Here is a 286,230-nt window from a genome sequence, read left to right as displayed (position 1 = left end):
AACTTAGTATTCACTCAGCTCAGCCCTGAAGGGGAAGTTGTTTGTCTGACCAACTGAGGCAAGTGTTTTTCAAGACAGGCCCTAACAGTTTGATGTAGTGGTTGAATGGTAGCTTCCACTCTGGTGAACCGGGTTTGATCCCTCACTCTTCCACATGCAGCCAATTGGGTCACCTTCTAGTTGGCACAGCCCTGATAGTGCTATTCTCACAAAGCAGTCACATCAAGGCTCTCTCAGCCCCACCTTCCTCACAAAGGAAGGGAAAATGATTGCAAGCTGTTTTGAGACTCCTTCTGGTAGAGAAAAATGGGGTATAAAACCAACTCTTCTCTTTAAGCAATATTTTGTTTGGATGCAGCCTCCAATCAGGACGTGGATGGGATCCTTGGATTTTAAGGTTTATCACTTGCTTGTACAACTTCTGCCTTTCCTGGTTACTTAAATATTCCGGGGGAGGGAGCTGGCTGACTGGGTTCCAATGTAGCTAGTGCTTCCTTAAGAGAGTGGCAAAAAGAGGTAAAAAGAAACAACTTTGTTTATAGAGAGAAGAGTGACCTAACTAACTGTTCCGTTGTTCTTTCAGTCTGTCTGTTGGTTCTGGAGGCAAGCAGGGAGGAAATATGCTCAAAGGAACAGGAAGTCTCCCCTAGATCCAACCAGAATGTTGGAGATTTGAAAAATTTCAGGAAGTTCCTGATCTAACTATGCTAAACAGATACCTCCAACACTCCCTGCAGGACACTATATTTTGCTGAATCATGCACGTTGCCATGCAGGTCTTCCATATTCCAACAAGTAGGGATCTAGGCTGACAAGGAATTGGGTGGGGTAGGAAAAAACTGTGATAAAATAAAAAATAAAAAATGTGGTCCAGGATGACCTTTTGAAATTGCATTTTCAACCTTCATGAGTAATGGGAAGGTGTCAGTGGTCAGTTTTGTAACCATCTGTAAGTTGCCATGTCTGTATCAACCGTGGTCTCTCTTTTTATTTTAGTGTAGCTTCTGACCGTTCTGAATAATCATGAAGATAAATAAACCCAGCTGCGATGTCATATTGCAGTTCTGTTGCCAAAATATCCGTCAAGGTCACGACTACCCTTGGGTATGATGACACTTTCTGTACTTTGCAGTGATTTACTCTGACGTCCTTTCTGTCTGAAACTTGATGAAGAACACTATTCCAAATGAAAGACAGCTAGTTCTTGAATAGTTCAGAAAAGGGGCTTGAATAAGGATTAAGTGTTTCTCTCACTTTTATAACATTATCTTAAGTTCTGCAGAGAAACCTCACTATAGCTTTTCACAGCCCTCTAAATATGCCATTCACAATCCCCCTCCTTCCTCTGCGTCTGTATTGTTGAATTGAAAATTCATAGCCCACAGAAGTTTATGCGGTGATAAATGTGGTAAGATATTCTCTTTTGTTTTCCTGGTTGCTTGTGTATTCTCACCATGCTAGTTGGATTAACCCTCCAGTATACATCAACTCCGAGTTTTATGTCTTTACCCACAACTTTCTCCTTACAATTCATACAAGCAGTGACTTGGGGTGCTGTGCTAAAATAGTCTGAATGGTCCCGCGTAGCAGCTTCTCGTGTTTCCCCCCTCTACCACTGAATTGCAGGAAACAGTACTGACATAGTGTTTCAGTAAGGCAGATGCCTTTTCTCAGGCCCTGAAAGCATTAAATCTGGTCATGTACCTGGCTGCATGACTTCCACAGCCTTCTCTGACTGCCCTGTTGCAGGCAGAGATGGAAAAGGACTGTCACAGGATGAGTTCTTGTCTGCTGATAATTTAGCTCGTAAGGCTGCTTGAGCTACTTGTCCTTTTGCCTTCTTGTTGCTGCAGAGTATTATTAGGGAGTCCTTAACATGACATTTTCCCTAGACAGATGTGGTCTCTCACTCTGATCCAGCCTGGGATTTTATGGGTCCCCTGTGTCTTTAGTAGGAAGAGAAATCACACTCACAAAGTGGTATTGCACACATGGCTTCTTTCCCAATCCTGCTGTTGGGCAAACAAAACTCAGCTTCAAAAATCAGCAGTAGAGCCACCAGCTGAGGAACGATCTATGTGAAATAGCCCTAACAAGGTTACTTGTCTGGAGCCTGTTGATTCATCGCTGCAACACTTTAAATTAGGAAAAGTTTTAAACTGTATTCAACTGTATTTTAACTGTTTAACCATGATGGATTTTGACACACAAGGATATATTAAAGCAAGAATGCAGAATGCAAAAAAAAGGAATTTAAAAAAAAAATTCAATTTATCTAGATTCTGTGCCATTGGCTACTACACCTAGATATTGCTTACAATTTGCATAGCATTCAAAAACCATAATGTAGATAATGTTGCTGTGATTCTTACAGCAGCCTTGTGAGGCAGGGGATAATCAATCCCCGCTTTGTCGATGCAGGGTCTGAAAAAGAGTGATCTTAAAGCCCCCAAGTGAGTCTGTTGTGGAGACAAGACTTGAACTGAAGACTTCCTGATTTGAAACTTTAGTTTCTTAGCTACTATGCTGCTTAACTCCAGCTCTTGTTTTAGTGCCAAGAGCCTCACATTGTCGAAAATAATTTACTAGAGCTGTTTAAAAGATATCTTCTGGAACCAGCCCACCTACAGGGAATAAGCTCAGTTGCCTTGAATTCCACATCTTGCAGCATAGTTATTTGTTGACCTTCTAACAGCAATATCTGGCACCAGCGCAACCGAGACGTAAGACAGCAGGACTGGGCTGCTATGTTCAACTGCATGTTTAAACTCCTCAGCAGTTCCTCTCTCTTAAAAAATTATTCTGGTAAAGAACTTTTCTTGTTCTCTTATCGAACCTGCATGAGTCGTGTGGGTTCTTTGGCAACTGAGAACTGCAGCACTAATCACAATCTTGTTCAAGGCATCCATTGTGCTGAAAACATACAGGGAGAAAATCAACTTAAAGCCATATGGAGTTTTGCCATTAATCTCATTTTATGATCAGGTGCCAGTTACTGTTGTATAGGTTTAGCTGCCACCCTTCCCCAAAACAACCTAAGTTCCGAAGCACAAACTCATGTGTCAGTCACTGGTGGAAACAATCATTAACCAAATGTGAGAAAGAGCACTGGAACTTCACCTGCACAATACCCACTGCTCTGTGCCACTTTCTCTGTTCAGTGATGACATCATGAGCTCCATTAGGGAATATGCTCTTTAACCTGTGAGTATTATATGATAAAATGTACCATTATCTACACCTTGATACCATTGGGCCTACAAGATGGAGCTCTTTCACCAGGTCCTTGGTTGAAGCCAGGGAGTGGAAGATCCAGGGGTCCCTATACAACTACATCTGAGAATATATGTAAGAACAGCTATACTCTGGAAGTTTGACCCTGAGGCATTGGAGGGGGGGGGGATGTTGAATTTTTATATATCAACTTATTATTGCTGTCAGAGTGTGTTGTAGTTTTAATGTTTTATCTAGGGGTCTATTTTATGTTGTAACCACCATGAGACGACTTGTTTGATAGCGGCAAATAATAAATCGAACAAATAAATAAATACATTATAGCTCTCTGGAAGTACTAGGGGCAAAGCCCGTTGTATCCAAGATTTCATCTGCAGAAGAACGCTGTGCAGTGGCCTCAAATCTGCAGAGAGTTGCAAAGAAGAAAGACACATGGCTTGGCTGTGTCTAATCCCTGGCCAGAGCAGTATTTTAAGTGAGAAGGGGCTTTTCTGTGGCCTCCCTGTCAGCCAACTGTTTGGCAGAAGGGGAAAGTCCCCCCCCCCCAAAAGGAAGGCCCTCAATCTCCCCTGCGTTGCTCTTGGAAAGGCCTCCTCCCCTCAGTCAGGGCCTGTCAGAGGCTCCTTCGCAGGAGGCCTGAAGGGAGGGGGGGAGCACTCTGCAGCCTCCTGGCAGCTCTGTCAGGGTTCTGAGGCCATTTGCAGTTGCACATGGCAGTTAGGACAGCCTTGGGGCGAAAAGGGCTGGCACAGCCTGTGTTCTCATTCCCCTTGGCAGCCCTACTGACCTCCTCTCCCTTTGGTGGTCAGGAGCAGACTGGCAGCCATTTCTCCAGATTGCCCCTGGCTGGATGGAATTTTGGTCTGTCCTGGTAAGGGGCCAATTGGAAGGCGCTTTGCGCCTTCCGATTGGCCCCTCCACTTATCAGTCCAGGGCCATGGGACCAATTGTTGCCCCTCCACATCACGGACTGAGCCCACCCCAACACCCCTTACTGTTTTATTAAGAGGGAAAAGATGGAAGCAGTTTAATTTCTTGGTGTGCAGTCCCTGTCCACCGTTTTGAAGAATAAGTGCAAAACCCTATTCTCAGACTTCTCTACTGATCTGGGCATCTTGGATTATATGGATACCATATTTCAGCTTTCTATGGTTATATATTAGATACATATGTGTGTGTGTGTGTTTCCTGTGTGTAACTCTGCCATACGATAAATAATAATAATTCAGCTTTCTAACTAGCATGGAACTGACTTATCTGTGGTATATGTTATGCACCCCCACAAATATCCATGAAGCAAGGAGGTACAAATCTACATTTAGAAGTCTTTATGAGTACCAAAATTCAGCTGAGTAAATCAGGTGGAAGTATTTAAGGTTCATCTTCTGAGAGGTTCATCTTGATGTCTTCTGTTTCAAGGAAAGGCCTACAGATGTTCCATTTTCAGATTTTTCTAGTAATCAGGGTACCTTATACAGCAGTGGTCCTCAACCTTTTTATCACCGGGGACCGGTCAATGCTTGACAATTTTACTGAGGCCCAGGGGAGGGGGTAGTCTTTTGCTGAGGGATGTCACTGCCATCTGAGCCCCTGCTCCACTTGCTTTCCCACCGGAACCCCTGACTTTCTGCCACCCGTTGGGGGGCTTTGCCAGCAGCAGCTATGCAGTGCCACATTGAGGGGGAGCCCCAGCCATAGTGGCCACTGGAGAGCACCAAAGGTAAGCCGGCGGCAGAGTGACAGGGCAGTTCCCGAGGCAGCAGCTGGGGAGGAGGACGAGGAGGAGCCGCGGCTTGGTACCAACTGATTCCGGACCAGGGGTTGGGGATCACTTTTATACAGCACATGTGGACATATGCTAACATATCAATATCCTCATGAAGACTTTCTGTATTAAGTTCCATAGAACTAACATTAAACCAAATGTCCTTGAAACTAAATTTCAGGAGATGCTTCTCAAGAAATAAGACCTTTAGGAAGTGTCCTTTATTAATTTTGTTTAGGTTAGGGTGGCCTGTTTTTGCACAACTTCAGTTTCAACAATAGTCTAAAAATATATTTGAAAGAAAACAAAACATTTGTGCATTTTTTAAAAGAAGAAATTGATGCAGCTTCTTAGCAGGTGCAACACCAGCAAGTTTTCTTCAGGCAGAGTCTCCCCCTAAAAGGTTACTGTGCAATCTGTGACAAAGTGACAGGCTGTCATGAAAATGTCAAGAGCACAGCAGGTTTTCCCCCCCTCCTATATAGCTGCATGTACAAGATCTTTTCTATTTAACTTCATAGACACAAACCATGCAAATTCTGCAATTACACTTGTTATACTTACATATATATATATATGTACAGATTTCTTTGGAAGTAATAAATGTAGCTTTTGATAGTTTATTCTCTTCAATTATTGCTTCAATACACAAAAACAGGGAAAGAAAAATATCTCCTATAACAACAAGGGAACAGGCTGTTCGGGAAAAAACCTTTATGATCCTCAAAAACACACTTCCTGGCATGACAGGCTTGCCCCCTGGATGTGGGGCTGGTCTTGCTCACTGGTAGGATTCATCTATCTTCCTCCGACAGTATGGACAGCAGTTATGCTGGAGCACCACAACCTCATAATCTTCTGAATGAAACATCTGTCAAAGGAAATGAAAAAGTATGCCTCAAGAGAAGTCACAGTACAAAGGGGAAACTATGTGGGCAGGATTAAGCCTAAACTATTTGTGATGCTTCTTCACTTTGACCATTTCCACACGAGGAATCTGCCCCTGGACAGCCTTTGAATGTTAGCAGCTTTTAGAGCCCCTCCACATGACGTTGCCCACGTCCCAAGGCAGTCAAGGAGCTGGGTCGAGTTTGGGCCATTTTTAAATTGCAATGAGGGAAATCGCCCAAACTGGATTTACCACGCCCAGTCATGCATCCCATCAGTGAGCAATGAATAAGTAACTAGAGGCAAGCCCATAGGGAGGGGGAAAGTCTCTGCAGGCTTTTCCTGCCCTCACAACTGCCCTCTCCTCTCCATTTCTTGCCCCGAGTATATTTTTTTAACGGCTTGGTCCACGTTACAGTGCGACCGCAAAGGTAAAATAAAATCCTTTCTGTTTTCTGGAGGTGGGGAATGAGCTGGAAAAGAGGGGGCGGGTGATCAAGCAGCCTTCTCCCGATCATACAGGAGTCTCAGCATGTTGATTTTAAGCCAACTATTTACACAAAATGACTTTTTGGGCTCTAGGGACCATGTTCAGCGTTTCAGAAATCCCAGACAGAAATAAAGTCCAAAAGAACACGAATCCCCAAAAGGCAGGGGGGGGGGATGCTGTATCATTCTGATGTGTCTCCATAGCAACGTGGCAGTGTTGATTTTTATTTAAAATGCATCTTTGTTGTGGCATTACCGCATAGCAGTGCAAAAGTGCATTTAAAAAAAATTAATTTTGGGGCTGGGGGAGGGAGAAAAATTCAGTCCATGAGAGAACTGCTGTGCTGTGATTGGTGGCCTGCTGTGATTGACAAATCAAGGAGCGGAGGGAGACGTTTGTGTTGCTTTCCCTTGCAGCCTTGTCAGGAGGCAAAAAGCCGCGATGGGGCAGAGGGAAAATGCAGGACGGGTCTCCCATGAGGAGGGCGGCAAACATGAAGTTTACCATCCTACGTTTGAAAGCAGGAGGCCACTCGCGTATTACCCTCCATGCGGAAATGGCCTTTGTATTACAGGACCTCCATAACCTCAGCCATGCTATGAGGGGCCTATCCACGCCCATCCGATTGCCAGCAGATTTGCATGTTAGGAAAATCTGGTTATAAATGACTGCTGTTCTATGAACTGATTGCTCTGTCCCTCCCTCGTCTACATTTGGGCTCCACACAGAAATGTAACAGAATGAATGCTAGACTGTTACCTTCTGGGCCTCCACTGCCTATGTATTTTCTCCTGTGTGCATCATACATTTCACACACATAACAGGCAGCTGAGGTTACCATTCATACACCCAATGAAGTGGGCTTCAGTCCATGAAAGGTTATTACTGTAATGTAATGTGACAAACTCTATATTTTGAGTGGAAATGTTGGGGGGTCGTCTTATACGCCCAGTCGTCTTATACGCCGGCAAATAGCTCTTCTCTCTCTTCTTCTTTTCCTTGCTTAAAATTAGACAGCAGTAAACACACACAAAATCCCATTTGCTTTCAGGGATCCAGAGCCTCCCTTTCTCCCAAAGCAAAGACTGCTCAAACCTGAAAGCAGGAAGGGCACATGGTAATGGAGGCCTCGGGTAACAAGGACCGGAAGTACTGCCACCGCAGCGGCTTCGGCCAGCGTTTAATCAGCACGTCTCTTCTGCTCATTGACCTGAGAACGGCACGGTTCACTACCACAGGAACAAATTCTGAGCCGCCTTGCTGCAGGGAGAGAGGGATCGAAAAAGAAACACGGTTTGAACTTTGGCAAACGGTTGGGACAACAAGATCTTTTCGAAGACTACACATAGGTTACCTTTTCAAAAATCAATTTTGCATCGAGTTAGGGAGCATTTCCACTGAGCTATCAGTTTGTTTTCCAGCCTATATTTAGCTCTGGAAATACTCCTAGTCTTGAAGAGCTTGCACATGTCTGCTGCGATGGAGTGATGGAAAGGACTCCACCTGTTACTGAAGATGGAGCATTAGTTAGCTTCTCTCTTCCCCCTTCCTTGGAAAGGCATCAACTGTAGGAAAATCAGTGTGGTTTGGGGATCTTCCATAGGAAGTGCCAGTTCTGTGCCACCAAAATCCAGTGCAGGGGCAGATCAGGGCATTAAAATGACTTGTGAGTAAGCAAAATCAAGCAGCACCTGTAGTACTGGTAGCAGACAGGGACTGCTTGGCTTAGACCTGGCCAACACTAGCACAGGGAGTGAGATGAGGACAAGGCTGTGCCCACTGTCACTGCAGCTAGTGGCCAGAGCAGCAGCTCACTGAGACCTTTTCTGGTGAGTTAAAAGATCAATATGCCCACCATTAAGCAGTCAAAGTACTCTGTCCCCTTATTTGTATGGGATAATAGGGTAGTTATTGTTATTTTAATTAATGATAAGATGTGCATGCGCCCCCCTCCGCCTCCCCCCCCCCCCGGATTTTGCCCAGTGGCCTTAATGGCTAATCTGCCCCTGATTTCTGACTAACATATTTCACAGGGTTGTTACAGAGAAAAAAATTGTTCAAAACTCAGCAGCATTTTGTATTAGTGGCATGCAAGCTCCCCTCGGCTCAGTCCGGAAATGAGCCAGCAAGTATTACAAGCTATGCAAATTCATGCTTTGAACCAAGTAATTACAAATGTGAGCAACGGCGCTACTTTTCATGCTGGAAAGCGCTACAGACCTCAATTTAAGAACTACATGCTGATCAAAAGCCAAGCATCAGGCTTCTGCTTTTCCTGACCCCGTGGATAGGCTCATCTGCCCCTTTCCGGATAACCAGAGAGATATGGTCTCTACGATGGGCAATTTGTTTGATGCAATCTAGCCATTAAACAGATTTAAAAGAAGACTGAACCCAAACCAGATTGCCATTTTTATTGGTATGTTACTGTGTTCTCCATGCCTTACTCCCCCTGTCTTCCTATGGAACAGCCTTGACCGCTTTCCCCCTCTATATGACTTTGATCCCATGGAGCATTTGGATTGGCAAAAGCATTTCCACATGCAGAGTGTGACACCCCCCCACCCCCCCACACACACAGTTGCAACTTCAAATTTTGTTTCTGGGGAAGCCTCCCTCCCACAGCAACAGCATTGGGGGGGGGGGAGGAATTATCTGACACTGGTAGTAAGTAAGAAAGTCCTCCTGCCTGTGGAATACGGCCTTGGATCCAAGACTACAAATGATCTTCTGTCTCCAAGTTACCCAAGCTTCCCTGCAGAACCTGTACAGCAATTTAAGTTCCATTGTGGAGACAGGCTTCATTTCCCCCTCAGATGAGACCTCAATCCCACCTCTCTGTCAGGAACAACAATTAGCTGAAGGCTGTTCAAACGGCCCTTCCACAGCCCTCCACTGATCCTCAGATTCAAAACTGCCTTGAATCTAAGCAGAAGAGGTGTTCTCAAATAAATATTAAGCAATATATATATATATATATATATATATATATATATATATATATATATATATATATATATATATATATATATATATATATATATATATATATATATATATATATATATATATATATATATATATAAAGAACATACTAATTAAAAAGAACAGGCATATATGGGAGTTTAACAATTCTCCTTTTAGTAACGTCTAGGGAGCCTTCTTGGAACTTTACCAATGTAACTTGTTTCCACTTGCTTGGGTAATGTACCACCACTCAGCCAATGACTGAGTAGCACATCTTAAAACCAGCCTCATGCTCCACAGATGGTATGAAGCAACATGATGGCCAGGCCGGTCATTACAAGGCTCGGAGGTAGATCTGAAACATGTATTGATGGGACGCCTCTCTGGCATGAAAAGGACCCTTGCTGGTAGCAGCTCCCTAATCTGTCTTCTCTTTATCACATCTGTGGCACACAGAAATGAGGCTGGGGAAAAGATCGCAGGAAGGATAAGACAGTTTCTAACCTCAAAACTCAGTTTTGCTGTAAATGGATCATCTTCTTCCATCTCATCCACTTCGTAAGCAAGCCTCATTGTCTGGACATCTAGGTCTATTTGTCAGGGAGGAAACGTGTGCCAATGAAAACGTTATACAAGGACATGAGTGCAAAACCGAAATAACAAGAACCAGTCGGTAATACAATAAGAGTAATCACTGTTTCCCATTCTTCCTACGTCCAACTGTAAAAACCTCTAGGGCTCACTTATTGTAATTCTGAGCTTATAAGAAACAGTGCAAAACTGTTTAGACAGTGTAAAATAGATAGTATCAACTTGCAAGCAGACTATAGAAATTAGATCCATATCCAGAAATTAATAACTATCCAGAGAACAGAATGCTGCCATTTTCACTCTTTCACCCAAGGCTACTTTTTGCTGTTACTTGGGTTCCTTCTGCCCCCCCTATCTTCTTCTTGAATGCCGATGAACATGGCACGGGGTCTCTAAAAAGGTTTCAGCCCCTCTGGCTTCATGCCATTGTGTTGTAGCCAGGAGTATGAAACTCCAAGAGAGACTGGAGCGCTTGGCCTGCAAAAATGATGGCACCTGGCAACTCAGTCAACAATGATGGACCGATCTGGTCTTCCTTGGCAGAAGCATGGAAGCTGAAGCTGAGAAAAGAAATCCAGCTCCTTTAAAATAAAGCAAACATTTATTTTTAAATCTTTGCAACCTGTTGATTTACAAAGAAAACTTTCCACTATATTAGGATTGTGTGCTGCTGCTGCTGCTGCACAGTTGTCACAGTAACCAGTTTTCCTAGGTAACTGGCGGGAATGGAAGGATACCGTCACTTGTCTTCTCTTGCCATTTGTCATCGCTTTTGTTTAGCCTTGGTACTTCCAGGTCAATCAGGGCAACGGCTTCTTCATCAGTGATCCCTTCCTCCAAAAAGAACTCAACCAGGTGCAAGACTTCTGAAAGGATCCAGGTAAAAACAAACAGCACAGAACAGCGGCATGTCCAAATGCATGTAATGCAGGTATAAGGTAAATGTCCCGCTTACGCATTTCTCTACATTCTGTATCCACCAAATAAGAACACTTTGCCAGTGTTTTTAGTTATCAAACAAGTTCCAGTACTTTCTTAGCATGCCCACAAGAAGCAGTGGACTGGACCTTAGCAATCATAGCCGCTAATGATGGAGCTTTCCTTCAGTGCAAGAAGCATGGTCTGCTGCAGCTGGAGGAAAGATCTATTTTTTGAAAGAGCATATTTATAGCATTAATTCCAAAAAATGAAGCATTCCCCCTCCCACCAAGGCAACAAAAGGGAACAAAATGAATAGTATAGGTCCCAGGCTGATCCTTGTGGGACCCCACTGCTTGATTATCTCCATTGCAAGGACTGTCCATTTAGAAGAAGAAGAAGAGTTGGTTCTTATATGCCGCTTTTCTTTACCTGAAGGAGGCTCAAAGCGGCTTACAGTCGCCTTCCCTTTCCTCTCCCCACAACAGACACCCTGTGAGGAGGGTGAGGCTGAGAGAGCCCTGATATCACTGCTTGGTCAGAACAGTTTTATCAGTGCCGTGGGGAGCCCAAGATCACCCAGCTGGCAGCATGTGGGGGAGTGCGGAATTAAACCTGGCATGCCAGATTAGAAGTCTGCACTCCTAACCATGACACCAAACTGGCTCTCTTACTCTTTGCTCCCTGCTGCTTAACACGTTTTTAATCCCTAAAAGGACCTACCTTTTACCCCATGACTGTTAAACCTACTCAGGAGTCTTTGTCAAAAGCCTTTCAGAAGTCCAAAAATAAAATGTCTGCCGGGTTCACACTGATCCACGTGCTTCTTAACATTCTCAAAGAACTCCTAAAGGTCAGTGTGGCAGGGACTTCACCTGCAGAAACCAAGCTGTTTTCCCCTCCCCTGAATATTTAGCAGCAGCCCATAAGATGCGCTCATTGGTTTCTCCAAGAGTAATAACCAGGATAGCTGGAACAGCTGGATCCTGTGGCGCATCAGGCTGCTAACAAAAACAGCAACAGGAATTTCAGACACTGCCCTCCACCCATTTTATCCATGCGAGCTGTAATACTGCGATGTACCGTAAGAGGATGCCGAGAAGACAAAAGGTTGCCGGCAATTGATGCACACATTCCCCAGGTTGTTCAGCAAAGGGTTGTTGGTGGAGCAGCGATAACACAAAGGGACAAGCTCCTGCAAAGACACGCACAAGGGAGGCGAGGTCACTGAAGAACAACTGGCTCAACCTGCACAAGGTGGGGCAAGGACCTCCTTCCCTCTGCAGACCTTTCTCAAAGGCAACCGCCAATGCAACACAGGAAACTCACATTAGAAGGAGACATCCAAACACTGATGCATTCTTTGACTGCGGAAGGCACTATTAAGAGAACATCCTCAGCAAAAAATGCCATGCAAAGGAAGAAGAAGTGCGTGTGTGGGGGGCGGGAGGGGGGGATTGTGCTCCACTAGAATCAGCAGCTTCGCTCTGACGGGGCTTTTCATTTGGGAAAAGGGGACGGACGGTGATTAACATTTTCCTGTTTTTTACTTTTAATTCTTTTCATAGCAGTCCTAGGTTTAGAAACCCATGACTGGTGGGTAGAGACTAAAACAGGAAAAGCAGATAGGCTCTCCCCCAAATGTGTAAGGCGATAAGAAGTACACAGAGGATTTAACTTACGGAAACTTTTAATCACTCAGTGCAACAGCCAGTGGAGCATATTGTCACGCAATGTGACAGCTATCATGAAAGACTGAATATGGGGGAAATAGATCCATCACTGGCTAGCATGATACCAGGGGAGAAAGCACAACCTATGTCTCTGGTTCTGCACACACATGGCAGCTGGAGGACAGCCCAGATTGGGTATCCCATATGTCCCTTGACTGGGAAACTCTTTGAAGGAGCTACTGGCTCACTACTGGCAACTGAAACCCCAAGCTTAAATGGACCCCCAGGTTGATTTAGTTGCATAGGAGAACTTCTATATTCTCTTGTTCTTTTATACTGAATAAAAATTTATATCAGCACAGAACTCGGGCCCTTTTAACATCCACAAATATTCTCCCATTAGCAAGACAGCTTGAGTCATTACATATTCTGTTTTCAATTGCTGTGGCATCGGATGAGCACCGCGAAGCATAACTCATTGCCAGAAAGATGTGAACAAAGGTTACCGAAACAGGTTTTTTTGGCTCAGAGGCTTGATGAAACATAGGACTTTTGATTCATTCACTTAAATGTTCTTTTAAATTGCACAATCGCTTCAGGCAGCTATATGGATCTCTAGGGCCTTGTTGTGTTTATATTATTTCAGGTGGCCAGATGGAGTGCATTTCCCCCCCTGTTCGTTGGAGGTTAAGAGTTTGCACAATGCAATTTATTTTGACTTGCACACCCCTTTAGTTGCAGCGGCACAGAGCAGGGTTTCCCAACCCGTGGGCTGGGACTGAAAAGCAGGCCACGGAGCCTCTGAAAGCGGGTCACAGGCCACCCTTCTCTAATGCTGGCTGCTGCCCTATGCATCCTTCTCTCTCTTTTCATCAACTTCTCATATTCTCATCTTCCCCTTCTTCTTCGGGACAATAACGTCGGAGGGGGAGCCATCTGGCAACTAGTAACTTCACAGGAGAAGCTAAGGAAGAAGGGAAAGAGAGTGGAAGAGTAGGTGGGAGCTGTTGGTATGCCATAAAAAAACAAAACAAAATCCGGAGAACCTCCCAAGTGAGATGATCAGGGCCCTGCAGGACATAAAATAGTTCAGCAGAGCCTGTAAGACAGAGCTGTTCCACCAACAGAGTTGTTGAGGCCCATACACAGCTAGTGGAACTGGCCTCCCTACAGAGATATGCACAAAGAACAAGAGCAAACAGACACCTCCAATAAGACTTAATAAATAAAGAGGCTCCTGTGTCTTGTGTGTGGACTCTGTCGATGTTGCTCCCTCAAGCAGCCCAACCTCTTACCCAGCCCCCAGAGTGCCTCACTGCCCTATGCCTGCCATGGGAGATCTACTGAACCAAGCCCCTTGCTGCCAACCTCTTGAACAACATCTGTCATCTTCTCATATGTCTTCAACCCAGCAATCCCCAAGTACGCCATCTCAAATGTCAGATCTGGCCTAGCTGGCAGGAAGAGAAGTTGAACTCCCATTTGCTAGGGATTCATATAGAGAGGGCAATTGCACCCTTTGGTGTGGCGTCTGTCGTTTTCTCAATGGCTGAGCACTATAGAAAACAGAATTCTGGAAGAAGTGGATGCCAAGGTCATAGTTTGCCTACAGCACCAAATGCCTCCACATGATTACTTGCTAATGTGCACTGAATTAGGCTAGAATGTAAAGATTTAATCTGCTTGCCCTTTCACCTGCAGGCACAATTCAAGGTGCTGGCTCTCCCCTATGAAGTCCTAAGCTGTGTGGGCTGAAAGTGTATAAAGGACCACCTTCTCTTGCATTAAGATCTGCTGCTGAGGAACAGCTGAATTAGCCTTCATCTTCTGAAGTAAAGCAAGTAAACATCAATGACAAAGTCTCACCTGCTTTGGCAACCTAATTGTGGAGCTCTATACCTCATGCTGAAGCACCTGGCCTTTGGGCTCCAAGTACCAGAAAAAAACATTGCTATTTTCCCAGGCTGTTTCTCTCTCTTTGCCCCTTTAGATTTTGTTGATTATGCAGCTGATCCTTCCTCCACACTCCCTGCTCAATCGATTCTCTTGTCCCTCCGTTGTTATTGTACCCTGCTCCTTTGGCTTGCTTTTGATCTTTGATGGGGTTTAAAACAAAATGCTTTTAAAAGGCCTTTTCAGCAGCTGGATTTGATGGTTTACATGTAAGCTCTTATGCAATTATTTTTCTTGCTCTAAAAAGTTGTGTGCAGAACCCACCTCGAGAGAGTTGTGCTGGGAGCACAGAAGATAAATGTTTCACTTTACCTAAACAAAACACACACAAAAAGGGGCATGTCCAAATAAAGCCCCTGAGAGGACAGATGCACAAGCACACCTTTATTGGAGTAGACAGTGCTTGGAAAGGGGAAGGTGGAGCAACCTGTCGAAACACTGGTAATGGACACTGACATATAGCAATTAGTGGGAGAGGCAGTTTCTTGAAAGACAAGCATCTGAAAATGCAAGGCACTCATTTCCATTTGAATAGGGAGACGGAAAGGGGGCAGAGCGTTTTTCTGCCGAGAGGCAGCATTTGCTCCTGATGGTGCCTCTCCGGTTCTGAAAATGTATCAGCAAAGGCGCCTTTGCATCGGAGGCCAGCTATTGAGAGATGAGGCAGGCACTTACTTCGCTGTCATGGAAAGGCTTGGATCGGATGGTCAGGCTCCCCAATTCAATCGATTTCTGAAATCTAGTCGGGATCTGCAGCCCCTGCAACTTGTCGTAGGCGTGACGAGCCAATTTATAGGCGCCCAGAGCTTTGCTCTGCTTTGCCAGGGCAAATAATGTATTGCTGTAATCAAATCAAGGAACAAAACGTACATATGGCAGGCAGGAAAAACCACATCATTGCCTTCCATCAGAGGAACTATGCACTGCCGCACAACTAAAGCCAGGGCTTGGAAGAGGCCTCCGCTAGAGATGTCTGTTTACATAAGCATGTTTACATAAACACAATATGAAACAACTGTTATAAATGCTGAAGGGGATGGCACTGAGAGAGAGAGAGAGAGAGAGAGAGAGAGAGGGAGATACCATCAATATGGAAAGTCCTTATTTTAAACCAGGAAATCCATCAAGAGCTATTGTTAAAGCACTCCTTTGTTTGTCCTTGACTGGATGTCTGCACCTTTCCTTCCAGCAGAAGATATTAAGTGAACACGATGGGGGTGGGAGAGATGCTTTTAATTCATTGGTCCCAAAGCACTTTGCAGAACTGCCTTCCTCTTCAGAGACAGGTGATCAGCCCGCCACTGAGAGACAGAATCTCCTGTCTAGAGAAGCCAAACTTCTGTGATGCAACTGAAGAGACTTAAATCAAAACTGCCTTCCCCAAAACTGAGTGAGCTCCACGGGATCCAGGCAAAAGAATTCATGGAAAGAGTTGGTGGAATGGATCTTTCCCTCCCTTCCCTTTCCTCAAAACAGACAGAAGTTTGTCCTGAAAATTCTTCTCTTGATGCTTGGGGGGGAGCCTTGCAGGCAGAGCACATCATGGAACAGGGAGCTGCAAAGAAAAGGAAGCCAAGCAAAATCTCCTCCCTCCCCCTCCCCCGTCAGCAGAAAAGAGAGAAAGAAGCAACTTTATCCAATTGATGTAGCCTTTACCCAATTGATTTACCCTTGTTGATGTAGCCCCTTACCCTGTGGTGCCTTTTGTTCATGAGGCACTCCCAGTTCTCAGGAGTTTTAAAACAAACAGCAGGTTGCTCGGGGGTGGCAGTGAAAAATCCACTCCATCAACTCCTTGCATGAACTCTTCTCCTTCCAGTGTCAGAGATTAAGACAAAAGGACTGAAATCTCTGCATCCACAGGAAGCTAAGCTACTCTGAAATCTTCGTATGGTTCATCTTCGCTGCAGGGGTTTGTCTTTCAGCAGCAGTTATAAATTGGGTCTGTTTTGGCATCCTTGGTGGGAGTTACTCATCTCTGAACAATGAAACCTCCCCTGATGTTGCTCCGGTAGGCCACCCTGGGTTCAAATGGAGCACGAGTGTGGTCTGACAAGGCCAAAGCCTAGATAACATGGAGACAGTTCTGAGTAGAAATCCAGGTGGTTTTGGCCACCGGCTAAAGGAGGTGTTGTGCCACATACTTATACACAGCCTGCTGACCTGTAGGGCCCAGGCATTCTACTTGACTGTTCTTTGTCCTCACCCATTTCACTTGTGGAGTGGATCATGAGAACTATCAGCAAGATTAACACCAACAGTCATCTACCAAATGAACCAGGAGTTTTCTTGCACTATGCCTACCTATTGGTAGGGATCTCCAGTGCTGAGCAGAAACTGCTGTATGATTCAAAGTACAAAAAAGTCCTGAGGCATTTAGCATTCTGGACCCTGAGCCCGTCTATAACAATCTTCTGTGTAAAGTGTTTCTGATAACAAGAACTGAGTCTAATCTTGCAACGAGCATTCAGACTGAACCAACGCCCCTTTGGGTTCCCTACTAGAGAGCTCTTGCAGGCGGCCTTTGCCTAACGAAAGGATACACTTTAGAGATCCCTGGTGGAGTTTCCTTTGTGAGGCTATGAAGTAAAAACCTAGAGATGTTGAAGAGCGTTTCGGGCAAATGGAAACTGAAGGGTTCTTCCTGCAACACGTTTAAAAAGAGAGGGGAAAGTAGGTTAAGCCAAATCGGAACGTACAGAATTAAAATGTTTGCTCACTTCCATCTAGCCTGACAGGCTTTTCATTTATTTGGACAGCAGCACCACCAGGAGAGTCCAAGTAATTAGATTTAAACTTGACACAGATGTAAAAAAAGGGGGCCACACAGATAAGTTATTCAAAGGAGAACCCGGCATCAGCCACTCTGCAAGAGCAAATGCCTAGCGCCCAGTGGCCTCATGACACACATTACATCAGTTAACAGCCTTGTGAATGGTCCAAAGGACACAGAGTGAGCCAATTTGGACGTGCCGCATGAACATCTTACAGTGTATCTGTGGATGGAATGATAGACGTGATAAAGTTCTGCCAAGTGCTGGAAGTGGCGAAACTTCTGCAACATTTCAGTCTTCTGCTGCTGGTCCTCTGAGGGAGGAAAAGGCAGGGTCAGTACAAAAGCCCTAATGGGTTGTCAGCTAACAGTGAGAGGCTTAAATCAAGAAAGTTTGCAGATCATCCTAGTTATGGCATTAATAACCCTAGGAGACTACACTGCTAGATACGCGTGCCTCACACTAATGCTTCAGTTTGATGATCTTCACACCTGATTCTGCGCTTTAAAAGCAGGAAAATTAAGGTTAATGACAGTGGTGCACAATTTCAAACACAGCACTGGTTTAAAGCTAGAGAGGGAGCAAAATTGCCTTCCATCTCTGGAAACTTGGTCCCCATCTATCTGCAGTCGTTACAGACTGGATTTCCCACGTGAACATTCAAACCTGAAAGCAACAAGGAGCGATTTCTAATTTCATACAGCCCAATCCTATTGAGTGGTGCCTACTCCCAAATAATAATTACTTATTTTTGTATCCTTCACTACCTGAAGGAGTCTCAAAGCAGCTTACAATTGCCTTCTCTCCTTCTCCCTGTGAGGTAGGTGGGGCTTAAAGAGCTCTGAGAACTGTGACTGGCCTAAGGTAACCCAGCTGGCTGCATGTGGAGGAGCGGGGAATCAAAGCCAGTTCTCCAGATTAGAGGCCACTGCTCTTAACCACTACACCACGCTGGCTCTCAGTGTGCACAGATAGCAGCTGTGGTTCAGTGCACGGACCAATGTTTTATGGACCATATCACACAACAGAAAACCCCTGCTAGAAAGCATCTTTATTTTGGTCTCATGAATCCAATATCCAGCAGATTCAGACCCAGGTTCAAACCTCAGAGCAGCTGTAGATGAACCGAGTAGTCCTTGGACAAAGGATGTCTCCTATCCTAAACCCCTCTGTGCTACAGGACCAATAAATGGTCTATCTCATTATTATGAGTATTACTGAATATAAATGATTTCACATGTGCAGGCTGCAGTCCTGAACATACTCTACAGCAGCCTTGGTGGGACTTACTTTTATGTAACTATGTCTAGGACTCGCATTTAAAGCTTGGATTCCAAGCAAATCTACCTGCAGGTGAAGGTTCTTGAAACACCAGGCTGGCGCTTAATAATGCAATGCCGATTACTGTGAATGAACTCCAAGAGAGCCCTTCTCTGACAAATAAAGCTGGCTGAAAAGACTTACAGTGCAGTCCTCTGCAGAATGACTTCAGTCTATGCCCATTGATGTAAATAAATCTAGACTAGAGCTTTTCTGTAAAGTGTTGCACTGCTAGAGCGGGAAAACTTTCTAGCAAGTCACAGTTTTGAAGTATGCCCAGCAGAGACTAGGGTCGTTGCTGATATAAAAATAAAACAGAATAACTAGATTCAAGTCTAGTGGCATCTTGGAAACCAACAAGATTTTCTGCTTGCAAGAACCGAAGCTCCTTTTGTAAGGCATGAGGTAAAGTGAGTTTTGATTCTCCAAAGCTTATCCCCTAAAAATCTTGCTTGTCCTGAAGTGCTACTGGGCTCAAATTGAGCTATTCTTAGTCTGTAGACTAACATGGCTACCTTCTGAAACGATCTTCACGGAAGCCTTCAGATACAGCAGAATTATTGCATATTGACATTTCTTCCCTCTAAATGCCGTATACATTTAAAACTAGCAGCTGGGAACTTTTTGTGCTCCAGCCACTGGTTCAGTGTCATGCTGAGAATGAGCAACACCAGAGGGTTGAAACGGAATCACTGAGAACCTAAGTAGAGGAACTCTACTTCAGCCACCATAACCACAAATGAAGATCAAATAAAGATGACATTGTGGGTGGTCACAGAGGGGTCAACAAATGGAGAAAAAAGAAGAAATTGGGCCACAACATTCCTTAGAAGACCCAAAGGAAGAATCCCAACAGAGCAAAATAATCACGATGGACGGAGGCCAATCAGAAAAATGATTTATAATGAAATAACAATATATGAAACTGCCTTCTACAGAGCTCATCTAGTTCAGTAGTGCCTGCTCTGATTGGCAGCAGCTCTTAAGGGTCTCAGAAAGAGAAAGGTCTTTCCTAACTCGTTCTATCCAAGCTCCTTCAACCGGGGATACCAAGAACCTAGGACCTTCCACTCGCCAAGCTGGTGTTTTACCATTGAGTCAAGACTGCCGGGCATGGCCTAGGAATTCATTAAATCAAAGCACATCCAACACACAACCTGTAAAGACCTTGCTCCTTGTTTTGAGACACACATGGGGTACAGAAGATGTCTAGTCAACTTGGAAGACATAATATGACCTCAGGTTACAAAAGATAAATGTTTGTCAGCTATTCTTAACCATACATAAAAAAGGATAACACTTAATATAAATAACTGGGATTACATAGCATAACAACTTGTACAACTTGTCTTATGACAAAGTTTCTGTTAAGCCACCAAAGTTTGTCAGATGTCCTGCCTTCATGCCTGAATAGGTCACCTGTAAACATGCTTGCTTTCCCTTACCTTGAGCTATATCTAAACACTGCATGGACAGCATCCAGTAATAATATGCTGCATCATTGAATCGGCTCTCTACCACAGCATTGTGAGTTAATTGTTCCAACACTTTTACGGCTTCGGTCTGTCTGCCAGCCTTGTGGAATGCTTGAAAGGAGGCCAAAACAAAGAAGATTTTACAGAGTGATTAAATCAATTAGCTTGATTAGAATTAAGAACAGGTCCTGCAACCAAACAAAGAGACAGATGAAAGGGATTACATCCTGACAAGGCATCGACCGCAGCCTGTGCTTTTTCCACACAACCCCCCCCCCCCCCATGAAATACTGCTGGCTTTCTTCATTTCCAGGGTGCTTCTTCAGGGATTCCAACTGGGACAACTGAAATGAATGCCCAGGCATGTAGAGGAACTGAAGAGGAACTGACAATTGGGAACTGCAAAATATGCATTTGGTTGGCCTGGGAGAGGCCATTCCCTTTCACTGCAGGGAGACCTGACCCACGTGTAATCCCAAAACAACTGCACTGCCCTGAATATATCCTTTGCCATTTAAACTCAAGCACTTGTAACCTGTTCAAAAGTTCAGATTGGTTCTAAATATTTCAAAAAATAGCTAACTGCATTTTAAATTCCAGACCTAGTTTCTATCTAGAAAGTGTAAGCTGTACAACAATGAGGTACAGAGCATTCTGGGAGCTGGATTCATAGGCTAACCTTTTCATTAACAGGACTTTTTCCATGAACAACTGACTTTCTAGGAATGCATGTGGAGAGCTTGCTGCTCTACACATTGCCCACACTAGGATCTGGAACTTTTTCTTTTTGCCACCAAGACAGTCGACTTATGGCAACACTCTAGAGTTTGGAAGGCAAAACGCAATCAAAGGTCATTTGCCATTGCCAGCCTCTCCGTAGGAACCTTAGACTTCCCAGCTTTGCTTCTGAGATTGGGCTAGCTTGGGCTGTCCAGGTCAGGGCTGAGGGGAGTCCTGACAGAGCAGCAGGGTTCTTGTAATGTGCTAAAGAAAAGTTTGAACGCTAATGATAGCAAAAAATAACATGCTTTCAATTGGGTACCTATTATCTCAGCACCCCGATAATATCAGTACTAGGCCCACTGAACTCGATGGATTTAGAAGAACTGAACTCTGCTTAGGATTGCATTGTCTGTCAGGAGGATCTGTTTAGAGTTTTCCAGTGCTATCTTCGAAAAATTACATCCTTCCCAAATAAAAAGGTTCGATGCTCTCTTTTTGTTTCTAGTAAGCAAGCAGTATATATTTTGAGTGTTCCCATCATTTTAGACAAAAACAGGAAAAACAAAAACCATCAACCAACACACCCTCTGTGCAGTCCTACCTTTTTGGGCCTCTTCAAACCTATCGTTCTCTGCCAGCCACTGAGCATATGGCACATAAACATCATCCTTATATTCAGGGTGCTTTTCACACAATGCGAAAGCCTGCAGCACAAATGACAGTCATTCTTAACATGCTGCAAAATACAACAGTCATCACAGGGCTTTTCATGCTCATGGATACACCTGATGGAAATTAGCCAAAATAATGAAATTAAGATGCACTGGATGAAGACCCACCTCATCACCAAGAACGAGTACCTTTGTCAGTGTCCAGTTGTGATATTCCCAGATAACCTACAGTTTCAAAGTCACACAGTTCTGCTTGGGAGGAACCCCTACTGAACACAATGAGAGTTATTTCTAAGTAAATATGAACGGGATGATTTTGTAATGTTTTAGGAGTTTTTCTCTAAGGTTACAGTCTTATTTCTGTGATCTGCTTTAGAAATTTATCACATTTATAAGAACGATGACCAAGCTATTAAAGTGGAACTCAACCAGCCATAACTGGCTCTCAACTATTATTTTGCCCCGGAATTTTTTTTTTTTTTGCCTTGGCACAAAGTGAGCCATATCATGCTTAGCGCACTGATGTCACAGCTGAACACAGCTAACTGACTGGGGCTGGGGGAACGACAACAACAGCAGAACAACTGCTGTGAGGTTCAGACTGCAACTAAAGGTTTCCTCAGGTGATAGAGCCATTTGTTCTCAGACCCTGAAGAAAAGTTGCTCTTGAAGCATATTTCAGCATATTTGAAAACAGGGAGTTTAGTTTTAATTTCTTTCCCTCCTCCAATGTCACAACCAAGAACAAAGGCTCAATGAGTATCGACAGGCAGGAATGACGAATGGTCCTTCCCTGCAGAAAGGACCCCTTACCTCATCCCACTGTTGTGTCTCCACATGGAGCTGCACCAAGGCCTTCAGGTCACCAATCTTCATGTAGGTCTCCGCAGCATAGCCATGGTTGAGTAACTTTTTGAAATAGTAGGCGCACTTTGTCAACGGCTCACGCTCTGCTTTATCTAACTTCCGGGCAATATCGATTAACCTAAACAGAGAACCCAAGAAGAAATCCAAACTCACTGATTGATTACAGCTCCTCTGAATTCTTGCAGAGGTCTTTAAAATTAAAGCTTTACAAAAAAATTATACAGCCACCAGGAAGATATCCATGTGCGTGCCTGAGAGGACATTTATTTATATTTGCGCTCCAGCAGTCTCCTGCCAAGCCACAAACTTGCCTGTTTATGAGAAAGCTGCTGGAGTATAACAGTCAAACAAAACCTTCCAGCTGTATCAGTGCAGGGTTCCAACATGCAAGTGAGTATCTTGCTAGGTGGATTTCACAGTCAATATGGAAAAAAACAGTATGATGCAGCACTGAACTACAACCACAGAGAATTGCCTTCCATTGTCAGTAGTACAATATCTAGCAGAAATGAACCCAGATTCAATTCTGGGGTCTCAGATACATATAATACTAGCAGAGAAACACTAAATACAATAGGCTACAGACTATTCAGCACAGGACTATTTTGCTTGGCACCCAGGCCTAGTTCTACACCTAGGGGACTGAGGTGACCCCCTGAGGATGTGGCAATGCCACTAGGGCACAACTTCCTCCCAGTGTGTTTGATGAAAAACAACCTTTGTCTTTTTCCTGACTTTTTGTGTTGGCCCACCAACATATTCACAGTTAGATGTTGGATTTTTGGAACCAGGCCTACCCCATGTTATAGAACAGGGGGTTCTTGATGGCCCTTGAAGGGTTTACCGAATAGGTGGAAGTTAATTAATGTTTTAATCTATTTTTTTAATTTGTAGAACATTTATTGGATGATATGACTATATATGGTTATGTTGACCTGCCCTCCCTCTCAAAATGCCCAATGATGGGCCTGGAGGGGGTGGGGTGGGAAGTGGGCCCCAGGTGGGCGTGTACACAACTTTGCTTCCCAACCATATTCTGTATGATTTGCCACTTCTGGGGTTTCTCAAAGCCTGAAAAATGTTTCAGGGGTTTCTCAATGGTGAAAAGGTTGAGAAAGGCTGAATGTTTTAGTCTGAGTGTTCTTCTGCATACCATAAAAAATTTTTCTAAAATGAGCAATCCAGAGTCACCAATGTTTCCTGAAAACAGAAAACAGTTCCACTGAAAATAACATAGGCAAGACTTACACATCAACCCAGCCATGATCGCCACTGATTTCTATGGCCTTCAGGTGCTCCCCTGCAGTAATGTACATCTCCACAGCGGCTTTGGGTTCATTGATGTTCTTGGCCCAGTCTGCTTGTTTGGTGATTAGCATCTTTGTATCTTTGGGGTCTCCAGAGCCAAGGAAATCCTAAGAAAGTGCAAAACATATCTTTCTGCCTTCTGTTTTCTACAATCGTTAATGTATCAGATGCCAATTCTAAATATGCACTGTCCAACCAAAGTCACTTTGTTGTTATAACTAAATTGCAGTTTGTATCACATCATGAACAAGAAACAATATATGTGGGGAAAACGGACTTAAATGGAATGATTAATGGTATTACAAAACACATTGAAGTAAGGATTCTCGTAGATAGCATTCATCTAAGGAAAAGCCAAATCTCAATTTTGGCCGTTGAGTACAGGGCCTGTGAAATTTCATTATTTGCCTACCTCTAGTTGCTCACCAAAAACCATCTCTGCAAATAAAGATCAAGGCACATGACAGTTTTCTTGGTAAAGCTAAGTCTAGTCTAGCTTATTTTAAATCCACACAGTTCAAGCTTTTAATTTTAAAATCTGATCCAAAGACAAATTGCACAAGGAATTACTTTTTCTTCTTCAGTTGTGCTTAAATGAAAGGAAGGGCTGGAACCAAATATTCAACCAATGGAGCACAACATTTTATTAATGTCTTCTTGCCTGAAGTCAAGGAGTAGTTCTGCAGAAAAAGGGTTGAATCCTATGCCTTGTTCAGCTTGTGGTAAGTGACACTTGCATTTGTAGAGGATTTCTACCAATCCTTCACTCCCATTGCAGCCCCCCCCCCACACACACACATATACACTGTTGTTACTGAGGATCCATTGACTTCCAGGAGACTGCACTGTGCCATTCTGTAAGCATAGCACATAGAATCAAACTAAGAGTGTTGGACTCTAATGGGGAAGGTCTCTCCTCAGTCATGGCTTCACTGAGTGACCAGGACCTTTCCTACCACTTCCTTATCTTACTAAACATTTGTTCTTTTGAACAGTTGTAGCTCCCTCCCCCCACAGCTTCAGTTACCAGAATGGTCTAAAGCAGGGTCTAAAGCTACAAGGCTGTTATAAAGATAGAAATGATAAAGTCAACAAAGCATTTTTGACGTGAATACAGATGTAAGCCATTAGATATAAACTTCTGGTATCATTAGACATACCTCTGGCAGATTAGTGAGGCCCACTGGCAGTGGAGGTACCAGGTGACCCACGCACGAGTTCATATTCACTGGCATGAAAAAGTTTCATGTCGATCTAATTGTATTATCACAGACATCTTGAACACAAAAATATCCAGTTACATTGAAGCATAGGAGAACTAAAAACTATTGGAGACTGGGTAAATTTTAAAAGAGTGAGACAGATTGGCAATTAGAGCTTTTTAAAATACTACTGCTCAGTATACAGAAAATACATACTCAGGATACATCACAGCTGCCAGTACAGTAACATCCACATGTTTACAAAGCAAGTAGGGGGTCAGCTTCCCCATCAGCAACTATTTGTCATGATAGCTAAATGGAACTGCATGTTCATGGTAACATACAAGTCGCTGGGGGCGGGGAAACACAGGAGGAGTCTCTGACCTCTGTGCTGAGGGCCTAACAAAGCATCTAGAGTGACTATTTATTGGATCCAGTATGGAACCTCTTATTTCAGCTGTAACAGCCCAACCCAGGATTTATCTCTAAGATTTATCTCTGTCACTATGTAAGCGGAAAAAAATCAAGGAGATGGTGCATGGCACCAAAGCTCAAGCCTTTAGAGAAAGCTATAGCTTAGTAGAGATTGGGCAACATAAGGGGGACAGCATGATACAGGCATGCATGCAACACATTTGATAGCTAAGTGTTAGAATGACAATGGAGTCTGATACAAGACATGTTGCTCAGCCTTCAGTGTTGTCCATGCACAAACAAGTCCTGCCAAGCTGGGTCAGGCCTATCCCCTGATTTGCCTTGTAAGACATGTGGATGTTTCTGTACTAGCAGACATGACCTTGTGGCAGCAGAGGATAGGACCTGCAGTAATGGGTTCAAACTATATGTTGAACAATACTGGCTAGATATCAGGAATTTTTCCCCACATAGTTTAGCAGTGGAATCAGCTGCCTAAGGAGGTGGTTCGCTCCCCCTAACGGCAGTCTTCAAGCAGCAGCTGGACAGATACTGAGTATATTGATCCTGTATTGAGCAGGGAGTTGGAATAGATAACCTGTATGGCCTCTTCCAAATCTATTATTCTAACCCAGTAATTTTCAACCAGGGTTACTAGTAAAATCAGGATTACTTCAGATCCCCAGAGAGGTTACTCCACTTAGAGTGGTGGGATTTAATTTACACACATATACACACAAAATTTATGCTTTATGCTCTGCAGATGCCAACTTATTGACCATTCCTGGCCCCAGGGAGGCTTGCCTGGCCTCGACCAGGGCCAGGGCCTTTTCAGTCTTGGCCCCTACCTGATGGAATAAGGTCCCAGTGGAGCTGTGGGCCCTCGGAGAGCTTTCTGCTTTAAAAAGGGCCTGCAAAACAGAGCTCTTCCACCAGGTATATGGTCGGGGCCAGTGCTAGAGTCAAGCTGTGACCCCCTCTCTGGTCGAAGAATATCATCTGACTCTGAACATCATAGACTGCCTCTGATAGTTATATAGTCATATCCACAATTGTGGGATTATGTAACCTGCCGCGAGCCAATTGGAAACGGCAGGCTAAAAATCGAAATAATAAACTAACCCAGGGGGAGTGGCATTCTGCTGGAAAAGGAATGGGAAGGAAGAGCTGAATCTGCTGCACTCCCTGCATTGGTTCCTCCCATTCCCCTCCCCCTCAGAATTTCTTCTTAGAGCTCCGCCAGGAGAAAATGGCTGGAGGAAGGTTGTTGCAAGCAAAGGGATTAAGATATTCAAACAGGAGAGGACTGTGTCCAGTGCCTCAGAGTCCACCCTTCAAAGCAGCCATTTTCTCCAGGAAAGCTGAGTTGTCATTCCAGGAGATCCTCAGACCCCACTTGGAAGCTGGCATCCCTAGGCGAGAGCAACTGCACCTTGATCCAGTGCAAGGACTGTGCACGGCCTGCACAAGGATTCCTGTCTTCCCAGGTTTCATCTTGCCCTGGCAGCCATTTCTGACCCTGGAAAAGTATATTCTCAGGCTTTGCTAGGATTGCCAGCCTCCTAGTGGTGCCTGGAGATCTCCCAAAGTTACAAGTGATCTCCAAATCACACACATCATTTCCCTGAGCAGAATTGCTGCTTTCCATGGTGGGCTTTATGGCATGAGATGCTTCCTTATTTTGTTCAGGCAAAGTACCGCACACACAAAAATGAATCTAACTTCTTATTTACCAAGCATTTTATTTTATTAGTGATGCTATACACACTGTAAACATGTGATTTCTGGGGAGATTTGCCCATCTGGCATCACTTCTGGGGTTACTTGAAGGCTGAAGAATATTCCAGGGGTTACTCCACCATCAAAAGGCTGCATTAATGCCTTTTGAACTGCAGTACTTTGCCAGAGATAGTAAATCATTTGTGTTCACAACTAGGATGGAATGAACACATCAGAGTGAACTAGTTGCATAATTGCTATATAACATCTTTACTCCCAAAGTAAGAGTAGAACGGTATTTGTAGCGCATTAGATTCAATTTTGCTTTAGAAGGTCCTGCTGCTCTAAGGGGTGTAGCTAAAAGATAAGAGCACTTTGTCTTGTTTGACTGTTAAGAAGCTGGATCAAGAAATGAGTGAGCCAGTGTTTGCTTTGTGTAATTGTGTTTTGTAGCTTACATCATCAAAACAAATTAGAAGCAGAAAGTCCAGTTTCCTGAACTGCAATCAATCCACTTGCGAGCTGACAGTAATGCGTGATCCAGTATATTGATAAAAAGTCTTGAGGCCACATGTTCACATGGTTTCCAGAACTGTGCCCATAGCATGGACTTCTTTACTGCAAACTGTCCAGGGTCATTTGCAATCATCAAAACTCACCAGATGAGCCCTGGAAATGTCTAGTAGCCTAAGGCTGGCGAGCAAAAAAAACCCCTCTACTTAAAAATCTCTTGGAAAGAGTAACTGACAAGCTTAAACTTAACAAACCAATATCATTTCCTGAATTTAATTTCAGCGACATGTTACATGCAAACATATGTAATGGCAGAGTTATAAACAAACAAACAGAAGAACAGACATTTCAGAAAGGCAGACTTGGAACAGGAAAACAACGAGAAGGGGAAAGGCCAAGTAGCATCTCCTACCATCACTTATCTGCTCAAAGCCAACCCCTTCCACGTTTGTTTTCATGTCGCTTTTTGGCCCCTACGCTGAGATCTGCTCAGCAACAACCCAGAAAAGATTTCATTCCACTCTACACTAGTTAAGTGAGCCTCACTGTTGCCAAAATACATATTAGTGAGATGAAATTTCTGAGCCCATGTATTAGATTTATGTTTCAGAAGACTTTCAGCACAGGACTCTTCTAAGACCTTGCAGCGAAACATGGAGAGCATTACGCCACACTTGCACAAGAAACACAAAAGCTAATTTAAGCATAGGCGATACAGTCTCCATTTTAGATGACGTTCGCTCCCCCCTCCCCACTCTGAGGGGGGGGGGAATAAGAAATGTATACACATGTCACAGCTAAGCTTTTGTCCAGTAACAGACAGAAAATCTCTGCAATGAGTGATGAATAAGACTCCACAGTGCATTGCTTTTCAGGGATACTGATAAGAAAAATACCGCAGGAGACTTTAAAAGCACCGTTGTCCACATATAAACCTGTCGCGTTCTTCAAATACAGAACAATTTATTTCTCCATGGGAATTCAATTTTCAGACCCACACAAAAACAACTTCAAGGCTTGCTCTGATGATCAAAGGAACCAAAGGATATTTCAAAGTCTCAACATGGTTACCACGAAACTGGCCAAGGTGCTTTGGGAATCCCCGGGTATCTCAGCTGCATGCCTGTGCCTCAGTACAACAGTTCTCATGTAGACTCAAAAGTACCACTGCATGCATAGGGTTGGATCCAGACTAGAGCTTCCACTAGCAAATCTGCAATGTAGCTCTCATGCTGTTGTCCCCCAGAAGTAGCTTTTCAGAGAGATCAATGGGCTTTGGGGGGCAGCAGGGAGGTTGTGTTTCATTGACAGAAGCACTTTGCATAAATGAAAAACTGCTAAGATCCAACCCAAAGAAAGCTGAAATGCCACAATTTACGACAGCATGAAATGCCCTGTGTATGGAACAGAAGGCCTCTCTCCACACACAATGAATTCTGACACAGTAAAGGACTGTTTCACTGTTTCATTTCTTCTCATACTCTGGTTGACATGACCACTCACAGTTGCCCTTATTTTATGTGCTTAAGTCCAGGCAACCCCCTTGGTTTACTGAAGGGCTGCTATGGCTTGGGCTGTCACCAGTATGCTGATGACACCCAGCTCTATTTCCTGATGAATGGTCAGTCTGAAACCCACCTGATTCCTTGGCTAGTTGTCTGGAGGCTGTAGTGGAATAGTTTCAGAGTAGTCGCATGAAACTTAACCCCTCAAAGATGGAGGTCGTCTGCAGAGGTGGGGAAGGGTCAGGCCAGAAAGTATGCCTTCCAAACCTGAACGGTGTGCAACTTAAAACTGCACAATCAGTTAGGAACTTGGGTGTGGTACTCAACACTTCCTTAACCATGGAACTTCAGGTCACGAAAGTAGCACAGCTGGCTCTTTCCACCTCTACCAAGGCAATCTACTAGCGCCCTATCTGGTCCCCGAATACCTCACCACAGTGATCCATGCAGTGGTCACCTCTAAGCTGGATTACTGTAACTTGCCCTAGGCCTTCCCTTATCCCTGCTCCAGAAGTTACAGTTGGTCCAAAATGCAGCTGCCCACATACTCACCTGAACAGCATGGAGAGCCCACATTACCCCCAATCCTTCAGCAGCTGCACTGGCTACCAACTGAGTACCAGATCAGGTTTAAGGTGCTAGAACTCACCATCAAGGCCATATGCGGCCTGGGTCCTGCGTACCCCAAAGACCGTCTGCTTGTCCATATCTCCTGAAGAGTGACATGCTTCATTAACTTAAACAGACTGCCAATCCTTGGCCCCAAAGAAGTCTACCTGGCCTCAATGAGAGCCAAGGCCTTTTCTACCATGCTCCCAGCCTGGTGGAATGAGCTCCCCACTGAACTTAAACAGTTCCATGGAGCCTACAAAACAGAGCTCTTCCACCAGGTTTTTGACTGAATGCCAGAGACACAAGGCCTCCCTGAAGCCTTGACCCATACCTGTCAGACAGCTGGACCATTCCATTGTCCCCAAGCTCATGGTCTTCTCTTCTCCTAATTTTTGAAATTACCAAGCTGTTCAATGCTCCCAGGTTAGTTTGATGTTCACTGTTATGATCTGTTCGGTTATTACTATTAAAAATGGTTTGATGTATGTTTTATTTCACTGGTTTCTATGTACACCACCCCAGGCATCACAGTGAGGGGTGATACATAAACTAAATTAATGAACAAATGAATGAACAAACAAAAATACTTGGAGGCTACATTAGCAGGGAAAGGGCCAGATGGTGCCTACACCTAGCTGTTTTGGATATTTTTTTCAGGTTATTCATTCTGAGGATGTGAACAGGGTCCTTGGAAGTTTTGAGGCTTGCCACCTGCTTGTATGATCCTTGCCCTTTCTGGTTACTTAAATCTGCTGGGAGAGGGACTGGCTGAATGAGCATGTGGCCCTTATGAAGGCAGAAAGATGGGATAAAAATTTTGTAAAATAAATAAATACAATATAATACAATTGTAATGTTTGCGTTTCCATAGGACTCGATTTCTCAAAACTGTACATGGAACAAGCTCACAAAATAATTTTTGCTATGTCTCCCTTCCTAATGTAGTGCTTGGAGACCTCCTTTATAGCCACGACTGAGGTTGGGATACTCTCAGGAACAGAGTCAAATTTATGGAGTGCAGTTGGAAACAGGAAATTGACAGGGGTCCTTTCAACTTTTGGGGTAGTATGGGGGAAGGGGGAAGTGACAAAAATCTAGCCTGTTGTGCCAAAAAGAACCAGAAATGGAGCAAGAGCCAATTTTTACCTAGGAGGTTCTTCTCTTCTTCATTTTATATGTCTTTCTGTCTTCAAGTACAAATAAGTTTGCAGAGAAGTAAAGAGCTATTATACAAATACAACCTTTTATGTAAAGAAACATTTAAAAGCCTGCAAATTAATGAGTACTAAGTACTAAGTTCTCATATTTATACAAAAATAAAAACAGAAGCAAGTATTGTTTAAGTTCACAAGTGCTGAAGAAATATTATCAAAAATTTATAAATAAATTTCAACCATTAATTCTTACAGTGACTAGGGCCAGAACAAATGTTACATGGGAGATCTATCATGAAATTCTGCCATGTTTTCTTTTCAGAAGGTAGCTGGGCAGGAGGAAGCCTGCAGAAATTTGATCAAAACGTAATGCTTTGTCTCATCCAGTTTTCCCAGTAGAAATCACCCATACAGCCAGTACAACAGGCAAAACAGACCACCAGTCTCTCTCTCCCCCCAACACAAACAACAGCTTTATGGCAGCGACAAATAGTGAAGAAGAGACATTAAGGGCCATTCCGCACTCGTCCAAAATAGCACAATGGTTACAAATTGAAATCGCTACTGTTTTGCTGTTATGCACAACGTCGTCGACAATCTGCAACACTACTGAAACCGATCCGCAAAAAGCGCTTCGTTGTAGCGCTTTCAGGGAAATCCCAAAAAGTGGATTCACCCTCCGGAAAGCGCTACACGCTTGCAACCAATCTGCAACACTAGCGGGAAAGTTCTGTGTGTTACCATTGTTGCGATTTCTGCAAAGTCCCTCCCCCTAGCTCTCTCCTCTGATCTTCCAGCGAACGATCGCCATTTTTTTTTCTCCGAGCGAGCGGAGATAAACGCACCGGCGAGCCTTCGTTTACCCAGCGAGGCTTCCCTGGCTGCAGAGCTGTTTTAAGTCACCAAGCATGAAACAACACACAGCCCTGTTTGCTGGTTTATTTTCCCTTTATTTTCAGCCGAAAATTGCGCCCATACCGGGGGGGGGGGGGTAATTTTTTTTTTCACTCGGGGAGAGCGTGGCAACGATGAAACGGCAGCTCAAACACCACCTGCTACCTAGATGGGTCTCTCCGTTGCAACGAATCAACGCAGATCCGTTGCAACGTGTTTTTTTTTTTAAACTTCCTTAAAGGAAAAGGGGCTTTTTGGGATCATGGTAACGGCCGCCCATTGGCTGCTTCACAGCCAGGGGCAGGACAAGCTCGGCAATATCGCTTCCTGGCTAGCGATTTTTGCCGAGACTGGAAACCTGTGGGAAACGATAGAAACGCAACTGGATTCCACTACAAAGACAGGTATGCATAACGACAAATTCCACAATTTAAAATGGCGTTTTTTCATCCCGCAACCAATTTGCCACATAGATCCTGGTGCGCAATGGCCCTTAATTCTCACCCTCCTCTAGAACCATGACTCTGAACCCTTGCACCCCCCTGTGGCTGCTTTTTACTATCAGGGAAGTTAGTGCGGTGCAGAGGTCACTGTGCTGTCCCAGGTCTATTGATATCTGTTTTCAAACACCCACTTAACTATGGATCTCCTTTGATAAAGATCATTCAAAAGTATAATCATCTTTGCAAGGATTTATTCAAGGCATGAGCTTTGTTGATCTTAAAGGTATCATTGGACTCCAATTTTGTTGCGTTACTTCAGACCAACACAGCTATCCACTTGAATCCATCTTTGCAAGGCCAGTCATAAGTTATGTGGATATATTTGATAATATATAAAAATTATTCCCATTAAGGACAGCCAGCTTTTGATCACAGCTGCCCAGCTACTCTCATTCTGTGCTGTGGTTTTGCTAGGAATTCTGTACCCTGTCCAATACATATTCCTATAAATGTTACCTCCATGTGATTTTGGTGTCTTTGAGTCCCCCCTTTCCTCTTGCTATGGTTTATGTGCATTACCAGTACCCATGGACACTTTTAGGAAAAAGGGTTTCTGTGTAGTGCTGACTCTACACAAAGACAGTGAGCTTAAAGCACCGTTACTTATATGGATCCTCCACCTAGCATAGACAATCAACACATCTGCAAAACACATTACTGGTGGGAGGTGGCTAATTCAATGACTCCCTACATGGTAAGCACTGCTGGCCAACGTAATACGTCCTGAGACAGAAAAGAACCTTGGACCCCAGGGCCAATTTAAATCAATGTCCCCCATAAAGAAAATACCTGTGTACCTTTGCATAGTCAAACATGCGCAAGTCGGAGTACATATCAAGAGCCAGGTTCTCATGGCCACTCCTTCTGTATAGTTTGGCTGCTTCGTGGAACTTTCCCTGGTAGGCATAAACATCTGCTAGAAACAGGTCATTGTTGTTCTCCCCACGCTTCTTCCTCTCCTTAAAAAAAATAATTAAAAAGACAGGAAATATTTTGACAAAACATAATCAGGCAGGAAACAAGTTTGGCTGCAGCCACCGAAAATATTAAGCTGTGATTCATAAAGCTTTTAAAAGTGGATTACTTGCATTTAAACCAACTTAGTCCTGCTGACATCAGTGGCATTGTTTGTTAGCATTCTGTGAAAAAAAAAAAACCTTCCCCCACCCTAGCATTCTGATAGAAAGCAGAAAACGCCCCACTATAAAATCAGGAAACAGGACAGTCAAAAGGCAGGAAACAGTCTGGTCAAAACTCAACTCTAGGAAGCAATTCTGGAAAACACAGCGCAGGAAGCAACAAAAACAAGAACCTGTGGATTCAACTCTTCAAATATGAAATAAAGTTCATGCAGGAAACCTTGTTAAATAGTCTCTTCTTTTATTCTAGCTGGATCATGCAAACAGATGAGGGATGAAGTTTCCAGACAAAAGCTCTGTTTCGTATTCTTCATCAGATAATTAATGGTTCCACAAAGGGACACATTTTTTCATAAGGCCATACACTGTCTGAGTCCTGCATACCTCAAGAACTGTCTACTTGCCTATACTCCCCAAAGACCACTTGCTCCATTTAATCAAACAGACTGGCGATCCCTGGCCCTGAAGAGGTTTTCCTCGCCTCGACCAGAGCAAGGGCCTTTTTGACCATGGCTCCAATCTGGTGGAATGAGCTCCCCAATGAAATAAGGGTCCTATTGGGACTTGGGGCTGCAAAATGGAGCTCTCCTGCCAGGCTTTCGGTTGAAGGCCAGCAATGGAGGGGCCTCCCAGAAACCTGGACCCATCCCTGCCAGGAAACTATGACATTCCACAGGTCCCCAAAATTTATAATAGCAATTGACTGATTGCCTTCTCTATTAATTGCTGTAATTACCCTAATGTATAATGCTCCTGATTTATTATTATTATTATTATTTGGATTTATTACCCGCCACTCTTGCCAAGCCGACTCATGGCAGGTTGCAAAGTCAAACAGTACAATCCCCTAAAACCCCTATAACTCCCTAAAACCAATAATTAAAATACAAACTACCAGAAACGGTGGCAACCAACCCACCACCTACTCCCACTAGAAGCCAGGGAAGCAGCTGACCACCACAGATGGCACGTGGTGGAATACTCCTCCTGGGGGGGGGGCATACATCTTATCTTCACCCTGGCTTCAAACACAGACCTGGTGGAAGAGCTCTGTTTTGCAGGCCCTGCAGAAAGCTGAAAGCTCCAGCAGGGCCTGCAGCTCCTCCAGGAGCTCATTCCACCAGGTAGGGACCAGGACCGAGAAGGCACTGATGTTGACTGTTTATGAGTATTGTTAAAAATGTTTTCAATTTACTTTCCTTGTTCTATGTACACCACCCCAAGACGTCATGATGAGGGGTGGTATATAATATAAATTAAATTAATAAATACAACAAATAAATAGTGAATCACTTCCCATGGAAGGGACCTGAGGAGTCTAAATAGCCACAGCATACCATTGTGCTCTAGTCAAATCTGCTATTTCCTAAGGAAGTCTTTAAAGGTAAAGGTATCCCCTGTGCAAGCACTGAGTCATGTCTGACCCTTGGGGTGACGCCCTCCAGCGTTTTCTTGGCAGACTCAATACGGGGTGGTTTGCCAGTGCCTTCCCCAGTCATTACCGTTTACCCCCCAGCAAGCTGGGTACTCATTTTACCGACCTCGGAAGGATGGAAGGCTGAGTCAACCTTGAGCCGGCTGCTGGGATCGAACTCCCAGCCTTATGGGCAAAGCTTTCAGACAGCTGCCTTACCACTCTGCGCCACAAGAGGCTCTGTAAGGAAGTCTTTAGTTTTAGTTTTATGCTGTCACTTATAATGATTAATATTTCCAAATGTTGAATCCAATATATAAGATTTTCTAGAGATTTAATCCAACACTTTTTTGTTGAACAACAAAATAAGCCAACAGAACAGCCTTAAAATTTAGAGGTCAACAAGATATAAGCTCCTGCAAAACGGAGCTCTTCTGCCAGGTCCTACAGCTGAGGCTGGGCGGCCAGATAGATCGGGGCCCCTCCCATGGAAGTGGCGGTGGCGAATTCCATCTATGCTCTCTGGCCCCTTCCCCCCCCCCCCACTTTAGATGTTGGGGTTATATTGAGCTGGGGCAAGTTTTGCCATCATATCTTAAGGGTTTTATATCTGTAACTTGTTCTCATGTTTTATGTCTGTTTTAATGGGTTTTTATCGGGGTTTATTAAATGATTGTAAACTGCCGCGAGCCTCCAGGGGGCGGCGGGTTATAAATTGAACAAACAAACAAGGTGCAATGGTTAAAAATAAAGAGAGCTCATGAAATCTTCGCTATGTATGATACAGGCCCTAGCCAAAGTTAGCCCTTGGTACAAACTTGTACCAAGAAATGCAGAAAATAACTAACATTAGCCCCATTGCTACTAAAGGCACCCCCAAAAGGCACTTGATGACTGGTTGATTTCCAACATATAGAAGCAGGTGTCATACTCTGTGGAACATCTCTCTCACTCTGTATTCTCTTGAGACAGATGTTTTCAAAGTGCCTCACAACAGCCAAGGACAATCCTAAAGAAAATGTCTCATCGGTAATTTGGATACATTGCAATCAGTAACTTGTCACTGACTGAGGAACTTAAGACTTGCACTGTGGAATGAAGCACCGTGTAGTAAGTACGGCACAATTAAGAAGCATTCCTGAAAAATACTAAAGTTACCATAAAGATGCTGAACTACAAGACAAGATCCCATTGCACTTTTCCATGCCAGAGAGAAACAAACCACTTCTGGCTATCAAGAAACCCAATGAAGGTAAAGGTAAAGGTGCAAGCACTGAGTCATTCTGACCCTTGGGGTGACGCCCTTCAGCGTTTTCATGGCAGACTCAATACGGTGTGGTTTGCCAGTGCCTTCCCCAATCATTACAATTTAGCCCCCAGCAAGCTGGGTATTCATTTTACCGACCTCGGAAGGATGGAAGGCTGAGTCAACCTTGAGCCGGCTGCTGGGATTGAACTCCCAACCTCATGGACATACAGCTTCAGACAGCATTTCTGCTGCTTAGCACTCTGAGCCACAAGAGGCTCCCTAAGAAACCCAATAGCTTCACTCTAATGATTTTAATGGTATTTTTGGCATTTCTGAGTAAGATCTGACCAAGCATCCTGGCTCTTCTCAAACAGAAATGGCCATGATGGTCTGTACAGGAAATATGATACAGAAGGACCATGTGATTAAGACAGATAATATGGAGAGTCCAGAGCTCTTATGTCAGTGCATTTAAAAAATGTGATTAAAGAAATTTTGACACCAAACAAGAAAATCTGGCAAACAATAGGAGCATCTGTTGTAATAGACTTTGGGCTGGCACACAAGGCTATTATGCAAACTGACTCTACAGCACAGCAAAAGAGAGGGTAAGAAGCAAAGTATCACTTTATAAAGCAGGCAGATGCAGCTGCTCTTGCCCACCCAGACCTGACATTTTCATCCACCAGGGCAAGTGAAATACAAATTAATCTGAATGATCCAAGAGGATCTTGAAAGTATGCAGATGAGAGAGAGTTGGTATAAACTGTGCACCCTAAAGGTTGGATCCTCAGGTGCTAACATTATGCCAGTGTAATGACACTTCCACTGGCAATGAAAAGGCCTATGATTTACACCAGTGGTCCCCAACCTGCGGTCCGCAGCCTGGTGTCGGGCCGCGAAGGCCAGGGCGCCGGGCCGCGGTTCCCTCTCCCCGCCCCCCCCCCACAGTAAAAAGCTTCTCTGGGCTGCAAGCTTGCGGCCCGGGAAGCTTCTTATTGCGGGGGGGGGGGGGAGAGGGAATCAGGGCCGCATATGCGCGTCCGAAATCGCACATGTGCGGCACTTTTGAGCATGTGCGAAAGTGCCGCGCATGCGCAATTTCAGCTGTGCACCGCGCATGCGTGCTGCGCGGGCGGGGCAGTTGCCCCACCGGTCCCCAGCCGGAAAAGGGTTGGGGACCACTGATTTACACCAGTTCTTTCCCACTGCAGAACTACACTTTGCACTCCACATTGCTCCTGCAGATGTCCAAGAACAGAATTTCAGAGTGCTCACAATGGGCAGGAAGAACGAGGTGGAGAACTCCACAGGTGGTATTCATTCACTCACTCATTGTAAAATCTTGATATAACACATATTTAAGACATGGACATTATGATTTTCTTGAGGAGTATTAAAACAGTTTATTGATCTCTATAATTATGTGAAATTCCCTATATTTTCTCACCCCTCTCTATTCTCTGGGGTCTTTCTCCTTGGCTCAATTACATCCTCTCACGAATCCAGCTAGGAAACTGATACAAATTGGACAAATTTTAAGAATGTGTATTTGTATTTTTGCGTACTTGTTGACATATGTGATACTTAGCAAAGCTTTTAGAACTTCAGACAAGGTTAATGAAGCAACCAAAATGAACGCAAAAATAAAAAGTCAGTTCAGCTCTTTGCTACCCTCAGATTTTAGAGCAAAGTACCAATTTAATAGTAAGACCAAAACATCAGAAAGTGGTGAATCTTTTATTTCTATTTTAAAAATTAATGGCCACCATCTGCACTATCAGTTTGTTGTTATGGTGATCAACACCAGAGAAAGGCCTATAATTTTTAATTAAGTGCTTCATATTTCAAATGCAGCCTCTTCCATTGAAGAAGCAAGAATCTGATCACTACTTTTTAAAAAGTCATTACTGACAGACAGTTAAGAATATGCTACAAATGAAGAATTTTCAAAGCCATCACACCCAAAGAAATAAAAATATCTTCCAACAATTTGAACCAAGTGCACAATAAACCCCCCAATGAAATAAATGTAAGGCTTCAGAAAGAGATAGCTTTAATTGGCTGCCACCTGCCTTGAAATGTGTGGCCTGTTAGCAGGGAACAAAACCAGTTTTCTGTCATAAATGAAACTCTGAGAAAAGAGGTGTGTGTGTGCGCGCACCTGTACATACATGCTGTCAGAAACAAAATGAGATCAATTGCTGTTCTAAGAACACCACACATCTTTCAAAGCAACGGCCTTAATAATATTGCTCACAAATTTTGCCATTAAAAAATCTGAAAGGAAAGGTTGGGCAGACCACCTGGGCTACCTCTTTAGCTGCTCAAAGTATCACTCCGTCTTTCATTCCTGTCAGAACCGACAGCAGGATCTGAGGATATTTATGTTATTTAAAAAGCACTGTGTGCCACTTACAAGTCTTTTACTCTTTATTACCTCTGGCATTTTTACATCAGATATGCTGAAAGCTGGCCTTGCCAAAAACTGGGTTGTGTGGAAAAAAATTAGTCACACAGGAACCCGGAGTACTGATTAAAATGTACATTGTTCACTACGTATCGCCCTTGTTCAGGATCTGCGTGGCAAGGGCACACCTGGTACCCTGCTCTCCGCTCTATTTCTCTCCCCTTCGATCTTTTACATAGATTATCCAGAAATGGATATCATTCATCTTTAATTATCTGCTAAAGAGAATCAATCCTATTCCTCTTCTCCAAGCCCAGTATGATTCATGGGGCCCAGTGCACCAGAGACAGTTTAACGATATGTGTGGCCCTAGCAAAGCAAAACTGGTACTGTTACTTATGCTGCCCAAGTAATAGCTGGGCACCCCCCCCCCATGGACAGTTGGAACTGTGGAAGCAACTGACACCTTCACTTTGCTGAAAACATTTCTCAAATCTTGGTGAGATGCACAAGCATAATGCCCCAATATCTAAGGCAGGGTTTCTCAACCAGGGTTCAACTGTTCGTTGATGGCCCTGGAAGGGTTTCCCGAATGGATGGGAGTAAATTAATTTTTCATATATTTTTTAAATTTGTTAAACATTTATCTGGTGTTATGACCATATAGGGGCGTGTCAACCTGACCCCCCCATCCCAAAATGGCCAATGATGGGCCTGGAGGGGGTGGGAAGGGGAGGGGCTCGATATTCTGCATGATTTGCCACTTCTGGGGTTTCTCAAAGCCTGAAAAATGTTTCAGGGGTTTCTCAATGGTAAGAAGGTTGAGAAAGGCTGAAAGTTTCAGTCTCAATGTTCTTTTGTATACAATAAGAATTTTTTTCTAAAATGAGCAATCCAGAGTCACCAATGTTTCCTGAAAACAGAAAACAGTTCCTGTGGAAATGACATAGTAGGCAAGACTGACACATCAACCTAGTCATGATCACCATGTAGGCATGTACATAGTTATGCTTTCCAACCATATTCTGCATGATTGTGCCACTTCTGGAGTTTCTCAAAGCCTGAAGAAAGTTCCAGGGGGTTCTCAACAGTAAAAAAGTTGAGAAAAGCTGATCACACTTTCACACTTGTGCAGCTTGTGGTGTTCACGCATGCTCAATGAATGATGCACATTCTCAGTTACTAACAGAACCTGGGGAGGACAGGGATCTCAGTGGAGTACAAATTCATAGGGCCCACCCCCAAAGCATCCATTTTCACTAGGGGAACTGATCTCTAGTAGTCCCACAACTCGATAGTGAAATCAACATTCAAGGGGGGAAAAAAGATTAACTAGAAAAAATGGGGATTTCTTAACTCACCCTCGCAGGACTGTTGTATGATGTAACACATTGTTTGAGTTTTGGACAACTGTCTATTTTTAAGTATTTACTAGACTAGAAGAAGAGTTGGTTCTTATATGCCACTTTTCTCTACCCGAAGGAGGCTCAAAGAGGCTTACAGTCCCCTTCCCTTTCCTCTCCCCACAACAGACACCCTGTGAGGTAGGTGGGGCTGAGAGAACCCTGATATTACTGCTCGGTCAGAGCAGTTTTCTCAGTGCCATGGCGGGCCCAAGGTCACCCAGCTGGCTGCATGTGGGGGAGCGTAGATTCAAACCTGGTTCACCACATTAGAAGTCCGCACTTCTAACCACTACACCAAGCTGGCTCTCAATGGTAAAAAGGTTGAGAAAGGCTTCAGTCTCAGCAACTAGAAGCAAAGCTCATTTTTAAAATGTGTTGCAGAAGGATGGGAGAACAGAAGGGCCCCACAGAGCAGGGTGGCTGAGCTCGCTTGCTGGGGCATCACACTCGACAGAAGCCCTGCTGCCCTTCACCCTTGCTTCTGGAGAGCAGGGAGGATCAAGCAGTGAGCTAAATTTTACCTTTGCTTTCCATTGTGAGTAGAATGCCATTTAAGGCTGCCCTGCCCTTATATCTGTCTGCTGCACTAAACGGAACTATCTATTACAAATAAGACATATGCAAGTAAGGCTGTTAGGGCATGGGGAGGGGGGGCAGGGCAGGAATTCTAGCCTGCCTGCAGAGACTTATGCATCCAGAAGGATTCCTGAATGCTCTATGGGATTCAATGCCCCCTAGGGTCAACAATTGGCATAGTCAAATGCTAGCTGCCATTGATGAGATTGCTCCTCAACATCCTCTCTGACCCCACCTTAAATGGGCTCCTTGGCATACAAAGGAGCTCTGTGAAAGGAAAAGGGAACTGAGACGACTAAAGTGAATTTGGAGGAAGACTCGTAACAAGGCTTAGAGAACATCTTATAGGATGCTTATAAGGGCCTATACAATGGTGGTGAAAACAGTAAAATAAGAGTTTTACGCAGTTTCCACCCCATTCACGAGCTCATGCCCAGCACAATTATTTAGGGTAGTTCAGTCCCTCACTGCCCTCAAGGAAGTACACCAAAATGACAGATATCAGCTGTGAGGCATTTGAGACCTATATCATGGATAAAATCTCGATGCTCCATTGCAACCTTCTCCCACCTATTGATACAGTAAGGGAACTAAAGGACCCTTGGCCACCTTTGGGGGGAGTTTTTGATAGGTGTAGACAGCTAACACTGGCTGAAGTGGATAGGCTGCTAGCATCAGTGAGGCCAGACACTTGTCCGTTACATCCCTGCCTTTCATGGCTCCTTGAAACGAGCAATGATGAAAGGTCCTCTCCAAGAGATCATCAATCTCTCCCTTTCAAGAGGAGAATTTCTGGAAGGACTGAAGGAGGAAGCCCATTACTGAAAAAAACATACCTGGATCTGCAGGACTCAGCCAGCTGCCACACTGTCTCACAGCTAGTGTTTCTGAGGAAGCTGGCTGAAAAGGCCACCACAATCCAACTACTAGCACACCTAGATGAAGCTTCAGTCCTGGATCCCTTCCAGTCCAGCTTCTGGTCTGGTTATGGAGTGGAAATGGCACAGGTCACTCTGAATGACGACCTCTGGAGACAGCTGGATCAAAGTGGGTCAGTGCTATTCGTGCTATTGGACCTCACAGAAGCATTCAACATAGCTGACCATGAGCTCTTAGCTCATTGCCTCACCAGAGTACGGGGGACAGCCCTTCAATGGCTGATCACTTCCCTCTGTGGCTGTGGACAGAGAGTAGCAGTTGGGGAAACACAGTCGCACCAAGTCCACCTTCACTGTGGGGTGCCACAAGGAGCAATTCTTTCCTCAACCTTGTTCAATATCTTTATGCGGTCTCTTGCCTAGATGGTCTGGGGGTTCGGACTTGGGTGCCATCAATATGCAGATGACACCCAGATCTACCTCCTGATGGATGGCTGCCTGGATACACCTCCAAACAGAGGTCTTCTGCCAGGCTTTTAGTTGGTGCAAGTCTAGTAGTAACAACTGCTGGGGCCCCCCTGTCAAAGAGATGCCCTCAGACCATGCTCTGGCTCCAGAAGAACTCTCAATGCTGCTATTGTTTTAATATTGATGCTATTTTAAATTTTAAACTTATCTTTCTAGATTTTAAATTAATTTTAACAAACTATTTTACCTTTCAATGTTGTTTCAACATAGTTTACTGTCATGAGTCAGTTGGCCAGATAGGGCAGTATATATAATTCAAATAAATAAATGATCAACACTTTGTGTGCATTGTTCAAACCAGTCCTTTTAAATATTATGGAATTTAATTTTATGGAAGGTCTGCAGACCTCCCTGCAAGATACAGGTATTTCCCCAAATATGATCATGTCATACAGGGCTGCTCCACAAATGCCATTTCTTGTATCCAAAGATAACCTTTGTGTAAGGGGAAACGGCACAAGGGCACCATATTGTGTAAAGAAACATGGGGCTTTTTTGGTAACATTTGTTTAGAAGCTGCTGTGCTTGGGGCTTCAAAACACTTATAATTGTTGTTAGGATTGTCCTGTTCAGGACGTGCTTTCTCTAGCACAGGCCAGCCTGCCAGTTCAACTTGCTGTTTTACACATTTCATATCTTTTCCACTTCCTAAGCAGACTGTGCCAAGGAAAGGCCACTCCGTTCTTTCCTCCCATTCTTTGTGCCACATAATTTTGTGTTTATCGTGTCCACTCACCTTACCCTACTTTTTCCTTGCTGTTCTGATAAAAGCTGTGTTTTTAAGTATATTTGATATGGCTGACTCTCTCTAGATTTGGGAGATGACTCCCCAAGGTTCCACCTGGAGGCTGGATGGCACCTCTACAACAGGACTAAGGTTTGCAGAGATTATGGTTATGGAGGGCAGAAACTCTTGAGCAAAACTAGAAAACATCTACTAAGGAAAGTTTAGGGTTTACCAGTCATCTTCTGTATAAAAGAAGGGGAAAAGACATCATCAACAATAAATAATTCAAGATACTATTCTCATAGTCACCTTCCCTCAGTATTTTATGTACCTGGGTTTCATATGAGAGCTCTGAAACAGAGTAATTAGCAGTAAACCTTGCTGCAATTTTGGGGTCTTGTCTAATGCCTATCCAACTTTATGGAGATAAGTGGCGGAGGACATGGCATTGAGTGATGCAAGTGAGGCTACTAGCACCCTACCTGTCCTCAGATCACCTGGCCACAGGAATCTATGTGACAGTCACCTCCAGATTAGACTTCTGTAACTTGCTCTATGTGTGCCTGACTGTGGCCTTGACCCGGAAGTTGCGACTGGTGCAGAATGCTGCTGCCAGGGTCCTCACAGGAACCTCTTGGAGGGCCCACATTCAGCCAGTACCAAAGCAGCTGCATTGGTTACTGGTGGTGTCCCGTATCTAGTTCAAGGTTTTGGTTTTAACATTTAAGGCCATCCACTGTCTGGACCCTACATATCTGAGCAACTGTCTATCTCCATGTGTCCCTCCCACAGAGCCTTGCGCTCTGCGAGTACTAATAAACTGGTGATCCTTCTCCCGTGTGAACCATGCCTGGCCTCAACGAGAGCCAGGTTCTTTTTGGTCCTGGCCCCTGCTTGGTGGAATGAGCACCCACATAAGCTTAGGGCCTTGTCAGAGCTATCACAGTTCGACAGGATCTGCAAGACAGAGCTCCTCCACCAGGCATTTGTTCAAGGCTAGGGCTGGAAGATCTATGGGCCCCACCCTAGCCTTTCTCATCTGATACCATCATAATTGCCAACCACTGACTAGAGCATGGTAAGGCCAGACGGGGCCCACGAGGTGGGATTAATTGGGAGGAGTAGAATTTTGAGTGGTTATATATCTGTCACCATTTTTGTGCTGTATTGTTGTTGGGTTAGTGTGTTTTTACACTATTCTATTGTTGACGGGTTACTGCGTTTTATGCTATTTTATTGTTCTTTGGTTACTATATGCTTTTATGCTATTTCACTTGTCATTTTCAATATGTCATCCGCCATGAGCCGGCTTTGCTGACAGTGGTGAGAAATACATCAGAATATTAAAAATAATAAACATTCTAAGAGAAGCCAGTCATTTTCTGAACTCTTGTTTCGATTGCTGGGGGGGGGGAATATGTTACGGGAATCATCGTTCATTGGGAAGATCCCTCACCTGTGTTACAGAGCACTTGATCCCATTCCAGAATGATGTAGTGCTTAAGAGCAGAGAACTCTAATCTGGAGAATCAGGCTTGATTCCCCACTCCTCCACATGAAGCTGGGTGACCTTGGATTAGACACAGTTCTCTCAGAACTCTCTCAGTCCCACCTACCTCACAGGGTGTCTGTTGTGGGGAGAGGAAGAGGAGATTGTAAACTGCTTTGAGACTACTCAAGCAAAGACAACCCGTCAGCTGAAGATGAATAAACAAAGAAATTTCCAAGCTGGCGATGGCAAAAAGCTTTATTCAGAACAAGTTCCTAGGTATAAAAAAGTGGTTTTCATATTTTACTTCCTCAGTAAACTTATTTCTGAATTGTTTTTTCCCAGGGATACAAACAAACTCTTCAACCCACCACCTAATTCTTATATTTTATATACCTTATATTTTTTATATTTTATGTTTTAAGTCATATAATTTGGGTCAATTAGCTTGAAAAGTCCATAAACGTAACTATTTATAAAGGGTCATTTATAAGATAGTTACCTTTATGGACTTTTGACAGTAATAGACCCAAATTATATCTTAAAATATAAAATATAAAGAATATAAGGTATATAAAATATAAGAATTAGGTAGTGGGCTGAAGACTTTGCATGTATCCTTGGGAAAAAAAACCAATTCAGAAATAAGTTTACTGAGGAAATAAAATACAAAAATGAGGTTTTATACCTAGGAACTCGTTCTGAATAAAGCTTTTTGCCATCGCCAGCTTGGAAATTACTTTCTGTTTATTGAGACTACTCAAGGCAGGGAAAAACAGGGTATAGAATGGGCCCGCAAGAGGAGTCTATTCATTCTGTCCCTCTAGTCAGGCTTTTTTTACATAATACAGGAGAAAATTATATCACAAAAGGATAGCTTCTCAGCATTCCATGTCCCTATCTAAAGAAAATCAGGAATAATCACTTCAGGAAGGAAATGCCTCATGCAAACAGCACAGAAGGACTCTAGTCAGCAAGGAAACCGGCACAGGAGGAGATTCGGCACCAGTCAGCTCTGCCTTGAAAGACATGTGCAAACACAGCAGGTGCATGGTACTACCAAACAAAAAAAAAAATAAACAGGAAAACTTATTTTTCCTTCTCAAATGTGCAGAAACCCTCTACGGAAACGTTTACAGTCCCACCCCGCCCCCACCCCCCAGATCATAATAAATTGTTGTGCTCAAATGTATCAAGCTGCTGCTGAAAGTTACGCTATCCGGGATAAACGAGAAGTGAACAGAAAGATTAATTTGAAGTTCCTGCACACACTGTGTTTGGCGAGAACATCACAAAAAGGACATGGAGATTTGGCAGTGGTATCCCTCATGCTAATTAGTGACAGTCAATAACATGCCATGAGCACAGAGACGCCTTAATGTTATAATGGTTATGAGTGTAGGATGCTTAATTACCCCATTAGCACAGCCACTAAGGAGCTTCCTTATAGAGCTACTAATGGGAAGGGATATATTTTTCCGTGATATATTCCAATGTGTGTTTTAACTCAGCTTAGAGCGATCATATTCAGTTCCAGTTAATGCAATGCTGGAAGCTTACTCCTTTGATTTTGTCCAGGCTTTTTCTTCCCTGGGATCTCCCCTCCATGCATCTCAATGACAGATTCTTTCACAGTACATTTGAACCACATTTCTATGGCACTTTGTTCTCATGAGATCTGTTACAGGGGGGATGACACCCAGTTCTAAATGAGTCTAGCCTTACTTGGAAGGAATGCCATGATGCTGGGTCTTCTCCTTAGAAGAAAGCTTGATATATTCCTTGCAAGTGGTAAGGAACTGTGGATAGCACTTTTCATTTCTGCCTAAAAGGGACTTTCAAATCAATATGGGGGATTTAAAAAAAAATGTACTTCTATCAAAAGGTGGGCAGTAAAAGTGACTCAGAATTTTGCGTAGTGGTGGTGGGTATACAGCTTCTATATTAAAATAATCTTTTTAAAGCTTGAAAAAATGGAAGCGAGGCAGATTTGCTGTTTCTTGAATTACGGAGAATGCAGAGTCTTCAAATAATAATAAACATAAGGTTAAAGGTGAGGCATTGGTTACATGAGGCATAACACTAGTGACATCAAGCAGCAACTTTCCACGCAGTGTTCTCAATAGCCATGGATGCTACATCGAAGGGAACTACAACTGAAGCACCACCATGACACAAATATCTGGATCCAGCAGAGTGGAGTACAGATCTATGACTGGCTCATCAGCTAACCGGAATCTCGATATACCAAACAACACAATGGGGATGTTATGGCATGCCAATGTCCTGTTTGTGGGCTTCCTGGATCCATTTGGGAAACAGGATGCTAAACTGCATGATGTCAGAATCCTCAAGGTACATCTGCCATGCTTTGTGATGTTTGATCTGTGATGTTCCCCGAATATCGGTCTTGATACCACAAGATTGCATCCTGCTGTTTAGTTTATAGCAAACTTTCTTACATTATTCCCCCTCCCCTTTCCTCTTCTTCCACATCTCTGGTTCTCCCCTTTGTAGTTTAGGTTATCGGGGATGTTGAGTCTAGCTGTGAAATGCAGTTAGCTATATTCCAAAGGGTGGGGGTGGGGGGGCAAAATGAGTGTCACTGGATTATATACTCTGTCCATGGACAAAGGACCTCCGTTCTGTCTATGCATGTGTAACAGATGTCTTCATTCTTAATAAAGACACTTTCTTATTCAGAAGTTTGCCTTATTGGGAAAATGAGCACTCTGACACATGAACACTTGGGCACAACATATTTTTCCCTTTGGTCACTGCGATCCACATGTGCTTGCAAGTATTCTACTAGGATCTCAATCCCTAGGCTTCTAGGGCTTGATTTAGACTGGGACTGTAGGCATAAGAAAATCAGCCCCCCCCCCTCCGTTTTTCTCATCTGAAAGAGCTAAGGGAGCTCTATATGCCCTGCTAGGGGTTCCATGTTTACTGAAGAGTATACAATTAGAACTCCCCCAGGGACACTTCAGAAAACAGCATGAAGGTACAAGTATATGTATCTTCTTGGCACCGTCCTGAGGAAAATCGGGAATCGATAAACTTGGAAACTGAATTACCAACATGGGATTCTAGCTGTAAACCTGAATGTGCTAATGTCAGCTCAAGACCTTATCTTATTTATTACATTTGTATACCGCCCTCCCTAAAGGCTGAAGATTAATACACAAGGAGGCAACTGAATGGAAAAGTCTTAATGTCCATGTGACCCTGCTTCCATTCTTTCCCCTGAATTTACCTATAGTTGCCAGGTGGCCTGTAAAAATTGTCCCTTTAATACAAGCTAATGTTTTGAAATGGGCAGTTGAAACTTTTCAAGGCATGGAGGTCCATAACATCACCTGGTCAGTAACATCCTATTTGTTTTTGTTTTTCTAGGCAATCAGCAGCCCTAGATGTACAATGAGCAAGATTATTTTGGCTTAAACAAATCGGCCTTCTATTATTAAAGGAAGTCAACTCTAAAATGTAGGCGTCAGCAAAATTAATGGAAAGGAAAGCCCAGGCAACCATTTCCACACCTTAAAGCCAGCTGTCCCATCCGAAAGCACTTGCAATTCATTTCCAGCCACCACAACAGGCACAGGGGAAGACCATGCGCAACAACCAGGCAGCGGATGGACTGATTTGATAGTCCAAAGAGCCCTCTTAGTCCATGCCAGTTCGTACGGAGAACTATTACAAAAGTGTGCCTTCTCACTTCCGATGCCATCCATGTCTGCAGCAAATTTGTTTTGGCACTGCGTCAGAACAAGAACATTTTTGCAGGAACGGGGCAGCAGAACGAAGATTGTGTCCCAAGACAAGAACCCCAATTAATATCTGCATTCGACTTTTCATTGCAGATCCACATGCTTTTCATTACTATAATATCCTACAGAAAGGTCAGCCTGGTGACAAATTTATTTTTCCTTGAGATTCTTCACAGTAATTATTCTTTAATTAAAAAATCTATCAGCTCATGGGCTAGGCATTTGAACAGGTTGAGAGCACAACATGAAAGCGGCAAGCCCCAAATTTCACTCCCAGCTGTCACTGATTTGTCATGTGACCTTGGGCCAGCCATATTACCTCTGTGCCAGCCCCTCAGCCTGCAAAGTGGAGATAAAAATAATTACCCATCTCAAGAGGATGAGGTAAGACTTAATTAATTCCTATTTATAAAATACTTTGAAAGAAGCCATAGGAAATCTACAGCATTATAACTGTTATAATTGAATATTCAAGGAGTTTCCCATTCTTCATTAAGTTTCTGCCATCAGAAGTCAATATGTATCAGCCATCACTGCTAAATCAAAACACTCAGCATTTTTCACTCTAAGTAGATTCATTGTCACTTTAACATGCAACCATCTGAATTCTGCAAATGGTTTTGTCTTAAATTCATGCTTTCTATTTAATATTTTCCCCCTTTACCTCAATGTTGCTGATCAGTTCAAGATACCGAAGATCTCGCACTCTGGTGAAAGCCTGTTGAAGAAAAGATACGTACAGATAAATAAATATGCCTGTATATTTTAGTCAACAGGCACTGAAGCACTGTTAATGACTATCTACGTCTAATAAAAAAATGAGTGCACGCAAGAAGCAAATTGATAAAAATGAGCACAAGAAAGAGGCAAAATGAGATTCAAACCACATCTGTGTGTGTGTGTAAAATTCATTTAGCCTAAAGTTATGGCAGGTACATTAAATAAATGCAGCTCTGCAATAACCTTCAGCACACATGTTTAGGCACTAGATTAATTTAAGCAGAGGATAAATCTTTGTGGTTTATATAGCATCCAGCCTGATTGAGAACTGCATCCCTGAGCATCAGAATTACTCTGCCCCCTTGAGACAACTGATTTATGTTCATTCAGTTTGACAATAAGTGACACACTGAACTGCCTTAGTCATCGTCCATGATGGCAAGTGGTTACCAGGACATCTGGCATAATCAACTGCCCACAGCAATCTGGTATCATATATATTTGAGCATGCTACCATGTTAGATCCGCGTAGAATAATCTAACGCCTAGAGGGGGGTGGGGATCAAAAACCAAACTGGAACCAGAATCCGATAATGTCAAAAGCCACTAATCTGCTTTGTATTTTGAATGTAGAAGGGCTGCATTTAAAATGTGTGTGTGCATGCAGAAAGATAACTTCTCTTCTGCGGGGGAGAACAATATCCGATTCCTCCACTATTCCTCCTGTGTGTTCAGTGTCCTGATTGGGGGTGGGGCATCAGCAAGAAGGTGGAGATATCTAAACTGGTCCCATTAATATCTCCATAGGTACAAGTCATACCTACTGTAGGTCTTCTGGATTCGATAATTAAGTACATTCTATCATTATAGAATGATAAAAGGCTCAACACTCATGTTGGATGCATTACTACAAATCAATGGAGTTTCCTTTTGTGTTATTCTCCAGTATACTTCGGTCTAAGTGCAGTAAAAGCTCTGTTATCCAAGACTTGATTAACCAGAATGCTCACTTAACCGGCATCCCCTAGAGGCAAGTTCCTCTCCCCCACTTGGCTACCACCCCCCTGCTTCTTCATTCCAACCTGTCATTGCTCAGCATAAGGCTTCCGCTGCTTGCTGGGCTTCAGACAGCCAGTACTGCCAGCTGATGACACCCTCTGGCACCTCTTTCCACCTCAACCTTGCTGTGAGCTGCTAGGAGCCTGCTTTGCCATAGGCCTCCTGGGCAGCTGACTGGCCTGCCTGCTTATTGCACAGAATAACTCCTTAGGAAAAGATAGGGGTGCCACCAGATTGTGTGTGTGTGTGTGTGCGCATACGCGATCACCATGGTATTCCCAATGGGGCAGGGTTTGGGTGGAATGGAGTGGAGCAATCAGCTTGAGTTTTATTAAGCAGCAATACACATTCCCCGAGAGTGCTGGGGAGCAAAGCTTTTATTTTACCATGTGAAAGAACTACACATTCCCCACACTTTCTGCTGCAACAGCCAATCAGCCAAACACACACCCCTTCTAAATCATGAGCCATTAGCATTTTGGCTCAGGGGAGGAATGGTAAAAACTTTAATGTCCCAACCGCCATGCCCAGTTCTCAGATTTGGCTCCTTTGATCCACAGCCGTGTGTTTACAAGGCTGAAACTTTTGGCACACTTGCTATATTCTACTGAAGTAGGTGAATGTATTCCAACTAAATTCACTTAAGATCAGGGGGGCAAAAGGGGTTTTCTATAATTGGCTCTCTAGTGAAATATATTCTCAGCAAATCAACCACCACATTGCAGAGAGAAGCACACAGAGAATGAAACAAGGGCGAGAAAAGCCAGCAGCGCACTGTTTGCGCATTGATGCATTTTCCCAGCTGGCTGGGGCAAGGTGTGCAATTTTCAGCCACAATCATCCATATTCCAATGGATTGGGGTTAACTACCTCCTTCTCAAATCACTGCTCACGAAATCCGCCTATTAAGTACTGATGATCCACCTAATTTTAGACTAATTTATAACCTGGCCTTTTCAGAAAGTAATTACGTGATAGCAGAGAAAAAACTAGGCTTCCTCAACACCGTGTCTTTCATCAATTTATTGCAATCTGGCTTCAAATGCAGAACTTGATCAGAGTTAACACGGGTAACCCTGGAGGAAAATCTCCTTCCAGAGTGCAAGCGGGGCAACTCTGCCTTGCTGGTCCTTCTAGACCTCTCAGCAACTTCCAACACTGAGAAAAGCCACTGTATTTCCCCTGCATGCAACTTTCTTACCGGAAATCCATGTGATGGGTTTTGCCTAGGAGAGACCTCTGCACTGTCTCCTTATTTGGACCGTCACCCATGATTTTATTCCCTTGAGGGCAGCCTCTTATAATGTGGGACACATAAATGAACAAATGACCCTTTGTTAAACCCCCAGATCCCAAAGCTAGCACAACTAAAGGGGAAGCTCAAAATAATAAATCAATCACAGTTATTTACGTGCTTGAAATCTGTTAAAATCAATATTTTAAAAATCCTTTGTGTACATAACTTTTTGGATGCTGTTTATGCTGGGACAGCATAAGCTAAACAAGTGTCTCATGTTCTAGAAAGCTGCCTGAGTCCACATTCATCTTCTCTGATACCTATGTAGGGGGCATCACTTAATAGTTTCAAAGCCAGGAAAAAAATCACACTGCCTTAAATTGCATATGAAATTTCACACAATATATTAATTCCAGGGCCTTAAGTATCCTACAGGTATCAGGATTTATATGTTTTGTGGACTCTTTTTTGCAAATTGGTGCAAATGTACTCCATAAAATGCCTATACAGTGCACAGTATAAAATAAAGATTTTTGCCACTTCCCCTTTTCTGCCTTTCAGAGGGAACACCTTTGATTGTGCTCCCTATTCAGAATCCACTCTGAAGGATTGGGAACACTTGGCAACAATATGGAACACAAGGTGAGAAGGGGAGGGGGAATCAACAGAATTTATTATCTCCTTCTTACAACACTTCCTCTGGTGTTTAGGTCCAACCCACGTATTTTATTTCCTCTTGTACATCTAACATAGTTTTGTATTTAAGAGAATATTGAGGCAAAATTTCCATACCCAACACACACAAAACAATTTTTCACTAATAGGATGTTGTCCAGGAGAAAGACAGATATCTTTTCCTATAGAACTGAAAACACCATTTAGCTACTATTGCTACCTCAGATTTAACTTCAAAACGGGAACACGGCTGGGGGGGGAAAAGGTTTTTACCGAGGCCTTGAAAGAGAGACTTCAAAGATACTCTTAGACAAAAAAAAAAAGAGGGAAAAAGTACAAGTAAGTTGATTTAGAATCCCAAAGCTGAACCCATGAGGGGAGAGGGACTAGAAATGTCCCTCTCCCCCAATGGGAAGACGTGTGCACCAGGAGAGATGCACATGAGGAAAATGACACTTGAAACTATATTTGTGTATCCCGTTCCTGTGGGAGAACATGCAAAGGAGATGCCCCAAACTATTCTGAGGCAGATGAGATTAGAAAATGAATACAAAGTCTACATTCAAAGTCAGTGGGGTTCATACTGAAGAGGAAAGTAGCAAACAAAAAATAAAAAGGGGATTCGTTATATATTAGCAAAACAAATCTTTAGTGCCACACTGTGGCAAACATAGGCAGTACAAGACTATAATGGAATATTTTTAGTAGCTGTGTTGGTTGGCAGTAGAGTCCACTAGCACCTCAGAGAGGAACATGATTTTTAGGGTGCAAGCTTTTGAGAGTCAAAGCTCCCCTCACCAAACACCTGATAAAGGGAGCTTTCACTCTCAAAAGCTAATCCCCCGAAAATCTTCTTGGTCTCTAAGGTGTTGCTGAACTCAAACCTAAGAGGATATTTTCCCTCATAGTGAAAGCATTATTCTGATTTCATTATCTAGTAATTATCTCTGCTATGAAATGTTATTAAGAGAGTCCATTTGCCTTTTAGATACCAAGGAATTAAAAACAAAACCACGTTGTAACTCCTCAAGCTGATAAATTAGCTATGCTGCAATAATCAGAAATGGACACACAGGAGAACATATTACAATGTTTTGCCAACTCTGATACATTTTGAGAGAATTCTTAACATTTAAAAATGTACAGCACTCAGATCCTAGCGACAACTGGAACATTCTTGTACCAATTGGCCTTGACCATATTCATAATAAACCACAAAAGAGAGATGAACTAAAGTGCTTTACCTTCTTTGCTGTTTCAAATTCAAGTCCTTCTAAAGCTTCCATAGCCAGTTCTTTCCAGTCTGCATCAGTTACTCCTAAACAAGCAATCTGATAGGCTTCTTTGAACATTTTTCTTTCCAGGTATTGATACATGGGTGCCGACTGTAAGTTTTCATTTGAAACAAAGTTCAGCATCAAGACATCAGTGACTTTTTCTAAATCACATAGGCAAAATTACTTGCTGTCCTATAAACATTGTTAAAACAATGGACTGGATCTTACCAGTTTTTCTGTTGATGCAAAGGGGGGGAGCAATCTCAACCAATTCTCCTTCTCACTGCAGCCCCATCCCATATGGTTGTCTATGTGGGTCCCATGACCCCAGCATAGCCTTAAGGGGATCTTTTCTCGCTCTTGGAACAGCAGGGAAGTCAGCAGGATCTAACTCAGCCTAAATAAAATGCCTAACCTACAACCAAAATTATGGAGCTGGAACCTAAGTACTGGAAAAGGATTCAAAACGCAGCTGCTGTCTATATTATATCGCTTCCAAAAAGACACTCATTGCAATGCTCATCCCCATCCTGGCATAATCAAACATATAAAGGGACCATCTTAAAACAGGACCAAAGCTGGTCATAGTGTAGGCCCTTTCCCAAGGAACTCAAAACAGATATTTGGCACATGCTTTCTCTGGTGGGAAATCTGCAAGTGTGGTGCAGCACAGGGAGTGTCAGATTAGGACAAGAAGACCCCTAGGCTTAACCCCCACTCAGACATGAAGCTCCCTGGATGTCCTTGGGTCACTCTCTCTCCACTTAACCTACCTCACAGGGTTACAAGAATAAAATGGAAGAGGAAACACCATGCATGTCACCCTGAACTCCTTGGAGGAAAACACAGGATAAAACATGTGCCAGACAGAGCTAAACACAAATAAACCTCGGCTTTTTCTCTGGTGGTCATCTCAACTGCACCTCCCCAGTATGACAACTTAATTATATTGTTCAAAACACAACATGTCATATATACATCTCTTCCCATACACATGTATTTATTTTGAAGGAGACCTCTATGTGGGTTTAATGAGTGCCAGATGGTGATCTTATTGCTACCCATGTCCACCAGACAGCCTTCCTGATAACCAATCCCAAATGGGATTTTATAGTTCTTGACACAGCGTTGACTGCATTTATTATCTGAAAAATCTATTATATTTGTTCATTTCTTTTCTGTGTCACACTTTACACAAGTCTTTGAGAAAATTTATTTTGTGATTCAATGTATCAAGCTCATTCTGACGTATAATTCTCCCCTCTAAGGACTGTGGAATGCCCCTTAGTTTTGTCTGCTTTCTCTCAAGTTTTTATTTCAAATAGTGAACACCACTGGATCCAAGCCAAACGTTGCTATAGCACTACGTATTACATCCTTTCTGTTTGGCCACTTTTGCTTCGTTTAAATAAATGCTAGTGGGAAATATAAAAACTTGTAAGCCTTAAAAACTTAAACATCTCTCTTTGTCTGCAGAATAGCATTTCCCAGAGACCTTTTGATCATGCAAATTTAAGAGAGCTGAATTTCACCCTTGGTTCCATATTCCTTATGCTAATGTTAGTTGTGAATATACACGGAAAATTAATCAAGAATCAAGTCCAAATCTGAATTCCACCCCTTTTCTTTTCAAGCATGAAAGGAAGGTATCATTAATACAAACTCAGGGTTCCCTAGAAATCAATAATTATTAGTATTACGCTTGGAAAATTTCACAATTCACCAAGCACCATATTCACTACTTTAGTTGGTCCTTTTTTAGTTATTACTATCAAGACAGTTTTATTAAGAACACCTGCTTGATAGGGACAAACCACTCTGACTGTTTGCCCCATCAAAGCATTAGACTGGCTACAATAAACTCTACTAGAGGTGAAAGAGGATATCCCCTTTGACCACCAAAAAGGCTATTCTGGGGATCACAGTATCTGCATGGACAAAAGCAATGTGGGATGGAGACTCTAATGGAGAGGACAGGATAAGACTGAGATAAAACAACAATATTCTGGATCCAACCCATTGTTCATGGCTTAGTCTTAGTGCACTACTACAGTCTTGGCCCATCTACACAGCTTCCCAATTTGCTTCCAAGCCCAATTCAAGGTGCTGGCATTGCCCTTTAAAGCCCTATATAAATTGGGACCACCAGCATACCTACTTCCATATTATTATTTATTTGTCATATGGCACATGTGTAATATAGCCAGGAGATCCTAAAATTGTTTGGCAGTTAGGCAAAAGATGTTCGGAGGTGGTCTGTCACTGCCCAACCCCACATCATGACCCTGGTATCCCTTGGAGGTTGCCCTTTCAAGTACTAGCCAGGGCCAACCCTGCTTAGCTTCTGAGATCTGACAGGACTGGACTCACATGGGCTATCCCAGTCATATGAACCTACCTGACTATCAAGGTTATCTTCCAAGATCCAGTTCAGGTGGCCCTGCCTTCTGAGATGAGATGTGTACAACCTGAGAGAGGGCCATCGCAGCCATGCTATAAAAACTATGGAACTCTCCACAGAACTATTAGTCTGTCCCCTTTTGTCACTGTCTTCCACTAGCTGATGATTTTTTTTGTGTTGTCTGGCATTCCCTGAATGATCTTTCCTTCCTGCTCTATGTTTTCATTACTGTTTTATGTGCTTGTAATATAAATTTCAGTTTGGGTTTTTATGAAATTTTAATTTTTTTTCATTTTAACTCTTAGCTACTGTGGTTGCCCTAACTGAGCAAGAAGATGGGATACCAATCTTGTAAATCAAGACAAAACTGTGTAAATCATGAGGTGGGCCAAAAGAACATGGCAAATTAATTGAAACCTTTGGAGCATGCAGATCAGGTCCACACAAGGAACAATTAAAATAATTTTGACATCCAGCATTGCAATGAAATTCAATAAACGAGATTACCTGTGGGACTTCAACAGCAGTCATGGAAAAAACATGGAGGCAGAAAATTTTGGAACCGTTGTATCCCACCACAAAGCCCTGAAGTTTCTGCTGATGAACCGGAAAGCTGCTCGCTTTGATGTTGAGATATCCCCCTCCAGAGAAGCAAAGCATATCCTCACACTGTGTGTTCCAAGCCACACTATTAGCATTGGGTTCCTAATGGGCACATGGAAGAGATTATTGAGCTAATGTGCAATAAATAATTAACTGCATTGTTATAAGTAGTGGAGAGTCTTTATTTTGGCAAAGTGATTGTGTTGGAGTCAAAAGTACATGTGTGTATGGTTTATGCTGGTGTTTAGAAAGGCATAGCTCTTAATTAAATGCTTACTGAACAGTAATAAATTTGTTTGCCACGAACACAGCTTATTTGATACTTCCGCTTAAGCCTCAGTGAACTAATGGTAACTAGCCAGGGGATAAGTTCAAGAACTTATCCTTGGTATTTCTATAAGATTGCCACAGTAGTTTATCTGGTTACTGCCTACTTAGAACAATGATAAATTGTTCCCTAACAATATTCTTTTCAGTATTTGAATCTGGCATGAAAACGTCTTCTAAAACATATTTAGTTGTACACCTGCTTGGCCTAAGTGAAATATGTTACTAGTATACCAAATTTTTACTTTACATGAAGACTATAGACAGCAGTTGATCTGAATACTACAAGATTCCCCATTTCCCCTGGCACTTTCTACAACAGGCTAGTGCTGCTCTCAAAAGTAGAGTCAGATGCCTCTTCCCCAACTTCCAAATTTTAACCCAATTTTCCGCAACCCCTTGCTTATATAGCAATACTGAGCTCAGAGGAGGAAGTCAGCATAGACAGACCAGAGGCAGCACAAGCTGACAAACAAGAGGAGGAGGTGCAAATATGCCAAGATGTACAGCCAAGAGCTTGTACAGAGTCACCTCCATCCCCAGCTCTGATCCAGCAAATGAAAGCCAGCTGCCTGTTTCTAGCCCTCCAGGATCGCCTGCACCATTATATCCTGCTTGAAGGAGTCTCAAAGCAGCTTACAATCGCCTCCCCTTCCTCTCCCCACCACAAACACCCTGTGAGGTACGTGAGGCTGAGAGCTCTGACAGGACTGCTTGGTCAGAACAGCCCAAGGTCACCCAGCTGGCTGCATGTAGAGGTACCAGGAATCAAACCCAGCTTGTCAGATTAGAAGCTGCCCATCATACAAGAGGCAATGGTTCCTAATTTAATTTTACCTGGCTAAAGGTGTGTGTGCAAATGTTGAGTATACACATGTAGGCAACAGTGAATAAAGTCCATGTGCAAAAATTCACAAGTCACAATGAATGTGCATAGACAGGGCCAGAAGGCATAATCATATTCATCCCCATGAGCATTTGCTCTCTCTGGGCAATACCTTCTCAACAGTGCTCTATCTGGAATGTCAAATGATACTTACTCTCTGGTTTGTCATGTCTACAGCTAGATGCCAGTTCCCACCAGATGTCCAAGCCCTCCCACAGATCTTGGGAGAAGGTTCCTTTCCTGCTCATTTGGGAAGCCATTTTGGTTATCTTTTCTCCAGAACACAGGGCGACAAAGGAGCAGCCACGCCTTTTCACACTCCAGCAGGGAGGAAAGAATTATATACAGAACCAATTTACCTCACAGAACCCTTTGCAACCCTTGTGGGAAGGAAAACAATGGAGGGGGAGTGAGATTTTTTGTTGTTTATTCCACTCACTTGGAAAAGCAACTCTTTGGTGTTGATATCGTACACAAGGCAGGTGTCGTTTTCATCAACCACTGCCAGCTTGTTCCGGGACGCGCTCATGTCCAAACAGCGCACAGCTGAGGCCTGCTTCAGCAGCACAATCACAAAAGGGTTGTCCACAAATATCTTCAGAATCTGGTCACAGTTAAATTTTAGAAAGTTAGGTCATGGACTTATTAAAAACAGAACTACTGCCATTTGCTAACTTGATGCGCTAGAGCAGATGGATGCTTTAAGGAACGGAAGCCCAGTGAAGATGGCAAATTTAAAAGCAGTTTATGTGCTCTGCTCCCAATTACATCCCTGAAAACAATTACAAATAATATAAGTTAAAAAAAACAGGGTAAGGTGGTGATGATGAGAGGTGGCTCTGTAAAAACTAGGAGCAAATTTTAATTCCGTGTCTTCCCCTAAAGTATTGAACTGTGCCATTTCAAAAAACCCTGTGATGACTTGATCCAGGGAACTATTTTGTAGAATTTGCCCCACAAAACACACTTTCTATATAGTGCATCACTCGGTCTTACTGAAGCTTTTTCTTACAAGTTTCCTACACGTCATCTGTCATCAATCCCAATTTTCATGAAAGGAAAGCAGTTGCAAAGGGGGCTGCAGATTTACTTCAGAGAACCAAGTATTCTGAATATACATTTTTTTTGGTTCCTATTAAAAACAGAACCTGAAAGCCAATTTCCCAGTTATAGCAGCCAGAACAATAAGAAGGAAATGCAACCGATGGTGCCTTCATGCAAACTTGTGCCTGAACATCCAAGATCCTGCGTTGAGCAGGGAGTTAGACTAGATGGCCTGTATGGCCCCTTCCAACTCTATGATTCTATGATTACGATCTGTATGGGCAGCCCGGTTGACCCAGCCACCTTTTCTGTAGTGGCACCACAACTGAGGAATGATCTCAATAGTCACTATTTGCCTGGTGCCTTCTCTAAGTTGCATGTATTATATGAAACTGTTATGGTCTCAGGCGTTCAATCATTCTCCTCAACAACTGGCATCCGGTATTTTTGTTTTAAAATACTGACTGTTTCACATTGTTTGGGCTCTTTCCCACTTTTGCTTATTTTTAAAGTCTATCAGATCTGTTTCACTTTTATCCTGTCCTCCCTCCAAAGAGTTAGACTAAGCTCATTTAACCTTCGCACCAACTCCTGAGCGAGAGTGACTGCCTCAAGGTTGCCCAGTTGCCTTCATGGCTGAATGGGGATTTGAAACTGGCCCTCCCTAGTCCTATCTCAGTAAGCCAACACAGCCCTGATTGTAGTCTACCACACTTAACCATCTGGATTTTAAAAGATGTTGGCGGATGGTTCTATTATTCACTATTAGCCATGTCAGACTGATTGTCAATTGCTGGGGAACCATCAGCAGGGAAAGACTGTTGTTTGAAGACACTGCTTGGGAACTTTCTTTTGGCACCTGACTAATCATTGCAGGAAACAGGATACTGGAGTAAAAGGACCATTGATTTGATCCGGCAGGTTACTTCAATGTTTTTATTTGGGACTAAAACAGCAGTGCAATCCTATGCAAAGTTGCCCAGCTGAAGCACAATGAAATGAATGTGTTGCAATGGAGTACCTATGCTGACCAGGCAGTATAAAATTATGGTATTAAATTTATTTTAAAAATGTATTTGTATAAGATTTAGTTCTTTAATAAAGGTTCTTTTTGATAATTGTTTTAATGCCAATACTAAAAGAACCGATGGATGAAAAGTAGCAAAAATAATTATTTAAATAAAGAGGACAGTCCAATGTCATTTATATTTTGACTCAGACCCCAAGGCATGAAGTTTATTATCTCATTAACAGATACAAGTCAAAATATCTTCTACTACAAAGGACTTTACCATATAAGCTTACCTGGCCATTCTTTAAACCCACTAGAAGTCCTTCTCTGCCTGGAGGTCCACCAATGACTTTTATGTAACGAATAAGAGACTCCATTAGCCATTCTCTCTCTTTAACTCCACTGAATGAAAGGCACTGAAGTCTTTTCTCCTAAGAAGGGGGACGGATGGGAAGATATCATATTCTGGAAAAAGCAAGATCTCTTTGCCCAAGAGAGAGGCACATATAGGCAACTTTAATTCTTTGTGTCCATTGTATAGACATCCATTTGACTCCACACTTTCACTGGTTTACACAATAAAACATTGAAACTGATATCAAAGTTGTACCATAACCAACCCCCCCCCAAAAAAATCTGAAAGCATCTTATAGGATCCTTCACCACAAATAGTTAAAATCATACTTCATATACTAATGTCCTTGAGCAGGGTAGTCAACCTGTGGTCCTCCAGATGTTCATGGACTACAATTCCCATGAGCCCCTGCCAGCAAACAATGGCAGGGGCTCATGGGAATTGTAGTCCATGGACATCTGGAGGACCACAGGTTGACTACCCCTGTCCTAGAGTATATCACTGCAAAACAGCAACCACCAAACATACGAAGAAGTACTATAATGTGTATTGCGTGGGTCTCAAACTTCAATAAGTGAAGAAACAAACCAAGCCCAACCAAATATTTCAAAAAACAGATAGGTGATCTGTTGGTGGAATTTTATTTTCATTCTGAAATCAAGCAAATAAAAGGGAAAATGATGCAAGCTTTACAAAGCCAGGGAATCGAATGAAACCAAATATCCTTGAAATTGTTTATCATGTTTTGAGGGGGGAAACCCTGTATCCTTGTTAAGTAAAAAGAACATCAGAATCGACCTGAGACCATGGAGGGTACTAGCCAGTCTGAGTGGACAATATTGACTATGACAGATCAATAGTCAGAGTTTGTATACAGCAATTTGTTCATTTTCAGATTCAATTGGGCAGTGCTTACCTGGCATAAGATAATATGATCTGAGCACACAACCAGTAAGTTACATTCGAATTTTTTCATTATCTTTTCCTTCACACGGTAACACATATCTGAGGAATCGTCAGAATATAGTTCATAAATCTGGATTTTCTCTGGCAACTGGATTGCTAATCTGTTTTTGTAGATTGCAATTTTCTTTACAAGCTCTCGGCATTTTATTCTAACTGGAAAGAAAGAACAAGAGTAAAATGAGTTGCTAAATCAAAAAATCAAAGTGCATTAGACTTGAGATGATTTTAATCTAGGTTCACACAAAAGTACAGACCATCGGTGCTGGTCACATGTAAGTAGACGCTACTTCAGAACTAGCTACAGTTCATAAAACTTTGCCAGGTGTGAGGCTTGGGAAGGGAGCCTTGAGTCCCTCTCTATACCCTCCTCAGCTCATCCCATTCCCATGTGCACCATGGCCAGGCCTCCCCCCCCTTTCTGTTCTACTACCACCTCTCCACCCCTTCCTATCTCCCCATTCCTTCCTCCAGCATTCCTTTTGACAGATGCAAATAGAGATAGCCACAGTAAGGCCGCCATCATTAACTATCAAGAATACTAACTAATCTTCAAGTGATAGGGTCATAATGAGCACACAGTACCACAATCACTTTTTGAATGAAAAAGGAGGAAAAGTGTGGTATAAAAGAAGAGTTGGTTCTTATATGCCCCTTTTCTCTCCCTGAAGGAGTCTCAAAGTGGCTTACAATCGCCTTCCCTTTCCTCTCCCTATAACAGGCACCCTGTGAGGTGGGTGAGGCTGAGAGAGCCCTGATATTACTGCACAGTCAGTGGTGTATTAGTGCTGTGTCGAGCCCAAGGTCACCCAGCTGGCTCCATGTAGGGGAGCATAGAATCAAACCCGGCTTGCCAGTTTAGAAGTCCACGCTCCTAACCACTACACTAAGCTGGTAGGTGAACAGAACTAAAAAGATACCATACAGATAAAAATAATATACAATTTTAAAAAATTAAGTGGATTCATTGTTGTAACTTAGAATTCATTATGGTTCCTGGGTTTGGGACATCTAAGTTGATTCAAGCATGGAAAACAACATTGGCTATAACATCCCTGTGAGCAAAGATGTTGTAGATATTTGATTTTACCTCACTGATTACAGTCAGGGGCCCTGATTCTGGTAACTGGGATAGAGGAAAGATGGGTGACCGCTATCTTTCTGAACCACCATCAAGCTACTCAGATTAGAGTCAGTGCTCCTACATTATCATTTCTCCCACACTGGGTGCTTTGGGCAGTTATGGAATACAATGTGGTGCTTTAAGTCAGTGGTCCCCAACCCCCAATCCGGGAACCGGTACCGATCCGTAGATCAGTTGGTACCGGGCCGCGGCTCCTCCTCGTTCTCCTCCCCGGCTGCTGTCTGGGGGCTGCCCTGCCACTCGGCCACCGGCTCATCTTTGGTGCTCTCCAGTGGCCACCATGGCTGGGGCTCCCCCTCGGCATGGCACTGTGCAGCTGCTGATGGCAGCACCCCCCAGCAGGTGACGGGAAGTCAGGGGCGCTAGCAGGAAAGCAAGTGGAGCAGGGGCTCAGGTGGCGACGTCCCTCAGCAAAAGACTACCCCCCCCCCCAGGGCCTCAGTAAAATTGTCAAGCATTGACCTGTCCCCGATGATAAAAAGGTTGGGGACCACTGATTTAAGTAACACCACAATGTACATCAGCAACTAACTCTTAATGGTCTTGAACCCTATCCATACCCTTTCACAGCTGTTTCCTACAACTTACTAATTCTAGTACAGTTCACTTCCATATTGATCACACATTCTTGAAACTTCTGGTCAACCAATGTCAAGGACAGCATATGCCTTTTAGTATACTGTAGAAATTATGACATTATATATTTCAATAAGCCAGCAAGTGGTGTGAAGATGCAACGCAAATTGTAGACCTACACACCGCTCCCTCAGACAGAAATGAGAATTAGATGGCACAAACAAGGTAAGTTTGCCAAATAAAAGCATTTGATACAGCTGCTGTTCACAAAAACAAGTAATCAGTGTCAGTAAAAATTATAAAGCTGATGAGCGCTCTGCCACCTTTTTGCTCGGTGATCAGGTGCTGGACAATAACATCAGTCATGCTATCCCTGAAAGCATAGCGATCCTTATACAGGCCATGGACTGTGCTGAAAATCAGCTGATAAAATGAAATGGTCCCATCTTGGCTCCCTACTGCCTGCAGAAAAGTCAACAACAACAAAAGATTAGGAAAATATCATTTGGGCACCTGCACTGTAACGTGCCAAAAGCAGAGAAAAGGGGGTAACAGCCTGACATTATATGACCTTTCATTAAATATATGTACCAATTAAAATGACTGAACTCTGTTTTTCCTACATACTGTCAGTCTCAACAGGAGAAAGGAGAAGGGGGAAAAGTAAGCAACATATTAGTTATTTAAATTCTGCTATTATATGCTTTAATGTACCTGTCAGCTAAATTTCCAATTAGCATTCCGCAGTCAAAGAAATGGTCCTAGGAATCAATGCATGGAGTTAATCTTAAACGCTAGATTATTCTTTCACTGCTATCTTCACAATGCAGACCTAATATATAGTCTCAAACTATTTGCAAGATAGACCCTACATATTTATATATCACAAATAATGCATTTTGCAATGGTTCTGACCAGATGATTACATGGCTCAAGTGCTAAATATGTTGTGGAATGTAGGTGAAATTAAGGACAGAAGAGACACATCAACGGGCAACTTTGACTGAAGGCTATAAAGCAGTGGTCCCCAACCTGCGGGTCGCGGCCCGGCTCCCTCTCCCAGCCCCCCCGCAGTAAAAAACTTCCCAGGCCGCAAGCTTGTGGCCCGGGAAGCTTCTTACTGCGGGAGGGCAGGGAGAGGGAATCAGGGCCGGCCGCGCCCATGCGGGCGCGGCCCGATGCGCGGGTGCGTCCCGCGGGTGCGGCCTGATGCATGGGCGCGGCCCGATGCGCGGGCGCGGGCGATGCGTGGGCGTCGCCCGCGGGCCGCGCCCCGATGCCCTGCCGGTCCCCAACCTCAGAAAGGTTGGGGACCACTGCTATAAAGGATCAGAAGTTGAAGGGGAGGGAAGCCATCCATGGCAGTGCTCGAAGTGTGAGCACCAAGATCAGTCCCACAGTGGGAAGGGTACTTGGAGCCATGTAACAGTCACCAGCAGACTGAAAGGAAAAGCAAGACATGGGACCTACCCTGCCACTGCCACACAACTCAGTTCTACAGGAATGATATATCTCCCTAAACCCTAAAATTCACACCTTGCTTTAAATATTGACATGACTAGGCGATTGTAAGCCACTTTGATACTCCTTCTGGTAGAGAAAAGCAGCATATAAGAACCAACTCTTCTTCTGCACAACCAGAAATCCATTAACTACTTGCAGCTCCTTGCTCAACTGGTCTCTACATGTGCTGCTCTTAAAACTATGAGAACTCATTCCTGCATCAATGGTTTTGTAGTGTTATCAGTAGGTGGGATTTTGGCTTAAACTCAACATTTGAGTTCTTCTATCCTTGGGGCAACAGAATCATAGACCTGAGGTAGAACAGGCTGCATATACAAAACACCTTTACATAATTACCACATAATTGGAATCCGGCTTAGCTTTACACGTCCACACCCAGCTGCTCTGTTCTCCTATGGTGCCAAGGCGTACCCCATCCTTTGTATATAGAGAAACTTGTTTGTCTGAGCCTCCAAGTAAGATGTATTCTCCTTTTGAGAAATAGCTAACACAGCAAGGGTCAAAGTTCAGGACTCTATCCTTTCCAATCTATAAGGATAGGGTAGGAAAAAAATTAAATAAGGAAAAATTGATAAAATATTTAGAAATTACACCGTAACCACCTAAGTGTTCTTATATTTGATGTGTCAGAGAGTTATGCTTGATCTACCAGAACTTTCTTCCCACAATTAATGTCTGTAGGCCAACTGCTCACTGCTGAGGCCCAGCAACACCTGATTAGTCTTCTGCCATTTCTGTTCCTCAAGCCAGTGGAGGATTATCCCAACCAGTAGCAGACTGGAAAATTGGCAGGCAGAAAAACTCAATGCAGTTGTAAAGTTACTGTAAACTGTATGAGAGAAACAGCCTGGTTTGAATGGACTAAGGATCAAGGGGACAATCCTTATCTCCTCAGAAATTTCCAAATCACAACCATGAACTCCTTGAACTCTTCCATACATGTTTGAAGGTAAATTCTGTGCCAGTCGTATACTCTCAGTGAAACCCACAATAAACAAACAAACAAACAAATGTTATTGTAAGGATAAAATGGAAAGGAGAATGTCGTACACTGTGGCATAAATTGAGTAGATAAATACTATAAAAGATTAATAAAATAGGTCTGTTTTTGAGACTTGAGGACTGGATAAGGAGAACTTTCAAAAGTCAACTCAACATTTCCCTAAAGACAGGAAAAGAAACAGGTGTACTTCCCACCACTGAACTTACTTGCTTGCTACTGAGCTGATAAAAGGAAAGTCTTTGTCCCCAATCTGCCACAGCTAAGATGTCATTGTGTTCATCTCTACCAAGCACAAAAGGAGAAGCCAATTAAGAAATGTAGCAAACAATTCTAAGAAGATAAGCACCAGATCGCCGTTGGAATTGTCTCTACTACGATGACATATATCAGTCGCAATATTATCACCAAGATTTCACGGGATGCATCAAATTTGACTTGTGCTCACTAGAGATTTACAGCAAAATATTTTCTGAAAGAAGATGTAGTGTTCCTGAACCTTCAAAAGGTTCCTCAATGTTTTGTTCTAGATTTTTCAGAGGCTGCAGTTTGATTGGAAAACAGATACAAAACTTGAAACAGCAGATAAACTCGATCCAGCATGGTCCCATTACAGAAAACATGGGTGAAATTTTACCAGGTCCACAGAAAATGGGTGTAATTTCACCAATCTATGGAAAATGCATGGCCAAGTATGAAATGTGGCCTATCTTCAGTCACCCACTACTACTACTACATAGCAAGTGTTCACAACTCAAATTCTTCTTCAGAGATACATAATCCCTCCATGACATAAGAGGAAGATCTATCCCTTTTCCCTATAGCACATTCTGTCCAACTGACTAAGATTTCTTTGCAGTTCTATCGTCTATCAGATTTCCATCCTGCTTTGTATAAAATATTTTCATGAACTTTATACTTATCTCCCCTCCACAAGCCCACAAATCATAATAAAATGCATTGTAAAATCTTAAGTATACCTCTCATCCTACAATCTACAGAGCAATCCCTCTCAGAATTCTGATAGTTATAATATAGTATTGTTAATTAAAAAGTATTTCATTAACTGTACTTCATTAACAGTACTGTATTTAGATCAACTGGAGTAATAAGTTGTCTGTACCCAATTAGCTGAAGAAATTAATACCAGGGTTAGCCTGTATTCCTTTTCTTTCAGAAAACTCCCTGGAACACAAAAGAGTTCCTCAGACAACACAAATATTATTTTATTCATTAAAAAAAAATAATGCATTTAACTCTGTGTACTAACCAGTGTTGTTAGGCCACCAGAATGTCATCCCACTAGGGCCAAACCAAGCTGCATCAACACTGCTTAATTTGCTAAATAGATTTTTGAAGCTTTATGAACACATAGTGTTAAACATCAAGGTTTGGTAACAACATTAAAATGTCAACTGTGGTCCCACAGGATGGTCAGTTCAGGATTGCCCTATAAAGTGCTTGATGGGCCTGTCTGTCTGGGGGGTACTGGGGGCCCAGTAGATGTTATTGATTCAGCTGACCTCAACTAAATGCCTGGCGGAAGAGCTCCATTTTGCAGGCCCTGCAGAACTGTGTTAGCTCTGCCAGGCCCTGATCTCTTCTGGGAGCTCATTCCACCAGGTAGGGGCCAGGATAGAGAAAAATCTCACCCTGGTTGAGGTCAGACATGCTTCCTTGGGATGGTAATACAAATTAGCGATGAAGTAAGCAATCTAGGGCAGCAGTTCTCAAACTTCAGCAAACTAAGGACCCCTATTATGTTTTTTAAATGTTCATGGACCCCCTAACCCCTTCCCTCCTCCTCTACTAGCATATTCCACAAACAAAAAAAAACCCTTTTCAAAGTACAGATGTCAAACTGGGCCATAACACAGAAGACCTTGACCCAAGTTCTAATTAATTTCACCCCTTTCTGGAAAAAGACTTTTCAACAGAATAAGCAAGAAATATCATTCTTAGTTAATAACTTTGCTACAAAGGTCAGCTGAACAGGGTAGGCAGGAACCTTGGGGGGAAAAAACTTTCAGAGCTGTTCACAGAAATACAAATAGGCCAGCATCATTCAAAACTTGAACTTTCAGTGTTCAACTGAAAACCACCATAGGCTATAATTGCCTGTGGTCAGAGTGCTGCCTTCTTTTTGATGAAATTTTTGCATGAGAAATCAGAATGAAAATCAGTTCAATTTCATATCAGAAAAAACTAACATAACCACATTAGGGCTTGAACAATGCCTCATTGGTGCTATCCAACCAATTAGTTTCTAGGCTGAAGTTACTGATACCTAGAAACTAAATCAGCCTATTTTCTGACTAGTCCCACTGAGGTGATCTGGAAGTTAGGTGTCAGCAGCTCAGTAAGCCTTCATCCTTCAAAAAGAGAGGGAAAGATTCTGTCCCCTCAAGGCAGAAAGGCACCAATCCCATTCCTAGAAAACAGAGAGGACTGTTCTTATGGTAGCCAGATGGGTATGAGGGCAGGCTCACCTTGGTCATCTGCAAAAGGATTCAGGGACCCCCTGGAGTAACCCTCTAGATCTCTAGAAGCCCCCGGACCGCAGTTTGAGAAACACTGACAGAGTGCTGAAATATATATTAATTCTGAGAGAATATAGCTTTATTTCCTGGAGGTTTCACTCACGAGCTGGCATCCCTAGGGCTCTCTTCTTCCTCATGCTCTTCTTCTTCTGCCTCACTACCCTGACTACTGCACGTGACGGACTTCAGAACTGGTATCTCCTCTAAGCAGTTATGAACTGACTCCTCCTCTTCTTCATTTTCTCTAGCAGTCCAGAGATTCTCCCATCGACTGTAAATACCAATTGATCATTCACATTTCCTATTACTACAACAGAACTTGGATTTCAAAACACTTTAGTCAGAGATTAACATTTTGAGCATTAAAAGACTTTGTGCAGATAAATACATTTGTTCTTTGTCCATGAGGTTACAAAAGGTGGTGCTTTTTCTAGTGTTTATTTGTAAGGCTTAGGGAGGAAAAGTTGGTCTTTGGAATATAGCAGGTTAAAGTTGACAAAGAATAACACAAAAATGTCAACTGCCACTCCTCAAACTGCATACACAAGGAAATGTTTGGCTAGAGGCAGATGTTGCTTTACACATGGTATGTTTATTAAATGCATTTGCTTTCCATTGCACCCCCAACTCCAGTCTGCAGCCCTGCCTGCCTGTACACCAGCATGTGCAAGCCCTGCCCCTAGCTGGAGTAACCCAAGAGAGAATAGAAGATTAACTATGCTTACTCAGAATCAACTCTAAGCCCTCCTTGCAGGCCACTGACAAATATAACCACCACTCTGGAAACACAGATCTCTCAGTGCAATCCATTATGGTAGTAAGACTTATTTGCAGCTCTGTTAACTGGAAACTACACTGTTACTCTCACCTACTTCTTTCACTTTCTTGGACTCTAAGCCAGACAGGCAGGCAAGCACCAGAATAATGGATATGCCTTAGTCACAGTGGTAATAGTTCAATTTGGATCAGGTTTCAGTTGGTTGTTATCTAACTGCACATCCCTATGTATCTACAAGACTTCCTCATCTCTGGGATTAACTAAGAGTACACCCTGACATTTCTGTGAAGAAATATAGGTAAACATAGAGGCACTTTTGGCAGCTATCTAATAAACTACATTAGTTCTATTGCCACAGAAAGTCATCGAAGCTCAAACATCTTTCAGAAGTATTGCATGATCATTGGGATGACTTTCCAGTTAAGTTGATAAAGAGCTTAACGTTTTAGCATTATGTCTTTCAGTAACGTTCATTTATTTTAGGTGGGATATTTTGGATTTCCTTTTAATTAAATATTATTGCTCTCCCCCAGCCTTTGCAATTCAACCAAAAGGCTCCAAAGCATTTTATTAAGAGTCTCACAAACACTGGAGAACTTCTCTTTCTATTTGGGCATGAATAGTCATGATTCTAGTCACCAATACCCCTATTCCTTGGGAATTTCAAAATGTATTGATAGTAAAATATAAGTATTAACTCAGTGTTTCAAGTTCCTTTCATATCCTAATTTTTTTTTGTTTTAAGCTAAAATGAAATCAGCATTAGACACCAGTAGAGACACCAAAAAAGGCGACAATATAGGGGCATGGGAACTGTTGGAGAAAGTATAATTCTATAAAATAGGAGCTAGATAAATGTCTGTACTATATGTAGCCCAGCTACTAGAAAAATACATCACTACAGTATTCCATCTCAATTAGTGAACTACAAAAATTGACCACTTTGACATCTTTTAAAGCAGATGATACGCTATGAAACAGTTAAGATATCAAATGTCCTACAGCATCTCAAAAGATTAACTTTCTGGATCAAATGTTTGGATATTTCAGTGAACATGAAAGAGCTCCATGATCAGTTGTGAGCAATCATTCCTATGCTTTCAATGTAATCAGCCACACTGAGACATGCACTTGACCAGATGTATAAAAAAAATCTGCCTTCCCTATGTGAAAAAGAAAGTCTTTCATGCTTTGCTAATTCTCAGAAAATGCACAAAGGATACAAGGTAATGCTAAAAGCAATTTTGGACACCTCAGCTATTCAGTCATATCTCTTAGGAACATAAAGGTATTTTCATTATTAACCCGTTAGAAACACCAAGATTATTCCCTTTCACACATATGCACAAATATGGGAGTTAATAAGCGAAAAATAGGCTTCCTTCTTCTGCTTCTTTCATGGCTGCCAATCTAGAGGAAAGGCATCTGCTCTCAGGAATTAAATCCAGATTTGCTAAACTGAGCAGAAAATCAAGGATACAAGCCTTAGAAGTGTACACAGCAGGATACAAAAGCACCTACTGATGCCAATAAAGACTTTAGAGGCCTCCTAATGTCTGTAATGGCACATGTTGTCTAGAAACTAAAAGATGTTTACCTTGATGGGTTCCAGCAAATAGACCATATTGGAGATAAAGAGCCACCTGGCCGTTCAATTTTTACTTTCTCTTCACCATTTTTATTTCTTATACTAACGACACCATTGAACATCCCCAAAGCAAGGTACTGTCCATCATTTGTCCAACTGTAAAAGATGGGAGGGGGGAAGGAAAACCAGCATTATACAGCAGGCTGGGAGAAAATGTACATCATCTTGCCTATACAGGCCTACTGGAATGGAATGTTCCACCTGAAGAAGGGCATAAAAGACTCCAAGAAAGGGCGGGTGGAGAGCCATTCTTTTCACACTGCTGTTTATCACACAGACATATGTAGTTCATAAATGTTTATTTCAACTTAGTAAATTGTATCAACATTATTAAATGTTTAAACCGTTAAGTATATAACCATTTACCGTCAACTGTTGCTTGGCTGATTGGCCAGCCTGGCAATTGTCTTGTGAGGGATCTAGTGGGCGTATCTGGTGGGGAGGAATTCTGGGGGGCCCAGCAGACGTTATCAGCTCACTGGCCCCAACCAAAAGCTTAGCAGAAGAGCTCTGTTTTGCAGGTCCTGCAAAACTGTGCTATATGGAGTAGTGGCACAAGGAAGATGTTTGTTTAATCTAGTCAACAATTCCTGCAAGTCTTCCATAAAAGGCTGAATTCTTATCCAGGGTGGGTGGGGAGGGATTCTACAAATTCCTGACAGACGGCAGGATCCAGGTCATCACAGGCAGAAGAATCTTGCAGAATGGGACTTTCTCACCTCCCCCCCCCTTCTTGTTTCAGAAAACTGACCATGTCCCCCAAATTCTACTTCTTGTGGAGGAATGTCAAAGGACCCTAAGAAATACCTAGGTGGCAGAGTCTGCAATAGGGAAGAATCAATTAGAAGCTGCAGTCCTCCTCAGCTAATGGAAGTGCTACTACACAGCCAGAACAGTATCTTTTGCTCTAATTTGGATTCCATTTCATGATCTACAAACTCATAACAGCGGCCACTTTTTTACTGCTGTATAATTGGCCTATGCTATTGCACTTACATATGAGTTTGCAATTTTACTGTGCTTTTCAATGTTCAGACACTGGTATGGAAAGGGGATTCAAATGCATTTCATAAAATAATAAATATTTATAATTTGCAAAAATAAAACTGTTATATTTCAGTGGTACATTTACATACCTACAACAGGTGATCTTACTACTTGCTTTATGTTTGGAGACTGACTTCTGCTCCGGAGACCACAGACCTTAAAAATGCAACAAAACTGTAGTGAGATGAGGCCAACCAATTTCATTAGTTTACTGAGCATTTACATTTTGCAAAGTGATGTGAAAGATAACAATTTCTAAAGAATAGCAAAATCTTCACTACTCCATTCTCCTTTCTTTATCACATCCATTATCTGTTTCTATACATTATTATTATTATCATCATTATTATCATTATTATTATCATTATTTATTAAATTTTTATCCCACTGTTCCCAGACAAGCTTGTTCATGGCAGCTTACAATGTTAAGAACATAACCTCATAAATACAAGCTAAAAACCAGATAAAACAGAAAAACAAACATTAATCCAAAAGATGGAGGTCAGATAATCCTAAACCCCTATTCCTCCGATTCCTTCTATTCCTGGCTGTGTCCATCTGATGTAAGTCTGGGGGCGATGGTCCAGATTGTACAAGCATGGGGGAGGACCCGATCTTACTGTCTCAGGAACCTGATGCCAGGATCATACTCTTCCTGATTGGTATGGCAAGTCACAGAACTGAACCTTAAGAAATCAAAGATGGAAGACATACCAAAATCACTGGAGGAGCAAGATGCCAGCTGGTGCGTAACTGGGTTGTATGAGACACATTGTATGGAATCATTGTGCCTAGAATACATCAAAAGACAAAACTGAACCAAAACACTTAGCAAAGCAGCAGACTGAATCAATGAGGAACTTCAGACATTGCTTTAATAACATCCTGACAGTTAGAGCAATTTAATAACATCCTGACAGAGCAGTTTCTCAGTGGAACAGGCTTCCTCAGGAGGTAGTGGGTTCTCCATCTTTGGAAATTTTTTAACAGAGGCTGGATAGCCATCTAACGGAGAGACTGATTCTGTGAAGCCTTAAGGGGGTGGCAGGTCACATTGGATGAGTGATACGGTTGTGAGTGTCCTGCACAGTGCAGGGGGTTGGACTAGATGACCCATGAGGTCCCTTCCAACTCTATGATTCTATGATCCTTACCACACTGCCACAAGTTGAATTCGTCAAAACAAAGTTCATATACATTCTTACTAATTGTTAAAAGTGATTGTTCGACACATACAGCTTATGTAAAATTGGTATTGGTAAAACATGAGGCATTTGCTTACGTGTACTTCAGGATGCCTTCTAACTTTGACGTCCAGATGATTACAGTTTTGTCTGCAGACCCCGAAGCAAAACGCTTCCCTAAGAAATGTGGAAGCCCCCATGAGTAAGGAAATAGTTTTATTACTAATATATATATTAATCTCAAGAATGCAGAAACAGAAAAATGCTTTTTGCTGAACGCTGTTAGGTTAGCAATAAGCAGAACTCTCATGTCTGCAAAATGGTTTCCCATCTTCTGACAATACTTGAAGCTCTACTGTGATCTGTTGTTAATACTGTTAATCATTTCTTCTTCGATATTTAGAAAGATTAGGCTGTACATAAATGCATAATACTAGACCTATTTGGAAACTCATGCTGTGAAACATGAGCCCTGCATCAAATACTGACAAGCCAAAGAAATTTAGTAAATTCCAATTACCATCCTTTGCATAAGCCACACAGTATACCGTCTCCTTATGTCCCTTAAGAGGCTGTATTAATGTTCCATCTGTATCATACACCTGTACAAGTAAATAAAAAAAAGCAGACAGTAAGACTTCAGTGAACAAATCAGTAACATTAAGTTAACATTATAAAAACTCATAAATATATTCAAGCACAACACTCCTGCTGCTGGGGAATGAAATGGTTAGAGTGTGAAGGTAGGATCTGGGAGCCCCTGGTTTTAATTGCCACTCTGCCATGGAAGCTTACTGGGCGATCTTGGGTCAATCACACAATTTCACTCTATCTCCCAGGGTTGTTGTGTGGTTTAAACAGAGGTCAGGAGAATGACATATGCTGCTTTAAGTCCCAACTGGAGAGGAAGGCAGGGGATAAGCAAAGTAAATAATAGTTAAAAAAAGAAACTGATTTTTTTTCAATGGCACTTGCATCCAGGTTTACATGTTTAGGATTCCAGCATGCCATTTGTACTATTCTTCACACAATCTCTCATAAAGAATGAGGGGAAAATATCTTTTTTTTTTTTAATAAGATTTTTATTTTTGTTTTCCAAGATTAAAGATAATAAAATACAGGCAATCTACATTGTTAATACAGAAAAAGAAAGGTTATGCTCTTCATTTGATACATTTAGTCCCCCGTTTCAATCCCCTTTTGTAATATTTAACGATAATACAATGCAAATAATCTACATTATTGATACAGAAAGAAAAAGATTATGCTCTTCGTTTGACACACTTGATACCCCGTTTCAATCCCCTTTTAACTTATTTTCTTGGGTAGATCAGATAAGAGCCCCATTGTTCTTGACAAGCCTCTTCTCTTCATTTAAATTATAAGACTCCACATGGCTACAATATTATAGACTTTTACCCAAAGCTTATAAACTTTTTCACCTTTCCACCACATTTAAAAAGAGAAGTTTCAACATTTGTTTGCATAGTTTTTAACACTTTTAACAATCATGAACAATTTGTACTTAACGTGGTCTCAGAGCCATCCTCATTTCCACTAGGGAAAAGAAAACAAAAGAATAAAAGCCTACTTAATTGTATGGAAAAAGAAATATATATATATGTATAGGTTGTTAAGGTTGTAAGCTATATAAGTGTACATTATTAAATACAAAAAATGATAAGATAGAGTCTTCATTAGTTTGTAAAATAAGGTATTCGTTAGTTACATTTACACCTCCTCAGTTAGCTGCCTCCTGTTAGTTATGCTTTAAGTTTAAGCTGAGAGTCACTACAGAGATATGTTAATTCAAATTCAGCTTGCCTATACTGAAGAAAGCAGGAGGAGGCTTAAGGGGGTCTCATATCGAGGCCTGCCGCATCTTGTTGTTCCCACTGACCCATGTTCGAGTGGAGTTGTAGTCTTTCCCTCGGAGTATACATCGGTGAATCTTGAAACAGTTGTACCTCCTGGGCTCCAATATTGGTACAGTTTTTTTCCCAAGAAGCTCCTTTCAGTCGATTACTTTCACAGCAGATCCATATATCTTTTGATTGGTTCTTGTATACTGTTGCTTTGGAGTGGCTGTATGTCTTCTTGGGTAGGGAGTCCTTATCTAGGCTGCAAAGCTCCGGCATCCCCTTTTCCATCTCCATAGTTTCCAATTTCTCTTCTACTGGTAATTTTCCACCTTGTTTAGAGCTATCATCAGCCACTGTTATTGATTCATCATTCCTGTTGGAGACTTCTTCCTTGCCGCCCTTGAACTCCTTGAGCATATCTTCACCTTGTTTAGAGCTATCATCAGCCACTGTTATTGATTTATCATTCCTGTTAGAGATTTCTTCCTTACCACCCTTGAACTCCTTGAGCATATCTTTAAGCAAGCCATCTATATGTGCTTTCAGGTCTTCTGTCTGTAGTTCCAGTAGATAAGCAAATCTCTTTAGCATGGACATTTTGTAGGCAATTTTGCATATAACCAGTAGAGGTCCTACGGTGTCCAAACGAAGAGCAACAGTCTATTTTGATATTAAAGTAATGTCTAACCAGCTGTCGTCCGTCGCTTTAATGACCTGTTGAAGCTTTTCCGAGCCAGTTCTCGTTCTGGCAAGCAGCTCTCGCGAGATTCTTGTATCTATTTTTTCAATCTCCGATTTATAAGCAGTGGCGAGGGGATGTTCTGGCTACCTTAACTCCTTTCTTTACCTTCTCTCACTTATCTTCCTGTCTCTCTAGCTTGCTTAAGTTAAAGAAAGCAGCTTTGCACGCCGAGAGTTTGTTCCAGGAGAGAAGGTGCCGGGGGAAACCCCCACTCACTGTTTGTAGGCTCGAGCTGATGTCTGCCAGTTGTTTTCACTCCGGAGTTGTGATGAGTCAAAAGTCTTGCAAGGAGAATCCAATTAGCTTTGAAGATTAGAGTAAGAGCTGTGTAGATTGCAGAGTTGTAAGGAAAGATGAAAGTTTTAAAATGGCGAACGGCACTTACTGGACCCTGTGCACACTGAGCTTGCGTTCCAGGGAATATTAATTTCCCTGCGGAACAGAGAGGCCCCAGAGATTCACAAGGAATTCCTGAGTTGATGGTGGGTGGGTTTGCGTACCCAAAACCCGATTCTGTCAATCACAGCAGCGATTGACCCTCAGTGGAACAGGAGCTCGAAGTATTCGAGCTATCTAAGTGCCATAGCTCCGCCCATCGAGAGGGGAAAATATCTTGAAAGCATTCTCTCATCTACAAAAGAACAAGTTTTGCTTAGTTTCTAGAATCAAATCCTTAAAAAAAAGAAGAAGCACTTAAATCTGTACCAAGAAACAACAGGCAAGCTGAGAAAATAAAATGTATGCAACTCCAAAAAGGTAAATTAAGACTATTTGTTGTAAACGGTTCTTCATCTTTTTTAAACTCAATCTATGTGTTCCAATCAAAGATAAACAGGAAGAATACTCTCTTTAACAAAATATATTATTAAAAGTAAGGGTTTTTTATGATGCCAAGATTTACCACAGTGACATTATTTTAGACATTAAACAGGGAAGGGATGAAAGTTCTTTTGATATATTACCATACATGCTACGATGCCTATAGACAAAATGGGGGGGGGGGGGAGAGGGTCAGAACAACATACCAGTAATCTGTTTCCTGCAGCAATTATCAGTTGAGTTCCATCAGGCTTAAATGCTAGGTCATAAATGCTGTTTTAAAACAAAGGAAGTTAAAAAGTGAGACTCCATCTTTATCATCAACTTTTATTTACATAATAATATGGAACTCTCCGAGTATAAGACAAAATTCTACATAAAGTTCTGAAGAACTTGTCCGCATAGGTTCAGAAGTGATATTTATAGAACAGTTATCCATCTGTACAGCTCCACTATCCCATGATGTTCACAACGTATTTTATCTGCCATGTCATAACAAGGTTATGCAATTTATGTATGCCTTTATCAAAATGCTGATAATTACGTCACTTTAGAGAGCAAACCTAAACAGAACACTCATAATTATCCAGTGGGGCTTACTCTCACAAATATTTTGTTAAGATTGCACCATTAATAACTCACTTTAATTGGGTTAGGTGCTATATGTAGACACGGATGTGCAGACAAAAAACAAAAGTGTCCACAGCCTTAATATGCCAAGCTATTAGGCCCAGAACTCTCCCACAAAGTTAGTAATTTGTTTTACATACCCAGCTCAGTTTTTTCCTGCTCTACAAAACAAGGTAGTTCTATGGAATCATGGATATTAAACTGAATATAGGCATTATGTACTAGCAAGAACAGCCTTTCTCAACTTTTTTACCACCAAGAAACCCCTGAAACATTCTTCAGGCTTCGAGAAACCCCAGAAGTGGCATGATCATGCAGAATATGGTTGGGAAGCATAGCTGTGTACATGCCCACCCACAGGGACCCTCCCTTCCCACCCCTCCAGGCCCATCATTGGCCATGGGTTCATATGACCATATGATCATATCACCCAATACATGTTTAACAGATTTTATATAAAATCAGTCCCAGGGGGGGGTGTTCCCCAGCGATGGACATCATGATACAATATTCAAAAAGCTAATATTATGTGATAAAAAACTGATGCTTTGATAAAATTCGGGTTTCAGCAACCTATCAGGGAAGTCAACTGAAAGGCTGTTCAGACTGTAATTCTCTGCCCGCAGACTTGCTTCCTAGTAAAGATGCATAAATGCTGCGACTGATTGAAGGATGTTTCAATATTGAATAGGATGGGATTGCCTTCCAACAGTGTTTGGAAGAAAGTTCTTTTCAAATCCTCCACAGACATAAGGGGAACAGGACAGTAGGAGAAAGTTCCTCCTCTCCGACCTAGGTACATTCCTCGGACCTCCTTACATCTGACCAAGGATCTACCAAGGCTCGTACTGCCTATTCTGACAGGCAACCACTCTCCACAATGGTCTGTCACATCAGTTTCTGCCAAATAAAAGCCAATGACTGAGCCTGGTAGCTGCATACAACGCAGAATGTGCCCTCATGCAACTGTCCTTAGGGCTCGTTCCACATAATGACAACATATGAAAAAGTAGGGATGCTACTTACCACTGATCAGTTTTATCCTTCCAGGTCAATGCAGCTCGCATGCTGCCCCCTACCCCCTGGTCCCTCGCCCCCGCCTTGGAGAGTGGGGGGGGTAAGTCACCCCTTCCTTCCCCCTCCCCTTTAACGAGCTATTTTATCGCCCCTCCCCCACTCCGCCACCACTTTTATTTACATGGGACGCCACGCAGGGGGCCTAGGCAACGCGCATGCGCTCTCTCCCTTCCTAATCTCCGTCTTCTTGCGCGAGGAAATACCTAACAGGCATAGAGATGGAACAATGCTAGGGCAGCCTCAACTTCCGGTAGCGATGGAAAACAGCCTGTTGCTTGGCGTCTCTAGCGCGCATCGTGGCTTCTTTCTCCCACTTTCTTCCCCCCCCCCCTCTATATAAGCGGAAGAGTGGCAAGCCAGGTCAATTTTACAACGGAAGTGAGTACGAGGAATAGGGGGCTCCACGCGTACTCCTCCTATGGCGCTCTGCGCGCCGGCAACATATCTTAACTCTCGACTCTGGTGACCGCGTCGTGGGCGGTACGTGAAGAATGCGCCTGCGCATACAGCAATTCCGCGCCTCTGTTGCAGGGAAGCGGGGGGCGTGACGCGCGTGTATTTTGGTTCGGGCGGGAAAGGGCTTGGGAAGCTGGGCTAGAATGCGCGTGCGTGAAGGGAAGAGAGCCGATGCGGCATGTCAGTGCGGGAAGGCTGGGAGCTTCTGGAGGGCAGGTAGGGAGCTGCCACCTGAGAAGGGGTCGTGGGGACCTTGCAGCGAATATTGTATGCATTTGTCTCTCTCCTCGTCGGCTGGCTTGGCCCAGCCCATGGAATGGCAGCAGGGTCGCATAATGTGTGCGGCGGGAGACCTAAAGGGGTGTAGCAGTTATTCGCGCAGATTGGGAGCTGGGTTCAAATCCACCTTTAGCCGGAGCCAGGTGCTCTTTCCAAGCCTCACAGGGTTGCTGTGGAGGTAAGATAGAGAGCCACTGAGACTATGCTGAGTGCACTGGAGGGAAAGGTAAGGTAATGTGATCCTGTTCATTCCTCCACCTCACATTTACTTATATTCCCTCCACCACTGCCAGAGAGCTTAGAGCTGCATTTGCAGGTAGTGTCCTTGGCTTGATCTGACCTTTCTGCCAATTCGTTTCCTTGGATAATACTGAGCTGTAGTGAGCAGAACAGAGGCCTCCTGCCATAGGAATGGGCAGAAAATATTTTCTTTTTCTTTCTGGATTTTTTTTTTAATGAAACTGGTTCATACTGGTACTTTTAGCTTAGTGTTGCCTGTTCCCCCTAGCAACAGCTCTTTGTTCTTGGGCACAAAAATCTTTTACTGCATTGCTACTTGGGAACAAATCCACAGGAGGTTTACATGAACAGGCATGAAGCTACTTTATGCGGAGGCAGATGGTTAGGGAGAAAAGTACTCTGGGTCCCATTGTGGAGAAAAGTGGGATATAAATAAGTAAACATAAAAAATGCATTGGTCTCTCAAGGTCAGTAGTGTCTGGCACTAGCTACCTAAGATCCTTCGTTTAACAGGTTATGCTAGGGACTGAATCCCTAAGCTCCTATCTACAAAGCATGTGTTCTGCCTCTGGTAATGGTCCTTTTTTATGTTATATTGTTTCAGTGACAGAAGCACAACACAAATGACCAAAGATGTAAACAAAGAGAAGGGTCAACTGCCAACTGCAGCAGAAGAATGTGCTGCTTCCAAAGAAGAAGATATTGAGAGTCTGGACGAAAGCCCAGCGCAGTACAAAGAGGATGGAACAACTGTATCTTTAACAGACTGTCACTGTCACAAAGCTGTCCCAAAAGGATGGGAGAAGATAATAAAGCAAAGACAACGAGGCAAAACAAAAGGAAAATGTGACATTTATTTTATAAGGTAATATTTCAAGGTATGCATACCCCAGAAGGGTAAAGGTGTTAGTGTGCTGCAGCAAAGCCAAATGGGAATTTTGTGGCACCTTAAAGGCCAACAGATTAGAATTAACTATAATGCATACCATACATAGTGATGCATGGCTTTTGGTGTGGAGAAAAATGCTGATGAATGTTGTTTGGTGTCAAGTAGCAGCTGACTTGTGGTGATCTCAAGTGGTTTTCAAGACAAAAGACAATCCAAAATGGTCTTCCATTGCCTGCCTCAGCATAGCAACTCCGGTATTCCTTGGTCATCTCCCAGCAAGTACTAACAAGGGCCTACCTTGCTTAGCTTCTGAGATCTGATGAGATTGGGCTATAAAAAACTAAGGAAACTATTTTCATTTTAAATGAATAAAAGTGTCACTTTAAAAAAGGGGACAGAGAAGAACTCTTATGCACATGAATCATAGAACTGCTGATGTGTGAGTTTGCTAGGCAGTGATCTGGCATGCGGAAGTGTAACAGGTAAGTTTCCCATCACTTCATCATCCTAACAACAGAAGTGTTAGCAGGTTGTTTGATGGTTCCTCCCTCCCTAGCCTTGCTTCATGGAACCGAGCACTTCTTGTATGCCAGCAGCAAACTCTGGTTCGTTATAGGGAGTTCATGCATAACCTTCAGTGGGTAGAAAGATGTATATGCTTTGCATCCTTCCCCATTCTTTTTCCTGGCAAATGCACAGTTCTTCCTTAGGGAAGTCTGACTCTCACTGTATTGCATCAACAAGATTATGAAACATGGACACACTATGAGAGATAGAAAGAGAGAATGTCACTGTCACTTTTATTCTGGCAGTGTTAGTCACTAAATGGTAGCTAAAATGCTTCTAAGCATATTTGCACCCTTTTAAGCCCATTGACTTCAGTGGATTTAGGAAAGTGTAGTGCTGCTTATGATTACCCACCTGAATATAGGATAGCTATGTTATTTACATATGTTTAAATAGCTTCAAATTCATTTTTAATGTTTTTTAAGAATTATGTATATTACAATAAATATAAGTAGTTAATGCCCTGTCTCTCCTCTCCTAGTCCTCAAGGAATGAAGTTCCGATCCAAGCGTGCACTTACTGATTTCTTTAAAAAGAATGGTGAAATTGGTCTTAAGTCAGATGATTTTGATTTTAATGCTCCTATTCAGAACAGTCCACAATTGAGAACCAAGCAGTCAAGTACTGAGGAGTCCAGAGAACAGATCTATAACTCAAACAGCCAGGTTTCTTATGTTGGCTTTCAAAGTACTGATGGCGGACATACAACTGCTCTGCAGAATGAAGTTTTGGAACTGCAGACTAAGGCCACAGAGTTGGAAAATATTTCTGCCTGTTTGCAAGATGGGCCCACAATAGATAACTCAAAGGACTATTCTTTACAGACAAACAAAACTGGGAATTTGAGTGATGACCAAAACAAAAGACAGAGAAAAACATATAAAAAGCAAAGGCTGGGATGTATTAAAAGAAGCAAATATAAGAATGGTGTTTGTGCTATTAGTGAGAGTATAAGTGAACAGACAGTGTGCCGGCTAGGCTTAAGAAGAAAGAAAATACACTTGAAAGATAAAATGATGATTTCTGAACCAACAGTGGAGATGCATTTTCATCCATCTGCCACCATCTTGGAATGCAAGTCAAGTGAGGAAGTTTTAAAATGTGGTGAGAGTCCCAGCGAGATTGTTACTACAACTGTTAAAAATTCTTTAGAGCCTGAAAACTTGAAAAACTGGATGCCTTCAGAGAGCCAAAACAGAAAGCTTGTTCCCAAGGGAGATATTAATGTTTCACAGACCAGCGATGGGAATCACTTTACATCAGTAAAAGGTATGTACTTTGCAGAAGATCTAAAATTCTAGTGGGGTACTTCAAAACTAGTGGTAGAAAGGAATATGGAGCCTCTGTCTTAATCCTCCACAATTTGGTACTGTTACAGAACAATGGCATGTAGTTATTCCAGTCTAAGCTTGTTGGTTCCACTGGACTAAGACTGGAGTAGCTCTGTAGAGGATTCCATTGTAGGATTTTCCGGTTGTACTTCCATGATTCTGCTAGTAGACATTTGGTGTCAGGTCATTGCAGGGTGCTCTGTATTATTTTGACAAGTTACTAGTTTTAGGTCAAGAAATGTACAATGCCAGATAATCTTTATTTTTTAACATATTGATTTCTGCATATGGATGGAAATAATGCATATGGATGGAAATAATGCAACAGGCTTATACCCCAGTAAAATTTACTGTGAGAGTATCAATGTCTAAATATTATTATAGTTTAGCATGTATTAAAAGAGAGTGTAACGTAGCATGGGTTAGCATCAAAATTCCCCAAGGAATTTGTTATATTTGCATTGGTCATTATTTTTCAATATGTAGAAAGCCGTGTTCGAAGAACCCAAGTGGAGAGAAGGAAAACCAGTCCATATTTTTCCAGTAGATTCCTCAAAGAAGGTAACTTGCATCCTGTAGAAATGCCTTGTGTGGATTTTATACCACCCGAAATCAAGTGGACATTTTTGAGTAAATACTCAAAAATAAGTCCCCTTGATTTTGGATGAAGATTGTATGTATTACTTGGAAATAAGCTGTGTTGAACTAATAGGACCTTGGTTGAAAGTAAAAGTAAATGGGATCTTCTAAGTAAAAATAAGTAAGATAGAACTACTAGTCTTCTATTTCGGTGTAATCAGAAGTCATGAAGTAGGTTTGCCAACCTCCAGGTGATGGCTGAAGATATCCCAAGATTAAAGCTGACATCCAGGCAATAGAGGCTGCTGGAGTAAAAGGCTGCTTTGGAAGGTGGACTGTATGGCATTTGACCTCACTGAAATCCCTCCTTTCTCCAAACTCCAACTTTCTCAAGATGCCCCACTCCCACCCCCAGGCAAACTAGTGATTGTTTATTAGCTGCTAAGATGACAGGCTGTTCAAACAGAGGAAGTCAGCTCTGTTGACATCAGTCTCTGGAGCCTGAAGAGGCAGTGCAAATTGCCTCACATCTCCAAATTAAAAAATGTGTTACAATGCTGTATTTACATGCAATAATAAGCAGTTGATTTTTTGCTTCTTGATCTTGCACATGAGCAGCTCCAAGCCCCCCAAGAAGAAAGGCTTTTCGGAAATGGACTCCACCTCGTTCTCCTTTTAATTTGATCCAGGAAACACTCTTTCACAACCCATGGAAGCTCCTAATTGCCACCATATTTCTGAATAAGACTTCAGGTAAATAAAAGTAGGGCCACACCTTTCACTCAGGGAGGCTTCGATCCAACAGAGTACTTCTGCAGATGGAACACTTTTCACCCATGGAGTGTGACTTTCTTGCCTTCCCACCCCCACTGCCTCTCATAATGCTCCTTGAAAGGCTGCCAGGAGCACTGAGGGGTACTTCTGCTGGTGGCAGGAGGAGGGGAAAGGTGAGAAAGTCACTCTTCCCAAGTGGAAGTCAATTTGTTTGGAAAAACACTGCATAAGCAGGGATTTCTGCATGTGACAACCTGCAAATGGGCAAAATCAGCAACTGCCTGGATTTATGCTCTACTTCAGTGCTTTCTGGTGGGTCCAGACTACTAAAGCCTAACACTATTGAATGTTCCATTTCATTGACTGTACTGACTCAGTATGTGCAGACTGCTTTGAGTCCCTGTAAGGAAAGTAAAATATAAATAGCATGAATTTTTGGAAAAATACCTTAATATTTCCTGTAATCCAATGTCATGCTATGTGAACAGGCATGCATCTAGCAGATACAAATATGCTGGGCTTTATGTGGGGTGCTGCAGGGCTAACTTGATTCCTGCACAATCCCCAGCAGTTGGGGGATCACCCCCCACCCCATCCTGAATAGTTCTTTCACAGTTGGGAGTAAAAGGTGTCAGTATTTATTTTGACACGTGCAAAATGAACTAGCACTAAAACAAGGATGAGTTTTTACTATTGAACTTCTTTTCAAATAATAGGACTGTGCATTTTAAAGAATTTAGTTGGTAAAATGCAAAGTGTAGATTGTTCTCTAGGGCTGAGATTAATTCATGGAAGTCATTTGTATGTAGTAAACTGTCTGAATTCTGCCTATGGGGAAGAACACTTCATTTCCCTATATGTATGTTGGAGAAAGCCATGACTGCTAGCAGGATTAATGAAAAGTGGCTTCTGAATAAGAAATCGTGTGTTGTGTGAAGTTGAGTTCCTTTAAATGGCTATTAGAAAATACATGAACACAAAAGGCTTAGGTCAACTTTTGGTGGGGGAAGAAAGTCAGCATAAACCTTGCCATTCACAGCATGCCACTTCTATCTAGGGAAGATGGCCATCCCTGTTCTTTGGGAGTTTCTGAAGAAATATCCTTCACCTGGAGTAGCAAGAACTGCTGACTGTAAGGAAATGTCACAGCTGCTTAAACCTCTTGGACTATATGAACTCAGAGCAAAGACCATCATCAAATTTTCAGGTATTTTCTCTCAGACGGGTTAATAATAGCATTTAGTATTTGTATACTCCGGTGGGTTATTCAGCTCATTAATCTTTACTTTCAACCCATAAAGTGCTTAAAATTACTTACTTGTAAAACTTTTACCCCACCTTTTTGCCCTTAGAAGGCCACCAAGGTGGCTAGCAAAACATACATAGCAAGATCTCACAGAATCATAGAATCATAGAATTGGAAGGGGCCATTCAGGCCATCTAGTCCAACCCCCCGCTCTATGCAGGATCAGCCCTAAGCATCCTAAAGCATCTCCTTAAAACCAATAAAAACACAATTAAAACCACGGCTAACATACAAAACATAAAAATAATGAAACGTTAGGAACGGGCAGGGGGCCAAAGCAAACAAAGTCTTCACCTGTGTTATCCCTATATTCAAATGGGAGGCGAAGAGTGAGAACTGTCATTTACCCTAAAGCCACCGAAGGCTGCAATTTTCTGTGAAATTATTTCAATCTAAGTTCAACTCAGCGTGAGATTCCACTTTTAACAAACTCTTGATTGAGGCAAAATTTTGCTGACTTCTTAGTTCACATGATGAGCCAAAGTCCTTCACTGGCTGATAAGCACAAGGCAAAGGTCCCACACATCATGCCTATGGGGTCCCTGGTGCCCGCTAAGAGTTTTCAGAAAGTGGACAGGGCAAGGTAATGGAGTCATTGACAGGCCTTTTCGTATGATATGGACTTTTGTTCCCTAGATGAATATTTAACTAAACAGTGGAAGTATCCTATTGAGTTGCACGGAATTGGAAAATACGGAAATGATTCTTACAGGATGTTCTGTGTTAATGAATGGAAACAGGTAAGATATACTGCCATGCTGGAAAGGACAGTCATGCTTGCAAAAGTTGAAGGGTCCTGTCCCAGGGAGCAAGCCACATCAAATTTAAAAGGGAGGAGGAGGATTGAATTTAGAAGAAGAGACAGAAGCCATAAAATCATCAAGATACTGTCACTGTAAGGATCATCAGCATAGCTTTGTATATAGAAGGTCCCAAGTTCAATTCCTGGCATCTCCACTTAAAAGTATTAGGTAGCATATAATTTGAAATACCTCTGTCTGAAACTCCAAAGGGCAGCTGATAATCAGAAAAGACAGTACTGATATTAATAAACCAATGTTTCTAATTCTGTGTAAGGCAGCTTCATGTATTATGAAACCACTTTGGAAAGGCAGATATCTGGCATGCAGGACAGAAATTCCCTATCCAAGAGATTTTGCTTATTGCCCGATTGCCCCACATTTATATTGAGCTACCTGTATTTTCAACCCAGGTTAGCCAATCCCCAGGTTGGACCTGGAGAACTTTTGGAATTACAGCTCGTCTCCAGATTGTAATGATCAGTTATCCAGACAGTAATGGCTGCTTTGGAGCATGGACAGGGCTGTTGTGCAGAAGAAACACTTAAGGCCTCCCACACAGAATGCTGTGGAGATGAAACACTTGAGGCCCAGTACATAAGGTTGTTGTGCAGGAGAAACAGGTGGCAAAGGAATCCCTGCAGTTTCATCTGCACAACAACCTCGTGTGGTAGGCCTCAAATGTTGAGAGAATGGGGGAGAAGAGACATGCATGGCTTGGCTGCATCTTCCCTCCATCAGCGAAGCCAGCCACAGCAGTATTTTAAGTGAGAAGGGGCTTTTCTGCAACCTCCCTGTCAGCCAGCGGTTAGGCAGAAGGGGAAAGCTTCCCCTCCTCAAAAGGGAAAGCACACGCTTGCCTACAGACTCCTGTGTTGCTCTCGGAAACGCATCTCTCACCTCAGTCAGGGGCTGTTAAAGGCTTCCTTCACAGCAGGCCTGAAGGGAAGGGCAAGAATGGCACTTGGCCCTGAGTGGGGGATATTCCACCAATAGGAGACTTTGAAACCTTCAGCATTCTGTCAGGGTGTATGGTCATGGGACAGCCCACCTGATTGTCCATTTGTTGGATGGATGGCCAATCAGGTAGGCGGTGAGTTGTTCAAAAACTCCTCCCTCAACCACAGTTTATATATGTTACAGATTGTTAAACTTTAATGCCGCTGCTTCCAGTACAGCTAGCCCGTGGCAGCTTACAATTAAGTGCAGAATAAAATACAACAATAAAAATCCCCTCCCACCCATCCCCTTACCAAACCATCACATTCCTGCCAAGATATCAGAAGTGCCCAGAAAAAGATGTGACAGACAGAATGCCAAGATAACAAAAGGCACTGGAAGAGGGGCCAGATCTTACTCAACCTGGCCTCAACCGGTCACCTGGCGGAATAGCTGTTTTTCAGGTCCCATGGACCTGAAGAAGCTCCAGCAGGGCCCTCAGATCTCCCAGGAGCTCATTCCACCGGGCAGACGCCAGGACTGAAAAGGCTCTGGCCTAGGTTGAGGCCAGGCGAACCTCTCAAGGGTCATGGATTTCTAACCTGTTTGTACCCAAAGAATTATAGGGGCATAGGGGGTTAAACGGTCCCTCATATACATTGGACCCAGACCGTGAATGGCCGTGAAGGTTAATACCAAAATCTTGAACTTGATCTGGCAGACAACTGGTTTTTAACTGTTAATTTAATCAAGTAATTCAGATTTGATATGTTTATTTTATTATGTAATTTATAATGTTGTGAACCTCTCCTGAGTCCCCAAGAGAAGGGCAGCATATTAATAGAATAAACTGATAAGAACAGATACTACACTTGATCTTAGCCAAAAGGCTGAGAAGCGATTCAAGAGACCTGATTTGCCAATTTTTACTGAGTGATAAGGATGCCAACGTCACTTTTATTACGGCTGAATTTCTGTCCTCAGTTTTTAAATTTAAACTGTCTGACGTATCCTGACTAACTTTGTTTATCCTGCTTATCTGCTTTATGCCAATAAAGGTATTGTATTGTAAAAAAAAAGAAGAATAATAGAATTAATTTGTATTTTTGTATCAGATAAAGTTGTCCTTGCATCTTCTAGCATGTGCTCAATTGAGAGAGGGTTTTTATAATTGTACAGTGGCTTGCTCCTATGCATGTTTGTTCAGAAGGACTTAGATATACATCCATAAACTACAAAATGTCAGTTGACTGTTTTTTTACTGTAAACATATACAAATGCTGTATTTCTTAAGTAAAGATATTCTACTTTGATTCCTTTCAGGTACAGCCACAGGACCATAAGCTGAATGTTTATCATGCTTGGCTTTGGGCAAACCATGAGAAACTAAACCTTAATTAAAAGCTTTGTACAAACACATCTTTCTCAGTATTTAATGTTTTGCCCTTTTAACAATCCTTCTGGTCCCCAGAAATGTGAATGTTCTTATATATTTGTAGCTTTGAACAAGTACAGAGAATAAACTCATTGTAATTAAAGGCGATTAAAATGTTTTTAAAATACATTAAAACCCAGGTCATGTTTAATTAATCAGTCCTTCAGCTATGCAGATATGTATGTAATCTTTCTGGAATGCAGTTTATTCTTGCTGTGTAACTTTGCAGTAATCAACAACATGCATCTACAATGGATGCAGTTTATTTACCGTAAACCATATGGCACGTATATGCCACAAACAATATTAGAGATATAAATCCAAAAAGATGTGAATGGGACCAATTGGCTAAATATAGCCTTGTGCATTAGGTGAGTTTTTGTCCCTGCCGAAAGAGACTGATTAGCTGGTGTAATTATTCCTTAACCACTTAAGGGCTAAACTAGATGTGATTGGGCCTGCAGGGTCGCACTAGTTTCCGTCCTTGCACCTTTTCAAGCGCTTAACAGTCACAGGGAGTGGGGGTGGTGTTAAAATGCCAAATGCAACTACAAGAACATTGTTATGTTTAGTTTGGCCATCCATCAACATCTTGAGAGCAGGATTTGAACAGATACTGGAAGGGAAGACAAAAACATTGAGTGTGTAGGGGAAAAGGTTTGATACACTTATGGATGAAATTGCCAACAAGTCTGAAGAAAAATGTTCTGTCCCTTTAGCAGAGGCTTAGTTTGTGTAAATGATCCTCTAAGTGGTCCCCAACCTTTTTATCACCGGGAACCGGTCAACGCTTGACAATTTTACTGAGGCCCGGAGGGGGGGGTAGTCTTTTGCTGAGAGACGTCGCGCCACCTGAGCCCCTGCTCCTCTTGCTTTCCCACTGGCTCCCCTGACCTCCCACCCGCCCACTGGGGGGGCACTGCCAGCAGCAGCTGTGCAGTGCCACGCTGCGGGGGAGCCCCAGCCATGGTGGCTGCTGGAGAGCACCCAAAGTGAGCCGGCGGCAGAATAGCAGGGCAGCCCCTGAGGCAGCATCCGGGGAGGAGGATGAGGCCCAGTACCGACTGATCCATGGACCGGTCCCGGTCCCCGGACTGGGGGTTGGGGACCACTGCTCTAAAATAAGTGAGGGGATGCTAGCTAATTTAGAGGGCTCCAGGAAGTGGGTGTGCCACAGCATCTGATTGTCCTTATGTGCAACCCGTACTCTGGACAAGAGGCCACTGTTAGGACAGAATATGGAGAAATATTGGTTTCCAATTGGCAAAGGTTGCAGACAAGGTTGCGTTTAATCTTCCTCTCTGTTCAGTCTGTTCAGTCTGTATCCGGAACATATAAGGAAAGGTGGATTAGATTTAGATGAAGGTGTAACAAAAAATTGGTAGAAAGAACATTTAACCATTTGAGATATGCAGATATCACATTACTGGCAGAAAACAATGAAAACTTTAAATGGCTACTGGTGAAGGTGAAAGCAGGAAACACCAAAAAAGATTAGAGTTGAACATCAAGAATATAAAAGTAATGTACTTGGAAATTACACAAATTTAAACTCAGTGATGAAATTGAAATTCTTCAAAGTTTTCAGTTTATTAGCTCCATCATCAATCAAAAGGGGGAATGCACCCAAGAAATTAGGATTGGGAAAGGCATCCACAAACGTGCTAAGAAAGATTTTTTAACATGATAAAGTTAATTCATGCCATGATATTCCCATTACTATGAATGGGTGTGAAAGCTGGACATCGAAAGGTGATTTTGAAGAAAGTAGATTCCTTTGAAATGTGTTAGAGTTTTATGAATAGTGTGGTCTACCAAAAAAAAATGCCAAGTGGTTTTTGAATCAGATCAAACCTGAGCTCTCCCTAGAAGCTAAAATGAGACTCTTGTACTTAAGTCATATTATAAAAAGACAGAATCACTGGAAAAGACAATAATGCTAGGAAAAGTTGAAGGAGGAGGGTACAACATGCGATAGACTGACACTGTCAAGGAAGCCATAACTCTGAGTTTGCAAGACCTGAGAATTAGCTACCGTATTTGCCGGCGTATAAGGCGACTGGGCGTATAAGACGACCCCCCAACATTTCCACTCAAAATATGGAGTGAGCCCAGTGGGGGGGAGCCGCTCGCCGCCCGCCGCCGCTCGCCGCCCACGGCGCTGCTCACCCAGTGGGGGGGAGCCGCTCGCCGCCGCTCGCCGCTCGCCGCCACTCGCCCCGCCCGCCGCCGCTCGCCGCTCGCCGCCCGCCCTGCTCACCCAGTGGGGGGGAGCCGCTCGCCGCCACTCGCCCCACCCGCCGCCGCTCGCCGCTCGCCGCTCGCCGCCCGCCCTGCTCACCCAGTGGGGGGGGGAGCCGCTCGCCGCCGCTCGCCGCCGCTTGCTGCTCGCCTGAAGTGCACCCGGCGTATAAGACGGCCCCCCCACTTGGAGGCATGTTTTTCAGAGGAAAAAAGCCGTCTTATACGCCGGCAAATACGGTATTTGCAGGGTGTTCCCTGCAGTCCTAAAATTGATGCATCCTTCTGCAGTGAGATTTAGGAAAGCCAAGGATGGGTTTTTACTGTGGATAACGGGGTAGGTATTTTGTAGAAAGGCCTTCTGGGTGGGTAATAACTCCTAGATCATAGCCTGGTGCATACTCCCATCTCTCAAAGGCATGGCTCGGCCGAGAGGAAGCGGCCCCCACCCCCAGACCTCATTTAAGCTTCCCTTCCAACTCATTCGTAAACCTAGCTGCCACAAATGGCTGGCAACGCTAGAGAAAAGGAGAAAAAGACGTTTCTCAGGGATCAAGCATGCACCCGGGCCTCTCCCTACTGGCCACACGAGGGGGGCGCGGCCCATTCTGCAACTTCCTTCTGCGGGCCGGCCACCTCTTCCCCCCACCACACTCGGGAGGGGCTACAGAGCTCTCCCCTCGGCCATTTCCCCTCAGAGTTCAGTACAACGAAGTTGCACAAAGCTGGAGGCTTCGGAAGCTCCTTTCTGCTGTGTTTAAGGTAAAATTCGCAGGGTTGTGCTTTTTTTTGTTTTAGCTGTGGGGGCAGCGCCCCTCTTGACCCGCCTCCTGGCAACAGCCCAAGGCAAGCGCCTCAGCGGGCTGCAGCCGGAGTCTGACGCTGTCGCCGGCGGCCTGGCGGGACCTCGCCCCGTTCTCCCCTGTGCCTCTCAGCCAATCAGCCGCCAGAGAGCGCGTCCGTTGCCTTGGCGATCGGGGAAAGCCGCTTTGCTGTGGCCGCGGCGCGAGAGACCCGCGAGCGGGAACAGGGCGGCGGCTGTGGCGCTTTCGTGGGGTCGCTGAGGGGGCTCCTCCGTGTCGGCGGCATTGCAGAGGGGCGAGGGCTTTGTTAGGCACGCCGAGGCGGGCAGGAGGGCCGCCTTTTGCAAAGCTCTGCGCGGCGCTCTCCTGAAGCGGCCTCGTGCCCTCCGCAGAGTTCGTCTCGATGGAGCTAATGAAATGGTTCTCGGAGGGCGAACCTCAATGGGAGTCCTGGGACAGCGCGGCGTACTCGACGCCTAGTGTGGTCTCCGTCATAACACAATGGTCTGTAGGAGGCCGTCCAAACGCTGGCGCCCACGGTTCGCCAGCTCTGGGTTGGGAAATACCGGGAGACGGTGGGGGTGAGCGGGATTTGGGGCGGGGGGGGGCAGCGGAGTATAATGCTGCAGAGTCCACCCTCCAAAGCAGCCCTTTTCTGCAGGGGAACTGATCTCTGTCGTCTAGGGATCCCATCTCACCTGGGGACTGGCATCCGTACAGGAGGTCCCTGTCTTCCCCGGGCTCTATCCCCAGATTTCTACGAGTTTCCCAACCCTGCCCCCCCCCGCCCCTGGCAAGGGGGTACCTGGCAAGCCCCTCTACATCAGAACCTTGGGCTTGCACATGGTTATGCAAGAGAAGTCGACAGGAGAGGGTGCACGAGAAAAAAATTATTTATTTTGTATTTTTATCTTTCGTCACTCCTGGAACCGGCTCATGACAGTTTACAAATGGTGCATTGATTTAAAAAAACCCAATACAACCCCATTAAAATATCAGAACAGGACATAAAAGTTACAACATATAAATAAGAAAGGTGGTATAAGCCCCCATTCTCCCATAACAACATCCAATCTAATAGAGGAAATGGTAAGAGGGGAGCCATAACCCTCGCCATAGATGACCCTGGCATACCCCTGCTGAGCACTAGGGGAGGCCCAATTAGATCTACTCAGACCCTCGCCTCAACCATAGACCTGGCGGAAAAGCTCCGTCTTGCACACCCTACAGAATACAGAGAGCTCCCACAGGGACTGCAGCTCTTCTGGGAGGTCATTCCAAAGGAGAGGGGCTGGGATTGAAAAGGCCCTGACCCTGGTTGAGGCCAGGCGAGCTTTTCCATCAAATGTCACCTCCACAGGTGGCCAACATGCATCCATTTCATATACTGTATCAATTGTGACGGGAAGGTCATGGTGGAGCGACAAGACTTCATCCCAAAAATAGCTCACTAATGCCTCACAGCCAAGATCCAATTGACTAAAATTTTGGCACACCTCCTTGAGGGCGATAAGAGACTGAACTACCCTAAACAATTGGGCTGGGCGAGAGCTTGCAGATGCAATTTCTGTAGCAAAAAATTCCTGTTTTGTCACTTTCACTAGCGTGCCATAAAAGCACCCAGGTGAACTAAGGGGACCATTTGAGCCAAAATACTTTTAAAATGGCAATATATCACTGCTTACATTAGTTAGTTGCAATTTTCATGCTCTCTCTTCATTGAATTTAGGTAATATTTTACCAAATGAGGTATACATGCTATTCCCACCAACCATGATTTCTAATCCAATCAATAATAACTGAGGGGGAAGGGACAAATCAAATGTTCCTTCCCTCACTTAATTAAATCACACAGTTTTCACATCCTTAAAACAAATATTCTTTCTGTCATGTATTGTGTGAGTTGCTGCTGTTCATAAATTCTTCATAAAATTAGCTTTTGGTATTATTAGCTGGTGGAAACATTTCTACCTTGTTTCTGGTGATTTTTAACATAACATTTGCATTGTCATGCTATATCTGCACTAAGAATATGTATAAATTCATAACCTTTTTGCAAGGGGATGGGGGTAAAATATTTTTTTTTAATCATTGCAAGCATAGTATTAGATATTCCATTATATGTTATATGACTTCTGGAGGATGTAAGATGAGTTGCCCATTTTCAGAGAAACACAGTGTGTTCCTGTATGTGTCTGTGCTCTGGGTACTGCTGTTTGAGGACCTTCAGTTGTATGCTCAGCATATTGTGGTTGAATGATCTAATCACACCTTATGTACACTTTGCAAAGGTACTTACCACCCGAGTAGCAAATCATACAGGGGCATATCAGACAGACCGACTTCTGCAGATGAATGTTTTGAGCCCACATGAAATTGATCCATCTGAAATTCTGATACATAGTCTGGAAATTACTATCTTAAGTAGTGGGAGAAAGGGAACAGTATATTCTAAACATTATTTATTTGACTGTTGGTGATTATAAAGTGATACAATATTTTAAAATGTGCTGTCGAGCAATATTTCCTTAAGTGTCATCTCAGTACCTTTACTCTGAAGTACAATTTCCAGTCAGATGACTGACAGAACTTTGAATTTTTCCACCTTTCCCATCACTTCTCAGTGACACCAACAGCATGGCTGACTTGGCCTCTGACAATTCTGAGCCCAGCCCTAACGACTTTATACAGCACTGCTTTAAGCGCTACAAGCTCCAAGAGAAGCATCCACATGCCATCTTGAAACTGAAATCAAATCGATTTGGCCCCGCTCCGACTAGACGTCGCATTCTGATTGCCCCACCTATGCAAGGGATCTCTCTTCCCAGGGCCAAACCACGGGTAGTCAAACCCTTGGATCTAAAGCGGGAAACAATTGTTGACAAAGAACAGGTTGAGGAAGTTGCTGAGATTTCTAAAGAGGAAGAAGAAGTCAGAGAGCTGGGGATTTGGATTGAAGAGACAAAGGAGTTGCGGAATGTGCTGAACAAATGTGCGGATGTTGAGAAGTGGTTGATAGGGAAAGATTCTGTCAGTGAGCAGGAAGCCAATGTGCTGAGAAAAATCAGGCGGGCCAGAAAAGTGAAGAAGACCCAGGTGAAAGCCCCGTTAATTACTACCAGCAGCATTGAGGTAAGTGCAGCGTGTGTCACGACCTCCCTGGCTTGGATTGGCTTGAAAGCACTCATTCATCCAGCCGGTCTTGGAATGGGAAAGAAGAAATCTCGAGAAGCAGAAGTTTTGTAACCATTTGGGGAACTTCTGTCCTGTTGAAGAACACATTTTTCAGAACGCAGAAGCTACATTAAAAATAGTTTATCAGTACCTCATTAAGTGAAAGCCAGAGGTAGGGCTTTTCTATTATTGTTGGTATTGTTATTATTTATAGGCTGCCATTCCTGGCCCGGCCAGCTTGTGGTGGCTAACAACAAATATAAAATACAGAGTTAAAATTAGAGAAACCTACACACAATCTGCTAAAACATACACTTAAATCCCCCCATCCCCCATACAATACCCCCCCCATCCGCCATTCCCAGGTAGATGTAGATGTTACATAATTGTACGGAGTCATAGGGTGGCCAAGGATATTCCCTTGGCCTGGCCTCAACCAAAAGCCTGTCAGAAGAGCTCTGTCTTACAAGTCCTCTGGAAATGCATTAGCTCAGACAGGCCCATAGCACTTGAGGGAGCTCATTCCATCAAGCGGGGAACAGGGCCAGGCAACCTGCATGCAGGCTGGGGATTACCATTCTCATTTTCCTGACTTGCGTGCTCCTGTTGATCTGCTGGGGAGGGGGTCTGTTCCTCACATGTTTTACTCCCTCTAGTGGTTGATTAGATACTTTGTCAGTTTATGTCTAGCATAAAAACCTGGAGTTTAAATCTGCAGGAAGATGTGCTGCATGTAAAGTGGTGTAATATAAAATTGACCAAAGCAAAATTGAGCAAATATATGTGGAACAGACACCCTTTCCCTGAAGCAACAGGAACATACAAATAAAGAAAATAAGAATGCAGAAAATCCCCTGTTTTCCTTACCACAAGGAGATGAGGAAAAAGCAACAGATTTATTCCATTTAATTTATTCCAATTAAAATATTTGTGGAATAGAAAAGACATTTCTGGAGACTGGGACGAGCAAGCTTTAAAGGGTAGAGTTTGATATTTGCCCTTTATTCCCCCCCCCCCCATCTAGTTTCTTCTGATTTGTTTGATGCTGGAATAACGTTGTCCCGGTTCCTTGAATTGCTCTGATGTCTTTTAGCAAGTGCTGCCAGTGAGGAAACCAAGGAAAATCATCCCTGCCATCCACACTCCCTATCCGGAGTCTCTCATTACCCTGCAAAATCTCCTGCACAAGCAAAAACTGAAGCTGGTGGACATATTCACTAAAGAAGATCGGACCAAGTCCATGAGGTTCAGAAGAGCAGACTTCATCAGAATTATCGAAGGGGTATGTAGTAAACTCAATTCATAAAAGGTCCCCCTGGTAACATAAATACAAATATAGGGATTCCCAGGTAGCAAAATAAGAAAAAGTGAATAATTAACGCCCTAGTAGAGCCATTCTAAACACAATTACACCGTTCTGGGGTCATTGGTTTCTGTGGCCTAATAATAGTTTCTTCTTTTGTCTTTTCTTTCTTTCTTTGGTAAACAAACTTTGGCAATGATTTTATTCTACAGGCAGTGTAATTATAACCCATGGGAAAGACAAAAAAGTAGTTTGTGTAATGGGGTTCAGTCTACACATGGGTTATAAGTACTTACAACAATGGTACAATAAGTACTTACCTGTGAGATCACAGTCTATAAAACAGTTTACAGATGGCTTAATTCAGTCCATTCTGTGAAGCCATATAGACAAGCATTTAGAAAGATTTGGAGATCAATTAAAATCCCCTTTCCCCCTCCTTGCTTGAAGCCAGATTTCTTAGATAGGATATTACCCACAAGGCCTTGCCCCAGTAGGGGCCTCTTCCTATAATTCCATTCCTACAGCCACTTGTTGCATATGAAGCCACTCTCTTTCCTCAATGCCCAATATAGTCAGAGGGAATAGAGGAGCTTGCAAGAAATGGCGTACATTCCATTTGGCTCACCCAAACCTGAGGAAAAGCTGCCATGTATACAGATGCATCCTCTTGCTGAGCGCTAGTTGCCATATCTAGCTTTGGAAAGTACCTATGCCCTGCTTACTGTGTCTTTGGTGCTGTAGTTAGATTTGCTGTCCTTACCATGCCAATTTAAACCTCTTTGGAAATGAAGGAGCAACAACCTGAGTTTTCCAACTGCACTCTTCATTGTATCAGACCTTTATGCCTGCTACAAGGTCCACAGGGCAAAAATCTCACCATGGACATTCCCTTCTAGTTTGGTTTCTATATGCACTGGCTGTCACCTCTAATTTGGACATACATCAGCCACCCCTTCTTTTGCAGGATCAGACCCAGTCCCTCGGATCCATTTGGACAGGTGGTACTTAGCAATGGCTTATCAAGCTTCCATACAACAGACGTTTTGGTTCAATTCATCCAGCGTTCACAACCCCCTGCACTTGGAAGTTCAGAAATGAACATAACTGTCCATTTGTGTGGGGCATTTCCTGGATTTAAAACAAACGAACAAAAAACCAGATTCTTGGCACAGTGGTTGCAGATCCACAAAGAGAGAAAGGGCTTTTGAATATCAAAATCAAGAATCTTAATTCTCAACAGGCTTCCCCAGCTATTGAAGCTTCTGAACCTCCTGAGGCCAGTTGCAGCTTCTAACTTAATTTAGATGTAGTGAAAGGGAAATGTGTGGTTGACAGCATGCATCTGTCCTTGCTCTAGCTAGGCGCTTATTCTTACTTGTGACAGACAATTGTCCCTTTCTGTAAAAGTGCATATGTATACAGAGATGCCTGCCTTGTTTCAAACATCTGTCTTCTCCAGCTGCAAGGCAGACCTTTGTGACTAGCACTTGCATGCAGCCCCTGTTGAGGCATATGGTTGCTCTTGTATGAATGGAAGATTGTTTCCACTCATGTGCATTGCAGGCTGGATCAGGACATACCTACACTGTCTCAACGCCCATTTGCACTCACTGGTGCATCTAAAAATGTAATTAGGGAAAACTGCTTCCACCTACACCCATGTGACCCCAGGGCACATATGCATGCCTGAAGATGGTTCAGGACCATGGGGTACATTTGTGGCCCCTGTCCAGAGGAAGTCTCCATGGAAGAAACTGCTGCTTGTGGAGTGTCATCCCCTCAGTCTGAAAGGTAATGAGACTTTATGGCAATTTCACTTCTATCTTTGGTTCCAGACCAAGGTGCCTATCAGTAAAATTGACTTGGAGGATGTGGTCGTCTACCTCACATCTACGAGGAGAGGGAATTATATCACCCACGGTGATCTGATGGACTGTCAGAAAATATGGCTGGACTACCTAAAGGATCAATGGAAACATGCCAAAGAAGCCAAACCAGGTGCGGGGGGGGGGAAGAGTCCTGGAGCAGGTGTAAATTCTCCTGACATCTTTAGCCCCAGCTTGTTCTAAGTTTCATTTGATGATGGTTGTAATAGTGGGGACTCTAGGGCTTCTACTAGATAGGCCTTTCTCAACTTTGTTACTGTTGGGAAACCCCTGAAACATTTTTCAGGCTTTGAGAAATCCCAGAAGTGGGGTGATCATGCAGAATATGGTTGGGAGGCATAGCTGGGGCCCCTCCCTTTCCCACCCCCTACTGATTGGCCATTTTAGGAGGGGGTCAACATGACCATATATGGTCATATCACCTGATAAATGTTTAACAAATTTTAAAAAATATATACAAGATTAATTAGCTCCCATCTATTCAAGAAACCTTTACAGGCCATCAAGAAACCCCAAGGTTTTGCAAAACCATGGTTGAGAAAGCCTGCATTAGATTGACTTGAAAAAGACATGTCCAGGATAAGAAGAGACGCCTGTGTGTAGCTTAGTGCCACTCAGGGTATGGGCTAGATGAGGGTGAATTCTGACAGGGTTAGTAGAAAGGCAGACTAGGTACTGGAGATTTCCCCTGTTTTGGATGAGATTGCCATCCCCTGGAAAAGTTAGGTTTGCAGTTTGGCAGTGCTGCTTGACACAACAGTCACCGTAGAAAATCAGGTGGCTTCTGTGGTTCAGAGTGCTCTCACTCAAAAAAATATATATAGTCATCATTTAGACAGCATGCTAGTCCCTGGAGTAGGCAGATGATTCCATCCTATATAACCCCTACTGGATCCTAGGGTTGTCTTCACCCATGACAAAACTGATTAGCTTATCCAGAGTATATTTTCAGAGAGACGGGGACATAGGGTAAGCATGACTGAGCCCACCATGAAGTATTTGCTAGAAGAATGACTTCCTAATCCAGATTCATGACTTATCAGGGTTTCATTTCTTCTTGAAAAAGGCACTCTGTTCTCATAAATGTCCTGTAACCAGTTCACTCATCAAAAATTTCTGGAGTCCCTTTGAGGTCTCATGTGCGTTTTGAAACCCAAATATACTGTTGGTGATTTAGAGTAGGTTTCTCCATCTTCTGTCACTGGTAAGGGTATCTGGGAAGGCTTCTGGAATACGCTGAATACACATTTCTGTGGTGAAGAGATGTGTGTGGGTGTGATTGTTCCCTGTGTGACATTTGTGTGCATCTTAAAACACGGACTTTCACATCCCAGTTTTGAATAATGCATATTTGTCCAGACATGTAAAGTCCACAGAAATATTGAAACCGGAGATACACACACACAAAAGAAACTTCACATTTTGGAAAGAAATTGAAATGTACATAATGCTTGTTTTCTTACCAAACTGAAACTTATTTTCTTGCTTTAATGTTGTAAAATGTATAATTTATAACATAATTTATAAAATCATACTAATTGGCATATTTGTGGAATTTAAAAGCTTAAAGGCAATCATAAGAAGAGTGACCTCCTTCTAAGCCTGTTGACTTTAATGAGAAGTTAATAACAACTTCTATAGTCTTTGCATAAAGTAAAAGGATCAGCAGTCTCCAGGGGTAAATGCATTGAGAGAATCACTTTATATTCTGAGAACCAAAGTACATGTGAGTGCCTACATCAGATCACAGAGCCATGATGTCTAATTTGGTCTTTAAAAAAAACCCAAAACCACAACGATTGTGGGGATGGGGTTGGCCGTGGCTCAGGCACAATATGGATTTTTGTCTTTTTTTCTTAACATTTACTTAGCACATGTCTCTACTGCTTCTCCTGAATAAAACAGTTCAACACATATAACACAGTATAAAACAAATACTCATTGAAATGACTAAACTTTAACTAGGCAAAAAACCCAGGTTACAAACTGTGGACTTTTCTGCATTCACATTTTCCTTGTATTTTTGTTCCTGCTGCTGAGGGGGGGGATCCCCATTATGCATATGTTTCCCCCCCTCTAGCGATCAGTTCTATATTACATTGCTGTATGTCTGGCATAGCTGCCTACAGATTTAAACTGCAGGTTTTAATGCCAGACATATTTGCTGGTCTATGACCATAATAAAGATATGTATGTAATGCCAGACATAAAATAATGTAATATCAATTCAACCACTAGAGGGAGGAAGGCACACATGAAAAAAGGGGGGGGGAATGAAGCAGTAGGAACAAGGAAAATGAGAATGTGGGAAAGCCTAGTTAAAGTCTGAAAGCAGCTCAGTGGAGGCATCTTCATTTGGCAAAAAGGATACAGAGAAGAAGGACTTAAGACATTCTACCCCCTCCCCCAAGCTTTTTGTCTGTGATGTGACTCTGCAGTGTGTACTACTAACTAAACAAGGCTTGTTTGTAGTTAGGCTTGGAGGATGCAACATAGATATATGATTATGAAGGGCAATTTTGATAGGTTTGTAACTGAGTGTCTTTTTCCTTTGACTGGTACAGAAGAGCTTCCACCTACTGACCAAAAAGTTGGTCCCATGATTCCAAAGTGGGTTTTATCAGGTCATAGCAAATCTAAACTTGTACCATCTCAGAAATCTAAATCAAACTTCTTGGAAGTTCCCCCCATCAACACGGAAAAGGATCGTATGCATCTAAGTTACACTAAACAGGAAGAGGTCGGGAAGAGATACAGAGAAGTGAGACGACAGCTAAAGGTACTGTCTTTCTTTGGCACAAGTTAAAATTCGAGAGAGAGAGAGAGAGAGAGAGCCAACTCTCATAATTAATCCCACAGCTCCAAATTAGGATGAAACCATAATGCAGGGGGAGAAGGTGCTTCATCCCTCCCAATATAGGTATCCTGACCCAAAATGGCCTGGGGAGCTATTTATCCCACTGGGGAACTGCAAGTGATAATAGTGGATGTTAGATAATCATGTTCCAGAGACATACACACCATGCACAGCACTACTTCTCAGAGAACTGCAGTATTCTGCTCTGTAAGCAGATGGCTACTGATGCATCAAGGCTATGTGACTGATACAAGTCAGTGTTAATTCTTATAGGTACTTATAAGTACAGTTGTTAGGGGTTCCCCCACCCTCCATAGAGATTCCTCCATGTCACCAGGAAACAATATTTCACAACAGCATTTAAGGATTTTGTAACTAAGAAGATGTTGTCTTGCATTGCAGAGGAAGATAACCCCCTTAGAGTGGGCAGAAAATTGTCGAGTGGTGAAGTCTGGAGATCCAGTTGTGGATAGTCATTGCAGGCCAAGTACAGTCAAGGGTGACATGGGAGAGCTGGTGGACCAGCATCGGATGGCTTGTCACCTGGCCTGGTTTCACTGCGTCAAGCTTTGTGAACGTTATGGAATTCCGCTTACTGAAAGACTGCTGCAAAGGGGTACAGTAAAACTAGGGGTCTGGAATGGGGATTGATGGGTGTCTTCAAAATAGTTTGGTCGGAATTCTCCTTCATGCCCCAAATGCACCAATTCAGGAGAATTTGGAATGGAATGGAATGGAATGGAAGCACCTGGCTGGCAAGAGCAAAAACTGCAGTCAGAAATCAATAGCAAAGAATTAGTAGATATTTGTGGCAAATGTTACTGGTACAGGAGAGAGTGCTGTTGGCTACATTTGTGTGACTATGATTCTGCCCAAATGTAAAATGGGGCATATGGGATGGAACTCAAGTCTCCCGATAACCTCAATTGACATTTAAAAGATACCATAGGCTTCTTGCCCTCATGCCAGTAAAGGCACTCTTCCAAGGCAAGGCATGAAAAGTTTGGGTGGGGAGAGGCTTACTATACCTTCTATTACCTTTGGCTAAGTAGCTTGTGCATTGCTAACCCCTGCCCAGGTGCAAGTGCAAAATCTGGGACTTTTTCTAACACGAAGAATAGAAGAAAGGAAACAAAAATGACAGAGAAATAAAAACAGGAATTAAGGAATAAATCACAGAGAAAGATAATTCTCTTGCTTTTTAATGTTTCTTTTTGTCCTCTTTTCTCATTTATTTTTAAGGAACAGCCTGTCTCCTTATTGAACCCAATATTTACAGGTGCACAGACCTACAACCAGCAAAAGGCTCCTTACATTAAAGGAAAATGCTGAAGTTAGTGTAACAGATACAACCCATAGTTCCCACTGTGCAGTTGAGGTTTTTCCCAGTCGCACATTAGAATACTGTCTGGAGATGGTGAAACACCTGGACAGGTTGTCACCCTGATAAGGAATTGCTGCCAGTAAGGCTTTCTTAATTCAGAGAAACATTATATTCAGTATAATTATACTGAGATGAAAGCCATTGCTTGTTGGACTGTAACCGACAATCTTACTATTTTGGTTTCAACTTCTTGGTGACTGATGGCATGCAAATGAACAGAGGGTTTCAACCTACCCAGGATATTTCAGGTGGCTGAAGCTATAGTAGTTCAGAGTTCTGCTGTATAATACTTTGTATGATGGGACCAATGTCTGATTCTGCCTTTTGTTCTTATTTGTTCCCGGTCCAAAAGCTCTTCTTTACGCAGGGGATAAATTACTAGACTTCGAGGGTACCAAGCAAAAGATCAGACAGCCAGGAGGCTATTATGAAGTTTCTGACCGACAGGGATCAGTGAGTGAGACAATGAGTGAATTGGAAGAACAGGTCTCTACCAAGAAAAAAGACAGGTTTGTTCTTCCCATATTTCCAACAGCACAAGAATCCTCAGGAGTTCTCTGGCTAGGATATTGTTAACTATGACTAAAGGCTTGTCTTTGTTAATCATGGGTTTTATACAAAACATCATTGGGAACCTTCTAGAACAGAAACTTTAAACTTGGCATGAAAATCCCTTCCCCTCATCAGGGAAGGCAGTGCTAGCATCATCCCGTTCAGTTCTACTTTGGCCGTTGTGAAGAACTTTCAGGAAAATCTAGCCTTCAGTCTTTTTTTGTCTTGCCCACTTCTCACTTTTTGATTCATTGATAGTAATACTCTACCCTAGTCACTCTGTCCTAACTGGTATTTTTCTTTTCTTCATAGCTTATTCTCATCTCCCCTTTATTGGGGTAAATATTTCTGGCACAAAAGCCTACTTTCAAAATTGTTAGAGATCTGGCAATAAGCTACCAGTTTTGTCTGGGAAACGAGCACAAAGTAAATATGCTAATGTCTCAACTAAAGGCAATACCTGCAGATGCCTGCATACTCTTTGATGTTGCTGTGTGTTCCATCTCTCCTACACCCTACCCCTGGAGCAGTTAATGCTCCTTCCCTCCAAGTTCTTGTTGTCCAGATTTTTTTTTAATCCCTCATATGGCCTTCACAATATCTATTTAATTATTTGTTTTAAAATTTATATCCTGCCCTTCCCCGAAGGCTCAGGGTGGATTATAACAGTAGGTAACAAAATTTGAGTCCAATGGCACCTTTAAGACCAACAAAGTTTTTTCAGGGGTGAGCTTTTATGTGCATGAACTTTTCCTCAGACAATGGAACAGGGATCATAAGAGTACAGGAATAAGGAGAGAGTACATTAGTAGCAAATTAGTAAACAGCCTCATGATGATCTCCAACAAATACGCAGCATGATATTGAAGATCAGATAATTGCTTGCCAGATTAACAGATCAGTTCTTTGGGTTCAGTTGTCATTCACAAAAATTAAGGGGAACTAAAAGTGTTAAGGTTAGTGATAAATGGCAGATGTTTTCCCCATTGTAAAAAAAAGTAATTTAATGATATCTGTTGCTAGACCAATCCGATGGCTTCCCACCTGACTCTAACAGTAGGATAAAATTACATAGTTTATAGATACAACTTCCTACTTTGTATCTAAGTAGGAACTTAAATTGTTTTTAAAAATTCTAAAAAGCAGAAAAACTAAGAATTAAATTGCCCAAAGCCAACTCTTTCATGAGGGAGAGGGGAGGGGTCTTGTATAATATATTCTTCCTATGGGATATATTTTGGCTGATTTTTGATGGACATTTTTGGTAGGGTCAGCAAAGTTCAGTGTTATTTCAGGTCCTGCAAGGCCCTGATGTCACTTGCCAGAGCACTCCACCAGATTTGGGCCAAAGCCAAAAAGGCTCTGACCCTCGTTGAGGCCAGTTTAATCTCCTTGGGACCAGGAATCCTAAGCAAATTCTCCTCACTAGATCTTAATGCTCTTTGGGGGATATTGTGGGAGAGGCTGTTTTATTCCAGTCGACTGCCTCTGCAGGATGCCATGTCATCTGTTGTGCTATAGGACAGCCTGCCCTCTTCAGTTCCTACACTTGCTTGGGAACTAGTAAAGATGGAGGCCTACTTTGGTGTTGTCATTGGGCACGTAATGCCCCATACAGCTGAGACAGAAGCAGCCTATAACCCACTGGCTTAATAGTGGCAAAAATGTTGTTTGGTCATAAACCATAAAGTTGAGAGTTCATATATGTTGGCTTTAGAGAAGCTGAGGCTTGAACCTTTAGAAAAGACCTTTTGTGGACAATATGTATGTCAGTGTCTATCAGCCACAGTCATTAAGTGGCATATTGTCTGTTGCAGGTGGCTATATGAGGAAAGTTATATTTGCTCTGTTGGTAACATAACATATTTTGATGAGCTACACATAGAGAAAAATATGATAAGATTTTTGTACCCTGCTTTTCTCTACCTAAAGGAGTCTCAAGCGAGCTCACAATTGCTTTTCCCTTCCTCTCCCAACAACAGTCACCTTGTGAGATTGGTATGACTGACCTAAGGGCACCCAGCAGGCTTCATGTGGAAGAGGAGTGGGGAATCAAATCCGGTTGTCCAGATTAGAGTCTGCTGCTTTTAACCAATATACCAAGCTGTCTCTCAGTGTACCAGCAGTTTACCTGAGTCCTTTTGGGGTTGGGTAAACAGGAAAGAAGGCAGGAGCCTCTTCATGCATGCTGCCCTTTCCACCCAAATTATAGTCCACCCAAATTATGTTTGAGAACTGAATTCCATGAGGAACTCGCAGCTGACATCTGACTGTAATGACATCTGATTGTAACATGTAGTTCAGCCCTTAGAATCAGAATGCTGAGCAGAAAGGACCTTGGTAATTTCTTGAGGTATTAGATCGCTGCTGCGATAATGTGTTCTTATGCACAAGTGTTCTTGTTGCCTGTTTCTTTGTCCTAATTCCAACATGTGCCTTACAGCTAATCATTTCCTCAGCTTTAAAAAAAAATCATGTTTGAGCTGTGTGGTCACTCTGTAAGTATTACAGGTGCAATCTGAGATGCTGTCATCGTATGCGGCTTGACCATACCTGATTGGGGGAAACAGCTGTCTGTTTTTCTTCTCCCCCAGCGAGCCAGAGCCAAAGCCTGAAAAGCGAGAGCGTAAACCCATATGGGGTCGCTGGAAGTCCTACGCGGAGTTTAGGAACCTAATGAAGTAGGTGTTACATTTGATAGAAAATGAATGATTGGCCCAGTTCTTCCAAGGTCTGGTGATAGAACTCTGTCACTCAGTTCTGTTAACATCACTGAGTCAGCAAGGGCTGGAGACACAGATGTAGACATTGTAAATGCATGCACATGTAACACTGGAGGGCTGATAAAGGTATACCCATGTGTGTGTCTCCCAAGAGAGCGGGATGTGCAACTGCAGACATTGTGGCAGGAATAAAGTGAAGGTTGCACTCCTAAGACTACTTTGCAGGGATTAAGTCCCACTTAATCAAATGGAGCATATTCCTGTGTATATGTGGTTAAGATTGCTTCCTTTAGTGTCTTAATTTCCCCAATAGCTTGTTTGCGGAAGTGTCTTTAAAATGTCACAATGGAATCAAAGGGCAAAGTAGAAGTAAGTTTTTCTGTCGCTAATTCTTTTCATCCCGGCCACAGGTTTATGCTCTTCTTTGCCTGCTGTTTCAAAGTGACTTCTCAGGATTAGTCACACGTACACATCACCACCGCACCACACCAGCCAGTAGAAGTGCTCTAGCTTTGGCAAGCAGATCCTTGAACTCTGTTTAAAGAATCCTGTGTCACTGCGCTAAGAAATACCTTTGCCTGGGGCCTGTAAGAAAGCTAGAGCAGGAGTAGGCAGCCTTAGTGGTCCAGGCATGACACTCCCCCTCCCCCTGGCAGTACAACATATACCTGTGAGCATGTTGATTTGTCATTAAACAAAGGGGAGAAACAAGTTAACACTTGGCCAGGCACACCTGCTGCTATTCTGCACACAATAGATAATGCGCTTTACATGCACTTTAGAAGTAGATTTTCCTGTTCCGCACAGGAAAATCCAGCTGCCAAAGCACATTGAAAGTGCATTTTCCTATGTGTGTGGAATGGGCCCTGGAGTAATCCAAGCCTTGGCAGCTCTGCTAGCATCTCAGGGACTTGGCTGATTGGTTGTGCAAGTCTGGGAAGTGGTGCCAGATTTAAGACCTGCCTGTTGCCTTCTCCTGTGCTGTTGGCCCCAGCAGTGCTGTCAGCACCTTGATTGCTTTAGCAGAGATCTGGCCCCAGGTGCCAAGGAAGATGGCCTAGTATGCCACTGGTAGCACACATGATGAAGATGGCCTAGCTCTGAGGCAGAGGAATCCATCACCCATCTGAGGCAGGTTCTTAAGTTTTAAGGCACTGTCCTCAGTGACAAATTGGAATTCCTGGAACAATGGGTTTTCTGTGATCCCCTGTATTTTTTGCTGCCCCTTTTTATCTAATCCAGTTCTGATTCCACCCAAGTCCTCTCTCCAGATGAGTCTATTACCTGCTAATTTAGTTTAGTTGATAGGTTCAGTAAGCACATTTCATTGGTATGAAGAACATGCATGCTTGTGTTTATATGTGTGAGGGTGTGAGTAGAAGACAGACAATGCTAGCTGCAAGAGGTTAAATTTGTTTCTGGTATGAAGCATTCCAGACTTATCCAGAAGTTGTGTCCAAGACCACACACTGCCAGGCTAGTTGGCTATGCCCCCAGTGTCTTCTGATTTCCTTTTTCTAATGTTTATGTTCAAAGGCGACACTCCAAAAGACTGCGCCTCGCCGCACAAAATCTTTGGGATGTGGAGTCCTCGGACAGTTCAGCTAGCTCATCACAAATGCAGTTTGAAAACGATTTCATTGAAAGGTACAGTGTGTTATTTCTTAGCACAGGATTAATTCCTTTATATATTGTGCCTGAAAGATCTTTGAAATAATTTTTCTTCAGCTGTGGAACAATAATACGTATACCATTATCCTCAAACTTGTTAAGTGGTAATACCTGTATATTAAGATCTTGATGCCGCTCATCTCTCTGCAATGAAAATAGTTATAATGCTGCTACCATATAAGAACAACACTATTCTTAACTGTGTACTAACTGATGCACTAATTAACTGCACTTAGGTATTTCTGCTAGTGTGCCCCTAGGAAAACGAGAGAAAAAGCCCAAGTAGGTTTGGAATAGTACAAGTGGAGGTGCTCCTGTCTGCCCCCAAGCTGTTTTTCCATGCAAAAGCTGGGGAAGAGGGGAGTTATTTCCTCAGTTTTGGTGTGGCAACATTGAGAACTTGGCCCAGTAGTCTAACTCACAAGACAATAGGTTGGATAGAGTACAAAATTTCTGTTTGCACTAGAACTGTTGTGGCAATGGAAATGCAAGAAAAAGGCTATGACAGCCACTTGAAGTAATTCAGACCTAGGCTGAATCTACACAGAGCTTTTTATCTCTAGTACCCAGCTTGCTGGGGGGTAAGAACAGTAATGACTGGGGAAGGAAATGGCAAAACCACCCCGTATTGAGTCTGCCATGAAAACGCTAGAAGGCGTCACCCCAAGGGTCAGATATGACTCAGTGCTTGCACAGGGGATACCTTTACCTTTTTAATTTAATTTTTTTAATCTACTTGTTATTTGATTTACATTCTGATATTTATTGCTTTAAATTTTCCCTCTGCAATATCTATGATTGATCCGCAGTAATACTTACTACCTCTCTCCCACGATATTCAGGATCTGATATAACTTGCTACATTTGAGAAAACCGTTCCCAAAGCCCCAGTATTAAGTGCAGATGTTCTGCGTTTTGCCAAATTAACTCCCTCCCCCATGCCTCCAACGCTGACGTAGCAAAGCAGTCTGTCGTTGATTGGTCAGGGCATCAGTTCAAAGACTGCCTGGTTCCCAGTTGCCATTCCCTCACAAGACTTAATCTCCCCCCCCCCCCCGGTCAGGAAAAGAAAAATAAGCAAGCAGCCTTGTGCTCCATTTCCTCCCCTTGCTTTGGCTGTAGATTCAGGGGAAAAGGAAGGAGTTCAAATCGATCTGAATTCAGCAGGATCAACAACCGAGGGGAGGGGGGGAAGGGACGTAAGAGCAGAACCAGCTCTAGAATCAAATGAAATCTTACTATTTTAAAAGAAATGGGTCAAGGTTCTCAATGCTGCCACACCCAAATGTGGAAACAACCCCCCCCCCCAATTTTTGCATGGAAAAACAGCTTGGGGACAGACAGGAGCGCCTCCCCTTGTGCTGTTTCAAGCCTATTTGAGCTCTCTATCTTTTTGAGAAGCCAGTTGGCATAGGAAACATAAGTAGGGTCTGGAGTCTGAGTAGACTGATATCATTCTCACCAAGATAACAGAGATAAGATTTGAAACAGAGATTTCCTAGTCCACCGTTTAGTTTCTTGACCACGACTCTGTTCTAATGCATACCGTATATACTTTTTCTCCGCCATGGTGTGAAATGTCCAATGAATGTTTACCAAACACTGAACATTCACAATCCATATTCCTCTACCTTATTTTAAAAGGGGCAGTCGTCTGTTTTACTAACTGCACATAGACAGGAAAAGGTGTGTTGTCAACCATTGTTTCTGTTACTCTGTCTATTGGAAGAACATATTGGAATCCCTAGCTGGTCTTCAGTATGGGTAGTTAGATCAACTCACACTCCATGTGACCTGCTGGATTAATTTCTTTGACAATGGCTACACATGTCTAGAGAGGACAACATATTTTCTCAGATTTCTTTTTAAAAACTTCAAGATATATTTTGTTTTGGAGATAATTTTATATTTATTAATAGCTTCAAAGCCTGTTCCTAAGAAGCAGGCAGCTTAAGGCCAGGCAGCTTAAGGTGGCTTTGGGCCGCAGCTCGCAGTCAAATCAAGTGGGGCGGGCGGGGTTGGGCAGCTCGTTAGCAGGCCCAAGACAGAACTCCTTAGCAGGCAGTCAGAGCAGGCCCAGCCTAGCAGGCCAGGAGGCCCTCGTTAGCAAGCCTTCCACCCGACCCTTTGCCCAGGGCCCTCTCACCTGCTGCTGGCTCCAGGCACTGAGATGTCTAAGAGCAAAGAGGCTAGAGTCCAGGGCCGGAGGATGGGAGCTGCAGGGGCAGGGCCAATCAGGGCAAAGTTAGTTGCACCCTGATTGGCCCTATTCCAACTTGGACAGCCTTACACATCCCACCCCCTAGGGTGTTTCAGAAATATATAGAAGAACAACAATGGATAAGGATTTGTCATTATGGTAGCTCTATTCAGATGTCCGCCCCACTCCCCAATAGAGCTAGTAATTTTCATATTACATTTCTGGTTCAAAATGGGGTTCTCTCTCCAGTGGCCCCTCTATTATGAACCTTTCCTGCATCTCTTTCCCTGGTGCCTACTCTTTCATGTTTTAGACTATAGCAAGGAAGGGTAGGTATTTCTTTCTTCTTAATTCCCCCAGGATTAAACCTGTTGGATAGTTTTTATTTCTGGGTGTTTTTTTGGGAAGGAAGGGCCACTTTCACTCTCCTCCTGTGGTTACTGTTGTGGCTTTTATGCTGAAATTTTATGTTGTCTGTTTATATTGTGGCCCCCCTCCACTGGAGTGGCAGTAGCAAATATCATCGGCACCCTCTCTGCCCCTTCCCTGGTGGAATTAGTTGGGAGTTTTGGGGTCTGGGAAGGGTTTTTATGCCACTGCATCTTGTTGTAGGGGGTTGATGTTTTATTGTGTATTTTATATTGGTTTAAATGTTGTTGGGGTTTTTATATATGCTGTAACCCGTCTCGAGCCTTCGGGGGGGGGGGGTAAGAAATTTCATAAGAATAAGAATTTAATTATAGTTTTATATAGCTTTCTAATTGTATTTGTAAAAGTGACATATAAAAGTTTTAAATAATAATCAAAATTAGGGATGTACACAAACCAGTTCATGATTATAATTTCTAATGAATGTGGCCAGTTTATTTCCTGTCCCCGCCCCCAACTAAGGTTCAGGGCGTCCCCTGAATATGTCCTGAACCTTTTGTCTGGTTGGGTTCAGGGTTCAGGCCATTTAAACCAAGCAGCTGAGCAGGGCAATTTGCCTGTCTCACTTCCCTCTGTTTAGAAGGGTGTTAAGTGAAACAGAGAGTTTAAAGATCTGACAGGCAAACCTGTTGTGTGTTAGGTTTAAATGGCTGCAAGCCATTTCAGTGCTCTGTTTCCTTTCCTGAAGCACCCCCCAAACTCTGAGCCAAATCCCTAATCACAATCATACTGAGAATTCTTGCAAACCCTTATTTCGTGATGCCTCTATACCATGCATTTGTATTGTTGCTGTCCCCCTCCACACAGACATATTTATTTTCCTGAATTGTATTTTTAGGGAGATGAGAAAAATGTTTGGCTACCTTAATCCCAAGACTGATGCCAACAGCTTCTGGCCAGGGCATCTTCTAGACAAGCTGCGGCTGCACCTTCCAGAGATAGAACGTGATGAAGGAAATGCTCTGTTCAGCCGTGTTTCTCGTACACGCCCTGCCTATTGTGGACTTCATCGTCCTCACCGCCACTGGCCGGACAGTGAGCTGAAGTTTGTGACCTATGGTGATCCAAATTCCCGAAGGTTTCAGTATTATATTTGACGCTGTTCCGAGGAGAAGCTGTTGCACAGTGCTAACATTTCATGAACTGTTAGTGACCCCATTGGATCTGCTGCAATAAGCCATTGTCCAACCCAAACAAAAGACATTGTAAGAAATTGCTGTGGCAATCTATGGTAACTATGTGATTTGGCAAGAGGGGCTTTCCCTGTCAGGTATGCTGCGTTCACATTTTATTATTTGCCCGTGAATGCCCTAGGATCTCCATAGAACAATATCCTGTTTTGTATGTGGTTTGTGTGCAGAATGTCTCACACTCAGTTCCTCATGGCTTCCACTTAAAGAATTTCCATTTAGTTATCATAATTCGTAACAGTTGATTCTCCCTGTCCTTTGTGCATTAGTTTAATCCTGTCTTAAAACTGTTTAACTGGCATTAGACGGACATTACCTTCCTCCAAGGATTTCCAGAATTATGAAGGAGGAGAAGGAATACTTGCTTTTCACTGTCCTGAATCTATTAACAATCCATTTAGTATGTTAACCCTGAGTTTTTTATTCCACTTTTCTTAAACAATGTCCTAAATAACTTTTCTTATAAAGAAGTGGTCCAACTCTTTGATCACTGTAATTATTCTTTTGTGTCTCTTTCCCAGCCATTGTGTATGTGAAGTAAGGGTTTATTGTCGATCTTCTTTGCAGTCCTTCATGGGGACTATGCCTAAGCATCAGCCGTCAGATAGTTCTTTACAGCTAGACACCTCCAGGGGGCGCTGTGTGTCAAAGTCAGAAGCTTGTTTCTGCCCAGGAACCACATGCTCCTGTGCAGCAGTGTGCCCCCTATCCTCATGCGAAAGAGGAGGTCCTGCTGCTTTTGTGAGAGGGCTTGGAGGGTACTGATAAATCAAAATAGAAAGTGCTGAACTAGATAGACAAGTGGCCTAACTCAGCATATGGCACTGAGTAGAGCTGTAAAACAGGATACACTGGTATAGTGGAGAATTTTTAAAAAATAAGTAAAGGATGACATCAGATTGCTTGTAAGAATTCATGACAATATCTGAGTCCAATGGCCCCTTTAAGACCAACAAAGATTTATTCAAGGCCTGAGCTTTCGTGTGCATGCACACTTCCTTGTATGCACGCACACAAAAGCTCACACTTTGAATAAATCTTTGTTGGTCTTAAAGATGCCGTTGGACTCAAATTTTGTTGTACTACTTGAGAGTAACACAGCTATCCACTTGAATGTATGAATTTATGATTATCACTATGAGCCTTATGAGTACCATTCATGCCACAGGCACAACTGAACAAGTAACATTCCTTGGTATGATATTAGTAATGAAAAGTTAAAGGAACTATGAAAAGAAGTTGACCCGACATGAGATGGATTGATTAAATAAAAGAAACCACAGCTCTTAGTTCAGAAGATCTGAGCAAGTTTAATGATAAGATGTTTTGGAGGCCTTTAATTCATAACTTGAATATGTATTTAACAATCTGTCTTCAAAAAATTAAACATCTTGAAGGGACACATGTTCCCTTCTCCCCCACTTTGAGATGCTATAGTGAACAATTCTGCTGCCATTTACATTCCTGCTCGTTGAGTGCTACTTACTCTGTACGGCATGTAAAAGGACATAAAATAGACTACATCAAATGACTGATGTACTCCCAATCATAAAGACTTGGATTAACTATGACCAAATAAGACGGGTGTTGTACTAACTCAGATTAAAGATTACCTGAAAGTGTTGGGCATCCTGAATAGAATGATTAAAAACCTCTGGCCAAAATGGTATATGGAGAAGACTGATATGGGTTGGTATCTCTTGGCAAAAAAAGATGGGTCCAATCAGTGTTGCTGATCTGTGACTGATTTTTGTGGATTCTCCCTTATTTATGTGTGCGAAAGAAATAGACTCTGGGAGTTATGAACTCACCGCCTCCAAGAAGTCAAAAACTAAGCATGTTGCCTTTATAAATGAGTCAGCAAGGCAAGCTCACATACTTTCAGGCAAGGGTCAGGAACACCCCTCCCCTCAGTTGCATACTTTCAGTGAAATTTTAGGTATGTGTTTACCTTTTACCTAATTCTTACTCAAAGAAATCCTCAGTTAAAGAACTGAGGGAGTGGAAGCCTTTGGACAGTATGACCCCACTTTTATGATACTTATATTCATGAAAATAAGAACAGGCAAATTTCAAATCCCTTTTCTCCTTTCTTTTTTTCCTACATAAGACTGAAATTACAAGGTCTGTACAACATTGGCCCACATCAAACAATTCAGGCTTGTTGTGCAGGGGTCTCACAGTCTCTTCTGGCTTTAATCCAAAGAGCTGAATGGAACGGTAGCTCTGCTTTGTGGTAATGTCTTGTCTGCTCTCTTTGTTTCCAGGAGTTTCTAGTAGTCCCTGAAATATTGTTGTGTAATTTTGCAGACAAACTGGCATCCTCCTGAGGCAAGCTACCTGTTACATCAGGCTTTCCAGTGACTAGGAAAATTGTGCTCGCCCCTCCTGGTATGGAATCACTTTACTCTTTAGCCCCCTAATAGAACCGGGGTTACATCATATGCTATAAGGCTGGACTGCACCCACACCCATGATCTGTTTCTTAAATGTTGGCCATGCACTGTCTGAGAAGTATTTTTCCATGCGTAATTGCCATAAGTCTGAATTGACTTGACGGCACTTCACACACACGTGCACAAATATCTATCAGGCTTTGGAAAGTGTCTATAAGGAAAGAGAACATTTAAGTTGATGCTCAGCTCCTTCACAACCTTTCCACAAGACTTTGGCAAACTAGGGGATACGTGTTATATTTTAGTAACATGAGAATAAACAAGGTGTCCACTCAATTAAGGCCATAAGAGCATGGAAGTCCTTGTTAAATCTCTGGGTTCAGGAACTCAGACCCTGGAATCCTTGCAGCTCTTTATTGGTGCTAAAACATGATACAAGAGAGTGCCAAGACTGCACTGAAAACTTAACCAGAGCAACAACACCACCCCCAATATATACACATGTTGAACAATAGATTACCCGCAGCTGCAGGTGACTGGTTACATGGAGGTTTAAACTGATTGGATCCCTGGAGGATCCTACCACTAGCTGGTCAGTCAGGCCGCAGCTAGGGTGTTTAAATTCCCTGATTTCCGCGGGGAAGCCAGCCCACTCTGAGCCAATCAGGCTATCGAATCTCACTCTTGCCTTGGGCCTCAAGCTCGGTCCTCAGCAGGACTGCATACACAACAGTCCCCACCTTAACAGAGTCTGGTTCTGCAAACCTCAAAGCACTACTGAAGATGATGATGTTATCCGTTCTGTCGTGTCCAACCCTCGGCAACTCTATAGGAAAGTCTTCGCCATGCGTCCCTGTCTCTGACTGCTTATTTTAATTGGATCATGGTCATCTCTGTGTCAGCTGTCTCTTTTCACTTTCTTCTTTTAGTCTCTTAATCAAGGTCTTCAAATCATGCTCCAATTCAGCAAGGAGTGGAGATTATTGATGTTACAACCTCCAATTTTGACTCCGATCGTAGATTCTTCCAGAGCACTACTAGAGCTATTTTAATTCACTAGGGCTTTGCCTATTAAATCTCTGAAGGGTTTGTTTTAAAAATATATCTCATGATCTCATGTCTACCAGCTGCAAGGTGGCTATATCCACAATATATTTAAACATAATACAACCAAAACCGAGGCAATAGATCACAAAGACCACATGTCAGGCCAACAAATAGCAGCTTGCTTGATCCAGTGGAGATGCTTAACCATTGATGTCCAGGATGAACATCCACAACTGCAGAAGGCCTGCTGAAAGAGGTGGCTTAAAAAAAGTCCTGTGGACTTAATGAAGACAGTATCCTTTGCAGCTAGTTCTTCAGGAAGGCAGTTCCACGTCACCTAATTGCCTTGACCTGCTGGGTTGGTGTAAATGGTGGACTTAAACCAAGTGCACCTGAAAGTTGTTGGACTAAGCTCACTCAGGTGGTAAGCAGATGCAGGTAAGCTTGTCCTCCATTAATAAAGCATTTTGATGTAATTAGGGCATTTATTTTAAGATGTTTGAATATGGAAGATATTGTGTGGTGCCTTCTGTTTTTCCCTGGTAATCATCTCTAAAGAATGACAGATCAAATGGCTAGGTGCTGCTTGCATGCTTGTGGACCCCTCTGGCTTCCACACATAGTGTGGAATAGCTTCCACATATAATAGTACTTTTTTTCTTCACATGTTCTGCATAAAACGTGGTCTTAACTGTCTAGGTCATTCAAGCAGCTTCCATCATGCAGGAGTGAACTGATTTTGCGTAAAGGAGCCCTGAGCCCAAGCTAAGCCAATCTTATCAGGTCTCAGGAGCTAAGCAGGGTTGGCCTTGGCTAGTCTTTGGGTATGAGGCCTTCAAAGAATACCTGGGCCTTCAAAGAATACCTTCAAAGAATACAAGGAGACTGGCAGTGGGAAACCACCTCTGAATGTCTCTTCCCTTGAAAACTATGGGATCACCATGAGTCAGCTGTGCCTGAACAGCACCTGAACAAATTGATCAGGTTCCATCCTGCGTCTGCAGTGGTACAGGAATATTCTAAGGAACTCCTAAAACGGATTAAATCCATTCCTGTTTTTGAGAAGGGAACTTATTATAACAATAAAAGCAGTGATTTGTGAACAAATCTATAGCTCACAACAGAGCATAATGCATATGCATGACAAAGGCTATACAAGTTGAAATGTAACAGTTGTCATTCTTTGAACACACAACAGGAGAAATAATTTTTAATAATAGGTAACAGTCAACGGCGGATTAGTAAATCAATTGAGCCACGAGGCTGTCCCTGCGGTAGCAGCGTGAAATCACCACCAGAGGTCGCTGTGCGGTCAACCCCCGTTGCAAGTACGTTGTCTTGCGCTGTTGTATTGGCGCAGAGCGCCGGAGCTGACGTAATAGGGTCCTGCATGTCACCATAACACGGGAGTTATCGTAGCAGCAATCGGGATTACCTTCACGACCTGTTTTCTGGCACGGAGTTTACGTTTTATTCTGTGAGGAAAATTAAGGCGGCTCAGCCAGCTGAATGAGCGGCCTCTCCCTCTCTGTCCCCGGGAAAGAGCTGACCTTCCAGGACCTGGCTGCAACCTCCCGTCAGCCTCCGCGGCTCCCCGGCCTCTCTTTCTGCCGGGGCTTCCGAGGCGGGCGGGTGTCGCCATTAGCCGACTGGTAAGTTCGGGATCCGGCGCCATCCTGCCCGGCGGACCCCCCGGGATGGGCGCGCGGCCCCTTGAGGGACTCCTGGGGGCCTTCCGCGTTAGGGCCGGCTGCTAGTTCTCGCAGCGCTGCAGGCGGGAGCGTCCTGGCGAGGCTGATCGGGGCTGAGGCGCTTTCCTCCATGGCGGGTGCCGTCCGGGGACGGAGGGAGGGACCCCGATGGGCCTGCTGGCGTTCCGTAGCTCCAAAGGAGGCGTTCTGGGGGGGGGGGGGTTGTGCACGTGTAGGCTGAATGTCTGAGTGCGGCAAGAGAAGGGCGGGGGGAGGGAGGTGCCGCGTGCAATGTTTTTGTAGAAGACACTTCACTTGAAAGAGCCACGCGCTGTTGCTGGAAGGCTGCACGAGGGAAAGGGTCAGTTACTCGCCGACGCTTACACAGAGCATCTGTCTGGTGGGGATGCCAGCCTCCAGGTGAGGCCTGGGGATCCCCGGAATTGCAGCTCGTCTCCGGCCTGTAGAGCTCAGTTCCCCTGAAGGAAACGGATGCTTTGGAGGGTGGCCTCTGTGGCATTGTGCCCCGTTGTTCTCCCCGAGCTTCGTGCTCAAATTTCCCAGAGTCTCCCGAGCTGGCTTTAGCAACTGCCTCCTCCATTCTCTGCCGGGGGGGGGGGGGCAGCAACCCTAACTCCTGCCTTGAACCGCCATTTGCAAGGGCTTCCTTTGTAGGGAGCTCAGGGGTGGCGTTTTTTTCTTGAACAGGTTGCTGTTGAGCTTGAAGCTGAAGTGTCTGAGATTCAGCTGTTTCGCAGGGAAGATGTTTGTGGCTGAATGGACTCCTCTTTGCATAGTTTTTGATGGGTCTTGAAACCATTTGCGCTTCTCATGGCCAGCCTTATGAGTGTTGGGGTTTTTTCTCATTCTGCAGGAATTAACAGTTTGGCTATTAGTTTGAAACCAATCAAGAGTCAACGTGAGGTAGTGGCTCTAATGTTGGCATTGAAGATCCCCGCTTGGGAAGGTCTCTGAGCCTGTTGCTCTCTTTCACTCCTGTCTGTTTTATGGGGTTCTTGAAAGGGCAAATTGGGAAAGGGGAGAATAATATAGGTTTTTGTGGCCCCATTAGGGAGAAAAACAAGGTATAAATAAATTATAGCAGTAAAATCCCCAGACATTTTTAACCCAAGGAAATTCAGTGCTCCTGCCTGCCCCCCCCCCCAGGGAAATTTGGAGTGGAAATTGAAATTTATGTAATAACTTTAGATTTAATAGGGGAGAAACTGCTGCTTAAGCAACATAAAGCATGATTTATAACTTTGTTATATAAAATGGTATTGATATACATATAGAATATAAGAGTTTTTTTCTAAAATTACAAATATGACCAATACTAAAATGAGAATTGTAAATTTGTGGCTTCTATGAGACCTTAGCATGTTTTACGTGTAGGTTTCGCCCTCCCAGTTTTTCTAAGGGAAAAACAATGCTATACATTTTGAGTCAGTAAAATCTGGCTTTAAAAGCATTTTGTTAATTCTAATAGACGGGAAAAGTTATATATATAAAACTTTCCCCCACGTTTCTTAATTTTTTTGGAATAACGGGGCAGGGAGTGGGGTAAGCTAGGCTTCTATGTGTTACACATTTTAAGTCAAGACAATACAGTATTTGAAAGGATTTGACCTATTTGAAAGAAAAATATTTCACAGGAATTTTTTTCAGCAGCCCTCCAGGTTTCCCAGTTTTGCGGGGCCTTTGCATCTTTAAACTGGAGGGTCTTCTTTCCTCAGGTGCTGCTCAGACATGTAGGAGGAAAGGGTGTGTTTTTTTGTTTGTCTGTTTTGCTGCATTGAGTAGAATGCAAATATTTCCTTTAATTGTAATTATGGCTACTTGTAAAGCATACTCTCTGCTAGACCTGAATGGCAGGCTTTGTGCTTGTATGAGACTTTTTCTATAGATAACTGGTTTTTGTTCAGCAAACTTCTGGAGTGTTTTATTAGTTTAGACATGCTTACAAGCAGCCTATGCTCACTTGCAGAATTGTGTGTGCTGTTTAACTACCAATAGGATTGGAGTGAGAATGTGCTGTTGCCTCCACTTGTCACGTATAGGTAGCACCCTGGACATGTAGCGTTGTGCTCTTATCAAAATTCTATAACATTGAAATGGTGTTGAAAATAAGCTTGATACTTGTTAGGAGGGGTGTTTGCAGAAACTTCTTGTGGCTGTCTGAGGTTCTATAGATGGCATGAAAACATTAATGCAAGGTGTTTCTTTAGGTAGCAACTCCTGCAATGTGTAATAGCGTAGCCATCCAACTTGACAGACCAGGGAGCAAGCAAGTTGGTAAAATTAGAAATCTGCAATAAAGTATTTGTTCAGTTTTGCTCCCAAGTGTAGGTTGTTGTTGGCAGATTTTAAAGCCCTTTTTAACTTAAGCATGTAGGGGGAAAATAGTTGAAATGACGACCTCCCAGGATCGCATCTGGAGAGCTTCCTGTAACTCTTCCAGTGTCGGACACGGGAGGGAGAGAACCTGCAGTGAGATACCCATTCCTTTGCTGGCTTGGTACTAGGCCAGTGAATGGAAGACAACTCTGCAACAAACTTGTTGGTAGGCTCCTGTACTGCCGTTTGAACGTTGTAACTTAAAAGTGTTTGTTTCTCTGTAGACAACATGCCGGCCCTCAGACCCCTCATCAAACCTAAGATCGTCAAGAAGAGAACCAAGAAGTTCATCCGTCATCAGTCTGATCGCTATGTCAAAATCAAGGTGGGTCTTCTTGTGGTGAAGATTTGTAAAGTGGGGTACGTGTGAATCCCTAAAAAGTGTTTCTGAATATCTTGATGGTTGACTGGTTGGTGGGTTTGCGGCATTGGTTTAACAAAATAAGAGATTTCTAAAGTTACACTATGGATAATTTGAAGTTTTACTATATCAATTCTTAAAAACTTTATTTTATTGCATTGCGTTGTTGTAGCGTAACTGGAGAAAACCAAGAGGTATTGACAACAGAGTTCGCAGAAGATTCAAGGGCCAAATCTTGATGCCCAACATTGGGTATGGTAGCAATAAGAAGACAAAGCACATGCTGCCTTCAGGATTCAGAAAGTTTCTTGTCCACAATGTCAAAGAGTTAGAGGTGCTGATGATGAGCAACAAGTAAGTTGGGAAAACCTCTCTAAAATAGTTATTTTTTAGAGTTGCGATTTAATTTTGCCCTGTAGTGATGCTCTTGCTGTGACCTTGTGTAATAGTGTTGGGTACAGTTGGGCAGTGGTCCGCAACCTCCCGGTTGCTGCGGACCGCTGCAACTGAGTGGCGGGAGAGGGTGGCCCGGGGCCCCGCGCACGTGCGGCAGCCCCAGTGCAAACGCGCATGTGCGGCCGCGGCTCCCACTCCGGGCCGTCAGCAAATCGACCGCCAAAGCGGCCGATTAGCTTGCGGCTCGGCAAGCTTCTCTTCCCCCCCCCCCCCGAAACAAGAAGCTTGCTGGGCCGCTTTGGCGGCCGATTTGCTCGCGGCCTGGTGAGCTCGCTTCGGGGGGGGGCGGGAAGAGGGAGCTGCGGCCCGGCGCCTGGCCGCGGCCCGCGGGTTGGGGACCACTGCAGTTGGGTATGTATTGAAGAATTCACTCTTTACATGATTGATTTAGAATGCTCAAATATGCATCGATCTGTGTCTATTCCTTCAGTAGTATTTCTGAAGTAATATGGTTCTAAGTTGGCTAGATGTCAGGTTTAGAACTTATAGAAGTTTTGAGTTCTTGGTGACACAAGACCCCTACTGGATTTGGCCAAAGATTTGTCCTGTGGTTGGCCACTGTTGCTAGAAACAATGTTCTCTTTATCTGTTAAACAGGGCAAGAAAGCAGTAGCCCTTCTAAATTTATAAAGCTTCTCATCTCCCACAAGGGTGGTTGGGCTAAAGTATCATACTGAGCTCTTTAGAAGAAGGTCAAGACACAAATAGAATAGACTTGAACAAATTTGTGAGGCGGGTCTTGTATGCTGCAAGCAGAACTGATCTTGTGGAACAATTTCCCACTTTTGTTTCCTGCCAGAGCTTGTGATCCTTAAACTGTGCCTTTTTGAGTATAAGAGACCCTCAGAAGAAGCTATGTGGGGTCTACAGTAAGGATGCCAACCTTCATAGGTTTTGTGCTAAGATGTCAGTATATTAACTTGGCTTGTGGGTAGCATGAGGAGTTCTTGGGAGTAGACTGATTCCAAATCTGCAAGCAGGACTTTTGGGCAGTGGCATAATACATGTATTTTATAAGAAAATTTGTGTGTCACTTGCAGAGGCCTGATGTGAAGCAGGGCATTTGGGCTTGGATGTTTTGGATTCTCCTAGATAGATCAGCTCTTCCACTTTGTGCAGCCAAATTGACATTCTTGCATGAAACAGGCTAACATCACTGTTTTCTTTTTGCCATCAGGTCATATTGTGCAGAGATCGCTCACAATGTTTCCTCCAAGAATCGAAAAGTAATTGTGGAGAGGGCAGCTCAGCTTGCTATCAAGGTTACCAATCCAAATGCAAGATTGCGGAGCGAGGAGAATGAATAGTTGTTCTTACACAACGATATTTAATAAAATATCAACAGTACTGAAAATGTGATGTTTCAGGAGTTTAATTGACCTAAGGTTGATTGATTCTTAAAAGGACAAAAGCTGGTACCTGGTAATATTATCCCAAGCTTGCCTTCAGTTGGATACTGCAGGCCCACCATTAATCACTACATTTCAGAGTGTAGCCATGTTGATCTGCAGTAGAACAGCTAATCCGGTAGAGCTGGGATTTAAGGAAATGAATTTCTAAATGCAGTGAAGCCAATTTAAGAGGAGTACATGAAGTCTGACAGTAAGAAATGCCAAGTCAAAGCTGATCAAAAGAATGGTAAAGATAATACATGATATTTATTTTTACCAGATGCATTTCATGTAGAATGGAAAGTGACACCCTGTTTTATAAATAGAGCACTTACGTGGTTCACAGAATAAATTCTAACAAAGAAATTTAGCAATCCATGGTCACAAGAAGTCATTCTCTGTTTGCTAAACAGCAGTAGCTTTTCTTACAGACTGAGCTGAAAGTGCTAGTGGATCTCTTCCCCCTCCCCTGAGAATAGTCTCAGAAGCCCTAGTGGATAAAATGCTATAGGGTCTAGTGAGGAGGGGTAAGAAAACAGGAAGGATAATCACATTTTTTTCATTTTATCTCTCCCCTCACTGTGTGCCTGTTTACATTTTGACCATGGGCCTTGCATGATGCAGAGCTTCAGCTTTCTGGAATTCACAAGAGGTGATTAGGAGAAAAGATGCACATGTTCTTAGAATCTAACCCAGCAATATTTAATGGTACAAGAGCATTTGCATTTTCATAGCTAGGTGGTTCCATTATTACAGATGTACAGCTCTTGCAGAATCATGCTAACTTTTGTGGTTTGAAAATCATCAGTGCTTTGGTATCAGCTTCTCAAGTAAACTGTTGCCAGAGGGCACCTACAGGAGGAAACCACTGTGTGAAAAGGAGTGTGGCAGACGAGAACTGCATTAAATAAGCATAAGGCATTCCATATTGAATGACAGTAAGACACTTTCACAGTTTCAGATGCTGGATTGAAAAAGGGGGTCAGGTGTAACTACTTCATCTTATCAGTATGAAAGTGACTCAAGTCAGTTTAAATATTAGTACAAATGAAAGTGCTATTTAACCAATTTGATGAATGGAAGGTGAACTGCCATTTGGCTAGTCATGGGTATAGCAGGGTCTTCTTCATCACTGTTTCTAAAATGCTATTGCAGTGCTATCACCACAAATTGATAGCCAACAGAATTATCTTATTACTATTAGGCTCTAGCTAATTCAGCTGGAGTCATTTGTACATTTTTTGGCAAAAACACATCCTTTGTATTTGCTTTATGGGAGTAACAAACTTTTGTCCTAATGACATCAATGGGTCATGCTGTCATGCCTGAATCCATGCCCCTTTTAGTAGAAATAGTTGTAAAAATAGCAATGACAGCTAAAATCAGCCTTAGAAGACCTTCCATCCTCAGCAAAGTGAACGGTGTGGTTTGAGAACAGGGAAGAGGAGTTTAACTCATGTCCATTAGTTCTGTGGTAGACAGTGAAGTAGAATCCTTCTGAATGCTTTCGAAGAGTGAAGACATTTCAGGGTTGGCTCTGATTTGGGAAGAAAATTCCGCCATCACAGGACTCTTATCTACATCAGGGATGGTCAGCAAAGCAGCTACTGCCCTCATTGCTGAACGCTTCAGTTCATCTTGTTTCTCAAATTCTTGTTTCACAGAGCCAGCTTTTACCTAAAGAAAGGAATACATTTTAAAACAATAGAACAACTTCAGGTCAAAGGGATTCTGTTCTCCATTATCACCTATCCAAGAACAACGATACAAAAGATGGAGATGGAATCATCTGGGGTGTACTAATGTCCAAAAGAATTCCCAGACTCAAGAGGTCCCATTAGGTTGATATGAATGAGGAGAGAGGAGACAAACCAGTGTCTCCCCTAAGAATCAGGTCACAAGTGATGTGAAAGCCGAGACCCAGAAAGCCATGCTGATCTTGATGGACAAGCGGTATCATTCAGTAGAAGGCAGTGTCATATATAGAAGTATACAGATTCCCATTGTATCCCCTGCTATGTTGTCTTCACACAGGTTTGTCTCTTCAAAGGGGATTTCTCTACCCATGAAAAGCATCTCTAGTGCATAGATTCTAGTTGATAGGAAGCAGAACAAATTTTGAGTCCAGTAGCACCTTTGTAATCAAAGTTTTGTGTGTCCAAGAAAGCTCATGCCTCAAACTTTGTTGGTCTTAAAGGTGCTACTGGACTCAAAATTCGTTCTGCTGGTATGTATTAGCTTTCATATCTGCCATAGACTTGGTGGTGGGTGGAGAGGATGGCTGGCTGACTGCCATTCTATAAGCAGTTGCATCCAAATAAGGTTTATCTGTAAGCAACACAATTCATCAGCCTGAGAATCTGAAATGGATGTGAAATGACAGTCCAGAAAGTGGGGCAAGTAAATAAAGCACAGAGTCCGTTACTAGATGAGATAAAGCTTTGTTATTCTATGACCTAACAGTCTGCCAAAATAATAAAATAGAAAATGCATGCAAGATTACTTATGTTGCATAACAGCATCTATAAAATGTTCTTTAGCCATTTTATGATAAACCTGTTTTTAGTAGCCACAAATAGGACTGAAGCATTAGCTATCCACAGCTGGAGTAACGTTGATAGGAAATGCCTTCCATGCTCTAGTGCAGCAGTCCCCAACCCACAGTCCGGAGACCGGTACCAGTTCATGGATCAGTCGGTACTGGGCCGCAGCTCCTCCTCGTCCTCCCTGGCTGCTGCCTTGAAGGCTGCCCTGTCACTCTGCTGCCAGCTCACCTTTGGTGCTCTCCAGCAGCCGCCATGGCTGGGGCTCCCCCTCAGCGTAGCACTGCTCAGCTGCTGCTGGCAGTGAGCGGTGGGAAATCAGGGTCACCGGTGGAAAATCAAGCGAAGCAGGGGCTCAGGTGGCGGCGACGTCCCTCGGCAAAAGACTACCCCCCCTCCGGGCCTCAGTAAAATTGTCAAGCGTTGACCAGTCCCCTGTGATAAAAAGGTTGGGGACCACTGCTCTAGTGGACAACAGAAGTGTGTTGAATTGTACCAGCAGTTTCCAAAGAAAGTAATTAGGTTGCAGTTAACCCCCAAGTAGCTGTTCCTGTGTGCACTGGTCTAGCCTACAACTGCTTGGGACTACAGAGAGCTGCTCTTTTTTTGCTCCCTGCTTTACTACTTGAAAGAATCTCATAGAAGCTTACCATTGCTTACCCTTCCTCTCCCCACAACAGACACTCTGTGAGGTAGGTGAGGCTGAGAGCTCTTAAGAGAACTGTGACTGGCCTAAGGCCCCCAGTTGTCTGCATGTTGAGGAGGAGTAGGGAATCAAACCCGGTTCTCCAGATTAGAGGTTGCCCCTTTTAACCACTACATACCAAAAATGGCTCTCACTTATATATTAGCATCTAAGTGACTACTAAAAGGAAAGAACATATTCTGAACCTTCTTAGTGCTTTACCTTTGTAGAGCAAGTTGCTCGTAGGGGCTCAATGAGACGTTCTAACCGTTGTAGTACTGCATTAGGACACAGCGTTGACAGACGAGCCAGCATAATGAAAGTCAGCATCTAAGAAGAATGTGGAAAGAGTTTGCAAAAGCAGTATCTGAAAGTTCTTAAGGTAGCAGTAACTCCATTTAATGTAACATGTTCCATTTTCAGACTCAAGCTGCACTGTAGAAAAGCCTTTGTCAAATAAACAGACCCCTCCCCTCACCCTGCATAGAAGTGGATGTCAGCATCTGGATCTTTTTATTTTACTTAAAGTATTGTATCCCACTTGTGTCATAGTAATATACTTGAGGCGATCTGTAACATCTATTTAAAACAAGGGCTTGGGTTCCATGATAAATCCACATTTCCATCAGCAGCCTATAATGACCCCAGAAATTCTGCCCCTTGGGGACCAAAGAAAAGTATGACTGGGGAGCAAGGAGGAACTGGTTAACAGAATAGACCAAAAATCCGTAAAAAGCAGTCTTTGCCCAGTGGATAAACAGATGTAATTTTTTTAACCTAACCCTTCCCTGGAGGCTCAGAGCTCCTTTGGGAGATGTAAGGGAGGAGATGGTCCTGCAGGTATGAAGGTCCTAGGTGATCCTTAGGAAGGGAATTCCAAATTCAGAGAGTATGGTCACAGAGAGTAAGGCTTCCTCCAAAGAGGATCTCATTCAGCAGCCAAATTAATACATAAGGAATTAGTCCTCTGGGTAGCCTGTTCAAGGCTGCGGAGTGTTTTACAAATAACCACTAGCCCTATGAATTAACCTAGGATGTAGATTGGTAGCCAATAAGGTTTTTTTTTAAGTGTGGAGAGAGATGACCCTTGCTACTGTATTTTGAACCTGCTGAAGCTTTCAGACTTCAGTTCCACATAAATGGCATTGCCATAGTCCCACCTGAGTACAGTCAACACATGGATAAGTGATCTCTTGAGGAAGTGATAAAGCTAGCAAAACAGATAAAGCAGGTGAGAAGTACCATGTGCTACAGTGGAATCCAGTCCACCTCCACTACAAGTCCAGTTCTAATACCAACCCCATTGATCCTGCTCCTGAAGGGGGAATACTGCCCCATCATGAACAAACTGACCTCATAAACCCATGGCCCAAGCCCAAGCCAACAAGACCTATCTGGATCAAACAGTTAATTTCCCCCCAACCAATCATCATCATTACTGACTTCATCATTTCAGAATGTCCACTGACAACCCGTGCCTCCAGGAGAAACAGAAGGTAATATTTATTTTTTATTTATTTATTATATTTATATACCTCCCTCCCCAGGGGCTCAGGGCGGTTTACATAATAGCATAAGAACTTTAACTCCATTAAACCCACCACGACTTAAGGCTTTCAATAATGAGCATTAGGGAACCTCCCACATTCAACCATCCATCATCTACTGCAGGCACTGAAGTATCATGGCGTGGGGCTCAGGGCCATCAAGACCAGTACCAATGAATGAAATCAGAGACACTACTGCTAATAGGATGAGAGACAGTTACCCTGATATCATAATGATCTTTCAGCCCATCTTCCACGTGATTCAAGTACTCATAAATATCCAGTCGGTCAAGGCAGCTTTCCAAAAGGGTGTACATGCACTCAAAGGCAGCTTTCCTCACATCAAGGCCATCATCCACCGTGTGCTTGAATGGCCCCATTTCTACCTAAACAGAGAAACAAGAATAGTTGGCTGTGCAAAGAGGGTGAAGAGCCTGGCAATGTAGGTTGGTACTTTCTGTTAATGCTTCTCATCTGGCCAGCATGGACAATATGCAGGATGCAGACTATTGTATCTCCAGGGCCTTGTACTGAATATGGACTGTACCACTTAAGATGCCACGAGGGTGGTGAGTAACCATAGGCTCTTCCATTCTTGTTCAAAAGTCCCTGAAAAGATCTATGATGTCGATGTGGTTAAATTAACAGGAATAGCTGCCAGGTTCTAAGTAGCAAAGATCGCATGTGCTGTCAAGACCTAGCCACTCACCCTATGATAACACAAATGTTGGCACTCCCCTTTATGCCTGTGTCTCTTGAAAGGAATGTGTTATTACTACAAAGTATTTCACAATGTGAGGTTGAGCTAACAGTATTTTGCTTGAATGCACATCTCATGGTACTCCATTTTATTTCAAGATGAAGAGAATCCATGATTGTCTGGTAACAGAAGTCAGAAACTTCCCACCTTGAAAAAATAAGCCCCCCACCCCCAGTCTGCCAAATCATTATCTCTGTTTTGGACTGCACATTGAGAACACACAAAATGTGTTTTTTAATACTAATCCAGATCAGTCCCTGGAATGGAGACAGAAAAAAACCATACCCATTATGGTCAGGGTATATGACTCATATCAAACCATGAGAACAACATTAGTTTGTGTCACCTTTCTCACTAGAAAGGAGAAAATACGGAAGCAGCCTAGGTCCATACCTCCCGTATGAGTTCCCTTCGAATCTTGGTTTCGTTGTATAGGTGGGGAAGGACTGTGTTTAGCTGGTCGCGGATCAGAGAAGGTTTGTTATGAGCAGCAGAATTAAACATGGCTAAAGCAACACGCCGAACATTCAGATCAGAATCCTGAAGTGTTTTTAGGAAGTCACCTGCATGACAATAGCATAAAAGGATGGATTATTTTGAAGGCCATATACCATTTACTTATTTTATTAAAACCTTGGTCCAAGGCAGCTTACAATAATAATTAAAACATCCCCAGCTGAAAGTCAAAGATAAAATAGGAAGTCCAAATCCTTTCCCCTTTAGATGCCTGCCATTTAAACCCCCTGAGGCAGGTCCTGCAGTATCTTCTGAAAACGTCTTGGGGGGGAGGCGAGGTGGACCTCTTTAGGAAGACCATTCCACAGAGCCACAATGGAAACAGCCCAGGCTCTGGTTGATGAAGAAGTAGAATTGGTTCTTATATGTCACTTTTCTCTACCAGAAGGAATCTCAGAGTGGCTTACACTTGTCTTCCTTTTCCTCTCCCCACAACAGACACCCTGTGAGGTGGGTGAGGCTGAGAGAGCCCTGATATTACTGCTCAGTCAGAACATCTTTATCAGTGTCGTGACGAGCCCAAGGTCACCCAGCTGGCTGCATAGGGGAGGGGGGGAGTGGGGAATCAAACCCTGCTCACCAGATTAGAAGTCTGCACTCGTACACCAAGCTGGGTCTCATAGACAATGATAGGCAAACCACCATAAGTGACGTAATAGCAAACAGATGGCTGATAGCACAGGGATATATGGAAGGAGATGGTCCTTTAAACATGCCATTCCCAGAATGAAGGGCTTTAGAAGTCATACCCAGCACCTTGAATTGAACTTGGAAACATACTAGCAATCATAGCTGTCTCCAGATTGGCAATCTATGTTACTGGTGGTAAGCCCCTAACAACAGTCATGCTGCCACATTCTGGACCAGTTGTAGTTTCCGGGTTTTCAAGGATACCCCACGTATAGCACACTGCAGTAATCCAGCCGTTAAGTTACAGAAGCATGGATCAGTGTGGCCAGATCAGCTAAATCTATGTGATGAGAAACTTGGCAAATCAAGTGCAGCTGATAGAAGGTGCTCCTGGTCATAATAATGCCAATCTGCTTTTCAAAGAGCAAGGCAGGGTCCATGATCGCCCCCAGACTCTTAACCTGCTCTAAAAAAGTCAACACTATTTAGGACAAGTAGATGCAGTCCTATTAGCCTTCGCACTACATGGTTTGAGGCTCTCAAACAATACGTGTTGAAATGCAGAAGGAACACACTGGAGGACATGAAGAAATTTTGTATGTTCAGACTACAAAAACACTACTCCCATAGTGCGGGGGGGGGGGTGTTTGAATATTAAGTGGCTTGCCCAAAGTCACCAACCAAACTAATGGCAGGAGCGAGATTTGCACTGGGACCCGCCCAGATCACAGCTTCTTTCCTCAGCCACTATTTACTTATTATATTTATATACCACCCTCCCCAGAGGCTCAGGGCAGTTTACATACAAAGTATAAACAATACATGAAACAATCCCTAACATATAAATACCGTAACAATAATACTAATAGCTGATAATTGTAACAGTGCAACAGTATGAGTAGTTTCATTAATGGCACCAAAGGTTCAAATGGTAGTTACTCCAACTATGCTCTGCCTGTTGTGGAGAATCGGTGGACATGGTGCATGGATAGAATCACAGAAGAGTTGGAAGGCACCATAGAGCCCATCTAGTCCAACCCCCTGCACAATGCAGAATCAGCCCAGAGAGCATCCAGGATAAAGTATCTGTCCGGCCGCTGCTTACAGACTGCCAGTGAGGGGAGCTCACTCTTAGGCAGCCAATTCGGCTACTGGAGTACTCTGGTCAACCTGGACTATTGATTGTCAGTCAAGGGGGCAGGGAAGGGGGGAACAGAGACCAGTCCCAGAACACCTCCCCCTCCGCTTTTAGCTGCCTAACACACAATTTGTGTCCTTAGCTGACAACTATAGCTTGACAGGAACTTCCACAATAGGATAGCCAGGCCCCCCAGCTATAGGCAGAGAAAGGAGGGGGTGCAGGCACTCAGCACTGCAGTGCCCTGGAGAATGCCCTAGGTTTTACTTCCTGATTAATGAAAGTTGCACAATAGGCAGTTCAAGAAAAGAAATTTGACGCACTGCCAATGCTTGGAATAATCCCCACACACACACACGTATACCTATAGGTAAATAGTTTTTTTTTTTAATGGTAACTGTTTTTCAAATTTCTGTAACAAACCAAGCTTACCTATGCATCCTTTAAGAAGAGGATCAATAGGCTGTGGCTGATCTGAGATGGTGAACTTGACTGCAGTTACAACAGTGCTTCGAGCATAAGGGGACCCTACAATGAAAAAGTAGGAAAGAATAACCGGTTTAAGAAAAGTCCTCAGGATTCATTTACAACAGAGTCCATTTTGCTACCATGGTTGTCCTGATTTCCACCCCTCCCTTCAGATCTCAACAGCAATGACATGCAAGCCAAGACAAGCAAACATTGTCCTCCTCATCTCATGTTTAAGATGCTTCTTTGCTTCACTGGGGATGCTCCTGGCTGGAGAACTAACAGTACATTTTACACAAGATGGGACTACTAGTCTCTGCCCTGAAGTTTCTGGCCAACAAACTGCACTGATTTAATTTAGTACTTTCCATATAACTTATTCAAAAAATAAGTTAAAAAAGAGCCTCTTGTGGCGCAGAGTGGTAAGGCAGCAGTCATGCAGTCTGAAAGCTCTGCCCATGAGGCTGGGAGTTCAATTTCAGCAGCCAGCTCAAGGTTGACTCAGCCTTCCATCCTTCCGAGGTCGGTAAAATGAGTACCCAGCTTGCTGGGAGGTAAACGGTAATGACTAGGGAAGGCACTGACAAACCACCCCGTATTGAGTCTGCCATGAAAACGCTAGAGGGCGTCACCCCAAGGGTCAGACATTACCCAGTGCTTGCACAGGAGATACCTTTACCTTTTAAGTTAAAAAAATTTAAAAAATTGAATATTTACACTACCTTGGAAGTGCTGCAAATAAATCATGGATTCCTTTTAAAATGCTATGAGCTCAGCGGGCTCCATGGGCTGCAATAGCAGGACACAGAAGTTTCCCCACTGGGGCATTTCAGGTAAGGAAAACAGCATTGTGGAAAGGCATAAGCACTGCACCATGGTCCTAATCCAAATTAGTCCCCCATGTGCCTGAGCATTGAATTCCCACAAGAGAACTCACATCTGATTGTAAATCTTCATGGCAATTCATATGCAAGGAGTGGACTTGATAATATGCAGTTGGAGATAGGTTTAGGTTTGTAAATGGCAAAGGCTAAAGGGAACCCAGCAAACCACAGAATTATACACTAGCATCATGTGTCTACAATAGCAAACTGTAGGTGGCAGGAACCTTATTCTAGCATATGCAGCCCAGTGATTAAAGCTAAAGAGAACAATGGTATTTGATTATGGAAATATTAACAGAGCTGAAAAAAGGTGTACTGTTTTATCTTCAGGAATATGCTATTTGCTAGAAATATATCAATCTGCAGAAACAGAAAGAATTTGCTGCCTTACATACAAACACAAAGCCCAATTCCACTCTTCAAAGTCATCACATTTGCTCATGTGGCTTCCTAAGCTTGACATAAGTTAAAGTTAAAGGTATCCCCTGTGCAAGCACCGAGTCATGTCTGACCCTTGGGGTGACGCCCTCTAGCGTTTTCATGGCAGACTCAATACGGGGTGGTTTGCCAGTGCCTTCCCCAGTCACTACCGTTTACCCCCCCAGCAAGCTGGGTACTCATTTTACCGACCTCGGAAGGATGGAAGGCTGAGTCAACCTTGAGCCGGCTGCTGGGATTGAACTCCCAGCCTCATGGGCAAAGCTTTCAGACGGCTGCCTTACCACTCTGCGCCACAAGAGGCTCTTATTAAGCTTGACATAGTCTCCACAAAACTGTGTATCTCAGTTTTACTCTTCTTCCACTGAGAGGATTCCTCACTTCGATTTTCCAACATCTCTGCCTTTGCTTTGCTCTTCCAAATATACCCAGAAAATGCATGAGAATGCAAAAGTGAAAGCAATCGATAGGTAGTTTTGCTGCTAGCATTGATTACCATACAATCCGCCTGCCCCCCTCCTTCCAGTAAGTGGTGCTTTGGCAATAACACAATGCTATCAAAGCCTCACTAAAATCCATTTACAACCCATTCTTAAAAATGGGAAGAGGATATACTAAAAGCAATTTCCTTTGAAACTGTAAGCACTCTATAAGTAATACATAATAATACACGCAGAATAACTTTTTCAGTGGTAAAGATCAGAAGTGTAGGGGAGCCCATAAAAACTCAAAATAGATGGGCTGTAACACATCTGTCCCTACCTTTCTCTTCCCCAACAGCCTGGTTCTTGTCTTGATCCCAGCCCGTAGGAATTGCGGGAAGTGCGTCTGACCTCAACTAGGACCAGGACCAGGACCTTTTCAGTTCTGGCCCCTACCTGGTGGAATGAGCTCCCAGAAGAGCTAAGGGCCCTGTCAGAGCTATCACAGTTCTGCAGGGCCTGCAAAATAGAGCTCTTCCACCAGGCGTTTGGTTGAGGCTAGGACGGAGAACATCTGCTGGGTCCCTCCTCTGAGCACTCCCCTTCTTGTGGCAACGGTGGGCTGGCAGAGGGCTACTTCAAGTGGACATCCCAATCACTCATCCAGTGTAACCTGCCACCCCCTTAAGCCTTCACAGAATCAGCCTCTCCGTCAGATGGCTCTTCACAGAATCAGCCTCTGTTTAAAAATTTCCAAAGATGGAGAACCCACCACTTTCCAGCCTGCTCCTGGACAAGCTGCTGAGGAAGGAAGAAGGATGCGTTCCACCAACTCTTTCACACAGAAGCTACTGCAATGGTCCCGTGCCCAGACTTTAGGGGGCAAAGAATGAGGTCTTTTTATATAGACAGAATCTCTAACTATTCCAGAATTATCCATCCCAGCTTCTTTATTACCTGAAGACAGCTGTTTCTTCAGCCTCGGCAGCAACTGAGAAGGATTCACCACCGTTAGTTTCCCCAAGCATTCTGCCACCACGTTGCGTGTCCCTTCCTCTGTACATTCGCAGTGCTTGAAAAGCAGGGCCCAAATGTCCTCCACGTAGGGTTTCAGACTGTCTCCTGGGGATGAGCTGATGACTTCCTTCAGAGAGTGAAGCAGCAAGTATTGCCTCTTAGGCTGGCCTCCAATCTCTTTGAGCATGAAGGGAAGGTATTCTTTAAGATTGCCGACACTGATGTTTCCCAGCGCATAGGAAGCTGCCGATTTCACCTCTTCGCTGGGAGAGGAAAATGCATCCAGAATCACAGGCTTGAGCTCCTTCTGTGCACCAAGGTTCATGCTGCGCCCTATTTCAGCCAGTGAAAGGAAAGCCAACATTTTAACTGCAGCACTGGACTTGGGATTCTTCACATCCTGAATGAACTGGTTTACTACCCCAGGCACTTCTTTTGAGCACACAGATGACAGGGCTGCAACGCATTTTGCAACAGAGTGATAGGCCTGTTTATGTAACGTGACAGATGCCCCACCAGGGCTGGAGGAGTATATAGGACTAGTCAGTCGTTTCATTAGTTCTGTATAACTCATACTGACTGTCTTGGTGACAACCAGAGCTTGAAAGAAGTCCACAATGGCATTGAGGGCTCCCCCTTGCATTAACGGGGAATAGACAAGCTGGAAAAGCTCCGAGAGGACCGTACCGCTAATCTTGGACAAGGAAGAAGGATAAACCTTAGCCAAGGTAGTGAGAAACGTGATAGCCACTTGAGAAACATGCATATCGTTCTCGTTAATTAAATCAGGAAGCTCCATCAAAACACATTCAATCATGGCTGGTTTGAGGCTATCGCTGTAGTTCTTGATCAAAATGTCCAAGACTGCCAAAGTACTCAGCTTTAAGGCACGCTGATTCTTGCGCAAGAAAGAAGCCAGAATGGGGAATCCTTCTGCTAGAATAGGCCTTAAGTCTATTTTGAGTGGAGAACTCGCAATTAAACTTAGCGCTTTGACCGTGGTCAGTCTAGTGATCTCATTCTTCAGCCTCTCCAGAAAAATCTTCAAGGTTGGCTGGAGATCACTGCTCAAATAGTCGCCAAGATTGCAAACGATCTGCCCCATGCAAGAGATAGCCCGTTCCTTCACCTCCTGATCAATATCGGCAGCTTTCAGTCTCTTTAGAGTAGGAGAAAACAGGTCTCGCACATAGGGCTTGGCATCAAACGAACAAGGCACATCCAGGGGCCGAATGACTTTCACAAGCTGCTGAGTAACGAGCAGAGCTTCTGACGTGATTTTGTAAAAGGGATCTCCTATGCAAAGAACCACTGGTGGGAGCAGTGCCCTAACGTGGGGATGGAACACCTCCCGGGGGTGGTTACAAAGAACAACATGTAAAAATGACAGCGTATCTATCTTCATGTTGGAGGAGCTGGATTTATCAGTCAAGGAGAAAACAATACCTGTGTGCAGAGAGAGAAACCAATAGTCAGCATCGTTTTGTGTCTAGTAATACACGCTGCATTGAATCCTAACTGGAGAGTCCCCATGACAACCCTTGTCAACACTATTCCTCCCTTTCTCCATCCCAACTACACTATGTTGGGACCTTGGCTTTTAATTGCCTGAAGGCTACATGCTCCTTTACCACACAACTCCAATTGGGAGCCATTGCCTGCCCTTATATAAGACCAGCAAAAGCCGGTACAAAATGCACATTGCTATCTTTGGTTACTAATTAATTGAGGGGAGTGGGTCTCACAAGCATTTAAAATACCAAGGACACTTCACCAATACATATAAAGATGAACCATTCACAGCAATGGTAAGTGTAGATGTTATCATAATTCACACCCACAAAATTCAATAAGCCCCCTCCCCAAGTTCTTAATTTTAAATCATGTTTTCCAATTGCTCAGAAGCAGCCAGGTATCCAGAATGCTAACTGCCTAATAGAATTATTTATTGCTTCTTAGTTCTGAGAGTTTTTTAATGGTTTCTGATAATCTGTAAATGGGGTGACTAAAACCCTGGAATACTTATGGTCATAGGGCTTTTAAAAATATATCTTACAAAAACAGAAAATAAAATGGGAAAAAGAGAAGAAAAGGTCACGCTACATAATTACCGTATTTGCCGGCGTATAAGACGACCCCCCCCCAAACATTTCCACTCAAAATATAGAGTTTGTTCTATACCCGGCCTGCCTCTGCATCTCCCTGTGACCAGCACTAGTGCGCAAGTGCGCATGTGCGAGCTCTGCGTAGACAAGGGGCAGGCCAGAGAGCCCCTGCTTCCCGCAGAGCAGAACGAGCCGGTCACGCCGAAAAGGCTGGCACCCGTTTCGCTACTGATGCTTGCTGCAGCCATGCTGATGACCTGCCGTGGCCACACTGGATACCGCGCGATACTGGATGGAATGTAGAATGAGGTGGGTGGGCATCGGGAGGCCACTATGGGCAGCTATGTCTATCCCAACTGAAGTGCACCCGGCGTATAGGATGACCCCCCCACTTGGAGGCATGTTTTTCAGGGGAGAAAAGTAGTCTTATATGCCAGCAAATACAGTATGTTTGTCAAAGACAAACATATAATACATAATGTATAGGACAGAAAATATTTTCCCTTTCATCCCCTTCACTATAGTTTTTAAGGTATCATCTAAACAATAGTTCTTATTTCTGATAGGATACAACAGTATTTGTCATTTAATTTTTTGTTTCAAACTTCATAACTAATCTATTTTGACTAAGACACTGTTTTCATAATTTCTACTTATTCAATACTACATATTTTAACCACTTCTACATATTACTTAGGGCTTTTATTTTTGATCTAACTGTTACAACTTCAAACACAGTCTTATAAAAACAAGTGCAAAAAATAGGCTACAGAAATATATTGCCCATTATGGATGGATGTTATCTTCTGATGGTCTTGGACCGTATAATAAATGACGTGACGACTATTGGCCATTATTATTCTAGAAGTCATGGCACAGGAATTTTAAAAATGTAAAGTTGCACTGCTAGAAAGCTGTAGCAACACACTGCAGTAATTAGATTGTTTACTGTGCTTTCTGAAGCATGTTTTGCAAGCCAAGGAACAGCCCTGGGGAGTCAGAAAAGCAAGGAAACAAATATACACCAAGAAATTTAACCTTGTTGTACATCAAAATGGCTGTTAAAGCAGATGGAATACTCAAGTTTAACCAGTTCTGCCATTTGCCACCATTATTTTACAAACTATTCTCTTCATTGTTGGAGATCTATTATCTATTACTTTTCATATTATCTTGTCAGTAAAATATGCATTCCAAATTCAAGTTAGGTTATTGACGCACATTAAGCTAAATTATACTGAATCAGATCATTGGGCCCTCAGGATCAGTACTGTCAACAGCTCTCGAGTCTTAAAGCTGCCATCTTTCACATCACCTACCAGATCTTTTTAACTAGCGGTACCAGGAATTGAACCTGGGACCTCCTGCTTGCTACACAGATGCTGTTCCATGGAATCACAGGCAGTCCATAAGCACAAACCGCTAATTAGTTTTAGGCTATTATTCCCAAATGAATTGCTTCCTCTGCAGACAGGTAGTGCTGTTATACCTCCACAGTGACAGAGGGCCCCATCAGATGGCACACTGGGAATTCCAGCCTCCATGCTTCCTGCATTTTTTCCCCATTTTAATTAGCTGTCACATGGGACCTTGATTCAGACTGGGACCACAGCATGGGGACCAGGGGGTTTAAACCTTTCCCGTGCTGTTTTTCATATCCAAAATAACCCCATGGGGCTACAGTTTCCCTGGGTTAACATGTAGTTCCTGTACAATGGCAGCCCCATGAGGTAATCTCTGGTTGGGAAAATACTGAGTGGGCTGGAGTGAGGAGGCTTAAAAACCCCTTTCTCATAAGCCTAAACTTGAATCAGTGTCTTGTGCCCAGTTATTTAAGAGAGAAAAGGTCCTGGGAATTCCCGGCATCTCATCTGGTTTGGTATAAAATGATCCAATCACGCCTGGTGCAGAGCAAATTCCTTTGCTCCTAAGACATCACTTCCTGTATGGCTTTTTGAGTCACTCCTTTGAATGTGCCAATGTTTTTGCAGTCTGTCAGGAAATGTACCTCTAGCGTCAACACCCTTCTTCAGTTATCAGACATTTGAAAACAGTTGTGGCAGCATAAAGGTTTAATTAATAAATAATAAATAAATAATAAAGTAACAATAGCATAAATTAGTTCAAACATTAGCACTTCTAAAATCACATCTCATAATATTTCATATTCTGCAGTAGCATCAGTGTAGGTCTTATTTCCGGCACAATATCTATTCAATTATGTTCTCCATTGAGAGGCCCTTTTGATGTTATAGTATCACTGGCCCTACTCAAAAGCTTGGCAGAAGAGCTCCATCTTGCAGGCTCTACAGAACTGTGCCAGCTCTGACAGGGCCTGGATCTCCTCAGGGAGCTCATTTCACCAGGACCGAGAGGCCCTGGTTGAGACCAGGCATGCTTCCCTAGAGTCAGGGACTACCAACCAAATGGTATTTGCAGAGTGCAATGCTCTTTGGAGGTCATGGGCACACTGAGCCCAGACAACAAAGTGAGAACCAAAATCTTAAACTTGATCTGGAATTCAACCAGGAGCCAGTGTGGTTGCTGAAGGATATCTCGAATATGGGCCCTCCAAGGAGTTCCTGTGAGGACCTGGGCAGCTGTTGTAGTTTCTGGGTCAAGGATAAGGGTAGGCCCAATGCAGAGCATCTTACAGAAGTCTAGTCTAGAGGTGAGCATCGTATGGATTGCCAAGGCTAGGTTTCTCGGGCCATTTTTTTGTTATTCAATGGCACCGAAAGATCTTGGATGTGCATGTTAGGCTTATTCCACCACAAAGCTGTGAGCTTCAAATGTATTTTAAAACAGGCTTAGCAAAAACCAACAACAGAGTATCCTGATACACCAACCAGCTTAAATCTGCATGGAAAGAAGTATCCTAAGAAGAAAACATGAACAGCTGGGAAGAAACGACTGCCTTAATCTCTAGATCATGGAAGCCCATGAAAATGGCAGACACTGAAAGTTCCCCACCCTGCCAACAGACAAGATTTACCAGGCACCAGTGCGGGGATGTGATCTGCTAGGCAGCCAGGGAGAACGTTAGCCAACTCAGTCAAGAGAGTGAAGCATCCCTGCCTTGACTTAACACTCTTCTCTTTGAGCTGTTTGTGCAAGGCCTTGATGATGTTTGGAACCTGTAAGGTGAGAAAGCAACTCATTGGTAACCTGAAACGAGGTGAGTAGAGTGAGCAAACCCAGCCCCAAGCTGGGTATTTAATCATTTAGCAGGTAAAGTGAATGTGACCCAACCAGCAAATAGTCTCCGTTACACAGGATTACAGCTGGGCATTGTTTCATCATTATTTTTTATCAATGTGAGCTGTATAAATGTGACAAGGCGTTTTTTTTTTTTTTTAAACATGAACATATGGGGTTTTGTTCTTTTCAGAATATGACAAAGATCTTTATGCACGCAAACTCTAGTTAAAAAAAAAAATTCTTTTGGAAGAACTGCCTAGACCTGTAGATGGGCAAGAGCTAGTTCTCAATTTCAGAGGTGCCTTCATGGCCCTCTAATCCAGTGGTCCCCAACCTTTTTATCACCGGGGACCACTCAACGCCGGGGACCACTCAGCGCCTTTTACTGAGGCCCAGGGGCGGGGTAGTTTACTCCTCTACTCTCAACCACTGCCCTAGCGCTCTCTGATCGCTATGGTAATGTTTAAACATCACTTCAAAATAAGATACATACACGCCACAACATTGAAGTGTGTTGTAAAAGGCTGGGGGGGGGGGAATGAAGTAAAGGGCCGGGCGGGGGGGGAGAAGGCGTCCTTCGGGGCCCACCTCCAATTAGTCGAAGGACCACATGTGGTCCGATGCCCACAGGTTGGGGATCGCTACTCTAATCCACATTGCAACCATGCCACAGAATGGTTGAGCCCCCAAATACGCACACCAAGGGTTAAATCCTACCACCTTGTCCATACATCTTCCTCGCTTACAGGTCTGTTCCCATGTAGCTTCTGTCTATTAGGGTCCCAGCCCCACACTGCTTTTGCAAGAGGGTGTCAAAGGGGCATATTGTCTCTTTCACCAGGGGAACAGTGGGTAGGATTCAAACTCATTGACTTTTTTTTTTAAATGCAGTTATGTATTACTTGAATTAAGTCTTGGATTTAGAATCGGTGCATCATGTCTTAAAACTCCAAATTTATTATTCCAATTTGTAGACTCTTAACAGTCACCCATACCACATTGCTAGAAAATAAACAACTGTCCAACAGTCTATCGATTTAGCACATAAGAGTTAAGAATAAGCAGCCATGAAAGAATTACAGGAAAAATGTATACATTCCCTGACATCTTTTCAATGTGCTTACAGAGCGCTGCTGCTGGTGGAACTGCATTGTTTTATAATATAATACAATCCAATACATAGTGGCTAACAAGGACTTGCCTTCTCATCACATCGATTTACATTCTTGCAGTACATCTCATTTCTATGAGGTTCAAAAACAAACCTTTCAGCTGAATGCTTTGGTGTCACTGTTAACTACCCAGCTGAAAAAAAGGCTATAATTAACACCCCTTTTCAGGTAATCTACAAAAAAATTCCCCCACAGAAAGCTAGACTGTGCCCTCCTATTGCTGCTTCAGGTCTCTTCCTTTGCTTGTCATAAGATGGAACCAGATAGTCAGCAGAAACCCTTACCACATGGAGGACGTTAACCCGCCTGGTTTCTGGCCCAGACTAGTTGCCCTGATTCTTCCAATTACCACATCGGAAGCCCTGATTCACACTCCCCCATCTCCCTGTTCACTCCCAGGAGTTGTGTACACACAGGAGGGCCAAAGGACAGGAAGTCAAAACTTCCTACCATTTTTTGTACATGTCAATCATTGTCACATGGTGAAAACCACCAATTAGCTGCCAGTGGCATTTTGTTGCATTTGAGCACTGCCCCCTTTCTATCCAACCCTCTTCCAAGGCTGAAATCAATCTGTTTCTCCAACACGATTCCAGTATAATCCCCCCCTCCCCACCCATCCACCCCAAAGCAAAGGCTATGACAGAATTCTAATGACCACTATATTAGGGGGATGAATAGCCTGACCTTTTCAAAGTGCTCTTTGTTGACACCCTTTGCCATACCAAGACAGAAACCAGAGCCAGACTTTGTGGTGTCAACAAGGAGAACTTTGAAAAGGTCAGGCTGTTCATCCCCGTAACATGGTGGCCATTAGAATTCTGTTATAGCCTTTGCTGGGGGGAGGAGATGGGGGGTTCATTATACTGGAATCACGTTGTAATGCTATTCCAGCCTTTCTTTAATTAAAAAAAATAGCCATGGGAGGTTGTGGGCAGATTTAAAGATGGAAGTAACACTTGGGGGCAAGGGTGGGCGCAATGCCCCAACTGGGGGCAGCCCAGATTTTCCCCTTCTAGATGGCCCAGGCCCAACATATGCCCCTTTCTAGCCATCTGACAGAAATGCTGATTCTGTGCATTTAGGCAGATTGTGAATGGGTGAACAGAAGGGATTGTGTCTGAGCTTGGCTCTTGTGGCCCTTTCTTGCACACGGAGGGAAATGCTGATTGCCACTTTGGGATCAGGAGGCAAATTTCCTCCAGACCAAACTGGCCAGGGATTATGTGTTTTTGGGGAGAGGGGAGCATCATCTGGACATGGACTTGGAGGCACTGTGGGTGGGCAGGTAGTTGTGAATTTCCTGCATTCTGCAGGAGTTGGAGTACATTACCCAGGAGGTCCCTTCCAACACTATGATTCTCTAATTCTATCTTTCAAAGCAGCCATCTTGTATTGAAGCTGCCAATCTGCTATGTGGAGCCCCCCTCATGAAAACAGAGGTTTGCTGTCCTGCCATTCACCTGGTTCTGAAGCATGGTGAGAGGTATGTCCTCCTTGCTTGCTTCATCTGAAGCGTGCAGCCAGCTCTGAATGGGCAGTGTTTGCTTCAGCAAAGATATATAAGCACAGAAAATGTCCGCCTTCACGTTCTCCTCTCTTTCCTTGAACCTGCTTATTAAGGCTGGCGAGAGGGTTTTGTAGAACTCCTGGAGAAGATCATGCCGAGTACTGACAATCGCCTCAAGGCACTTGGCTGCAGACCTGCGGACTTTCCAGCTGATGTCGTCGTCATCACTGTACTCGTCATCACTTTCTGAGGACAAAAGGATCCCATGTTAGAAAAGCAGAAATACAGGTCTCGAGGCTAGGACTGGATAACAGTATATCCCACTACTCTGCCCACTGAAAAAAGACACATACAAGGCAGCTAATGCTACCAGAAGTATAACATATTAACACATCATCAAATCCTCATATAACCCTTCAGCCAATGAGGATATTTATCTAGTGATCAGGATAGATTGAACTACTCCCTAGCAGGGTTATAGACTGGAGGGGTGACACAGGACATAATTCAGTACCAGAAAAAAGAAAAGGAACAAGGAGAACTTGGTCTAAGGGAACAGGTGTTGCTGTCTCTCCTGAGTAACTGAACAGGTTTTTTTATGGATGAAAAATGGATTAAATGACAAGAAGCAAAAAGTAGGAATAAATGGACAGTTCTCACAGCAGAGGGAAGTAAGCAGTAGGGACCCACAAGGATCTGTACTGGGGCTGATGCTGTTTATTTTTTCCATATATATCAGGGACTAGGAGTGAGCAGAATACTGGCCAAGTTTGCAGGTGACATAAAATTATTCAGGATAGTGAAAACCAAAGATGACTGTAAAGAGATCCAGGAGGATCATCACAAATTGGGCAACACTGTGGCAGTGTCTTGAAGTTCGATGCTGGTAAGTTACAGTAAGGTGATGCATATTGGAACAACCAAAATTCCAACTTCAAGTACAGGCCAACAGGATCTGAACTGGCTGAGTCTGAGAGGAAAGAAGATCTTGGGGTCATAGTGGAGAGCTCAATGAAAGTGAGCTGCTGGTCATGGAAGAGAAGTGTCTCCACATCAGCCTTCTGGAAGGAGAGCTAAGGGAAAGCCGTGGGGATGGGCAGTCTGGACCACTGGCAGAGGAGATCAGGCTCCTCTCTAGGTAAGCCTTGGCAATCTCCCATGCTCAGCACCTTGTTCTTCATCCTCCCCATTCTCCGTTTCCATCATTTCTTCTTCGTCCTCTTCCTCATTGTCGTAGTTGTAGTTTGGATCGTAAGTGATATACTTGAGGCACAATCCTGTCACATTATGAAGGTGAGGACCGATTTCTTTGGGGCATCTTTGGAAACAAGAAAAACAAAGAAAGGAACTCTGTAATAGCACAGAATGAGCCTCTTGTGGCGCAGAATGGTAAGGCAGCGATATGCTGTCTGGAGCTGTCTGCCCATGAGGTTGGGAGTTCAATCCCAGCAGCCGACTCAAGGTTGACTCAGCCTTCCATCCTTCCGAGGTCGGTAAAATGAGTACCCAGCTTGCTGGGGGGTAAACGGTAATGACTGGGGAAGGCACTGGCAAACCACCCCGTATTGAGTCTGCCATGAAAACGCTAGAGGGCGTCACCCCAAGGGTCAGACATGACTCGGTGCTTGCACAGGGGATACCTTTACCTTTAATAGCACAGAACAACAATTCCATAAGCAGTGTTTCCAAAACATTCAGTAAAACGTCCCCATCAAAGCCAGCTCATGCCACAACTTATACCTCAGTTGCGTGAACTTAATGCACGAACCATCTTGAGTCTCTGTGAGAAAGGTGAACTATATACTACATAAATAAGATGAATCATATATTCATTGTGATCTGGTGATTGTTTACAAGCATGGGGTCTGAAATGCAATGCAGTACTTGCCATTCATTTCAAATGAAGGCCCAAGCTTTATGTTCACAAAGAACTCAAAGTGCCACCTGGATCCTTCTGTTGAAACACATCTGAGAACTGAAGTTGAATTAAATCATGAAGCGGGTCTGGAAACACTGTATGACTGCCACAGTATTACACAAGCAGCTTCGGCTGGTGTCTTCTCTTCCTTCCTGTGATGTAACCACAGGGTCTCTTTGCACATTGCATCAGGCCGTCCTACTGTGTTCTAGCCCCTCTTAAAGACCTCCTCCCTGTGTACCCTTGTAGAGGCTAAGATTGCCTCTAAAAACAAACTGTTTGGCTAAGATCCTGAAAAGCTGTTTTCCCATTTATTCAAATCCCCTCAAAGAATTCCAATAGCACAGTGTGCTTCTCTTGCTTTAATATCTATGTTTCAGAATTCCAGGGCTGATGAATGTGGCAGTGTAGGTTGTTCCCCAGTTAGTGGGAAGGTCTGTATCTAGCAGGCATGGCTAGGTCATAGCCAGCCACCTAGGACAGGGCTGCTGAGAAGCACCTCCCCTCAACCATGATCAGACATGGATATAGTCAGAACCGAGATTCCAGTGGTAATGTCCAACCAAAAATAGTATCTCTGCAAAACAACCGAGGGATTTCCCAGAAAAGGGCACCAACCTTCTTACAAATGATTCAAAGGCTTGAAAGCAGTATTCCCTCAGTTCATCATCCTCAACATTACAGTACTGAACGATTAACGGGATCGTCTTCTCCAGATAGTCCCCTGGAAAACAGTGACAGAGTGTCATCAAGGAAACTCCTTGCCCTGCTCGGTTAGTGATCTAGGAGCTCCCGCAGTTGCAGACTGCTGTCAAAAATGGGCATAGCCTTGATCAGATAGTTTACCTCATTTACTTCACTCGTCCACTCCTTTGGTATCGAATAACTTAGTAAACCCTGTTTTCTGATTGGGTCTGGTAGAAGTGTGCACATTTTGCAAGAGGACGGCATCCAAGGAGGATTACCCCCCCCCCCCTCAGCCCTACTGGTTCAACAAGGGCTCATCAATTACAGAAGCCATAAAACCTGTCCCTGGCAGCTGCTTCTGTCCTAATGAACTGAAAAGATGCTACGGCAGCACACTGAGGCTCCAGACAGCTGCCTATTTAGCAGAATACTTACAGGATAAATAAAAAGAACAGGGCCAAGGAGAAAATTTTAGTCTAGAGATATAAGAATGGAGTAGAAAAACTATGACAACAACAGGCATATATTCAGAACACAAGCCAGTGTGGGAGACTGCTTAAAGTGTTAAGACAGTCTTGTGGCTGGGCAGGAAGGCTCCAAGCGAGGAAGTGTGACTGTTCATCCTGGATAGAGTACAACTATCTGTGGTTCACTCCGCCAAGAACCTGGATGTGATCCTGGACACCTCCCTCTCTATGGAGGCAGAGATCACAGGAGTAGCACGGCTGGCATTCTACCACCTGTGCCAAGCCAAACTACTAGCGCCCTACTTGGCCCTGGAACACCTACCCATAGTGATCCACATTACGGCCACCTCTAGACTGGATTTCTGCAACTCGCTCAGTGGAGGCCTACCCTTAACCTTGTTCTGGAAACTACAGCTACTCCAGAATGCAGCAGCCAGGGTCCTCACAAGAACACCATGGAGGTCCCACGTCAGGCTTGCTCTCCAACAAGTGCACTGGCTACCAGATGAATTTTGGATCAGACTTAAGGTTCTGGTAATCACCTTTAAGGCCATACGCGGACTGGGCCCAGCATATCTGAGGGACTGCCTCACTGTCTATATCCCCCAAAGAGCTCTATGCTCCGCCACTTCCAAGTGGCTAGTCATCCCTGGCCCCAAAGAAGCATGTCTGACCTCAATCAGGGCGAGAGCTTTCTCTGTCCTGGCCCCTACCTGGTGGAATGAGCTCCCAGAAGAGAGTGGGGCCCTGACAGAGGTAGCACAGTTCTGTAGGGCCTGCAAAATGGAGCTCTTCCACCAGGCACTTGGTTGAAGTTGACTGAACCAACAACATCCACAGGGGCCCCCAAACCCCTCCCCATGAACTGACCAATCTATGGGTTCATAATTAATCAGGTTAATGTCATTACCACCAATTATTGGAATACTGTTGACACCACTGCTGTTATAGTTGTTTATTCGATGCTGTTGCTGATTTGTATTATACTCTCACGTTTTCCCATGTTTTATGTAAATCACCTTGAGCCACAAGGGAGGGTGGTATATAAATATAATTAATTAATAAGGACCAGAAAGAATCAGGTTCGACCCTACCCAAGTCCAAAGTACACAAGACATTTGCCCACAAATTGGGTTGGGGTTCTGCTGACCCAACTTGCATTCCCCCAGCTGCTTTCTGTGAGGACCTTATTTCCCCAAGCACTTTAGGGCACAATTCACGTTAGGATTGCTGTGCGGGAGGACACGGGGATTCAGTCTCCCTGAAATACTGTTTTCCCAACCCAAAATGATCCCAGGAGTGCTTTCTGCCCTTTGTGGGGGTGGGAATGCACAGTATTCGGTGCACATGCAGTTCCCCAACAAGGCAGAAACATCCTCCTACACTGCGGTCCCAATCCGACTCAGGGTCTGCAGTGTTTGAGGAAATAAGTTCCCTGAAACCAGATGACACCTTCAGGAAATGCAAGTCAGGTCAGCAGAACCCTGACCTGACGTGGGCAAACATCTTGTGCAGTTTGGGCCTCAGCTGTAGAGCTCCTTGTGCGACAATGGACTCGTCACAGACTGTTTTTCTCCAAAACCCACCTTACAGTGTCGTTGTAGGGATACAACAGAGAAGGGGAGAACCACATATGCCATCCTGAACTCCTCACAGAGCAGGGGTGGCCAAACTGTGGCTCTCCAGATGTCCATGGACTACAGTTCCCATGAGCCCCTGCCAGGGGCTGCTGCTGATTGTAATCCATGATATGGAGAGCCACAGTTAGGCCAGCCCTGTCATCGAGGGTAAAAATGGAACTGAATGACTGGGGTTGAGCACATATGTGACCTGTCATTGCAGAACTGGGATCCCAATGACAAGACCTACCTATGCGGTGCCCAGCCTGCCTGCTGATGCCGGCAATACACTGGATATACGTCCTTGTGGTTGAAGTGGAGTGGTTTCTCTTCAGCTCTGCTAGCAGGTGCTCCATAAGCTCTGCAAAGATATTCCTGTTGCAAGTCAAGACCAGGTGACCCAAGGCAATGATGGCCCTTTTACGCACAGCCAGCCTGGGACTTGTGAGCTGTGGAAGGAGGCAGTTCAAGATGGAGGAATGGAAGGAGTACAGAGTCCCACCTAACCTGCAGTAGGTGAGAGACACAAGAGCAACTTCGTCACCAAAAAGGTTTTCCAAATTAAGATAATGCTAAGCTGCACTCCAGAGGAACTCCCTGAAGAATGTCCTATATTAGCATATCCCTCCATCAGTCATTTTATAGAAGAATCTGAACATTGAAAAAATGCTGCAAGGGGACAAGGAAAGTTTGCCCCCCCACCCATCAGTTTTTCAACTACCAAAACAGTTGGTAGTTCTTTCCCTTGAAAAGATGCATGGGAGGGGGAGAACTGCCTGGCCCCCTTGTGCTGAGGGACCTCCTTGAGGTTTATTTTTCCAATGGTCAAGTTCTTCTCTAAAATGACCTTGGCAACCACAGGTTGAACCTGTGGTTGCTACAACATATAATTTGGCCCTTACTATGTATTTATTAAATTTATATATCGCCCTCCCTTGAGGCTCACTAACAGCAATCCATTAATATTTTTCCGAGCAGACATTCAATATGTGTGATTCATCCTGGATTGTCCAGAATTAATACAGAACAATGACTCTGAAAGTAAAACAAAGCTACTTTAAAATGTTTCATATGCAAAAGCATGTTACTAGGGCTATTAATGTACTTCCAGGACCAGGGCAGGTATCAGTTTAGCTGTATTTCATTTTGCCCACCATGTCTAATCTAGGTGGTCAAGCCAGAAGGCAGGACCATGACCAAAAGCAGCCAATGAGATTTGTGGCAAAACAGGCATTCTTCCCATCCAAATGCAGCACAGGCCTTTGAGTTTTGTCTGCTAAGCTGTTCATACAATCTGTTCCACAGCACTCTTTCAGTACCTGCTCAAAATATCTGACAAGATGTCAAGAGCTTCCAGCTGCACAGACACATCCTCTTGCTTCCCAACGGCTCCAGTCAGCTGGGCTGTGATCTTTTTGCACACATTGGCTGTCATGGTAGAGCCTATGGGTGAGAATGAAGATTAGACAAAGATTTGCCTTCCAGCTATTACTGGGGAAAAACAAGCAACTCCAGATGGTGATGGCACGAGACAAACATTATTCACAGTGGGTGGTAGCTGGGCATTTCTGGATGTGACAGAAAATTTCAGAAAAGTTTGGAAAACTTGTTTTAATGGCTTGCTTATATTAGTGGCTTGTTTAGATCGAGAACTGATGATGGTATAATTTGTAAACTGTGTCCAGCAGAATGCTGAAGAGGTAGTATAAGACTCTCCCAAATAAATAAACACAGAGACAACAGCTGCTGAAGACTCAAAAAATAAAGAGGGGAAGATGATGGGCAGAACTTTCATCTATTACATTTTTATTCCACGCTTCCTCTGCGGAGTTCAGGGTAGTATACATGGTGAGCCAAGGAGGTACAGTGGTTAAGAGTGTTGGACTAGTACCAGAGATACTGGGCTCTAAGCCCCTTCCTACCATAAAGCTCATTGGGGGTGACCTTGGGCCAGTCATATCACCCTACCTTTCATAAAGGTGCTGGGAGGACAAAAAAGGTAGAGAAGAGATCTTATGTATGCTGCCCAAAGCTCTTTGGAGGGAGGACAAGATAAGAGGGTAGATACAGTGTTCCTACTTCCTCCATTTTTCTGTCATAACAGCACTCCACAACAAGCTGGGACACAGAAATGGACCAAAGTGACCCAGTAAGCTTTGTGACTGACTAGGGGTTTGGAACTCTGAGGATTGCCCACTCTGGCTCTAAACAACCTTTAGTCCTTTCTTTCCTACTGGCAACCTGACCCTACTGACGGCACTTCTGGATTTTAGTTCAGTTTGTCCATTCTTATTACAGTCCTCAGACACTGCTTAAATTCATCACTAGCTTCTCTGGATCTTCATGGAACATAATGCCCGGAGAACAGCTGTGTTGAGGATGAATCACATGTTGCTTTCTGCCATACATGTGGCACTCCTAAGCATGCGTGCCTGAGGTTAACATGCAGTAGCTATGGAAGTATCTAAGATTTGGGAAGTTATACCCTGTACATAACAGACACTGCTACAGTTGTACCACAGGCCTTTTCAGGTCATACTGTCCTCATGAGCTAAACACCTAGAAATAAAATGACTAAAAGAAATTGTGGTTCAGAAACTGCTTGTTGTTTTGCTGCATAAGGACAGGGATGTGACAATGGGCCCTTGCCACAGCAGCACCAGCAAGTAGGGTGAGAACAGGGTTGTGAGTGACCTGCATAGTGCAGGGGCTTGGACTAGATGACCCAGGAAGTCCCTTCCAATTCTATTATTCTAAGATTCTATGATAGAAGCGAACAGCATCACCATTCCTGAGGCACTTGCTGAAGCCACTACCACCTACCTCCCTTTCCTGCATTGCACCTCCATATTGCATGGAAATGAACACAGGGTCCTCCTGTAGACAGGAAAGTTCCCCTCTCCCCTCACTTTGCCTTTCCCAGCCAAGTGGTGATGTACTGCCAAACCCTGCCACTTTGAAAGTGGACATACTCTGTCACTGCAACAGAAGGAGCATCCACAGGGATGGTCCCGCTGCAGTAATTGTGAATAACCCCCTTCAAACTGGATGGAAGTAGGATTATTTGTTACCTAGTTGAAATAGAAAAGTCCCAGGAACACATTACAATCTGCTGTGCTTCCTGAAACTGTGTCCCACAAAGGTCAGCAGACCCCAAAGAACAACTTGGGGTGGGAGGTTCCCATCTTTTCTGTTGGTGGAAAGGATTTGCTTAACTGATTCAGTCTGCAATGTCTCCTGTACTCGATGTTACAGGCCACAGACCAGAGCCTTTTCTATCACACGTGGAAAAATCTGTTTTCTCCCCTGCCTCCAAACATCCAACCTGATGAAAAGTTCTAGGAAGGACAACTTTCACAGTACATTATGATAATTTGATTAGTCCTCATAAAAGATATTACATGGTGTTGGGTTTGGGATTCTTCTTCGTTATGTAAACCAAGAGGGTTGCTTTCCTACCAGTGGATGGAGGAGGCAGCTCTGAAATCACAGTCTTCAATCCGATACTGGAGATGTCCCGGAGCTGTTCCTTATCAGACAACATGTTGGTACATAGTGTATCAACAATAGTTTCCACCTGATATTCTTTCACTTTGCTCACCAAAGGACCCAAGCTGCAAGAAGCAGAAAGTTACATGTAAAGGAAAAACTATTTCATAGCAACCTTCCTTGGGCAGAGCTTGGTAGACAGCAGTAATGAAGGAAATTTTGCAGAAACCCCTTTCTCTTCCAGGTATCTCATGGGAGTTCTATTGTGCAAAAAGTCATAGTACATCAATGTTTGAGGAGTGACTTGATCTTTAGTTGTCTCAACCAAGGGGAAGCCTCGTAAGATAACAAATCAAGAAAAGGGAGTGTGCATACACAAGTCCCATTGTCTATTGCTTTGCAATGGCACCTCAGCTGAGCTACAAAGGGGAATTTAGACCAGCCCTTTTCAACTTTTTGACTGTATAATAACTTTTCAAACTTCAAGGAGCCCTGGAAGTGATGTTAGCTGGCCACAACCCCTGCCATGCCCTCAGAAGTGACATCATTACCCGCACCCTTAAGCCTCTTTGTTCCCTCCCTCGGCCTTCACTACTACTATGGTGGATCTGCCTCATGTAGGCTGGAAAGAAGAGTAGGAGCTGAGAAGACCCAAATTCCCCCCATACCACACCACTTCAGAACTCCCATGGGCCCCTGGTTGGGAAGCCCTGATCTAGACAATTTCTGGTGCTATCTCCAGAGTCAAATATTTAACTTCCTTGATTTTCCATGTGGCTCCTTCCTGGCTTTATGTGACAAACAAAAGGGCCTATTGCATTTGAACATACAGGCACATAAATGCAAGTGTGAACATACACACAAAAATGTCCATCATAGTTTGTAATTATCCTACATTCCCTACCAAAGAATTCTGCCCGTTGATTAAGTCAGAAAAAAAATGTCATAACCTACACATTGACTTTACAGTGTGTGAAACAGAAGAAGTTCACAAGAAAGGAAGCAGTCAGGCCCCCAGCACTGGCAATATCACTTTCAGATATTTAAAAGATTTGTCTCCATTATTAAGCATTAGGGTTGATTTGTCTCCATTATTGAGAATTAGGGTTGATGCAGGGGGAGCCTTACCATTTGACAGCCAGGTTTTGCACCTCCCCATTTTTGTCCTCCAGCAATTTCAGCAGCATTTTCACAACTTTTTTCTCACTGTCTTCATCTAACTTGATGGAATCCTTCTGCAGCTCCATCATCAGGTCATTGGTAGCCATAAACCTGAAAAGAAGGAAAGAATGCCAACAACAGGCAGAGCTCAGAAATTCAAATTACAGCCACCCCCAAGGATCTTCCTTCTATTGGAAAAAGTTTGGAGTGAAGGTAGGGAATCTAACTCGTAGTTGAGTGGAGCTAGCCACAAGCCTAACCACCTGAGTGGAGAGCTATCCAAAACCGGAAGGTTTTTGGTCGCCCAGTAAGGTCACACAATCCATTTGAATTTGAATAGCCCTACCTGAGCGAGCAGAGGCATGGCCTAACCTCCTTGGGTGACGTCCCTCCACTGAAGCAGAAGATGAAAATTCATAGCTCCAGAACATAAAACGAACAAATCTTTACTAACACAAACTGACTAACTCATAAACTATCGAGCAGTTAAATGAGTAAAGACATTACTATTTTACTATTGACATTAAATGTAGGACATTTGGAAACGAAGAGAAAAAAAATCAATTTTAATACGTTGCATATACTGCACACATATGCTTTTGCAGGCAACAGCATAACTCTGCTTGCAGCCATGCTAAAGTAGCAGCTTGTGGTCAGCAATGTGGACATAAGTGCTGTTCATATTCATAACTAGCAGCATGGAGACCATTTCAGCAGGATGCAGTCCCACATAACATAAGCACCATGTCATCAACCCTACTAAGGGTTGCCTGTTCTGAGTTAGGAAATACCTGGAGATTTTGGGGTGGAGACTGAAGAGGGGAGAGTTTAAGGACGAGGGGACTGAAATTGGGTATAATGCCATAGCACAGACCACCCAAAGCAGTCATTTTCTCCAGGTGAACTGATCTCTGTTGCCTGGAAATCAGTTGTAATAGTGGGAGATCTCCAGGCAACACCTGGAGGTTGGCGGCCCTAGTCCCACCCATATAGTGGTGTTATTCATGTGCACATCCAGGCTGTGAGGGATTGTACCATACTGAAGCAGCTTCCACACTGTGTGAGGATGTGAAGGTATCTTAATACCACTGAGACATAAATGAGCTGAGGGGAAGGCATGGATTCACTACTTATGTGCTTTACAAACTTCTTGCCTCTCCATCTCCAAGTCTCTAGTGCCACTGTGGAAGCCCCAGAACAGCACCCCTCTTTCCTCCCCTGCAACAACATATAAGCAGGAATACCATGAAGCCAGTTTACTGTGATCTCGAGTACAGCTGGATACTTGCACAGGAATACAGATACACCAGTGTTCACCTCTATAGAGGTGAACTTCAAAACTGGGAGGTACAACTGCAGATATAAAGACTGTTTGTGTGGCCAGAGGCACAAGCCAAAGAGCTCACAGGAACACAAGCCAAAAGACTCACAGACAAGCTCAAAGCTGGTTATTCTTGGTGGCTGTTATATCTAATATATATATATTTTCTTTTGCTGTATTTGTTATACTGTGTGTTTTTATTGTAGTAAGCTGATTTCAGTCCCTTCCCGGAGAAAGACAGCCAATAATTCTAGCAAACTTGCCCACCGCACAGTGTATTATTGATTTAGGGATGCCAGCCTCCAGGTGGGACCTAGGGATCTCCTGGAATGATAGTTTATCTCCAGACAACAGAAATCAGTTCCCATGGATGCTTTGGAGGGGAGACTCTAGGGCATTGTACCGACTGAGGTCTCTGTCCTCCCTGAGCTCCATCCGCAAATCTCCAGGAGTTTCCCAGCCTGGAGCTGGCAACCCTCCTCCCCACCCCTGCTGGTGGCTGGGGGGGGGACCTGGCAGAAGAAGAGTTGGTTCTTATATGCCGCTTTTCCCTACCCGAAGGAGTCTCAAAGTGGCTTACAGTCGCCTTCCCTTTCCTCTCCCCACAGCAGACACCCTGTGATGTGGGTGAGGCTGAGAGAGCCCTGATATTCCTGCTCAGTCAGAACAGTTTTATCAGTGCCGTGGCAAGCCCAAGGTCATCCAGATGGCTGCATGTGGGGGAGCACGGAATCAAACCCGGCTCGCAAGATTAGAAGTCCGCACTCCTAACCACTACACCAAGCTAACAACCCTAGTAGTTATTGGTCCCTCTCTTGATGTATTAATGTCTTCCTCATTTTCCTAACAGGGCATTCTAAGTTCGCTAATGTCTCTAGAGAACAGCAACTCCAAGGCAATGTCATTTCTAGCCCCACTAAGGATTTTATGCTTTTAGTACACTGTTTATCTTTAGTATGACCAGCATATGATTCAGAGTGGGGAGGGACCAGAGAGTTGCTAATAGATGGCAAATGCAGATGCTAAGGTCTTCAGAGCTTCTGGCTAAGAATTAATGTTAGCCTGAAGGGTTGGGACAGAATGTTCTACTTGGTGTGTGGGGGAAATGGTCCTAGTAAGGTGTCTAAATGAACCATGCCAAGTAAAATAATTATTCAGAGGGAGCAGGGCAAGCTAACCAAAATTTAAAATCTGCATAATTTCAACCATATTGTACTCACATACAGTGGTGCTTTCTTGTACTTATTAAATATACTTACATCCTGCCTTGTTCCACATGGAGAAAAGTAGCTAAAAAAGGCTTCAGGCAAAGGGAACACAATAAAATCACAGAACATAATATAATCTCTTGATGGAGCAGAATTGGCCTTTGCAGAGCAGGTTCAGAACCTAGATGGGTTCATGTTCCCACCAGCAGCCTGGGTAGCTACAGGAATCACTAGCACATCCTAGAGCTACCCAACATCACCTCTAGGTTTCCCCCAGGAATAACATTGACGGACACACTGAGCTTTGCCCCCCTCCATATCCCTGCCCTCCAAGCTCCCACTGATTTCCAGGCATAATCTGGCAATCCAAGGACACAGACCGAGCCTTGCTGATTAAAAGCAGTAAATACAGTGGCCAAGAAAGCCTTTGGGCTTGCCACTTCTAGCCTTCCTTAGACTCAGAGGATTTGGCCATGCCAATCCACACCTCTGTAAAATCCCAGTTGGGTGTTATGTGCTTTATGTTGAGCTGCCCTCAGAACCAACCCAGAAACTGTAGCTGATCCCAAATGCAGCAGTGTGACTGCTGTCATAGAATCATGGAGTTAGAAGGGATCTTCAGGGTGATCTAGTCCAACCTGCTGCACAATGTAGGAAACTCACAACTACCTGCCCACCCACAGTGACCCCAATTTCATTACCAGATGATGTTCCCCCTTCCCAGAAAAAGCCAGAATGCCTGGCCAGTATGGCCAACTTGCAAACCTCCAATTGGTGGCTGAAGATTTCGTACCATTAAATCTGATCTCCAGATGCTAGATATCAGTTCATCTGGAGAAAATCATTGTATTAGAGGGTGAACTCTATGACAATGTAACTTGCTGAGGCTCCTCTCATTCCCAATCCCCACCCTCTCCCAGATTCACCCCTGCAAATTTTCAGGTATTTCCAAATGCAGAGCTGGCAACCATAATCAGGGCCTAGCCAATGGGAATGTACCTTACCCTTTTGGACCATTTTATTTCCATCAATTCAAGGTGTTGGCTATGACCTTTAAAGCCTGGGATCCACATATCTGAAGGACCAGTCCTCCCAATGTGGGCCTGAGTGCACCGTCTTCAGGCTGTCACCTACTGGCTGCTTTCCCACTTAGGGTGGCCAGCCTGGGATGAATCACAGATAGGGGTGCCAACCTCTAAGTGGTGGGTGGAGATCTCCTGCTATTACAACAGAAATCAATGTTTACTTGAAGAAAACGGTCCCTTTGGAAGGTGGACTCTATGGCATTATACTTCACTGAAGTCCCTCCCCTCCCCAAGACCCACCCTCATAAATTCCAGAGTTAGCAACCCTAATCAGAGCCTAGGCCTTTTGCATCAGACCCCACTCTATGGATTGGGCTCCCTAAAGAGATAGGGGCACCTCCTCATTTGAGATTTTCAAGAAGCTTATTTGTTTGCCAGGGCTTCTGATGGGGTATGAACAAGCAGGCATCTCGCAGAGAGGGTAGCCAGCATGGTGAAGTGGTTAAAAGCAACAGCCTCTCATCTGAAGAACTGGTTTGATTCCCCACTTCTTCTTCTCCTGCAGCCAGCTGGGTGACCTTGGACAAGTCACAGCTCTCTTAATGTTCTTGCCAAGCAGTTCTGTTAGAGTTCTCTCAGTCCCACCTACCTCACAGGGTTTCTTTTGTGGGGTGACTCCTTTGGGTAGTGAAAATGTTTAAGGTGGGGGTATAAGTATTTTTAATAGATACATATTAAAGAAACATCCTGAAATTAACAGCCCAAAACAAACTCTTTTACACCCCTACTGATATCTGCAGCATAACTAACTCCCAGATGCAGAACTATATTTCAGCCCTACTGTAGATCAATCAATCTCCAGGTGGAGGGAATTGCTGATCGTCACTGTGGGATGGTAGGTGAGTTTGCTCCAGACCAGGCTGGATTCTGGAGATTATTTTTTGTGGGGGGGGGGGAGGGAAATCACTTGGGCATGAAATTGGGGTCACTGTGGGTGGGCAGGTAGTTGTGAGTTCCTGCATTGTGCAGAGGGTTGGACTAGATGACTTTGGAGTCCCTTCCAACTCTATGATTTTCCCTGAATTATCACTGATCTGCAGACCACAGAGATCCCTTCCTCTGGAGAAAACAGCAGCTTTGGATGTTTGACTGACATCACATCATGGCTGAGCATTCTCCCTTCCCCAAATTCTGCCCTCCACAGGCTCCACCTCCAAATCTCCGGGAATTTCCCTACCTGGATTTGGCAACCCTAGCTTCCCAGGTATCTGCTAAATGATCTGATAACAGTCCTTTCCAGAAACATAAAAAGGCTAAGGCCATTACTTCCTGAAGTTCAGCTTATTTAGGCCTCATCTTTCACCCAAATGGACTTGATTTCCTTCCCTTTAACATGCTGGGATGCCAACTTGATTGCTTCCAGTAAGGCTATGCACTCTGGTTTCATTGTCCTGTTGACTGACCCACAAATCCACCTTCACTTATTTGGTGGCTGAATTTTATCTCTTTAACTGGTCAGGCCATCAGATCCCTCCCACCCAATATTTAATCTACAGCTCATTTTTGCTTGCCAGAGAATGATGTAAAATGCATCTTTGTTCAGCAATAGTTAAGCTCCAATTTGGTTCAAGCTGGTGGACTACTGGCCATTACTCTAAGAGAATGGAGATCATATTTGGTTTTTCTTCAGACAAGACAGTGAACGCAGCCAATCATCTCCGAGCCAATAACAGCTGATTAGGAGGATCCCCCCCCCAACTGCAGCTGTCTAGTAGTGCATCTCTATCTCAGTCTTGGAGGAGGGACATAAAAGGATATCAGAATGTTTGCTATTGAGGAGCCGCAAGAGAAACTGTAGGATGTTATATTCTCCTTCCCGCCCCGGAAGCTTGCAGTACATTACATATCTGGCTTATTGGCTCTCTGTAACATCTCCTGCAGGGGGAGGTGAGATTTTGTATTCACTTTACTTAGTGATCCTCCTTGGTTAGCCTTCTCTTCTTCATTAGGCATTGGTGGTGGTGGCTTTTTTTTTTTTTTGCTGCAGTTATTTAAAAAAAAACCCTCTCCCCCACCCTCCATAAATTTCCCAACATCCCAAAGGCTTGCGAATCACACACGTGTGCAATTCACCGATTGAGGGGGGGGGGGGCGGACCCTAAACCTCAAAACAGGGCTCTGCAATTCACCCCACACCCACACACCAACCCAGGGGAGCCATAGATCCTACCTAAAATCTTTGTCGGTGGATGTCATCTTCTCCAGGAGGTTGGAAATGTGATAGGATATGTTAGTCATCTTGGACAGCTGGTTCTGGAAGATGATCTCTTCTCTCCTGTCTGGCTTTCTTATAAAAATAACAGAGGGAGAGCTGAAGTTTCTTGCTGCCCTAAGCAGGGGTTCTGTCTGCTGGGGATCTGCATGGAGAATATGGCGACAGGAGGGACACAGTGAGACAGGGGTAGTGTTTTTCCCCTTCCCCCACCCCCTCCCCGTTAGAAGTCGCTGGAAAAGCTGAGCCCCTGTACTGTTATCATAGGATATATATAGCCTCTGGTCGGAGCTAGAACCGAGGCAAGGGCGCCACCTATTGACAGACATCTGCAGCCTCTCAAATTACAGGCGAGGGAAGAGAAGGAAGCGACTGTTCTAACACCATCCCAGAGGCTTACCTTGCTAGTGCTGCAGTACAACTGCAGGTGCTTCCAAACACACCTCACAATAAAGGGGCGATCATTTAAAAAAGAAAAAGGCACTGACAAAAAAACACTTCTATGCTGAGATTATCTTGAATGAAAACTGGGGGGGAAGGGGGAGCGCTGGATTTAGGCGTCTTTCAAGCCGATAGCCGTGTTGGGCTGAAGTAGCACAACATAACCAACTAACATTCAAGGCCTGAGCATTAGTGTTTGAGGAAGTGTGCCTGCACATGAAAGCTCAGGCCTTGAATAAATCTTTTTGGTCTTAAAGGTGCCATTGGACTCAAATTTTGTTAAACAGGAATCTTGTTCTAGAATACAATTTTGTTAGTTTTTAGGGTACCTCAAAAGAACTGCTCGATTTTGTTAAAACAGACACACCCAGCTAACCCTCTGGAATTTTTTAATCTATAACAATTTCCAAAAAAAGAACAGAGTTTGTTGCTTCATTGTCTGTCACAGCTTTTAACTTAACTGGGGTCACTACAGGAGTAAAGCTTAGGGTTGCCAGCTCTAGGTCGGGAAATACCTAGGGACTTTGGGGGTGGAGCCAGAAATGGGTGGGATTTGGGGTGGGGAGGGACATCAGTATAATACTATGGAGTCCACATTCCAAAGCATTTTATCCAGGGGAACTGATCTCGAAATGAGTTAGTTCTAGAGGATCCCCAGATCCCACCTGCAGACTGGCATCCCTGGTAAAGCTGGCCTTGTTTTGTGCACATTTCCATAAGAAATTGGCACAAAAAGATTTTAGAACCAGATTTTGAAGAGTAAACAAATGCTTGAACATCTAACAGGTTCAAGCTGTTAAACAGACGCTTGGGAAGTACTGTTAAGTCATTTTGTCCTTACCCACACTTGGCTTTGTAGAGTACCATTATCCCCATTGTACAAACAGAAAAGAGAGTTCAGTCCCAAAAGCACTTTCCTGGGACTAAGCCCCATTGAGTAGACTTCAGATTGACTCTGATTAGACCTCCTTATAATAGCCCTTTAAGAAATTTTTCTGAGGCAGAACAAGTCAGTGGATTACACTGCCTCTTCAGTATGACACATATTTAACAGTGGCACCAAGGACTACATATTGTTTGTCCTTGATGGAGAGTTTTCCAGCACTCTCATATTAAAATCTGTCAAACCGGGAATAGTTAAAGGTTGCGAATAACAGCTCCAGCCTTGGGTAGATATAAGCAACCGCCATTTGCTGTCTGATTGACAGACTCAACAGCACTCACAACAAGACCAAGTGCTTATAGTATAAAACCTTATTGCATACAAACTAAGGTGTCTTAGGCAGTAACATTAAAGCCATCTGGGTGAACATTTATACTTTGATGGCAAACTGACTCAAGAAAACACTTAAGAATTTGGAAAGCATTATTCTGAATTTGAATTAAAAAGTAGTATGGAGGATTATCTGAGGAGAGTTCAGTCCATCTCATTACAAACAAAATATAAATGACACAAGGTGAGGGAAGATACAATAAACATAGTAAACAAGGAAAAATAACAAAAAACAAAACTGAAGCATTAAAGGACAGTCTCAAATCACCCTTTTTATACAACTGTTCCTGTGTATGTGTTAAGTTCTATTAATCCAGTTCCTATGGCAAGTCTATGAATTAATGACCTCCAAAATGTCCTATTCTGACAGTCTTGCTCAGGTCTTGCAAACAGGGCCATGGTTCTGCCAAGACAACCTATCATCCTCTTCTTTTTCAACTGTATAGACCATCCCTCTTGCAAGTAGGCTCAGGGAGGTTTACAACATGTTACAATTCTGATTAAAATACAATAGAAGTCCATAATGCTCTGCTTTCCCATCACTCAGCCATTCATGTGGTCAAGTCAGTTGAGTTGCATGTTGGGTCTCCTTTTTTCCTGCTGCCTTCAACTCTTCCTAGCAGTATTGTTTTTTCCAGTATTTTTGCCTTCTCAGAAAATGATCAAAGTACAATAGATACAGGTTGGTTGTTTTAGCTTTCCAAGAAAGTTCAAGCTTGATTTGCTATAGAACCCACTTATTTGTCCTTTTGGCAGTCCACAGAATCAATTATCTTCCAACATCACTTTAACAAGGGAATCAGCTTTCTTCCTGTTAGCTTTCTTCAGTGTCCCATTTTCACACATACATATTAATGGGGAATATCATAATGTTATATTTCTTTATTTTGGTTGCCAGTGATACATCCTTACATTTTAGGATCTTTACTAGCTCCTTCATGGCTACCCCTGGCCTCCCCAGTCTTAATTTTCTGATTTCTTGATAGCAGCATCTCTTTTTGTCAATGACTGAGCCAAGATATTGAACAAGTTCAATTTCTTCTTTGTCAATTTCAAAGTTGTATAATTCCCCAGCAGTCATTACTTTTTTCTTCTTGATATTCAGCTGTAATTCTGCTTTGGCATTTTCTTGTTTCACCTTTATCAGTAGTTGTAATCACCTGTTTAGGAGCTTTAACAATTTCACACTTTGGGAGGAGAAATAATTGATGAAATCTCTCAGGCTACAATCCTAAAAACACATTTCTGGGAGTAAGCCTCTTTGACTAAAATGGGGTTTATTTCTGTGTAGACTTGGGCTTGCTCCAAAAATGAGCCATAACCCAAAAGCGGAGGAGGCTGCAAACAATGTGTGTGTGTTTTGTTTTTGTTTTTTGTTAAACGAAGACCCAACTTGCCGTTCTGCAACCCACTTATTTCAACCTAACCTATTTAGTGGGCTGAAGGGCAGTAAACCCACGCACATTACTGTCAATTCCTTCCTCCAATACTGTGGAGAAATACAGACATTTAATTGTACAAGACAAAGAAGTGAAACCGAGACAGAGGAGAGCAGAGGTTTGACGGAAGAGCCACCCGCATGCCAAACTTTCAGAACCCCGCCAGGGCCACAACAGTGGCAGGGGCTGGGCTGAGGAGCGAATCCAGTCGGCGGCCGGTTTCTGTGACCCTCTCAAGCGACTGGCCAAACGACCGGACGCCCTTCTTTCCCTCACGGAAGAAACCGGGCCCGAACAGCAGGCGGAACCTTTCTGCGTTGGTGCAATGCCGGCCGGAAAAATGTCGCGGTGGCGCGCGGAGCTCTAAGGCGATTTGCCACGTCTGAGAACCGCCGGGAGAGCAGCCGCTCGTGCAACTGGGGTCGGTCCCGCCGAGAACCGTCTGCGGTCGCCATGGTGAGCATCGGGGTGGGGGCCGGGAAGGGCCGTGATTAAAAGGCACATGCCGCCTGTTCGGCTATCTAGATCGGGCGTCCCCGGGAGTGGCAAGCGAGCGCTTCGCCTGCCTCGGAGGTCTGCTCCCGGCGACACAAGCCCCCCTTTCCCCGGGGCTTTCACGCCGGCAAGGGTCCTTCTAACCACATAAGGTTCCCTTGGCTGGATCGAGGCAAGGACGGGGGAAATGCCCCACTGCCTCAGTAGAGACTCAGTGAGAAGTTATTTAGCGGGCGAGGTAACCTACCTCCAGGCAGGTTGTCGAGAGCCTCAGTTGCCTGTTGCTGCTCTTTTATTCTCTCTTGTAAAGGGAGTGGGCCCCTCCCTCTCCCCTTGTTGCAAGTCCTCCGTGCATCCTCATTTGCAAGTTCTACCCTTTCCCTAAACCTGGCCACATCAACAGGCCTGCCATCATTTCTCAAGTAAAAAAAAACTTGTACCTCTGCCCCAGTCTCTTCAGCAATTGTAAAAGTTTTAGCTTTTAAGGCTCTTTCGCGGTCTGGTGGAATGAGCTCCCAGATTAGCTGAGGGCCCTGCAGGATCTTTCTGCATTCCGCCAGGCCTGTGAGATGGAGCTCTTCCGCCAGGTCTATGGTTGAGGCCAGCCCAGGAAGATCTGATACACTCCTGGCAGAGAAGAAGATCTGAATTGGAAGTCCCCACTAGCCGACCATCGCTGTGGGTGATGGGGCGGTGCTCGGGGTCCCCCAAGTTAGCTCTATGGGATTTGAATTGTCACCGCCATGGGTTTTTTTTCGATGGGTATTTTAATAGGGATAAGTGTTGTGTATTTTATTAGGGTTTTTAGTGAGGTCCACTAAAAACCCCAATAAAATACACAACATCCACAGCAATGGTCAGCTAGCAAAGGGGATGTTCTTTTCTAGATGGTATAGTTTATATCACCATTATTAGTAGGATGGCACATGAGGAAGATCTAGAATTAAGGTGAAGTGTTAACTGTGTAAGAATTGAAGTAGCAGCAGAATAAAAACATGAAGGTAATACTAGATCTTATCAAAGATGTACCAATTTTAACATCTGATGACTTGATTTACCAGATAAAAATCTAGACTTGGAATCTGTTACTGATTTTACCATTTCTAACAAAATATTTTCTCATTAGGTGTCTGTAATTAACACAGTGGATACGTCCCATGAAGACATGATAGTAAGTATTTGATATGTGAGGTGTCGTCGTCTCCATCCCCAATAAGAACATTGTTTGCTTAAAATGAGGATTTTTTTCTATACACCAGCCTTAAAAAAGCTATCTGCCAGGCACTCCTTCCCACTATGAAGTAAGAGGAGAAATAACAGAGGGGCTGTGTGTTTGTTTTCAGGGGGAGAGATGTCTTCGTTGATTATTCAAATGGAGTATGAACTGATGAGTACCCTTAGAACCATCCATTAGATTTTTATGTATTTGAGAACAAAAGGAGAGACCTAATGTTCACACGCTTTCTGCTTCTTTGAATTTTTTTTGTGCCTATAAGCCAGAATAGTTTAAAGATCTGAGATGGGCTCTAATAGCTTTTCTCCATTTTTTATAAGCCTGGAGCATGTTGGAGGAGAATTAAACTATTAACTGCTGCTGTGGATATACCCTCAGTGCATCTGATGAACTCTGATTCACGAATGCTAATACTGGAATAAATTTTGTTAGTCTTTAAATTGCTGCTGGATTTTCTTGTTGCAGTGTAAGAATAAGATTGCAGGGTTGATTCAAATGATGGGAAATGGAATTAAAAATCTAGAAGGCACAATCCACTTGAAGCATCTGCTCAGAAATAACTGACAATTATATAAAACAGTGGTATGTTTAAGTTGTCCTTCGCTTCAGTTGGACTTGTACAAGTGATGTTCTTCAGCGCTGTGTTTATATTATGTGATAAGCTATTGTCAGGACAAGTAATATGGGCCTTCTGGGTAACTAGTGAGTCGTTTGTCCTGGCCATCTTATTTTACAGTGTATTCTACATTACTCTTGTCTGCCTGGCCATTCCACACAAAATACTATCTAATGCAGTGATTATTTTAAAGCTAGCAACAAGGGGGATTAATTACTTCAAATTTCAAGCCCCCCCCCCCCCCAACCATGGGAGACTGGGCAATAAGATATTTGGGGACCTTAGCATGGTTTTACCAGTCTTCCCAATGCCATAATTACTTAAGGTATTGCCTTGTGAGGCAGTCTGCTACAGGACTGGTTGTTATTATGGTGTAGTGTAGCCTATAGATTCTCTTATTAGATGAACCACCCTTTGCCTTCCTACTGTATCTGTTGTCATTTGACGTATCAGGGTTAAAAAATCATTAGTATGAGCAAAATGAGAGTTAACAGGCAATGATGAAAGCTTTGTAACTACTTTCCAGCATGATGCGCAGATGGATTATTACGGCACTCGCTTGGCAACCTGCTCCTCAGACAGATCAGTGAAAATATTTGATGTCAGGAATGGAGGACAAATTCTGATAGCTGACTTAAGAGGGTGAGTAAGTTCGAGGCAAGACAATCCTTTGCTGCATTCCCCATTTTTAGCTTTTGGTTATCCACATAATTACTAGCTTAGTTAGCACAGTGGTTACATTTTGTTTGGGTTTTATTTACAGTTCTGTTCTTACTCAAGTATCAGTTTCTTGGAAGCTGTTTATTGAAGATGGTTTAAGAATTATCAATAGGTTTGTAACTTATTGAATGTTCTGTTTGCACTGAGGGCACCACTGGGGAGCAGTGGAAATTCAGAGTGACATTCAGATAAAGAGTTAGATTGCATAGGTGACAGCAGAAGAATCTACCCATACCTCTTTCCTGGAATAGTGGTTCCCCAGAGGAACTGATGAGAAAGGGGAAATGGATGGAGAAAAACTAAAGCACTTTGTTAAGAAATCAGCTCTTTGCCTTATGAATGTGCCTGGGAATTGTATATTGATAAATCCTCTTTGTATTGACCCTCATGACTCTGATTCCTCAAATCAGGCTCCATTGTGTAGTCTGCCACTGGGCTCTGTAGCCATGAGGAGCAAAGGCTGCCTGGCTGCAGAATGTAGAGCTCTAGAAGAGATATCCTTCTTTTGGGCATGGGGGCTGGCTTTGATTTATCTGGTTGGTAATTTTTAAAGTCAATGCATCCTGGTTTTTTTATTGTTGTGTTTTTTTGATGTTGTCATTTTTGAAGGAAGAAATTCTGTCTCTAATTACTTGGTATCTGTTCTGATGTGGGGGCCCATCAACCAGAATAAATATGCTCACAAGTCTGTTCTCAGAGCAGGTGTCTGCCACTCCAACAGGCGATGATGAAAGCTTTGTTGCTTCTGATGAAAGTTGCTGCTACTTGGCTTTTTCATTGAGATTTGCTTGTATCAGTAGCTTCATGCCATTGTACAGTTGTCGACAAGTTCAAAATGCAGTGGATATATAATAAGCAAAACTGAAGCGTCTTAGTATGCAAATATGTTCCTTCTTAAAACCTACATTATTTATTGTAGGCATGAAGGTCCAGTATGGCAAGTGGCCTGGGCTCATCCCATGTATGGAAACATCCTGGCCTCCTGTTCCTATGACCGGAAGGTTAACATCTGGAAAGAAGAAAATGGTACCTGGGAAAAGACGTATGAATACTCAGGCCATGATTCCTCAGGTATGGACGTTCTTCTCGTAATACTTGGACCAAAGTATTATACTTCTCTCTAGAGCAAGCTGATTAAAAACTTGTGCAGCTGTAGTGGTCACAGGCTTTCAGGTTCTTTAGTGTCCTTTTACATATAATGCTAGGCTGCACCTTGTTTGAGCTGTTCTGATTGTAGATCCTATGATCAGGCTCTTGAATCTTGGTTTGGTTCCTGCACTCCACTGGAGCTTAACTGTGTACACCTCCAGATTTCCTCCCTTGCTGTGGCCTACCTCCCAGTCATTAGGGGTCCACCAGTCACCATGTGGGAGTTTCTCTTTCTGGGCTCTTCTCTATTTCATATCATTCAAGGTTATTCTTCCAGAAATAGTTGAACTTAGCAGCATTTAGAGTTTCCAGTACTTTGGTCATTCTGCAATAGATAAATATGTGAAAGGGGTTTTGTCCTTGCCACCTAAAACATAGTTCAAAGTTCTTTTTTTCCTCTGCCTAAAACTGGGTACAGGAAACTATGCTCTTGTTTAAAACAATGCTTTCACCTGGCATGGGAAACACCTACAGTCCTTTCAGTTCTTTTATTGCACATCAAATCCTAATAAGTAAACAGGGAAGCTTCAGGAAAGCTGGAGTGATTCAAGCAGATAAAATTTGAAATCTAAGCGCTGTTTTCATAAGTTTTGATAGCAGTTGCACTTGGTATCAGATTGCCCAGTGGGTCTTGCCTTCGGCCTTTTTTCCCAGTGACCGCATCACCGCTTTGAATCTATCCTCTGTGATGTTTCCTTGCTATTGCAAGCAACGATGCTGCCTTCACCACTGGTGTTTGCAGATGCAGAAGAGTGGTATTACATGAATTGGCTGCTTGTGATAAAGCAGCACTGAAGATAACAAACTGCAGACTACCATAACAGTGTCACCACACACACACAAATTAGATAGGTTGTCTCTGCAAAAATCTTTTAAAAATAGCTTTTCAGCAGTCCGGCAGTGTAACTGGACAGTGTTTATCTTGTTTTGCAGAGCCTCCATATGCTGTTTTGGCTACATTTGTCACATCCACGCATATCTATAAGACCAGGGGGCATTTGCTTTCTCCTGGATTTCCAACTGATCTGTATAATAATTTCTTCTGTTTCTTTATTGTCTGGCAGTCAATTCTGTGTGTTGGGCACCACAAGACTACGGATTGATCCTGGCTTGTGGAAGCTCAGATGGGGCCATCTCTCTGTTGAGTTACACTGGTGATGGACAATGGGAAGTGAAAAAAATTGGCAATGCACACACAGTAAGTATATGTGCCAATTTTGCTCTTGAAAAGTTTCAAGTTAAGGCAGAAAGCTACCTGAGTGTCAGTAGCAATGGGCTTTAAGTTTCAAGAACAGAATATGTTGGCCACTGTATTAGGAGGCTATATATAGTATAAGGTCCTGTATTGATTCCCCAACATCTCCACATTAGGGGGGGAGACCATGGAGGAGAGAACGCAAAAGCAGGTTCAGTAGATCACTGGTCACACAGTGTTAGGGAATTTCATATATTCACAGAAATTAACATGGGCATTTAAGATTAGTTGATTTAGAACCCTAATTACTCTAAGGTATGTCTCTGCACGCAAGTATTATTTGATTCCCAGAAGGGCAGAAATGATGTGTGGATGTGTACCACCCATAAAGTGGCACAAACCAGTCAACAGTGTGCTTATCTGTTATGCCTTTTTAAACCAGAAAACTAGGTGGCACCCTGAGTATCTCTGTAGTTTGTAGCTGTTCAGAGCTATGACAGCCATTTACGTTCTCTTGCTCTTTCCTGTCATTGGAGGCTCCCTAACTGACTGCAAGAGCAACATGGAATGACCCAAGCTTCATAGCTGTAAGGATCAGGACAAGTGCTCCCCAACCTTTGTGGCTATCCACAATATGTACTATATCAATCTATGCTGTTGTTCTGGATTACGAGACAATTTTAGAGGAAAAAACAGTACTCAGGCAGCTGCTTCAATGGAAGTCAGCATATTCTGCCCAGTAGGTGTTTAGGCCTGACACCTGTGTGGTTGTCTTGACTGGAAATGGAAAGAAATAGCATAAATTTCTCACCTTTAATAGATTGGCTGCAATGCTGTTAGCTGGGCCCCCGCAGTGGTACCAGGAAGCCTTCTAGAGCAGCCATCAGGCCAGAAGCCAAACTACATCAAACGCTTTGCATCGGGTGGCTGTGACAACCTTATCAAGATTTGGAAGTAAGATCTCTTGAAACTTCTTGCAAAATAATTTCTGTGCTTATCTCATTTTCCACCTTTCACCCTTGGAATTATCATCTCATTAAAAAAACTATCGGATGATTTCTCCCCCCCTTTGGTCTTATTTTCGGTCATATATATATATATGTATTTCCCCCCCCCCCCATTATGGTTATGGCCAAGCGATACATGCAGTTAATACTCCGGCCCCTAAACCACTGGGTGATGCACTACCTTTTGTTTTGTATGGAGATTCCTCCGCATGGCTTACATTGTAATGTTGTCTCTCCTCCATTGTATTCATCACAATCAGTGAGGTAGATTAGGCTAAGAGCCAGTAATTAGCCTAGTGTCACCCCATCAGCTACCATGTGTGAATAGGGGTTCAGTCCTGGGTCCTGTAGATCTTAGTCCACAACACTATGCTGATTCTGTTCATCAATATTGGTTTGACCTTTAAAGTCCCAGATAATCAGGTATCTGAGTACTTTAAGATAGCCAGCTTGGTGTAGTGATTAAGAGCCGTGGCCTCTAATCTGAAGAACTGGGTTTGATTCCTCACTCTTCCACATGCTGGGTGACGGGCCGATGGCAGGTCTCAGAGCGCTCTCAACCTCATCTACCTCACAGAGTGCCTGTTGTGGAGAGAGGTAGGCAGCTATAAGCCACTTTGAGATTCCTTTAGGTAAACCAGGTTCTTTAAGAAGCATCCACTCACATAGACCGTTTATGCACTGGAGGTTTCATGCTGGGCTGCAGGCTGGAGTTTTAGTCATGGCAGGTTGCCCTACATCTTCCTGCACCCAAATGAGAGAGCATTTGGCATGGAACACCTCATCTGCCCCCGATTTGTGCTCCTGCATGGGAGCTGGGGCAATGAAGTTCCCAGTGCGTAAATGGTCATAGAGGCTGCCACATCTCTACACATTGGCTCTGAGGCCTCCCTGAAACTGTCATCTGCAAGGCCTTTTCAGAGGTCAACCCAATCTTGTAAAGCTGTTTAGAGGCTTGCATTCCTACTTCACTTTAAAGGGACTGGTGGCGAAGCATGAGCTGTGACAGAAATGTTCAAGTGCTGCCATTGCCGATTATTTTAGTTGGTGGCAGCTTTATTTCTCATGCGTATTTTACGCCTTTCCGTGTTTCGTTCACTGCCGTGGGTTCCTTTCAGCGTAAAAGCGGGAGAAACTCTTGATAAATAAAAATATGCACATGTTCTGTGTAGTGCTGTTTCCATGCTCCCAACTCTACCCTGAGCTTGGTCTACTCATTCTGTAAAGCCTCTGGGCAGGATCAAGAAATGGCCCACTCCAGTTTGAGAAAGCTGGAGATGAAGTTTGGGGAAAGTTGCTTTTGTGTGTGTTGCGCTCTCTCACTTTGCCCTGCCCCCTCCCCCAATCTTGGCAGAGAAGAAGACGGCCAGTGGAAAGAAGAACAGAAACTAGAGGCTCACAGTGATTGGGTCAGAGATGTCGCCTGGGCCCCCTCCATAGGCTTGCCAACAAGCACCATTGCCAGTTGCTCCCAGGTGAGGCCCAGAGCATAATGTTTGACTCCATATAGCCAGGATATAGCCGCCAGGACTCCTGGAACTGGTGACTCCTGTTTAAACACAGGCCATTGAAATCATTACATGCCATTTATTTTCATCAGATTGTTGGGGGTGGGTGGGGTATATATGTATGTATATTGGGATATGTTTACCCTGCTGAAAATGCAAGGAAGTGCAAGGAAGCTTAGAATTGAAGACATTGTACAACCAGGAAAAAAATCTCAATACTCTAAAAATATCCAGAGGTATCCAGATAGAATCCGCTTCTCGTAAAATGTCCCCATTTGAAGATGCCTCAATGGACATCTTTATGGGGGTTTTCTGAATAGAGCAGGCCGTCATGACAAGGACTTTATTCACTCCTCCTCTCTTTAGCAAAGGGTCTCTGAACTGAATCGCTAATGTCTGTCATACTATGTTGGGGCTTATGCCAGGAAAGTCTGGCTCTGAGATTTGCATGGCATCTGTCACAGAGGGCTCAAGTTGGTACCTTGAATTGTTCATGAAAACCAATAGGCAGCTAGAGCAGCAGCCACAGATGGAATATTAGCATACTGATATTGAGTAGGAGAGCAGCACCATTCTGTGTTTGCAGAAACCTTTAAAAATGTTCAAGGGTATTCCAAACCCATCTCTGCCAGAGCACTTCACCCTGTGTAAAGCAAACATTGAAAATAAGATAAAGTTTGAGTCCAATAGCACCTTTAAGACCAACAAAATTTTATTCGGGGTGTATGCTCTCGTTGGCATAGCACACTTCCTTAGACACAATGAAATGGGAATTAAAACTCCACGTATATAGCTAGAGGGCAGGCCATGAATTAGTGTATAGCATACATGCTCTTTGTATCTCTTGGACATCTCCATGATGCTGTGTACCAATTGTGTGTCTTGAGATATTGTGCCAGACTTCCCTTGATAAGGAGACAGTGAGATCATCTTCTTGCCTCCATTTGTCCTTTCAATTTTGTATGCTTTGTCCTAGGATGGACGAGTGTTTATCTGGACTTGCGATGATGCCTCTGGAAACTCATGGTCACCCAAATTGCTGCACAAATTTAATGATGTTGTTTGGCATGTTAGCTGGTCGATCACGGCGAATATCCTAGCAGTGTCAGGAGGGGACAACAAAGTGAGTATCTAAGCAGTTTCAATCATACTTTTAAAGCCATTTGGCCGTTTGCAGGTGTAGGTTGACAGGTGGAAGAGGCTGTTGATTATCTTGTTCCGAATATTTCAGCTGGAGCAAGTTCACTGGTAGCCATTGAACGAGACTTTCCTGCTATGTAATTTAAAACTGCAGCTGCTGAGATAGAAGCGTCTCTTATCACAAAGCTGAACCAACCACAAATGGTAAACCTGGAATTCTGGAAGTGTATTGCATTGCCGTAGTAGCCAAAGACACCGGCAGGGCAGAGAGAAGTGAAATTTGTGGAGTAAGGGGAACCAGACAGAACCCTGGACTGGGGCAAGAAGGATCATTGCAGATCTGCCTCTTGTCAAATGTACTTTATTATATGAAAGACTGATGGAATCAAATGAAATTAATGGACAGTAAGATCCCAATGCCACTAATTGAAGGGGAGGATTTATTTCCATCTATTTCCCTTTCCTTCTCCTACCCTTAGATTTGCTCCTTATGCTATGCCTCAGGCATAACAGCATTTTGAGAAAATCAGTGGGCTGCAATAAGGAGGAGACAGAGAAGTTCTGTTACCTTAACATTTAGTCTGGATCCAATCCACTGCACTTACTGAAGTATAGCTGCTTCTTTAGGAAATCTGGGGCTCCAGTATTTAAAATTGTTGTCAGGGAAAGCTTTTCTGTGTAAAGATCTGTGTTGCTGTGTACAGTGGATTCTGACAGGAAGGAACCTAGGCAAAACTAAACATTCCCATTCTGTCTTTGTTTCTTCCAGGTAACATTGTGGAAGGAATCTGTTGATGGACAATGGGCATGCATCAGCGACGTTAACAAGGGCCAAGGCGCAGTATCTGCTATTACAGAGGGACAGCAGAATGAACAGTGACAAGCTGATTAACAACAATCTGGAATTATCCATACAAGGAAATAGACATGATTTTTACTACTTTTCTTATTAAGCCAGCTGGGTAAACCAGATCTGTCTTACCTGGAATAATAAGCAAAAATGTATTTTCTGTTGAACGTTCTGTAGCTCTTTATGGTAATATGACATGCCTTGGTATTCATCCTTAGCCTTAATTGACATTTTGTAAAATTAAAGGCACACTACACCAAAAGCAATGCTTGGTACCTTTCCTTTGAGTGAGAATGTTTTTCATTTTAGTCTTTTACTCCTCCAGATTCAGAAAGAAGTTAAGTTTCTGTGGCTCGATACTTCTCCATCAGAATGATGTGCCCTATTTGCCACTGTGTCTTTGACATTTAAAGCTGAGTTGTGTTTTTTCTGTTCAGCATAAAAGGAAACCACTATATATTCTAGAATTTGATAGAAAATAATTTGAGCCTGAGAAGGCTGTTCAGAGAGGGAGCTACATTTTGTCTTGAGCTCCCTTTAATATGTGTGGTTGAAAATATAAATGCAAAATCTGACCTCCAAAGTTAATAAACTTGTTAAGCCACTGTTCTGTACAGTTCTTGGTTTAGATGACAATTTTGTTGAATCCTATTAAAACAGTCTTGGATGAACAGTTTGGAATGAATGGTTAAGTATTCTGGGAAATGTACCAGTAAATGTGAAGAATGAGAAGACAAAAAGGTTATTGATGCAGGAGGAGATCACTTTGTAGCTTCCTCTTGTTACGCTGACTGCTGTGGCCCTCTCTTCTAGACCCAGTAAATGAGTGTTGCTGTGTAGGGGCTCTCCTCAAAACCCCAGGATGGTCCACATGATATCAGCAAAAGCTCCCAATGCCTCTAGCCCAATTGACCTGATGCTTTGCTGAAGCTGCTGTAGGACAGCTGACCCAGCAGAATTAGATTTTTCAATATTATTGTCAGAATAGCTAGAAGCTTCATTTCCCAGTATGCACTAGAACTTCCGATGAAATAGGTGACGTATAGGGACAGGGGGAAGGGAAAGGGGGCCGTGGCTCAGTGGGCGAATGTCTTTTCATACAAAATTTTCTGGGTTCAAGCCCCAGTATATCAGCATTAAAACCAAAAAGGACCAGGTAATAAGGGATATGAAAGATGTCTAGCTGAGACCTTGGAGAGCTGCTGCCAGGCTGAGTGGGCAGTACTTATGTTCAAGGGCTGCTGGTGTGATTCGGTATAAGGTAGGAAACGATTCTTTTCCTGGCCAGCCTCTCACCATCACTATTGTAGCATAAAGCATAAAGAGTTCTGGGGGAGGGTTGGGGGATGGGAGGCTAAAGGGGGGGGTTCCCCCGTTGTCTGGATTCTCTGTTCAGGTTGAGTGTTACAAATCAAGCGCATGGGACAGACTCTGGCAGCATTACTAGTGGTGAGAATAAGATCTACTATGAAGCAAGGGAGGTGGGGATAAGGTAGCAAAGAGTGTCAGTACAGAAAACAGGCAAGTTGAATAGGTGTCCCAAGCCAACCTGCTGCACTACCTTGTCAGTCACTGATTGGGATGAAAGATGGGTGGGGACTCTGCCTTGTCAAGTCCTTAGAATGGATTGGTTTTTCACTTACCTGAGAGGCCCCTGCCAGGTTGGCTTGCAGCCAGTCATAAGCAAGAAGCCAACTCCTCAGAGTGGTGTTTGGTTGCCAGTGAGGGCCTTGGCAAACTGGATGGATACCACCCCCCATGCTTCCCACCACTGTGGGAAGGTATTTGGATCTGGGGAAGGTATTTGGGCCACCAATGAGAGACTCTCAGGTTCCCCTCTGCTGACACTCCATTTGGCTGTTCTTTTTACCATTATGGGCACAAAGGTAACCTGTTCCACTTTATAAAGTGATTTCAATGCAAAAAACAAGCAACCTCTAAACTTTAAAATGGTAAGAAAATTACCATCAGGACATTTAAGCCCCCCCCCCATACATTGTAGGGTGAGCAGCGGGCCATTGTAGAAATTATAAGGTATTTGGGGTGCTTAAAATAATGTAAATGCATTATTAGCATATTTTCTGTCTTATGTGTTCCCCTTTGTATCCCATCTTTCTACTCAGTGGGGACCCCACAGCATCTTACATGGTTCTCTTGTGTTTTATCCTCCACAACCCTGTGATGTAGGCTAGGCTGAGTGTGCATGAGGCCAAAGGTCACTGAGCAGGCTTCCATGGCAGAGTGTGGATTCAAGCTGGTGGAATTCAGGAAGGGGCTGCAACTGGAATTTCTCAGGCAGGTGGGAGGCTTAGTTGCAAGCATTTCCTGCTAAAGGTTTTAGATCCCAGCTGTCGGGGAGGGGTCTTTTTTATATGACAGTTCAGAAAGCCCCTGCCATTAGGAGTAAACAATACTTGCTGAGGCGGACCACTTTTCTGAGTGGTATGAATTGGAATTTGTAAGTTTGTATCAACCAGTTAAATTGCTGGTGTGGAATTGCTAATTGCCGCTATGAAGTGGTAGGGGAATTTCCTCCAACCCAGGCTGGATTCTGGGGATTTTTGGTGGTGGGATCAATTGAGGTCATCGTGGGTGGGCAGGTAATTGTGAGTTCCTGCATTGTGCAGGGGGTTGGACTAGATGACCCTGGAGGTCCCTTCTCACTCTGATTCTATGATTCAGTCAAAAGGTTGTGGACATTCACATAAAAGTTGTCATAGAAGTCTAACATCCTAGACTCAACAAGGCTATAAACACAACTATAATCTCAATGATCAGCCCTCCCTGGAACATTTTTAGACTGTTGTTTGCCATACATATGTACCATAGCAAAGGAGGATTCTTTCAGCTCACCAGCCTCCATTTACTCAAGAAGGTTTTATGTTTAACAGCACAACGGCCACCATCACAATAGGAAATACTAAGGTCAGGTTTACTCATGACCTTTCAGTCCAGTTTCCATCATAATCTCAAAATTTTGTCCACCTAGCCATCTGTCTAGGCCTTTCAGGTATGATAAGAAAAACAGCTTTCACTTCAAGTGATGCAAAATACTTTTATTGTTGGAAAAACACCAAGCAGAGAGGCATATTTTTGCAGCTACCATGCCTGTACCTCAGTACTGAAGGATTCTGGGAAAGTATCTATTAAATGTTTATGTGGGATTCAAGAAGTTAAAATGGCCTAGGATCCACACAACTTCAGCTGTCTTCACATTCTAGTGGGGGGATGGCTCTGCTCAGGCCTCCCCCGTGGCTCTGCTGGCCTTTGTCTGCCAGTAGCTCTCCAGGGCAATGTACTATGAGGCTCAATTAAGTAGCTAGTTCACCCTTATCTACATCCACAGTATCACAGTAGGCATTAGTTAGCCACGCTGATTAAAAATGACCGTAGGCCTCCTGTTGGATTCAAGAGTTTGTGGCCCAATCCTGCCATCTTTATTGATCCCTACCGAGTTCAGTGGCGCTTTTGACCAAGTGTGCTTAGTTGGGTATCCACAGTACTAAAAGCAACTAAAGGAGAAAGTCTAACTTGTAGACCTTACTAAAACTTGGAAGAGTTTAAAGCGTTTACTAAAATTACATATTAGAGAGCAATAATGAAAAGAGTTCAGTTTCCCTTTGGGGACACAGAGAGCTTCTCTAAACAAGCAAAAAGCAGGAAGCATCAGTTTTGTTCTTGATGCTAATGATATTATGCAACAAACTATGGGAAAGATGGTGGTAGCTTCCTGTTGCTCAGCATTCTGAGCCAATTCCATTTTATTTGTTTGATATTTCTGTGTTACTTGTCTTTCCCCAAAGCATGCCAAATATCTTACATATAAAGAATGACCAACTCAGTGTAGTGGTGTAGGGGTTGGTTTTTAATCTGGAGAGTTGGGTTTGGTTCCTCACTCTTCCATATGCAGCCTGCTGGGTGATTTTGGGCATGTCAGTTCTCCCAGAGCTCTCTCAGCCTCACTTAAAGATAAAGGCCCCTCTGGGCAGATGAAATTATTATTTGGGTAGGAAGGATGCCATTAGGAGCAGACATCAGTGAAAAAATTAAGTGAGCACTTCCACATGTAATTTTCCATTGAGAAAGGTTTGTTATCCTTTAATAGCCATACAAGCATCCTTTGAAGAATGCAAATAATGAGGCCATTCACCCAGGGTTTTTTTTAAAACTGCATTAGATTTCTAAAGCAAATGCATCACATACACCCTTACAGATTATGTTTCTAAGAAATGTCGCATACCACCAATTGCAAGGAGTTAATGTCCACACAAAGCAAATATTATCAGCGGCTATATAAAAGCCTTCAATACCACCCTCCACCACTTCATTCAAGAGGTACTAGGTAAGAAACCTTTCTGTTTCCCCATTCCTTGTTTAGCTTTACTTCCTTTTGCTCATGGGAAGAAATAATACTTTTAGCAGGACCCCAGATGGACATGAGCACTATTATTATTAAATGAATATAAGGAAAGAAACTTCCTTTTGGAAGGCTTATCTGACAGGTGAGCAGGCTATAGTTTAACTTTGTCTTCAGAGTAAACTGTTGAGTTTTTGGTACAACTTCCAACCCTTTGTCAGTTTCTGCCATTCTTCATTTCTGTTAACACAGAGAGGCTGATTATAGTCTATAGTGGAAGCACCTTTCAAGACCATCATGTCTCTCAGAACTGCAGCTCTTGCTGTACTTCTTGTTTTCTTGATCTGGTCAGAGACCACGGCTGCCGGCTCCAGTTTTTTAAGCCCTGAACCTAAGGCACAGGTAAGGGAAGCTTGTGCTGCCATTACTGCATTACTTTGTCTAGGGAGAGGACTATTTGGCTGCTGGTTTGGTAATACTATGTCTGATTTGCTTTCAGCAACGAAAGCCTCCCCCAAAGCCTGCAACAAAACTCCACCGCCGAGACGTGGGAACCATTTTGGATGTGCACAAGACTGAAGGGGACACCAATGAAATACAAATAAAGGTTTTTTCCCATCCATTAAGATTTTTAGTATCATGGAGTTGTGTGTGATTTACTTGAACCAGTTGGCTTCCCAATCCAAGTTGGCTTCCCCAACATTTGAAGTACTCAGAGGCACCAACATTTGTTCTGAATAAATAAGATTCTTCATATAAAAAGATACAAATGGACTCCTAAGCATCAAGCAGGAACACTGTTTATTGCTAGTCTGTATTTCTGGATTCAAGTTTCAACTGTAATAATCTTTTTCATCAATAATTTGCCACTTTAAAGCATAATTTGTTTTCTTATTATTATTTTTTTTCAGATGGAACTTCCCCCCCCAACACAACTCTTAATACTTAAGAAATTCATACTATGATTTCCAAACAGCATTGAACCTTAAAATAAATAGAAATCACCATCTAAATGTATAACTAGTGTATGTGAGAAGTGTAGGTATGTGTGGAAAATGTGATATTCCAGTTTTGCCTCTTTCCCTAGCTTAAAGTTCCCTTTGAAATTGGTATGGAAGTCTCAGAAGAGCAGTACAACAAATACGGACAAATTCTGGAGCAGTTTCTGGAAGACATACATACTGAGGATATTAAAGGTAATATTTTCTGATTCAAGGCTAAGAACTTACCTGAATTAAAGGCATTTGAAGCTAAGGTTCCAATTGTACATCCTGCATGTCCACATCTTGGAAGTGTTCCCCTTAACGGATCTCTTTCAGCAAGGGCTGTAAACTTGAAGATAGGAGGACTGAACATACACATTAAGGTCACCCTCTTCCTATTACTATGGCTCCCAAAACTGCCTATGTCTTAAATTATCTGGGAATCTGTCTATAGTGTAAGGCAGGGGTAGTCAACCTGTAGTCCTCCAGATGTCCATGGATTACAATTCCCATGAGCCAGAAACTGCTGGTAGGGGCTCATGGGAATTATAGTCCATGGACATCTGGAGGACCACAGGTTGACTACCCCTGATGTAAGGGATAAGACAGAATTTTTTTAAAGGAAAACTAAGACGCACGTTTAAATTCTGAACTGACAGTTCCTTTGCTACTATGGTTCCTATAATTCTAGCTTCCAGATGTAGCCTCTTTGATGCTATGGTTCCTACAATCCACATCCATGTAACTGAAAATATAGTTTCTACTTTGTTCTCTTGTATTACAGTATTTGTGCTTTTAACAAGCAAAATCATATAAAATATTTACAGAAACAGCAGACTAACTTCTTGGATATATGAATATGAAATAAATACTAACTATTGCCCTTTTGATGTTTCAGAAAACCAAGAAAAAAAGTGAAAAGCAAAATGCTAGACAACTGCTTCAAATATTGCAGCCTAACCTAATGAATGCTTCAGTTTCAAAATGCAAGAAATGTATTGTTAACCTATTAAAATATGCTGTGCATTATATTCATAAGACCTTTTTACAAAGTGGGAGGGGGAAATGGTCATCTAGCCAAAAAGAGTTTGAAGTTTGGAAGTTAAAAAAGATACATATATCATTTTCTCTGAATGCTCTAATTTCACAAGAAAAAGATGGCAGATATTGTTGGAAAGTATGTTAAACTAGATGCAAGCTAACTATATAATAAAGTAGTGAAGTGCAAACACTCTTTATAAAAGCAAAAACCACATGGATGCTGAGGAAGATAACTACTGCAACATAATATGTACCAAATAAGTAGAGTGAGCTTTTTCACTGTTAGCTATAGACAGGATTATGGGCATTAGAGTGCAATTTATAAAACTAACAGAAAGTTTCAGAAATACCTGGGCTTTTTTCTTCAATATTTCTAAGAGTACAGAATTGGCACCTGACTATGTCTAAGAGTACAAAATTGACAGCTGGCTAAGTCTAAACATATGGAGCATGGTTTTATTGTCATTCCTGCATATACACAAAGGAAAAAAGTTACTTAAAATACTATTTCCATTTCCACAAACACTGGAAAATTTTAACAATGGGAATAAACATACTTACAGGAAGAACGTTTGCATATAACGTGGAATTCCTGGGCTGAAGGCAACAGAAAGATGGAGAACACCACTTGTTTTCAATGCTAATAACTACAAGATTTTAATTAGTTGCCTCACTGACAGGAGTCTTCTATAAACAAAGTGTACCAATATTTATATAAAAATACATTTACAAATAAAATCTTTAAAGTTCAAATAATATTTAAAATCAATTATATAAAAATGGAATCATTTTCCCTTATCAAATGAGTCAATTAAAGCGGTTAAAATTAGTCTAATAAAAAGAAACTAACATTTTAGCCATGGTTTTACATGAAGATTGAGATTTCTATTTTCACTTATTTCCCATGCTTCTGGCTTTTCCTGTCACAGTGTCTTCCACCATTAGCTCCTTAAACAGTATCCACAGTCTTAATTTCCTTTAAAAATGAATTTTTGCCACTCGGTTTTCAACCAGTGTTTGAGAAGATCCATTGTGCTTACAAAGCTAGAAAGAATGTCAGTTACCATACACAGAAAATGCACTTCATTACTCCATTAAGTATAATGCTATACACACGCTAGCAGGTGAAAAAAGTCTTTGAACTGTGGTGAACAACAAAGGAGGCACACTATGGCAATCACCCAGTGGTCTGTTCTAATATGGCCTTTATGATTGAAAAACACCATCTCTTTTTGCGAAAAGGCTAAACCTCCCTCTCTAAATCAACCATACCTGGGTCTGTCCTATGGAATGGAGGCTGACCTTATAAAATGTACGGTTATAAAAAGCCAACACTGCATTCTTTGTTGCCTCCAAGGCTGGGTAAATTAAAAAGGAAAGTCACTTTTGACTAAAATCAATCATAAGGCACCTTAAGACAACAAACAAGATCAAGGTGTGAGCTTTTTCTTCTAAGCACTTGATACCTACTCCTTTCAAATATCTCAGCAAACCCAGGCATGATGAACCCCAAATTTTCCTCCGCATTACAGAATAATCAGTTTTAGAGACTGTTACTTCAAACCAGCATTCATGCAGCAGCTCTTTTCCAGGCTTTCTTGCACTCCCCTATAACTCATATATTTTTTTGGTGTTTCTTCTTAGAGCAGCCATCATAATGGATAACGGCACTTCCTTGAGGCGGGCAAGTTCTCTCACTGTGTGCAGAGCAACACCAGGGTGTGAATACTGACACACACTTTTCGGAACCTAAACAAAACCAGAAAGCATTAGAAATAATATCAATTCATTTTGTACAATTAAAACTAGAACTACAGTAGAGAATGAACTTAAATATTCCTTTGTGTGCAATTTTAACAAGACACAATTTTTTTAAAAAGAGCAATTGCTAATTAATTCAAGTGGGTAGCTGTGTTGGTGTGATATGACAGAACAAAATTTGAGTCCAGTGTGACCCTTCAGACCAAGAAAGTTTTATTCTGGATAAAAGCTTTCATGTATGAATGCACAATTCTTCAGATACACGAAAACTTATACCTGGAATAAATCTTTGTTGTTGGACTTAAAGGTGCCGGACTCAACCTCTGACTTACTGATCCTCATTGATTTACTCCCAGCTTCTGACATTAAGGAAGTCAAGAATACTTCATCATTTCTTAATTAGAGAAGCAAATGCAATAATAAACAAGGTTTTCTCACCCTTTATGAGACAAAGGGTGAGGGGAGAATGTGGCAGGGTGGGTTAATTTGCCCTTTTCCTTTTGAGGAGATATTTTAAAAAGCAGCATTTCCCAAACATTTTCCTTGCTTCAAGAGACTAGGAGGTAACTACTGGCCTCAGTTCATTAGATTCCAGTTACTTGAAGCCTTCAGATTTCCCTGACTCTCTTCAACCTAAAGGGTTTCATCCTCTAAGCAAGGTTATACAGGCATTACAGTCCTGCTTCCCAATCCCAAGAAACATCCCCCCTGCCATTACTGCTACCAGACAGATTTTCCTATTATTCTCACTTTACTGCTACGTTTGTACCATCCAAAAAATGTTATTTTGGGCACTTCTCTGGAACACCTGTTATACATTAAGATCTGAGTGCGACCTGCCAATAAAATAAGGAGCAGAACACTGCAACTGTGCAAAGTATGGCTGTATTATTAGTTCTAAAATATTCTCCATGAATTTATGTAACTTTTTTGGACTAATTAATAGATGCTCAGAATACCCCATGGCAATGGAACTCAAATAACCAAAAGCCTATAAGAGCTGTGTGAACATTGTTTTATATTTGCTATATATTTGTATTATACAACCCATTCCATCCCGAAACCTTCAAACAGAATTAAATGGTCTTAAAGATAAAGGTAATTTTCACATAGTGGTATACATAGAGTTTTTTTTCACACTACACACTCGAAAAGAAAAGGGCTCCTATTTGAGCCATATAAATCAAACAGAATAAAGGGGGGGGGGAACTAAGTGGGGAAACCCAAGAACTACCTTACCTGCCTGGGAAGGAAATAAGGCGCATCTGTTTCTACTACTATTCTGCTTAGAGAAATTTTTTTAACAGCTTCTCTAGCTTCATTTGCTGATGGATAGGTCAGCAGTGCAGTGAATCCCACAGTCAGGTTTGGGAAGTAGTCCAGCAATGGTTCTATTATACTGTATCTACCAGTAAAACAATGCCTGAAGGAGAAGAGAAAGTGACGGTTATTCTGCAGTACCTGACCAACCCTTGGTGTTTCATGCTATCTACCCATTACACGGGCACATGGACATAATTCTAAAGACAAAAAAAAAAACCCTGTATTGTTCCTATGAGCTCAAGAACCAGGAGACGTGATCCTCTTTACAGTTTAAAAACTCATAAGAGATCAATGTTTCCTCTGTATCTGCTGACATTTAATACTAAGCAAGGACTCCAGAGTTCAGCTCCTAACACCTCAAAGACTGCAACCAAGGGTCATCCAAGCAGGTTATAGACCTCAAACCTCCAAGGGTGCTGTCCATATTCCTCAGACCAGATAACTGCAAAGTACTCCAAACAAATGGACGAGTCGGCACTCTAGCACTATTGACTGTCACTGCTAATGCAGAGTTCGTGATGGAATGGATGCGAGAGATTTTATCTGCAAAGAGCTGAGCAAAAACAGTCAGCTCCTGCAGGCCGGATTCCAACAGGCCACTCACTACCCACAAGTCGGCCACAGCAGCTCTACTGGACTACACTGTACAGACACAATGGTGGCAAAAAAGGTGTTGTTTCTTGGTCACCATCATCACCATGCAGTATGCTTTAAAATGAGCTCCCGCCTTCATCTTCCTGGATTAATCCCAAATCTTCCTTGTCTTTTCATTTGTCCATAGCCCCTCAGTAAACTAATGACCTACCTGGGCACCAATATTTCGAGGGAGGGCTCCTAGGAGTGAACATGTCAACCACCGGATTCATTTTTTCATTCCATTAGTCCACCAGAGCATCAAGAGTGCCAACTATATCAATATACCCCTTAGAGCAGGGGTAGTCAACCTGTGGTCCTCCAGATGTCCATGGACTACAATTCCCATGAGCCCCTGCCAGCAAATGCTGACAGGGGCTCATGGGAATTGTAGTCCATGGACAACTGGAGGACCACAGGTTGACTACCCCTGCCTTAGAGTGATCAGAAAGCTATTGGGAATTTTCTGGTGCCAGGGGCTGATTAACAGTTCTCCCATCCTTGCAGAGTCTTGATATCCCTGTATGTCTCAACACTAGCAATGATGCAATCATAGTCACACAGAAAGACCTCTGTTCTTGAGGAACTTTTAAAACCACAACTGAACAGCAGAACTTAGCCTTTAATATACTAACCTGTGTATTTTGTAGTCTTTCGGTACACATTTTTTCATGATCGTCAGCAGATCCTCATCAGCATCTCTGCAATGAATTACCAATGGCTTCCTTAAGGATACAGCGAGATTCAGCTGCCTTTCAAATACCTGAATGAAGAAAGAATATCTTTAGATGCCATTAGAGTGGCCCTGAGAACACAGGGGTGGGGTACATGTCTGTAATTCTGGCACCAAGTTCAGCTACTGCCATATATACCACTACTATAATCCATAGCAGCACATATTCCATTTATTTCAAAAGCAGGGGCACTGAAGTAGTTGGCTGAGCTGTCCAGTCAGCACTGTACATGGGAAAGGCAGGAGTGTTCCACTCTGAGCACATTTGCTTTATACCCAACAGTAGGGTGATGCACAAGTAAATTGACCTTACAACCTGGCTTTGGCACTTCCGAACTGCTGGACTGGGAAGGGGGGGGGGCACACAAATCACTGGCCTCTGGTGGATGTGTTCCAAAATGGCAGATGGATGCCAGAAAATAGTGATAAGGGACCTGAGGTACAGCATTCCACATGACTTTGTACTGTCCCCCCATGACATCAATATCTACATGAAACTGCTAGGTAAAGTAAGAAATAGTCTGGTGATTTATTTACTGCATTAATCTCCCACTTTTCTTCTATCCCGTAATTCAAAACAGCATGCACAGAATTCCCAAGTTTTACCTAGACTCATATTTACTTAGCGCTTGTAAGACAGCTGTTATCACAGGTCCTCATCCATAAAGGTAAAGGTATCCCCTGTGCAAACACCGAGTCATGTCTGACTCTTGGGGCGATGCCCTCTAGCGTTTTCATGGCAGACTCAATACGGGGTGGTTTGCCAGTGCCTTCCCCAGTCATTACTATTTATCCTCCAGCAATCTGGGTACTGATTTTACCGACCTCAGAAGGATGGAAGGCTGAGTCAACCTCGAGCCGGCCGGTGGGATCGAACTCCCAGACTCATGGGCAGAGCTTTCAGACTGCATGTCTGCTGCCTTACCACTCTGCGCCACAAGAGGCTCTAATCCTCTAGTCCTCATCCATACTCTAGGGCTAAAATGAAGAGTCTCTTTAAATATCTGAAAGGTTGTCGCTTGGAGGAGGGCAGGGAGCAGTTCCTGTTGGCAGCAGATTGATAGGATCTGCAGTAATGAGTTAAAATTACACGTAGAGTGGTCAGAGTAGTTCAGCAGTAGAATCAGTTGCCTACGAGTTCCCTCCACCCTCACCGTCAGGCTTCAAGCAGTGGCTGGCCAGGGGAAGGGTCATAACACAGTGGTAGAGCCTTTGTGGGATATGCAGAAGGCCCAAGTTCGGTCCACAGGATCTCCACTTAAAATGGATCAAGTAGTAGTCATGTAAAAGACCTCTACTAAAGAACCTGGAGAGCCACTGCCCATCTGTGTAGACAGTACTGACACCGATGGTCCAATGGCCTGATTCAGTATAAAGCAGCTTCATGTATTCATCTCCATTGGCAGGATGTTTTCAGGCTCTAAGCAATGTGCCAATTTTGATCTTTACAACCCAAAACTGCAAGATATATAATGGATTCTTCCACTTGAATCTGACTGATGTTTAAGACTGCCATTAGAAATACTCTTCAAGTTGCTCCAACCATTAGAAGTTGGGTAACCAGTGAGAAGTCCTTTTCAGTGGTGGTCCCTGGCTTATGTAACACACTCACCAGAAGAGGTTCATTTCAGTGCAACATAATGTGTTGATCGCACTTAGTTCAGGCCTTTTTATTTTCTAAGGCTTTCATGAATGTCTGATGTCTCATTTTGGTGCATTTTACCCAGTTCTCTAGATACATTTTTTTTGTCTGTCCCTCCTTTTGTTGCATTTCTTTTTTCTATTCATTATTATATTTATTTCAGCTTAACTGCATCATATACCAGTCTCTAAACTGGAAACGTTGTTTACAAGTTATTAAATAAAGACAGACAGAAGTGAAACTAAATCCACTTGCACAAGAGGTTGTATAACAGCTCTTTCAACCCCTTCATTAGCATAAGCCTAAAAATACAGAACTTGTTTTACCCATATGTGAACTCCTGCAGGTAACTGGGGAACAGAAAGACTGGTTATTTCCCTTCTGATAACAATGCTTCAGGATCCAACCCATTGTACATGTGCATTGAGGAAACAAACAGAAACTATTCTGAGATGTTTAGCACTGGATAAATAGATCTAATTAAGTCTACAGATTGCGTATACACAAATAGATAAGTGGCCAGATAAGTTCAATTGTTCTCTCTTTCAAGGCTTTCACCAGAGAGAGCAACACTCTTGAAGATAACAGTTCCACATTTACTAGCCACTTCACTGAGCTATAGCCAATACACCAAGTTCAGATTCAGTTCACTTTTGTAGTATCCGCACATTCTAGAAACAAAAGATCCCTACTGCGTACATATTGGAATAGGCAACCTACTCTTAAATCAGGCTTATTAATTCTGTTAAATTAAATTAATACCTTCTATATGCCTTGTTTATACCACAGATATACCCAATTCAAAGCATGTTATGAGCTATCAAGCAGTAGAAGTGCACTGTGAGTTCTTACTTTAAGAGTTTTCAGTTGGAATAAAGGTAACACTCAAGACAGCATCATATACCAAATTATTCAGCAATTCACCCATTTTTCCTGTATTTGAGGATACACTGATCAGTAGTTTGACAAAGTATTTTCTAGAATGAAACTTAACAATCCTAACCGGCTAACTACATGCCTGCTTCATAACTATTTTTTTAAAACAAAGCTGCAGCATCTTTTCCACAAAGAAAGAAAGTTTTACATTCAAGAGAAAAGAGCCTCAAACGAACTACAAGCCTTTTACCTTGTGTTGTGTTGGGACTTCAGTACTACATTTGTAAGAGTAATCCAGTCCCATTTCTCCAAAGGCAATAGCTTTGGGGTGCCTCATTGCCTGCAAGAGATTTCTTTCATGAAGATCTGAGTAGTAACGTGCAAAGTGTGGATGACAGCCGAATGCTCCCCAAACCATGTCTTCTTTTAATAAATCTTCCCATAAGGAGTCATTCAAGGTACGAGGATTACAGAAGTCAGCTATACAGCCTTCAAATTCTTCAGGAAAGGTGGTATCGTAAATCTTTCTAAATCTAGAAAAGGTGCCCCTAAAAGCCATTTTTGAATACAGCATGTCCAGATGGCAGTGGGTGTCGATAAATCCATCTGCTAAGTATTTAGGCAGGTAATCAGGCAAATTGTGGCTTGTGCGGTTAGTGACAGATGAGTCCGATTTGCTTTTTGTGGAGAAAATAGGAATGCAAGGTCCCCCTTCCGTACTTAGCCGTCTATGTTTCTTCTCACAGACCAGAGAAGAACCAAGTGAGCGTGGCCTTCCACGCAGAACTTCCAGTGAAGATTCTTTATCCTTTGAGGTATTTGATGAACTAGCAACCGAGGTATCAAAGGTAATGTCACAGAGCTGACTAGAATACGAATTATCAAATGATGTATCTTCACAAGGGCTTGAATGTTCTGCCTTAGGGATCTTTGTCCAATATTTTGCATAGTCTTTCATCTTGTGACCGTACAGGTGAGGAGGATACATTACAAACTCTGTGGCAAACGCTGAAGTGTCTTTTGTTTCAGAAGTATTGTTATTCTGGATGGAATCCTCTTGCGAAAAGGTAGCCAGTGGTTCTGCATCCTCCACATCAGACCAGTCACTGCCCTCTAAAGGCTCTTTTTCTTGCTCTGTACGCTGCATAATAAGCAGAAAACAAATATTCTGAAACTTAAAATTGCTTTTCTACCACCTGATCACATGTTTTTCTGGGGGGAGGTATTAAAAAGTATTTTTATTTGTGTGTGTAGACTCCAGAGAACAAATGTCTGTGACATTTATATCCTTCCTCCTTCAGCTCATACAGATTCTCCCCTTATGAGAATTTATGTGAGGAAAGATGGCTGGATTATAAAGGGAAAAGGCAGCATGCTCTTTGTGGAAAACTACTGTATTTAAATTCCAAACTTATTTCAAAAATGTATATGCTGCCCCTTCAAAGACCTGCACAAGATACCTCACAAATTAAAAGATAAAATAATTCTAATTAACAATTAAAAACACAGAATACAAAATATTTAGCAGCCTAAATGATCCTTATAGCAATCCTCAGACTTATTTATTTTATTTATATATCAACCCTTTAGATATAATGAGTACCTTAGAAACTTGGCAGAATGGTGACAATCTGTGGCATACCATGGGTCCTTGCCCCATTCCAATCAGGCTTCCTTGACCCTAACCCAGAAATTACAGCTGGTCCAAAATGCTGCTGCCTGAGTCCTCACCAGGACATCATGGAGGGCCCACATTAAACTGGTATTGTGGCAGTTGAAATGGCTCCCATTAGAGTTTCAGGTTGACTTCAATAAACAGCCTGCATATCTAAGGGACCACCTGTTTGCATATGTCCCCTGGTGGGCACTTGTCTGCAAGAACTAATTGTCCAGCGATCCCTGGCCCAAAGGAGATCTGGCTGGCCTTGACCCAGCTCTTATTCTTCTCATGGTTTTACTCCTTGGACAATTTATAAAAAGTATGAAAACAATTCAACAGGGAGAAAGAAGTGGCCATCTTATGCTATGCTATCTTATGTTCAGTCCTTTTCTTACTTTTAGGAAAAGGACTAAACACAAGATGGCCACTATTATAATGCCATTCAATAGATCTCTGGTGCAGCAGCATTTGGAATACTTGTACAGTGCTGGTCACTCATTGTTGAGTGGGAAAGAGTACAGAAAAGGACAAGTAAATGACTAAAGCACTGGGGTACATTCCACACAAGGAATGGATAAGGGAACTGAGGTTTATAGGTTTAAAAACAAAAACAAAGGAAGAATGGCATGCAAGGTATGCAAAAGTTTTGCAGAGACCTTTTTTCTTCCTCTCCCACAATACTAGAATTCAGGTGCACCCATAAAGTTGATGCACGGTAGATTCAGGGCAAATGAGACTACTACTTCATGCAGCACAAGTTATGTAACTCCCTGCCAATGGATGTAGTGATAATCTATATACCTTCTATGCCTCACTACGGGGTGGTAAAATTAGTTTTTATGCAAAGACAAGTTTATGGAGGTTAAGTCCATCAAGAGCTATTTAGCTTTGATGGCTAAATGGGACATGCAATTCAGAAACAGTATATTGCTGAATATTAATTCAATGGGGGTTGGGAGCGGGACAACAACAATGGAAAGCTCTGGCCAGTGCGTTCTAGCTGTGGGCCTCCTGGCTGGCTCCTATGCTGGACAACATAGGCCACATGGGAGATTCAGCAACTGTATTCTTATGCGTGTTAGAAGACACCACCCACCACAGGTCACATTTATAATCACTCCTAATTCATCCCACCACCTTTCCTTCACACAATTCAGCCAGCAATAGAAGTGTCTGACAATTCCTGACTATATGCATGGCCAGTTTAAAGCAGCTTCCCTTGTGATTAAGTGAACTACAGCATCTCTCCTACCACGGCAAGGAAAAATTTCAGATGGTCAGTTTACTGTGTTCTTATTGAGGTGTTGGCTGTCTGGGTGACATTAAAGACATCTCAGAACCAGTCAGCTATGATTTCATTTCATTTTAAGAGAAGACAAGCGTTACTGGAAAGGACAACGAAGCTAGGAAAAGTTGAAGGCAGCAGGAAAAGAGGAAAACCCAACATGAAATGGACTGACTCAATAAAAGAAGCCACAGTCCTCAGTTTCAAAGACCTGAGGAAGGCTGTTAACAATAGGAGGCCATTCATTTTGGAGGTCATAAATTCATAAGGTTGACATAGGTTGGAAGTGACTTGACAGCAATAATGCACAGACACACTGCACATTTCAATGTCTCACCTTTAGGTCTACTTCTGAATGATGTTCATCCACAAAGCTGAGTTTTGAAGGAGGTTCAACAAGAACGGTCCTCTGGAAATTCTCAAACTGAATTTTAGTTTCAGTGTGTATGTCAACTGAGCTGGGGGCAGTACGCTGTGCTTTCGTGACATCTTTTTGCTTTGTGGAAGCAGCAGATTCGCTCGCAGTTTTCAGATTGCTGCTCCCAGGTTTCAATCCTTCTTTGCCTTCATGTCTTGTACTTTCAGAGACTCGCCTTGAGTTGCTTTCAGGTGTCCAAGAGTTTTTGCTACTCAGTCTGGGGCAATCTGTTTCTCCAGCAATTTTACTTTGCTGTTTGTTTGATACTTGTTTATGGTTTTGCTCCCCTTCAAGTCTTGAGAAGTTAGCCACATCTTCAGAACTGCTGCTGAATCTGTGAAGTTTTTTGTTATTCTGTCCTACGGAGGCATTAGGGTCCTCTCTGGTTGGGCTAAGCTGGTTTTTCAGTTCTCGTATAAGCTTTGGTTCATCGTCACGTCTCAGTGTCCCAGGGACATGCCTGGAGCTGCATCCTGGCTTGGCATCCTCTTTTCCACTGCGATTAGAACTGTCAGTTTCTTCTTTCACACTAGCTTTCTGAAAACTGGATTCCAATTTAAATTCCACTTCTCTTTCTGATCTTGAAACTACAGATACACGTCTTGAGCTACCATCTGAACCACGAGAGTCTTTTTTATCCTGATGGACACAAATATTAATTTGCTCTTTTTGGGTAGTTTTCCTGCAGCTGGGATCATCTCCCCCTGCAGACTGACATCTCAAGTTGTCCACTGGTCCAGAAGCTTCTTTTCTGCGATGAAGGCTGTTCACATGAATTCCATTGGGAGATGCTGCATCTCGTTTGCCGGTCAATGCTTTCCCTAATGCACCCAGCAGAGCTTTTTGGTAAATTAATGCAGCTCCCCGGTTTTCCACTTTCTTACGGCCACATCCATCCCCTGAATCCTTTGATACAGCTTTGCTTTCAGGGCTCTGCACAAGGTTTTGGCCTGCATCACTGCAAGTATCTTCTTTAACCTAAACAGAAAACAACAGTGTGAGCATACACTAACAGGATTTCCACATGGTTGGCTAAGCAGCTAGCAATCCCTTCAACACACCAATTTAGCAAAAGAACAGTTAGCAATTTAGTTTGCAAACTTCTACAATAAGCTACAACATAACAGGATCGTTTGGCATTATAGAAGCACTATGTGATTTTCTAGTATGTTGGTATGGCAATGCACATGGATGCTTTTAGTGCTCAGTTATAATATTTAATTAGCCATTAGTATGCCTAGTTAGAAGTACTATTATAGCAAAGTGATCCTAAGAGAAACACCTGCTTTTTCAAAGCTAATAGGCGTTCTTCCCCAAGAACAGAACCTACTCTGAGAAAGTTCATTTATTACCAAATATTAAATACAGAATCATAGAGTTGGAAGGGACCTCCAGGGTCATCTAGTTCAACCCCTTGCAAAATGTAGGAACTCACTACCACTTGACCCCAATTTCATGCCCAAGTGATCCCTCCACCAAAAATCTCCAGAATCCAGCCTGGCCTGGAGGAAATTCACCTACCATCCCACAGTGGCAATTAGCAATTCCTGGGTATGCAAGGAAGGGTCACAAGAAGATTCCAATCAAACTAGATGAACAGTTATAGATTAATAAATTATATAGCATTTCAGCTGTTCTCAAGAAGGGGAAAGCTTGCCCTAGTACTTAGAACTTTTTGCCATTTTTAACACGTTGTCAGCTAGCTACCATGCTTTCATTGTTTTATTCTCACTTATATACCTCATGTTTCAAGGACTCCTGAGAGGAAATGATGTTTCTCTTGGACATTTCACAAACAGAACGGTTTAAAAGATGTACTCCTCTGGGAAATGAACATCTCTGGTTCTCCTTAACCACATTGCCAATTTCATCATCTGCTTCAAAGTCATCAGAGGAAGAATCTTCTGCTGCAAATGAAGTCCTTGAGAACTCTTTATAAGAAGATTCTGGAGAGTGCAAGTCCTGACTCTTTCTGAACACAGTTCTCTTGCTGGCCAAGCTGCTGTGAGGGGAAGGATGAGGGAGTCCTTCTTTGGCAAGCTTGAAATATTTTGTGGGTGAGGTAACAGATGAGCTGTCCCATTCTATTTTGCGCCTCCTGTTTGGCTGCATTGATGCTAGATTATCTGAAAAGTAAGAGAAACAATTACAATGTTAGCTTATTCCCATAATGAACGGAAATAGTGTACTTTTTTTTCTTCATTTACACTTCATTTATCTCTAGTGGGGATCCAAGGTGGCTTACTGCCTTCTCCTCTACTCCATTTTAGCATTACAACAACCGTGTAAAATGGGTTAGGCTAAGAATGTGGGACTAGTCCAAGGTCACCCAGCAAGCTTCCAAGGCCGCATGGGTTCAAACCTGGGCCTCCCAAGTCCTAGTCCAGCATGCAGGTCCTTCCATTGAAAACACCATACCTGAAAAAATAATGGAATTTCTTCCTTTACACAGAAATCTATCAGACAAATATGAGAATAGCAAGCAGATTCCTATGCAAGCAACAAAAGAAGAAAATTTAGTTTTTATACCCTGCTTTTCACTACCCAAAGGTGTCTCAAAGAGACTTACAATCACCTTCCCTTCCTCTCTCCACAACAGACATCCTGTGAGGTAGGTGGGGCAGAGCGCTATGACAGGACTGCTCTATGAGAACAGGATTATCAGCACCATGAGTAGCCCAAGGTCACACAGCTGGTTGCATGGAGAGGAGTGGGAAATCAAACCCAGCTCTCCAAATTAGAACCTTAACCACTACACCAAGCTAGTACACCACCTGCTCAGCCCGTATCACACAGAATGTCCACATTCAGGGGCAGTAAATCTCTGAATATTATCATCAAGGGGCAACATTAGAGGAAGTTTTCAGCCTCTATATTCTCCAAAGCAACTAGCTGGCCACTGTCATGTTGGGTTGCCAACTCCCATTTGGGAAATACCTGGAGGTTTGGGGGTGAAGCCCGGAGAGGGACTTCAGCGGGGTATAATGCCACAGAGGTCACCCACCCAAGCAGCACTTTTCTCAGCGTAACTAATCTACATCACCTGGAGATCAAATGTAATTATGGGAGATTTCCAGTCCCCACTTGGAGGTCGGCAAATGTAGATGTGAGAGGCTGCTGGACTTGAGGGCCCACTGGTCTGATCCACAAGGGCCCTTCTGGCCTCCATATGCTCACCTACACGTTTCTGTCTGAAGCTTTACACTTTAACCGCCCCCGTCCAGAGGAGGAGAAAGGAGGAGGCCGGAGTCCCTCCCAGCCTGCTTTGGCCCGGGGGAAAGGCAGAAGGCCGTGGCCTCGGGCAGCGAAAGGCCGCCTAGCGCCTGGAAGGGGAAAAGTGGAGCGGGGAGTTCCCGTGAGGAGGACGCCCAGACGGCCTCCTTCCTAACCGAGCCCCGCCGCCATTGGCTGTTCCGCGGCCTTCTCCTCAGGCTTTGGCCCCGCCCCCGCCCCCTAGGACCAGCTCCCCTCTGGCTCCACTCGGGCACTTTGCTGAGCCTCTCGGCGGTTGGCAAGGCAACCCGCTCTTCCCCCTGCCCGCCGACCCCGGGAAAACTCACCGGGGAGCAATGGCGCGCGCGCGCTCCTCTGCAAAGCTCGCGGCAACACCCGCCCGCAGGGAAAGTGGCATCCGCGAGAGGAGGGCTGGGGGATCGCGGGGCCAGCGGGGCTGACTCGAGACCGGCGCGAGGATTGGTCATCTGTGGCCCGGCGGGGTGGGAGGCCGAGTTGGCGCCCACGTGATTGAAGCGAAAGGCAAAAGCAGGAAGCGGAGTGGCGGGAGGCGAGGGGCTGGGTGGGCGGCTTCCTGGTTCGAGGAAGGGAGCCGCGGGGGTGGGGTTGCCAGCCTCCAGGTGGCACGTGTAGATTTCCAGACTGCAGAGACAGTTCCCTTGGGGGGAAATGGGTGCTTTGCAGGGTGTTCTCTGGGACGTTGTACCCCACTGGAGTCCATGTCCTCCCCAGGCAAATCTCCAGGAGTTCCCCAGTCTGGACCTGACAGTCGTACGGGGGGGGGGTGCCCCCCGCCAATGGTCAAGAGGGACCTGGCCCCCCTACACGGAGGTAGGTCAATGAGTTGAACCTAAGCAAAAGTCATTATTCTCGTGCACCCTCTCCTGTCGACCTCTCTTGCATAACCGTGTGCAAAACCTAAGGTTCTGCTGCAGAGAGGCATGCCAGGTCTCCCCTGCCACTGGCAGGGGATGGGGGGCAGGATTGGGATACTTGTAGAGATTTGGGGATAGTGTCTAGGGAAGACAGGGACCTCCTGTACGGATGCCAGTCCCCAGGTGAGATGGGATCCCTAGATGACAGAGATCAGTTCCCCTGGAGAAAAGGGCTGCTTTGGAGGGTGATCTCTGCAGCATTATACGCCACTGAGATCCCTTCCTACCCACTCCTGGACCCATCTCCAACATCTCCCAGTATTTCCCAACCCAGAGCTAGCAACTCTTTAGCTCAATGGGGTACAATGCCACAGTTTCCACCCTTCCAGGCTTCTATTTACTCCAGGGAAACATCTCTGTAGTCTCCAGCTGAGCTGTAATTCCCAGACCTCACCTGGACGTTTGCATCCCTAACCACAAACTTTTTCAAGTAGCTCAGCCAGCCGAAAGTCTAGATTAGAAACCTGGTCATAGTTGCATGCTACATAATTGTGAGTGACCAAAATGGCCGGCAAATATTGCCAAAGCAGTCTTAGGCAAATTATTCTCTCAGTTATAGAAAAGAGCAAGAGTTCTGTAGCACCTTAAAGACCAAGAACATTTGTCACAGGGTATGATCTTTCATGAGTAACTGCTCAGTGGGACTCTTGTTCTTGGCATCATTAACAAAAAAGTCACCTCCGATCTAAGCAGGGATCTGCACCACATTTTCTTGTCCATTTGTTGGATTTACTTAAAAAAAAAAACAGTCCCAACTTTTTGAGGAAGGATTCGATATGGAATAATGACCATGCTGCACAACCGCATACAGAAGGTCTTCTACTGCACTCATCCTCCAGGGAGTAGAAACAAAGTAGTTGCTTGAATGAGTATATGAACCATTAAACACATGATTTATTCAAAGAGGAAAAGAAAAGCAGCAGCATCCAACAAGGAACATGGGGCATATTCCTAATAGCATTTTATCACCCTTAAAAGGCAATCTGTGCTTCAGATGCATTATTTCAGCAAGGTGGTGGTGAGAAATTTGGGGGTTTTCATTGAGATCATCAATAGCGACCTGTAGCTTTCTTGAAATACAGCCTGCCTCCTGCTACAAAATGTTAGAGCATGATCTCCATTCATCTGAGGCAACAGCCAGAGCAGCAACCAATTTAGGATCAAGTGCACCTTAGAATGTAATCCAGTATCCTTTGCAACATGCAGGGGTTGGGGACAGAAGCACTGGCTTGGATGGTACAGACTTGAAAAGCACTCCTGTAACATAGATCTGTAGTGTTTTTGTAGATGACTGATTGACTGAAGGAGGGTAGCTTGTTTAAAACCACCACAAGTTCATGGCAGAAGGCGCATTTGAACAGGATGCTTTCCTGACTTACTTTCTTGGCCACCTTGTTAATACTCTTTAGCCGCTGTGTTGCACAGCCCGTCTATTCTTGTGTGTATTAAGTGCCATCAAGTTGCTACTGATGATGACACCATGAATGAGTGAACTCTCAAATGTCCTACTTCTAACAGTCTTGCTGAGGTCTTGTAAACTAGAGTTCTTTGATGGAATCAATCCATTTTATGTGACTTCCTCTTTTCCTGCTGTCTTCAATTCTTCCTGTTATTGCCTTGTCCAGGGATTATATGATCAAAGTACTATAACTTCTGCTTATCCATTTTTATCTATTTGTTTGTTTATTTGTTTATTTTATTTGATTTCTATACCGCCCTTCCATATGGCTCAGGGCGGTTTACATACAACATGGGGGATACATGGAACAAATTAATACATAACATTAACAAATGCAACAACAGCAACCCAATAACGCAATTTCAGTGAACATAAACAATACAACAGGAATGGAACCCAGCCAAAGCCCCCAGAGAGGACAGACTGGTTCAGGCCATGGAGGGATGTCTGAGGGGGGACCTGTTGACGGTCTCAGGCAAATGCCTGGTGGAGGAGCTCCCTTTTGAAGGCCCTGTGGAATTCTGAGAGTTTGGACAGGGCCCTGATCTCTTCAGGAAGCTTGTTCCACCAGGTGGGGGCCAGGACAGAAAAAGTTCTGGCCCTCGTTGAAGACCAACGCGCTTTTTTGGGGCAAGGGATCACTAGCCAGTTGGCATTGGCAGAGCGCAATGCTCTTTTGGGGGTATAGGTGGAGAGACGGTCTCTTAGGTACACTGGGCCCAGACTGCGTATGGCCTTGAAGGTAAGAACCAAAACCTTAAGCCTGATCCAGAATTCAACTGTAAGCCAGTTGAGTTGTTGAAGTACAGGCCAGATGTGAGATCTCCACGGTATATTGGTGAGAATCCTGGCACCTGTGTTCTGAACCAATTGCATTTTCCGTATCAAGGATAAGGGCAAACCTGCATAGAGCGAGTTGCAGAAGTCCAGTCTAGAGATGACCATCACATGGATCACTGTGGCTAGGTGTTCTGGTGCCAAGTAGGACGCAAGTAGCTTGGCGTAGGTGGTAGAAGGCCTTGTGACCTGTGCCTCCATGGAAAGGGAGGCATCGAGTATCAACCCCAGGTTTCTGGCGGAGTGGGCTACTGTTAGACGAACTCTGTCCAGGTTGGGTAGGCACGCTTCCTCATTTGGTCCCTTCTTACCCAGCCACAGGACCTCCGTCTTTGAAGGGCTGAGCTTCAGACGACTCTGCTTGAGCCATTTTGTCACTTCTTCCAGGCATCTGGTTAGGGTTTCTGGGGGGGAATCAGGGTGGTCATCCATCAGGAGGAAGAGCTGGGTGTCATCTGCATATTGGTGGCAACCCAGCCCAAACCTCCGTACCAGCAGAACAAGAGGGCGCATGAAGATGTTAAATAAAATAGGAGAGAGGACTGCTCCCTGTGGGACTCCACAATTGAGCTGATGACAGTTGGCTACTCTCTCTCCTATGACAACCCTCTGTCAACGACCCCGGAAGAAGGAAATCAGCCATTTGAGAGCTGTCCCCCATATCCCGGCATCGGCAAGACAGTGAGCTAGGAGTTCATGATCTACAGCAGGGGTACTCAACCTATGGACCTCCAGATGTTCGTGGACTACAATTCTCATAAGCCCCTGCCAGCATTTGCTCATGGGAATTGTAGTCCATGAACATCTGGAGGACCACAGGTTGACTACCCCTGATCTACAGTGTCAAACGCTGCTGAAAGATCTAATAGTATAAGCAATGCTGACCCGCCTCAGTCTAGCTGGCCACGGAGAGCAACTAGTGCCGTTTCCATCCCATGGCCAGGCCGGAAACTCGACTGAAATGGGTCCAGGGCTGAAGTTTCCTCCAGGAATGCTGATATTTGGTCCGCTGCAGCCCTTTCAACTAACTTCCCCAGGAACTCTAAGTGCGAGATGGGGTGGTTGTTTTAGCTTCAAAGGAGAGCTTGATTTGATCTAGAACCCATTTATTTAAGCTTTGGGGCAGTCCATAAAATCCATAAAACTCTCTTCTAACACCACTTCCAGTTAATTACTTTTGATATCCTGCCTCATTTGATCAGTTCCTTGACCTTCCCATCATATTTCTCTGTAACATAAGGCAAGGTTATGGATGGTAGTAGAGCCAAATCTGTCCTAATGTTTTTGAAGAAGAGTTGGTGTTTATACCCTGTTTTTCACTACCCAATGAAATCTCAAATTGGCTTACAATCACCTTCCCTTCCCACAAAAGATATCTTGTGAAGTAGGTGCAGTTTGCAGGGATGAAACTGTTATTTGAGGATCAGAAAGCAGCACACATCAGCCCAAGTTGCATGAAGATAGTGGTCTTTAAAATGCAGGTGAGACTGGAAATAGAATCACTACTCCCATTTTGTGTAACAAATACTTCAGTACCATGTTCTGAGCAACCTCTGCAAAGGAACTCTCAAAGAATGATACCAGTTAATGAAGGTCCACCATTGTATACCATGCAACTCTGTGACTGAATGCTAAAGGCAGGGACAACTATGTTACACAATTAAAAGAGCTGCATCAACAGAAGAGCCTGGTTTGTGGTTATTTAAAATCTATAATGCATTTGGAACAAAGACCTTGAAACATTCATTACAATGAGATATTACATTATTAGCATAAAATAATTTGCATACATCACTATTTCTAAAAAGATGAATTTTATTGTCCATGGTTAGTTTACTAGCAAAAGACAATACAGTTAGAAAAACAGTCTTCCCATTATGACTGGGGATGATCCTTCATTCTTTTGACACATATCATTGGGGGGCAATTAATGCTTTTTGTCTGGGAACCATTTACAAGAAGCAGAAGTTCAGAGTATTTCCTTGCTTGGGACCTAAAATTCCAAAAGCATCTATCTCAAAAGCTGCAGCTCTGATTCCCTTCTAGCTTTCCTTCCTCATTTTTACACCACACTTACTTTTCAGAACTGCTATTTCATGCTGAATTAGCAACACATGAACCAACTGATGTCAACAACTGATGTCTTTAGATGTCTAAAGACTAGGCTGTAAAGGTGTTAGAACCACAGAGAATTTGGGCCAACAATCTCTCATCCTGAGCTCCATGCCTAAGGAAGAGTCCCTGCAAATTTATCTGCCTACTGTAATATAGTCTAAATTAGAATAGTCTCATCTTTCAACAGCTCTGTTAGGATAATAATCATAATAATGCCATTCTGCATATCCTCATATTGCAAACAATAAAGAAAGAAGGAGTAGAAATTCAGTGGTTAGAGTATAACCAATTATTATCTAGATTCAAAGCAGAGTTTCACCAACCGTTAAATCTAGAGGCTTCAATACCAGAAGTTGAAAATTTGGTAATTCAAGATAAGCCTCACTTGCAGGGACAAATATATAAACTGTTATTAAGGTATGAAACGGAAATGGAACGAGTTAAGCCATGTATGATTAAATGGATGCAAAATATTGAGACAAGTGACAATAGAACAATGGGAACTAGCATGGTCTAGAATCCCTAAGTATTCTAACAGTCAAATACATAAAGAAAACTGGTATAAAATGTTTTACAGGTGGTATGTGACACCAAAAGTGATTGCTAAAATTGCTAAAAACTGTGATAACAAATAATAATGCCATTCTGTTTATAAATCTAACCCAAGTTTTGCCCCAAAATTGATTAGCATAGTCTCAATGTCATCCCAGCATATCTGTACACCGCCCATGGCGCCGCAGGCGCCACGGACTAAATAAAAGAGTAAGCCGTTCTGAGGCGGGATGTGTCCGGGATGAGGAAGGGTCCGGATTGGACCCTTCCTCGTGACAGACAATGGGAGGGACCAATCGGCAGGCGCGAAGCGTCTGATTCCCGGCCCCAGCAACTGCGAGCCGCGCACAGCGCGGCTCGCAGTTGCTCCCGGCCTGGTGGGGGGTGGCCCGGCCAGCCTTCTCCCGGCCCGCGGAGTGCCCTCGCCGCGTCGTAGACGCGAGAAGCCTAGAGAGAGCTTCGGGGGGTCATAGACGCGGTTAGGGCGCTCCGCAGGCCGCGAGAAGCCTAGAGAGAGCTTCGGGGGGGGGCTGGGAAGCATTCTCCCGGCCTGCGGAGCGGCCTCCCTGGTCACGGAGCCAGCCAGAGGGGCCGCCGCGTCAGGACGCCGCCAACGAAAGAGCAGGAATCCAGCCGAAACACCAGGACTTGGCAGCCACAAAGGTAGTCCCCCCCCCATACTCCTCCCATACCCCCCCCCCTCACTCTTGGGGCTGCTAGCGCCCATTGCATTTCTGCATGATATGGGCTTTTTGGCTAGTGCTTTATATTATAGAGAACTGCCTTAGGTTAGAGAAAGTCTTCAAAGTTTGCTGAGCAGAACAGCTGGATTAATTCCAGGAATGTATAAAATTAGAAAATATTTGTAGTCATTTTTAAAAATACTCTTAAATATGTACAGCTGGATTCACCCCAGTGTTGTATAAAATTAGAAAACGCTGGTATTCATTCAAAAAACAACATCCTTAAATATGTCAGAGACAATATTCATTCCAGCTTTCCCTAAATATTTTGTATTAACGTTTCTCCCCTACTAAATAACCATGAACTGCAAGTTCAAGCCAGAAATTCCCCTGCAATGCTGTAACTAGATTCAGTGATTCAGCTCCACTGCAGAAATTAGAACATAAGAAAAACTCTCCTGAATCAGACCAAAGGTCCATTTAGCTAAGCCAACAGTGGCCAGTCATGTACTTCAGGGAAGTCTGCAAATAGAGGATGAAGGCCATACTTGTTTGTCCCCAGTGTCATCTCAGAGCTACACAGCTCTGAATATTGAAGTTCCCTCAAGTCCTTCTGACTATGATCAGTGCTGTTTCACATTGCTGATCACCTGTTGGGTGGATCCAATTCCCCTTCCCCAGACAGATGATTAATACTATGAGAACTGAATACCAATTGTCAGTTTAGTGTGAAGTGTGTGCAGGGTTTCCCCAGCAGTATCTTGCTGCATAAGCACAGAGAAGCATATGCACAAGGCTGTCAGTTACTGGTGATCCTTCCTAGATCAGAGTATGTGGGCATAAGCAAATGCAAGAAAAAAGACTACAAATAAGCAACTCCCACTTAATCTTTCACCCAAGGCCAAATTAACCCTTAACTCAAACTAAGCTGCAGGTGTACACAAAATAAAGTCAAAATAGGCTTGCACATTAATTATTTGACTGAACCATCATCTAAGGTATACCTCTATAAAAAACAAAATACTCTAGTAACCTTCATATTCAGTACTTTAAAGCATAACAAACTGTACAGAAGTTAGGCATATACTTTTAAATAACTTTGCAAAAGTAGCAAGCACTTTTGATCCTCCTTCAAGTTAACACAAGCCCGAATATGCTATATTTCTGGAATGTTCATGTATTTGACCAGACATCTTAGGTTATATTGTTTTATTAAAGAATGTCATTGCTTTTAAGCATGACGTACTAGAAGCAATTGACAGCAATCAAACATAAGGTTTACAGAACCAGTAATGTCTGCTTTTTTGGCTGATAATGCCAAAATGGAGTTAATTCTGAAAATGGCACTGATAATTATTTAGTTAAGATTCAAAAGTTCACAAGTGTTTAGCTTTTTTTCTTCATACAGTAAAATATCTTGTATCATCTTCTTTTTTTGATCGTTGATCTTTATTTCCCTAATAGTTTCTTTGGCTGATGCTGAAATACAAAGCAAACACAATTCATACTTTATTTAGTGCATTTATAGAGACCTGCCTTAGGCAGCTAGCATACTTCAGATAAAAACACAATAATGAACACAATGACTTAAACACTTGTAACCCAAATAAAAAGTTGGGCCTAACAGTGTCAGATATTTGCTGACAGGTGCTTGTTTTTAGAAAAAAATGGCTTTAAAAAGGATTGGATACTAAAGGTTAAATATGTGGTATAAAACCATCAACTATCTATTGGTCCCATTTTTGTCCTAGCCTCATCCTTTAAAGAAACTCAGGGCAATGTACGAGGATCTCTCCTCCTGCATTTTCCTATTTCTAGTCCAATGCTACTACTGGCTCTCTTAACTAACCACATTTAAGAACTACAATGTCTAGCCATAATGAGAGCCTCCAGCCACCAGGCACTTCTCTTGATGCACACCCTGTTCAAAATGTTCCTTGGACAAGTCAGGATCTCAGGTTGAAGAAAGGCAAGGGTCTGGAGAGGACGCTTTCTGCTACGGCTGAATTATAATATTTTAGGATTGTCCAAAGCCTTTTGGGGAAGGGAAGGCCACGTGATATAGCTCAATCTCAGAAGCTAAGCAGGGTCAGTACTTGGAAGGGAGTTCACCAAGGAAGACTCTGCAGAGGAAGGCAATGGCAAACCACCTCTGCTTCACTGCAAGTCAATGGCATGTTGGTTGGGATTAGAACAGCTAAATTTGAGTCCGGTGGTAATTTAGAGACTAACAAGATTCCGAGGGTATGAGCTTTCAAGAGGCACTACTGGACTCAAACATTTCTTTGTTAGATTTCTTACCCGCCTCTCCCAGCAAGCTGTCTCACAGCAGGTTACAAAGAATAAAGCAGAATGGAAGTGCAGGAAAAGTACTGAGAAGAAATGCACCAACTCTGCAATTGATTCCTTCATGAAAAAAATATGTTTTACATCCTTTCTTTCCTAAAACTCAAGTCAGCTAACAAATCAACCTTTAAAAAAGTTGATTTAAAACATACACAAAATTAACGACAATAAACCATCATTAAAAACATAACTAGAATGGCAATAGACCCATACTGGGCTGTAAGCATCCATTCTTAGGGCAAACTCATCAAAAGGTACCTTCAAGTCTGTATCTGTCCTTCAGAGTAGAGAGGTAGGAAGAGTTCTCTCTCTTAAAGAGAGCTCTATCTCTCCTTGACCGTTTATGCACTGAGAACTTTACTGCCCCAGCTCCTGTGCAGGAGCACAAATTGGTGGCAGATGAGGTGCACCGGTCCAAATGCTCCCCTGTGTGGGTGCAGGAAGAGGTGGGGCAACCTGCCACAACTAAAATTCCAGCCTGCAGCCCGGCATGAAACCTCCAGTGCATAAACGGTCTTTAACAGGCATGGGCAAAAGTCAGATACTTTAAAAAAATCTTGAGAGTTTCTATCTTTTGCTATTAACAAAGATGCATGAGAAAGAGGAAGGAACTGTGACTCATCAAGTAAAGTATCTGCTTTGCATGCAGATCCCAGGTTCAGTCCTTGAGATCTTCATTTCAAAGGACTGGATTTGATTTGAAAGACCTCTGCCTGTAAATCTAGACAGCCACTAGCAGTGAGAAAAGGCAATGCTGACTTTGACAGACTGATTTAATTTAAAGTAGCTTCATATAATGGCAAGTCAATGAAAAGAATCGAAATGAGATGTAACAGGGAACCCAGATTATTATTTTTCAATCTCATTGTAAATCTATGTTGAATTTCTTTTCTAAGAATTGATTCAAGGATTGTGTGTGTGTAGATGGATAATCACATAAGTACCCCCAAAAAACATTAATCATATGGCACTAAATTCAGAAATTAGTTACCACCTTTCTTTTCATGGGATATTTTGAAAACTGGTTGCTTCTGTCAAGAGATACTCAATAAATGTTCTTAAAATAATACTTTAAAGCATTACCTTGTGAAGAACAGGTAGCACCAGCTGCTTCCTGAGGTGGAATATTTTTCTCTGAGACCACAGGTTTTGTTGTGACATCACCATTGTATTCTGGAGCACTTGCATGAAATGTTATGGGGGAAGCATTTTCTAGATCTGGAAGGTCATTGGTTGGTGGCTGGTAAGCAACATCCCCAATAGGATCCCAAGAAAAGTTACTTGATTCATCAGATTCACAAGGGACCCGTAGTCTCTGCTCAGAGTATGTTTCAGGAGACATGACTCTTATGAGGGGAGGTAACAAATCCATACAGCTTAATGAATCAGCATTCCGGTTTCTGTCATGGTTGTCACCTGAGAAGCCATTGTTGAAGGGACTGGCTGGTTCATCATTGGTTTCTTCAGGGATGTTGAGAGATAGCCCAGGATATTCTCTTCCTTCAGACATCTGATGATCTGCTGTTTCCATAAATGCATTCACCTGTTGAAGTAAGTGCTAATGCTCTGAGATCATCCTCAGAGGTCCTTCTCCAAGTTTCCACACCTCTGCAAGGTAGGTGACTACCAGAAATAGGGCTTTTCTGCAATAGCATCCTAGTTGTGTAACAGCTATCCTGTCCCCCCCCTCCCATCCTTCCATATTTATTCCTCACACCACCCTTTGGATTAGGCTGACAATATGACAAGTCCAATAAGAGGATCATGGTTGAGTAGGGTTTTTAAAGTCAGGTTTTCTTGATCCTAGCCTACCACCATGTCTAATGGATACATGTATACTATCTGCCTTCCTTTTTCACCTTGCTTGCTATGTGAAAAATACTGGCTGGGGTGCAGATATTTGTTGATGCTGCTGCACATATTTGTAAGACTGAAAAGTGAAGCTGTGATATCACAGAGGGGTTGGGAGTTGCCACACTTACCTCTGCCATAACAGGATTCTTTTTCCGCAAACATGCACAGGCTGCTGTAGCCAAATGAATGGCAGATGCTGCTGGCCAATGGAGTGCTTTCTTGTCTTGATACTTGCAACATATTTCCGTAGCTGCTAGGTTTTCAAAGGTTCCTTTCTTAGAGCGAGATAGTTCCTTTGCCACCTGAATTTCATCCAGGAGAGCATCTTTCTGTTGAAAAAACGAGAGATGCAGGTGGTCTGTCTTTTTTGTATTTGTCCAGTCTTCAACATATGATCATCCTATAACATGGGTATAGGGGAAAAGCTCTAGGAGAGCCAGAAGCCTTTTTTCTGGGTTGCCTCTTCATGCTCAGGCAAGTCTCCAATCATACACAGCAACAGCTAGCTTAGGTAATATCTTGTCTCTTTGTGTCTGTTCAAGCCTCAGTAAAATCCAGGCGCTCTATACCACTTTGTTTGTTACCTGCTTGTTGAATAAATATTGATTAGAGCCCACTTGTGTGAGTTGGGGTAAAGGGTTAGATGTCTCTTTCTAGAAGCAAGTGATCATTCTTTCCCATAACAAACTTATCTGCTTTCCGAGGGTATAGCCCAGGAATTAATTTTGCTGCTTAAAACCTTTCCTAACAATTTTTAGACTCCTGAACCCAATAGATTAGTTGCTGTTACTGATGAATGTTATCCAGAAGTAAGCATGTATTGCAGGAGGTAAAATTTTTTTAAACAAGTTGTGAAGCACTGACAGTTTTTAAACACATGCAAGTGTCCCAGCTTGCACGTGTGGCTGTAGGAGAATCTAAAATTGGGTGTAAGAAACATCCATTTTGGAGATGCGGTAGGCTGGTATCAGACAAGATTTTATACAATACTGCTTATCTTCAAGAAGACCCAAATTATGGTACAAAGATTATGTTCCGTAGGCAGGGTAGAAAGCAACTGTTTTGAGTTACCCTGCTTCAATTCCATCTCATAAAAACAAACACACATATCTTTGACTTACCAGGAAAATGGGATGCCTTCTTTCATCCATTGCCTTAATGCCAGTCAGAATCTCTGCTAGCACCTAGAAAGCATTTTATAAAACTATTAGACTGCTTTTCTTTAGAGTGGACTATTCAGTAGGATCAAAGGAATTTTAGTTCCCAGGATGTCGTTCATGTATTTATGTTTTGTGCTCAACAGCCATACGCATCAAGCAGAAATTTAATCCAGAGCAGTTATTATATTCAAATCTCTGCACATTTTGTACTAAAAATATTCTCTACAATCTATCTTGAGGCGACATTGAGGTGACACAGCCCTCCCCATTTGCGTATGTTCCCTAATTAATTCTCTACCTGGTTGCCAGAGAAGAGGGAAGGATTTGAGAGGGGGGATACCAAAACCTTCATTCTGTACCTTTGGAGAACTAAAGAATTACTTTTGGCTCTTTTAAAGTATATACTTTTCTCTAGAGAACCAGTTTGGTGTAGTGGTTAGGAGTGCGGACTTCTAATCTGGCATGCCAGGTTCGATTCTGCACTCCTCCACATGCAGCCTGCTGGGTGACCTTGGGCTCTCCACGGCACTGATAAAATTGTTCTGACCGAGCAGTGATAATAGGGCTCTCTCAGCCTCACCTCCCTCACAGGGTGTCTGTTGTGGGGAGAGGAATGGGAAGGCGACTGTAAGCCGCTTTGAGCCTCCTTCGGGTAGGGAAAGCGGCATATAAGAACCAACTCTCCTTCTTCTTCTCTTCTTCTATTATATTGGACATGACAAAAATCAATAACGCTTATGTTCCATGCACTTCCATGGCCATGGAACTCTGAAACACATGGCAGAATATTAAGCCCTTCCCTCATCAGCCCTTGGCCTTGCATGCACAGTCACCTTCAGTGGGAGGCCCGTTTGCTACTTCCATAATGACAACCACTGACACCGGCCCTTTCCGGGACTCTGGCATGCAGGTAATTTATGCAATATACCTGGTAGATATACATCCACCCAGTTACTAATCCCTTCCTATGAATGTCACAGTGTTAATGCAGAACAGATGAATCAACTTACTATTCCACAACTAAATATATCCACTTTTTCTGTTAGCTGCCCGTGCCTAATGAAATCTTCTGGGAAGTAAGCAAGGGAAGCTTGCATGACTTTGGTCTTTGTCCCCCCATTCTCTGTTTTTTTCTCCACGGGTTGCAGTCTGGAGCCTGAATGTCCAAGTTTTGGAACGAAGTCTGCATCCAGCAAAACATTGGAACTGTGTGTGAGAGAAAGCAAATATGAAGCAAAAAGGGACTGGCAACCAATCGTCACAATCCTCATCACCAGGGGTAGTCAACCTGTGGTCCTCCAAATGTTCATGGACTACAATTCCCATGAGCCCCTGCCAGCATTTGCTGGCAGGGGCTCATGGGAATTGTAGTCCATGCACATCTGGAGGACCACAGGTTGACTAGCCCTGCTCATCACCACTTCTCATAATAGCAAGAAACAAACAAAAGCAGCCTGAGGAAGACTGAGCATGTTCATTGCCTTGCAGGTGCTGGGGAACTGAGAGCCAGTTGAGCATCAGAGAGAGAGAGCACAGGTGAGAACGAACAGGTGAGAGCATTTTCTCTCCTCGCCTGAAAACCTTCCCTCAAAGAACAGCCAGAAGCAAGTAAAAAAAAAATATCTTCCTCCAGGTGCCACATCCTTCAAATTCATGCGTGGCTCCGGTTCACCTGTCCCTAAAACTGCAAGTCAAAACTATATGGTGGTCACCCTAGCAGCATTAGAGTGCTGAGATTTATTTAGCTGAGAGAGCAGGGAACTGCTCAGCCAGCCCAGAAGAATAAGTGCTTGTGCTTGTTCCCCTTTTGCACGCTATTCCTCATGGGCCCCTAACTGGTTTCCTCTGCTAGCTCTCCATAGGGAAGTGAAATGGAACCGCTCACACACAAAGGGGGACTATGAGACATACAGAAAAAAATATTAGAACAAAGTGCCACCTTTAAGATCACAGTGTGGTTGAGGAAATTCTGTTTCACTATCTGAAAAGGTAGTCTGCAAATTAATTGCATGAAAAGGCACATGAAAGATGATACTTTGAATAAAATGACTTTGGTTGTAAAGGTACCACTGGACTCAAACTTTGTTCTGCTGCTTCAGACCAACATGGCTACCTGCCTGAATATAGAAAGGTATTAGTTTGTGAACTAAAACAAGAACAGCCCGACAAGTACAAAGCATGCTCATTGGCCTCTAGGAACAACATTCTGTTGAATACCAGTTGGGCCAGGGAAGAAAAGAGGAGTGGAATTGGCATACTTGAACCCCTAACAGCTGAAAGTATGCTAGAGAAAGTGCTTTGGGTTGCAGGGGGGAACATCCCATTCATCCCTATCTCCTGCAATCTTCATGAACCCCAACTTGTTCACAGCTGATTTTAACACCCTATAAAGCAGGGGTAGTCAAACTGCGGCCCTCCAGATGTCCATGGACTACAATTCCCAGGAGACCCTGCCAGCGAATTGTAGTCCATGGACATCTGGAGGGCCGCAGTTTGACTACCCCTGCTATAAAGCAATGCAAATTACAATGAGGCAAAATGAGCCACTGGGCTCTGCACAGACGTCTTCTGTGGAGTGGGGGAGCACCTTATATGCCTGCTACCACCAGCTCATCCGCCCTGGAGAGGCTAATGCTTCTTCTGCCCACCTTCCCCAGCATGTCACACAAGCCTAGTGATGCCAGCCTACCGGTGGGACCTGGGGATCTCCTGGAATTACAGGTAATTTCTAGACAACAGAGATCAGTCCCCCTGGAGAAAAGCAATGTTTTGGAGGGTGGACTCTATGACATTGTGTACCACTGAGGTCCCTGAGCTCTCCAGGCTCCACCCCAAATTTTCAGGAGTTTCCCAACTCTTACCTGGCAACCATACAACCTCCATCTCCCTCTGGTGTCTGGAGGGGGGGGGGCAACCCTACACATGCCCAGTAGGGCTTCCCAAACTTCCACAATAATTTCATGGGTTTATATTTCAAACGGAATGGGGAAAAACAGCTCCTTACCTTTTCACATTTCCATGAAGAATTCCAAAATTATGTAAATACTGAATAGCTTGAATAAGTCCAGTAGCAATTCTAATGCGTTTTCCCCAGGTTAATGGTTCAGAACCACCCTGCAACAGAAGGAAAAGTGGCTCTTTATCCTTTCAAGGGCTGCAAGACCAACATGTCTATCTGTGTAACAGTAAACAGTAAAACTGGACAAATTCTCTGATCAATGAGTAAAAGGATTCTCATGCGGGACTGAAGGAGAAATCAAATAATTAACTAGTTAAAAGATAATACTTTTACCCTATAACCAACAATACTGTTATGTATTGTATGCTATGACTTTCATGATCCTCTGTCTAGAAACGAATTACATTTTAGAAGTTGTAAATAGGCCTGATAAACTATTTAGATAAACTAGTGTAACCAAGATACAAATTAATTGGATGATTATTCATCACTAGGCTTCAAAGCCCATCCATAACGACGGGCTTTGAAGGGGCCGGGGCAGCCCCCCGCGAGTCCCCGGCTTCGGCGCAGGCCTTGGAGCAGGCCCCGGCCGAAGCCTCCCCTTGGCGGCCGCCTACCTGCTGCGTCCCACAGGGAATGGCAGGGGGCCAATCGGAAGGCACTTAGCACATTCCGATTGGCCCCTTCGCTTGTCAGTCTGGGGCCCAGAGGCCAATCGCCTGTGGGTGAGACCATCAGTATCCCCATTCCTCTCAGATTGACACAGGCCCTCCAAGGTAGTAGAGGAGGAAGAGGTGCAGAAAGGTAAGGCCTGGGCTGAGAACACAGCCACCTCCGTAACTCACACCCAGCAGGTCCTTTTATGTGGCTTTAAACAAGCCCAGGGTTGCCTTTCTCACAGGAAATCCTTTAACATGCAGGAAACAAAACAGCCAAGGATGATGGCTGTTTGCAGTCAGAGAAGAGTACAACAAGAGAGAGAGGGAGCATGATGAGACAGGACCCTCCTCCTCTGTGGCCTGCCAAGAAAGTATAATGGAGGCTGCAACAGCCCTGGGCGCCATCCCTTGGGATTTGGAGCTTGACACTATTTAAACAGAATTCTTCCTATACTGGGGGCAGGAGGAGTGGCTTCCAAGCCATTCTTAAACTTCTGGTGTAGCAATTACAACATACACTTTTTTTTTTTTTTTTTTGCTACACTAACAAACAGCTAGTACAAGGCTCATCTACCCTGTGTATTGGAAGAAGAGATGGTTCCCCTGTATTATCTCCCCACCAACTCCCCCGGCTAGTGCCTGGGTCCATTGCACCTCTCCTCCTCTCTGCAGCCAGAAGACAACCTTAATACAGCACATAATAAGAATGTTTAAAACAAGGCAACCCACAAGTTTCAGACACTATACGTGACATTTCTGCTTACCTGGCACTGTAACCTGTCAATCAGTGATCCATGAGGCATGTATGGGTATATTAGGCAGTGAAATTCACTTTCTATAGTGAAGCCCAGAAGACGTAGAATGTTTTGGTGACAGCACCTACATGACATTTGAACATACATCATGTGAGGAAAATGAATAGCCATGACTTCAAATACTAAAATGGGGCAATTTAAACAGTGATGCTTCTTCCCACTTGACCAGCTTAGCTATTTATCATGGTGAACAGAAATGCAGTTCACTAATTCTGGGACTTTTCAGATGTTAATTCCCCACCTCTTCCTGGTTTGAAATGAGAATAAATTTCCTCTCACTTCCCCATGGCCCTCCCTGAGCACAAAAATGAACAATCCAACTGGATATTTAATTTGCTTTCCAAAGAAGTGGCGTGCACATGATGTGTGTAGGGTGATCACATCCTAGCAACTTTTCTGCCTTCATAGGATTGCTAGTATTTTTTTTAATTTAAGTTTGCATTTATATACTGCCCTTTCTTGTGGCTCAGAGCAGTTTACAGGGAACATGAATTGTGTAACAGTACAAAATAAATTCAGTAACTGTACATTAACAATGACCACAAGAGGTTCAGCCATACTGGACTTAATACTGACCAACAGGCAAGAGTTGGTGGATGAGGTGAAGGAGGTGGGGACCCTAGGGGGAAGTGACCATGTCCTCATAGAATTCCTTTTGAGATGGGGAGCCAAGGAAGCTTGTAGCCAGACGCGGATGTTGGATTTTCGTAGGGCAAACTTTAATAAACTCAGAGACATGATGAGTGTCATACCATGGACGAGAATGCTGGAAGGGAAGGGAGCATGTGAAGGGTGGGCGCTACTCAAACAAGAGCTATTGCATGCTCAATCAATGACTATCCCAGAAAGACGAAAACACTGCAGGAGCTCTAAGAAGCCTATTTGGATGAACAGAGAACTTCAAGAGGAACTAAGAAAGAAAAGGGAAATGTTCAGGAAATGGAGGGAAGGACAGAGCTCTAAAGAAGAGTACCTACAGGTTACTAGGCACTGTAGATCAATCATCAGAAAGGCCAAAGCTGAGAGTGAGCTAAGATTGGCCAGGGAAGCCCATTGTAACAAGAAAAGATTTTTCAGTTATGTGAGGAGCAAACGTAAAGTAAAAGAGGCAATAGGCCCACTGTTGGGTGCGGATGGACAAACTCTAACGAAAGATGCAGAGAAAGCAGAAAGGCTTAGTGCCTATTTTACATCTGTTTTTTCCCACAGATCAAAGTGTTTAGGCATATCTAGAGATGGCCGTAGCCAAAGGATAGTGTCTGGGTGGCAGGTTAACATGGATAGAGAGGTTGTCGAGAGGCATTTAGCTGCACTGGATGAGTTCAAATCCCCTGGTCCAGATGATATGCACCCAAGAGTACTCAAAGAACTTTCCAGAGAACTTGCACAGCCCTTGTCCATCATCTTCGGAACCTCTTTAAGGACTGGAGATGTCCCGGAGGACTGGAAAAGAGCAAACGTTATTCCGATCTTCAAAAAAGGGTGGAAGGATGACCCGGGAAACTACAGACCAGTGAGTCTGACCTCTGTTGTGGGGAAGATAATGGAGCAGATATTAAAGGGAGCGATCTGCAAACATCTGGAGGACAATTTGGTGATCCAAGGAAGTCAGCATGGATTTGACTCCAACAGGTCCTGCCAGACCAACCTAGTTTCCTTTTTTGACCAAATAACAGGTTTGCTGGATCGGGGAAATTCGGTTGATGTCATTTACTTGGATTTTAGTAAAGCTTTTGACAAGGTTCCCCATGATGTTCTGATGGATAAGTTGAAGGACTGCAATCTGGATTTTCAGATAGTTAGGTGGATAGGGAATTGGTTAGAGAACTGCACTCAAAGAGTTGTTGTCAATGGTGTTTCATCAGACTGGAGAGAGGTGAGTAGCGGGGTACCTCAGGGCTCGGTGCTCGGCCCGGTACTTTTTAACATATTTATTAATGATCTAGATCAGGGGGTGGAGGGACTACTCATCAAGTTTGCAGATGACACCAAATTGGGAGGACTGGCAAATACTCCGGAAGATAGAGACAGAGTTCAACGAGATCTGAACACAATGGAAAAATGGGCAAATGAGAACAAGATGCAATTTAATAAAGATAAGTGTAAAGTTCTGCATCTGGGTCAGAAAAATGAAAAGCATGCCTACTGGATGGGGGATACGCTTCTAGGTAGCACTGTGTGTGAACGAGACCTTGGGGTACTTGTGGATTGTAAACTAAACATGAGCAGGCAGTGTGATGCAGCGGTAAAAAAGGCTAATGCCATTTTGGGCTATATCAACAGGGGCATCACATCAAAATCACAAGATGTCATAGTCCCATTGCACTGGTCAGACCACACCTGGAGTACTGTGTGCAGTTCTGGAGGCCTCACTTCAAGAAGGACGTCGATAAAATTGAAAGGGTACAGAGGAGAGCGACGAAGATGATCTGGGGCCAAGGGACCAAGCCCTATGAAGATAGGTTGAGGGACTTGGGAATGTTCAGCCTGGAGAAAAGGAGGTTGAGAGGGGACATGATAGCCCTCTTTAAGTATTTGAAAGGTTGTCACTTGGAGGAGGGCAGGATGCTGTTTCTGTTGGCTGCAGAGGAGAGGACACGCAGTAATGGGTTTAAACTTCAAGTACAACGATATAGGCTAGATATCAGGAAAAAGTTTTTCACAGTCAGAGTAGTTCAGCAGTGGAATAGGCTGCCTAAGGAGGTGGTGAGCTTCCCCTCACTGGAAGTCTTCAAGCAAAGGTTGGATACACACTTTTCTTGGATGCTTTAGGATGCTTAGGGCTAATCCTGCGTTGAGCAGGGGGTTGGACTAGATGGCCTTTGTGGCCCCTTCCAACTCTATGATTCTATGATTCTAATAACAATAACCATGAAATTTGAAGCAGTAAACATTTTCCAACAGTTAACATTATGCCTGCAACTCTGCAGAGTGGGCCTATCTGAATGGAAGGGGGTTCTGGGGCCCCATAGATGTTGTTCCTGACCTCAACTAAATGCCTGGCGAAAGAGCTCCATTTTGCAGGCCCTGCAGAACTGTGTTAGCTCTGGCAGTGCCCTGAGTTCATTCCACCAGGTGGGGGCCAGGATGGAGAACAACCTGACTCTGGTTGAGGCCAAATGTGCTATCTTGGGGCCAGGGATCACTAGCCGGTTGGCAGTTGAGGGGCATAAGCAGGGTGGCGGTCTTTCAGGTACGCTAGACAAGTGGTCCCCAACCTTTTTATCACCGGGGACCGGTCAATGCTTGACAATTTTACTGAGGCCCGGGGGGGTAGTCTTTTTCCAAGGGACGTCGCTGCTGCCTGAGCCCCTGCTCCACTTGCTTTCCCACCAGTGCCCCTGACTTCCCACTACCCACTGGGGGCTGCTGCCAGCAGCAGCTGTACAGTGCCACACCAAGGGGGAGCCCCAGCCATGGCAGCCACCAGAAAGCACCAAAGCTGTGCCGGCGGCAGAGTGGCAGGGCAGCTCCCGAGGCAGCAGCCAGGGAGGAAGACGAGGAGGAGCCGTGGACCGGTATCAACTGATCCACAGACCAGTACCGGTCCCCGGACCGGAGATTGGGGACCACTGCGCTAGACCCAAGCCTGGTCATGCTGGTGTCTGAGTTAGTTTCTGTTCAATTCTGTTTCAAAGTTTTTCTTTTGGTGTGATTTAAGTGGTCTGGGCAAGTTAATTTAATTTTTTTAGGGTGGTGTGGCCAAAATTGAATGATTTTGTAGACGGCTTTTGTTTTGAGGTTGTTGTTTTTTTGGTTTTGTATGACAAGGCCACAACTTTAAAATTAGGAGTAAAAAGGAGAGTATTAGGCAGTACAGATAGTGGGTAAACTTGAAGACAACAGCAGATCTGCATGCACACCTGCATTCCCTAAGTGTAACTGGGGCTTTCCTCTTACCTGCTGGAGGGAAATTCTCATGTGCTCAGAGAATTAGGTTTTCCCAAGAGGAATCCCAGTATACATTATTTTTAGATAAGGTCAGTGTTCTCATAGGAAAAGATAGAGGAACTGCTGTGAATGGCCTCTGTATTTGATTATACCTAAATGTGTCTTTTTGTATTTTATGGCCCTTTATCCTGCCAGTTACAACTTCTTCCTCTTTGTTATCTTGTCTGTGTGTGGGTATATTCAAGTGGGTGGCCGTGTTGGTCTGAAGTAGCACAACAAAATCAGAGTCCAGTGGTACCTTCAATACCAACAAAGATTTATTCAAGACGTGAGCTTTTGAGGAAGAGTGCTCGCATTCAAAAGCTCACGCCTTGAATACATCTTTGTTGGTCTTAAAGATGCCACTGGACTCTGATTTTGTTGTGTGTGGGTATGTCTGCTAAAATACCCACCTCCTCCATTTTCATGTGTGTATCTGAAATGTGACAGCAGAGAAGCTTGCTAGTCTTTAGGTTGCCACAAAACACCTGTTTATTTATATTCCAACAGACTAACATGGGTATCTCAGTGAAATTAAGAGGAAAGAAGAACTTCTGGTACCTCTTTGACTACAAATGTCAACAGCTTTGTTTGCAAGCAATTCATAAAATGCATTATAGTTTGAAATATGTTGCTTGTGAATTTTAATAACGGGTATATAAAAGCAATCTGAGGGGTTAGTTAAATTAGTATTAGAGACACAGGCAATGCAAAAATGATCCTTGGTGCTTATGTTTTCACTATGCTTAGTGTTATGTTTTCCACACACAGAAAATTTTGCAAAGACTGCAAGGCTTGATGCATCTTTTAAAAGAAAGAATGTTCTAAAACAAAATAATGCTTACAAGGCAAACTAAAGTTATTAGAAAAGATAAACTTACCCATTTGTACAGAGCTCTTTATCTACCATCAACTTACCGAAAACAGATCTGTACTTCTGTATGAAAAAATCTTTGTGTCTGATTCTGATTTGCACATTCCCTCTGTTTAAAATAGGCATAAGGAAGAATACATGTATTACTTGCCCAAAGACTCAACTTTAATTGAATTATATGAAAATGCTCAAACTCTTATTGCAAACTAAATAGTGTTTGTCTTTAAAATTACATTAATTGGCATACTTATGTAATTTAAAACTATAAATACTTTTCTGCAAGCAAAACTGCAATATATACTTGAGCATAATTGTCTTTTACGTAACATTGTCACAGCCATTGTTGCACATGGGGGGGGGGCAGATCTGTATGCTGGTCTCCCCTGGCGTGCAGGACTCCATAAGAAGCTGTGTAGATGGTGGATCATAGCAGTGCCCCCAGGTGGAGCTGCTGAGGCAGCTCACATTTCCAGGTGGCAGGGGGGAACCAGTAGAAGCCAACACCCAGGTGGCTTCCCCTATAACCTGCCACCCCCTGAGAAGCCAGTAGGCGGGTAGAAGCTGGGCTTCAACTGAACAGAGAGTAACTTAATTGCTCCAGCTGGGGCTGCTGGACAGGGGCTTCCTCATGGTCAACTGGCTGCAAGATGGTGAGATCCACCCATGCTCTGCCAACACTCCTTATCAGAGGCTATGCGTTTTTGTAATAAAGCTGTGGTCTTATTACTGCCAAAAGATTAGTGAGGTGTTCTCCTTTAAGGCCTTCAATCATGCCCCCCTGACACACATTTGTGTTTTAAATTGTATTAATTGGAATATTTATGTAACTCAGAAGTATAAAAAACCTCAGTTTTCTGCAAGCAAAACTACAAACACATACTAAAGTGAATTTCTATACCTGCACTACATCTCTACTTGCCAAAATGTCCTACTTTTTTCAATAACACCATTGAAATATTTCATGAGGCTTTCCCCCCACACCTACCACTAAATTGGAAAATGGAAAAATGACTCAGTGAAGAAAGATACTTACTTCTTTTAGTCTTTTAACAACATACAGAGCATTGTGCCTCTGGCCCTTGAAAGCATCAGCAAATATACTTTCATTAATGCGGTTCTCCTCACTGAAACCGTTGGTGGCAGTTTCAACTTCATCCTTGGTCCACACAAGGCTCCTACTAGGGAGATTTTGATGCGATTCCTGCTGAGGAGCAGATGAACTACACAGCTAAGGGATGTCACAGAAAAGACAATGCATGGTTACTTCTGGAACAATTTCAATTGAACAATCGCATGTAGGGTTACCAGCTCGGGGTTGGGAAATACCTGGATTTTGAGGGTGGAGCCTAGGGAGGGAGGGGTTTGGGAAGGGACCTCATCAGGGTACATTGCCATTGAGTCCACCTTCAAAAGAAGCCATTTTCTCCAGGGGAACGGATCTTGGCCATCCAGCAGGCTAGTAGGTGCCACCTGGAGGTTGGCAACTTTAATGAAATGTCTCCCATTATACCAGGGGAAAATGGCCAAAATGTGAATTTGTCTAAATCTAGATTTAATTAAGTAAACGTAATCCGATAAACAGAAGATTTTTAGTTATTTTCAGACCTGAAGATTCTATAGATCTAAGTAAATTTTTGTAACAAAATATACTAGAAACTTAACTGGATGTTATGGAATGTGAAGAGAGAGACTAGTTTACATGAAGATTGTGTTTGTGTGTGTGTTTCTCTTATTTAAAAACTTTGTATAAGAAAGGGAATCAAAACCTTATTCCCCCCCAGCCCCTGTTTACCTTGCTGCATTTCTTCCAGCTCAGATCATTTCTAATGTTAAAGTCAGGTGGCAAGACCAACATTGAAGGCTGGGTTACCAACCTCAACTTGTGGCTTAGAGTTTTCTGGAATGAAACGATTTCCAGTACACAGAGGTCAGTTTCCCTGGAACAAGCAACAGCTTGGGGGGATGGATTCTATGGCAATCCATCCTCACTGAGCTCTGTTCTCAAACTCCACCTTCCCCAGGAATTTCCAAAGCTGGAATTGATCCCACTACTGAAAAAAAAAAGCAGGGGCAGGTCTTAGAACTGTCAGTCATCTTAGTATATGTGCAAGGTCAAGGAAAAGCAGCTTTCCATTTCTCACATTAAACTGAAAAGCCAATCAGTTTGATGCTGTGGCAAAGCTGCTGAGGACCCCCCCCCCCTCCTCTAATGCTACATTCCTACTTGCTTCCCCATCATGCTTCCCCATCAGACTGTTTGTCTATTAAGGTCAGTTTTGTCTACTCAGACTGGCAGCAGCTCTCCAGGGACTCAGGAAAAGGTCTTTTACATAACCTACTACCTGGTCCTTTTAACTGGAAATGCCAGGAATTGAACCTAGGACCTTCTGTATGCAAAATAGAGGTACTCCCACTGAGCCACAGTCCTTCACCATAGGCAGATTCTCTTCCAGGTTTACCTTAACACTTGATGAAACAGGATTTGACTTTAAAGAATGTGGAAGGTCAATGGAAGCTGGAAGTAGAGCCAAAGGAAAACAGTCTGGGTCTTCTTTCAAAACAGGATCTGAAAGCAGTTTAAATGAAAGCTATTAGGGAAGTGCTATTTATACAACCCTGTGGACTCCCACAGGAAAGGGATGTTTGATTTTTTTCTGAACATCTGTGCCTAGAAATCATGTAATTACACAACATGAAAGAACAAATGTGCTGATCCTATGCAGATTACACAGTGTGAAACAATGCAATTTAATAGCATGAGACATCCAGGACAGGGATTGTAAAATATTAGTCGTGATCTGTCACAAGCAATGCAAAAAAATAGAATTACAGAAGTAGAAGACAATGCAGTAAGAGTCTCCCCTCAGCCTGGAAAGGACTTTGCCCCCCCCCCCTCTTTTTTTACTGACAAACCAACATTGTTGCAGTTGCCTAGAGAAACTCACAACAGTCATTGTAGAAGGCATTTGTTTTTCAAAAGTACAAGTGCTCCTTCTATTATTTTAGCAGGTTTTAACCTTCAATGTAATTCCCCCCCCCCTTCCTGGTTTTTCTGAAAACCTGGGTGTAAACTGCACGGAACTTTTATTCCAATCCCAGGTCTATTCAGTCCCTGCCCTCTACACAAAATGTGATTTCCATTTTGATTTGGGGCAATTTAAATTTTCATTCTGCAGGAAGAAGGATTGATCCGGAGTGACCCTACTTTTATTGTGCGATCTTAGAGTGCTTTTAATGCTCAATATTTTAAGAATCGAATTGAGAAAGCAGGCTGTTTTGAATCTGGGCTCTCCTCCATGGTAGGGACGCCCTAATTGGCCAAAGGTGCCCATGTGACAAGTTTGCCTTAAAGGAGAAGCCCCTAATTTCTCTCAACTTCTGTTAGTCTTGGATTTTTTTCTCCCTCCTCTGCCTTCTTCGATCCTCTCTCCCCCCCCCCTCCAAGAAAAGAAAGAGGCTCCCTGCTTGGCTACCCCCCCCCCTTCAAGAAAAGAAAGAAAGAGTCTTGGCTCCCCCCCCTTCTGAACTACCCTAATCACTTGCAGAACACTTTCCTGTTTCAATGGGGAGGAGGAGGACGACCCGAGTTCAAATCGATCTGAATTCAACAGAATTGACAATGGAATAAACAAAGTAACTGCAGACTCTGCCCTGGGACTTTCCTCAGGTTTGTACAGAGGCTGTCTTGTCTCTTTATGGCAATAATAATGATAATCTTTATTTTTATAGCCTGTACTTCCTGATTGGCTTAGGGCAGGTCACAACATATTAAAACATACAAATTAGAATTACATATTTTATATGTGTGTGTGTATTAAATAAATTATTTAAAAGCTGCCTCTTAAAATGCTACTGGAAGTTATTAGGTTGTTACTAGTGGGGGATTCTTAGGCAGGGAGGCCAGCAGTTTTCGAAGTTAAGTTCCTGGCCCCACCACGGGGCTGGCAGAACAGTTCTCTCTTGCAAGCCCTGCAGAACTGCTGAAGGTTCTGGTATCCACAGATGGGGCCATGCTGAGATTTAGATATATGGTGGGTCGGAGTGTGGTCAAAGCAGATCACGAGCCACTTTGTCTATCTGAGATTTTAAAAAACACCCTTATATTCTGTTTGTACTGAGAGCCAGTTTGGTGTAGCAGTTAAGGATGGTGTCCTGTAATCCGGAGAACTGGGTTTGGTTTCCCACTCTTCCACATGCAGCCAGCTGGCCGACCAGCTGGGTCAGTCACAGTTCTCTCAGAGCTCTCTCAGCCTCACCTACTTCACAGGGAACTTGTTATAAAGAGAGAAAGGGTAGGCAATTGCTTTGAAAATCCTTTGGGTAGTAAAAAGTGGGGTACCAAAAAACAGCTCTCTTTATTTTCTCTGTTGTACCTGCATGTGCTGAAGATGATGGCACAGAGATTTTTGTCCCATCTTTTATGCCTTCATTTCTGTCTCCATATGGATGGAGTGACGTGTTCTCCTGCTGAGGAAAATCTAAAGGAGTCCTGATGGAATCAGCAGAAAGAGAGAGTGACATCCCTGTAAAATAAAAACAAACACATATACTTTCACACAGAGCCAGCATGTAGATAGGCTAGTGGGCTGGAATAGGATCTGGGACCCCCAGGTTCATATCCCCATTGTGTCACAGAAGCGTTCTGGGTGAATGCAAGCCAGTTATTCTCTTACAAGGTACTTGTTGCGAGGATAAAACTGAGACGAGAAGAACAATGTTACTTTAGATTTCCATTCAGGAAAAAAAAGCAGCGTATAAATATCTATATATAAACATATAATAATATGCATGTATGCAAGTTATTCCCAGTTGCAATGTATGGCTGCGAAAGTTGGACCATAAGGAAGGCCGAGCGTCAAAGAATTGAGGCTTTTGAACTCTGGTGCTGGAGAAGACTCTTGCGAGTCCCTTGGACTGCAAGGCGAACAAACCGGTCAGTCCTAGAGGAGATCAGCCCTGACTGCTCTTTAGAAGGCCAGATCCTGAAGATGAAACTCAAATACTTTGGCCACCTCATGAGAAGGAAGGACTCCCTGGAGAAGAGCCTAATGCTGGAAGCGATCGAGGGCAAAAGAAGAAGGGGACGACAGAGAATGAGGTGGCTGGATGGAGTCACTGAAGCAGTAGGTGCAAACTTAAATGGACTCCGGGGAATGGTAGAGGACAGGAAGGCCTGGAGGATCATTGTCCATGGGGTTGCGATGGGTCGGACACGACTTCGCACATAACAACAACAACAATGCAAGTTAGACTGGAAGGAAATTTTACTTGATTAGGAGGCCTAGAAATATGGTCTAGGTGGGGTTCTCTGTTTCAAAGAGATGCCAACCTTGAACATCCAGTGATGACATGTTCTTGAACTGAAGAAGGAAGTATGCTCTAGGAAAGCATGCAGGCTGGTACAGAAAAATTAGCCACAACTGTCCCGCATGTGAGTTGTGAAGTCAGAAGGGAAGACAAGGAATAGGGTTGCCAACAATCTAGGGGGAAAGTGTCTTATCCCTTTAACAGAGTCTTCATAGGTGCTGTTGTTTTACCTCAGTGCCATGAAAAGCTTCAACTGACCATTCCCTCACATTCAGCTTCTACTAAAGGGACAGGACATTGTTTTCCTCCAGGTTGCAGGCAAACCTAATGAGAAATTAGCTGGGAAAAGAGGGTTGGTAGCAAATGTTCCTTTGACTCTGTATAGGGTCCAAAACAGATTTAGTATACTTCCATTCTGCTGTTTTTCCAAGCAGCTCAGCTCAGTGTACATAATTTTCTCTTCCTCCATTTTACCCAAATAAAAAACAACCCATAATACCCTCTAAGGTCAGCTGGGCTGAGACAGTGACTAGCCACAGTCATCCAATAAACTGCATGGGAGTATGGTAATTTGAACCTGGATCTCTCAAATACAAGTCTGAAACTTTGAACATTACACCATCTTGTTATTCATGAAATGCAGCCTGGTTGCCCACCAATGCACTCAATGTATCTAAATTGTCAACCTGGCCAAATCTGTGGATACTTAATCCAGAAACTGGACCTGTGAACAGTCAAGACAAATCTTTCTACAAACCTGAGGAAAGCCTTAAAGGTAAAGGTATCCCCTGTGCAAGCACCGAGTCATGTCTGACCCTTGGGGTGACGCCCTCTAGCGTTTTCATGGCAGACTCAATACGGGGTGGTTTGCCAGTGCCTTCCCCAGTCATTACTGTTTACCCCCCCCCCCAAGCAAGCTGGGTACTCATTTTACTGACCTCGGAAGAATGGAAGGCTGAGTCAACCTTGAGCCGGCTGCTGGGATTGAACTCCCAGCCTCATGGGCAGAGCTTTCAGACTGCATGTCTGCTGCCTTACCACTCTGCACCACAAGAGGCTCATGAGGAAAGCCTTAGGTTTGCAGAAAAACCTGGGGGAAATTCAGCAGGGTTAAAACTTCCTAAATAATAAAAGGAATGCTTGTAGCCTTAAAGAAACAAATGGCCACAGTGGCTGTTGCTAGCCTCCCAGCCTTGGTTCCTCTCAGCCAAAGGCAGGAGAGAAGACAGGGCCATTTCAGCAGAAACTACCAGGCAACTCAATACCACATGGCTTCCATGACTCGCCCAGGACCAGCTACTGGCTACTGTTCAGCAGCAGCCACCCCATGGAAGTCAATCTGGTATACAGGTTACAGTTTCAGACTAGGATCTGGGAGACCTCCACTCTGCTGTGGAAGCTCCTTGGGGGACTGGACCAGTTACACACTCTCAGCATAACCTACCTCACAGGGTTGTTGTTGTGAGGATAAAATGAATAAAACCACAATTCAGCCAAAAGTAAGCATTTTTACAGTCGATTTAATTAAGCATATGATTATATCTCTCTGACTGAAAAAAGTGTTTAACTTTGTCCCAAACATTTACAATGTTAACAAAGTGGTTCATAAGAATGTATCACTTATTGTTCTAATGATTTAACTAATTCTGGGATGTGTAAAAGTTCTATTGATTGATTTTTCTTGAAGGCTGATATGTTTGTTATGTAGAGTACCAAACCCCCATAGGCTGATAGGAAAAAAACACAGTGATATTATCATCATGGTGCAACAGTGCAACCACAAATAATTTTATTTACTAATTAATGTATTAGTTAGTTATATTTATATTCCACCTCCCTCCTTGAGGGACTGGAGGCAGATTACATCAAAATACATAAAATCCCATAAATTTAAATATACTTTACAATGAATCATATTATTCCATAGAGGAAAATATTACTGCTGAAAAAATAGTTTTCATTCCACATATCTTTCCTTAGACAACAATTTTGCGAGTTCCTGAAAAAAAATTACAATGCTTGCATGTATTATACAATGCAAGCTGACAATAAAGGGTTAACTGACTGCATCAGCAGATTTAAATAGTTTTCCCCCTGAAACCTGAGACCAAGCTCTAGAAAAATAGGTCACAAGTATGGCTAATCCAATGCTGGGCAATTTTGGAAATTCTAGAATGACATCATAACACAAATCACTTAAAATTACTTTGCTTTGTGTAAATGAGAGCCACGTCATATCTTTTATTAAGGCCAGCAAAAATATCACAAAGCAGCAACCTTTCAAGTTAATTATTTAGAACTAAGGCTGGATGAAGTGTGAAAGGGAGAAAATAAACTGGCAATGCCCAGTATCTGCTTTTGAAATCTTAAATGGGATGTGCTACATATTAAATGAGATTAGATGCTGTCAGATATAAAAGAGCTTTGAAAGTTATACTAAATGGTTGGGGTTTGGGGATTTATTGCCATGCCTTTAAAAGCTTCTCTCTTATTTGTTGGCTTGACTAAACAACGCATTCTACAGAAACGGAAAGCTATTATGAGCTATTTTAGTCAGTCCTAACAAACATTATTGCACAAGTTTCATTTTTGGAATTTGCCTACAAACCAATACAGCTGCATTGCGGGGTAGCAGGGGTGGTGGTGGTGATGGAAAGAGGCAGTGAAGAATCTGCTAGCTGTTATGTTTTTTTGGATGGAAGATCCTGTGTTTGCCTCTGTTGAAAGCCCCCATTTGCCCCACACCCAAATAGGGAAGGCCAGCAAAACTTCTACTCTGGCACTGGGAATACTATTGGTGAAAGGTTCTGAGGTAGGAACTGGAGAGCAAGGTCCTCAGCTGTCATGGTCCAAAGAAGGGGAGACCCCAGCCCACAATGAAGCAAAAAGAAGCCATGCAACCATACACTCTTTGTCTAGTCCTGGAATTGGGGGACAATGAACCTCAATACAGTCTTCCAGTGGAAGACAGAGACTGGCCCATCCCTCAGTCAAGGAGGACAGAGGTTAAGTTAATTCAGCTACACCTTTTCCTGTTTGTTTTCCCTAGCCAACTCTGTGATATGGCCCTTTTGTTGCCAACAACCTGTTTTTTCTGTTTAATGAGATGTTTAGTGGCATAACAACATTTTTAGAAACCAAAAGGTGACTAATCCTTGAGGAACAGCAGGTTATATTCCTAATAATCCCCTGCATAGCATTCACCTTTTTATTTAACTCATACGCTGAGTCAACATCTATCATGACTCCAAGATCTCTCTCCTGGTCAGTATCTATCAGTTTGGACACCATCAACATATATAGTTCAGATGTTTTGCTCCAGTGTGCATTACTTTGCACGTGCCTACATTGAACCTCATTTGACATGCTGACACCCACTTGTCCAGCATCAACAGATCTCTATGGAGCACCTCACGGTTCTCCCTGGTTCTCACCACCCTGAACAACATAGTGTCATCAGCAAACTTAGCCACTCCACTGCTGGAACTTCTCTGGTGGTGACATACTATCTAGTTCTGGTCCTATATGATTGGACTAGAAGAAGAAAAGCTGGTTCTTATGTGCTGCTTTTCTCTACCAGGAGTCTCAAAGTGGCTTACAGTTGCCTTCCTTTCCCTCTCCCCACAACAGACACCCTGTGGGGTGGGTGAGGCTGAGGGAGCCCTGATATTACTGCTCGGTCAGAACAGCTTTATTAGTGCTGTGGCAAGCCCAAGGTCACCCAGCTGGCTGCATGTGGGGAGTAAGGAATCAAACCCGGCTCGCCAGATTAGAAGTCCACATTTCTAACCACTTTACCAAGCTGGCAAATCCCACCTTGCTGGCTCAGCTCAGGCATTGAGCCCAGCAGCAGAAGGCAGAAAACTGTGAGCTGAGTGCTGGGAGTGGCAAGAATCATGACCAGAGTTAAGACATTTTGACATGTGAAGCCATATGGGGTGGTAGGATATTTAATCCTCCTTTCACTATATGCCATAGCTGCAGTGTAGGGTTCTGAGGATCAGCTATTTTCACATTTCCCCACCAACACCCGTTCACTCAGCCTCTTTTTTCAGCAATACCATATTGGAAGTGACTCATGAAAACACAGACACAACATTTCTTACCACTTGAACTTTTGAACAAGCTTCTTTGTCACATTATCTTCATATACATATATATGTTCATTCATTCACACATAGATATAGGACGAGACCTTACAGATTTGTGTGTGTATTTCTTCCCCTTGGACAGTATGTATTCAGTCAACAGAGTTAATCATAAAAAGGAGTTAATTTTTATTGAAGGTTTCACAGTACATTAGACTGTTTAATGAAAACGCATACATAACATGTCTTATTCAACCTCTATATGCATCTTTCAACCCTCTTTGTCATGTTATTTTCCTCTCAGTCAAGCTACTGTTCTATCCCTCATTGCCTCAAGCAGTTTTCCCTCACCACTGTCTCTCTACACTCTCTTAATTTTCAGCTGCCAACTGTCAATTCCCACAATATTCTCTTAGCTCCCATTGGCCACTCTTAGAAAGAGGCAGGGCCTGATGATCACAGTAGCCTTAGGCAAATCCTCTGCTCAGCATCCCTCTACAGAGTACCTACCCTGTGCAGAGTAAACGCAAGAAGGAAATCGCTAATGTCAATGATAATCAGTGACAGCTAGATTCTCCCTGTGCTAGAAAAATTTCCCTTCCCCAAATAGTTTTGTATTTACAAAGCCTTGTTATTATGTCACTTTTAAAGATAAAAACAACTAACACACAGAATTGCTAAAAATGTAAATCATGCCCAGACTACACTGGTAGCTAATTCTTCTTTTCTGTCTCTACACTTGACATATTGTCAAGTAAAACTAAGGGGTGATTGCAGGATTTCCAAAGTGAAGCAACATGAGAGTGGGCTGTAGTGGTCATAGCCCATTTAAAAAAGTGACTCTTGTAAGCCAAATTTTTCTCAATTGTTGTGGCTCATCAGATTGTTCTTCAGAACTGACAGGAACAGCAATTTTATCATCACAACTCATTTTTTTCAGTAATCATGAGACAATCCTAAGCAAGCAGTGGTTAGAGTGTTTGACTAGGCTTTAGAAGACTCAGGTTTGAATCCCTTCTCTGCCAAGGAAGCTTGCGAACTCTCCACCTAACCTTCTTCATGAGGCTGGGAGGAGAAGAGGAGAATGATGACATCCACTTTGGGTTCTTATGGAAGAGAAAGACAGCACAGACATGAAGGATGGAACTTGTCCCCCACTGGCAGGGGTGGGGGTAGATGGGCTGCAAATATTTATTTATATCCACTAGAAATAGTAAAGAATGCCTTAAAAATTTTCCTGGATATAAGAGTTCTCAAAATTTACCAAGTATTCATATTAAACTATTTTTCTTATACAGAAAAGATGGAGATCCCTAATATTCATCCATATTGTAGCATTCAGTATGATTTTACAGTGCCTAGTCGAAATTCAACACCCTGTGACATCCTTCTGCCACACGATGGAGGCCATTTGCAAAGTGACATAGGCATAGAACTCAGTCATTTTGACGTCTTGTTTCAGATGTAAAAGGGTCTAAGGGAGACATTGTGCATGTCTGTGTAATGTTAGAGGAACTGCTGTGCTGTTGATCTTGATATTGTGAACGTTGTGATGGAAAACCAGAAAGCGCACTAGATCTTTAGACTAACTGATCAAAAGTAAAAGACCAGCTACTCACCATCTGCAATGATTTTGGCTGCCCGATAAAACTGCAGTTCACTCAGGAGTTCCAAAAGCTGCTGGACAGTGGCGAGTCTGACCCCCCACCACCACATCAGCTCTCTTGTTATACTGATTCCTGTCTTCTCCATGCACTTGATTTTCCTCAGCTCAGTCTGATCAGTTATCACATTGGATGCTAAAAGAAGAAAAGCAGAGAAATTTTGGTTTTCAATAAAGTCCTGAGGCAACACAAATCTAGCACAAGAAAGATAAATCCATATGCTCTTCAACATGTACATTGAGTTTTACTTATGCATATGCTATGGTTAGAGTTGTCCTTGATCTTTTTAAGCATGTCATTAAAAATCAATAGACGAGCACTCCATGGCAAATCAGGTCTTTTGAAGAGTACTCTGTAAATCCTAGGGACAGGGAGAGATTTTCAACAGAGCAACTGTGGTACAGGTCCCATGCTATCTGTAGTCTCAAAGGCTGAAGGAGAGGGAGGAGAAATGACAGCAGGTGGGATTGCCTGAGGCTCCTCAATGGACAACCAAGCCCTGCAGAAATCTAGAAAGAATAAGGATATTTCTTGAGGAAGTGCTATGTGAGAACCACTGTGAGGAGTATACTGTAGAAGGCAGATATTTGATCTTCTGTTTGTCAGCAGGGTACTGGCTACATGATGGGAAGTAGCAAAAGAAGTCCTAAAAACCTAACAGCATACTACCCATTCCTCATTTATTACTTCATGAACTGAAGAGGACTAGCAGCTGGATCCTGCAGATGTCTGCTGAGGGCTGCTGCTGAAGTCACACTTACATGAATGCAAATTTGTTGGCATTTTGGCTCCTGTCTGGGCTGTAGACCTCATATCTGATAGTGTCCATTATGGTTTTTATAACTTGGACTGGCAACCAACCTCATAAGAGTTACTACCATTCAAAATTTTTACTATGCTATCCAGGCTAGCCCAATTTTGACAGATCTTGGAAGCTGAAGCCCTGGTTAGGACTTGGATGGGAGACCAGCAAGAAAATCTAGGGTTGCAATGTGAAGGCAGTCTTGCAAACCCTATGAGGTTACCATGTCAACTCCAACTTGATGATTGGAAGTTCCAGTCACATATAATGCCAATCAATTCAGTAGGAATACTAGAAATTTAATGTTCTCACTTTCATAGAAATATAGAAACATCTGGTTGGATAGTCCCTCAAGGGTAGTTGAATTGAACTCTTTGTCAATACAGATTCAAAGGGGTAGCCATATTGGTCTGAAGTAGCACAATAGAATCAGAGTCCAGTAGCACCTTTAAGACCAGCAAAGATTTATTCAAGGTGTGAGCTTTCGGGTGCAAGCACTCTTCCTCAGACACTGATTGTCTGAGGAAGAGTGCTTGCACTCGAAAGCTCACACCTTGAATAAATCTTTGCTGGTCTTAAAGGTGCTACTAGACTCTGATTTTATTCTTCGTCACTACAAACTGGCATTATGCCTCAAATGCATCATTGTAAAAAGCTTATAAATCTCCATCTCCGCTAATGGGCAAGATTCTATGTGGGCAGGCTGCTATTATACAACCCTGCCTCAGAGATGGGAAACTACCTAAACTAATGGAACCAAACATTTGTATAACTTGCTCTTAATATCACAAGGCAATCGGGTCTAGAGCCTTGCCAGTCCTTTATAGCCAGGATACTTTTCTTAATCTTGACTTCCTTGTTTGCAGCTACTAATGCAGGTCATTTGCAATACATCAGTAGCCCAAAATCACATTTTCTATTTTGGGAAAAAGGTGGAGGGGGGGGGAAAGAAAACAAGAAACTTCTTTCCTTGGTCCTATGAAGAAATCTTAGTTGCCACAGTTGACCTTGTAAGTGGCTATTTAAATGTGTGGTCTTGTGACGCAGAGTGGTAAGGCAGCCGTCTGAAAGCTTTGCCCATGAGGCTAGGAGTTCAATCCCAGCAGCCGGATCAAGGTTGACTCAGCCTTCCATCCTTCCGAGGTCGGTAAAATGAGTACCCAGCTTGCTGGGGGGTAAACGGTAATGACTGGGGAAGGCACTGACAAACCACCCCGTATTGAGTCTGCCATGAAAACGCTAGAGGGCGTCACCCCAAGACATGACTCGGTGCTTGCACAGGGGATACCTTTACCTTTACCTTTACCTCAGTGTACAAGAGAGAAGGCTAGTGCAGGGAACAACTACTTCCTATTTTGAACTTTTTTGACATTCTTATCACACCTACACAACATCTTAAACAGCCTTCCCAAGTTGTGGCACCAGGGAAATTTATTTGAACAGCAAACTATCAGGTCCAAAGTTTTCAGGAATGCAGTCCTGCTACTTTCAGACCTTAAACTCACACTACACCTTAAATGAAAACAAAAACTCCAGATGAAACCAGCTATTACAAAGTGTTCCCAAATATATCACCTATCACCAAAGAGGCATTTAACAAACTTGGCAAAATAACTTGCAGCTCCTTCTAGGAGTAGCTTATAACCAAATCAAATCAGATTCAGTCTGGACATTTTATTTAATGATTAAAAGATTTGTTTTTTTAGCTCTGTTCTACTCCCTGAAAGTCAATTTGTTCAAAGCAACTAATGACAATTAAAAGGCATCTAATTAAAACAATAATTAAAAAACAATAATATCAGCAGATCAAGTGAATCTAACAGATAAATTAAGACCAAATACCAGATAAAAACTGGGGGGGAGAGAAAAGATTTTGCATATCTTCTGAAAACCAAGGTATCAGGAAAACTAATAGGCATGGGCATTCCAGAGGCATGGTGCCACAGTGCAAAGAAGACATCATAACTTTATTGTCCTTAAGGGGGGGAATCCCCAAACAGAAAGTGGGAAGATATATTAGCACTCTGCAAAATAAACAATTTGGGAGCCAGCTGTTGTAAAACTACATGTTTTTACATCAAACGTGTACGTGTATGTGTGTGAAGTGCCATCAAGTTATTTCTGACCTATGAATGAACATTCTACAAAACATCCTATCATTAGCAACCTTTCTCAGGTCTTGCAAACTGAAAGCCATGGCTTCTTTTATTAAGTCAATCATATGTTGGGTCTTCCTCTTTTCCTGCTATCTTCAATTTTTCCCAGTATTATTGTCTGTTCCAGTGACTCTTGTCTTCTCATAATGTGACCAAAGTATGCCAGCCTCAGTTTAGCCATTTTAGCTTCTAGGGAGAGTTCAGAATTAACTGACAGTCCACAGTATCTGTAACACTCCCCTCCACCACCATATCTCATAAAATATTCTTATTTTTAAAGAGATTTTTAACCACTATTCTGCTATTCCAATCCAGATTTTGCCAATCATAATATCACAAGAATAACTTTTGTACAAATCCATGAGAACATGAAAAGAACCCTGCTAGATTAGATCCATCTAGTCCAGCATTGTGTCTCATGCAATGGCCAGCTAGTTCTTCTGGAAGTCCAACAACAGGGCTCAGAGGCCCAGGCTTTCCCCTGATATTGCTTCCTGACATTGGGATTCAGTGGTTCACTGCCTCAAATATGGAGGCTAATCGCCATGGCTAAAAGGTAAAGATATCCCCTGTACAAGCACTGAGTCATGTCTGACCCTTGGGGTGACGCCCTCTAGCATTTTCATGGCAGACTCAATATGGGCTGGTTTGCCAGTGCCTTCCCCAGTCATTACCGTTTACCCCCCAGCAAGCTGGGTACTCATTTTACCGACTTCGGAAGGATGGAAGGCTGAGTGAACCTTGAGCCGGCTGCTGGGATTGAATTCCCAGCCTTATGGGCAGAGCTTTCAGACAACATGTCTGCTGCCTTACCACTCTGCACCACAAGAGGCTCAATTGCCATGGCTAGCCGCCACAATTAGACCTATTCTCCACAAATATGCCAAATCACCTTCTAAAGCCATCTATTTCTTAGGTCATCACTACATCCTCTACCAGAGAATTGTGCATTTTAATAATTTGTTGTGTAAAGAAGTATTTCCATCTGTCTATCCTGAATCTACTGCCTATCAGCATCACTGGATACCCTCAAGTATTTTAGGAGAGGGAGAAAAAGTTCTCTCTCCAACTCACACATGATTTTTTAACCTCTCCTATCTCCTTCCCACTTAGTCGTCTCTTTTCTAAAGTGAAAAGTCCCAGACTCTCCTCCAGCCTATCCTTACAGGGAAAGTGCTCCAACCCCCGAATCATCTTGGTTGCCCTCTTTTCTACTTGTACCGGCTCTACAGCATCCTTTCCGAGATATGATGACTGGAACGGCAAATGCCCATGAGGTAACTTTTTAAGCCATCGCGAGCTGCACATGCACATTAAGACATGCACATTGCATAACCTTTTATGCCATCGGAAGCTGCTGAGTCAGAATATTTCTTCGGTCTACCGTGGCCACCCAGAGTCTGACCTAGTTGGTTAGAAGGGGACTAAAATCAGTCCACCGCGTATCTCCCCCCTCCCCCGCGCCCCCAATCGACCCCGTTATTACCAACGCTGCTAATATCTTCAAAAGCCCCCCCCCCCCGAACCCGCGACTGGCTACTTCTCCGCCCCGCCCCAGCCGATAATCCTCACCGAAGCGCATCCAGTCGTAATCATTCAGACAGTCCATCTGCTCGCAAAACTTCCCCAGCACGTCGGAAGGGATGCTGTACACGTAAGAAGGAGGAGGAGCCCCCTTACCCCCGGGGCAAGGCGGCGAGGGACGCGGCTGCAGGGCCATTTCTGCCGGGTCACACGCGCGGGGCTCTCTTCTGCTTGGGCCGGCAGCAAGTGCCGTCCATCAAGAGAACCTCAACTCTTCCCCGCAAGCCTGTCCCGCTCACGATCTTCAGCAGAAGACAGCTGCGTTTGCCTCTGCGCCGACAGCCTCAGCCTCAGCTCCTCCAAGCGGCAGAGGCGGCCGAGCAGCCCGACTGGCTCGCCGATTCGGTCTCACACCCAGATCTGGATGTGACTCCTCCTTCCCTCCCTCCTTCCCTGACGTCAGTTTCCACCTACGCCGAGGGCTCACTTCCCTGCCGAGTCTGCCACTTGCTCGGAGGAGTGGCGCGGTAAACTTTGGCAAGCGGCGTTGCAACCCGTGGAGGGGAATCGTCACTTCTGAGCGCCATTTCTTCAGCGAGTGGCCCTTGGCTGACCTCCCGGGAGGTGGCCGCGATGGTTGCTGTTGCTCAGTTATGGGAATAGCTGATTTTACTTCCGAAGCACGCAGTGCAGGGCAGTAGGTGGAGGTGCTCTTGCCACCAACCGTAGGGTGCGTTTGGAAGTTCTTTTTGTTAAGTCATGGCATAACCACTCTGTAGTGGAGGCTGGTGGTTTTTCTCCTGAATTGGCTTCGAATAATAAAAGTACTGTGCGCAGTTCTGGAGGCCTCGCTTCAAAAAGGACGTGGACAAAATTGAGAGGGCTCAGAGGAGAATGATCCGGGGCCTGGGGACCAAGCCCTGTGAGGAAAGACTGGGGGACTTGGGAAGGTTCAGCCTGGAGAAGAGGCGGTCGAGAGGGGAAAGGATTGCTCTCTTTAAAACCTGGGTTTTGTGAAACCCTGGGGGTTCTTGATGGCCCCAGAAGTGACTCCTTAATGGGTGGGAGTTAATTTATATATAATTTTTAAGCTTGTTTAAAAAAAGTATTGGGTGATCTGATAGCATTTGGTCATATTGACTCACCCAACTCTCCCAATATGGCCAATGATAGGCCTGGAAGGGGAGAGGCCTCAGGAGGTTATGCTTCCCAACTACATTCTGCTGGATCCCACCACGTTCTCAAAGCCTGAACAATGTTTCAGGGGTTTCTCAAGGGTGAAAATGTTGAGAAAGGCTGCTTTAAGTATTTGAAAGGTTGTCACTTAGAGAAGGGCAGAGAAAGGATCCTGTTGGCAACAGAGGATAGGAGAACGACATTGACTAGATATGGGGGGGGGGGAGAGGAATTCAGAGTAGTTCAGCGGAGCAATCAACTGCCTAATGAGGTGGTGTGCTACCCCTCCTTGACAGTCTTCAAGCAGTGGCTGGGCAGATAGTTATCCTAGACGCTTTAGGCGGATCCTGCATTGAGCAGGAGGTTGGATTTGATGGCCTGTCTAGCCCCTTCTGGCTCTATGATTCTGTGAGATTTTTGAAAGAAAAACAACTTGACTGGAATTTCAGCTGCATAAGGAAATATTCCTTGCTGGTAAAGGATGTAAAGTTGATTTAATTTGCCACACCCTCGAGCTAGGCTATCAACCGAGCTATGTCTGGATTAAAGTTTCAGGTGACACAATAGAACTATACTCCATTGAAGATAACTGTCAGCTGACTGGAAATTGCGAGGAATCCCAAGAACCTAAAATAACTCTTGGTCTTTGTAACCAATCAGTTTTTCTGCTTTGAAGGAAGAGGCGAATGCCATTTTGGGCTGTGTCAACAGGGGTATCACATCAAAATCACAAGATGTCATAGTCCCATTGTATACGGCACTGGTCAGACCACACCTGGAGTACTGTGTACAGTTCTGGAGGCCTCACTTCAAGAAGGACGTAGATAAAATTGAAAGGGTACAGAGGAGAGCGATGAAGATGATCTGGGGCCAAGGGACCAAGCCCTATAAAGATAGGTTGAGGGACTTGGGAATGTTCAGCCTGGAGAAAAGAAGGTTGAGAGGGGACATGATAGCCCTCTTTAAATATTTGAAAGGTTATCACTTGGAGGAGGGCAGGATGCTGTTTCCATTGGCTGCAGAGGAGAGGACACACAGTAATGGGTTTAAACTACAAGTACAACGATATAGGCTAGATATCAGGGAAAAGTTTTCACAGTCAGAGTAGTTCAGCAGTGGAATAGGCTGCCTAAGGAGGTGGTGAGCTCCCCCTCACTGGCAGTCTTCAAGCAAAGGTTGGATACACACTTTTCTTGGATGCTTTAGGATGCTTAGGGCTGATCCTGCGTAGAGCAGGGGGTTGGACTATATGGCCTGTATGGCCCCTTCCAACTCTATGATTCTATGATCAATTTCATAATTTCAAACAGCGAATCATATTTTGGGTAAGACCCCTACTCATGTGGAGGGCCCAAAGTAGTTGCTCCCCCTTTTAAAAAGCCCTAAGCTTTAGAGTAGTTATAGCGACATCAGTGGTTAGTCTATGGGGTGCATCATCTCCACAATGAAACAGTGAGCCCCTACACAGCTTTGAAAAGCTTATGCTGCTAGTGTGTGGGCATACAGAGCAAGGGAGCCATACCTCCTGCCTCCTGGCATGCTCAGAGAAGCACCAGGATGATGAACAAAGGTCACTAAGTGGAGAGGATTCCTCCATGATCCTTGGTTTGTTTACCAGAATGGTGTGCTTCGTGATGAATGCATATGAAGCTGCTTCAGTGAGTCAGACCATGCAAAGATGGGTATGATAAGGGACCAAAATGGTAGGGACCTCACAGAAGCAGAAGAGATCAAACAAAGGTGGCAAAATTATACAGAAGAACTATACAAGAGCGAGCTTAACATCCCTGATGACCACAATGGGGTAGTTACTGACCTGGAGCCAGACATCCTGGAATGTGAAGTTAAATGGGCCTTAGGAAGTCTGAGCAACAATAAAGCTAGTGGTAGTGACAGCATTCCAGTTGAACTATTCAAAATCTTAAAGGACGATGCAGTAAAAGTGCTACACTCAATATGCCAGCAAATTTGGAAAACTCAACAATGGCCACAGGATTGGAAAAGGTCAGTTTACATTCCAATCCCAAAGAAGGGCAATGCCAAAGAATGTTCAAACTACCGCACCATCGCACTAATTTCTCATGCTAGCAAAGTTATGCTCAAAATCCTACAAGCTAGGCTCCAGCAATATGTGGACCGAGAACTTCCAGAAGTACAGGCAGGATTTCGAAGAGGCAGAGGAACTAGAGATCAAATTGCCAACATACGCTGGATCATGGAGAAAGCTAGGGAGTACCAGAAGAACGTCTACTTCTGCTTCATTGACTATGCTAAAGCCTTTGATTGTGTGGAGCACAACAAATTGTGGCAAGTTCTTAAAGAGATGGGAATACCAGAGCATCTTATTTGTCTCTTGAGAAATTTATATGCAGGTCAAGAAGCAACAGTGAGAACTGAACATGGAATCACTGACTGGTTCAAAATTGAGAAAGGAGTTCGGCAAGGCTGTATACTGTCGCCTTGCCTATTTAACTTGTATGCAGAGCACATCATGAGAAATGCGGGATTAGAGGAGTCACAAATTGGGATCAAGATTGCAGGGAGAAATATCAACAACCTCAGATATGCAGATGATACCACTCTAATGGCAGAAAGTGAAGAGGAACTAAAGAGCCTGTTGATGCGGGTGAAGGAGGAGAGTGCCAAAGTTGGCTTGAAACTCAACATCAAGAAAACAAAGATCATGGCATCCGGCCCTCTCAATTCCTGGCAAATAGAAGGGGAAGAAATGGAGATAGTGGCAGATTTTATTTTCCTGGGCTCCAAGATCACTGCAGATGGGGACTGCAGCAAAGAAATTAAAAGACGCTTGCTCCTGGGGAGGAAAGCTATGGCAAATCTAGACAGCATCCTAAAAAGCAGAGACATCACCCTGCCAACAAAAGTGCGTTTAGTCAAGGCTATGGTCTTCCCAGTTGCAATGTATGGCTGCGAAAGTTGGACCATAAGGAAGGCCGAGCGTCAAAGAATTGAGGCTTTTGAACTCTGGTGCTGGAGAAGACTCTTGCGAGTCCCTTGGACTGCAAGGCGAACAAACCAGTCAGTCCTAGAGGAGATCAGCCCTGACTGCTCCTTAGAAGGCCAGATCCTGAAGATGAAACTCAAATATTTTGGCCACCTCATGAGAAGGAAGGACTCCCTGGAGAAGAGCCTAATGCTGGGAGAGATCGAGGGCAAAAGAAGAAGGGGACGACAGAGAATGAGGTGGATGGATGGAGTCACTGAAGCAGTAGGTGCAAACTTAAATGGACTCCGGGGAATGGTAGAGGACAGGAAGGCCTGGAGGATCATTGTCCATGGGGTCGCGATGGGTCGGACACGACTTCGCACATAACAACAACAACATTGTCTGTTCTGACTTACAGAGGTTCTTAGGTCTTGTCACCTGCTACCAGGTCCTTCTAATTAAAAATGCTATTTGTAATATGGGTTCTTCTGTATGTAAAGCAGATATTCAGTGAACCATAGCCCTGGGACTTGGTTCATGTGCCTTTGACTACCCATGCTTTTGGGCTTGACCCCCACCGTGTTCATAACTGTTCCTTCCTATAATACTATTGCAGCTCAGTGGGCTCCACAATTGGCAAGCCTGAGACCTGGAAAGACTGAAGACTATGGCTTTACAATGGAAGATGTTTGGATGGAAAAACTAAAAGACTGAAACTCATATGCAAATGTTTATAGCAGACTCTAGAAAGTGCTTCCCAGAAACACTTACTTATTTGATGGGTGGGATTTGGAAGGATTTGGAATGGGTTGGATTTAGAATTTACAAAAAGGAATTTCCCTAATGGTAACAGTCATCTTTATACATAGGATATCCACAATTAAAAAACAAAACTCATAGAGCATCTTAAATCAACAGGATCCAAATTACTTATTTCAATAAATTACCCATTGAGACCAAAGTATGAAGAACATAAAAAGTTGAAGAGTTGTTTTTTATATTCCACTTTATCCTAAGAAGTCTCAAAGTGGATTATAACCACCTTTCTTTCCTTTCCCCACAACAGGTTTCTTGTAAAGAGCTAAGAAAGTTCTGAGAAAACTGTAACTGGCCCAAGGTCACCCAGGAGGCTTCATGTGGAAGACTGGGGAATCAACCAGTTCTCCAGATTGGAGTCCACCACTCTTAGCTAGTACACCATGATGGCTATAAAAGCATCATGCTACTTTCAGCCGTTCTGGCCAGAAGAGTGTTTGTAACCAACATTGCTTACTCTTATGCTCAAGTATAAAAGTACCAGAAAGTAACAATAGAGTTTTATGAATGTTAGTGAACAGTGGAAAACCAAAGGAATACAATGGCATAGATAGGAGAAAACCAAAGGAGTACAGCAGAAACACAATATCTTGAAAATCATTTGAAAATACATTAAACTATGGAATGCTACAAAAATAATCAAATAGATATTTTAAACAACTAAAATTTCAGAAACATGTGGTATATATGAGATTGACATAAAAGTTAAACTATAATGTTAATTTCAAAGTTTCAGCAAAAAGTGCCTTGGGAGTTTTCCCAATTCAGTTAACGTAAAATTAGGCCTATCTAGACACTAAGCCAATTTTTCTCTGATAGTAGAAGAGCACTGCATTTCTTCCACTTTGGGTTACTTAATGTTGCAGTTTAAATGCCTAATACATAACGGGAAGAATCCTTTGGCTGCAAAGGTTGCAGTCCAAAGGCACACATACAAAATGTGCACTGTAGAGCAGCGGTCCCCAACCTTTTAAAGTTTGAGGACCACCTCCAGGGGTGAGGAAGAGCCGGCGGCCCAGGTGCCGTGCATGCGCGTTAGCACCCCCTGGTGGTGAAAATGTACATGCACGGAGCTGCCGCGCATGCGCGGAGCTGCTGCTAACGCGCATTCGCGGCAGCTCCGTGCATGTGCATTTGTCTCCGCTAGCGGCCACGCCTGCCTCTTCCCCCCCTCTAGCAGCAGGAAGCTAGCCGGGGCGCGAGCGAAGTGGCCACTTTGGTGGCTTCTCTGCTGCTACGCCTATGCATCTAATCATAGATGCCTAGTGCTTACTTTACTGTCACCCCTTTTGAGATTATTTATTTATTTATTTATTTATTAATCATACTTCTATACCGCCCTCCCCGGAGGCTCAGGGCGGTTTACATTATAACAGAAAACAATACATAAAACAGTCTGTAGAACATGTATAACTGATAACTAATAATTGTAACCAAATAACAACACAGTATAACAGTAAACAATATAGTAATACAAACAGGTCCAGGGCTTATTGATGGGATTCTGAGGGGGGGGATCAGGGGCCCTTGGTCGCTGATTGATTATGTCTGGTCTCGGCCAAATGCCTGGTGGAGGAGCTCCTTTTTGCAGGCCCTGCGGAACTGTTTAAGCTCCGTCAGGGCCCTGATCTCCTCTGGGAGCTCATTCCACCAGGTGGGGGCCAGAACAGAGAATGCTCTGGCCCTGGTCGAGGGCCTTGAAGGGCCTTATGACCCTTGAAGCTTTAAAAAAGTAACCTTGTTCCTGATTTTTTTGGGGGGAGTTGGTTAGAGGCATGCTTTGTGTGTTAACTGGTGGGGAATTTTTTTTTTGCTCTGCCTGGATGATTTAATGCATGTTTATTGCTCCAGGCAGTTTGCTTCAAAAAAAAAAAAAAGCCCCATCCCTGGGAGAAGAGGCGGGTGCAAGGGCAGGTGCTGGATGTGGAGGTAGCACTACTTTGCCTCCACAATGTTCCTTAGCATGTGGTTGCTGGGTGCTCTCCTCTTGCTCAGGCTACATGGCTGGGGAAATCCACTTGTGGATTCCCCAACTAGTGCTTTTAAATGAAGGATGTAGCTGCCGGTTTGCTGTTGGGCTGGATGCTGATGAGTCATGTAAAACGCCAAAAATATGGCATCAGCGAAAGTTAAGCCTTTCACATTATTTTCTGAGTGTGGAATGGCTCTTAAGTATTGTACTACAAATACTGTATGCATGTATTTTCTCCAAGGGAAAGTCCCTGTTAAATTCATGAAAGCAGTCCTCAAGGTAATGTCCAAGGTATACATTTCTTTTTTTTAAAGACAGTACATATTTTACTCCACAAACTGGCGCCTTACAAAATGTAACAACTCACAATAAGTTAAACTGATATTCCCAACAATTTGATTTCACATTAGCTCTGTAAGGATTTGCATTTTGACTGGAGATAACTGCACAAGATCAACCAGTAATCATTGCTGGAGCTGAGGTCTAACATTACAGCATATGGAGTGGACCAATTTTATTTGCTGAAGATGTGAGGTATTAGAATATGACAATTCCATTCACTCTCCCTGTTTCTAAAAGATACACTTTCAGTAGGCAGCATTACAGTATTTGTACAGGTATGTTGCGGGAGGAGAGACAAAAGCCCTTGACAATTATTCACAGAATGCTGAGTTTTTTAGCTTCTTGTTTGGAACCTACAAGAAGAAAAGCTAGGCAGGGTTCCCACACTTACTCCAAATCATTTGGGTCCAGCATAGCAATACTGAGATTTGAACCAGAGTTAAACTGAGTTCTAGTAGAAGATTCTGTCAGCATCACATGGTTGTCATATGTTTGTTTTGACACAAGTGGGAAGAACACTGGTGAGATGACACCAATTTAAACAGGAATGATACTGAGTACTAAAACAACATATTACTAATGGTGTTCCCCTTATACCAGTTTTTTACTGCATCGCATACTTGCACAGGGCAAGCCTATAGTGCAGTGCAGATACCACAGACAGGGACACCATAGCCTCATTAGAAATGGCAATGTGTAAAAAAATCTTTGGACTAATCAAAGGAGCTAACAGGTTTTGCTACATTACCTAGATGGTTAGGGTGGTAAGAAAATGCATTTGCCCAACTTCTATTTTTTAGGAATAACCTGCATCTTTAATACATTGATAAAGAAAGAAACATGAAATAGCTTCAGCAACAAATGTTCTTACAGTTGTGTAATATCTGGAGTAATTTTTGTACTTTGTATTCCTTGAATCAAACTAATGCAAATATTAGTTTTCTCCAGATTTGACCAAGATTTAACAGAGTAGCACGTCTCACAACTGTGGCTGTCCCTGTGTTATGAAGCTGTACATTCTACATAAAAGCAAGTTCTGCTTCCTAAATCCTATGACATCACAGAAGGGTATTCATAAGCCACGGTAAATGTCATTTGTAGCCCCCAATTTATTAGTGAAAAAAGTTTGTCCAAATAGGAGTCTTCCCTTCTATCAATTCCTTCGCATTTCACTCCTTTCCAAAGCAAGCCGCTGAAGATCCTTCCTAATGTCAGGGTGATCTTCTAGATCTTCATATAGGGACCTAACAATGTCTAGGTTTCTGTAATCTGCTGGTTTCACTAAGGTACGGATAACTTGAAGACATCTCTCTTTGAGAGTGAACACTGCACAGAGATGGAAAAATGAGTTAGTATCTTGCAGAAGATACACATCCTGAATACTTGTGTTAAAACAAATGCACAAGATAACATTTCTTTTAATATTGTGGCACTAAATAGGAAAAAAGCTAGTAAAATAGATCAGAATAGTTTATCGACTAAGTAGTTACACTGCTTTATTAAAATGCTTTTTAAAAGTAATAGCTATATAAAGAGATTTACCAGCCATCACCCTTGTTACAGAAGCAAAGCTTCCAGGATTTCAGTTTTATAGTGACAAGCAAAGGTCGTGAAGGAGGACCAAGCAGCTGTCCTACAAATTTCTTCAATTGAAGCCGTGGATCTCAACACTGCAGAAGTAGCCGCTGCCCTGCTAGAATAGGCTGTAATTTTACTGGGCTGTCTCAACCCTTGTGACTCATAAGCATGTCTAATACACAATCTAATCCAGTCTGCAATTGTGCACTTTGACACACTGTTTCCCAAGTTCATTGTCCCATGTGCCACAAATAATGCGCATGACAATCTGATACCCGTCTTTTTAGTGTTCAGACTCAAACCTTTGCTTCTCCCCTAATGTAAAAAAAAAACCCTAAAATGTCCTTACAAGTTGGCTTAAGTAGATCAATTTTAGACTTTCGTGCCCACTTTTAAAAGCCAGCCAGGTATAAATTTCCAGGGTTCCTGGTCGCCTAAGCCTGGAACACTACATCCACAAAATCTCTAGGGATATCTGACTGAACTAGAGTTTCCCACTCAATTGCCATGCCATCAATTTTAGCCATTGAGGACCTGGGTACCAAATCAGACCTTGACACAAAACATCCAAGGATCCTGCAACCTCAGTTGCACCAGATCCAAAAACCAAGGCCTTCTCGGCCAGTACAGCACAAACAGTATGAGATCCACTTGTGTTCTACACACTTTGGCCATTACCTTGCTCAGCAGTTGTGTTGGAGAGAAAGCATACAAGATCCCGGGTGGTCAGTCCTGGAGTAGCACATCCATTCCCTCTGCCTTTTTGTCCTTGAATCTGGACATGAGCTTGTCCATTTTCTGATTCTCAGCCACTGCAAACAGGTCCATCACAGGGTCTCTGAACTTTGAAAGACCATCCCATGGGGTCCACATCCTTTCAATTTAACCAGTCAGTTCTCATATTCTGTATTCCCTGAAGATGTTATGTTTTCAGGCCTAGCACATTGTGCTCTGTCTACTGAAAAATCTTTTATGTCTTTTTGTGCATTAACTCCCTGCTGATTTATGTGGGCCTTTGCTCTGACATTGTCTGTTCTTATCAAGACATATTTCTCCACACTAGGTCCTTGAATGCCACTAGCACTAACCTGATTGCTCTTGATTCTACAATGCTGTAAAGTCAACAGTCTTCTAACCATTTTCCCTGTGCCATTCGGTTGAGGCAGTGTGTCCCCCATCCTCAAAGACTCACATCCATTATAATAATCACTTGTTCTGGTTGAGCAAACAGTATCAATTGAGTTAGGTTCACCTTCGAGTACCACCAGACCCTTCTTTAATCTCTCTGGAATAGAGATCAGTTTGTGTCTCTTTTGGGCAATGTCTTTTTGTAGAGGGAACAATGTCCGTAGTGGTCTCAGATGGAACCTTGCCCAAGATACTGTTTTTGTCATGGCAACAAGAAGACCAAACAGTTGAGTCAGAAGCATCAGGTCAACTCAGCTTGTTTTCTTAACCTTCTGTACCAAGTCCTATACCTTTCATACTCTGTCTGGAGTTAGGTACACTTTTGATTGCATTGTATTTATCACTGTCCCCGAATGAATGAGCTCCTTGGATGGATTCACTTGGCTCTTCTAAAGATTTATTAAAAAAATTTTTTTTCCTGTGATAGATTCACAGTCATGGCCACACTGTCCTTTGTGCTCTGGAGGTCCTTTCTCCTCACCAAGATGTCATTGTGGTAAGGGTACACATGCACTCCTCTCTGAGTGTCACCACTAAGGTCGCAATTACCTTTGTGGATACCCTTGGTGATGAAAGCAGGCCAAAAGGTAAGGCTCTGTATTGGTAATGCCTGTCTCTAAAGGCAAACCAAGCTATTGTCTTGAGATTACATGGATCGGAATGTGTAGCTATGCTTCTTTTAAGCCCAGAGAAGCTATATAATCATTGCTTTGAACTGTAAGATGGAGTGACATGACTCCATCCTCAACCTCTGTTTCTTTACCCAAAGGCTGAGGTATTTGAAGTTCAAAATAGCCCTCCATTCCTCTGACCTCTTGGGTACTAGAAAAAGGATCAAATATACTACTTTAAATCTTTGTGCACTGGGAAACTCTTCTCTGGCAACTATGCCCCCCCCCCCGAAAACCTTCATAGAAAACCACAATAATAATTATTGGATCATTTCCTGAACTAGAAGTGCTTTGGTTGAGATCTTGGATACCAGAGACTAAACAAAACCGTGAGTGTGTTTGTGTGTGTGTGTGTGTGGGGGGGGGGGAACAACTGTAAATTCTATAAAACTTGAGGTAAAAGGCTCTTCTTTTCTTATGTTTCCATGAGCACCTTGTCTAGAGTTCCTTTTCCAAAGAGTAGTCTATCTGAAAACCTTTCCATAGCCAAGTGGGACATTGAGAGGTTTGTCTAGCCAATGTTTTGTCTAGCCACAATATTTGCTGCTTGTACTATGGCAGAAAACTATAGTGAATCTTGGGATGTGTCTTCTACAAACTGAGAAGTTCTTTTGATTTTTAATAGACAGCATCTTAACGCTAAGAGATCCAGCTCAGGATCTTGTATCAGGTCATCTGTCCAGAGTACTGCTGCCCTAGCAAAATTGGAAAACAGCACCAGCCCTAATGGCTAACAATTTTTTCCTGTCAACAGGATCCTTCAAAACATTATCTCCATCCTTTGACAGCACTGCCGCAGAAAGCATGGCCACCACAGGTGCATCAACCAATGGTATTTTTAAGTCCTCCATGGCGTCCTCAGACATTATAAAAAACCTTTTCGCAACTGAGTGCATGGACATTCCACCCCCTGGTACTCCCCATCCAGCTCTCATCACATCCTCAAATGATTGTCAAAGGGGCAGATTGTAAACCTTTTAAATGTTTTTAATAACCTCTAACATCTAGGTTGGATGATCTCTTCGGCTTGTCAGAGACAGAACTTGTCACAGTTTGAGCCTCATAGTTATGACTTGTGACTTTTTAAAAAGTTTCTGAAAATGTTCTACTTGAAAAAGCCTGGTAGAAGCCTCCTTAGTATCGGATTCCTCATTGGACCAGTCTCCATCAGAGGTATTGAAATGGCCACTGATTAAGTCTTGTCCCTCTCAACATCAGATTGCTGTAAGTATTCTCTAGACCACTGGTCCCCAATCTCCGGTACGGGGACTGGTACCAGTCCGTGGATCAGTCAGTATCGGGCCGTGGCTCCTCCTAGTCCTCCTCCCTGGCTGCTGCCCTGCCACTCTGCCGCCGGCTCCCCTTTGGTGCTCTCCAGCGGCCACCATGGCTGGTGCTCCCTCTCAGCGTGGCACTGTGCAGCTGCTGCACAGGAAGTCAGGGGCACCGGCGGGAAAGCAAGCGGAACAGGGGCTTAGGCAGCGGCAACATCCCTCGGCAAAAGACTACCTCCCCCGGTCCTCAGTAAAACTGTCAAGCGTTGACCGGTCCCCGGTGATAAAAAGGTTGGGGACCACTGCTCTAGACTATATCTAGATCTCTGCCTCTTTTCCCTTTGGAAGGATCGCTTCCTTTTTCTATGACTTCTACTCTCCCTGGCTGAGGAAGAGTCAGAGTCCTCACTGGATAGTGAGGACTTGCCACTTGGGAGACTAGTCAGGGCTGATTATTTCCACCTTGCACATTAGGAGTAGTCCACGGTAATAACTTGCCAGCGGTAGCCTGAGGGATCCAGATCTGTTGCCACTGCTGATTTCCTCACTCTACCATAGAGGGCCCTGAACATGGTGGGAAATAATGGCTGGCTCATTTTGCAGGCCGCAGCCACATCCTCCGCACGGGGCAATGGGGCTTGAATGAAGAAGCGCCCTGCTGCACCACCTCCCAGCCTGCCAATCACTCCCATCCTCACCACATTACCAGGCTGCGCCTCTGAAATTGTTGCTCCTACTTGAATGTCTCTGGCACTCTCTGCAGTGTGGGATATATTCTTTCCAGGAGCATTGCACCTCTCTGAGAGAGAAGGGACAGTTGCCTCAGATGGGGCAATTTCTTCCCGTCCCCATTCCTGCAGAATGGGGAGTGGGTGGGAATATGCTGCTTTCAATGCAGCCCATGGGACCGGTGAAGCAGCTGGACATTCAGGGCACACTGCTTTCAGTGCCTTAGGCTGCATCTGGACAGCTTGCAACTTCACTATCTCCAGCCTCTCAGATTACTCTGGCTGTTTCTCTTTTGTCTTCTCCTTCTTCATTCAGGCTGGACACTTTTTATTTGATGGGGACACTTCTGTTTTAAACACCAATAGTCCTACCATTCTGCAGAGCCATGAAGCTTAGCTACAATGGTCCTGCTGGAGTTGCAGGGCTATCAGGACTGGAGAGGCTAGCCTACCACAATCCTGGTAAAGCATACTAATGTGCATAGCCCTGCCTAGAGCAAGTGGAGATGCAACCTAACCAGTCTTGAAGGACTTCACCCACTGAAGGAGAACCTTTTATATACTTTTTCACACTATAAAGGGATAAATGTATTAATCTGGTCCATCCTGGAATATGCACCAATCACTTACCTGGCAATGTAATGTTTGCAAATATAGGCTGTCCATTCATATTGCGAGTGGCCACAAAAAGCTCTGCCTTATTGGCCAGCAGACGATCATCTGTCCCCGCATCTCTGAACAACCAGAGATGTTCTAAAAACAAAATAAAACCAAAATAATAAAATGGCAGCTAATAATTATTGTGAACTGAACATGCAATTATTAAAAAGAGTACACACACACACACATACACACAAAATACCACAGGTTAGTTTATTATTTTGCTGGCTGCTGCACTGACTCTAGAATACACACAATCAGGTGACTGCATCCCCACTGCAAAGGCATACATTATCCCCCCCCCCCATCAGAACTGCAAAGCTTGAAATAGAAAAATCAAACATCATGTTTGATGTATGTTGTAAACAACAACATCTATGTTGTAAGCAGACTTTTGTATTAAGAAATCAAAATAGAATGTGCAGGTAAAAAAAATCTCTCATAAAAATACCAAACCAACAAACACAGAACAGTTTAAGAACCACCTCTGATCATCGACCTTCTTCCTCACTACATGTCCTCAAGCAGAGGAGTGCCCTCTGCCATGTATGAGTACCTTTCCTGGTTAGAATTCCTCCATGGCCCATAGGCACACTGTCTGGTCTCTGTGAAAGTTTATACATGGATCAAATTACTGTAATATTTTTCCAGGTCTGAAAGGTCCAAACACCACAGTACTGGCAAACTCAAATCTTTAAACACAGGTCTGCCCCATGGCCGTGAAAAGCAAGGGATATGAAATGGTCAGAAGTTCATGTTAGTGGAAATACTAAATCTTCCTCAGCAACCCTCATCCACATGCTCTGAATGTTTACAAGGCAGACCTGCTTTTGAAAACCAGTGTCTGCTGCCATCATCATGTAGTTTGGGTCCAGGATGCAACAGAAGCTCAATGTAGCTGTTTGACAGAGAAAGAAAGGCACTCAATACATGTTCAGAGATACATATTTCCTGTGTTATGCTGAGCCTAGCCCTACTAAAGCCATAGCTTAAATGATGCCATAGATCTAGCCTGCAACTTTTGCTGGAGTGGCTACTAGTGAACAGCCATATTCAGGAAGCTGATCCTTCCTTATCACCAACATAGTCTTTACTATAAAGCGGATGGCCAGCTGCAACAGATGTCCTCAGCTCCCCATCGGGGCTCCCTGTCATTCACAAAGCCATAACAGTGGTGTGTGGGGTGAGGGATGTCCAGAAATTCACTACTGTGTTAGCAGAGACCTTTCCCAAGCAGAAATTCAACAGCCACCACAATCTTACCATGGCAAAAAGCTTCGCCTGTTCGAATTTTTGTAACTCATGCACGGGAACCTTGGCAGATTGGTGACAGCTCTACCGCCCGCGCGGGAAACCTGCCCACCGAGGCAAAAAGGAAATTATGACCCGTTTGTAGCGCCCCCCCCCCCCCAGCGTCCTCCGCCAGTGGGTTCCTCGTACCTACCCAGGTAGCTCTGCATGCGGCGCCCCGTGCCCGGCTGCAGGTTCGGATAGGGGCGCGGTTTCCCCTCGAAGTCCAGCCAGACGGGGCTCACCAGACGAGGGCTGCGGTTGCAGAAAATGACCTGACAAGGCTCTCGCGTGTTTACCGAGCGCAGACGCCGCAAGGCTCCCCGGCCGGCCTCCTCCTCTTCTTCTCCGGGTTCCTGCGGCATCTCGGCGGAGGTCGGCGCCGGGGGGGGGGGGGGGAAGAGAAGGGAACAACCCAGTCCCCCGAGCAGCCACACGAGAAAACCTACAAACTTGTATCCGCACAGCCAGCCATTACTTTGCGGGGAGACGCACAACCCATCACGCACGCGCTCCTCCTGGCGGCCATTGTTATGTGGGGATCATGAAGAGCTGCTTTTCTGCGTCTGCGCAGTTCGGATGCTTGTTGAAGACTAGGGATGTAGCGACGGTGACAATCAAACGCCGGGAGGGGGGGAGGGGGCGGCAGTGAAGCGGAGATGCTGCCGGATGCGTGTTGCCGTTTCCTACGCGATAGTAATTCAGGCAGCCCTTTAGCTATTACACAACACTCAAAACAATGGCTTGCCCTGGACTCAACAAGGGCATCGATTTTTTAATCTCACTATGCATGCTAACCTCATTCAACTCTTATATCCACATTCCTTACAATCCCCTCTTCTTTTTAATTGGTTTTATTTGGGACAATGTAACTGTAATGTGATGTTAGTGATATGTAATTTTGTATCTAACTCTAGAGCAGGGGTAGTCAAACTGCGGCCCTCCAGGTGTCCATGGACTACAATTCCCAGGAGCCCCTGCCAGCATGGAATTGTAGTCCATGGACATCTGGAGGGCCGCAGTTTGACTACCCCTGCTCTAGAGTCTCAGGACAAGATAACTTGCCAGCACAGCTTGTCCCTTATAGGGATGCTTACACGCTTTGGTGGACGCTGGTCACTTTTAATTATTTTTCACAACTAGGAAAGTGTCTATTAATTACTAACATGGACAGTTTTATTTTTCAGTGCTTTTGTGAACTGCAACTGAACTCAAAAGAACTGATTAGCTGTTTTAGCAAATAATTATATGGCATAATATGGCATAATTTGGATACTATGACACAGTTTGCTTATTTCCTACTGATTTACTTTTTCTATATATCTGTACTGATTCTTGTTCCATTTTGTCTGAGGAAGGGTGCCTGCACACGACAGCTCACACTTTGAATAAATCTTTGTTGGTCTTAAAGATGCTAGTGGACTCAGTTTTTGTTGTGCTACTTCAGGCTACCCACTTGAAACATTCCTTGTGAGGCATAGTCCTTTATCAGACAAAACATGCCCTGCTCGCATGTATGACACGTGATTCCATTTTTAAAAAATTCAGTCACTATAGCGTATTTGACACAATGTATGGGCATTAGACTCTTGTTTACATGTGGTATGAACACCTAAGTTAAAAAAAAACAAGGATAGATAGTTCACTTTTTCTTTTTGCCTTGGGCTTTGCAGTGTGTTTGTGTGTGAATTGTGTTGTACTGTTGTAGTTTGCTGGATTTGGTCAAATATCTGGATGTATTGGTAGAATCTTATGATTGTCAGATATGCTGTTTTTATTTCCATTATCGCCAGCCTTGAGTTCTTGCTTGGATTAAGGTGAAGTTTAAAAAGTACTAAACGTGTACTAAGCAAATACATATGAAAACAAAGGGATTACTTAATTTATGCAATCTTAATGAATGCCAATACAAATGCAAGATAATCCTTGGTAGAGACTTTATTACATACAAGTAAAATTATAAACTTAAATGTTCAATACAACAGCAAAAACAGAAGTCTACTAACACCAAAACAATACTCAATAGGCAAAAGCTGGCAACTTGGAATGGGGATGACAAAAGTGCTTTACAAAGTTGTCAAGAGAACCAATACCATCTTTTTATTAACTAGAAGAATGCTGGTGTGCTTGCTCTCCTACAAAGTTCCTCATTGAGTAGTCTTTCAGGTCTCCGTGATCATCCACAACTGATCATACAACTCCTGAATTCCTTAAAGAAAGCCTTTAAAAAATTCAAACCAAGTAAACTTTCCCCACATTTTATATGGACTGAAAGACTGTTTTTTTTTTTAATGGAATAGCAATGCATACACCATTTTCTTTAAAACTCTTCCACCTGTCTGTTTGTTGTTCTTTTCAAGCTGGTGGGAAAAGGCTCCCAAATTTGACAAACCAGTTACAATACATGCATTATCAAACCATGCACAGATCTTTTTCATAGGATTGTGCCTAAGAGCCACTGCACGTTCCTGCTGTCCAACTTGACATTCTATTTTTTGTAAGCAGGTAGCACAGCTATTTGTCTTTATGAACTAAAATTCAACAGACGATAAATATTCTGGTCTGAATCAATCCTGTGACCAAAAGCAAAACCAGCAAATGTGAAAAGAACTACAGTGTTTTTTCAAGTCTTATTCTAAATCAGAACAATGACTACAGACGATAGGGCTGATAGAACATATACTCAGCCCTATGAACAGTAGCAATATACATGGCACAAACAAAGTAAACATAAAATAAACAGGGACTTATTTGAGGTAGCAGGTAAGAACATAGGTGGCACTAGTGAGCTTCTAGCCATGAACAGTCACAATGTTGCCTTGTTGCCCATTGCCACAATGTTAAAAAAACCAAAACAGTGCTTTCTCATTTGGCAAAATGTTTTCATTCAAGGAACCCTTGTGATATCCCCACATGGCTATAATTCAAGGAAACAGTCTTCAGGAACTTGAAACAACAATACCCGCAGAACAGTTACGCCTTCTGCAATGGGGGTGGGAGGAAATACAGTCAGCCTTGCTTTTTCTCAGAACAGGTAACTTCCCTGTGACTATGAAAAGAAGTTTATATTTGCACCCATGCTGAAATAAGAGTCTGATTTACAGGCAAAGAAATGGATTACTGGTTTCGCCTTTTTACTTAACCCATAGAGTCCTTTAAGAAATTCTGGGTACAATGTTTCCCCTCCATCCCATCCCAATGGATCCTTGAATCACTGTGGTTGCTTGCTCACTTGTATCTTCTGCTCATTCAAGAGTAAAACTTCAGGCAGTCATGTTGCAAAGAGCCTTCAGAGACTCAGAAGGACGTGGGAAGTTATCACTTTGATTTTGCCTCTTCAGTTTTTTCTGCATTGCGTTTCAGAAGAAACACAGCAGCATGGAGTCCCCCAACATTCACCCAAATTGTGTGAGACTTTCGCCATATGTGTCCCAGTTTGGACAAGGCCTGTAATATAAAATAATGCAACAGTGTCTAGCAGACATCAAGGTTACAGAAGTTTTCTATTTTAAACTGCAGTAGTAAATGTGACTGAATCTCAACCTTATTTCAAGCACTTAACTGAAACTTGTTGTTTTCCTACCATGATCAAATATAAGGTCATCCAGAAAGCCATTCACATTGTGCCCCATTTTCTTTAGAAAATCCCCTTTATCTTCAGCTTTGAAATAAATCACAGGCTGCAGCACATTTAAGACAGCAGCTGGATATTAAAAATGGGAATGCCAAGGGCACTACAGTTTAGTGATCAACACTCCCCTTTGCCACCCTCCCATAAATCCTCATTTATGTTGGGAATATTTCTTGCCACACATTTGTTCTGAACAGGATGAAACCTTTTCCACCATCAAATGTCAGTGGTACAGTGCAAAATCATTACAATGAGCACCTGAGGACAGCCTGCTGCTACCTACCTTGGCAAAACATTTCCTATCTTGAGTCAGCAACACAGCTCTGCCAGTTTTTGGCTTGCAGATCCGACCCATCTCCATTAGGCAGGCCGGGTAGAGATCCCAATTTTTCTTCTTAGACCCAATTCTACAGTGGAATTGAGAAACAGCAGCAAGTGAACGGAGTTCACGTTCAGTATTTTTCACCATTGCAAGCCTATTTCTTTCTGCAGTCATATACAGCAATATAACCACCCTTGCTTTTTCTCAGAAAGGGTCATCTATGAAAATGAGTTTACATTTGCACCCAGCTGAAACATGTCTGATTTACAGGCAAAGAAAGATATATATCTCAGCCTTCTCGGCATGTTTAGGCAGCTAATGACCCACAGCAAACATTAACACAATCATACTTATTAATTCTTCGAATAATGTGGAGATCCTGATAAATTCTCATACTCGTGACTGCAAAGCACACTCTAAGAGCCACACAGTTTTTAAGAAGTCCAGAAAAGGGAACAGTGATTTCTATAATCTGAGACAGCATACATCCAGCCTATGGCCCTCAAAGCCTCCAGTCTTACATATATATTCATTCCACACACACCTGTAATGAAAATCATCCCTACTTTTCAATCCTCCCACCTTGTGTTTAAAAAGCTGTCTGAATTTGGGGGGGGGGGGATGACAACACATTAACTATGCAAGCTTGCACGCTGAGCGTAATTAAACAATACAACAACTCGCTTGGATGATTATACAAAACGCACAAGACCTAGACATAACAAGAGCTACATATATGTTGAAGTTCATAGAGCACATTTGAAGACTCATGGCTATATTGAACAGGTTTTAAAAACTTGATAACTTTAAATTAGAGAGCAAACGTAAATGACACAAATGTTCAATGAATCCTTACCTCTTTCCAAATGGCATATCTGTCACAATGACATCCACAGAGCCAGTTCTTAGTGGTAGACCGCAGATATCCCACTGTATATTATCTATGGGTTTGTTACCAGATAAGCTATTACGAATTAAAAACAAAAATCAGATTAAAAGTTACCATTTTAGAAAAAAGCTTCTTAAATCAAAATACTTGTCATATTTTTGTTATAGGAAACATTGGTAGAAAAGTATATGGACAAAAACAGCAGTTTATTTATATTTTTCATGCCGTATACAAAGGCTCGAAATTACAAACACATGTATCAAAAGGAAATAAAATTACAGTACAGAACAAAGGAAACAAACACAAACCAAACAGGCCAAGAAATTCAATACCTCCCAACCAACAAAAGTATCAATACCCATTGAAGACTCTTTGGAACAATAATGCTTTGCATTGCATTTACAAACAAGCCAGGGACAGCATCATTCCTCATCTCCTCTGGGAGGACATTCCATAGAAATGATTTAAAAAACCACTTGTGATTGAGCTGCGACTGAGCTGAGTACAGGAGGCATTGCTGGGAAAATCTGAACAAATACAATGTGGAAATAAACACTGCTCTGTATTTTCCTTGTTACCTTTCTTTGCTTTGAATTTGCTTCAGCAAAGAGGAGATATTATTTGCTGTTCTCTTCACAGCCTGTGGATTGTTATCCCCAGCAATGTGAAAGCAATTAGGCCATTCAGCAGCCCCCTAGCAATGAGAAAAACAGTGAACTTAGATTGTTTCATTGCTATTAATTTTCAATCTAAGATGGAAATTAGTACTACTTGTTTATATTGGCATTACATGGGAGGGGAGATGGAGAGGGGGAAAAAAGAGGATCAATCCTAAGTATCACTAGCTATACTACTTCAGCTTTCAAAATGCAACAGTACCTCTATTGGTATGGCACCTGTTCCACACATTGGATCAATTATTATATCAGCTGGCTGAGGATCACAAAGCCTAAAAACAAATCAAATCAAGGAAAATTAGTGTTGAAAAAGAAAACTTACCTATGTCTGTATAATAAATGAAACCAAAACAATTCAAATAGTGCCATGTCTTAAAAAAAACAAGATTTTAAAACCACCATATTTGAATTTCAGTGCCACCACTATTCCTGTGCAACTCAACAGCAGTGATATTGAGATCTCTTCAAAAGTATGTTTGACTTAATAAAGCACTTTTAATAAGCAGAAGAAATTATTACGACAACTTTATAATGAACATCCTATAGATTATGTTCTTCTCTAACTAAATCCCACAATTTTTTTTTTCTTGAATTTAAGATGAGAAGGAATTCCACACTGTGCAATGCACTGGAGCACACCCAGGCTGCAATCCAGACCCCAAAGAGTAAAATAGAAATTATTTCTAGCAGACTGCTTAAGACGGAACTTAACTCTGGTAGACTTGCCCAGTTCAAGACACATTGACAGGATCTTCAAATAAGCAGTGTTTGGCATCAAGCAGCAGAACATACACAAATACATTTAAAGTACACTGTATATTTAAGAGACCTCCATCTGTTATGACTCCTAAATAATTCTTGATATTTACCTGAGCATACCATAAGCTAGAGTAGAACGAAGGGTTGTGGGACCAAAATGTGTAATATTTCTTCTATGAAGACTCTCCTCTGTTAAGGCAATTCCCACTACAACTTCATTGTTGTGAATGTTCAGAAGGACCTGTATGGAAATTCACAGAACAATTAAGGCATACTTCACCATAAGCACAGGAGTACCTACAAGCAGGAATTCCCAGTTTATCTCCTTCAGCTTAAGCCCTCTTCCTTAATTCAAAAAATGAAATCTTGTCTTTCAGGTACTCTTGAATACTGGCAGGGATCTAGCTGATCCACCAACTTTCATTTCTAAATTGTCCATGCCTGTTCCTTGTGACATCTGTATGATAGCTAACCTAGAAGACCCAATAAACCTGGCCCCACTACAGATTCTCATCTATCTTCCTATGTATTCAAAAGAAAATCAGGATTCGATGCCTGAAAATCCTTAGCTAAAATGAAGAAGCCACTGCTCAAACGCCATCATTTTATCCTGTGAAATAAGCTGAAGGTAGAATAGAACCAACATCTATTCTTGTTGGGCGAATGCCCAGTTGTTTATTTTTATTTATTATTAAGTTTATACCCTGCCCCTCTCGAAAAGTCGTCTCAGGGCGGCTTACACATAAGGCAAACAGCCTTTACAATAATAAATACAATAAAAACACTAAAACACCAATCCACAAATCCTGTAATACAGTGGTCCCCAACCTTTTTATCACCGGGGACTGGTCAACGCTTGATAATTTTACTGAGGCCTGGGTGGGGTAGTCTTCTGCCAAGGGACGTCGCTGTTGCCGCATGAGCCCCTGCTCCACTTGCTTTCCCGCTCGCACCCCTGACTTCCCGCTGCCCACTGGGGGGTGCGGCCAGCATCAGCTACGCAATGCCATGCTGAGGGGGAGCCCCAGTCATGGCGGCTGCTGGAGAGCACCAAAGGTGACCTGGTGGCAGAGTGGCAGGGCAGACTCTGAGGCAGCAGCTAGGGAGGAGGACGAGGAGTAGCCGTGGCCCGGTACCAACTGATCTACAGACCAGTACTAGTCCCCGGAGCGGGTGGCCTCAGCAGTTTTTCAGTAATAGAGTGTTTGGAAAGATTCAAGTCTATAATGTCATCATATCCCCCCCCTCCCCACCAAAAAATACAGTTGTATTGTACCTCCACATCAAAATTGGTCATATCTGCTTTCCACTGGAAAAAATCTTGCACAGCTCCTCCAAAATCTCTTGCTGCCTCATTCGATGTAAAGCTGTGATTTTCACCAGCTCTGTTGCATGTCACCCGGAACTTTAGCACCTGACTTCCCCTAGCACTCTTCTTGCAGTCACCAGATGCATTTTCATCATTGAATGCTCGCCCTTCTTTAAAATCATTCTTATTAAGCTGTGCCATTTCATCTGTTTTTTGTGGATCCTGAATTTCAGCAGACACCATGCCTGAAATATTTTGCAGAGGCTCATTGAAACCTTTCACAGTTTGCTCTCCTTTCATGTCACCTTCCAGTTTCTGTTTATTTGCATTACTCTGTTGATTGTCTTTTTTCTGTCTTGTTTTCTTTTTCTTAAGGTTTGTATTTAGTTTCCATACTTGCAAAGGGTCACTCCAAGGCAGTTTCTTAGCTAGATCTTCTAAATCCTTTAGAGTTTCCTCCTGTAACAGGTCAGAATAATAAGCTTCCCATAAAACAAGTATTTAGCCATTCATAATTTTTGTTAATTTACTGAAGAGCCGTTTTTGTACTCCCTTTTTACGACCCAAAGGAGTCTCAAAGCGGCTTACAATCGCCTACCCTTCCTCTCCTCACAAAAGACCCCCCCCCCCCGTGAGATAGGTGCAGCTGAGAGAGCTGTGACTGGCCCAAGGTCACTCAGCTGGCAGCATGAGAAGGTTTGGGGAATCAAACCTGGTTTTCCACATCAGAGGCCACCACTCCTAACCACTACACCAAACTGGCTCTCAAGAGAAGAGAAAAAGAACAATATTACCAGTTAAATAACATTCCATTTAACTATTATTAAAGGGATACATGTGTCTCCAAGCAACTGATAACTCTAAATGTTACTGAAGTTTCCAAAAGATTACAAAGCACCTTGTCATATGGAGGGCATGTAGCAAGGAAAAAGAATCTTGTGGATTTCTCTGCGATATGGATTGATATATTGTGACAGAAACTTTCATAGGCAAAATATCAACATTTCCAAATGCATGAAGAGGGTAAAGTGGTAGGCATGTGTACATGGTTTTATAAAGTATTATTATTGAAATGAAATATCTGACCATAAACAGAGTTAATACGGAAATATAACAGGACTTATCAAATATGAACGTGAAAGTTATTACAGCACAAAAGATAAGTGCAGCAAAAACAAATAACCTTTTTGCAATAAAATAATAATCCATCATTCAAATGCTGAGATGGAGTTCAATCTACAAGAAACTTTTCAGCACTGATAATTCTAGAAGAAATGACATTTTAAGATAGACATAATAAAGAACTCCCACTTTCAATATGTCAAACTCCCTGGTTTCCCTTTTAAAAAAAAGGAAATGATGTTCCAATGCTAGAATTTCCTTTACTGCTATTTTTCTAATTTAAAGAAAATACTTCATTCAAGTTTCAGGAAAAAAAATATAACTTACCTTTATTTCTTTGAACTGATAATCTTTGAACTCCTGAACTACAACAAATAAATTGTCCAGTGATCTTAACTGGTGTACCTAAATGAAATTAGAAACACTTTAAAAAGGGTTTTTTTTCTTCTATTGAAAACTTAGTACTGTTTTAAAAGTACTTTCTTCAAACTTCTGCCACACCTGAGCATAATTTTTTTAATGCAACTCTTTGATCCCATTCTGAAAATACTGTTTGCATATCTTTAAACAGCCCGTGGCGCCACGGACTAAATAATTTGTTAAGCCCCCTAGAGGTGGGCTTTGTCCGTGATGAGGAAGGGTCCGGGTTGGACCCTTCCTCACGACAGACAATCGGAGGGACCAATCGGCAGGCGCAAAGCGCCTGCCGATTGGTCCCTCCGATTCCCAGGCTGAGCAACTGCGAGCCGCGCACAGCGCGGCTCGCAGTTGCTCCCGGACTGACGCGGTGAGAGGCGTGAAGCGCCTCTCGCCGCGTCAGACCGCCGCCCGAGGGAACCCCCAGCAGTCGCGCGAAGCGCGGCTGCTGGGGGTTCCCTCCCTGCCGGACTCACGCGCCTTTCAAAACCCCTTTTTATAAAGGGGCTTTGAAACTAGTATATACATAAACAGACACATCTTCCTAATCAAGCATGAATTAGTGCTGAGAAGACATTATAAAACCAAACCATTTGATTGCATTCTCCCATCCCCACTCTCTCCAATAATATGATTTACATTACTAACAGCTATCTTGTTCAAAAGACCTGTGAGAATCCAGGGGGTCTGCAACTGCTTGGTTCTCCCAGCCTACCTCTGCGGCTCCCATCAAAACCCCAGGGACAGCGAAGTCCTGAAGTGTACAGGGGAAGAGGTTTAAGCCCACCTTGTTCATCTTCCTCTCTTCTCAAGTATCTTCTCCACAACCTGGAGAAAACCTGGAGTCTCCTCCTGGCCTGCCACCTGGCCCCTTATATGGGCCAGGCTTAATTGTGCACATGCCCAAACAGATAGCTTGGCCAGCTTGGTCCTGGTACAGCTTGCATCTTCTTCAGTGATGCATGGGAGCCATATATTGTGTGGCCCAGCAGTGTCACACCTCCTGCCATTGGGGCAGACATAGAAGCAGTTCACAGTCCAATGTCCAGGACTCGGGTCATGGCCTCGTGTTGCAGCCTGAGTGAATTTGGGAAGACCAGCCTTGGACAAGAATACACTTTAAAAATACCTAGGTTACAGTTCTGCCATAAGTTACAATCAAGCACATTCATAAGCATGTAATTGAGAATACTGAAAGGATATAAATTACAGAAGATAAAATATTAGCCAAATTATATTTGCAAACCTGTGGAAGACTGACTGCGGGAATTTCAAAATAGATTTTTCCTCGATCCTTGCTAATTCTAGACTGGGACCCTAGTTTCTCTTGCACTTCATCTGCAGCAGTCAGCTCAAAGCCAGTTGGTACAGTAGCTCCAATGGTGACCACAATATTTTCATAGCCTGCATATGGATTGGCTTCCTTGTCCTCCCCAAGCTGTTTACATCTAGCACCAATGTTCATTTCAGAGAATGCATCTACAGTCTTTTCAACTTCAGACATACTGGCAACACGTAGAGCCTCCACACTGGCTGATTATGTCTCTGGCACTCCTGTGAAAAAAACACAGAAAACATTTCAAACAAATCACTTGTTGAGGGTTCTGAAAAGAGATCAAGCTAAGACCCCCACAACTGCACATTTGTATGCTCAGACTGATTTTATGCAGCCCTACTGATTCTGGTGGCGGTGGGGAGGAGGGTTTACTCCTAAGCGTCCATAGAACTACAGCCTCGGAAATAGCTGCAAACAATCTCTCCCCTCTCCTATCATTACTCTGAACACAAAAAAGGGATTTGCAGAGTACTTCAAAGACTTTGTGGACACAGTGGGAAACAGTCCTGAAGTAACTGCCCTTTTTAGTTCAACTATATTATCACATGAAAAGGGCAAGGAAAGGAACAGGTGGGGCACCAGTTTACCTTTTCACTAATACATAAATACAACTAAAGGCTTTTTAAATAAAGCAAATTATCAATGCTACCAGATCCAGGCAATGGACAACATTTAACAACTTTAATCAACATTAACAGACACTGAAATGGGCAGTCATCCCCCCCCCAAAAAATGAGCAGCTGCCCTAAGAAAACAGGTATTATAACAAAAAGTAACAAAAAAAAACACTATCCCCAAACGTCTTTAGAAACCTTTCTACAAAGCCCAGTATCAAAAATCAAGTCAACCTCATATACAAAGAGAGACAGCGAGAGAGAAAGAAAGAAATTGCTACCAAAGGAGTCGTAAAGCCTCCAAAGCCGGCGTTTTAAAACACCTCCTGGAAATCCTTTCCACTTTCCAGGCGAGGCTACTCTTTGGCTTTACAGGAGAACCGTGGCAGAAGCGGATCAAGGGAAGAATACCGGATCGCAGTACCTGTTCTCCAGAGCCCGCTTGGCGTCGCGGTCCGCCCGTCTACTAGTCGGCGAAATAAGTCGTTGGAGACCGTTGGGGGTGGGGGGGGAGAGGGTCACGGGGCTGGCGACGGTTCCCTCCGTTAGTCGACCGAACGAAACTCCCCAGCACGCGAGACATCGAGGGATTCTGTTTCCGTTAAAGGTAACGTCGCCAACGAACACTTCCGGGCGAATGAAATGAATGAGGGGAGGGAGCTTTCCTTCCCCTCCCACCTAGCAGCGCAGGGATGGCTCTTGTCTGCCACCTGGAGGCCGGCTTGTGCTTTGCGGGTTTTTCCGCCCTGTGTTGCTATGGGAACTAGAGCATTTGCCCCGGACCTCCTGGCCTAGGCCGGAGCCAGCTGGCATGCTCGCCGCCTTTAATGAACGAGGTGTTTATCCCGTTCATTCTCCGAACGGCCTTTGGGTCCTCTCCCTTCACTCCTGTGTTACAATTAGATTTAGATGCTTGGAAGAGCCTTTTGCTGAGGCTTCAACATCGTGTTGCCATAGGATTTTACTGGGGAAGGGGCCTAGAGCTGTGTGTTTTCTAGACCATGACCCATAACCATTCTTAAGAATACGCGCATACATTTCCATTGAAATCCGTGAGGTTTGCTTCAAAGAGTCACAGAAAAGATAACATATGTATATATACACACATTTCAAAGTTAATAGACCAGCAGTCCTTTTTGCTATTATATGTAGTTGATTTTCTGCATGATGCTCCTCTACCAGAAGCGACTAAAACCGACAATACAAGTTAAAGGTCCCAGGGAGAGTCTTTCTTATGAGATGGTTTGAGGACCGTACAGTTGACAGGGAGCCACATGGGTAGAGCTGTGCTCTGCATATTAAAAAAAAATGTTGCCAGGATCTTAAAACAGTGCAAAGAGTATGTCTCTGTGTTAGAAAGGAAGTGTTTAAGACACCAGACCATCACAGTGTCTTGTCAACTAGTCTGCATATACAATATTATCCTTCAGGATAATCAATCCAGAATTCTGCTTCCCTGTTCATTCAATAAAATGGTTTATAGCTAATACTTCATATAGACAGCTAGCCTAAATGCCATTGTTTCCCATCCTGTGATGTACATCTGTCTCCCTTTAGATAGAGAGACAATAAGGGAATATGCTAGTTTCTACAAGGAACTAGTAACTACAAGGAAATTATTTCTTGAGACTTTAGGAGGCAGAACAGCTGTCCAGGGCTAGGATGAAAGATATTTGGCTGCTTATCACTTCCCCAGTGCTAGTCAATTTCATATTTTAATGGTGAAGTCCCAATATCTTTGGATACTTAAATCTAGTGAATGGAGTTGTGAGCAGGCAAGACAGATAGTTTCATGTTCCCTTTTTTGCCCCAGGCACCGACAGGGCCTAGTTGGGCCTGGGCTGTCAGGAAGGGAAGGGTTGGGCCACCCTGCCCCAGATCCTCCCTACACACAGCCATTGTCCTGGAAAGGACAAAGCCCCAGGCAGCTCCACCGTACTGCGCAGCATTGCAGAACCACCTCAGGCATTTGTTTTGTTTAGGAATGTGGTATAGCGTCCAAATGCAATCCTGCATTTGGAAGCAACAACAACAAAACGGGCTCCTGCCACCCCGCCACTGCAGTGGCTCCCATACAGGAGCACAAATCCAGGGAAGATGGGGAGCAACGGCCAAAATGCTCTCCCATGTGGGAGCAGGAAGACTTGAGGCAACCTGTCATGGCTCAAACACCCAGCAGAAGCCCGGCATGCCAGCCTGGATATAGAAAAGGTCTTGGATGACTTGATGCCATCTGACTTGCATGACTCAAGTTGGCCTGGTTGCTTGTTGCTGTTCCACAGCAGCCACCCTATGAAAGCTCATGTGGTGTAGTAGAGCAGGGTCTGTCAACGCTAAGGGGAATTGATCTCTGTAGATGGGAGATCTGTTGTGATTCTGGGAGCTCTCCAGCCCCAACCTGGAGGTTGGCAACCTTGGAATGAAAGAAGGGAAATGGGTGAGACTATGGAAAATGAAAAGAGGAAACAGTCAGTGAAAGAGAAATGAGATGCCTCCCACAAGTACTTGTGGGTTCCTCCTTGTAGAGTTATATTTGGAGAAGTGGGAAACCACTGCCTGAAGGGGTAGTTAAATTGTATTAAAAAGTAACTCAACTTCAGTCAGTTTTATCAAGTCAGTCTTCCCCAGTATAGTTTAACTTGTCTTCTCATAGTATTGGGGGCTTGATCACTGTGGATCAATCTACTCTTCCTGACAATAAGAGTAGCAGTGTAGCTTAATAATTATAATGACTACTTGGTGGGCCTTGAGTATCAGGAAATGCTTTTGTTCAGATACCCACCGGAGCTTGGAAGGGATACCATGCTGAAGGGGAAGGGCAGGTATGTGTCTGTGCAAAAAAAGAAAGGGCAGTTTTAGATACTGAAAGGGACAGCAGGAAGAAAAGCCTGGCAGCCAGTGAGTGATAGTCTGGAAGGACAGAGACATGAGGAGGCAGTGATGGCATAACATCACTCCAAACAGTGGTGGAAGAAAAACATTAGAGTGGCCTTGCCCTAGGATGTCAACCATGTGGCATGCCTGTAGGAGAGTCACACTTCACAACCTAGCCAAGTCCTGGAAACAATGAGGGAAACATTATCAGGGCAGCACTCCATCATTGTCTCTGCTGCCACAGATGTTCTTGGAACCTCTTCCACTTAGCAGTGCCCTGTCCTGTTCATGGCACCACTGGTGGACTGGTTTCTATGTCCTCAGGCCAGGCTCATCCACTTCTATTATGCTATAACGTTTTACACACGCACATACTGGTAACACCTGTAATGGCATATCTGCAATGCTCTAATGATCCATATTATGCTACCTTCTTTACTTTGTTAGCAGTTCCTAATGATTTTCATTGTCAGTAAAGGCTCTCACAGTAGACCTCTTAGTTTAACTCAAAGAATAGGGTTACTTAGTTATATTTGGCAGAGCAGCACAATGTTCACCATATGTGGGTGATTATGAGGTAAAAGGGGTTCTTTATACTAAATAGTTTTTTTAATTAAACAGAAATATAGTTTTATTAAATATGAAATCTTAATGGTTTTTGTGTAGCTGAAAAAACAAAACACTTTCCTTTAGACCAGTGGTTCTCAACCTGGGGGTCGGGACCCCTTTGGGGGTCAAATGACCCTTTCAGAGTGGTCGCACCAGGACAAGCAGCTTGGCCGGGGGGGGGGGGTGCCATCCACACAACAGCCTTGTGGGGTAGATCAAGATAGAGCGTTCATCTGCCTGGAGCAGTGGAAAAGAGCGAGATCGGCATGGTGGGACAAGAGGCAGAGCTGAACTGAGAAACCCCAGAAAAAAATCAATTTATATACAATCATGAGCAATGGATCTTCACGCCACTGGTCAGTTTTGGTTTAATTTCTATGAAAGAACACTTGCATAATTTTATGGTTGGGGGTCACCACAACATGAGGAACCGTATTAAAGGGTTGCGGCATTAGGAAGGTTGAGAACCACTACTTTAGACCATGGATTCCCAACCAAGGGTCCATGGACTCCTGGGGGTCTGTAGCCTTTCCCCTCCTGTCTTAACAGACTCAAACCATAAGGCCTCCTAAAATCTGCCTGTTAACGCAGGTGGCGATGTCACTTCTGGTGACATGTCACTTTCCAGGGGGGGTGGCAGGGAGATATAGCCAACTGACGATTTCCAGGGTTATTCAAAGCCTGAAAAATTATTTCAAGGGGTCCTCCATGATCAAAACGTTGAAAATGGATGTTTTAGGCTAATAGCTTCTTGGTTGCCAGATACATGCAGGTCTTTTTCATTTTTTGAAGTTCTCCAAATAGACCTTGCAACAAAGACTTATTTTCCTCATTTGCCAATCTTTTATGTGAAGAAAAACACAGGCTTCCCTTCACTATCCAGCACTTCACAGACAGACCATTCTTCTCTGTCCCAACTATTGCTTCCCTCCACTTCCACCCCAAAGCTGCAACAGAGTGGGTACAGGCAGTGGCCACTTTGGCCAGTACATCCATTTCATTTCCTGTCCCTCCTCTCCCTAGATATGCCAGTCCCCAGGTGGGACCTGGGTGATACTCCCCAGGTATGCCATTCTCTGTTCAAGGAGGGAAAGTGGTTGCAATCTTCCATTTTTATTTCTGGCTCACTATAAACAAATCAAGAAAAGCCAATACATGGCTACCCATAACACTTTGCATGACAGAAATAGGCCAACCGGCAGGCTCTATGTAAAGTCAGATTTCAGGGAGTGATATCCTACCTGTCACAGGTGTGATGCAATTATTTGCACAAAGAGGGCTGGGTGGTATGTTTTCCCCCACTCAAGCACAACTGGAACAAAGGAACAGGACCAGTGACAAATCTAATTGATTATCCTGTATTGTTTCACACTAATTTCTCTTCCTGGTAAACTAATCTTCTAGCAACATCTTCCTATCCTTAATTATTGGCACATCAAAATCCCATTAACAGAGGGTCCACATTTGGACTCCCCCTTCTCAACCAGAATGTAGATGTAGCCCACTCCCAAGGATGCACCCACAGTCTTTCACCAGCTCTGGAGGTTCCCCTAATGGCCCATTAAAGTTTCTTTATTAAAATCTGGTTTGCCCATTAATGAACATCCTTTTCTTTGGCATTGCTGGACAGAACTTCCGTACCTTACACCTAGCCCCAAGGTACAAAATGACCACAAAAAGAAAGCAGAGGCAACCATTTCTGTTCTTGTATTTGGCTCTACATTACGTGGGACTCGGCTGGCCAGGCTGCTTATTCTGGAACCCGTTCCTCAGCACATCAGATCGTAAATATGCATTTTATTGACCAGAAATTCTAAACCCTTATCGCAACCAATCATTCTTTTACTTTTCTCTGTATGGTTGATCTAGATTAAATTGTATATATGTTGTTAGGGACCATTTTTATTTGTTTTCAATAAAATTCTTTTTTATTAATTTTTAGGAATGACTCTAAGATTTCATGTCAGATACTCTCTTTATATACATAAGTGGAGTATATTGCTTGTTACCACCTCCCACATTGCTTATTTGTCTCCTAAAACTGCTAATTCCCCCATCATAAATTCAGGAGACAGGTCTATTTCTAGTAACACTGGAGATCCCCTGGTGTTTCAGCTCATCTCCAGGCAACAGAGATCAGTTCCCCAGGAGAAAATGGCTGCTTTGGAGGGTGGACTCCATAGTATTATACTGCACAGTAGTCTCTCCCTGCCCCCAAACCCTGCCCACTCCTGACTCCCAACCCAGAGCTGACAACCCTACATCTCCCCCTGCCACACTTAAAACTGTAAGCTCTGTGGCCAGGAACCTTTCTGTTGTTGCTTGTGCTGTAAAGTACCATACTCTCTGAATGCAGTGCATAAATAATAAATCATAAAAACGACTAGCAGTACAATCCAATACAAGCTTTTATATGGCTATTGCATCGTACTGGTATTTGCCTTTTGCTACAGCAAGAATTTATCTTCCACTTAAAAGTTCATTTAATATGCAACTCCATTTTTCAGATGCAATAAACTGGGGCTTGCAATATTGGAACCAGATGTTTTCAGCATTCCCGTCCATTAAAACATATTAGAGTACCATGCAATGGTTCAGAGGTTTCTGCCGTATATTTTTAAGGGCTGTCCTTTCTTCCAACCTTTTGGTAATATTTTCTGTACCAAAAATATATAATTTTTTGATGAGTGCTGAGGTTGAAGAAAATTATTAAACATTAGGAACAAATACATCAACAATAATAAATAATAGTAATTGGAATTTTGTTCCAGGTCAGGGTCAAACAAGTTTTTGTTTTAAGCATTATTTCTGGAGGATACCTATCATCAGCTTGCTTTTCCCTATAGCCAAAATGGTCCTTGTAAGCCCTTTAAAATGAGGTATGACTTCAGAAAAGTTAGTGAAATTTCAACTTGTGCCTTTGATATTGCATGTGATATAATTTAAATTTAAAACCATATATATTTCCCCTGCAGTTGATACAACGTGGTGGATGATACTGGATGGTCCACTAGAGGGCAGTCAGTCATGAACGTATATCAGTCATAAACCTAATGACAGTCTCAACAGTTCATATTCAATAACACTCTTAGAATTGAGATTTTAAACCTGCAGGGATCTTCAGCATGTGAAACTCAAAATTTCACTCTGTCAACATATATTTGAAAAGTTATGTAGCAGATCTGCCCAATAAATTTGACAATATGACTCACAAAATAATTATTCATGCTGTGACTGCGATGAAGTGATAGTCTGAAATGTTCGTCATATATTGGTTTCTTCTGTCTGTGATGCTTCCTTCGATGTGTTGACCCCAGGATCTGTGTGCCAGAGGGAGGTCTCTTCCTGCTGCAAGCAGACCGTGCTGGGATGGCTGTGCCTGCAGTCTGATTTAAACTGCACAGCAGGAGAAGCGGACCCCAGGATTTGCATGCCACCAATAGGCCTCTCCTCACTGCACTCAGATTCTGGCTGGGATGGCTTCTCTTGCAGCGCAGGTTAAACCACACTGCTGGAGAAACTGCTCCCAGAAACTGCTGAGCCTCAGCTAACATATTGCTCTCTGCGGCACAGCAGCTTCTGGGGCTGGCTTCTCCTGCAGCCTGGTTTAAACCAGGTTGCATGAGAAGTCAGCCTCAAGCATAGCCAGCAGATAAAGTCTGCTCCCCCCCTCCAGCACAGCTGATAGTCAGGCTGTCTTCTGCAGTCCCTTTAAACTTTAAACTTTAAAGGGACTTCAGTAGAAGCCCAACAAACAATTGAGAGGCGGGAACAATCTGTTCCTGCGTCTCTCATGTTTTTGGATCTGCTGTCAATTCCTGATTATATCTGGGATATTCTCAGGATCCCCCTCCCCCCAGTTTTCCCAAGAGAACCCAGATACATTTGGAAACCTGAAAATACAATAAGGTATTTTTCAGGTATATTTTTGGCTTGGGTAGATCTGAATGTACACCTCTAGCCTTAGATAGTGTTGAAAGGGGCTATACAGGTCATCTAGTCCACCCTTGTAGGATCAGCCTAAAGCATCCAGGACAAGTATCTGTCCAGCTGCTGCTTGAAGACCACCAGTGAGAGGGAGCTGGTTCATTTTGTCACTGGGAGACTCTCAAACTCTCTCTTCAGGGATTTGCTCCTTCTGAGATTTAGTCTATGGCAACTAAGAGGTTGTCCACTTGCTGGTTTCTAGTGGGATTAGTTTGTTCACTGGCTTGGCCATACTGTGAATCTTTCTTGTAACTATTTTTTTTTAATTTGCTGTTTTTTAATGGCACTCCCAGAATGGCTGGGGTATCCCAACTAACAGTAGAAGTTTTGGTTAAATATAGCATAACCTATATAATTCTATAGCAAAGCATCTAACTGCTGCTTAAAGAAACCAGTGACGAGGAGCTCACCACCTCCTTAGGCAGCCAGTTCTACTGCTGAACTAATCTGACTGTGAAATTTCCCCTCTGATATTTAACAGTACCATTCTATACGTAATTACTGTGGATCCTATCCTCCACTGCCAACAGGAAGCATCCCCTGCTCTCCTCCAAGTGACAACCTTTCAAATACTTATGGACAAAGCAAACCTAGCAAGAGAAATATATGCTGGCTGGCAACAAAATCAAATGAAAAATTCCATCTGCTTATAATAGTTATTCTTTTTTTAAAAATTCTCTCCTATCATTGTCTCACTGGCATTTTTAATCTTTAAATCACAGTGTATTTCAGATGGCAATAGCTACATTTCTAGCATTTTTAATGAAGGAGGAATTGCTGTCCTCATTGGCTCTGGAACAATGTGAAAAATACATACTGTGCCAAGAGGAACTATACCAGGCCAAATATTAGCAAAAAGTATTGTCACAAGCAGTTGGTTTCAGATGGTTTTGTAATAGATTGATCCAAATGCTTATGTCACAAGAATTATTGTTAAATGGTTTGTGTGGGCAGCTGTCTCTGTGTGCTGTTGTCATGTTTAATTTCCGAGGGGTCTGGCATATATCATCTGGGAGCAACAGTGCAAAGCAAAGCTAGTTCTGGGTGAGGTCTTGTTGCATTTGAACTAGTTGCTCTCCATTACCTCATCTTCCAATTAATTATGCAGATACGATATTAGAAAGCTGATAATCAGGATTTCTGTCTAGAACAACCGCACCAAGAATAGTCCACCCCTGATGGAGGGATCTCTCCGTCCCTCCACTCTAAAATGAGACCATAGGCTGACCGCATCTCATTCTAGAAACTGATCACCTGAGGCTTTTGAATTACAATGCAGGGTAAACAATTATCTTTGTAAAACGGAGTTAGCAGAAATGGAACGAAGTGCCAGTAACTGAGAAAACCGAAGGTCATCGGTAAGAAATAAAATGAGACAATTAGGAACTAAGTTATAGCAGCCTTAAGGAATCTCTGTTGGAGCTGGAGAACAAATGAGGATGGAAGCTGTGAGCCACACAAGCAATGTCATTAAACAGAAAGACAAATAACAAGCACCTTAAGGTGAAGAATTGTTTCCATGGCAACAGATTGCTCCTAGAGCTATTTCCTAAAAAAGAAAGAAAGAAAGATTATAATGATCTTTCTGTCTGTCTCCTGGCTACTGTCTGTGATAGGCAGAAATGCAGCCTCTGCATTCAGGGAAAGTATCCTGATGAACTGGAGATGGATATCATCATTTTTCATTTTGCTTTAACAGTCCTAGTCCCCATACTACAATACTTGTGACGTTTACTTCGGTTAAAAGGATGTAAGGAAATGATACCACCTGGCATTTAATTTCTTTCGTCACTGGGTGCTCTGATGGGCCAAGATATTGATAATGGTCTACCTCAGAGTCCCAAGCAGTCTGTTGCTATAAAAGAGTATTTTATTGGGAATGGAATGTTACTGTCTGACAAGCACCAATTTTCAATTTTGTTTCTGTGTTGGGAGATCCCAAGGAACTGCAGAACAAGTCCTTGAGTAAGCAATGACACAGTGTCCCATAGCCCTGAATGTCCCATCAAGAAATGGCATTTGCTTGCCTTTAACTTCTCAGGTTTGATTCAAGATGGAGTGTCCCTATACCTCTGGCTGCATAAACTCTAGGCCTATAGGGGGCCCTGAGAGGAGCTGATAGTTCTATGTTTTTGTGTTGGAGGTAAGAAGACAGAACTTTGTAAACCACTTGTAAAAAACCTTGCCCAAGTATATGATTATGAGCCTTTTTAATGGTCAGATAATGAAATTTGTGACTTCTGACTTTATTCCTCTGAGCCAATATTTTAAGGAGCATCTGGTCTACTTTTGGTACGTCCTTTGCATGTTGTGGCCAGTAATTATGCATTAACAATTTCTGTTTTGCTGCATATGCCTTGAGTGGGCCAAAGTATGGACCTCTTTCTCCCAACTAATTAGAAAGTGGATCTTGGTCACTTGGAGAAGAGGCACGTAAATAATTCTAGTATGTCTTATATCTGCACTAACTTCAAAGCCTGTTCCTAAGAATGTGCCTTGAAAGAATCCCCTCCTCTGGCCAGGCAGCTTAAGGAGGCCTTGGGTGGCAGCTCGCAGCCATATCAACTGGGGCGGGTGGGAGCTGGGCAGCTCGTTAGCAGGGGCTGGACAGAGCTCCTTAGCAGCCAGTCAGCAGGCTGGGAGGCTCTCGTCAGCAGGCCCAGCCTAGCAAGCCAAGAGGCCCTCATTAGGACGCCCTCCACCATGACCCTTTGCCCAGGACCCTCTCCCCTTACCTGCTGCTGGCTTCAGGCACTGAGGTGTCTGAGAGCAAAGAGGCTAGAGTCCAAGGATGGAGGGCGGGAGCCGCAGGGGCAGGGCCAATCAGGGCAAAGCTGGGTGTACCCTGATTGGCCCTATTCCAACTTGGACAGCCGGACACGACCCACCCCCTAGGCTGTTTCATAAATATACAGAGGAAGAACAATGGGTAAGGATGAGGTCATCATAGCAACCTGTATTATACTTGCAAATGTTGCCATTTTATGCTCGTAGTAATGCCATCATGCCTGTTTTCTAAAGCATACCAAGGCACATCACCAAAGACAGATCCTGACTACTGACTTTATGGAAACATTTAGCTATCTGATGTCTTAAGCAGCTGATACTTCTGACCTGATGTAATTTGGAACCTAAGAGCAAACTAAGGGCTAAGTTTCCAGATCATGTACAAGGGAAGCCCTGCGTAGAGCAAGTTGCAGTAGTCTAGTCTGGAGGTGACCATTGCATGGATCACAGATAGGCTGGAGACGGACAGAGAAGGTGCTAGCTGCTGCACATGGTGAAGGCATAAACTGCTTCAATCCTCACTCACAAGGCAATAGACTTTTTGTTTGGGTGGAATTCAGCGCTGGGTTTGAAACAGAATTTATGATTTTGCATCCGACTAACACAGATTCATAAGACAACTTTTAAAAAATACTTGCGAAGTATGGTGTGTGATTCAAAGCCCACCCCGCCAGACAAACGGCTGTTTCTAGCAAGGAAATGACCCCTGTTTCTCAGGCCACCAGCATGCCGCTCTTCAGTAAGAATTCACCTCATGATTTTAATGGCACGAAACGATCCCTGTTTGTGAACTGCTAGCGGTATGTGATGGTGCCACAATATATTTCCCCTCTGTTTTCTTGTAAATGCTGCCACTGCTCTCTTATTGCCATGTTATTTGGCCCAACGCCACTTACAACAGAGCACCATTATAGCTGCGCTAATTGAAAACTAGTTTGGAGAGCTATAATTTAAAACAGCTATCGAATGATTGAAAGTTGCGTGTGTTTTAGTAGAGTGTTGCTAAAAAAAAGACGGTGATTCAACTCATAATTTTTACTGCCTATTTCTAGCGTCTCAGTAATATATATTTTAAAGCATATTTAATAGTGACAGGGCAAGACCAAAAAAAAAAAAAGTTGAGGAAGATCCAAATTTAGGATTGATACAGCCTGAATGGAGAGGAGATGGAGTCCTAAATTAATCTATAAAGGGAAACATTCTCTTTTCCCCATCAGAAATCAGCATCGTAATAAACAGCTATCAAGTCTCAGCCAACGTATTGTGCCCTCTATGGGGCTTTCAAGGTATGATTTGAACAGATGCCATTTATGATGGCCTTCCTCCATCTAGAAAACCTTGTCTGTACTGGTGGTCTCCCATCCAAATAATCCAAATGACCCCAATTAGCTTCTGAACTCTGGCAAGCTGGTGTTAGTCTGGGTTATTTAGGTGCTCCCCATCAGAAAACCACTTTTGGGAGGAAAAAATCTGGGTTTGATTCCAAGCGTCTCATTGGCCCATTATGCACGGCCGCCGAAACGGCGATTTCGGGTCACATGGAAAACGCGGAGGGGGAAGACGCGATGCATACCGGTTATACACGGGGCGGGGCGCGATGGCGGCAAAACTCAGAGTAACCGATTATGCACGCGCCGATCCGGGCGCCGCTTCTGGTTGCGCCCCGCTCACCCGGAAGCTGCGCTTTCTTCCGCGTTTCACTGACGCGGCTTTTTCGGCGGCATGCACCGAAGCTGCAGCCGGTTGCAGCCGGCTCCGTGCGTTATCCGTGATTTTAGTCGCCGCCATTCCACCCCGAATGTGCGCTAAAACCCCCGTGCATAATGGGTCATTGCAAGGCACTGGAAGATTTGGATTTTCATGACATTTTTCTCTCTTTATCTGTACCTTTTGACGCCCAGAAAGCTTATTCCAGGGGTTGTGGGATCCACATGGACAAACAGTTATGTGGCCCGGGGAGAGGTGCTGAACTAAGGAGGAGGAGGGAGGGGCAAAAATCTGCTCTCCTAATTCTCCTGTCAACAAAACCTCACTTATGACTCCACAGCACCTGGCTGTTAGTCCCTAAACATCCTTCGGCCCCAGGAATTGTCTGTGGTGGACTGCCCAGGGAAGAGGAATGTGGCAAAAATCCGCACTTCTTCCTCTGACAGATTGTTGTTGTTAGTTGTCTATGAGGTTGCGAGGGACTCGCAAGAATCTTCTCCAGTATCAGAGTTCAAAAGCCTCAATTCTTTGATGCTCGGCCTTCCTTATGATCCAACTTTCACAGCCATACATGGCAACTGGGAAGACCATAGCCTTGACTAGACGCACTTTTATTGGCAGGGTAATGTCTCTGCTTTTTACGATGCTGTCTAGATTTGCCATAGCTTTCCTCCCCAGGAGCAAGCATCTTTCAATTTCTTTGCTGCAGTCCCCATCTGCAGTGATCTTGGAGCCCAAGAAAATAAAATCTGTCACTACCTCCATTTCTTCCCCATCTATTTGCCAGGACTACCTCCATTTTTTCCCCATCTATTTGCCAGGAATAGATTACTTGATCCAAGCAGACTTGTATCTTTGTCTAGTGAATGGTTCACAATTCCTCACCTGGCACTATATGTAATCTTTTAAGAATCTTCCCCCCAAACATTTTTATAATATCCCCTCCTGTGAGAGTTTTTAAAAATCTGAAGTCCACTGTGTGTCCTGAATCAGTTTTCAAATGTATCCCATCTGTGAATTTAATGCTATTATTATTTGTAATTTTGCTTTTACAGACAGCATTCTGCGTCTTCTATGTTTGACTGCTTTTATGCCTACTGTTTTAATGATCTGCATTTTGATTTTCCTGTTTTTACCTGTAAGTGCTAATTTAAATTCATCTTGAATAGCTTAACATGTTTGGTTTCATATGTTCTATGCCGAGTAGCAGGAGACATCTTGTTTCCCCCACTATTTCCTCTTTCCTTTCCAGAAAACCCCCATGGGCTCTCTCCTTTTCTTGCTTCCATCTCTCCTACTTGGCTAGCCAACCTCCAAGTGGGGCTTGGAGAACTCCTAGCATCACAACACAGCAACCTCTCTGAGATCCCTCCCCTCCTCCACCCTCCAAATCTCTAGGGATTTCCTAACATGGAGTTGGCAACGCTTTCTCCTTCCTACCCAACAGCCAACCTACCTTTATTTCCTCCTCTAAGCCTTCTCTCTCTCTTTGGCAGTCTGTCCTTAGGAAAACTGGGGCCCAGTTGTGTGGTGCTGGCCACTGAGCTTGGCCCATTAGTATGGTAGGGAACCTTCAAGGACTTGTGGGGTGGCACCTCACTTTTCCTTGTATCCCCACCCACACTATTTCTTCTTTCTCATAGCAACCCCCATATCATCACCCCTTGCTCTGCCTCATTTTCTCCTTCTTAGCCATTCATCAGCTTACCTTTTATCTACTGCCAATCATCAACTAAGTTTATTATGGATTTATACCCCACCTTTCTCCATAATTATTTTCCTTTCCTCCTTTTACCTGCATAACAATCCTATGAAGTACATTAGGCTGGACCAGTATGTGAATGATCCAAAATCACCCAGTGCGCTTCCACAGCATTTGAACCCTACTGTTACAGTACAGTACAGTACAGTACAGTACATTCATACATACATACATACATACATATGTTGTTGTTGTTGTTGTTGTTAGGTGTGAAGTCGTGTCTGACCCATCGCAACCACATACATACATACATACATACATACATACATACATACATACATACATACATACATACAGGATACACTGGATTTAAGTATCCTAAAATTTGTCTGGCTTGACTATTAGTACATAGACAACTGGGAACCACAAGAAACTTGTGGGGAGGCTTCCTTCCATCTTCCCCCTTCTCCAACAATCTTTCCCCTTTTCCTCAACCCCTCTCCTTCCTTACCTCTCTTTCTTTTCCCCAACTCTTTTGCCCTGTCACCCTTCTCTATCAATCTATCCCTCCGCTTATCTGTCAATGTAACTACAACACTTTTTATTTTGGGGAGACTTTATTTGGGGTGGACCCCCTGATGTATTTTTAGAGAATACAAATTTTTCTGTAAACCTAGGGGTTTCCCCAAGTTGGCAAAAACATCTATTTAGTGCACGTGTGGCCCCAATTAATGGATTTAGGTATCCGCAGATAGGGGGTTACACTTGGAAAATATTATATAGATTATGTTTGAAGTGTTTTAATCAACTGTTATAAACTCCCTTGAATATATTTTATATTAAAAGTGCAGTATTGATATTTAAAACAACAAAAAGTATAATGGATTTGAACACAGCAAACTATAACAATAAAAAGTATATCCCAAAGCATTCCTACTTATGTGACAATAATGTCAGTTGCTAATAGGCCATTCGTTTGCAGCTTGTCTGTCATCTTCCCTTTTCTCTGAGGCCTTTCTTCAGCTTCTTCTCGCTCCATCTCCAATCATCTTGTTCTCCTTTATCCTCCTTTGGAAATTTGACAGCCCTTCTTTCTCTTAGTCTTCATTCTATAAAGAGTAGGTATTACAGTACAGGCTTGTGCATGAGTGAAGTTTAAGATAAAGAGTCCCTTGTCTTCTCATTCAATGCTATATTGGAACTACATATTACAGAGAGAATAGGCTTGTATCCAGACTAGACATTCTTGTGGGTGCATGATTTTTCTACCTCTTCCTTCCTACAGTAGACTGAAATACCCTTCAAAATTCTATTCTTGGGGGAGGGGGAGCCTCGAAGAACAGGCATTTGGGGCATTTTGAACCATTACTGAAAGGGTGAGGCAGGAAAATCATGTGCTGTGGGTGAAAATTCTGTTTGTGAAAATTTTAGTCAGGATCCAATTAATGGGCCTCCCAATATTGTATTTTGTTCTGATAATACCTGTGATTGGGTGGGTGGGTGGGTAGATTCAAGGGAATAGAAAGTGAGAGTTCTGTTTCATCCTTGCAACTGTTGTGACAGGGCATAATAGCTCACTTACGTTTAGTGTCTGTTTGTCAATGCCCCTTTAAGACAGAACCATGTGGTGTTCTGGGAAAACAGAGAAGGCAGTTAGCACACCTCAGTGCTGAAGTGATTTTTGGGTCTGAAAGTGTTTTTGTTCATGTCTGGTGTGGTCTTAAATAAAAAAAAATTAACATTTTCTACACATCCTGCCCTTTTTCATGCGTAACACTGCCACACCCAACTCACTTTAGCTACTACAATACCCAATGCTGAAAGAGAAGCATAGTACTGGGGAAAACAATCTGGAGAAAAATTTGCAGAAAGAAAAAGAAGTGACATGGCGAAAGTTACATGTTCTTCCCTAAAAATGTCCCCATTTTCTGCATTTGTAATAGCTAGAAGGCATGTAATAAACTACATGTTATTTTTTTCCCCTGGATCATCCTTGGACTCAAACAATCAAACCCCTGTGAATTCTGTTCAGGGAAATTAATCCGAAGCACACATGGGCTCAGTTTGGATCAGGACTGTGACATGCTGGACAAAAGGACTCAGTCTTTCAGCCATACCATTTTCTGACTTGAAATAGTGGATTAAAATAGGACTGGGGAGCATTGGGGTGTGAAATAGCAGCTCTTCAGGGTGATTTCTGCTCAGGAAAAGAGAAGTGGGAAAAAGACGGAAACCTTCTCCCCTCTGCACAACACAGTCCCAATCCAAATTGTCCCGTATGTTCTGGGGATTCAGTTCATGGCATGAAATTCCCCGGTGCTGAGGTTCTAGTACTGACCAACACTTCTTTGCTCTCTGCTCTGTTTTAGAGCAAATTGTCTTGTTCATAAATCTATTATATTGAGAAAAATGAGTTGTCATTAGTTCATTAGCTCAGGACATTAAGACATTAGAACTGAGATGTACTTTGAGGAATGGAATTTTATTTTGAGAGCTGGTGATGCCCATGGAACTTTTTAAAAAAGAGCCAGCTTGGTGTAGTGGTTGGGAGTGCAGACTTCTAATCTGGTGACCTGGGTTTGATTCCCCACTTCTCCACTACATGCAGCCAGCTAGGTGACCTTGGGCCTGACACAGCACTGATAAAGCTGTTCTGACTGAGCAGTAATATCAGGGCTCTCTCAGCCTCACCCATCTCACAGGGTGTCTTTGAGACTCCTTCTGGTAGAGAAAAGCAGCATATAAGAACCAACTCTATTTCTTCTTCTAAAAAGGAAGCTTGAAGGTTAGGTTGTCTCTGGATTCAAATCTGCTCATGTCAAAATCACAGGTAATGTTTCATTGGCTTGGTTCTGTTTTCTGTGTGTTCTAAATATATTGACATTTGATCTATTAAACTTTTGCTTTTTTGGCACATTAAAACAGTATCTATTAATGTCTGCCATTATACATTTGTGCCTGGGAGAATAGAGTAGAGACTTTCAGCAAGGTAGTCAGACCATAGCAAAATCTTTTTTATATGTATTGACTAGTTCACATAATTGCATGTGAATTTTCTGTGCTGAAGCACTGAAACTGTGGCCAGTTATGCATGGGTATTTTCCTTCACTTTCACTGTGCATATCTGGTGGGTTTTCATTGCCATTCTGCATGTTTTTCCTCCCTTCAGCAATCAGTTTGCTTTCTGGTCACCGTTTCCCTGGGTTTTCTGAGAGTGGTTTTGTGCCAATATCCCTCTGGTTTCACTTCCAAGCTGAAGGTATCCAGATCCCCCTGCTCCCATCCTTTTGGTGCTCCTCAAAGGTCACTCCCCTGCTCACATCAGGGTCTTTCTATCCACCCTGCCCCTTCTACCATCCACCCCCTTTCATGATGTACAAGAGTCATTTTCCATTATTTTTTTACAAGTGGCAAAAGTCTCGCATCACTGAGTAAAAATATTTAAATGACAACAAGAACTTTTAAAAGGAACTCCACAAGGTTTAGTTTCTTGCTGCTATTGAATTGAAAGAAGAAGAGTTGGTTCTTACATGCCGCTTTTGTCTATCAGGAGTCTCAAAGCGGCTTACAATTGCCTTCCCTTCCTCTCCCCACAACAGACACCCTGTAAGGTAGATGAGGCTGAGAGAGCCCTGATACTACTGCTCGGTCAGAACAACATCACCGAGCTGGCTGCATGTGGAAGAGTGGGGAATGAAACCTGGCTCGCCAGATTTGAAATCGGTGCTTCTAACCACTACACCAAGCTGGCTCTGCTACTTCTTGTGTCCCCATGGGGGACACAGTTACAGCAGAAAGGTTCCACATGTGGGGAGGTGGTGTTTTGTTTTGTAATAAAGTGTGATTGTATGAGAACCAGTCCCACCTTCCTGCACATACATGGTGTGGCCAAGAAGGTGTGGATCTGTGATTTTTGTATGCTGTGGCTATTGATAGGTGCTCTTGTGTGTCAGTTGGATAAATTTAAGCTTACAAAGCGTTTTTTTAAAAACCTGAGTCAGCATACGTCCCTGTGTGCATTAACATGACTGGGCAAAGAAGTAACTTGATTGGCTTATTCTTATCCTTTCGTTATTCAGGGCTGAATCTGCACGAAGCTTTTATTGCAATCCCAGATCGATTAAATCCCTCCCATCTGCACTGAAATAGATTTCCATTTTGATTTTGGTCAATGGAAATTTTCCATCTGTCACCTCCATGCCTTGACCCACATTGACCCTGCCTGTTCATCGGAATATCAGGGAGCGCTTATTTTCTGGGATATCTGACTAAAGCGCTCCGGAAGCCCAATAGATGAAAGTGTGGATGTCCGTGGCTTCAGATTAACTGGCGCTCCCTCCCACACACACTTTTCTACAATGCTGTAAACGTGTTTACAATGTTGACGTAGCACTCTTTTGCTGACTGGTCGAGTCGCGGACTAAAAGAAAAGGGCCATCCTTTGGATCCTTTGCTTGAGATTGTTGAGAGACTGATATCATTCCATTATTTGCTGTTTTATGCTACTCTCCACTCTCTGCTCACCAATCTGAACATACATTTTACAGAGCCTTTTTTTTCTTTCTTTCTTTCTTTCTTTCTTTCTTTCTTTCTTTCTTTCTTTCTTTCTTTCTTTCTTTCTTTCTTTCAGGGGCTTGAGGCATAATATATTCTTTGTCTAAATGGAAACTCAGTTTTCTGATAACCTCTCCTCCAAGCTCCAGCTCAGCGGCACTTGCAAACCGCCCACCCCCACTTTGGCCTCAGCCATGCATTTCAAAGGCTCACTCTGCCCCGGGGCCCTTACATCTTGCTATGCACGGGGGGGGGGGCTGATAAGTGCAAGGTTGCTTCTAAAGTGATATGGTGGGCGCTCAGTTTCCTGGCAGGCCCGCCATGAGCACGGGGGGAAGGGAGGGGTGGGGGGGTCAGAAGCGCAAGGGTACTTTAGTGGTGGAGTGGGAGCTAAATTTCCTGGCAGCCTGCCACAAACTGGGGGAATGGTGGTGTGATCACGAAGCACTAAGGAGGGCTACAGTTGAGTCGGGGAGCCCACCCAGATGCAGATGGCAAAAGTGACTGAAGGCTGTTTCGGTTCGGGGAAACTGTTTGTTGCAGATCACTTACTATATCTGGGCCCGAATCGAACGGAGATCGGTAAGAATGAATCCGGGAAAAATCATTCAATGCAGAATAGGCCCTGGGGAAGAGGAAAGGACTTCTGTGGATCACACAGGTTTATGGCTGCTTGGGTGCTCTATCAGCTGATATAGTTATTAGTACTGTAATATTGATTTCACAATATATAAAGGTAAAAAAATCAATTTTCTCGCCTTCTCTTCCCTCTTTGTCATCTTCTTATCCATATTTCCCCCTCTAGGAGGGCATTGATTTCCTAGCTCAGTTCTTGAGCCCCGGAATGAATTGCACAGAGGTTTATAGCAGCAAGCTCTGCTATGCAACTGAATCCAAGAAAGGAAGTCCAGTCATAGACTAATCAGTTCTCTAATCTCCAAAACCTCCAGGTTGCATCACAATTAGATTAATCACTGTTTGAGAATATTTTCTGACCGCTGCAGCGCAAACAGATGCAACATGCTGAGATGCTTTTAGCTTAGAAATGAGAACCAACGGTGTTGAAGGCACAAAATGCCAAATGTATTTACACTGCAGCTCAGAGCATTATTATGCTTACCTTGTGGACCAGGTAGAAATCTTTCTAATGGTTCCAAAAACACTGTTGCTTCACCACAACCTTTCCCCTTAAATTACAATTTTTAAACTGTATTTTTTGCTTCCACATAGATGGGAATATAGTTTCAGTTTTAATCACTAGATCTGGTGGCTCCATGGTGTTTTGTACTGCTTTCCTTTCAGGAGGTCTTATCCTCCTTCCAATCTCAAAACAGAAATTAGATTTCTGGAGTTGCCAGAACCAGAATCTGCCACATTTTGATTCAGCCCTTCCTTTATAGAGCTAGGGGTGGCAATCATTAATTTTATCCTCACAACAACTTCATGAGATGAATTTGACTGAGAGAAAGTGATTGGACCATGACTGGGCTGCCAGCTCCAACTTGGCAACCAATAAAAGACTGGGGGGGGGGACATACACAGGGGCAATCATCAGCAATTCTGTGATGTTCACTTCCAGGGGAGGACCTGGAAGTGACATCACATTTCTCTAGAAATTGTTTGGACAATTCCACACATCTGCCAATGTTGCTGGATGCCCATGGCAGCTCAAACCACTACAATTTGTAGTGGAATTTTGACATTTCACCCAGTGCAGTTTGTAGTGCAATATTCATGCACCCGTAGCGCTTTTTTGGTAATGCACATGTTTCTGGTCTTGCAGGAATTGCAAACAAGGCTCTCTAAATTTCTGCCTGCCTCTGCCCTTCAATCAAACTGAAGAGCCAATGAAATGGATCTTTTGTGGCTCCGAAATGCTCCTTTCCTGTTAAATTTTATTTTTAAAAAATCCAAAAACACACGTGGCAACGAATATGTGATAATTCATTTCTTCTTTGCCTCACATGGAACTGTATTTTGTGGTAATTCCCCCCCCCCAAAAAAATGGCTTTTTACACAAGGCTAAACCAGGGGGGAGGTATTTAAATTTTGAAAGTTTAAAGTTAAAGCCTCTTGTGGCGCAGAGTGGTAAGGCAGCCGCCTGAAAGCTTTGCTCATGAGGTTGGGAGTTCGATCCCAGCAGCCGGCTCAAGGTTGACTCAGCCTTCCATCCTTCCGAGGTCGGTAAAATGAGTACCCAGCTTGCTGCTGGGGGGTAAACGGTCATGACTGGGGAAGGCACTGGCAAACCACCCCGTATTGAGTCTGCCATGAAAACGCTAGAGGGCGTCACCCCAAGGGTCAGACATGACTCGGTGCTTGCACAGGGGATACCTTTACCTTTACCTTTACCTTTACCTTCGGCCGAACGAAAAGCATGTTCGTTTGTTTGTTGCTTTATGCGGTTTGTAGGGGGGGGGGGAAGGCATTCCCGTCTCCCGGAGGTTTGGGGGTGGGAGCGGAGGAGGGACCTTCTTTCTAACACTATTTTGAGAATGCATATGTCTTTTGCTGATGTGTTGCAGGTTGTTCTCAGAAGTCAAGTGCTTTTTAAAAGGGGAGTCCACTTTTTACGATTCCCCCTGAAGCGCTGTAAAAAAGTGAATGTTGCAGGAGTGTTGCTGGAGTGCTGCGGTTTGTGTACGACGTTGTGCATAATGTCAAAAATGTAGCATTTACAAAGTGTTACAATTCAGCTACATTTAAGTTGTGCAGAATGGACCTTAGAAATGTTATGGTCAAACCATAGAGAGAATAATTTGGCTGGTGTCAGTCCTTCAATAAATTGCTGAAAGCTAGTTGCTTTTCTGATACAGACATGAACCAACAAATCCATATAAATTAAAATCAATCTTATGGGGACACAATTCTTTTTCCCATGACAGAAATTACTGATGCAGTTATCCCCTTCCAATCTATGTGACCATTGTCTCTTTCAGATAATGGCTTTTCTTTAGCCTCCAAAGAACCCTAGGCCAAGACATTCCAGCGAGGTCTTGAATAGTTTTGAATATTTTGCAGTAAACAAAATGGCATTTCTTTAAATACCTTCTCAACCTACCTAATTTTTATAAAATCATAATATGTATGGAGAAGGCTGACTCTGAAAACCATCTTTTGTATTGTATCTCTTATGTATCATCTCAGGAACTTTATTCTTGACCTTTTAAAACAGATGAAAGAGTAGAATTCAGAATATACTGATGCATTTAATCTCAGTTCGCACTACCAGAATTAATGCCATTGATTTAATTAAAAGGAAGAAATCTATTGGACCTTCTGCAGAAAAGCCTTCCTAAGAACACATTCCTCAGAGATTAAACCCAATTGAATAGACTTGGTTAGCATTCTGCTAGATCTGTTTAGGATTGCTCTCTTAGTTAACTTTTGTACTCAAGATTTCTAATTTCAGTTCCTGAAAGTGCTCCTATACTTTTAAGAATGCTCTCTTGATTACACAGAATTTGTCAAAGATATTTAAATCTCACAGGAATAGTTACATGATTGAAGGTTGTCTGAGGTTGATTCCCCACTCCTCTACATGAAACCTGCTGGATGACCTTGGGGCAGTCACAGTTCTCTCAGAACTTTCTCGGCCCCACCAACCTCACAAGGGGCCAGTTATGGGAAGAGGAAGGGAAGGCGATTGTGTAAGCTGCTTTGAGATTCTTTAAGATAGATAAAATGTTTCTAAAGAAAGAGGAGCCCCTCTAGATCTAGATGGAGAACAATGCCTGGAGAAAAATGTCTTCTCCCTTTAACAGAAGATTTTCCCAAGCATCAGTCAAGCCTAATCATTCACCGTTCCCTCCTTGGAACACCCACATCTCCCTCAAGCAGCTACTGGTTTCAAACGGAACTATAGCTAAGATGTTGTTTGGTCTTTCCACTGGCTTCATTCCTCAGAACTGGAAGCTACTTATCAGCTCCAAACAGGAATAAACACCCTTGCCTGGCTTGGCAGAAAGTTCATTTAAAACTATTTACAGTAGTTTTGTGTGAAAACTGCTGAAGAATTCGAGCAAAGGAATGCAGCCAAGCTCAGATGCAGAAGTGTTCATGTTTAGTAGATAGGAAAAATTTGGATTTGTGCATCAGCACAGGAAGGTCCAGAGGACAGGAACATGACCAGAGTCTGTTTAAAAAACGAAACATTAAAAAAAAAAAATTGGAATCTGCCATGCTAGAACTGGGCTGTTTCTGCTCTGCTTCTCTTTGCCATTTTAAATAGCTCTTTGACTGTAATGCTTTCACAAAAGGCATTGTAAGATTGTGCGTGGAAGCCCTGGATTGTCACGAGTGGCAAAACTCCCATTAATTTCAAAGCATAGAATAGGGGAGAGAGACCTCCCTCCCGTTATTGCCTTTGTTTGCCCCTCCTCCCCCATGCTCTGACGATCACGACTCATCTCCATCTGTGGCGACGCTTGGAGAACTGCTCTGCTGTGATCTGCATCACAAAAGTGCCTTTAAAAGCCAGTCGAGCGAACAGGCACAGCGCTCCTCTGTGCTTCTTCCACTTTGATTTCTTCTCCCTCAGGAACAGCAGCAAACTTGCCAAGCATCCAGTTTTCATGCTGCAGATTAGGGAAGTGCTGAAAATGGAACTCATTGGTGTATTTGTCATATCCAGTCGTAAGCACTTCCATGGGCTAAGCACTGATGGTGAAAATCTGCCACTAAATCTAAAGGTAGGCCAGGGTCAAAGGATCGTACAGGTTATGGAAGTGGCCAGTAAAATATTCAGCCGTGCCAGCAGACTCTTCCCCCTAGATCAGGCTTGTCTGCATCCGGAGATGGACTGCTTAGTCACTGCATCTGGCCTGAGCTTGAGGGGCCACTGACTTCAGTTTCCTGCCAGGAATAATCAGGCTGAAGTGCTGATTCTGGGCCTGGGGGACAGCATGTGTCAGGTCTTGTAGTTTACTTTTTTTTTTTTTGCAGCCTCTTAAGAAAACATCAATCAAATGATACTCTTAGATTCAACGATTAGGGATCAATTGTGATATGCAAAGGCAACAGATTTACAGCAGAGTGTGTGCATGTGTGGATTCTCCATTGCTCTGGACTTTTAAATGAGTCATAGAGTCCCCCTTCCTGGCTTTTGAGCCCATATAAAGCTGCCTTTTTATTTTTTGGAAGGACTTGAGTGCAAATATGCCATGCGTCTTGCCTCCCTGCATGCTGTGTAGACTGTTATGATCCTCTTTGAGTCTCAGTGAGAAAGGTGGACTGTAAATAAATTAAAGAGCAGAATGGTGAGGTGATATGGCTGCTTAGCCCTTGGTCATGAAGGGGCAATCCCCTGCCTTAATTTCCTGTTCCCCTCCACTAATTGGAGTGGTGGTGGTGTGGATTAAAATTAAAATAAATTATGGCTTTTTGCCTCCTGACAAGGGAATACAATCTGAACTTCTTCCTCTGCTCCTTGGCTTGTCAATCACAGCAAGCCACCAATCACAGCACAGCAGTTCTCTCGTGGACTGAAACGTTCTCCCCCCACAGCCCCGAAGTTTTTTTTTTAAAGGCACTTCCATGTTGCTATACAATAATGCCACAACACAGATGCATTTTTAATAAATATCAACACCGCCTCATTGCTATGGAGAAATGCCAGAATGATATAGCATCCCCCCACCCTTTGGAATTTGTGTTCTTTTGTAGTTTATTTCTGTCTGGGTGGATTTCTGAGATGCTGAACATGGTCCCTGTAGCCCAAAAAGACATTTTGTGTAAATTGTTGGCTTTAAAACAAGGTCCTCAGACCCCTTTATGATCGGGAGAAGGCAGCCCAATCAACTGCCCCTCCTCTTTCCCAACTCATTCCCCACCTCCAGAAAACAAAAAAGGGGTTGTGTTTTGCCTGCCTGATCCATATAAGACTGTAGACACTTTAAAGAAGATTCTGTTTCACCTTTGACAATGTAGGTTTGAGGACATGCTGCAACACAGACTGTGACATTCAAAAAAAAATTACTTGGAGCAGGAAATGGAGAGGGGGATGGGTACAAGAGGGGGACAAAGCTGCTGAGATTATTGCATGTTTCCCCCTCCATACGGTCTTATCCCTGGTTGCTCATTGAAGGGATGTGCAATTTAGGGTGGTAAATCCAGTTTTGGCAATTCCCGAGTTAAAAATGGCCAAATCTCAACCCGGCTACTGAACAGCCTTGGGATGCAGGCAACATCATGTGGAGGGGGCTCTAAAAGGCTGTCCAGGAACATATTCCTCGTGCTGAAATTGTATTATCATTTCCAATGAGTCCTAGAGCTACCATCATTGCTTCCTGGTATTCCCCAGAAGTAGCATCGTCACACTGGAGCTCCTGTCCCCCACACCATGCCCCTGTTTCCCCACCCTCTCACCAATTGCAAGGCTTGGTCTGGCAATCCTACAATTTAAGGTCACTTTACTTTGCTATCATAAGTCACTCATTTCCCTCCTCTGGACATAGTTTTTGGCACACCATATTTCATTATGCTGATGGGGCAGTATATCAGTGCATTAGCACAAAGTTGCAAATCCACAGTCATTTTTTTTTTTAGTTAAAGGCCCAGCATCAGGAGAGAGAAATATGTATGAATGGAAAATGTGAAAAGACCCAATCCCGGACATGGACATCAAGAACCAATGATGAAATGTAATTCAAGAGTATGGGTCTGAGCATCTGTGTTTTTGTCCAGGTAGGCAAATTCCAATAATATGCAGATTTGTTTATTTTCTATGGGGAGAAGAGCAAGAAGGGAATATAGTGTCAGCTCGAATGTGACTATGGTACGTAGGGCCTACTAATTTCTAGCTCTTGGTTGAAATGCATGCTGCGACCGTGCCAGAGCATATCAGTGTTGTTCTACAGTAGTTATGCCTGGCTTGCAGCTGCCATTTCCCATATTATCAGAGGGCCAAGGCCAGATTCGGCATCACCACTTTAGGGTAGATTCAGGACTTCTGTTAATATTCATGAAAAGGCATTCTTGCCATCTCCACCTAAGACAGCAGCTCACAACACCCCCTGAAAGGAAGATTTTGAGAGCTGAGGGACCTTCAGGAGTGGGTTGTGGTGTGATGTGGCAGCCTGCAACAAGAAAAAGAAATATTGTAGTGTGGTGGCCTACACAAATACAGTAGATACCAACAGCACATCCCACAATGTTCCTGACTATTCTCAAACCCCATCAGCAATGGTTTGGGGAAGGCATAGGAGATTGCTCTGGGAAGGGGATATCAACTCAGGGCATTTCCCCATCTACAATAATTTGAGAAATAGGCACCTAGTCCATAATATTTTTCTCCTCTGGTTCAAAATATCATGGTTGATCCATTCATCACAAAAAATAATGTGCATTGTCCATTTTAAAAAATTTAAAATTTTAGATCTCTTGCTATAATGAGTGACCACATTGTCCTACACTTAGGTCTTCTCCTGTTATTCATACCACAGTGTGGAACAAGAGTATGAAATATGTAGGAATGCATAGAATTTACATCCAGTTTACAAAAAAACAAAAACAAAAGGCATAGCAGCTCACGAAGTCTTCAGTGATGGCCTTTTTATATAACAGCTCAGGACCAAATTGCATGAGACTTTTAAAATGAATAATGTCCAAGTTCCCTGAATTCTGTCAATGTGCAGGGAAATGATCCCTCATCAGGGACTTTGGCTCTGGAAAATGGGAGAACAGGAGTCCCTCCTCCCCATTCAATGGTCACCATGTGCTGAACCAGGCCCCTGCAAAGATTTTAATGGATAGTCCCTATAGTGACTGCATGGCTGTGAGGGAACTGAGTTGGATTCAGAGAACCTGGACGTGACTCATTAAAAAGTCTTGTGGAGTGTCTCTTAACTATTGCCCATTCAGTGCTTTGGCCCACAGTCTCGACTTATCAACGATGAGAAACAATATTGTGAATAATGTGCTAGTAATCATCTATCCAGGTCATTTCCCTGAGAAATCTCCATATATTTACAAAGAGACTTCTTCAATATTAAAATGGAAACAGCTGAATTATTGGTTCTATATGTTGAATAATTTTTTTTTGTGGGCTGCCTGCTAATAAGCTCTTCTGTGATTGCCCCCGTGACTGTTAGTTTTGTCAGCTAGTCAAAACCTTAGAGCGTTGTTGAAAACTTCCTGTGTAGGGTATGGAACAATGAGCGTGGGTTAAGTGCATTTTTGAAAGCTGACTGAAGTTAAAGTGAGATTGGCAAGAGACAAGAGCAGCCCTCGAGGCCTATTAAAACACTCCACGAAAGTTTGTGATTCTTAACTTAAGAGCTTGTCTGAATTATATTTGCTAATGCTGTGTGTACACATGATACAGAAAAGCATTTTAAAATAGCGTAAGCTTTCCAGTAGAAACCCAAACCACAGTACCTTTTGACACAAGGATAGAAAGTGACAGTAAACGCTTCTATGTACAATGAAAATCTGCTGGTGGGTAATCGTATTTTACTCATTTAACCAAGTGGAACTGAGTGCAATCATCTCCAGTCCCGCAACGTGTCTCTTAACTATTGCCCCATTCAGTGCTTTCATATGTTTAGCTTGGACTGTTGCAGCCATATAGCTGAGGAATGGCACAAGCTCCTTTTCCCCTTCACATAGTCAGCAAGGTCATTTCAGAGGGTAGCCATGCTGGTCTACAGTTGTGGACTGACAAGCACCAGCACAAACTGATGTACCTTGAGACCAGCTCCTCTTCCTAGGCCTTACGAGAAATATTAAGTGGAACAGATGAAACAAAGCAACTCTTCCATAAGAGCAGATCCAGGGCAGGGCCTACAAGGAATTATCCTGGCAAATTAAAATGCCTTTCCTTCTCCTTATGCCTCTTCACATTACCATTAATAAGGTGCCTGGCAACCAGTGGGAGTTGGGTGAAGCAGAGATTTACTGTTTGAGGAGGTTCTATCTGTGCTCCCAGAATAATGTCACTTCCAGTGCAACCCAGAAATAATGTCATTGCATGGTGGAGGGGAAACTATAGCATTCTCTATGGCTTGGCCACAGCACAAGAAGTGTCATTATTAAGCTGAGGATGCTGATTGATGCCACTCAACAGTCAGGGAATTTCTTCTTGCCATCCAGCTAAGAAATGGTGAGTAACAAGAATTGGGGAAGTGTCCCACTACCAGTGGGAAGTTAGAAACTTTGCCAGTATTTTTAAGTTTGTACTTGTCAGGCAGAATAATGGCCAAATGTAGATGTCAGGTAAACAATCACGGATCAAATCTAGTTCTCAGGTGAATACTGAGGGACAAATTTCATGAGAATCTTTATGCCTCACAAATTGCAGCCCCCCCCCCCCTTTTGCAATCAATTTTGGGAGTCCTGAATCGTTCAGGCAGCCACAATTCCCAGCAGTAGTCGCTCCCCCACCAAAGGAGACGGCCTTATCCTAGTAGTCCCTTTTGGATAGCAGCAGTAGCACTTTAAAAATGTGTCTGTGTAGCCTCAATTGCCTGCTGCATCAGCATCACTTCTAATAGGAAAAATAATTGTTTTCCTTGTTTCCCTAAGATGTGAATCTGTCACATAGCCAATAAGATTTGGGTCTGTGCCAGTGTCACAGAGGATAATGAATGCTAATGCTAAGTAAGGGAGTCTCTTACTCTGCATTAGCTTCATTCCAGATCTTACTGGCTATGTGGCAACTTCACTTTTTCAGGAACAAAAAGAAGAAGTTTAATGGGGGGAAAGTGGGTTGCTGTCACAAATAAGGCACTAATGCAACCACATAGTCATAAAAGGGGGAGTTGGGAAAATGTTGCCCATCTGAAATGATCCCTTTTGTGCCCCAAATATTCACTACCAAGCACCAGGTTAGACATTAAAACATCGAATTAGCATTTAAAATGTATTTGGAAATATACAATTATTCAACAATATGATAAAAACATGCAGACATACAAACAAACACAACTAGGGTAAAGAGCCAATAAAGGTTTACTGAAGGCATGACAAACAAAACATGACTGAGAAAGTTTTTTGTTGTGTGTCATCCATCAGAGGGCGGGACATTTGAAGAAAGACATCCAAAGATTACTGCAGTAGATAAACAGGTCCATATGGGAGAAAGGAGTCCTTAAAGTATGCTGGCTCCATACTGTATAGGGCTTTAAAAGTAAAAAACAGCACCTTGAATTGGCTGTGGGAGCAAATGGGGAGTCAGTATAGATGGTATATCCCTCCATTTCATCATGTTTGACCATAAAGGGGTACAGAAAACTGATAATTTCCCCCATAGCTTCTTTTGAGCACAGCATAAAAACAAATGGTACAAAATGAGCAGTATTGCTTGTAGGATAATCCAAATCTGCATTCTGATGACAGGTCATTCACGGAAGAGTAACAGCAATCTTATGCTTACAGATGACACAGTCAGGCTTTTTAAAACAGTTACTTTAGGGGAACATAATCACAGTAACCTTGAGATCCTAGTGGAGGCTATGTCATGCTGTCATCAGTATTGTTGAGGCTATCTCCTCCTTCATAGCTTGGCGAATGCATCACCCATCAACTCCGGCACACATTTCTCAAAGCCAAATCTATTTTATTCTCTGTTTGCTGTGAATCTGATGAAAGCATCTGAACCATTTAAGGCCAACTGTCTGGACCTCAAGGTCTATATAAGATCCATAACAGAAACTACAAATAGGATTGTAAATGTTACAAGCTTTCACTGACATATATGTTCCTTTCATCTCTGGAGAAGGGTTGTATCACAGTTCATCAAGGTTAAATTCTGAGACTTTGGTTTGACAGTATTTAACCAAAACAAGAACATTACACTTCAGTTCATATTTTGGTATGTGATGGTGTATGCAAGAATCTGCTTCATTTTATATTCTTCCATTCATGAGGGGTTGTGGCTCAGGGGAAGAACCTGTGCTTTGCATGCTGAAGGTCCCACGTTCAATCCCCAGCATCTCCAATTAAAAGAATTGTCAGTAGGTAATGTGAAAGACCTCTTCCTGAGATCCTGGAGAACTGCCACCAGTCTGAGTAAACACTATTGACCTCAATAGATCAATGGTCTGAATCAATACAAGTATATTCATGATGAACATGGTCTGATACACAAATGTTAACTCCATAATAAATGTATCGGTGTACAAATTGCTGTAGGATCCTCTTCCCCCATAATATCAAATAACACACAGACCAGTCTTCTGAAAATTTCCACCCAGCCAGGTTTTAAAATAGAGATAGTATCCTTATGGATTTATCTCCCTCAGTAAAGAAGAGAGTGTAACCATGTTGATATTCCTGGACTTCTCTGTGAGTTTAATGCTATCCGTGATGGTATTCTCCCTGGCCAAGATAGGGACTGATAATGCCACACTTTGGTTAAATCCAAAGACTGACTTGTGACACACCACCCAATTTTACCATGCTGCTCTTATTCTTTCTTTTTCAGAAGGGAAGAGGAGTGAGAGTAAATCCAGTATATGTCCATTAACAGGGCCATTTCCTGTGCTGTTTTTACAAAAGTAGCCAAATGAACCAGGGCTAAAGCAGGTGAGTCAACAGCAGAGATGGTGGCTAGGAACCATGCTGGGGACAAATGTGTTTGATGGGAGAGCCAGCCCTGTATTAGGCAGGCCCTTATCAAAATGCTGGAGAATATATAATAAATAAAATATTATGTATGCAGTTTTGCGTACATATCATGTTCATTTACAGTGGAGCAAAACTTGGTTGCTCCTCACATACACGACATGTCAATGGTCTTATTTCCTGTTCACACAGTAAAGCTAATTTTTTTCTGGAGACATTCATTTGCAAATGGTGTTTCTTTCAGAGATATGTCTCACATTTGATCATGATCAGCGTAAGCTGATGATTTGTTAGCATAGCATTTGTTATTGCCAGTTTAAAGGTGATACCAACATACTAGATGAAGTTTAGCTGCTCAGTAAGGTCAAGGAGCTTGTTTCTTTTTAGCCAGAAAATCACATGCATGTGTAGAAGGTACAATATGATTCTCATGGCAACAGCATCTAAAGGATGTCTAAAATAACTTGCATTCCTATGCTCACTTACTAGAACCAAACACACTGCAGCCTTATTTGAGCACATATCTGCAACCAAATTTATTTTTATTTATGTATAATCTGCCTTTCTGTCCATGCAATAGCCACCAAGACACCTAACAAATTAAGATATACATGATAACATCACATTTTAAAACCATTAAATGAAACCCATCCAACACACACACACACATTATTAAAACAATTCAAAACAAAGCTCAAATGCATACAAAGACATCAAAATATCAATTAAAATATTGGGTAGGAAGGAAACCTGCTTTCCTCCTTTACCTGCTAGGGAAAGGTGGAAAAAGAAGGGGACAGATGAATCTCCCTGGGAAGAGAATTCTAGAGCTTTGATGCCACAGCTGAAAGGTCTCTCACCTGGGTTGCCACCTTCCCAGTCTCCAAAGGTGGGAGCATCCAAAGTAGGGCATCTGAAAATGACAATTGGTGTTCGGTGGGTTCATAAGAGACAAGGTGGTTCTTCAGGTATGTGTGTCCAAATAGGAAGCTGGAGCAATATGGTCCCTACAATTTACTCCAGTCAACATCTTGGCTGTAGCGTTCTGTCCCCATTGAAGTTTCTGACCATTTCTGAAGGGGTGCATCTCATTATCGCTGCTTGTGTGTCCCAATTGCTTCCCCTCCCCCGCTTTCATGGGTTTTGATCTCTCTAGTGGTACATTCAATATGAAGTTGCTGTAAGTCTGCCATAAAAAACTGTTTAAATCTATTGGGAGGAAAACATCTGCAGAAAAGAACCCTGCCCCCCAAAGCAATAGCAACCACAAAACTGAGAAGGGAGATGAGGCTAGGGTGTAAAGCTGCAGAGTTTTTGCAGAATGCTAGAGAATGCCCATGACACTTCAGTTTGAACCAGAAATTACCTAAGAGCACAATGCTGGCACACCAGGGTCTCCCCGTTCCTCCTGGTGATTGCTGGCTGCAGCCTGGCAACTCTAGAGGAAGCATCAGGGAAAAACTTGGGCAGTGTCCTATATCTGCAGATCTTCCAAAGCAATTAATTTGCTGCTGTGTGAACTAGAATGCTGGACTAGATGGATATGATCCAACATGGCTCTTCTTACACGCTTAAGAAGTGTCTTGGCATATTGCCACTGCAGGTATCTTTCAGGTAAATCCTACCCTGCATGCACAAGCTCAGTAGAGTCAGAAGAAGATTCTGGTGGGGGGGGGGGGAGAGAGAGAGAGAAGATCTCAGAAGTTCTGGCAGGCACCAGGCTCTGCTTGGAGGTCAAAAGTAGAACAGGAGACTGTGGCCAAACTTTATACATTAGAGCCTGGAGAAGCCAGTCCTTTCTAACCCACATTTCCAACTGTAGCTTACTAGGCAGGGATCTAGTTAGCACTGCTATTGTGCTAGTTCTGCCTTGACTCTGCTGCTCGAGGCTTAATAAAAAAAAAAAAAGAGCCCTGCTTGGTTGTTTTCCCTCATGCACTGAGATTACCATTCTTGCTTATCTTTTTGATAGTACATGATATTATGAATTGAATGCTTGCCTGAACAAGTTGCATCCAAAAGAGTAATAATGCTTCAGCTTCTCAAATGGAATCACATGACCAAAATCTTTGGAGCAGATGGAAGATGCCTGCGATGCCCAGCTGGAAAGCATTGTGAGCAGTTGAGAGAAATATGTGACATATATTTCTTCCTTATTGTCTCCATGTGCTTATTCGAAAACTCTCGCATGCACTTCTTGTTAGCCTGTGAGTTCATGCATCACCCCTAAATTGCATTTCAAAAGCTGATGTTTTTAAGTACTAATCATTTCTAAGCGCTCATGGCTCTGATTCAAACCTCTAATATAGACAAGATGCCATTTGCACTATGATTTTGCTGCAATACTCATATTAAGTAATTATATAATAATTTTCCCTTTCTTGAAAGTCCCCATAGATTCTCTGTTTTTCCTGATTGTTTTTCATCACCAGAGAGCCTACTTTTATCTTCTGCTTTCCTTGCTTTCCTCCCCCTGGCAGCTTCTCTTTGGGCAAATTTTGGTTCTGTAGTGCTAGCTGCCAGATTGGGTTGAACCCAGCACTGTGTTGCCAGCCAGTCTGGGCCCAGTTGTGCAAAGGGGAACCTGCATGAATTTGCACGGGGCATCTCATTTTTGTCTTGTTTACCCTGCTCTGCACTGTTCTCTCCCGGCAGCCCCCATTTTACCCTACTTCCTTCTCTCCTTCTCCCGCACCCACCAATCTTCAGCTATATTTATTATTCATTTACCTCATTTATATCCTTTCTCCACAATGGGTGCTTACATCATTCTCCTTTCATCTGTTTTAGTCTCACAACAATCCTGTGAGGGAAATTAGGCTGAGAGTGTGTGACTGGCCCAAAGTCACCCAGTGAGCTCCAGTGACAATCTGATGATTTGAACCTGGATTCTTTCAGATCCCCATCTGGTGCATCTATTATTTTGTGGGAGTTATTCCCTCAATATACTTTTTTGTTTCAAATTCTTCTGCAAACCTGAGGCTTTTTTCAAGTTTGAAGAAAGATCTGTTTTGACAGTTCATGGCTCCAGTATCTGGATTTAAGTATCTACAGATTTGGACACAGACATATTAATTTCACATTGTTGTCAATGGTAGGAGGCCTTCCAGAGGTTACTGTAGGCCTTGAGATGAAGATTCCCTCAGGCCTTCTCCTCATACCACTCAGACCCAATTCAAATGTTATCTGAAGGAACATCACATGATTTGTCAAGCTGTGAATGACCAGGCCCCCTACACTTTGTCCTCTATTCCTTCCCCCTAGCATCCCAGGCAGGTCTACATGGTAATCTTAAAAGCACCTAGGACGCCCAATGGAATTTGGAATGTGCAGGGGCAAGGGAAAAGGCTGAATTATATTTGGGGACTGTGTGTTAATGGTTTTAAGAACACCTAGGATAGAAGCCAAAAGTATATTTTTATTGATGTTAATGTGATATAGATCCACACAATTGGGTCTCTCTGTTGTAGTCATTGGCATCGGATTCTACACAGTCACATGACATCCAGGGATCATCATTGGGATATACGATAGAGTCGATTGGATAGAGGCTACCTAGGATTCACCCAAGGATTGATGAAGATGAACATGTGTATTCTGTATCTAGTTGTGATCTTTTTGTTCAGCCAGTGACCACACGGGGATTATTCCTATGGATCAGTCTTTGATGTGACTATTTTTCATATCATAACCACCTTCTGCTTCATTTTCCACTAAGAGAATTGCTTTCCAGTGAATGGCTTTATAGTCTTAAAATTGCTGCTTTCCTTGTGCAGCAATCCTGCTAACAAATGCAGAAACAGTTTACAGGAAATGAACACGTCTGTGGTCTCAGAAGCAGATAGATCCATATATAAAGTATTTCTACATCAAAAATGTATTTTATGATAACACTGTATTTTCTTCAATCTGCCATAGTCTTCTTGTCATTTGTTGAAAAAGTGACCTTGCCCACTTGTGAGTTAACTATTTTTATTAACAAACTGCTTACTAGTGAATGGTGAATCTGGAGGGTCAGCTGTTATGTAGATTGCTTCTGTAGTCACTTGGTCAGCATTTGTTGGTGAGACTAGTTTATAAGGGTGATAAATTGGTGGTCTTTCCACCTGCAAACCTATAATCCTAAAGTAAGTAAAACCTGTAAGTAAAACCTATTGATAGGGTTTACTTTCAAGTAGACTTGCTTTATAGTGCATTATAACAGTGCAACCCTATGCAGAGTTACCAGCATTGGATTTCCCTTCACTAGTTAAAAATGTCCTTGAACATTCCATGAATGAGCCAGGATTTTTTGTTTGTTGCTAATGCCTTGTTAGTTTTGTCTGTTTTGATTCTTTGTATGAGCATTCAAGTACACACACCCAAGCACCCACATGCACATAGATATTATTTGTTCGTGTCACTGAGAATTGTTCCTTTCCTAATCCAAAGATTGTTCAAGCATATGAATGAGGGACATTCTATGCTCACAGTTTTATTTTAGTGACAGTTTTGTATTAATTGAAAACCAATGTGAATTCCTCCACCTCTCCCACCCCATTCTGGCATGTCAAAAAGTAGATGTTGCCAAAACAATAAAAAACAAATGTGAGTGAACCATCTGCTGTGACTGCTCATATGTCTTGCGTGGTTTGAGGTGGAGGAGGGAGACCAAATAAGGCAGCTTTTTTTAAAGCGATGAAGAACAGACATTCATAATGAACCAAAAGATTATCCATTATCAATACCCACAGCTATTTCTCCCTTCTCTGGTGCCTCCAAGTTGCCTGGCCAACTCTAACTATCCCAGTTGATTAGGCTTTCACAAGGTCCTTGAGTTTCTTGAAGTTCCTAGAAGGGTTTCCTGAATGGGTGGAAGTTAATTAATTTTAATGTATTTTTAAAAATTGTTAAACATTTATCAAGTGAGATGACCATATATGGTCAACACCCCCTCCCTGCACCTTCCTAAAATGGCCAATGACAGGCCTGAGGGAGTGGGAAGGGTAGGGGTCCTCAGTGGGCATGTACACAACTATGCTTCCCAACCATGTTCTGCATGATTGCTCCACTTCTGGGGTTTCTTAAAACCTGAAGAATGTTTCAGGGGTTTTTCAATGGTAAAAAAAGTTGAGAAAGGTCTGCCATAGATGGAGGTAAGGTCCCCTGCTCTCTTCATCCTAGTATAGTGAGGAAGTCTGCCAGGGCCTCTTAACATAGCAGGGAGTGAAAAAAGGAAACGTTTCTAACAAACATGTGAGGAGAGGGGAATAAAACTGGATGGGACAGCTGTAGGAAAGTATTCTGGGAGGTCTCCAGCCCTCACCTGGAAGTTGGTGACTGTAGCAGTGCAGTTATTGCATTACTATGTGACTATCAAATGTAAGTGGGGGTGGGGCTAGACATGTCAATTCTGGCAATGCAGGAGGAGAGAGGCCTGGCAACATCATTTCCTGTGATATGACAGTGGAAGTTGCCTAGTCACATCTGGTGGGAGTGTCTGGGTGATAGCACTGCCTGATACATCACTTCCAGGGGTGTAGCAAGGAGGTGTGGCCAGCATATATGACTTCTGGGGTACCTTGAAGCCTGAAAAATAGTCAAAGGTTGAAAAAGGCTGTGCTGCCTATAGAGCTTATACTCAAGAATGACGTTTCTGCCATGTTTCTGAGATACCTAGAATATCTAAATTATCACTGAATATCAAACACTCCAGCATTGGCACAGACATCTATAATGTGTTTCCTTCTCCAGTAACCCTTGCCTCCCTCAGTCTCTTAGCTGCCACACATGGCCCTCAGTCACCATCATGCTCTCAATCCCAAGTGCTAATACTCTCCTATCAATATGACGGGATCTCTAAGGAAGGCTCTGCAGAGGAAGGCACTGGCAAACCACCTCACTTAATCAATTGACTTGAAAACCTCTTGCTGGGGTCACCACAAATTGGCAGTGACTTGACAGCACTTTACACACTCAAATCACATTAATATGGCTTTTTCTGTGTTCGTTAGTGCACATGGGTTATGTAAAGTGCATGTATATTTGACAGCAGAACAGTAGAAAATCTCCAATCCTATCAGTTTCACTTTCTTTTCCAACAAGGTAATTTCCGAAGAAATCTTGAGAAGCAGAGTTCTGGAAACATTTCTTCATGTCTTCATGATTTCACAAAACCCTGGTTGAGAAAGCCTGTGGTAGAGAGATACTTGGCCACAATCAATGTAATCCTTGGATCTCTATCCACCAACAGATAAGGGGGTATGTCATCTTTTGATAAGGTCATTTTATTAAACTAGGGATGATTCATAACTCACAATAGAAATTATAATAAAGACACAGCGGTATCTTGCAGGGAATAAAGAGTCCAGCTCTTTCAGGCCACATTGGCAAAGCCTTTCTGAATGAGGCAGATTACCATATCTCCCTTATGGCAGTGGTCCCCAACCTTTTTATCACCGGGGACCAGTCAATGCTTGACAATTTTACTGAGCCCCAGGGGGCAGGGGGTATTCTTTTTCCGAGGGACGTCACTGCCTGAGCCCCTGCTCCACTTGCTTTCCCGCTGGCGCCCCTGACTTCCTGCTGCCCACTGGGGGGCACTGTCAGCAGCAGCTGCGCAGTGCCATGCCAAGGGGGAGCCCCAGCCATGGCGGCCACTGGAGAGCACCAAAGGTTAGCCGGTGACAGAGTGGCAGGGCAGCCCCCCAGGCAGTAGCTGGGGAGGAGGACAAGGAGGAGCTGCGGCCCGGTACTGACTGATCCATGGATTAATACTAGTCCACGGACCAGGGGTTGGGGATCACTGCCTTATAGCAGTGGTTTATTATGGCCAATTTCCCTCCAACCAGCCACCAAGTCTCTTGAGACCACTGGAACTGTCCCATTGTACTACAACAGTTTCCTTTCTTCATAACCATCAAGCCCCACCTGCACCCATCTCCTGAGCCATTAGCACCCATTTCACCCATTGTCTCAACCCTGAGAAAGCCCACCTGGTGTACATGCAATCTCTAGCACACACCACCCTCTTACAGGGCATAAAAGTCCCTATTCTGGCAAGCCACTTTGCCAACTCTGGAACCTTGGATCCATCCAGAGAGCACAGCATGCTGCTAGACTCCATGCCGTCTCTGTCTCCGCCTCTTCAGGAACTGGTAATTATCCTTCCATTGACAAAATTCCCTAGACTCTTTTCCTTTCAATCCTTTATTTCCTCATCAGCTAGATTGATAGTGTTTTTGTTATGTTTATCTACGTCTATTTATTTTATTTTCTATTAAATAATTACTGCTTATTTTATCTTTATATATCTGTTGTCTGCCTTGAGTTCATAGGATGCAATTACCCGGTATACGGAGGCATCTTGATCTTTTAAAGTTACCTGACTTCTTGCAAGCCATTCCCCAAACCTGGCACATGTCTGCTGACATGGCCAATTCAGGTAACACTGGTAACCCAGCAACTAGAAGAAGAAGAGTTGGTTTTTATACCCTGCTTTTCACTGCCCAAAGGAGTCTCAAAGCAGCTTACAATTGCCTTCCCTTCCTCTCCCCACAACAGGCAACCTGTGAGGTAGGTGAGGTTGAGAGAGCTCTGACAGAACTGCTCAGTCAGAACAGCACTATCAGGGTTATGACAAGCCCAAGGTCACCCAGCTGGCTGCATGTGGAGACTCGCCAGATTAGAAGCTGCTGCTCCTAACTACTAATCTAGTGGTCCCCAATCTTTTTATCACCGGGGACTCGTCCACGCTTGACAATTTTACTGAGGTCTGGGAGGGGGGTAGTCTTAAGGGATGGCTGTTCAGACCTTAATGGCCGCTTTTAGCAAATAGCCTGGAGCCACAGACTGGTACCGACTGATCTATGGACCGGTACCGGTCCACGAACCGGTACTGGTCAGGGATTGCTGCATTCTAGAATACAGCTATATTTTTACCAAGTTCATTTAAAACTGTTCACAAATTTGACCCTGTCGGTCTAAACATTACCCCACATCCCTGTAATATCACAGAACTGAAACTTTAGAACTTTATTCCTTTAGATCAAAAACTCTAAAAAGAAAACATCTCCCATTCAGTTCTGCTAAACAGAAAGCAATTTCTGCAGGAACTCTACGACCTTTTCCTCTGCTTCACTTGTGGTGTTCCAGTTCCCTTACAGGGACCTTTGCCCTTGTTTTTGCAGACTTAATGGATTAATTGCAGCCAGAAGC

The 286,230-nt window shown here is 43.3% G+C and overlaps 11 protein-coding genes, 2 long non-coding RNA genes, 1 other non-coding gene and 1 pseudogene across 31 annotated transcripts; 8 read left to right on the top strand and 7 right to left on the bottom strand.

Moving 5' to 3' along the window:
- Positions 1-5,187: 5,187 nt before the first annotated feature.
- Positions 5,188-77,017, bottom strand: IFT122 (intraflagellar transport 122). Of its 4 annotated transcripts, none has more exons than XM_077325295.1 (30): positions 76,799-77,017; positions 75,349-75,415; positions 72,240-72,321; positions 71,818-71,896; positions 71,250-71,326; positions 70,625-70,691; positions 69,438-69,584; positions 67,166-67,333; positions 64,732-64,807; positions 63,859-64,050; positions 62,322-62,460; positions 60,232-60,434; positions 59,254-59,391; positions 57,344-57,508; positions 55,596-55,793; positions 52,655-52,795; positions 48,384-48,437; positions 32,931-33,092; positions 23,558-23,724; positions 22,256-22,427; positions 21,373-21,475; positions 20,019-20,159; positions 17,469-17,566; positions 17,023-17,123; positions 15,155-15,320; positions 11,937-12,048; positions 10,673-10,801; positions 9,849-9,934; positions 7,473-7,637; positions 5,188-5,870 (listed from the first exon to the last, which is right to left on the bottom strand). In XM_077325295.1, the coding sequence occupies exons 1-30, from the start codon at positions 76,837-76,839 to the stop codon at positions 5,781-5,783; spliced, it is 3,726 nt and encodes a 1,241-aa protein (XP_077181410.1). In that variant the 5' UTR covers positions 76,840-77,017; the 3' UTR covers positions 5,188-5,780. The 4 variants fall into 4 exon arrangements, with proteins under 4 accessions (XP_077181410.1, XP_077181411.1, XP_077181413.1 ...); XM_077325296.1 differs by having other exon boundaries at positions 9,849-9,928; XM_077325298.1 differs by lacking the exon at positions 67,166-67,333.
- Positions 77,018-77,152: 135 nt separating this feature from the next.
- Positions 77,153-86,587, top strand: MBD4 (methyl-CpG binding domain 4, DNA glycosylase). 7 transcript variants are annotated; one of them, XM_077325304.1, is made up of 8 exons: positions 77,362-77,521; positions 78,429-78,689; positions 79,762-80,549; positions 81,098-81,172; positions 81,809-81,943; positions 83,004-83,171; positions 83,907-84,010; positions 86,333-86,574. In XM_077325304.1, exons 1-8 carry the CDS (start codon positions 77,484-77,486, stop codon positions 86,408-86,410), a joined length of 1,647 nt encoding a protein of 548 aa, XP_077181419.1. In that variant the 5' UTR covers positions 77,362-77,483; the 3' UTR covers positions 86,411-86,574. The 7 variants fall into 7 exon arrangements, with proteins under 7 accessions (XP_077181417.1, XP_077181419.1, XP_077181420.1 ...); XM_077325305.1 differs by having other exon boundaries at positions 83,022-83,171; positions 86,333-86,573; XM_077325302.1 differs by lacking the exon at positions 77,362-77,521 and adding an exon at positions 77,153-77,329 and having other exon boundaries at positions 83,907-86,586.
- Positions 85,776-85,911, bottom strand: LOC143834572 (U2 spliceosomal RNA; annotated as a pseudogene).
- A 2,588-nt stretch (positions 86,588-89,175) lies between the features above and the next one.
- On the top strand, positions 89,176-109,347 carry EFCAB12 (EF-hand calcium binding domain 12). Of its 2 annotated transcripts, none has more exons than XM_077325293.1 (10): positions 89,176-89,447; positions 92,113-92,620; positions 93,756-93,944; positions 95,804-95,966; positions 98,419-98,633; positions 99,114-99,327; positions 100,448-100,604; positions 103,242-103,328; positions 104,907-105,017; positions 108,509-109,347. In XM_077325293.1, the coding sequence occupies exons 1-10, from the start codon at positions 89,191-89,193 to the stop codon at positions 108,765-108,767; spliced, it is 2,160 nt and encodes a 719-aa protein (XP_077181408.1). In that variant the 5' UTR covers positions 89,176-89,190; the 3' UTR covers positions 108,768-109,347. The 2 variants fall into 2 exon arrangements, with proteins under 2 accessions (XP_077181408.1, XP_077181409.1); XM_077325294.1 differs by lacking the exon at positions 89,176-89,447 and adding an exon at positions 89,690-89,992.
- Positions 109,348-113,740: 4,393 nt separating this feature from the next.
- RPL32 (ribosomal protein L32) lies at positions 113,741-118,562 on the top strand. Its single transcript, XM_077325292.1, has 4 exons — positions 113,741-113,955; positions 116,616-116,716; positions 116,925-117,106; positions 118,386-118,562. The coding sequence occupies exons 2-4, from the start codon at positions 116,621-116,623 to the stop codon at positions 118,513-118,515; spliced, it is 408 nt and encodes a 135-aa protein (XP_077181407.1). The 5' UTR covers positions 113,741-113,955; positions 116,616-116,620; the 3' UTR covers positions 118,516-118,562.
- Positions 116,411-116,551, top strand: LOC143834615 (small nucleolar RNA SNORA7). The gene has a single exon (XR_013229863.1). It is a non-coding gene; the product is annotated as a small nucleolar RNA SNORA7 (small nucleolar RNA).
- A 285-nt stretch (positions 118,563-118,847) lies between the features above and the next one.
- On the bottom strand, positions 118,848-156,865 carry LOC143831819 (cullin-associated NEDD8-dissociated protein 1-like). 2 transcript variants are annotated; one of them, XM_077325288.1, is made up of 16 exons: positions 156,698-156,865; positions 152,761-152,947; positions 146,944-147,087; positions 145,786-145,940; positions 143,646-143,769; positions 142,577-142,833; positions 140,172-140,277; positions 138,805-138,953; positions 137,589-137,881; positions 134,748-134,889; positions 129,588-131,093; positions 126,851-126,946; positions 124,528-124,697; positions 123,596-123,760; positions 122,050-122,157; positions 118,848-120,276 (listed from the first exon to the last, which is right to left on the bottom strand). In XM_077325288.1, exons 2-16 carry the CDS (start codon positions 152,826-152,828, stop codon positions 120,049-120,051), a joined length of 3,711 nt encoding a protein of 1,236 aa, XP_077181403.1. In that variant the 5' UTR covers positions 152,829-152,947; positions 156,698-156,865; the 3' UTR covers positions 118,848-120,048. The 2 variants fall into 2 exon arrangements, with proteins under 2 accessions (XP_077181403.1, XP_077181404.1); XM_077325289.1 differs by lacking the exon at positions 156,698-156,865 and adding an exon at positions 154,785-154,803.
- SEC13 (SEC13 homolog, nuclear pore and COPII component) lies at positions 156,187-166,131 on the top strand. 2 transcript variants are annotated; one of them, XM_077325291.1, is made up of 9 exons: positions 156,187-156,411; positions 157,577-157,621; positions 158,827-158,942; positions 159,940-160,091; positions 161,234-161,367; positions 162,185-162,318; positions 163,726-163,846; positions 164,856-165,002; positions 165,789-166,131. In XM_077325291.1, exons 1-9 carry the CDS (start codon positions 156,409-156,411, stop codon positions 165,897-165,899), a joined length of 963 nt encoding a protein of 320 aa, XP_077181406.1. In that variant the 5' UTR covers positions 156,187-156,408; the 3' UTR covers positions 165,900-166,131. The 2 variants fall into 2 exon arrangements, with proteins under 2 accessions (XP_077181406.1, XP_077181405.1); XM_077325290.1 differs by lacking the exon at positions 156,187-156,411 and adding an exon at positions 156,509-156,528.
- A 4,318-nt stretch (positions 166,132-170,449) lies between these two features.
- Positions 170,450-172,639, top strand: GHRL (ghrelin and obestatin prepropeptide). The gene is made up of 4 exons (XM_077325287.1): positions 170,450-170,628; positions 170,726-170,833; positions 171,314-171,422; positions 172,108-172,639. The coding sequence occupies exons 1-4, from the start codon at positions 170,524-170,526 to the stop codon at positions 172,125-172,127; spliced, it is 342 nt and encodes a 113-aa protein (XP_077181402.1). The 5' UTR covers positions 170,450-170,523; the 3' UTR covers positions 172,128-172,639.
- A 47-nt stretch (positions 172,640-172,686) lies between these two features.
- Positions 172,687-186,321, bottom strand: TATDN2 (TatD DNase domain containing 2). Of its 4 annotated transcripts, none has more exons than XM_077325281.1 (7): positions 186,142-186,321; positions 184,322-184,707; positions 182,501-183,559; positions 179,469-180,359; positions 176,603-176,730; positions 175,251-175,434; positions 172,687-173,999 (listed from the first exon to the last, which is right to left on the bottom strand). In XM_077325281.1, exons 2-7 carry the CDS (start codon positions 184,691-184,693, stop codon positions 173,859-173,861), a joined length of 2,775 nt encoding a protein of 924 aa, XP_077181396.1. In that variant the 5' UTR covers positions 184,694-184,707; positions 186,142-186,321; the 3' UTR covers positions 172,687-173,858. The 4 variants fall into 4 exon arrangements, with proteins under 4 accessions (XP_077181396.1, XP_077181398.1, XP_077181397.1 ...); XM_077325283.1 differs by lacking the exon at positions 186,142-186,321 and adding an exon at positions 185,763-186,001; XM_077325282.1 differs by lacking the exon at positions 186,142-186,321 and adding an exon at positions 185,759-186,000.
- Positions 186,322-186,397: 76 nt separating this feature from the next.
- Positions 186,398-207,660, top strand: LOC143831818 (uncharacterized). Its single transcript, XR_013228976.1, has 3 exons — positions 186,398-186,646; positions 199,245-199,306; positions 206,630-207,660. It is a non-coding gene; the product is annotated as an uncharacterized LOC143831818 (long non-coding RNA).
- Positions 190,844-223,112, bottom strand: IRAK2 (interleukin 1 receptor associated kinase 2). Of its 2 annotated transcripts, none has more exons than XM_077325285.1 (13): positions 222,583-223,112; positions 218,008-218,187; positions 211,367-211,516; positions 209,453-209,559; positions 208,027-208,221; positions 207,038-207,102; positions 202,139-202,253; positions 200,761-200,870; positions 198,767-198,962; positions 197,718-197,780; positions 196,725-196,925; positions 195,826-196,285; positions 190,844-193,875 (listed from the first exon to the last, which is right to left on the bottom strand). In XM_077325285.1, exons 1-13 carry the CDS (start codon positions 222,728-222,730, stop codon positions 193,754-193,756), a joined length of 2,112 nt encoding a protein of 703 aa, XP_077181400.1. In that variant the 5' UTR covers positions 222,731-223,112; the 3' UTR covers positions 190,844-193,753. The 2 variants fall into 2 exon arrangements, with proteins under 2 accessions (XP_077181400.1, XP_077181401.1); XM_077325286.1 differs by lacking the exon at positions 222,583-223,112 and adding an exon at positions 222,232-222,364.
- A 4,849-nt stretch (positions 223,113-227,961) lies between these two features.
- Positions 227,962-237,816, bottom strand: VHL (von Hippel-Lindau tumor suppressor). Of its 2 annotated transcripts, XM_077325280.1 has the most exons (4): positions 237,331-237,816; positions 235,857-235,979; positions 232,044-232,177; positions 230,873-231,113 (listed from the first exon to the last, which is right to left on the bottom strand). In XM_077325280.1, the coding sequence occupies exons 1-3, from the start codon at positions 237,539-237,541 to the stop codon at positions 232,092-232,094; spliced, it is 420 nt and encodes a 139-aa protein (XP_077181395.1). In that variant the 5' UTR covers positions 237,542-237,816; the 3' UTR covers positions 230,873-231,113; positions 232,044-232,091. The 2 variants fall into 2 exon arrangements, with proteins under 2 accessions (XP_077181394.1, XP_077181395.1); XM_077325279.1 differs by lacking the exon at positions 232,044-232,177 and having other exon boundaries at positions 227,962-231,113; positions 237,331-237,798.
- Positions 237,817-239,099: 1,283 nt separating this feature from the next.
- THUMPD3 (THUMP domain 3 tRNA guanosine methyltransferase) lies at positions 239,100-248,878 on the bottom strand. The gene is made up of 10 exons (XM_077325277.1): positions 248,677-248,878; positions 247,549-247,856; positions 246,213-246,290; positions 244,731-245,222; positions 243,565-243,695; positions 242,898-242,967; positions 242,597-242,712; positions 241,986-242,093; positions 241,091-241,214; positions 239,100-240,623 (listed from the first exon to the last, which is right to left on the bottom strand). The coding sequence occupies exons 2-10, from the start codon at positions 247,804-247,806 to the stop codon at positions 240,495-240,497; spliced, it is 1,506 nt and encodes a 501-aa protein (XP_077181392.1). The 5' UTR covers positions 247,807-247,856; positions 248,677-248,878; the 3' UTR covers positions 239,100-240,494.
- LOC143831812 (uncharacterized) lies at positions 248,783-282,562 on the top strand. Its single transcript, XR_013228975.1, has 5 exons — positions 248,783-248,859; positions 273,019-273,156; positions 277,895-277,995; positions 280,007-280,148; positions 281,505-282,562. It is a non-coding gene; the product is annotated as an uncharacterized LOC143831812 (long non-coding RNA).
- Positions 282,563-286,230: the final 3,668 nt, after the last annotated feature.

Source organism: Paroedura picta, chromosome 3 (genome assembly GCF_049243985.1).
Source record: "Paroedura picta isolate Pp20150507F chromosome 3, Ppicta_v3.0, whole genome shotgun sequence".
NCBI lineage: Eukaryota > Metazoa > Chordata > Lepidosauria > Squamata > Gekkonidae > Paroedura > Paroedura picta.
This window is presented reverse-complemented; position numbering and strand designations above follow the sequence as displayed.

Coding starts and splice junctions, on each gene's coding strand:
- IFT122 (XM_077325295.1), bottom strand. CDS start 76,839: ATGCGAGCTGCATTGACCTGGAAGGATAAAACTGATCAGTG. Junction 59,392..60,231: donor ATCATATTATCTTATGCCAG/GTAAGCACTGCC, acceptor CCCCCTTCTTAG/GAGAAAAGACTTCAGTGCCT. Junction 17,124..17,468: donor ATTCCATCCACAGATACACT/GTAAGATGTTCA, acceptor AACGTGTTGCAG/GAAGAACCCTTCAGTTTCCA.
- MBD4 (XM_077325300.1), top strand. CDS start 77,484: ATGTCAGTGCGGGAAGGCTGGGAGCTTCTGGAGGGCAG. Junction 78,690..79,761: donor TGTGACATTTATTTTATAAG/GTAATATTTCAA, acceptor CTCCTCTCCTAG/TCCTCAAGGAATGAAGTTCC. Junction 83,172..83,906: donor GACCATCATCAAATTTTCAG/GTATTTTCTCTC, acceptor TTTGTTCCCTAG/ATGAATATTTAACTAAACAG.
- EFCAB12 (XM_077325293.1), top strand. CDS start 89,191: ATGGCTGGCAACGCTAGAGAAAAGGAGAAAAAGACGTTTCTCAGGGAT. Junction 89,448..92,112: donor TCCTTTCTGCTGTGTTTAAG/GTAAAATTCGCA, acceptor ATCACTTCTCAG/TGACACCAACAGCATGGCTG. Junction 92,621..93,755: donor TTACTACCAGCAGCATTGAG/GTAAGTGCAGCG, acceptor GATGTCTTTTAG/CAAGTGCTGCCAGTGAGGAA.
- RPL32 (XM_077325292.1), top strand. CDS start 116,621: ATGCCGGCCCTCAGACCCCTCATCAAACCTAAGATCGTCAAGAAGAGA. Junction 116,717..116,924: donor ATCGCTATGTCAAAATCAAG/GTGGGTCTTCTT, acceptor GCGTTGTTGTAG/CGTAACTGGAGAAAACCAAG. Junction 117,107..118,385: donor GTGCTGATGATGAGCAACAA/GTAAGTTGGGAA, acceptor TTTTGCCATCAG/GTCATATTGTGCAGAGATCG.
- LOC143831819 (XM_077325288.1), bottom strand. CDS start 152,828: ATGACTAACATATCCTATCACATTTCCAACCTCCTGGAGAAGATGACA. Junction 145,941..146,943: donor CAAAACCTGGCTGTCAAATG/GTAAGGCTCCCC, acceptor TGCTTCTTGCAG/CTTGGGTCCTTTGGTGAGCA. Junction 138,954..140,171: donor TTTGAATCATTTGTAAGAAG/GTTGGTGCCCTT, acceptor TTGTTTCCAAAG/ATGCCCCAAAGAAATCGGTC.
- SEC13 (XM_077325291.1), top strand. Junction 161,368..162,184: donor AAATTGGCAATGCACACACA/GTAAGTATATGT, acceptor CACCTTTAATAG/ATTGGCTGCAATGCTGTTAG. Junction 165,003..165,788: donor TGTCAGGAGGGGACAACAAA/GTGAGTATCTAA, acceptor TGTTTCTTCCAG/GTAACATTGTGGAAGGAATC.
- GHRL (XM_077325287.1), top strand. CDS start 170,524: ATGTCTCTCAGAACTGCAGCTCTTGCTGTACTTCTTGTTTTCTTGATC. Junction 170,629..170,725: donor GCCCTGAACCTAAGGCACAG/GTAAGGGAAGCT, acceptor ATTTGCTTTCAG/CAACGAAAGCCTCCCCCAAA. Junction 170,834..171,313: donor CCAATGAAATACAAATAAAG/GTTTTTTCCCAT, acceptor CTCTTTCCCTAG/CTTAAAGTTCCCTTTGAAAT.
- TATDN2 (XM_077325281.1), bottom strand. CDS start 184,693: ATGCAGCCAAACAGGAGGCGCAAAATAGAATGGGACAGCTCATCTGTT. Junction 175,435..176,602: donor AAAGACTACAAAATACACAG/GTTAGTATATTA, acceptor CTTCTCCTTCAG/GCATTGTTTTACTGGTAGAT. Junction 174,000..175,250: donor CTTATTTCCTTCCCAGGCAG/GTAAGGTAGTTC, acceptor GGTTTTGTTTAG/GTTCCGAAAAGTGTGTGTCA.
- IRAK2 (XM_077325285.1), bottom strand. CDS start 222,730: ATGGCCCTGCAGCCGCGTCCCTCGCCGCCTTGCCCCGGGGGTAAGGGG. Junction 207,103..208,026: donor TTGTTAAAAGACTAAAAGAA/GTAAGTATCTTT, acceptor TATTTTAAACAG/AGGGAATGTGCAAATCAGAA. Junction 196,286..196,724: donor AGAATCCTGTTATGGCAGAG/GTAAGTGTGGCA, acceptor TTACTTCAACAG/GTGAATGCATTTATGGAAAC.
- VHL (XM_077325279.1), bottom strand. CDS start 237,541: ATGCCGCAGGAACCCGGAGAAGAAGAGGAGGAGGCCGGCCGGGGAGCC. Junction 235,980..237,330: donor CCGCATGCAGAGCTACCTGG/GTAGGTACGAGG, acceptor TTTTGTTTTTAG/AACATCTCTGGTTGTTCAGA. Junction 231,114..235,856: donor TGCAAACATTACATTGCCAG/GTAAGTGATTGG, acceptor ATCTCTGTGCAG/TGTTCACTCTCAAAGAGAGA.
- THUMPD3 (XM_077325277.1), bottom strand. CDS start 247,806: ATGTCTGAAGTTGAAAAGACTGTAGATGCATTCTCTGAAATGAACATT. Junction 242,094..242,596: donor CAAATTCAAAGCAAAGAAAG/GTAACAAGGAAA, acceptor AATTCGTAATAG/CTTATCTGGTAACAAACCCA. Junction 240,624..241,090: donor ATAGGAAATGTTTTGCCAAG/GTAGGTAGCAGC, acceptor TTTATATTACAG/GCCTTGTCCAAACTGGGACA.